General features: G+C 40.2%; 12 protein-coding genes and 2 long non-coding RNA genes across 21 annotated transcripts; 7 read left to right on the top strand and 7 right to left on the bottom strand.

Moving 5' to 3' along the window:
* Nucleotides 1-21222: 21222 nt before the first annotated feature.
* Nucleotides 21223-24849, top strand: ckbb (creatine kinase, brain b). Its single transcript, XM_056763655.1, has 8 exons — nucleotides 21223-21351; nucleotides 22101-22304; nucleotides 23220-23374; nucleotides 23454-23586; nucleotides 23723-23894; nucleotides 23972-24095; nucleotides 24173-24362; nucleotides 24450-24849. Exons 2-8 carry the CDS (start codon nucleotides 22112-22114, stop codon nucleotides 24626-24628), a joined length of 1146 nt encoding a protein of 381 aa, XP_056619633.1. The 5' UTR covers nucleotides 21223-21351; nucleotides 22101-22111; the 3' UTR covers nucleotides 24629-24849.
* Nucleotides 24850-26519: 1670 nt separating this feature from the next.
* ppp1r13bb (protein phosphatase 1, regulatory subunit 13Bb) lies at nucleotides 26520-64536 on the bottom strand. Of its 5 annotated transcripts, XM_056763652.1 has the most exons (20): nucleotides 64200-64536; nucleotides 63537-63636; nucleotides 49503-49650; nucleotides 48486-48605; nucleotides 47272-47342; nucleotides 39308-39409; nucleotides 37099-37273; nucleotides 36150-36346; nucleotides 35143-35307; nucleotides 34754-34943; nucleotides 34284-34433; nucleotides 32302-32426; nucleotides 31132-31615; nucleotides 30558-31019; nucleotides 30289-30476; nucleotides 30032-30169; nucleotides 29803-29936; nucleotides 29498-29664; nucleotides 27876-28075; nucleotides 26520-27777 (listed from the first exon to the last, which is right to left on the bottom strand). In XM_056763652.1, exons 2-20 carry the CDS (start codon nucleotides 63543-63545, stop codon nucleotides 27736-27738), a joined length of 3267 nt encoding a protein of 1088 aa, XP_056619630.1. In that variant the 5' UTR covers nucleotides 63546-63636; nucleotides 64200-64536; the 3' UTR covers nucleotides 26520-27735. The 5 variants fall into 5 exon arrangements, with proteins under 5 accessions (XP_056619630.1, XP_056619628.1, XP_056619629.1 ...); XM_056763650.1 differs by having other exon boundaries at nucleotides 30289-31019; XM_056763651.1 differs by having other exon boundaries at nucleotides 30289-31019; nucleotides 35167-35307.
* Nucleotides 64537-65284: 748 nt separating this feature from the next.
* On the bottom strand, nucleotides 65285-66876 carry atp5mj (ATP synthase membrane subunit j). The gene is made up of 4 exons (XM_056763656.1): nucleotides 66778-66876; nucleotides 66006-66129; nucleotides 65818-65838; nucleotides 65285-65556 (listed from the first exon to the last, which is right to left on the bottom strand). The coding sequence occupies exons 2-4, from the start codon at nucleotides 66127-66129 to the stop codon at nucleotides 65543-65545; spliced, it is 159 nt and encodes a 52-aa protein (XP_056619634.1). The 5' UTR covers nucleotides 66778-66876; the 3' UTR covers nucleotides 65285-65542.
* Nucleotides 66877-67727: 851 nt separating this feature from the next.
* On the bottom strand, nucleotides 67728-71857 carry rd3l (RD3 like). The gene is made up of 3 exons (XM_056765017.1): nucleotides 71650-71857; nucleotides 69190-69489; nucleotides 67728-69084 (listed from the first exon to the last, which is right to left on the bottom strand). The coding sequence occupies exons 1-3, from the start codon at nucleotides 71691-71693 to the stop codon at nucleotides 68715-68717; spliced, it is 714 nt and encodes a 237-aa protein (XP_056620995.1). The 5' UTR covers nucleotides 71694-71857; the 3' UTR covers nucleotides 67728-68714.
* Nucleotides 71858-74318: 2461 nt separating this feature from the next.
* LOC130434821 (uncharacterized) lies at nucleotides 74319-82112 on the top strand. The gene is made up of 2 exons (XM_056765171.1): nucleotides 74319-74610; nucleotides 74782-82112. Exon 2 carries the CDS (start codon nucleotides 75488-75490, stop codon nucleotides 81380-81382), a length of 5895 nt encoding a protein of 1964 aa, XP_056621149.1. The 5' UTR covers nucleotides 74319-74610; nucleotides 74782-75487; the 3' UTR covers nucleotides 81383-82112.
* Nucleotides 82113-85578: 3466 nt separating this feature from the next.
* On the bottom strand, nucleotides 85579-114405 carry rtn1b (reticulon 1b). Of its 2 annotated transcripts, XM_056764329.1 has the most exons (9): nucleotides 114005-114405; nucleotides 105147-105878; nucleotides 104004-104780; nucleotides 87994-88201; nucleotides 87755-87893; nucleotides 87375-87444; nucleotides 87254-87300; nucleotides 87051-87109; nucleotides 85579-86534 (listed from the first exon to the last, which is right to left on the bottom strand). In XM_056764329.1, the coding sequence occupies exons 1-9, from the start codon at nucleotides 114222-114224 to the stop codon at nucleotides 86492-86494; spliced, it is 2295 nt and encodes a 764-aa protein (XP_056620307.1). In that variant the 5' UTR covers nucleotides 114225-114405; the 3' UTR covers nucleotides 85579-86491. The 2 variants fall into 2 exon arrangements, with proteins under 2 accessions (XP_056620307.1, XP_056620308.1); XM_056764330.1 differs by lacking the exons at nucleotides 104004-104780; nucleotides 105147-105878; nucleotides 114005-114405 and adding an exon at nucleotides 95330-95514.
* An 8004-nt stretch (nucleotides 114406-122409) lies between these two features.
* ppm1ab (protein phosphatase, Mg2+/Mn2+ dependent, 1Ab) lies at nucleotides 122410-128051 on the top strand. Of its 2 annotated transcripts, none has more exons than XM_056764875.1 (4): nucleotides 122410-122935; nucleotides 123099-123172; nucleotides 123632-124492; nucleotides 124954-128051. In XM_056764875.1, exons 1-4 carry the CDS (start codon nucleotides 122917-122919, stop codon nucleotides 125095-125097), a joined length of 1098 nt encoding a protein of 365 aa, XP_056620853.1. In that variant the 5' UTR covers nucleotides 122410-122916; the 3' UTR covers nucleotides 125098-128051. The 2 variants fall into 2 exon arrangements, with proteins under 2 accessions (XP_056620853.1, XP_056620854.1); XM_056764876.1 differs by having other exon boundaries at nucleotides 122411-122942.
* Nucleotides 128052-149429: 21378 nt separating this feature from the next.
* On the bottom strand, nucleotides 149430-152390 carry LOC130433880 (uncharacterized). The gene is made up of 3 exons (XR_008908622.1): nucleotides 152166-152390; nucleotides 150322-151145; nucleotides 149430-150231 (listed from the first exon to the last, which is right to left on the bottom strand). It is a non-coding gene; the product is annotated as an uncharacterized LOC130433880 (long non-coding RNA).
* LOC130433879 (uncharacterized) lies at nucleotides 152278-165444 on the top strand. Of its 2 annotated transcripts, XM_056763657.1 has the most exons (13): nucleotides 152278-152413; nucleotides 152892-153026; nucleotides 153107-153226; nucleotides 153301-153419; nucleotides 153511-153679; nucleotides 159624-159828; nucleotides 160304-160438; nucleotides 160519-160638; nucleotides 160713-160831; nucleotides 160923-161091; nucleotides 161165-161283; nucleotides 164797-165001; nucleotides 165427-165444. In XM_056763657.1, the coding sequence occupies exons 7-12, from the start codon at nucleotides 160306-160308 to the stop codon at nucleotides 164818-164820; spliced, it is 684 nt and encodes a 227-aa protein (XP_056619635.1). In that variant the 5' UTR covers nucleotides 152278-152413; nucleotides 152892-153026; nucleotides 153107-153226; nucleotides 153301-153419; nucleotides 153511-153679; nucleotides 159624-159828; nucleotides 160304-160305; the 3' UTR covers nucleotides 164821-165001; nucleotides 165427-165444. The 2 variants fall into 2 exon arrangements, with proteins under 2 accessions (XP_056619635.1, XP_056619637.1); XM_056763659.1 differs by lacking the exons at nucleotides 160304-160438; nucleotides 160519-160638; nucleotides 160713-160831; ... (2 more) ...; nucleotides 164797-165001; nucleotides 165427-165444 and adding an exon at nucleotides 160251-160268.
* A 5303-nt stretch (nucleotides 165445-170747) lies between these two features.
* Nucleotides 170748-178235, top strand: LOC130433940 (uncharacterized). Its single transcript, XM_056763749.1, has 8 exons — nucleotides 170748-171969; nucleotides 172448-172582; nucleotides 172663-172782; nucleotides 172857-172975; nucleotides 173067-173235; nucleotides 173309-173427; nucleotides 173518-173628; nucleotides 178083-178235. Exons 2-8 carry the CDS (start codon nucleotides 172450-172452, stop codon nucleotides 178233-178235), a joined length of 924 nt encoding a protein of 307 aa, XP_056619727.1. The 5' UTR covers nucleotides 170748-171969; nucleotides 172448-172449.
* Nucleotides 178236-199716: 21481 nt separating this feature from the next.
* Nucleotides 199717-201548, top strand: six6b (SIX homeobox 6b). The gene is made up of 2 exons (XM_056764854.1): nucleotides 199717-200288; nucleotides 201383-201548. The coding sequence occupies exons 1-2, from the start codon at nucleotides 199717-199719 to the stop codon at nucleotides 201546-201548; spliced, it is 738 nt and encodes a 245-aa protein (XP_056620832.1).
* Nucleotides 201549-214744: 13196 nt separating this feature from the next.
* On the top strand, nucleotides 214745-226093 carry LOC130434900 (uncharacterized). The gene is made up of 3 exons (XR_008908735.1): nucleotides 214745-214801; nucleotides 215793-215858; nucleotides 226024-226093. It is a non-coding gene; the product is annotated as an uncharacterized LOC130434900 (long non-coding RNA).
* Nucleotides 218078-219935, bottom strand: six1b (SIX homeobox 1b). The gene is made up of 2 exons (XM_056765281.1): nucleotides 219189-219935; nucleotides 218078-218640 (listed from the first exon to the last, which is right to left on the bottom strand). The coding sequence occupies exons 1-2, from the start codon at nucleotides 219746-219748 to the stop codon at nucleotides 218346-218348; spliced, it is 855 nt and encodes a 284-aa protein (XP_056621259.1). The 5' UTR covers nucleotides 219749-219935; the 3' UTR covers nucleotides 218078-218345.
* On the bottom strand, nucleotides 225221-231530 carry six4b (SIX homeobox 4b). Its single transcript, XM_056765280.1, has 3 exons — nucleotides 230550-231530; nucleotides 228128-228765; nucleotides 225221-226579 (listed from the first exon to the last, which is right to left on the bottom strand). The coding sequence occupies exons 1-3, from the start codon at nucleotides 231332-231334 to the stop codon at nucleotides 226083-226085; spliced, it is 1920 nt and encodes a 639-aa protein (XP_056621258.1). The 5' UTR covers nucleotides 231335-231530; the 3' UTR covers nucleotides 225221-226082.
* Nucleotides 231531-243511: the final 11981 nt, after the last annotated feature.

The raw sequence follows: 243511 nt of genomic DNA, 5'->3' as shown, positions 1-243511 counted from the left end.
GCTGGATGAAAACACACTAGTCAAGATCAGTCGGAGGAAATTGTGACATCATACAGAGAAGGTCTGTTGGTGTGTGAGTGTGCAATAAATAAAATGGATCAACTTCAAAATATCTTATGTTGTTGGTTAATGATGATTGTAAATGACTTTCAAATAATCAAGAAATAAAAGAACAGAAAAAAACTACAAACGACTCAACAGAACACAACAAAAGGTGACCTTTAAGTATATTTCAGAACAGTTCCTGTTTTTAGCAATGCCAGCAATGTGCTAGACTGACCCCCTGTTCCCAATAGCGTTACGTAATCCTCCAAAACGTACCAATTTAACATTTTCATTAGAATCACATATCAAAGCGGGATTACATGGGAGAGGCGCCAGCGATCTTGACATGAAAACATTCGGAGGCGCCTTGAGGGGTAAGTCTGAAGAAGTTAACATGGGGGAGACATTGTGTTGCAACATATTCAATGGTTTTAGAAGATTTTGGGCAGATGTATAATGTAATTCATGGGCACTGAGGTCAATTCAGGGTCACAAAGTAAAAGGTCATGGTGATCTTATGATAAGATATTCACTAGGATGCCATAAACTAGGATGATGTAGTGTATGACAAAATAAGGGGTTCTTATATAATTCTTATATAGTTTGTATTCCTTCTATCGTTTATATTTGTACTATATGGCTCTAAAACCTGCAATGGACTAGTCATCTCTCTAGGGTGTTTCCTGTCCAAAGCGAGATATTGGGATTAGGCTTCAGCCCTCCTGTGACTCTGCAGAGGACAAGCAGATATTGAGAATGGATAGATGGAAGGCTCTGTCCAGTTCTATGAAGACTGATGACATAAGTTCTCTTTGTTGTCTGAATAGTATATCATGATTTATGCTAAAATGATTTAAAGCTAAAGTGTGACATTTTTGTACCACCAACCTGATCTCATGGGAATACGTAACTATTTTACGAGGTGGCTAACTGGATGAAGTCATACGTTGTGAATCATATGATAACTAGTGAGAAAAGTAATACTGAAGCTCGACCCCTATACTTAACCTTACTGGCGTAGATGCAAATCGTATCGAAAATATTCAGAAGAGGGTTGTACGAATTCATACAAATTTGCCACCTCATTTAATAGTTACTTTTTTGCCGTGTTTGTACCACTGTTATTGCAATAAAAATAAATTAAATATTTTTTAATGGTCGGGCATACAGGTCCTCAAACCTTACTGTGTTGGGATGCTAAAACAGAGTAATGTTTTACTGTAAATATTACAATAAATAAAATGTCCTATTCCAGCACCTGGGGTACCAGAAAAACACAAACATATTTTTTTGCCACATTTAAACAAAAAAATCATGTTGAATGAATGCATAAAATTCCCAAAATTACAGTTTTTCACAGTGTACAGGACCACAGTTTGGGAATTTAGTTTTTGAAAATGAAACCAAGAGTTAAGTTTGAAATCATTATTAAGCACTAAATTTAAGATAATTTTCATATCTCATTCGTAGACATTTCCCGTTTTAAGCATGAATTTACTTAAAGGTGCAATGTGGAGATTTTAGCAGCACAAGCAGTGAGTTTGCAAATTGCAACCACCGGCTCCCTCCTCCCCTCCCCTTCCTTTCCTTTCGAAGCACTTCGGCGGCTCTGACAGGACTAAGATTTCGTCAGGTTTAAGTTTTTTTTGCCGAAGTAGATAACAAATTTACAAAACGCACTCTGTAGAGCTGTTTGTCTGTTTAGGGCAACTCTAGAAACAACATGGCGTATGTACTGTAGATAGAAAAGCTAATTCTAAGGTGATAAAAACATAACACGTAATTATGTTAGCTCTTTATACACATCTGAACACATATTATAAAATATTGCATTTTGCCAACAGATCATTCAAAAAATTGGACATTTCCAAATAATGGTATCTTAGGTCGTATTGCTCCTCAAGTAAATGTACCCAGTTTAAGAAGGTTAAGATATGTGGCCTAGAAAACAAGACATAAATACTATACAAGAAATTTTGTTCTTATTGCAATATAGCTATTATTTCCCATCCTTTATATTTATATTTCTTATTCTTATCCACTTTGTCCTTCTGTTCCTTAAATGTAATACCCTCTGTACAAAATGACCCTGGGATAGAGCACAAAAATATGCAGAGATTCATCAGAGACCATCTGTAACGTCTGAGGTCTATCTGCTTAAGTGTGTGTGTTTGTTGAATGTTATACTGTACCTAGAGGACGAGGTGCTGTTAAGCAGCAGGGCCCAGCTGGAGCTCTTTTCACATGGTTCCCTCGCTGTTGTTCTGAATATTAACACAGCTGTGATTACCTTCACTGTTTTACAATAACAACCTCTGGTAATATTGCTTAAATATATCCTGTTTGATCTCTGTTTTTGCAATTCTACACAACACTTCCTGTCATTACATAACTGTGTTGTGATTCTTTATGCCACCTGCCATGCAAGAAAGATTTAGTGGTGGAGTAAAGCAGAAGAGATTCTCTGACCTTTGCATGCTATAGGGTGCTGTTAACCCAGTCTCCACGATCAGATGGTCATTCGGGGCTTATCTCTGTAAGAGCTTGTCTTAACTCCTCAAATAGAACGACAATCTGCCAAACAAACTCCAAATGTGACTTTTAACCAGATGTTTACAAGTGGTTGCAGTACGCTTACAATATAAATGTTGATTTTTTGGACCTAGCTTTGAAACAGACAGGGTAACCATCCCTTAGTCAGCCGTTCTGGCTGTAATCAATACCTGTCTGGATAATGTACCAGTCAGACATTGTTGCGGCTCATTGAGCAAATGTCGAATGAAGGTTACTCTAGAGGAGTGTGACGGTTTGGTCACTTGCTGTGGGATGTATATGACAGGTAATAGATGGACGCGAAAGAATTCCTACCAGTTTAATTGTTGACATTATTTTACACAGATTTATGCGATTTCTGAATTAATTAATTGCACAAACATACAGGCACATTATATCAGAATACTGAGAAACAAGATCGTTGTAAAACCTCACATTTACTAATAATAAAAACCTTCCTTTATTTTACCTGACACAGTGAAGAATCATTCTTGGAAATGTGAGAGTCTGTTCTTCAGTTCACATCTGTCAGTGTATTCATGCGTGAGGAGGGGTATCAAAAAAGCTGTTAGGAGAAAAGAAAAGGAAATCCTTTGTGTCTGGAGTGAGAGCCACGGGGGGAATGAAGCAGTCTGCACATCCGGAAACCATGTAATGTCCAAGAACACATCAGTCCGATACAGTGTAGACTACTAGTTTGTATTCAAACTAACTACATTATTTATTGGGTCATTTAAATGTAAAGATGTCCGATTATAATGGCAAGCTAAATTATTTTAAATAGCTTCCCCATCGATATATATCAGATCCTACCTTTGTTAACCAAACTGGAGTTATACTGTACATTTTGTGTTTAGTTTAGTTGTAAAAAATTGAATGATCATTTTAATATTTAGCATTCACGTTCATTTTAGTTTCATTTTAAGCTATGTGGATGTGTTTTTTGCTGTATAAGTTTCATTTTTGATTTCAGTGTCAGTTTGATTGTAAGTGAAAATATTATTAACAGAGATTTGAAGAAGCACACGTAGATTTGATTTGCTTAACATCGTGTTAATGTATACATTGTCATAGTCGTCTTCTTGAAATTCTTTGAATCGTTGATTTCTAGAATTAAGAAATCTGTGCAACACATTCCGAGAGATGGACAGGGCAGAGAGAGACGGACTGAACTGAACAGGAAGAGTTTGAGATCACATCACATGTTCGATGAGGAGGATAAACCTCTGAGCTCTTATATTACACAACTGTGCCTGATTCATTGTGTTGCCCAAGTATGTGTGACACCACAGAACAAAATAGTGTCAAACACTCTGTTATAATATTTTAAATATAATATACAGTAGATGTTTTAAAAGGGTTTTAAAAATGATGTTCAGACTATAATTTAACAGAACTGTAGTTAGATCTTAGCAAGCATATATCTCGGATAAAACATGGGGCTCAGCAGCTGATGTTTGAGCAGTCTTGTAACACCTCTGTCTGCCAGTGTGTTTGTGTGTGCGTAGAAAGGTGTTTGATTCTATGTACTGACCCCTGAGACTGATAAACATAGAACAGATGGGGACAGAGGGGCTGGCAGAGGGAGCCCAGCGGGACCCTCAACATAGATGCTCATGAAGCCCCTTCTCCTCTGTAACCTCTATACATACTATGTTCATCGTCCACAAGTGCTAAAAATTCTCCTCACACTTCTCTGGTGAAGGTCTGAGAAAAGATTGACTATCAGCAACTACCAGTGCAGTAATGAGAAATACTGGGCATGGCTGTGTACACAGTCTATGGCTTATGGGCTATAAGTGCTCTCTTCATGAGGGAGATAAAAGGCTCTTTTAGTGTGATACGGATGTGATGAGAGCCAATTGTGACCACCAGAGCATTCAAAGCAAAGTGCACACTTGAATACTTTATTTATATGTATTTCATAAACAATGCTCATATGTAAGTTTGCTTCTAAATCATGTGAGAGACTGGATCAAGTCAGCTGACTTATATAAATATACAACCGCAGCAAATATTAGGAGACCATTCCTAATTTTCATTTCAAATCACCATTTCTGGGTGTTTTGATGCCATTCAAGTCCAGTGTCTGTTGAATTTCAATAAAATCAAACCTTAGGAGGGATAAAAGTCATACAACAGCAATGTGAAAGACTGACAGCTTGAAAAAACACATTAAAACTTTGATGAAATCCAGGTTATCACATAAAATATAATTTTTGAACTTTTCCTAAATATAAAAATATGATTGTTGTATTGATTAAAAGTGAATATGATTTTGTTTTCTTTGCAGTATTTGAGGTCTAAAATACAGAGCATATTTTTTGTTATTTTCACCAGTTACAATTTTCCACAAATAAATGCAAAATGAAACAATATTTTGGGGGGAATTTGGGAGAAATGCTGTTAGTAGTTCACAGAATGAAACAAACATGATCATTTTACTTAAACATGTAGAAATAGTAAATTCAGGGAAACTGAACATATGTTTGGAATGGTCTCTTTATTTTTATTTATTTATTTTATAGATTAACATGTATTGTATTGTCGTCCATTGAGAATTTAAGCAACTTCTTATTTAAACAAACCAAAAACTAAATTCACAAAAGTAATTATTTTTATGCCTTAAACTTTTTAACATTTCTATGTTACATTTTACAACAATCCAATGATATGTTTTTGAAAACAAGATAAAAACATTGACTAGAAAAGTGTTTTTGCTAGCTCAAGAAAAACATTATAATGACAGAATATATAGTAAATGGCTAATATTTTCCATGGTAAATCTAAAGTTGCGCTAAGTAGTAATGATTCTTGAAGAAGCATTGGTGTCTGGTGCATCCTGGTGTGATTGATTTAAGACAAATGTCATGCCAAACATATAACCCACCCACTGCCAGCCCATCTGTGCCTGCAACTGTAGACTCTGACTCACACACAATATTAAAGCAGCATTAATGTGATTTTTATACATCCATCAACCATCTGTCCATCATACACAACCCATTTCCTTCTCCTTTTAGCACACATCACGTTCTATTTTATTCAAGATCCAATTTCCATGTGCAAAAAATCAGATGTCTTAAAAAGATGCGTCATATCCCACTGTACAATTAAATTAAGTTGTTTTCTCTGTTCTCTCCGCAGGCATCAAACTAAAATGTGCTGTGAAGATATTTCTGGTATGTCTTTGTAACGTGAATCAGATGACTCTTTAATATGTCCTGTCACTAAGCCGTTTCCAGGAAGCTTTCTGAATCTGGAGGAAGGACGGGTGTCGTTTCTATTCAAGCGAGAAAAACATACTTTTAACCCTTTTTTTAAATAGGTCAAAAACTAAGAGAGCAGAGAATTAGCACTGTACGGTGTGATCTTAACATATTAATCTTAGCTTTAAAACAGAAAGTACAAAATACTAAATTATTCTTGTTTGACAAAACGCATATAATGTAAAATTATTTTATACTTACTTATAAATAATGTTAATGTTGTTTTTTACAACGACATGATTCAAGTCATACAAACTGAACAGAGTGCACAGTCACCTTCTTTCAGACACCCGCCCAACGGCGAGGCACATTTGTGTCTGTACCCCCCCACCACGCTGTTCCAAAAGCAGCTTATGGATTACAATACAAGCTGCTGTACACTGTGATGCAAATCCATCGTGCCAAAACACAGTATGTCTTAAAATCTAAATGATCCAAATCGCAAGCCCACATAATGGTGATTGTGACTATTACGTCATTCTGCAAGCATCTAAAATACATGCAAATTGCATATATGTTCTGTTGTGTGATTGTGTGTGTGTTCACTGATGGAGCCAGTGAGGCTTTATGTAAGAGGATGTGGCAAGGAAAGAGGGTGTTATGAGGTGTAACAGTCCAACGTGTGCAGTGCAGACGACTCAATCTGCTTTATTCTCTTCATGATGCTGTGTCAGGTATCAAAGTGACCAACAGCAAGTGTGTTGGATAGATAAGCCATGACGTCTGACTAAGAGGTTTTAATGTCTGTGTTTGTGTATGTAGGAGACAAGGGAAGAGAGAAGTGGATGTAAAAGTGAGAGAGGCTGTATGCAGACCGGTTTTATCTTATCCTGTGACTTCTCAGTTTAAAGGTCCTGTGTGTCATTTTTTGGAGGATCTATTAACAGTAACGTAATATAACATGCATAACTCTTCAGAGGTATATAAAGTCCTTATATATTGAAGCGTTATGTTTTTATTACCTTAGAATGAGATAATTCTATCTCTACATACACCACGGGTCCCCTTGCATGGATTTGTTTTTACAGTATATCTAAATGGACAAACTAAACAGAGCGCATTTAGTAAATACGTTATCCCAACAGGTTGATCAGGAACCAGAGGCAGAGAATAAATAAAAAAACTATTGATCTGTCATTCAGGTTTAATGATGATCGGATGTTAACATTGTCATGCAGAAAGGAAGCTCCTCTCGGGAGCAGACAAGGAAGTGAAAAAGGTAGTGGAACTGAGTTCATATGTCAATAGATAAACAAATGAAAGGAGCTAAGCCAATAATCCATGTATTTTTAGTCTCTTGATTTTATTATTGCTACATGAGATTTATTTTTCTAATGGAATACTGCTTTCTATTATGGTTATCAAATGATATTAAATAAAAAAATTAGATAGATGCCCAAAACACTTCCTCTGTCTGCCATTGGTCGTCAAAAAGATGACCACATTAGTCGAGCTAATGTTGCTGATTTCAGTGTTTACACTCTTTGTGGCACATGCCACGCTTATAGATATATCTGTATATTACATTGGAATAGTAGGAAGTACTTAAATATAAAACGTGACATAAAGCTTGGCAATACAGCCTGGTTATAATGTAACTCAAGATGTCTTTGAATAAAACTACTACTGAACATAGCAATTTGCTTTGTAATTACAGCAACAACCTTTATCAAAAACTCTGTCGTTCCTCTCATCTTGTTAGTAATGTTAGTAACAATTAGATATTTGACAAGCACACAATACAACTGATCATTTTGGTTAACTAATGAATTCTTTGCTACCCCGAAAACACCCTCCCTCCATTAAACAGTCAATAAATCAATGTCTCCGACATAGACTAAAAAGGAAAAAATATGATGCTGGAAATTACTTGCAGGAGTCTTGATGAGAGACTGTGACATATCCGGTAGAAATAATAACTATTTTTTCTGTTATACATATGTGACATCAGCACAGAGCTATTTTTAATGCAGACCTACAGTATTTAAAGACCATTATTATTGATCATTTCTGAAAACTGTCTTGTGTCTTTTAATTATGTCAGTAAAATCTCAAGAGATTTGTCAGTAAAACTACCTCAGGATGAAATTGCTTTGGAGTGATTGGTAGATGAGCAGTGGGCAGAGGGCAGCTCGAGGACAATGACAATAAGCTGTTCAGCAAGGACAGGCAGTGTAATATTTAATCTGTCTCCTGGCTTTCTGTCATATTGTGTTTGCAAAATAAATCCGGCTCTACCAGCACACTCCAGTGCTACCAGTACTCATGGCCCTTCGTAACTATTCTAAATTTTTGCAAACTGGTGAATAATTTGTATAAATTTGTACAATGTCATATTTTTACAATGCCTTGGCCCCACATCCTATTACGGAAGTCGTGCCAATCGGCGGCCATGTTTGCAACGCCTCAAGGCAGCTATTTCAGTCATAACAAGACCACACTTGAGTGGTTGAATGTTGGAGACAAAAATTTCAAAAAAACTGCTGGCAAAAATCACAATTAAATAGCATATTACCGATAGATAATTAAACCCGACATCAACTGTACTATAACTTTTGTTTCACAAGCTTAAATTTCACCATTTCGAGGTTAGCTTCAGCTACTGCGCACAGGCGGGCAAGTGCCTCACAAAAGCCCCACCCCAGGGAATGGTCAGTCTTTATCGATTGACGATTGGCTCTTTTTACTGGAAGGCGGAACTTTCTTTCCATTTTGAGCTTTGCAATCAAGTCCCGCATCTTGTTAATATCTATTATCTTTGATTCGCCACAGTGACGGTTGTGATAAGGAGTGAGGTTATGGGTGAACCTTCATGCTTGCTTTTCTTCTAATGATTCAATGTTTTTGAGATCAAGTTGGGTCTGGATTGGACATTTAATGTCAAAGAGAGACAAGAAGGCATGTAAAAGTTATTGGCCTCTGACAATTATAGGATGATTATGTAAATGTGCAAATATACCAACTTCCTCTGAAATGACTTCTTTGAAAGGTGATGTTCTATGCAGGTTGTTGAACAGCTATTTAGGCACTGACTTAGCACACATAATAAACTCCCAACAAATAAAATGAAGCCCCACCCCACATATAGTTCTGTTACGCTCAGAAATACGTTACATTACGGAAGTAAATAGGCTGTATACAACATTTCAAGTTGATTTTAAATGACATCTACCCCGAAAGACTTACGTTCTTGAAAAATGAACCATCTTTAACTGCAGGAAGAGCGAAGAATTAAAACGCCCCACATGATATGTAAAGTCCTCGCAGCACAACACAATCTGTCTGGTGTTGAAAGCTGGAAGATAAGAGATGACACTGGTGTGGGACCTACTTCCTGCGTTTTCAGAGGCTGCGAAAACCTGAATTGCGGTGACGGAGTGCTTGTTGCTGCGGTAACAGGGCAGCTTTTGAAAAGAGGACTGACAGCTTACTCAATGCAGGCATAGCCATGGGCTGCAGGTCGCCTTGCAACGGGTCCTAAAGTAGAGAAAGAACTGGCACGGTCCTGTGTTCTGTTCCAGCTCGTAGACGCTTGAGCCAAGATAACGCAATACAAAAACACATAGAAAGGTTCAAACTAAAATGAATGTCAACTTTGATAGTGTGGCGATTAACTTTGACATAATTATCTCTCAGCAGATATACAGGTTTTCAATTTAAAATGTCTCTTAACTGGAGCGCACATATTGATGACTCATCCTGCACTACAGATATTTTGTCCAATCCTGTGCTTTAGAAGGACAATGCCCCTCCCCCTAACGCCTGCATAAGAAAAATGCTCAGCCTGTGACAGAACTAAAACCTATTGACTATTTTAAAAAGAGATTATCCCTACGAAAAAAGCGTCTTTAAATAAATATATACTGTATTTGACATAAATATCTTTGCCATTCATTGACCAGCAATGCTCTACCAACAGTAGTCTCAGCAAATTAAATAACATCACAGTTTACCAAGGCTAAGGGACCTCCCCTCACCACAAATCCTTCATGTTATGAGTTATTTATGAGGGAAATAATTCAGAGCTGTGGATGACCCCTCAATTGAAATGAGGCTGTGTGAAGCGTATGCCCCTCCCCCTCTGAATGTGTTGCTTGATCCACATGCCTCCATTTTGCTGCTGAAGCTGTTCCTCATGAATTAATGAGGCTTGCAGTACAGCAGTGAAATCTGCTCTGTACTGCAACAACTCTCAGAGCCCCGCCGCAGCCCGACAGCAGTTCTCCTAGAATAAATTCAGTCCTACATTATCATTAACAACTCCATTCCCGTACATTAACATTCAGATTATTTTTGATAACAAGCAAAAGAAACCTAAAAGAACCGTTACTTGGTTAAACTGTCTCCAATATTTTGCATTTAGATACCAAGATACCAAAGCTCAATTGCTAGATGTCAATGTCCCAAATGCAACCAAACTACATGACCCATTCATCAAATTGTTAATTTAACACAATTATTATACAACAAAATAATAATATAAAATCATTTTCAACATAGAAATAGTGATATTAGTAGACACTAGCCAGGTCGATAAACAAACACAGACTGGAAGTTTATTGCAATCCATGTGCGCGTGTCCGATTAAACTATATATGATTTTGATTATCAAACATTGGAAATTGGCCCCAAGTGCACTTGCAGTCTGTGTTTGGTTATAATTAACAATTTGTTTAATAATACATTTATAAAAATATTTTATGGTATATGAATTGTTTTAATTTAAATTAAAACTACTCAACAATTATTGTTCTATACCCATTCATGAAAACGTTAAAAACTTTATCCTTATCAAAATGTGAGGGAGGGGCTACAGATGAAGTGTAACAGGATAGTGGCTGCAGGACTTCTCTTGCTGGTCACATCGCCATTAAACTTTAATGTAATCAGAGAAGCATGAATAGCAGTGAATGCCTTCGACACAGGCGTGCATCAAAGATAAAATAGAGTGAGGAAAAGGTTGAGCGGAGGAAAAATGACCCTGTGTCTCCACTTTCACTCTCTCTGTTCCTCTTTATTGATGACTTGCTTGCAGTGTGTCGCTTGAATATTTGACCAAGGTTGTTTTGACCCTGAGCTATTCAGATGGCTAAAAGCAATATGTTGCCTCATACATTTCAAATACATTCAAATGTAAAAATGTAAACAAAATTATAGCTGAATTGCACTTATCAGGTAGCACACTAATAGCATAACTATTGAAATGTTTTCAATGTTATTAATAAAACTATTAATAATAGTATTTTGCCACATTGTTATTCCAAAACTTCTGTTTGTACACACAGCAAAATAAATATTCTTGCTTTATTCATTTAACACTTTTTAATTGTTAATCAACAATGGTGTGAAACGGGACAACTGTTCAAAGAAAGGTAAACAGGACAGAGGACAGGTGAAGTCATAACAGTCAAAATGGGAGTGCGGGATGCCCAGATGCATCATGGGAAACTGCAGCACTGCAGTGGTAAATGCGGCTGCCCCTCCTCCTTGTGCTTAAAACACACACACATTCGCCTGAACATTCACAAGGAGGAAGAAACACGACAGGAGGAGTCACAGAGACATGTAGAACAGGCAAGCCCGGTATGTTTGACGTTTACACGTCTTAATGTAACAACCAAGTAGTCGTACCCTAGTGGTTTAAATCATTAAACTCAAGGTGGGCAATTTGAAGTACATATGAGAAACAAACTCCTCTGTGTCCTAGTGGCTCAACCCATTTCCCTAATAGAGCTATGAGAGGTAGAACTGAACCATTTGAAAGCTACCTACAATAGACAACATTTAAATGATGTGTTAATGCTCATTTACATTGTCCCAATAAACACCAATGGTTAGTTTTGTTGGATCAGTGCGTCAACCCTGTTGTAGAAGTATGGACTACCCTTGCAAACAGCTGCCTTACCAGCACACTTAGTTTTAGAACAGATCTTCTGAAGTGAGAAATGTGAGGAGACGTTCACGGGCAGATGCTATGAGAATGCACAATTTGCAAGTTGGTGGGACATACAAAATAGCAAATGAAGGGGAACAGCCAACCTCCACAATCTTCTCTCCTGCATCTTTGCAGTTGAAGCAGAAGTGGACCACCACACTTCCCTTCATCTCCATGGCCTTTCATCCAAGTACATAGGTTCAAGTTTTGGCACCCTACAGCTGAGACCAGAGAAACTTTACATCCAAGAGAATAATTACAGTTCATATGGGAAAAAACTTTAGAAATCCTTTGAAATCCTCTGCACTTCCCATGGCTTTGTGGCAGGCACAGGTGTCAGATGAGAGAGGTTTGATAAAACAGAACAAGAGCAACATTGGAACAGTGCCAACGCGACAAAGCTTGTTGATGTGGTGATGGTGAGCGTCAATGCTAGGGTACTATGTTCCTGTGTTTTAGTGATGACAACGAATACAGACAGGGAGACACAAGTCTCTAATTCCACTAGATGACAGTCACAAATGGAACAATAACATTTAGTTAATGCACTCATATTTTGGCATTGTTTGAATGGACACGGCTTTATTCATATACTTGGGAATAAATCATGATCAACCTACTCCTCTCAAGATGCAGCATTAAAATGAATTATTTGTGTCATTGGCTGGAAGGTGAAATATAGATGTTAAACTATAGTTAAGGGTCTATTAAATGCCACACCCAGAGCAGAAAATACAACAATTTTATTTTAGGTTTGTTATTGGATTTTCATAGGGCCAGAACACATCATTCACACTGCACAGAATAGCCGATCAATTCTTCCATTTCAATAGCCGAAAGAACATGAGGGTGCTTTAGACAGTGATGGATTCTGGGTAATAAAGGCCCTCAAAAGTTGTTAGCCAAGGGTGATGCGGATTGAAAACATGGAGGTAATGAAATCTAGGAGGGTGGATGGTGGGGGTTAGGAAATGCCAAGCTCTCAGAAACAAACTGAATACTTCCTTTTAAGAGAAAAGGGATAGTTCACCCCAGTGAAAGTTCAGACTTTCAATTCACCTGACACGTGTGTGTGTGTGTGTGCTTTTCAGAGCCCCATTAAGTATTTAATAATCAGCTTTTTCTCAAGTCATCTCTGGTGAGAATTGCTCACAGGGGACATATATGTGTTTGGAGTGATAATGACCTGATCAGACCTTATTCCTCAAATCTGAACACTAATAGAGCACTAAATAATACTTAACCTATCGAAAGATCATACAGTTGAAATAAAAAGTATGTGAACCCTTTGGGCTTACTTGGATTTCTTCATAAATTGGTCATAACATGTGTTCTGATCTTCATCTAAATCACAACAATAGAGAAACACAGTCTGCTTAAACTAATACCGCACAAGCATTATACGTTTTCATGCTTTTATTGAACACAACTTGTAAACATTCATAGTGCAGGGTGGAAAAAGTATGTGAAACCCTAGGCTAATGACTTCTCCAAGAGCTAATTGGAGCCAGGAGTCAGCCAACCTGGGGTCCAATCAATGTGATGAGATTGGATGTGTTGATTAAAGCTGGCCTGTCCAATAAAAAAACACACACCAGTTTTGAGTTTGCTGTTCTGAAGAAGCGTTGTCTGATGTGAACCATGCCTCGCACAAAAGAGCTCTCAGAAGACCTACGATCAAGAATTGTTGACTTACATAAAGCTGGAAAGGGCTACAAAAGTATATCTAAAAGCCTTGATGTCCATGTGTCCACGGTAAGACAGATTGTCTACAAATGGAGAAAGTTCAGCGCTGTTGCTACACTCCCTAGGCGTGGTCGTCCTGTAAAGATGACTGCAAGAGCACAGCGCAGAATGCTCAATGAGGTGAAGAAGAATCCTAGAGTGTCAGCTAAACACTTACAGAAATCTCTGGCACATGCTAACATTTTTGTTGACAAATCTACAATAAGGAAAACATTAAACAAGAATGGACTTCATGGGAGGCCACCACGGAGGAAGCCACTGCTTCCAAAAAAACATTGCAGCACGTTTGAAATCTGCAAAAGAGCACCTGGATGTTCCACAGCACTACTGGCAAAACATTCTGTGGACAGATGAAACCAAAATTGAGTTGTTTGGAAAGAACACACAACGCTATGTGTGGAGAACAAAAGGAACAGCACACCAATATCAAAACCTCATCCCATCTGTGAAATATGGTGGAGGGGACATCATGGTTTGGGGCTGCTTTGCTGCCTCAGGCCCTGGAAGGATTACTGTCATCGATGGAAAAATGAATTCCAAAGTTTATCAAGACATTTTGAAGGAAAACTTAAGACCATCTGTCCGCCAACTGAAGCTTAACAGAGGATGCTGTGGCATGACCTCAAGAGAGCGATTCACACCAGACATCCCAAGAATATTGCTGAACTGAAACACTTTTGTAAAGAGGAATGGTCCAAAATTTCTCCTGACCGTTGTGCAGGTCTGATCTGCAACTAGAGGAAACGTTTGGTTGAGGTTATTGCTGCCAAAGGAGGGTCAACCAGTTATTAAACCCAAAGGTTCACATACTTTTTCCACCCTGCACTATGAATGTTTACATGTTGTGTTCAATAAAAACATGAAAACGTATAATGTTTGTGCGGTTTTAGTTTAAGCAGACTATGTTTCTCTATTGTTGTGACTTAGATGAAGATCAGAACACATTTTATGACCAATTTATGAAGAAATCCAGGTAAGCCCAAAGGGTTCACATACTTTTTCTTTCAACTGTATGTGTTGCACATTTTTAGATTGTGTTTACAATTGTGTAAAATTCATGCAATATAGAAATATATCCTTCCAAGCAAAGCATTCAACAAAACAGAGAAGACTTTATCTTGTATGCCATTTTAAGACCATTTAAATGTTCAAATTAACATGCCATTCGCTACCATTGTGTTCTAGGGTTGGCAAGGCGACTGCATGGGCATTCAGTGTGTGCAGGGGCTGGAAACCATGCCTTCACTCATAATTACCCACTTTAAACAGCCCTGTCGCGTCCTCTGAGCTAATCTGCCCGTGTGGAGAGGTGAGAGTATGACATCATCGCCTCTCTTGTTCACATGGCAACAATGGAAGCAATGTTCCATTAATACAGTAGCAACGGCATTGATATGCAAATGAAAATCTGTGAATGAAAGTCCAGCGGGTGGAAAAGGAGGAGAAGATGAGACAGCTTTTCCGCCCACGTCTAATCGTTGCTCATCTGCAGGAGATGGCGAGAATCAAAATCTCATGCAGGCCATGGCCGCAAGGTCCAACTTGTCTCCTAGAACAAAAATCAATGACAGCGCAGTGCGGGGAGGAAAATAACTCTGCGGTCCTGACAGGACACCAGGAGCGTAAAATGAAGGTGACCGGGGTCGGTACAGCAGTAGGGGAAACATAAATGCTGTTGCAGAGTGTTTAAAGATAGTTAATGGGAAATGGGTTTAAATATCCAGCCTTTCCTTTTCACCAACTTCAGTCAGACAAAGCTAGAGCTGGGGGATGGGAAAGTGAGAGAGGATAGAGTGATAGAGAGAAACATAGTGGAGGGGTAAGACATGGTCCTTTTTACAAAGCTTATGATGTGGACTAAAAGTTGTGATGAATGGCAGCAAACATCACACAGAAAGCATATTTTAGCACAGCAAAGAAAGCCAAAGCATCAATGTCCCCTTTAATAAAAGCAATATCACATAAGCAACTTTAAATTGCATGTGTAATATTACTTTTATATGTGACCCTGGATCAAAAAAACAGTCTTAAATAGCACGGGAACATTTTTAGAAAAATACATTGTATGGGTCAAAATTATAGATTTTTCTTTGATGCCCAAAATGATTTGGATATTAAGTATTAAGATTATGTTCCATTAAGATATTTTGTAAATTTCCTATGCTAAATATATCAAAACTTTATTTTTGTGAGTAGTTGGCCAGTAACAGTGCCTCCTATTAACAACTTCAAAAGCAATTTTCTCAATATTTAGATTTTTGTGCACCCTCAGATTCCAGAGTTTTAAACGGCAATATCCCCATTATTATTCAGCTTTCAAATGCTGTAAAAATCTGAATTTTTTTACCCATAAGACAGGTTTTGTTGTCCAGGGTCACATATGTCAGTTCCTTAAAAAATATATTCTCTAGAACACAATGCTAAGATGCTAAAAATCATTTATCAGATGTTTCAGAATATAATTTAATAGAACAGAACAGAATAGAAGTCTTAGATGCTAAAAAACATATAGGCTATTAAATGTGTCATAATTTAATCGAATCGAATAGAACAAGTATGCTAAGCTAAAAAGCAGTGAATAACAGATTAAAAGATGACCAAGATAAGTTAATAAAACGTATTTATATGGTTTTATACATATCTAAGAATTACACCTTCTAAAGCAAAACATCCCATGCATTTGTGTGTATGTGTGTGTGCTGTAGACTCGAAGGCAGCAGGTCAGCTCTAAATGCCAGAACGAAATGCTATGCAACCGCAGTGTGTCAGCTGAGCTGTCATGCAGCATTATGTGCATAAAAAAACACGTGACCAACGGACGACAGAGCAGACCCCACCCTCCTCACTCAATCTAAAATGATCATATTTCTCATCTAGCAGCAAAACAAGAGCCGTCTGTTCGATATGAATCTGGCAGAGTACAATTGTTCCCAAAGGATGGAGCTCTGATTTTAGAGCCAGTCTTACAGCACAGCCCCAGAACAAACTGTGACGTCGCATAATGTGTGACTCAGTGAGGGAGCGTGTGTGTCATGTCAGTGAAGAAGGGAGTGTGTGTGTGTGTGTTAGGTAATTCAGAGAGTGTTTACCTCAAGCTCCATCCCATCTGCGGCTGAGAGCTGGTTTTCGGAGTCAGCTAATCGCTCTGGTACATATAAAAAAAATCTCTCTATCTATAGCATAAAACAACATACAGACTGGATGGGAAATAGGATACATTACTGAAAAGCTCTTTACAAGATATAAACATAATCCCTCTCAAGAATCATTTTGAAAGACTGAAACTCATACTCAGATTTGGTCCTAAGAGCCGTTATAAGAGGCTCATCCAAGTACTTAATGATCATGCTTTGCTGAGTGAGTCTCTAATGAACCCCTCCTCAAAAGAATATTCAGGCTTAAGTAGAAGATAAAATGATTTAAATGATTTTCTGTGGAATAAGATAAAGTGTACTTCAGTTTATAAAAAACGAAATAAATGCACTTACAATAGATGTCTATGGAGCAAACATAATCTATAGAGCATAATGACATCACACTTTGCGTTGTTTATGCAAATTATGTCATTCGATTCTACCTATATTATCAATGTCTCCATCTGCCATTGGTTGGCCAAACACAATATCCTGCCCTCACGGCATTGGTTCAGTGGTTATGATGCCATTGGTTATGAAAGTGACCTTTTTGTAGGTCACTACAAATGTTGCTCAAACAAACTGCAAATCCCAACAGTATGTGCTTTACCTGTAAATTGCATTTAAAGAGGCAGGTTTATAAAATCCTCATTTATTATCCCTTTATGTCATTTAAAACCTGTATATGCCCTGTTTCCCCTCTGTGGAACACAAAAGAAGAATATTTTGGTTTCGTGTCCATACAATGGAAGTCAATGGGGGACGATGTTGTTTGGTTCCCAACGTTCTTCAAAATATCCTCTTCTGTGCTCTGCAGAAGAAAGAAAGTCATTCAGGTTTGGAATGACATGAGGGTGAGTAAATAAATGACAGAATGTTCATTTTTGGATTAAATTATCAATTTAATCTGCAATATTCCTTCAGGACCACAGTAACACAGGCATCTGTACACTCTGTACCTTGCCACAGAAATAAAAACAAACACACAAACTGTGTAGCAAGAACATTACCAAACACACACAGATTTCATATATAGCCTACGGCTTAAACATAGCACCCATGAGACACCCACAAACAGTTAAGTCTTGAACTCTACAGTGTGCTCAGTGTTCTCAGCGCCCGGCTGAATACACTCTTGTTTGGAGCAGGGAGTGAAGGGCAGCCTCTCAACTCGTGGATGGGCCCTCTCACTGCAGGAGGGAGCACGGTCTAGATTTATTATTTAAGATAATTGAGTTCTTATGAAAGCCGATGCTGACCTAAATTCATTTGACTAGTTAAAATTTAAATGGCATCTAGCGATGCCAGCTACCGTGTCCACTATCGGCAGAGAGCGAAGGCGAGGCAGCCAGTCTTTACTGGCCTCTCAATGGAGGACTTGGAAAATTGGTTGCGTCAAGCTGTTGAGGACAATAGCGTCTGCCATTTCGCTCTAAAGGTTTGGGGGCTGTGCCGTGGTTGTACAGTTGTTTTCCACTATTACATTATGTCATGGACTGCCTCTGCTTCTCCATTGTCTCTGTTATTTATCATTTCAAATACTGCATTCGTCTTGGTTTTCTCAAATACAATTCAGTTTCCCACAAGCTCAGGCTATGTTTCATTTAAAACTGCTACAGGATTGTGACACGCACGTCCATCCATTCCATTGCAGTTTAAAGAAACGTTTGGCTCTGAGTCAGCAACTGTGATCCAGCAAACATCCTCAAATCTGCAACTAGGGATGAAGATGCTGTGCTTTCTCATTGGTTCAAAACGCATCTGGTCCCTGAAGTGGATTGGGAAATAGATAACAGATGGTTGCTGATTGGTAGGCACAACTGTCACTCAAACAAGCAGCAACGATGATATAAGGCAGATCAGCTGCAAGGATATCTTTAATCTACCTGGCTGGCACGCAAAAACAAGCGAAACAGCCAGGTTGATAAATCCTTTAGCCGTGACCTTTAGTTTGAGTTCATTTAATTGTGGTGAACTATATGCAAACGAATTATGGAAATCATCCTGCAGCTGGTCAAAGACTCAAACTGTGAACAACACGCTTTATATCTAGCAAAGCTTGCGAAATATAAATCATCGTGACTTAGCAAAGCGTATGTACGCTGTGTTATATCAATGCTGTTACACAGACGTTTGAAATGTAAGCTGCTACATAACATGTTATGAGATCAATATATGTTATTTAGTTTGAATATATAAAGACCAAGTGGTGTTCCGCAGTTATCATCTGCATGTCAATTCAACTTCTGGGATAGCAGATTTTAAATTCATTTGAATCATTATTTATTATTTTATCTCTCCACAGAGTTTCAGCAAGGTTACTGAGGAGGAAAAGAGCGGATTAAAGGCTCTCGAAAGCAATGCAGATGAGTCACTTAACAAGAGGGAAGGGGTGATTTTGACAGCTCTCTGTCAGAAGGGCTTTACTGACAACATGCTTGTGTATGTGTGTGTTTATGTCTCCTGTGTGCAAATACAATGATATGATTTATTATTCTACCAATGCATTTTGAGCTGGCACACAAACATTTAACAATTATTGATGTTGATCTGTTGTTTCTAGGCTTTTTGGGAAATCTCCATTACGCTTCTAAACTAGGTCAGTGTCTTTGGTCAACCACAAGAAATACCAAATCGGTGACCAACATTTTTTGCTGGTAAATAGCATGGCTATAACACTCCTGCTTGTCAATGCATGCTGGGATGCATACGTCCATCAACATTCGTTCCATCTTTTGTATCTAAATTTAGGGTGCTAAAGGCGAGAAAATGCAAATGTAAACACACAAATACATAAGCAAGATGCTCTGCTGTAGACTTCGTTCCTATGGCATCAGCACTCCCCGTCTTTGTGTCACCCTTTCAAAACGTGATTGCTACACACTGAACTCTGTGAACCACTGGAGAGAATCAAACCAGTACACCGCCTTGAGTGAAAAAAGCCCTGCCATCATGAATATTCATCAGACGCAGTCTGGACTTTCATTCTGATCTCACGCATTCTCTCTCTCTCTCACTTTGTGTTACTGTGAAATAATATTTTATAACATGAGCTCTGCTGAATCGACAGGGAAAATCAGTCCGTGTTAACAAATGTCATGTTTATATCTATTGATGTGTTTGCGGTACCTCAATGACACCAAATGAAACGTGAAGGCTGTATACTTTCAGCTTTCCTGTGCTCAGTGGTAAGAGCATTGCGTTAACAACGCAAGGTTGTGGGTTCGATCCCAGGGGATTGCAAATACCTATGTAAAATGTATAGGATAAAGCAATGTAAGTCGCTTTGGATAAAAGCGTCTGCCTAATGCCAAAATGTATACCCCAGACATCAGCAGTAGAATCACAAAAGAAGGGGTGTGGCCAAACTGGGCACAACACGAGAGATCGCTGGATACTAAAGAAAAATTTTAATCAAAGGAATAGTTCACCACCATAATGGAAATTCTGTCATTATTTGTCATTTCAAACCTGTATGACTTTCATTCTTTTGCAAAACACAAAAGAAGGTATTTTGAAAAATGTTGGTAAGAGAAAACCGTTGGTCCCCATTGACTTGCATTGGTTTTGTGTCCATTCAATAGATGTTAATATTTCCCTACGAACATTTCAAAATATCTCCATTTGTGTTTTTCAGAAGAAAATCACACAGGCTTAAAATGACAACAAAGTGCGTAAATAATGACAGAGTTTTTATTTTGAATGTGAACTATTCCTTTAATATCACTGATTGTGACCAAGCAAAAAAGCTGGCATAGACAGCACTAAGCTACTGTACATCTATTGTGGATACAGTGTGTGCTAATAAGATATCTCAGCATATAAATCAAACAATACAAATAAAATGATTGTAAAATATTTAAGGCTATTTTAAAGTGAACTCTGCTCAGAATTCCAAGTATTGAAAGCAAATGCTCATTTGCATACAGCTTTACATATTCAGTCAATGGCACAAGTATATCACAAAGATAAGAACATTGTTTTCAATGTGTCATTTCTTGCTTAATTCAGCAAAATCTAATAGTATATTATTTAAAAAAAGAATCCATCCAAAACAAGCAGCATATATAGCAATTTCTGGTAACATAATCATTTTAAATCTAGCAAACAAGTTGCACAAGACAATTTAAAGAAAGACAAATCAGCCCCTTAAAAATCTTAGATAAAATTAGCTTTCTGACAAAAATAATATGTAGCAAACACAGATGACACCAAACGGACCAAAAACTGTTGGTGGAGCTTCATCGTATGTTGAGAGCAAAAAGACAGCAAGAAAAACTTGAACACGTGTTGGATGAACTGTCTATTCACAACAATACGGTCATGCTTCAGTTAATTCTTCTAAAATTGCTAATCAAACCCGTCTGAGAGCCTTGATACAAGTGAATCAAATTCCACATTGTTCAATTTAGATGTCAATCATGACGGGCCGTCAAGGATAAAACACCATCTGATCAATGTAAGCAAATACTTGATGTTGTGGATGTGATGCGACTCCCTCTCCAATAGAATGAATGGACTCAAATAGCGGCCAATCAGAAGAGAGCTCCGGCAGGGTATAAAAACCCCATAAAGCCGCTTATTTCTGGACACCGTTATCAGTCTTTGTGTGGGTTCTTGTGTACTCTAGGAAGGATTAATACCACTTTCCCAAGAAAATCGGTGTAAGGTATGAATTCTTTTAAACAGCGGTTGTATTTATCGTAACACAAATAGGTCATTGTTGTTGTATCATTGGGGATAGCTGTGATAACGATTGTTAACCCTTTGGAGAAAAAAATATGGTTGCGTTGAATATTGTAAGGAAGTAAAAGAAATGCATTGATATTTAGAACACGTCTGATTTTTAATATTAGTTAATAACTAGCAATGCCAGCTGTTTATTCCTCCAGCCCCTTGAGGCAAAAAATGACAATATATCGACCTTAAACGCTTTAAATGGGAATACATTGTTGAAAAGGACGCGGATTCGTGCATGACAAAGTGCTTTTGTACCGAACATCAGCAACGACCTTGCAGTCAGCCTCCTTCATCTGCAAGGACGTTATTCCCAGTACTGCGCATTACGCGTTCGTATGCAAAGAACCGCAAACCATTCCCATCCAACACCGTTATAATGCACCGAAAGTGTTGCGTAACATTGAAAATCTGCGCGTATTTAATGCATTTCATGAAGACGCGTCGTTTATCGGACGCGCTCTCGACATTCCATCATATTTAGTGTCAGCGTGACGCCTCACGCCATCGCTAGTGGACGTTTGTCCTCCCGGTTGTTTGTTTTTGATACCGCCTCATTTGCGCTTAATGCGCTTTAAAGCGGTTACGTCATGACGAATGGAGGTGCGGGCTTGGCGTGTCCTTGCGTTTGAGACGGATTCAAATTCACCTTGTGGCCTTCCGTCTGCATGTTTCCACCAGGTAACGCGACCATGCCTTTCGGTAACACTCACAATCTGCTGAAGATGAACTACTCCGCGGAGCAGGAGTATCCAGACCTCAGCCAGCACAATAACCACATGGCGAAGATCATCACTCCGGAGATGTACGCTGACCTGCGGGACAAACAGACCCCCAGCGGATTTACCCTCGATGACGTCATCCAGACAGGAATCGATAACCCAGGTAAGTGTCCTTGCAGCCACCTGCCTCGACCATTTACGTGGATTCCTTTGGCAGATACTTCTGTCTAAAGCGAATTGCAGATTATTTAGGTTACAGGTTATATCAGTTTGTTGTTTGGGAATTAAACCCACAATGTTTGCAATTCTAACACGCTCAACCAATTGCGCTACAGCAACGAAAGCATGAATTAATCTCCTTCAATTGCGCAGCTGCGCATTAAACTCGGTTTGGTGTCTTTACGAGACGCTCCAAAGCAGAGGAATTATGAAGAGTTTGGTTCCAAAGGAGAACTGTTTCATGTTTTTTTTTTATTGTGCATTACAATTAATATCAATCAAATTGCTGTTGGTTTGTTTTGATTTATAATAACTAGAACAATACAGCTAACAAACACAATAAAGCATGATTTTTTTTTTTTTTAAAGTAAAACGGAGGTCTCATTTTGGAACCTAACTCTTCACATGTTTTAGATGTGGAAGAGACGTGTTGAAGGAACAAGCTCTCTGGAAGCCTGTTCTACACAAGTCATGCATGCCCACTTTGGTTTTGTCATTGTGGACCCAAACCGACTCCAACATTCACATTACACCCAACATGACTAGGTATAGTTGCACCCAGAATCTACTGTAGCATAATTTCCATGACCTTTGTGCAGTTCTGCTAGCGTAAGCCTGTTACGGTAATCTTAATGGCATGCCGGTGTATTTCAATAATGCCCTTCAATGACTACTTCAAGTTTAAAGGGAAGTAACGATGTCAAGCGGCAGAAAAGCGAAACAAAGGAACATTGCATAATGATATAGTTGCTCAATGCAGGCCAAAAATGAGACGACACCTACAGCACGACAACTGTCTGTATTGCCGCAATGTAGTTTCATTTTAAGGTTTAGCTTAATATTTATTTCTGGATTCTAGGACATCCTTTCATCATGACGGTCGGCTGTGTAGCTGGAGATGAAGAGACGTACGAAGTGTTCAAAGATCTTCTGGACCCTATCATCGAGGATCGCCATGGTGGCTATAAACCCACAGACAAACACAAGACTGACTTGAACCCAGACAACCTCCAGGTACATTATACCACTGGATGCCCAATCGTGCGTCATGATTTCGAAAAGATGAGGGATTCATTTATTTATGTTTTAATAGGGCGGAGATGACCTTGACCCCAACTACGTTCTGAGCTCTCGAGTGCGAACCGGCAGGAGCATCCGTGGTTTCTGCCTTCCTCCCCACTGCAGCCGTGGAGAGAGACGCGGCATTGAAAGCCTGTCCATTGAGGGTGCGCTTATCAATTTATTTCATTTATTTGGATGTCAATTGTTTATTGATGACTAAGTTGCTGTGTTCTGTAATGTAATATTTAAATATAACTTTATTATTAATGCAGTATGTGTGTGGCTGTTTGTGTATTCCAGCTTTGGGATCCCTTGACGGTGACCTGAAAGGAAAGTACTACGCCCTCAAAGACATGACTGAGGAAGAGCAGCAGCAGCTGATCGATGACCACTTCCTCTTTGATAAGCCCGTGTCCCCACTGCTGTTGGCTTCTGGGATGGCTCGGGACTGGCCGGATGCAAGAGGGATCTGGTGAGATTGCGATTTGGAGACGTATATCAATTTAATATAATGTAACCTTAACAATAATTTGATTTCAATGGATTTAGGCACAACGACAATAAGACATTCCTGGTCTGGGTTAATGAGGAAGACCACCTTCGTGTCATCTCCATGCAGAAAGGAGGAAACATGAAAGAAGTTTTTAACCGCTTCTGCACAGGCCTCACAAAGGTTTGTTGACTTCGCTTGTAAAGAGGACAGGACAAGAGACGCATGCTCTTTCTCACATTTTGATGTTTCTCTTGCAGATTGAGTCCTTGTTTAAGGAGAAGGGCCACGAGTTCATGTGGAACGAGCACTTGGGCTACGTTCTAACTTGCCCATCCAACTTGGGCACGGGGTTGCGTGGTGGCGTTCACGTCAAAATTCCCAACGTCAGCAAGCATGAGAAATTCGGTGAGATCCTCAAGCGACTGAGGCTCCAAAAGCGTGGAACAGGTTAGTTTTCGTAACATCCCAATTGGACATGCACTGTATTTCTGTGTTCTCTGTACAGGTGATCTATAACCATTCTCTGTTCTCCAGGTGGAGTCGACACCGCTGCCGTCGGTGGTGTCTTTGACATCTCCAATGCAGACCGTCTTGGCTTCTCTGAGGTAGATCTGGTTCAGATGGTGGTGGATGGAGTCAAGCTGCTTATCGAGATGGAGAAACGCCTGGAGGCCGGTCAGTCGATCGATGACCTTATGCCTGAACAGAAGTGAATGCTTCATGACTCCCAAATTAACTCCCCACGCCTCCACCAGTACTCCTGTCCTTCAGTACCAATAATCTTAACTACATCAAGGAAATACACTCCACCCAAACGGTAGTGGCACTAAAGTTAGACGAGTCTTCCATCAGTGTGAAGGATTTGTATTTCAAACGTCCTGCAATGTTGAAGATGGAGCTTAACGCCAGAAATAAAGTTTCTTTGGCCCATGGAGTTTCTTGCGTGCATGTTTATTGCTGTCGTTCATTTCAAATTTGATGGCAAATGTCGACACTGAGCAGGTGAAATGTTAATGTGATATTATACAATGACAATACATTTGTTAGAGGATTAATGTTGCAAAATTATAATTTAACGATCTCATATTCCGATTTATTATAACCTACAGCATAGACTGAAGAATTTTGTTTTTGAATCCTAAAATATTCTTAACAAAACTGCTTGTGGTTTAGCTGTAGGATCAGTGCGGTCTTACACTGTCCTCTAGTGGCTACAATTGATACGACAACTAAATGAGTCGACTCAGTTTTATTGGTTTAGAACATGAATTATCACATAAAAAAACAATCACTATAAAGCTAGTGGAAAATGAGTTTTTTTCGGTTTTAACTGAAGTAAACCATTGATCACTTTCGTAAGCGATTAAAGTGTTTTTTCTCCAGGGGCGCAAAGGGACCAGAAAGCGAGTGTCATGACGTATTTGTTTAAACACGTGACATTTGTAGAGAAATATTTTACAAATTGGTACAGCAACTGTAAATCTTTACGCAGTGACGAGGCTTTCGCAAGCATAAATGCCATTAAAGCCCTTGTAAAACTCTCCTGTAATAAAACAATTAATCGGATGAGCTGCGCGTTTTCTGCTTTAAAAGCACAGTAATGGTACATTTCTTACCTGCATTTGGATGGTTTTACGTCTTAAAATATCAATAGAAATTGGGCAATTCAACGCAAATGTCAACCTTACCATGAAAAACGTTTATTTTTAATGCATGATTTTATAGTCCGGAATGAGTGTCTTTTGCAGGATTGTCACATCCAAAACTATTCCTCATATGGCACATGACAATTATATTACGTGATGTTCTATGAGGCATCCCTTCTTCATTTGTTGGGTATAATTGCTTATGGACTTTTACATCACAGAAATCTTACAAAGTATGTTTCTCAAAAGCTGTCACGTGTTTATTTACCTTATTTAAAATAGAAATCTCGTGCGATTTTTAAGATGAGACTCTTATCAACAAAGGTTTAGTCAAATACACGCATGTGGTTCAGTATATTGGTAACAAAATACATTCTCCAGGCGTTTATCTGTCACATCCATTCGCTGAAGTTGTCACAAAGAATCGTGAAATATCCAGTCTTCGTGTCTATTATTCGTGGAAATCCACAAGATGTCATCAAAAAATCTATACAATGGTTAAAAGAATATGTTAAAAACAACAGTAGCCTATTCACTTGGTTTTGTGTCCAACATTCTTTGAAATAGATTATATTGTGTTCTAATGAAAAAGTCTGAAGTGTCAAGAGTGTGAGTAATGATAACAGATTTTTAATTTTGGGGGAACTATCCCTTTAATACCATTTAATGCTTAAGTTATACTAAGGTTTATCATAGCAACTCCATACATCACTTTTGATGCATTTACTATGAACAGCCTGGAATATGCATATCTGAACCTTGTTACATTATTTCACATAATCAGTTGTTTTAATATCATAATTATGTCATGAAAGTGGCATGTTTCTACATAATCATGGAAAACTCTCAATGGAAATGCATGCGGTACTTAGTTGATAGTTAGAAATCTATTTAAATTCATACATAAATCAATCAAAATGAAACACAGAAAATGAGACAATAAAACGTGATAAAATAATTTGCTTGCTACGACTCATCTCTTTTATTGTGCACATGTATGGAACACAAGGTGCTGTATTTCACAGAAGCCCAAACAGGCAGTCAGTTTAACAGCATTGAGTCAAGCATGTCACCTTTTTCATCTTCCTCACAGTATTTACAGGGTTAAACTCCACAATAAAGCTCTTTACTGCCTCCATGGCAGAATATAAAAATCATCTCACTTGACTAAAAACGGGAGTGGAGAGGGCTGGAATAAAATAAAGCAACATAAAAAGTGTAAAATAACATACAGTAAAAGCTTTAAAATGAATGAATTCCAAATGTTGCGCCTGAAAACAACTGCTGTCCAGCCCAACCCTCTTCAAAGAATAAACTGACTATGTAAAGTGTCAGTCCTTGTAGGTTATATATCTTATAATTCTATAATAATTCTCCAAGGTTCTGAAGCACCAGCTTGGCTTTTCTCTATTAAAAAAACACACTCTCTCTACATACTTCATACTCTCTCTTCAAAACACTCTTATACTGTAAAAAGATCTCTCTCTCTTGCTGTCATCCGCACAAAAAAAAAATGCATTTTTGTGATCCCACTGTAATGAATGAAAATAATAACTCAACACAATCTCTCACATTCAAACTATGTAGTATACATTCCCATCAGTAAATGTATTATCTCAGTCATAGGTCTGAATAATTTGAATAAGTTTTGTTCTCATATGGAACAGCTTTGTTCTTCGCTCTCTATACGCTTCCAGTTCAAACTTGTTTTGTAGCACATCGCCTCACTCATATAATTAAAATCATACTGAATTCCCTCACTGACAGAAGGTTTAGGTCTCCCAGCCCTAGTCCTCTGAGCAAAGCATCGTGGGTAAAGCCATACCTAGAAAAACCAAAGCTTACAAGCACACAGAAACTTATTAGTGCTTTTCTCCCCAAGGTGTAATGTACAGCTATGATCAATTTTCTATCAATTATGATATACAAGGGCGATACACTGAGGTCTAGAGGTGGAGATGAGGGAGAAACCTGAGGCAGCTTTTATTTTAGTGTTATATTAAAGTGTGTGTGTTTGTATAGCGCTTTAGGTTGATTGTGCCTCCAAAGGGGGATTAGCAGCTTCTCCCCTTCTGTAGTCAAAGTGGCACACTGAGGTGAAAGACATAGGCTCTACATCCCCAGGTTAGTCCAGTCAATCCCCCAGGAAAGGGGTGTGGCCAAGCAAGGGCTGGTTAAGCCAGAGATCTCTGACGTTGTTTTATTCTGGGATACAGCTGTAGATAAACAAACAAATGCAGGTTTAGTTTATGCATATAAATAATATGATACTGTATACAGCTTAATATCTGGGCCCATGTGGGTGTGGACCTACCCCCAGCAGGTTACGTGGCACGTAGCCCTCTTTGTCATTGAGTTTGCACCACCACCAGTCTGTCTCGGTGTCATCTTTCCTATGCAGGACGGTAATGGCGTCTCCCTCCTGAAAGGAAAGCTCATCTGCACTCTGAGACACATACTCCCACAGAGCATACACAACTCCTTTATTCATTACACCCATTTTCTCCTGCACACCTGTAAACACACACAGAGAAAGAGAGACCTTAATAAAATCTACTTCTCAAGATCAAACATAAATCTCATCACAATAGACTGCATGTACTGTTATACGAGTGTTCTTAAAGCTAAATTGGTAGAGCAAAAGAAGATATTTGGGAAAATGTTGCTAACTGAACAATGGCGGTACCCATTCATTTCTAATGTATGGAGACAAAACCAGTGTAAGTCAATGGGTGCTGTCTTTGTTTGGTTACCAACATTCTTAAAAAAATATCTTCTTTTGTGTTCTGCAGAAGGTAGAGAAGTCAAACGGGTTTGAAATGACTAGGGGATGAGTAAATGATGACAGAATAAAAAAAAACTCACTTTAAACACCTATAAGTAGTACACGTAAATAGTACATTGCGAAAAAAACTGCCTGTAGTTATCAAATTCAATGATATAACAGAAGACTGAACTAGGGGAGCAGCTTTCGATTATTTTAGTAATCAAGTATTTTAATGATTTTTCAATCGATTAATCGGGTATTCAGATAATAAATACTTTTTCTTTATTAAAGAGAAATACTAAATTTACAAGAGAAAATAAGACAGGTCTCTTAAAATGAACAGCTTATTTGTTTCCTTTTAAAAAGAAAAAGGTATTGCTGAAATTCTATGAATTAATATCTGTGAAAAGTTAACCCATTAAATACATTACATTGCCAAATTATATTCAACATGGAATATAATACAATTGTATAAATAAGATACATTAATAAAAATAGAAAGAATCATTTCAACGGTAAACTTCAGCTTATGCATGATGCATTTAGTTAATTTTTTTACTGTTAAATAGTATTTGTCCACATAAAATACTGAGTTAACAGGACTTTTATTTTGGCAGATGTCCATTTCTTCACTTACACAATAACATGTTTGTGAAATAAACTCTCAGAGCTACTCTGGAGATGAAGTTCATGTGTTCATGTCCTCATAAAGCGCAGACGCAGACAAATTCATGAACATCACGTGTGTAAAACGTTAAACTGTGCAGTTCATTCATCCAGACACTGAGAACAGCCAGATGGCATGTTTTAAAAACAGGATTCGCATCCACTAGTCCGCATCAACTTTCACTTGCAAAATATACTAATACTAAGTAAAATAGCAGTTCACCATTTCGATAAGCTATCACTTGTGATACGTGTGAGAGCGTGTGAACAGTCTAAAGTGCGTCGTGAGACTTGAGAGCTCTGTAACGTATAAAGTTTAGCGCGCTGTGGGTTAGTAATAATGGTCTGTGATGAATCGCAGTGCTCCGTTTGTACTGTAGTTAAATGGATTAAACAAAGCTTTGAGGAAACAAAAGTTGCTTAGATGATTTTTTGTATTTGAATTACTCTAATAACTCAAGGAATCGTTTCAGCCCTAGAATGAACTAAAAGTGCACTCTTACCATAGAGGAACTGGGAGCACTGTATGAAACCCTCTTCCATCTCTTCACATTTGTCCGCTGCCGTCTCCACGTCGCTAATGGTGGTGGCAAAGATGGCTGCGCCAGACTCCACCAGAACCTTACACAGGTGCACGCTGTTACAGGAAGCAGCGCAGTGCAAGGGCGTCCTGCACACAACACTTCACTTAAGTGAGTCTGTATACACAAGTCCTCTAGCAGATCGATCTCTTTAACAACGATTGACATGATTGTCTTTAAATAATCAATCCCTGACTAAACGCATGTCAGTGCCACAGTCTCCTCACCAGCCGTCACTGTCTGCCGCATTCACGTTCACCCCGAAGTCCAGCAGGAACTTGACGATAGGGTGGTGGCCAGCACACACTGCGTTATGGAGAGGTGTGATGCCCTCGTCGTTTGGGGTGCTGGGATTGTCAACCTACAGAATGAAGTAAAAAGGTTAATAAAAATGAGCATGGTTCAAAATATCGATCACTTTACGCCAAGCAAAATGTGAATTGCTGTGTGTCATACCTCATAGATTATCCTTTGTACAAGGTCAAATTCTCCCTCCAGTGAGGCGTCCAACAACAGGGCGAGTGGGTTGAACTTCACTCTTAAGCCGTGACCTGTTCGTTCTGAGTTTGGCTTCTTTAGGTTAGTCCGTTTGCCCTGGTGAACACATGGATGACATCAGTGGATCACATCATGCATTGCTTTATGTGGCAACGTAATGAATTTAAGAGTGTTAAATGTGAAGTTCATATAAAGGCATGTATCATCAAACCCACCACAGGCTTAAAGGAGGTATCCGCTTCCTCAGGTGTGCTGGCCTCATCTACGGGGCTCGGCAAGGTGGCTGAAGGTTCAGTGTTATTGTTGCGATCCTCGGATGGTTCTTGTGCCGGAGGTCTTAGTGTTTCAGTCGCTTGCTGTAGGGGTTCATTATCATTGGAATCATCTTGCTGGACAACTGCTCCTGCAATAGTGCGCTTGTGAGGCACGGAAGATGAGGTTCCTGAGGGTGGATTTCCATTATTTGCATCAAAGAGAACTTCACCTGTTGATCCAGAGGGCTGGTAGAATGGATTGACTCCTTCCCCTCCATCCATACCTCCGATTCCTCCTTCCATCCCGCCGGCCAGGGTGTTGAATCTCTGATACAGCAGCTTCTGGATGTTGGGCCCGTTGGGCCCTTCTGGTTCTGTAATGGAGCCGCGTTTTTTGAGTGGTCGTGGAGCATTGGCCAGTTTCTTGCGTAAGGCCTCAAGGTCGGCATCGCTCTGGTAGCGCATAGGTGAGTGCACCATGGGTGTGAGTTTAGTGGGGCTTAGGGGTCGTGGAATGTGGTCTATGCTGGGTGGGGGTGGCTCGGGGAGACCTACAAATTGGCCCTCGAAATCCAGCTCGCTATCCAACATGTCGTCTCCTGAACCCTGCAGGGGAGGAAATGCTCCAGTGCCCCCGAATGTTAATGGAGAGGCGGGTAAAGAGTTGGAAGGCAGGAGTGGCTTACCGTATACTGCAAACAAAAAGAGTAGATACTCAAATACACTGTACTTACGAATACAACACAACACTAACCACGCGTAGGGGCTACCTAACAGTAAGAATAGGTAAGAACCAATGTGTACCTGCTTTAACTGCCGGTTTGCTGTTCAGGGGGAAGTTTTTGGGAGCCGGCTGCTGTAGGTACATATGGTAGATGGAGCTGGAGTTCATGGTGGCTGGACCTTTCCTTGGTGACTGTGGTCTAGAGCCCTTGTCTGGGATGAAAGGCCGTACAGCTACAGCCAGAGGAGGGTCCTGTCTCTCTCCAGGTGGGAAAAAGGGGGGATTTTGCTGGAAGGTGGGGCTGGGGGGAACAGAAATACGCTGCTGGATCTGTTGGGAGGACGAGCCGGTAGGTGCGGGCAGGACCCGGGGCCAGGCCGGTGGGGGTGGCGGCTGGTTGGGTAGGCTGGGCACAGGCCGGAGAGGAACGTCTTTACGGCGGTCTAAAGAGCTGGTGGAGCCAGAGTTGGAAGATGAGAGGGGGTGGTTGCTGGTGTGGGCTCCGTATGGAGGAGGCTGGGGCTTACTGGGAGGAACTGGGCCTAGTTTACCGGATTCCTGAATCTAAATGTAAAGGTAATATAGTGAATAAATGTCAGAGATTTGAGAAAAACTGTATATTCTGTATGTTTGGTGATGCAAACAGTAAGAAAGACTATTGATGTCAATGTATATGATGGCAAAATAAATAGAAAGTGTGTGTGTGTGTGTGTGTGTGTTAGTTAGAGGGATACTTCCCACAAAAATGAAAATTCTGTTATCATTTACTCACCCTCAGATTTTTCAAAACCTGTACACATTTCTTTGTTTTGTTGAACGAACAGGAAGAAATAAAGAAGAATGTCAGATCTCACCCCCATTGACTCCCTTAGTATTTGTTCTCCCTGCAATGGGAGTCAATGGGGGGCGAGATTTGATTTTTTCCAAATCTCTTCCTGTGTGTTCAGCAAAACAAAGAAATGAATACAGGTTCTGAGGGTGAGTAAATGATGACTTTTGGGTGAAGTATCCCTTTAAGCTGCCTATGCTCACCAGTTTTGTGTTATACATGGATGAAATGGTTAGAAAAAGCATTTACATTTAACAATCTAGATCATCTATTATTTATTAAATACTTATTTATCATGGTGGGATATAATAAGTAGGTTGTTCTTGCAGATGTTTCACAAACATATGTACATCACGACTGTCACTAGGGGGCAAACCGCAACAGCTTCTGAATTTGCAGACACTGCTTTGAATAGAAATACCTTATCTAAGGGAGTGCCTGCAGGTGATGCTGTTTTACTGGTTGTGTCTGTTCCCGACTCCTTCCAGTCAGGTGGCTTGACTGATGTGTTGCCCTTGGTGAGTGTAGGCAAGCTGACATCATTCACTGGAAGTAAAGAGAAATCATTAATACAAGGTCACACGTGACAGAGCCCCTTACAAGAACAGTTTACTTATTAGGGAGGTATGATAAACTGCATTGCTAGTAAATTAGACAGACAGTGAATCAGTAAATGTATGGTCTTTATAGCTGCACTAAGCATGACCCAAAGTAGCTTCTTGAGTTAAGTGGCATATACAGTATCAGTGATGAATGGATGGGAGGTTTTCTAGGAACAGAGAAGTTCCTTAAAAAGTGATAGTTCACCCAAAAATGAAAAATCTGTCATTATTTACTCACCATCTTCTCATTTCAAACCACTATGGCTTTCTTTCTTTGGCAGAACACAAAAGATATTTTGAAGAAAGTTAGTGACCGAACAGAGCCGGCACTATTGTATCGACACAAATCCAATGTAAGTGAATGGGTGCAAGTTAAAAACATTCTACAAACTATTTTATTTTGTGTTCTGCACAAGACAGAAAGTTAAACCGGTTCGAAATGACATGAGGGTAAGTAAATGATGGGATTTTTGGGTGTGCTATCACTTAAAATCTACTAGAAAGAAAAAGATTTTCATGCATTTCAAGAACAATAGTTTTGAATGTAGGTTACTGTATCATAGACTGTCATCAATCAAGGGTCTTTAATAGAGGTCCCATGGTGGTGATGCAGGAGACTGAATAAATGTTTGTATTTTAAGATCTTAAAAGTATTTTGGTTAAAAAAATGGAAAAAATACAATATTGGGAATTTCTCCTACACAAGTCAAATAAAAACAATTATATGACTTTGTATGTCATAACTTAATAATATTAATGTGTTAATAATATTACCAGCTTGGAAATTTGATCGTCAAGATGTGAGAAAAAAACATTATGTACAAATAAGTATTTTCTTGGCAAGATTTTTAATGCAAAACTAAAAAAACATTTCTTCTCCTGAAAAAAGTTGAAGACCCCCATAAATAGTTTGAAAAAAACTTGCATGCCAATCCATGTGAAACCTCAGGCCAATCAAGGTGGAAAATTGGGTTCAAAACCATCTTAAACACGTTCTTGAGTAAAATTTAGCAACCAGTCTTCAAACTTCAATCATTGTATATTATATGTGAATTAACCAAATTAGTAGAGCTACAGTATGTTAAAGAACGATGTAAATGGAACCTGCACATATTATTGGTTTGTATGTGTTTGTAAATGTGCTAAAGAGCTGCTGAGGAAATGCGACTAATGCAGAGCAGGGATGAGGAGGCCGAGGCACCATTGAACCTTATCAGAGTAGCGTTTCTCATCCTAGTGCACACGCTACTTCAATCTACAACAAACACATTTGTTCTTATTGACAAACGCACGCACACACGCACACACATACACGCTTCAAACAACTGGATCAGAGGCGCTGGATTTTTGTGTCAGTCTAATTCTGTCTGGAAACGTTTTTAAAGTTTTGCTACTCAGAGAAATGCACAGTTGACTTGGAATAATTAAATTAAGAGATTTTGGGCAATATCTTTTTAGAAAACCTTTTGTACAAATGAATAACACGGTTAACAATAGACGTTTGTTTGCGTAATAATCAGTGACCAAAAAATACTGCAATGTCTTTATCTCAATGTATCATTTCTATTATTAAAATCCTTCAAATTAAAATTCTAAAGGACATATCTCAATTTTTAACAATGTAAATTGCATGAATCGTTAATTATTCAGGTTCCAAACAACAGATTCTGTGTGTTGAGATTCTGCATCGAGGCTCTTGAGTAACAGTGACTCCGTCAGACTTGCTTTGATCCTGCTCACTACACTGAATAAGGTTCAGAGGCCTTTCCTCCTTCCCTTCATCAGACACCTTCCCACTCACGAGGGGGGCCGTCCGACCCTACTGCAGAGCAGGAGACTTGGGGTGGAGCCCCAGGGCCTGGGCGGGGCTCTGTAGGGGGCGGAGCGATCGGGTCCACTATGATGTCTAAATCAGAGACCTTCCAGGGGCCGGGGGGCTTTCTTGCTCCATCTTATTCCCCCCACACAAATACCACAACAACAAAGTGCAGGGACAGCAAAGAAAAGAGAGAAACGCACACACAAGTTCACAACACAGTGCAGAAATGACACAAGAAGGTTAGAAGGGAAGAAATGTCGACTTTATAAACAAATTGAGGAGAAGAAAGCCACAGTAGGAGGTGATGGGACACATGCTGTGTTTTTTAAGAGGAAATACTTAACCACATACTGTTCAGTATGTAAAATACATTTGTACAGAGAGTATAATGTATCTGATGGCATTTCATTTCAAATAAATTTTTTGGCGCTGTCAAAAAAGAAAAATCTCACCTGATTTGGAGCGGCCATGGTTGGCTGGGGTGTTGACCCCCAGTGACTGAGGTTTGAGGGGTTCAGGGGGAACTGCATAACCTTCTTGCCTGCTAGGCACTGGGACCTGGATGTAGGGTCCCACGGCTGCCACGCGCCCTGTATTTCCAGAAGCCGGCTGTGGAGAGGGAGGACCATTTACTCTATTCAGCTGCAGGAAGGGGAAATAGGGAAATTAAAATGTAAAAAGAACAGAAATGAACTTCATTGAAAAAAATAATCAACTCATTGACGCACATTTTCACATTTCAAGTTCAGGTGTGTGGGTGGCTTTTGAACAAGCATGCTAAATAAATCGCGGTAAATACATCAATCTGATAATTGAGTGAATGAAGCACTCCTGGCCTTACAGGGAGGTTTTCTTTTTGACGTGCCTCAGCTTTTCTCTTGTACAGTCGATCTCGGAGTTCATTGATACGTTTGTCCATCAGCGTCACCTCCATGTTTCTCTTATTCAACAGCTCTTTCTGTTGCTGCAGTTTGCCGTTTTGCTCCTGATTCAGCTTGTTACGTATCTGACGGAACAAACACATCCACAAAATAACCATCAATGTCATTGTAGATGTGCCACAAGGAACAAGAAACCAACTACTGTAACAGCACGATCAATATAAAAACTAAAGGAATACATATACTGCATATAATAGTTCATTAACGCAAATATCTAAACAGCCAATCATGTGACGGCGTTTTTGTCAACAAAAACAGAGCTTTTCGGAAACGCAATGGATACATTTGAAAACACTGTTTTTAAACTGTGTCTTTGCTCCACATTGCCGCGACATAATAATGCAGAAAGTAAATAAACGCCTGACAGAAACGACACATGCTAACGTGTCTTGCTTTTACTCGTGCGCAGTACATGGATGTAAGTGTTTGAAGACGTTTCAGTGAGGATGGGCATCGTTTGGGAAACGCTTGAAAATGCTAGTGTGGACGAAGAGCATTTTGAAAACTAAAACTTTAGTGTAGCCAGGATCAATGTGCATGGTTGCTGATTCCTGAAGGGTTGTTTTGAGTATTTCGTAAATGTCACAAAGCTCAGAATATGTCAAACTGGTTTCTTAAACATTACAAAAAGGTTTACGGCACTCAAATTAAGCCCACAGACACCAGATTCAATCGAGATTATCAGTCAAGAACATGCTGCTGATAAAGATGCAAACACAGCCTGATGCTGCAGTGTGATGTCAATATGGACCAAAATCTTTTAAGATCTGTTTCCAGCGCATTATGCCAACAGACAAAAAAGATCCAACAAAGCAAAAGTAGCCAATGAGTGTTAATGATTTATTATAATATGTTATTCATTCAATATATTTTTCTTGTTCTGACTATCTGAGACCGGAGTGTTTACCTGCAGCTCCTGGTAGAGTTTGCGGAGCTCCAGGGCAGCAGTGCCGGTGACCTGACTGCCGAGAGTCTGCAGGCCATTCAGTTTGCCTTTCCTTAGATCCTCCAGCTGCTGGCTGAGCTGATCCACCCTCAACACAGCCGCCTGCAGCTCAGACTGCTTCTCCTGGAACAATCCGCTGACGTGCTCGATCTCTGCAGCTAACAGACCACAAACACGGGGTCATCCACACGCAAACATGCGAGCGCATGGGCAGATACAGGCTAACATTTTTTCCCATCATGAACAGTTCAATGAATGATAGAATGCATCACTAAAGAGGTTGAAGAGTGGATTTTAAGCTGTTGCTAGGTTACAGGACAAGTTCTGTACATACTGGACAAATGTATTATACGCCATTCTACATCATTACTGTGAAATGAAGCCTAAACGTTATCACTGCATGAGTAAGCAGCTCAACAGAGGGTTAAAGGTATAGTTCACCCTAAAGGAGATGTTAGGCATAATGTTTGTGACGGACACCATCAGTCCTCATTCACTTCTACTGTATGGGGGGAGAAAAAGAGCATCTTAAAAACGGCTCCTCGTGTTTTCACAGGTCTTTGACCACCTACTGTAATATGGAGTATGAATACCAACTCACAAGACTATGGAATGATACCATGGTGCAGGAATGAATTTTGAACAGTTTTTATATGGATTTTCTCCAGTGAGGTGGAAAATCTAATTTGGAAATGCATGTGTACCGTGGACCATTCACAGACCTAATCCTGTCCTAACCTTATGCCATTTGTATTTATGTGTGTGTGCAGTGGAAGATCTTTTTTAAACATGAAGTAGGCTAGCTCAACAAAGCAAGACCTATTCACAATGAATGTTTTATACCAATTCGATTAAAGGAGCATTCAGTGTCTGAGGACACCGTATCTCAGGTGGATCATTGAATACATACACAGGTTGCCGTTTATGACTTTACTATAGTCCACTTGGCCCCTCATGGCTTTGATCTTTTTGAGTTTGGCCTCCTGACCCTCCACCCTCTCTTTCAGCCTCTGCAGTTTCTCTGTCTCCGACACAGCCTGCTGCTGACGCCGCTCCTGCTGCTTCAGATAACGCAAGCGTTGCTCCTGCGCAGAGGAAATGCATGGAAAGCAAAACGCATTACAAATGGATCTGAAGAAAATATAAAGAAATATAAAGAAAAAATAACATAATACAACCATAATACAAAATTAAAAAATTACAACAGTTGCAATGAATTAAAAGCACGGATTAAAAAATGAGATTTTAGAGTGATTTGATTTGATTTGAAATCATGGACAGAGGATGCAGATCTCACAGACAAAGGAAGATTGTTCCATAATCTAGGACTGGCCACTGCAAACGCTCAGTCGCCTTTTTTATCAATCTAGATCTTGGGTGAGTTAGTGTAATACTATTTGCGGATCGCAAAAATCTAGTCGACCTATTCACATTAACAAGATCAGATAAATAGCAGGGGGACAAACCTTTCAATGGCTAAAAAACAAATAATACAATTTTAAATTCAATTCAAGTCAGGCCTAGGGATCTATTGGCAATGCCAAGCAAAGAGACGCACAAGTTTGCTGTCAATAGCAATAGCATTATCTTTGGGAAAGTGCTTTACAAATAATGCTGATATATAAATAAAAAATAGAAAATTCAATTAGGATTTCCAGAGTATCAACGCTCTCTATCTGCAGGCAACTCAACGCATTCAAATGCAGTGAATTGAAAACAGCGTCTGAATAAGTGAGAAAGCTAAAAATGGCAAAGGGTGGACTTTCGATGACTGGAGGCTTAGTGTCACCATGGTATAGTCACTCACAGCAATAATAACAGCCCTCTCATCCAGACAGATCTGAGATCAGCACTCTCATCATTTCAAGAGGGGCTGTATCTGATCTCCGAACACTCCCTTTAAGGATCAAGTGTGTACTAGCCCGATCCAAATCCCACGATTGACTCTTTGTTGATTGAGGAGACAAAGCTATTTAGCGACTGTGGATGAGAAATGCCGGCTGTGGCATACAGAGCATAGCAGTGTTGTTTGCTAAATAGTTGGAACGAGAGGTCTTTTTTCCCGCCTGCGGTTCTCATGACTAAAGTCACTATAATGCTTAGAATAACATGCTGTATTGACCTGTAGCTGACACTGAGAGACAAACATGAGGTCAGTAACTTAATACATGTAGTTACGATATTACACAATGCACAACCAACAATAAAAGCTTAAGGTGTTATAAGCGTGAGGTTTACCCAACATGCTGCTGCATTACCAATAATTACACTTAATTACAGTTCTACTAAACTCATAACCTTCCACATAAACATACGGAGTATCTCACAAAAACATAACTTAAATATAGCAATTTTAAGAGGCAGATCTCTTTTTTAGCAACCCATGACACTCATGCAAAGATTGAGATAATAAATGGTTTTCTTTCAAATTACCACTAAGGATGCCAGGTGTAATTCAGAGTAAACACCCAAAAATGGCAACATAAATAACACACCAACACATGACATAATTCAGAAGGTTAAAACCTCTTTCTAAAGTTGTCTAACAATATGATGTTTTTAAAAACACATAGTCATCAAAATATTTACAGACGGACAAAGAACAGTAAAGCCCTCAGCAGCTTCAGTGTCCCACGGATTTACAGTAAATTGTCTTGCGTATCTTCAAAAAATCTTTTACAGAATTTTACTTCAAAAACAATTCATTCCAAAGAGTAAATTCATATCCTGTCTGAAAAACCGGAGTACAGTAAGCCGAATCTTGCTGTAACCCATGGCACAGATCCTACTGTTCATCTTTTATCTATGCGAACATACTTCAAATGCATTGTAGAAGATATTATTTTTAGAAGATAAAATAAACATATATCTATAGACAAATAAACAAGCTATTTGAGAATAAGTGGTAAATCATGTTTTTTGAAAAATGCACTGATGCACTACAACATCCAAAAAAGCTACAAAATCAAAACGGTATCATGTTTGTTTTAATAAAAAAAGATTTGCTAGAGAGCACACATAAGCAAACTATTTGGTTTTAGTCTTTCCAAACAAATAAAAACGAAGCTCTATTAAAAACCAACATCAAAAGGACACATGAGAACATCGGAGCGTGTTACCTTAGCGACGAGCATCTGTTGCTGGGCCTCAATTTGCTGTTGCTGACGAGTGGCCATCTCCTGCAGCTCTGAGAGAGTGAGCTCCACACGAGGGTTTCCCACCTACACGAGAGAGAGAGAGCGAGAGAGAGAGAGAGAGAGAGAGGGAGAGAAAGGGCCAATCAAACAGAGGGATACAGGCGCATAAACAAGGCTACAAAGATGACTGGTTTAATTCAACAGGCATCCATGTGACACACAACTGACAGGGAGTTAGAACTGCGTTACTGCAGGACTCGATGTATTGAGATCTGGATGTGAAATGACCTGTGGCTGTGTAAATACCCACGGCTTAATTATAGCAAGAGCGCTAATGCTAGAGCAGACCTGCTAAACTCGTCGGAAGGGGAATGAAAATATCTTTATCTGAAAGGGTCTAAGACAGGCCAGTGCCAGGGACGCATCCCAGAATCCCACTCATTCACACTCTGCATTCTAGAAGATAAGAGCCAGCTGTCCATCACTGTGCTTGAAGCCAGGGCGTCGCTATGGCAGCAGAGCAGAACTGCCGTGCGGCGAAGGATGAAAGGCACCAGAATATGCAATTGCCATCAAAGACTCCCATTTAGAGCAGAACTACGGACAATTCAAGACACATGGTACAAGAAATGAACAAAGCATAAAATGTACAGTTATGAAATAGAGGAGATCATTTGGAAATGAAATGGGCTATGGACATATGTAATACTCTAGTTCAAGACACACCTTGCATAAAGCCAATGACCTAAAAGTCAACTATTAAATTTAAAGTTAAATTAAGGAAAGGTTTCTTAAAAACAAACGTAATCCTGGTGTTTTCATTTTCTGAAGGTCTTCAAGATAATCTACAAGATCTACAAGAATAATTTCAGAAAATACGATTATCAAGCTGGTTTGGGCTATGCAAAATACCCCCTTAAAATCTTAGATCATCTATGGTCTGTGCGAGGGTATGGAAATCCTTTTATTCTTCCTGAAAAGCCATCATTACACTTTGTCTGAGTGCACTTGTACGGTTTGTGTTTAGGACAACCCAGAGACAACGTCAGGGGAAAAAAGGGTTTTAAACTGGGCCAGTCATTAAGGTTATGTAAGGACTATTGGCCATCACCCTTATTTCTGTTGGAATCAAATTATTTAATCCAATATTTTAACTGCGCCATGCCAAAAACACAAAATCAAACCCAACCAATTTACTGAGCATGCACGATATCTAACATCACTCAAAAGCCTGTCAATGTTGAAAATGTTAATGTCATGTTTACATTTAAAATAACTACACTATATATATTGTGTTGTTTAATGATGCTTCAATGTGAAATTCAATAATAATCTATTAGCATCCATACTAATAATAACATGCCCAAGCACACAGATATGAGCATTCCACCAAAGATACTGTGGTAATGTTTGCGGTGTGGTTTTGCCAGGTCACCTACAGCCTGTGGCTGTATGTATATATAGCAAAGTTAATACCATGATCCAGTTTCATAATTCATGGGTAGTGTGTTTATTCACTTAGTTGTGATGGTTAAAAACAGGTATTGGTCAACCACCAGTCATATCTCACAATTTCTTGCCTCTTCTCAGTCATCTCAATATATTTGAAAACTGAAAACTGTCTGCTAAACCCCATGTTGTGTTACAGCCATATATTTAATCAAATGGATTAAGATAAAGTACTCGCTGCCAGATAAACTACAGTCTAAATTAAGAAAAGCATCACATCATGCACAACACAACAAAACTTGGTTACATAAGTGGCTAGCATTTTATGTCTTTTCAGAATATAAAATATTTTAAGCTCACCAGCCACTGTACATAAATTTTTTAAAAGCATTATACAATAAAAATGTACGTACAGATCAAAACAACAAACATGAATTAACATGCAGCATGCATATTTCAAGAATATCACCGCAGTTCTCGCTCAAATAACTTGTCATATTGTCTCTCCATGCGTTTAATTCCAACCCTCTATATCCGTAACTCTATATCATCATTCAACTGGTATTGACGTTGTTTTACAAACACATTCACAAGACAAGAAACAAATGTCAAAGAAATATCAAACAGCCCAAACAGATTACTATGAATTTGAAAATAAAGTAACCTTCCGGATACAAAGATATTTCTCTTCTGCTCTGTGTCAATAGAAAACTGTCCCTTCCGTTCAACTAATGATTCGTGAATGCTGAGGAAAAGACAGGCTCTGCCTGGAGCACGAGGCCCTGTCGGGTCTGGATCAAATCAAATGTCTTTTCAAATAAGATCGAGGGACTGAAATTCTTCTCAGTATATTCAGCTACCGCTCTAGAGAACGAAAGACACTTTTTGTATAGTTCAACATAGTGTTATGACAAAATGTTTCACGAGTACTTTTAATGATTATTTTAATGATTTTCATTATTTTATCCTTAGATTTAGAGTGCTAATTTATTATAATCCGAAGATTTAAAGCAGCCAGTTATCCCTTTTCTAGAAGCTGTCATCACATAATGTGGCAGTTTCTTTGTCATTTTGTCAAACATTTCTGACATATGAGCTCATGCACCCCTGTTAAATGATCGAACGTTGGATACCAACGCACTTTGAAACTCACAATTTACCCTTAACCTTGAGATTGATTGACCTGACCTGACTTATTCACTCAGTTGTGATGTTTAAAAACAGGTATTGGTCTACTACCAGTCATGTCTCACAATTTCTTGCCACTTCTCAGTCATCTCAACGTAATACTTGAAAACTGTCTAAACCCTATGTTGTGTTTCAGCCATATATTTAATCAAATGGATTACCCGCTGCCAGAAAAACTACAGTCTTAATTAAGAAAAGCATGACATCATACACAACACAACAAAACTTGGTTACATACCTGGCTAGAATTTTATGTCTTTTCACAACAAATATTTAAAGCTCACCAAACACTGTACACAAAACTCTCAAAAACATTATACAATAAAAAAATGACGTACAGATCAAAACAATAAACATGAATTAACATGCAGCAAGCATATTTTTAAGAATATGTCTGCAGTTCTCGCTCAAATTTCAAACTCTCAGTTTACCCTTCGCCTTGAGATTGATTGACCTGACCAATCAGAGAGCCGATATTATGCCCCCCCCGGTTGCTATTCGCCATTTTGTCCGACAAACGCACCAAAGAGTTTTGCTTTAAAAGTCCTTCGTGATTGTTGCTGGCCGTCACACTATACAAACATGATCCCATCAAAAAGTCATTGTGAAATCTTAGTTTTCATAATGTACAACAATAAAGACCTCTTAAAACAGATTCATTCAAGACTTGTCCGGAGTTTTACCTCATTGACTGTCATAAGATCAGCACTAAAGGATTGCATCTCATCAATCCTCAATAAAATGTCCTCTTTATGGTCCTAATCACAGTTTCACCATTAGCCTAAACCTGTGAGAAACCAATAGCGCTAAATTAGTAAAATAGGCTAGTGCTTCGATTTTTATTTTGTTTACTTTCTTCCGAGTCTTTCTACCCTAAATGTACTGTATACTTGAAGTGCATATTGCAGACTTCCCTTTTGCTTTTGGCTAAAAGTACACAATTTTTTTCCAGAAACTATTATTTCACGATAAATATACTGTAGTGCAGTGGGAGCGTTTTGGCTGATGTCGGACATAGCAAAAAGGGGTGGGCTTTGCGAAGGGTCCATAGTGTTATGAAAGACAGACTTGAACAAGACTCTAAAAGTCGATCAAATCAAAGTGACAAATTAAACAAAAACATCCAACTGCAACATTGCACTCCTCCTTTACAGAATATGTACAAGTAACACACCATTGCTCTGCACTTACCTATTTTTCACTCAGCACAGCTTTCTTGATCAATAATGCCATTGTTTATCGTGGAGTTCCCATCAGCACAAGATCCCCAATTTCATTACAGCAGAAATGACTTGACTTAGTTTGCTAGAGGAGTGATTCATGACTAAAAGGCCAATTGTGTCAGGCTCTGTTTACCCATACAGCCGTCTGCGTATCGCCACATCACATGGGTTTTAAAGAGACTATCTCCATGGCAATGTGGCACAAGGAAAGGCACACAACAGGCTGATTTGATTATCCGTTTCTAAGGTGGTTGTGGGGGAAAAGGGCTCTGCTCTACCCAGTGTTCTCTGACATTTATCGGAGGGAAGTCTCGGCCACCCTCTAGCCAGACAACATGGCACGTACCCGTCTGTCTGAATCTTTTCATATTTACCACGATCACATAATCCATAACCTTTAACACACGCATTTATACTTATTACAAATTTTTCCATGGGGGACATTTTATTTTTACATAATTTATACTAACATCTTTAAAAATGTGTACCTTGCATGTTGTCTTTGGAATTATGGACTGTAGCTATTTTGCATCATTTTCTTCAAAATATATCTTGAGTTTTTAGAATTTGCTTTACTTTTTACTATTTCAACAATACTTACATATTTTTTTCCATTAGGTAACGTGGGATGAATGGTTTGTGTTGTGGTGTTAGTCTCTATAAACCACTTTGGATAAAAGTGTACAATAAGTGAATATATGCAAATGTAACGCATTAAATTGTGAACTAAAAAAAGGTCAAGGGTAAAATAACGTACAAAGCAAACCAATGTCAAACTCACTGCAATAAACCTGAGATCATCAAGGGCTGCATAAAATCTGAGCCTTCCGCTGCTTAACTGTTTCGGGGGAGCAAAACGGATGCCAAAACTTAGAGAACAAAGAATCAAAAGACGTTAAAATTCTTGATGAAGATTGAAAGGGTCCAAAAATGAGTGAAGAAAAACAGCAAAAAACTGGAACATGTGAAGCCCCGGAGAGAGCAGAAGCCCACACACCGTGGAACAGCCTCTACTTTATGAAACTTGATCTGCCCACACAGATCTGTGTTCTGAATCTCATAACTCTGCATGCATGATGGTCAAATTCATGCATTATCTGCGACTGCATAACTGTTAGATACCATAGAGCAGAGTATTCCTGTATGAACAAGCTCAACAGTTTATTAAACAGTATCAAAGCATTGAGAGTCTGCAAAATTTGAGATACGTTTATCGTTAAAAGACACACTTCTTGTGTCTTTTATATCATAGCATTTCACATATTACTTGTTGCTGCAAATGTAATATACAATAAATGTCTTTCTGCGGCTCTTACCTCAACACCCTTTTTCTCTCCAAGGAAGCCTAAAGCAAGTCTCGGACGCGTGGATGAACGATTTGCAGAGCCAAGAGCGCAGAAATTGGAAATCAAGCGATAGCAATGAGGGGGGGAATGAAGCATAGCCTCTTCAGTGACACAATCCGATACAGACAGGGCCACAATGACCCTCTGACACGGCAAGCGAAAGGACGAAGGAAAGAAAGGACAACTCCGGAAGAGGAGGAGAGATTGAGGGCCACACACCATTTCATAAGGGAGAAATAGATTACCTCGCTTTAACAGGCAAGCCAAACATTCAGGGATTACCCTACTGGGGCGTGTATGAGAGAGTGTGGTTTGCTTCGCCAAAGAAGTCTGAGCAAAGAAAACATTGAATTGGAAAAGCATTGATCCTCTTACCAGCAGTTATGTCATGAGCGTAATCTTCAAAATAATAAAGATGCTGAGGAGAATACAAGAGAATGTCCCTATAGGCTGTACGGGAAACATATGAAGAATTTTACCCCTACAAACAAGTATATGTATTTTCACAGTATTTGTTTGCCAGTGATGACTTCCTTGGAGTTGTGGGTAGGGAGAGTTATTAGTTTAAGTACAAAGATGGGCTACTTTAGACAGAGATTTAGATGAGGGAGCAATCCGATTAAACAACCCAAACAAGTTTAGCAGTTGCTGTGAATCAGGCCAAGATTTATCTCTTAGCCGTTTTGAGAGGCACAGACACACCAAACGCCTGTGCAAGGGTGGTCAACAAGACATTGTCACATACAAGGACAATTGTTTGGGTGTGGCCCTGGTGCTTGTGTTGTATAATGGATATAACGCAGGGCCAGAAATCAAAAGGTTGTAACACGGCCTGCAAGGGCCTGAACATTTAAAATGATAAAATAAGGATTTTTTTAAACACACGTAAAAGAATAAGAGCTCTTAAATCGATAGAGTCAAAAAGGTGCTTAAATAATTGTCATTAAAGCTGCATTTAATCTTTTTTGGGGTTAAAACTGAGCAAAAATAAGTTGTCGAACAAGTACATAAACTTAATGAAAATTGTTCACTTACCACAATTCAAAATAGTGAGCTTATAATAAAAATTATAAGAAATTGAGTGGTCAAGTTAGATTTCACAATAAATATCAGTTGCATCGGCAAAGTAATGTTTCAAACAAAGATGTCAAAATTTATGGACTGTAGCTTTAAAGGAGCCATGAAGCACTACCTTGGCTGCACAGGATTAAAATGTCATCGCAATTTGGTTTCTGTTGTTTGTCCGTTTAAGGCCACTGTAGAAACAACATGGTGAATTCCATGCAAGGGGACCTGCGTATATGTAGATAGAAAAAGCTCATTCTAAGGTAAGAAGAATATAATGCTTCATTATGTAAGGACTTTATACACCTCTACTGACATATTTAAGTATTTTATTGCCTGTCTGTCAATAGATCCTCCAAAAAACTGAAACCAGAAAACACCTGGTTCAACAAGTAAATTTAAATTCTTGCATTCTTGTTTCTGGGATAAATGAAATAATGTAACACTTTACAATAAGGTTGTATTTGAAAATATTAGTAAATGTATGAACTACGATTATTTTTTTTTGCCATTTATTAGTCATACTTGATTTTAGGTGATGGAAATACATCCGTTTATGTAAATTCATGGTGCATTGACAAATGTTAAAAGACATATTTGATTTTTAAAATGTATTAGTAAATGCTAAAATAAACATGAACTAATATGAATAAATGGTGTAGAAGTATTGTTCATTGTCAGTTCATGTTGGCTAATGCATTAACTAATGGTTAACAAATAAAACCTTATTGCATTGTTACCTGAAATAACACTGATTTAGAATAAATTAACTTCTCTGGATTTAATGGGACCGCACTGTCTCTGTTCAGTCCAGGTGGCAAATTAATTCAGTTGTCAAGCGAACACATTTAATCAAATTAATAGACAACAAGACGCTATAAAAAGTTTAACTCCCCCAGTATACGCACACACCAAGAGACAGAAACTGAAAAGGAGCGCCATATGGCTACCTAACAAGACAAACAGACAGGTGTGTTGTGCATAAGTCCCTAAAGGTAAACCTGTCTGAAAGCATCAGAGTGGTGAGATGTCATGCTTGAAAAAAAAGCATCCCAACTAATAGCTCTTAGACAAATCATCTCGAACCATAGCGAATATGTGCAACTACCCGTGCCATCACTCAGTCCCAAAAGACCGACAAAAGACAGTCGTAAATACGCAGACCCCCAATAATGCTTGTGTCTTCTAATTCTGTACACTGGTGGTCTACAGTCATTTTTCTCCCTAAAGGGGGAATTAGTTCTGCTTCCTGAAGCCTGGCTTTTCCCTCGCTAAAATCTGGGACAGATGCTTGGAGGAGATGAGGACGGTGGATCGCTCTTTGTGAAAGAATGAGCTTGTGACAATTGTTCAAATGAAAGAGTGCAGTGAGGGAATTGCTGTGAATGTGGTGGCACACGAAGTCGAGTCCTGGGATATGATGGGTCTCGCTGCGCTTGGCTGGCGTTGTGAGAGAAGATCTGAATGACTCTTGACGTTTTAAAAAGCTTTCGTGCTAAAGAATGTCACTTAGGCCATCACTAACAGCGAGAACTTTGCAGCTGCTGCTCTGGTTACAGTTAGCACCTATTACTAAAGTGTGGAATTCAACCTCCTGGGATGCGTTTTGAATAATTACAATACTGAGATTAGAAAAGAAGACACAGATTTGGGTAAGGATGTGATATGAACTGACCCCGTTTTCATTGTGCGTGTCTGAGCTGCTTCCTCCTCTCATGCTGGGCTGCTCCTGAGACTGCTGGCTCCCTAAGAGCAGAGGAGTAAAACACACAGAGTTTAGCGAACGGAAATCACATCAAAGGTTGGATACACAACTTGGATGAATCCACAAATGCCTTTATAAACAATGTGATATTCTAACAGGCAACACATGGCCGGCTGAATGGAGATCACTTGAATATCACAAGACTGTTCAGGAAAAGGGATAGTTCACCTCCCCCCAAAAAAACTTTCATAATTTACTCACTCATGTCTTTGCAAACCTGTATGACTTATTTCTTCTACATAGCAAAAAATATGATATTTTGAAGAGTGAAGGTAACCAAACAACACAGACCCCCTTGCCTTTCATAGTGGGCACAAAACACCTGAAACGTTTCTCAAAATATCTTCTTTAGGAAAGCATCATGAGTGTGACCATTATTAGGTGAACTACACCTTTAAGATCAGTTTGTTATTGTCATGTGATTCTGGAAATGGAGCATGTACTTTTAGCGGATTAATGCCTCTCTTTCGTTCAAACACACAAGGGTCTCTGTGGTTTATGCATTAATCAATAAAGACCTCAAAACAGGTTAATCCTGCCTGGAACAAATTCTGAAAAAGACTGATAACTAACCCTAACTAACAAATGTTAGGATAAAAAGAAATATCTGTATATATCAATATCAATAAAAAAAGCTGATTATATGAAGTGACAACAGAGGGTGATTGTTATGAATATGCCCAAGGAACCTCTTTAAGAAAGTTGTGAATGCAAGACAGCGGTAAAAGAGACAACTTCAGCCAGAAGAATCTACATACGAAGATAATGCTTCATATTGCACACTAGGAATTGTACAAGTATTGCCAATAAACTATTAAACAATAAAGCATTGCTCATAAAAACACTTTTTTGCATATACAAACAACCACATAGTTATACTGCTATCATTGATATTGTTTACAGGCACTGACACTACAGCCGCCTCATCCTGTGAAAAGACCTACAGAAATAAACTACTGTATGAACAGAACCCTCTATTGTCCACCAGGATGTGCTTGTCTCTTTCGTTCGCATGAACACATTGAATGGCCTCTAAGAAGGTATAAAAAAACACCATCAATGTCAGCCAATGAGGAGAGAGCGGTGGTGGTAGGCGGCACGTGGCCGTCAGCCAGCATTCTTACCCTGATCGCTGCTTTCAGTGGGCGAATCTTCATGCCGTAGGTAGAATTTAACCTCCTGCTTTCTGGGACCCCATTTCTGCAGGTGCTCATACATCAAGTGGTCAAAGGGGATAGCTCGCTCTGGAAAACCAAACATAAAAAAATCATTTAAAAAACAAACAAACTTCTGCTAGAAAGGTGAGGCACAATTTTGGTTCTTCAAGCCTAAGGAAGAGTACTGTGTACAAAAAGCAACGAGAGAGACGCTCTCATGCCGAGGAACATTTTGTTGCAGTTATAAAGCCAAAGCCACACCTGAGAAGAGAACAGAGGAACAGACATACTGGGAGCAGGAAAACAAAGAGGTGAAATTGAATCAAACGTGGCCTATGGCCAGAGGAATGTAGAGGGCTGGGTGGGCAGATGGGGAGAAAACATTTTGGAAATCGCAAACAGGTGGAGGGACATCTGGAGTACTGGCAGCCACCCAAAAAGACAAAGAAAAATAGAAGAACTGGAGGATATTGGCATACAGGCTCAGGGACTTTTAATGGGGAAGAAAACAAGTGACAGATAATGTATGTGTGTGAATGTGAGCCAGATTATCCTTCCAAGAAAGCTGGACCCAATTAAAGCTAAAGGCTAACAATGACACAAGAGAAGAGTGTTAAACTTCAAGAAACCTGGGTGTTGTTATGCAGATGTTTCAGTGATTAAAGCGTTTTAAACATAAAAATATAGTATAAATCTTTTGCGTGTAATTCTCTTTACAGACGTGTCAGTTTATTTGTCCATGAGGTAAAAATATTAATTTTGCTTGCTGGAAACTATGCCCCTAATGGCAGATTTCACCTGCTGTAAAGTAACTGGGCTCATCATGGGTTCAATGACAGACACACTTTTATAACACAGTGCTGACAGAAGGACTTTGAAAAGGCACTTTGGTCCAAAGAAAATGGGTCCATCTGTCAGAGTTGAAGTGGCAGTTATGTTTGAAAGGAATAATTGCTGCCAGATTCCTGTGTCAAAGGTACTCACCATTTCCACGCCAAACTTCGGCCAGGTGGCAGCCACTTTCCCCCGGTTCTTTACAGAACTCCACCACATCGCGGCACGTCGTCTCTGGAGTGATGGGCACCTCTGTAAGGGCCTGCTCCCCATCACTCAAATACACTGTTAAAATCATCTGAAAGAGACAGGGAGAGAAAGAGAAAAATGTTTTAAGCCCATACGTTAATAGAAGTGAGATTAAATTACTTTGTGTATATTATCTAGACCCAAGTAAGAGAATCTCATTAATCCATAACACCACTAGGTGGCAGCATCTTTGATCAGACGCAACATCTGTGGTTGTATGATGATGTTTATATCACAAGCAAACACACAGCTATTCTCGGCACACAATCTGATGCAGTTTTTATTAAAAACTGCTTGAAAAACCTTCTCTTTCACAATTAGAAAAAAGCACACACACAGGCTTCACAAAAAGATACAAATATTTTGCCCAGGTACCGTTACATTGTCGATGTAAAGTTATAGCCCCTTCCCTGCCCACGGCTTAAGCCCACTCTGATAGATGATATTGTGCTAAAAGGGAGGAGCCTGTGCCTGTCAGAAAGACAGTGACAGACATGGGCTGGTGGCTCCTGCTGTAAGTGCATTGTGACAGAGGAGAGATGTATGGTTTGCTGCAAAATCGAAAGAGGTAGAGGGCAGGGAGAAAAGCAAAGAGAAAGATGTAGGTATGCAGCGATATGTAAATGTTGCCCGATAACCAATAATTCTTTAAATATAACATTTTCTGAGACTGAAAATAATTTTTTCAGCTTAAAATCATGTACCAAGCCTACTTGTATAGGGAAAGTTTAAAGAATCTTAAATTTGTGTAATGAACAAATTAAAGATGTTCTTCCAGAGCAACCCAGGAAGGTGTTCTCAATAGCCACATTTTTCACATACCGTGCATGTTTGTATGTGCTCTTTGCCCCGCCCCTCTGATTTTTTACAAAGCTCATCGCTCTGAAAAGCTAGATGTGCTTTGATTGGCCAGTTAACCAGTGCGTAGTGATTGGTCCAATACTGCAAGCTTGTTACGGAAATGTTAACCCTCTTACCATATTTGGAAAAAATCAGGTTCCAAAGCAATTGTATTGACAGGTACGCCCATCTTACTTGCGTATTCATTTGGGGGTCTTAGTCGAAACATACCACGATCTGACGTAGATTTGTGGGGGCTGGTTACACGAGGCGTTTCAGGCAGTTCTGGGTGAGCATTCGCATTTAGATAGAATGCATCTTTTGTTCTGACACTTAAATTTTTGCAATTTTATATGTCTAATACATGCATGGGCAACTTATAACACACCAAAGACACAGAAAAACACGTCTTCGCATCATATGACCCCTTTAAAAATTATAATAGATTGTGCATCCCTAAGATGTTGATAGAACTCAAGTTTTGGTCGAAAGCGATTAAGGCATGATCACCACCTGTCTGCAATACAGCATTGCACAATCATTTTAAATAAAGTTGTCATTTAACGCCATTAACGCGGACACCCGTGTGTATGTACAGTAAGAAATATTACACAAACACCCAAAAATAACATAAATTGGATAACACAATATACCAAGATACACAAAATGGCATCTGTTTTGAAAACAACTTATTAGGCCTATCCATATAAGAATATATGAACATATTCCCATTGGAAAACTCCAAAGCAGAAGTCTGAACTTAATTAGGCAAAGAGTAACAGGTACAAGACAACTCAATAAATATCCCCTATAAAACTATATGAGGTCTTTAAACTCACTTTAGAGCATTAAAAACACCCAAAAAATACAAATAAACTTTCAATTACAGTGTAAAAACAAACACTACAGTATCCTGTGGAGAAACACATGCAGACAAACATCAGCAGTACGCGTGAGGCGCAGTAAAGTAGGCCACAGGTGGGCGGCACTGGATTAGTTTTCATGATTGACAGGTGGGTTTGGTTGAAAACCCTCCTTTTCCAACATTAGAACGCTAATGAATACTTAAACTTTGTCTAAGTGCGTCTGGGAGGTCCAATTCCATCTCAACCCAAACCAAATTCATTCCTGATTCCTAAAGTATTCAGGCAGAAGGGTGCCATAGAGTGAAACTCAAAACACAGGTGTGTGGGTGGGAAGAACTGCTGAAGCGATGAAGAAAACCTGTCAAATCCTGAAACTCCACTGACATCACCGTCCATAGAGTTGAATGTAACAATTGGATCGAGTCGGTTTCAATGGACTTTGTGTGGCGCAATACTAGAGCTGAAATATTTAGGCCAAACACAAGGTTTTGTTTAAAAATGGACTCTGTGCATTCATGCCACAATGGATTTTGTGTGGAGCAACACTAGAACAGAAATAAGTAGGCCATACACAAAGAACGTATGCATGACGTATAAAGAGAGGTGCAAACTAAAACTGAAGGGAGAACTACACAAGTGAAAAGCCGCCCTTCTAATAAAAGCTGAGGAAATCCCGAATAGACTTTAAGCACAATACAAATCACTAATGTGACTATAACACAATGACACTGACACTGACATTCAACGGCAAGAAAAACTCACGAGACACAAATTTAAATCCAAAAATCTAAATTGAATAGGAATGAATTCTTAGCCCAGGCAAACACTCACAAAACTTAACAACATCAGTCTGAATGAAAAAAAATGTAAGCAAAAAGGACAAAAATATAAAAAAGATATACAACATAACAAAAAGACAACATTAAAAAGATATATTCATCTATCTGCATATGAATAAACATTAAACTCTTTTTTGTCTCAATGGTTACATAAAGAACATTTGACATCTGAGGAACCTTTCTGTTTCACAAAAGGTACTTTGTGAGGAAAAAAGGTTTTTCAGGTAAGAAAGAGATGGGTTCTTTAAAGAACCTTTATTTTTAAGAGTGTAGGTTTTGTTTACAGTTGTTCTAAGTTAGATGAGGCAAAGAATAGATGTGTTAAACAGCAAATTAGCAAGGGAAGTGATCGAGCATTCTGAATCTTGACTTATTCGATCGAAAGTGAATTGCGAACAATTATAGTAATATGTTATCTAGAATTTTTCTTGGTAATTTCAATCACCCACAGTATCCATATTGAGCAAATTATTATCACTGTAATTATAATTACCACCGTTATATAACATATTATTAAATACCATCCTAGGTAGTTAATATATAAAAAGGATTCTTTTATACATCCCATTTAAAATCCCCCAAGCTTCACAGATAACACAAGTTCTAGACAAATTGTCAAGCCCACGATTCTGCATTCACAATCCACTCTCATACTATATCAAGGAGAACAGGTTTATCTGAACCAACCACCATCAATGACTTCTGCTGAAGTTACAAGTACGGCATTCTATACATTTTCATTTTCAACAATAGGATTCCTACATCATGACAGTGCTGGGTTTTATTGTTATTCTGTGTCTGTTATTTTTAGCTCCCAAAAGCATCAATGTCTGACCGACCGACTTCGTACCATCCAGTCTAATAATCCTTATTGGGTGGCACCTAACGAGTTAAAAACAGTACAAAACCAAGGAGAAGTGATGCCCTGAAAGGGATGCAGGCTCTTGACAGATTTGTTCAGAAAGGAATTGTTCACCAAAAAATGCCCCATTGACTTGGAGAAAAGGAGACCATTTTCATGTAAACACCCCAAAATGAAAAGTATGTCTTGTTTTAATTTACTCACATTCGAGTAGTTCCAAATCTGTATAAAAGTCTTTGTTCTGATGAAGACAGAGCAAGATATTTGGAAGAATACTTGTTACCAAACAGTTCTGGGGCACCACGGACTACCATAGTAGGAAACATTTCTCAATAAATGTCTTTGTTCTGTTGAAAACAAAAGAAGATTGAATAATGTAGGAACGTTTTTCCAACTATGGTAGTAAATATTGTCTAAGAGCTGTTTGTTACAAGCATTCTTTCAAATATCTTTCTCTTCGTTCATCAGAACAATGAAATTTACACGAGTAAATGATGACAAAATTTTCATATTTGGGTGAATTGTCCCTTTAAACTATTCATCTATCTGTGAGCGATAACATAATCATTATCAACCTTCTTGTATTTGTATGACAGACACGGATGCAAACTCATAAGAGGTAAACAAGGAGAACAAAATAGAAGGTGCTTTAAAACATAACATTTGCCTTCAAGAGATTTGAGTTATTAAAATGTTGAAAAATACATACAAAACAAGAAGACAAATTCAAGGTTAAAAAGTGGTTTGAATTCATCACATGCTTCCCTGTTGCTTAGTGAATAGAGCATGGCGCTAACAATGCCAAGGTCATGGGTTTGATCCCAGGGATTGCACATACTCAAAAGCATAAATGTAATGTAAATGTAATATCTGAAATACTGTGCCGCAAGTAAATAACGTAATTTCACAACCAAAATAATACACAACTGAGCTCTCTTGTCATCTCATTGTCTTGTTAGGTTCTCTTGAAAAGTTAATAAATGTTACTTCAGGAAACATGCCCTGTATTCTTTTTTAAGCAGAGTGGGCATACATAATTCAGATGTCCAAGACACTCAACTCTTATTAGATTAAACTGAACAAAAGAAACAATGATGACTACTGCTTCTGCCAGCAAAGATGAAACGTTCAAATCCCCAAATCTTTCCTGGCCCGGTGCCTCCAACTCCTTAAAATCATTCTAATACAGCCAACCTGATCAAATTCATTACCATAATACGAAAGCAATTATATTAAGGGCAATATGAAAACAGAGACCCATGTCTTTCTTGCCAATGATTGGATGAAACCACGCAAACAAATGGTTACTTCTTGGCACTAAAAGTTAACTCAACTTTTAAAATTGTAAATATGAGTGTACAATAATGTGCAGTCAGTAGCAAGTAACCAATAATTTGCCATTTCCAAGAATTAAAACACGAAATATGATGTAATATAATGGCAGAAACTGACAAAGTGGTGTGTTCACTTCTAAATAACTTTGTGTAAATAACAAAATTATTAATAATTAAGTTGTCTTTGTTGTTATTGTCACATTGAAGCACAGGTAAAGATGTACACCAGCCACCCCTTCCATACCAAAGCAGAAAATCTATTTGCATCACCTTTCCCCACTTATATGCAGTCCGTCTCCTCCTGACCTCTCTTCTTAGCTGTCGGGCATGCTCCTTGTTCCAGGTTTTATCTCTAGGTTTTATAGACAGGCTGACCAGGCCACGCAGAACAATTGTCACAAACTTCTTCATCTCGCAGGATTTTCGCAAGGCGAAGCTACAGCAAACACATCCCTTGAAGTACTATCGTTTAAACGCGCAGACACGCTTGGTGGTCACAAAGCAACAGTGGTGTGCAAAAGGATCCCTGCAGCAAAAAACCTTCAGTAGTCACGCTGGCTGTGTGACTGCTGAGAGCGAGAGTGTGTTCGAGTGAGAAAAGAGGAAATTCAGAGAAGGACCGAGGGAGGGTGCTTCTCTCATCAGAATTGTGAAGGGTGCGTCACCAGGTCCCCTCCAGAATGAGACTCCCTTGAGTGAAGCGATGACAACATCCCAGAGCAGAGGTTCTGCAAAGGCTGTGAGGGTGCGTGTGGATTTTTAACCTGTGAGAGGCGTGTCTGCGAGACGTTAGAAATCAATTACTGCTTCAGCAAAGAGATCAAACAAGATGACTGAGAATGCCAACAATCACACCAAAGATTAAAATTACACATTCAAGGCTTCAAGCTGAAGGGCTAGTTCACTGTCATAGTGGAGAGACATAATGAAGCATCTATGATATTTAGTTTTGACCGATTTGAGAGACAGTGTTGAAACTAATTATTAGCTAAACGTTTGCTAGAAAACAAAATAAATCCTAAATGCAAAAACACAAAAAATTCATAAAAATAAAACCAAACAACTCGTTTGTGCTGCACACACACCAGCACTTGGCCAAATCTTCTTTCATATTTAAGAGTAGAGGACTATCTATTATTGATGCTGCCATGTTAAACTGCCACAAAATAAAAGGAAGATCTGAAACATTAAGATAAAAAAACTAAAATAGGGAGACAAATTTTAATAATTAATGCTCGAGTAGATTTAAGTGCCTGCAATTCCCATCCTTTGAGAGTAAGAACTGAGAAATTATAAAATCCATTTGAAAAACTTTGAGTCACAAGTAGGAATAACATTGATAAAGGTCTTCAAAAAGTGCCGCAAAATCTTGTATTATTTTAGGACAATAACTCATTAAGACAGAGTCCATGAAATAAAATGTGGACATTTAGCTCGACACCATATTCCAATAAGAACTGTATTTAGGCTATATGACACTTAAATCCACCGCTCTTATGATTTATTCAACACTTCCGGTGAGCTGCATGTGCAATTTGACCTTAAACCTATAAAAAAAAGAGATGCATACAGAACACACTTACTTTCAGAAAGCAAAAAGAATTATAAAGATGCTACCCAGTGTATATGGGATTGTACAATATCGCTGTTATCAGTGTTTCCTTCAACTTGGATTTAATAGTAGGTCACACGTGTTCACATGATACAAAAACGCAATTATAGTTTACCAAACCGGCAAACTTTTTTCACATTTGCTTGTAATGCTTAATTTTACCCTTGTCATTCATTTACGATATGAACTCACTCATGCTTTAATGAGAAATGACATCATCCTGTATGAATTTCTGATCTTTGAATCTGCATGCTCAATTAAAAGATAGAAGGTTTATGAAGCATTTCCTAAAAATTGCCCAAATTATTAAAGCCGCCACTCTTTTGGATAAAGGGATAGTTAACCCAAAAATGAAAATTCAGTCGTCATTTACTCACTGTACATGTTAGAAATCATGTAAAAATGGCTTTCTTTTTCCTCAGAGCACAAAAGAAGATATTTTGAAGATAGTCGGTAACCGAACAGCGGTTCAACTGATGTATTATATCCTGCATCTGACAGTACTGTAGCGGATATTCGTCGTAATGCTTGTATTACACCTGTGTGGCTCAAAGTTAATTTTTACATTATTTGTCATTTTTATTGTATTAGTTTTTTATTTTTTGCAACGTTTAATTACCATTTCATTTAATGCGTTTGATAAAATAACTTCATTTATTTAAAATAAAAGCCTGCTTCTTATAACACTCATTTAATCTGATTATTCCCAAAAAGTAGAAAATAACTGTCAAAAATAACAAACACAAGTGTATAAAAGTACATTTGTGGCATTAACGGTCACTCTCCTCCAGCTGATTTTAATCAGATGATTGATTCGTGTTCTATTTTGGAAAATATGAGTGAGCAAGTGTACATCGGATGTACACTCAAAATCAGAATGCATTGTGGGTAAAATGTAGTGAACAAATGTAGGGAATGAGTTGTTTACTCAGTATTCCAACAACACTTTAAAATGACGGACACCTGATATAGTGCACTATACTGTAGGAGATAGGGCGAATTCAGACACAGCTAACGACTGGGCATACTCCTGAGGAGATGGCACATGGTGTCCTAGGGGATCTCCTTCCAGACTTGGATCAGAGCATAAGTGAGCTTCTGGACGCTCTATGGTGCTACTTGAGGACCTTTGATACAAAAGATCCCAGAGGTTCTCAACTTAATTAAAGTGTGGGGAACGTGATTGCCAGTCAACGGCATCAATGCCTTCATCATCCTGAAACCGCCAACAGACTCTGGTCACATGAGGCCAGGCATTTTCATGCACCAGGAGGGCTTTGCACTGCTTCAGCATAAGATCTGACAATAGATCTGAGGATTTCATCCCGATACTTCACAGCACGTGGGGGTCTGTGAGACCCTATTAGAATGGTCATCCCCCAGACCAGCCTTGCTGTTGCCTCTCCAGTGTACCTGTCGTCACTTTAATTTGCACCAAAACACCTGAAAATGATTCACCATCACTTATGCTTCCTTACTGGGTTGATTGAACTGACTTGGTGGTATGCTGTGTGGTATTGAATGTTCCCTTAATTATTTTTAGCAGTGTATAAAGCTGTAGGAGGCACAATTTTAAATGCTAACAAAAATAAAAAAGTGTCTGTAAATCCAATACCATTTATATAATGCGAGTTGAGTGTGACTATCTTCTGGTGCATATCTTAGAGTGCACAGAGTGTTATTTTATGAAAGAGGAAATGGGTGCTTTGTGAAAGCCTTTATCCTTGGAGAATGTGTTTGATAAATCACATTTATCCCAAGCATTCGTAATCCAAAAAGGGCTATTAAAGCACAGAAGAGGCAGTGATTTTTCTTCAATACATGAGGATTTCACAGTACCCAGCTCTCTTCCTAGATCCAAAGCTCTTGCGACAGCCACCATCCATATTTGAGGAGTTCTTCTATTCAAAGCACGACAGTTAAGCAGGAAGCATTAAGCAAAGAAAATAAATTTGTGATGAGCTCACTAGCGGGAAAAAGGACGAAGATAGACAGACTAAAAAATAATTAAAGAGATAACACGAAACAAACAAAATCTGTTGAATAATGTAGAGTGCTTGTACCATCTTGTTTTCAAGGACAGGATCATAAAAGTTAAATACTTCATGGCATTAATGTGTTAACTATTAAACAATAAAATGACTCCTAGCTGTTATCAGTCTGTAAATGTACAGACAACAGTACAACAGTTGTGTTTAAAGCTTAAATGTTGCCTTTTAAAAAAAGGAAAAACTAAAGGCGTGAGTTAGGGACTGTGAGAGGGTGTTGAGGTTACTTCTGTCCTAAAGTGCCCCAACAACAGCGTGTTAGCAGCTCACTACACTGGTCTTCATTGGCTGACTGAGTCACACGCGCTGAGAGGATGAGACAAGATAAGAAAGGCAAGCTCTCTTGCTGAATGACTCTGTGACACTGATGGCATTACAGAGCTGCAGGCAGCAGGGTCAATTCCAAATACTGACATGTCCCATTAAAAAAAAAGCTGATTGGCTGAGGAGGGTTTCTCTGAGATTGGACCCAAGTCCAAAAATGTAAACACGTTTTTGTGGCCTGAATGTGTGCTCATGTTCTGACAAAATCGTCCAAAACCATACAAAGACCTTCCATGACCCCAAATGGTTGAGGACAAGATCGGATTCAAAAAGACACTCATCACAAAATAGCATCATAATGAATTATAGTACTAGGAAGCCCCAAAGCATATAACCAAATAAAAAAACCACAAAACCTTTTAAAGCTCATTGCAAATCTTTGTGACTGCATGCAAAATGACTAGTATTGCACAGAACTCCAAAAAAGATTTAAACAGAATCTAAAAATGTGTCTGTCCGTTGTAGCTCAAAGTATTTTAATATTTGGTCTAATTGTATTATGCTTTTCACAGAAATGGGAATCAAGAAGATTCTGTATGGGCCCGAACATGTCCAAACAGCACAATTATTCTCATTAGACAAGAGTCTATTTTGATATTTTTCAGCATTGAGTTTGTTATAAAAGGACATGGACAGCTGTACCCAAGACCAATTTGAGTGATGGAAGGCAAGACCCCCTTTAAACAACATGCCTCATACTACACAGATTTCATAAAACACCCTACACATAAATTCAGGGCTAATGTGTGCATGCATGCAAATGGGAAAAGAAAGTAGAAAGGCAGATCACAATAATAGAATACTGCAAATTCATTGTGAAAGAGCTTAAATTACATTTTATTTGTTGAATGAATCTGCTATCTAGCAAAAGAGAAGTGGCTCAGATGCTTGTATAATAATGCTTTACAATCTGAACATACTGCGAGTTATTGCTTCATGGCTTACATATAAATAAGTCACGAGTAAAGGGATAGAAAAAATAAAAAGAACTATATTACAAATAAGGAATCATTCATTCCGCTCTGCTCAGTCATCTGTATCTTAATTCCAGGGATGGGCATTTGACTAATTTTTGTCACTCACTATACAAATAAAGTACTTAATCTGTGCTGTTTTATATTTTTCAAACATAACTATTAAAATACAACAATTCCAATATTGGTGAATTGTAAGGGTGTTAATTTTAACTAAAAGGAATCTCACTAATTATACTGCCAATTTACAATATTTCATTTTATTTAAAATAACCCTGTAAAGTACAAGGATGTACGGTCATACTTTTAAGATTGCATTAGCAGTGCTCGATTCAGGATGACTGATGATTTCTTCCCTATCAAGACACCCGGGTTTACACATTTATGCTTCCTTTTCGACCACACCCAACACTATTAAGTGAGCAAAATATGCTGCTGTTCTTAAAGGGGTGATTCGCTGGAAATACGTGTTTTTCTTCGTCTTTGGTGTGTTATAAGTTCCCCATGCATGTTAACACATTGTATTACATCTAAAGCAAACAATAATATTAGTTAAAGCTGCGTCAAATGACCCCTTAAAAGGAGAGATTCAACAGTGTTTTATGGATTCAGACTTCTTTACAATGTTAAATGTGAAAAATTCTGTAAAAAATTTTAGTCCCTTATTGGGCAATTCTCCTTGAAAAGCACACCAACGCGTCAACCAGCTAGAGCAACAGAAAGGTTACACCCGCATGTCAACCAGCTGAAGTGGGAAAAAGAGCCATCAATGCCCTTCACAGAAGTTCAGCTGTGTTTGATTGTCCGTTGCATTTCGGTGAGGAAAGTTATATAAACTGTAGGGGTGGGTGAAAAAAAAATGTATTCACATATGAATATGAATTCTTATCGATTCACAGATTTTTAAAAATCGATTTTCTAATTGTTGTTGTTGGAAAAAAAAGTTGGAACTTTTTTGCGAGAGTGGTGCGGCGACCAGACAGTCGAGATACCGTACAGCTTCAGCAACAGCGATGGCTGGGAAAAATACACCCCCCCTCCCATTTTTAGAAAGGGCAACTTTTTGGAAATACTTCAGTTTTACCAACTCTTTGGTAAGAAGGAGCTTGACAAGACGAATGCAATATTCAAGGTTTCTAAAGTATTTGGAGAAAACTACTCATAAATACTTATATATAAAAAACATATCATCCTTTAGGAAGAATTGATACTAAAAATCGAAAAATTGTGAATCGATTTTTTTATCGAATCGTGACCCCAAGAATCGATATGATTAAAATTGTGAGGTACCAAAAGATTCCCACCCCTAATAAACGGTTGGTATAGTGATGGATTTGGAGATCATTTGAAACTGATAGATGATGGAGTGGTTCCAGCGCTGAAGGATGCCAGACATGAACCGCACGCAGTAAGTGAACTCAAGTCAAATGTCTGTGTTTTGTAGACATGCTGCGTGTACGTCCATTATGTAAACAACACAAATGTATAATGAATCAACAGTTATACAGGAATAATGCGATGATGTATGGAGTGCTCGTGCTGTAATTCCGGGGTTACACGAAAAGCACAGATCTAATAAATACTCCTTTTATATTACCAAATCACTTGATTTTCGGGTCGAATATTGTTATCACTTCCTGTTTTTCCAAGGTTTGTAAGAAAGCAGACCGAGACAGCATTCACACTTACACATATAAACGGCACTAAGAGAGCAATCGCACCAGAGTTTGTTATAATCGAACCAAACATGTGAACACACCCTTATTTATCCAACTCTGCTGCGTGTGTGTTTGCGAAGCAGATCTGCTTATTATATGTGAAACTGGGCTGATTTATCAGAGCTGCTAAATTTACCCACAGGAGTTATTAACTTGGACATGTGACAGAGGAAGTAAACTCATCACTTATCGACAAGGCCAACCAGCTCTGGTGGAGATTGTGAAATGCATCCGTTAACATGTTTCTAGCAACCTCAGTGGAGCACTGCGCTCTTTTGTAAACAATCGGAAAATAAAGTGCATTACATTCCACCACGTCTTATGATCTAAGTACGCAGATGGTTTGCTTACACTTTACACAAGTTATCTCGATACAAATAACCACTAGGCAGTTCATATGTAGGTATTTCCCATCATGCAACTACATTCCCAGCATGATAGCGTAATCTGGGTCATGGACAAAGTCTCTTGTGATTTGGCATGTAGGCTCTTCATCACACCCTGAAACAGAGTTTTCAGAAGGCTGACCACGATAAAACAGCTGTAGGTACAGTAAGTATATAGTGTACATTTTCCTACGGTCTGTTGATGTTGATTATCCCTTTAAGTTTTGTCAGAATAGGGAGGGTTCATTGTGCGTATGCTGGATACAGAGGCGTGGTCAGATTTTCCGGTCTCACAGCGTGAGACCTTCAGACTGAACTCAGCCACACCCAGCTGTGTGTTTTCTGTTTTACTCTCTTTGGTTGTTGCCAGGGCTGTCAGCCAATTGCAGCACAGGCAGCACAGGAGCTATATCTACACTTTCAGAATGCCAACCTCAGCATACAGAGAGGTTTGGGGCTTCGGCATCCATCAACCCAAACTTTAGGTCCTTTGTTCGTGAGCTGCTAAAATCTAATCTAGCTTTCAACACTACAGATTTGGGGATATACTTTAAAGCAGTAGAAAATCAATGCTAGTGGAGGGAAAATAGTTAATGAACACCACCAACAGAGGACAAGCAAGAGGAAAAGCAATGTTTTTAATACAAATCTGGTCAATCACGTGCCAGTATCACTGTTATAGAAGTAAACATGAAAATCTAAAATGACAGTGTGAAAAATATTTTTTTTTAATAAAAATCTTTTATAATAAAGTTTAATAAAAAAAGCTGAAATAATGATTAGCAATGAAGGTTGCTATTAGATAGAATGTGTATTCTGTTTAAGCTACTCACTGAATAACCAGACAAGAGAGTAACATGCAGATATGTGCACAGCATTTGACACAATGCTTCATTTACTATGTACATAAATGTTGGTTTATAAGCATAATCTAGAAAAACAAACAGTTGGGGGCTGCTAATGTTTTTCAAAACTTCACAGGGAGATACAATTATCTCCCCTGTTTACCACAATTAGATGTGACTGACTGGCACCTAAATACCATTAGGATTAGTTTAGATAAGATAGGCATGAGTGTTAGTGGTTAGTTGGGTTGTGATAACCTAACAATCGCCATAGTGTCTGCAGTTAAGGCAGTAAAATATGGTAATTAAGATAAAAAATCCCATTAATTAAGAATGTAAAAGCACTGACAAGGTTCATGTTTAATGATATAACGCTTCATTTAAAGTTAATGTGTGATCCCAAGCAAGTCATCTGGTAGTGGCAACATAGTGACTTACTGAAAGTCTTTGAAAAAGTATTAGAATGTAATGTTGCCTCTGTTGTTTGAAAACAATCAGATAAAAAAAATCCCATATCTCGAGGTCTCTTGAATAGTAATTTAGTAAAATAATAAACATACTCTTTAAATTTTTCAGTGTTGCAAAGCACAAAAATCACTTTTTCCCAAAAGACCCTGATAATGGAGGGGCATGGCACTCATTATTAACATTAAGCTAAAAAGAAAAACTGTTTCCTATTGAGCCACAGAAATACAGCATCATAAAACTAAAAGCCGTCATTAGTGCATACTGAGCTTTCTGCGTGTTGAGGTTAAAAAAAGCATTCATCATTACGGAATGGACACGAGACATCACATTTTAAAGTTCAAACTGATCTGTTAATGTAATGAACTTGTTGGCTACCTCCGGTTGAGGCATTTTACTGAAAATAACTTATCTGACAGATGGATTTAAAACAGAACAGCATGAGCCACACATAGCCCTTCTACAAGGAAGAAATTCCTATTCACAGCCCTCCTAAATATGGCTTTACGGAACCCCATCAAGTCAGTAGGCGAACATTTGCAATACACTTAGCAATGAATACATTTCTTGCTAATGCAAAAGTGATAAAATCCAAGTTAGGTCCAAGCAGCCTGATCACAGTAAAAGTGCATCCGTTTTTATTTTGTGTTAACTGCTACAACTTAATACTCTTATAATAATAAGCCCCACTACCTTAACGTCTCAGTTTGTAAATAGCAAATGATACTGACGGATTTACCAATATATGTAAACAAACTTACATGAAGTGCTTGTGACAATGCTGATTCATATATCTTACAAAATAAAAGAAAGAATACTCACAGGCATCATTTTTACTTGTGTCAGAGGAACATCTGCTCTTCAGAAAGCTTCACTTCGCCTTTCACAAGATCCACAAGCTCCAACCCGAGATCACAGTCCTCTGTACATCAAGAAAACAATAACTTGCAGTATGTACGTAACACATGACTATACACCAAACTGCTCACAGGCCAAACAGGCCATAACCCAATGTAGAGATAAAAAAACTGCGATAAAAATAAAGTATAAAGTAAATAAAGTTTTAACGTAATAAGCCCCTGGTTACTGAATAATCAATTGTAAGCGGAGTAGGAAAAGCGAAACAGTCGCTTCAAAAGACGCTCACCAAACTGGAAAATCAGCTGTGTTGGGAGAAATGGCAGATGTTACACGTACCGTATCTTTACACCCACAGGGAGCCCTTAACTCACTTTCTCCTGACAGCGAATGGGTTATTTATATCGGCTCAAATCAACACATGTTTTAAAACAGCTCATTCGATGTTTTTTACATTTAAGGGCGTTTATTTTGAAGGTTTAGCCTCTGTCAACACTGTCGGTTTATATCGAATGGTTCTCACTCACATCTGCTAGCCAGCTAGCACAAACAGAAACATCGGTAGCCAGGAATTGTTGACGTTAGTAATACACAAAAGTCGTTCACAAATTACACATTTATACTCACGTGTCACGTGTAAATATCTGCCATTATCCTTAAAAAACCTCCATGTGGCGATACTAGATTCCTCGAATGCTAAAATAATCCCAGTATCGAATAACTCGCGAGACAGCTAAACTAGTTAGCCTGCGAAGCCAGGAAAAATACTTTTCTTCTCGAAGCAAAGAAACAAAATCAAAACTCGCTCTTACTCTAAGTGAGGTCCGATATAGTATTATATCTCTAAAAACGACACGGGTGTGATAGAAGTGCTGTTTGAGAGAGCAAGCCGAGGCGAATAACGTGCAGCTCTCGCTTGTTGTGTTACTTAAATGATGGCACGCGCCGATGTGGAATGACAGGAATGTAGAGCGTAGTGACTTCTGTGTTGTTACCGGGAAATAAAATTGGTCTAATGTTACGCCTCGAGAATTTGTCATTGAGAAAAAATATTAGTCAACAGGCGTGAAAGCAAGTTAGACTTGCAAGCGTTTAAGGAAAAAGCGAAGCAATGTGAGACAGTCTGAGAAAACCGGGCTAGTCCCAAAATGATAAAATAACCAGCAGCAAAGTTTGATTTCAACCATTAATGTCACTATAATTTAAATCTCTGACATGGTCTTCTTACTAGTGTATACAATAAAGTTATATTTTCTCATAAAATGACTTCAGATGGTCATTTACACCACTCATGTACATACATGCATTTTTGGTAATTTCATATTATAAATATACACTGAGATGCACGAGTGTTTATATATTTGATTGATTGTTTTTGCTCTAGATTTTTACCTTAGATACAACAACAAAATATTTTTTTCTTTTAAACACTCAAAAAAATGAATCATATTCCTAACGCATAAAACTATCTGGAATTAATAAGAAATGCAAATGGTTTAAAATGTACAACACAGAATTAAAATGCTAAATATTCCTTTGTTATTATTTTTAAGCACTGAATATGAAATACTTTCAAAACAAGACAGAAAGTGTTACTCATGTTCTGTAACGAGTGAAATATCCATTCACGTATTTCAATTAAGCATTATCACAAGCATTTTCGTGGAAATTCAAGAACTTTGTCACCATTAAACAAACTAACTTTCAAAGAGTCTTGTTTTAACATTTTATTTTCATAAGTTAAACTGTTTCATGTTTTATGATATTAGGTATCACAGGTGTTAACCCGTGTCGATGGTATTTCCTGCATGACAGACTGAAAGACTACAAGAGAGTGAATTATCCATAGGGTGATCCATTCAAGCGTTTTATTCTTTCCATAAAACAAAATACAGATATCCAGATGAAGTTCTTCTGGGGAAGATTTACAGAGGAGGCATGGGGAATGACACTCTTGCCCAGTGGTCCAATCAATGGGAAGGCTCTGTTAGGAATAAAGGTAAGGTTATATTTCAAAAGTTTATTGACATGTCCCAGAAATGAATATTTTTAACAGTACCTCATACATTTTGGAGTTCATTGTCATATTTTTTGTGTTTATAGATAACAGTAGGATTTGTTTTCATAATATCTATTATCTATAATCATTTCACTACCTTTAACAAAATGTTTCAACAACCAAAGCAAAGGTCGAGACAAAATAACCATATTGAAAAACCTCCAGTGAACAAAAAAGTTGACTTACTTGACTGCACTGCTTTCTTTCCTACAAAACATCAACACTTGTTAATACTTTATGATTATAAGCATGTCTGTGCTTTAATTTGTAAAAGTGTCAGCAATATCCATGCAACAAAAAGCTCTGAATGTGGTATATGCAGTTTTAACATAAACAGACTACTAAATAGCTCTTTAACAAACTTGACTTCTCACCTCCATATGAAAGTTTGTAGTACATAAAGGTCATGATTCCTACACCAACCCACATCTCCTGGTATGCCCTGGTGTAATAAGGGGCCACCTTTGTCCACCAGCCAGCGAATGCACCACCTGCCATCTAGTGACCAGAACATAAGGATGAATGTGAATTTTACTACACAGTTTATTAATACATTATGCATCTGGGCTAATGATGAGCTTGCTTTAAATGTGTACATAAACATGTTAAGAAAATATCCCCCCCAAAAAAGATAAGTGTCTTCAAGGACACAAATCAAACATTCATGGACCATTCATATCCAATTATCTTAACGATAAAGTGTTTAAAAATAATGCATTTTTAAGATAATGTACCATCATAACAAACTATGTGATTCACTGGCTGTCGGATAAAGGAACGCTAATGTTAAGCAGTTTAATGTTAGATGACAGCTCGTTAACTCGTGCGGTCAATTCAATATCGAAAATAACCGCAGTTTCTTTCCACAGTCTAACGTTGCCTAGAGAGCAAACAATATTCACATCTAGTCAGAGGACATATTTGCGTATTGATCTTTGTGTGCATCGTAAATGTCAAGTTTGCAAAGTGCGCTTGTCGGTGTTAATTCATTGAAGGCGTTGAGCAAGGCCTTGTCGGTTATGCCACAATAAACCAATAATATTGGTTCAAACTCGAGTCATCTTCTTGTACTGGTCAGTGATGGTTTAATATGCTACAAATGAACATTTCTTGTATTTCATTAAGGAGAAATGCACGTTAACTCACCTTAGAAAGTAACTGCGCTGGAATACTCGGAGAAGGTCACTGTTCTTCGCTTAGCTTGGTATTGGAGACACAACGGAAGATGTTTAAAGGCTTCCGTTTAGTAAATAAAAGCCGCGCTATCAAAATAAAAGTCTTAATTATGTCAAAAAGAGTTTCCAATTTTATGATTAAGGTATCGTTATTTCACCTTAGATCATTGCTGGGACATTTTAAATGTGATCAATAAACGAATTAATTATATTTTTACTGTAGGATATGTTTTCTTGATAATTAGCGTTACACATTTCCTTTAGTTTTGAGACATTTTCACATTAACAAGGTTCAGGAAAGGCTCAAAAATTTGGACACAAAATAAGTGAGCCTTAAAGGGATGGTTCACCCAAAAATGAAAGTTCTGTCGTCAATTACTCAACCTCAGATAGTTCCAACCCTTTTTACATTTCTCTGTTCTGCTAAACACAACGAAAGATGTTTGAATGAATGTCAGTAACTGACCCTTTCTTGCCCATTATCTACAGCCATAGTAGGGAAAACAAATAGCCCACTATGGGTGTGAATGGAGGGCAAGATCAGTGGGGGGAGAGTAAATGATGACACGATTTTCATTTTTGGGTGAACTTTTTCAACATGCAGCTACATATTCAGGATACAAGTTATTAATATTTAATCAAAAGGTATCAAAAAAATCTGATATTGCATACATTTATTATGTATTTGTTCTATTTTGCCTACCTTTTTGCCAGTTTTATTTAATGATATTTGTACATTTTAATATGATGTCATTCTGACACCTGAAAAGAAATATTACGAACTGTTATTCTCCTGTTCATCATTGACTTCCATACAATATCTATCACCAAACGCGGTGTTTACAAAAGCTTGGAGTAATGCAGCCATGATGAATGTGCCATATCAATACAGTTGAAATTTATTTGACACACATGGGGAAACAAAAAGAAAGTTTGCAGGGTTCACAGAAGCAATTTAGCATACAATGATGACAATTACACAAAACACCCTTATTTGATATGCAAGAGACAATAACACAAATCTATCAGGTTTATAGACAAAATTTGGTATTGCTGCTATTGTTTTGGATGATCGCAGCCACCACGCAAGAAAGGTAGTCCTCACTTCATGGGTCAACAGACTGCCTGTGTTCTAAAAAGCATTTGGTAGGTATAATGCATGCTAGGTATTTTATGGGTAAATGCAGGGAGCAGGACCCACTGATGCACAAAGGCAAAGTGGTGCAACCTTCCCCCCTTAGGCTATTCTCTGCTCTGTAATCCAGAAATATAACTATGAAAAAAGACGGATTAGGTTGGATAACTGGGTTGACTGATCTGGGTGTATGTGATCATGTGTGCAATGCTTCCAGTTTGCTCAGTTATTAGCTGTATACCACTGAAAGATAATGCAAAAATCTTATTTTGTTTTGTAAACAAATTAATGTAGAGTATCTGATATTTTCCTAGAACTAATGTTGTAATTCATCAGTGAAACCTTTAAAATGTTTTGTAGAAACCGAAATTGTGGCTTGAAGAGATTACGGCTATCAAAAATGGGCATAATACACATATGCATTTGTTGATAATGTTTTTACATTAACATGTCTTATTTAGGTATGAAAAAGGTAATTCATCTATATGTTGTTGTTGCAGAATATACAGTATGTCTACACAGTAGGCTGACATAAGAAGACAGATAGAGGTAGATTTCTGCAATAGTGCTATACGTTGAATGTTGTTTTTTGTTTGACCCCTAAAGGTGTCAAGAGGTGTAAAAGACAAGCAAGCTATGGTATTTCATTATAGAGAAACTTTTATGTTTCTAAAATGTCAATATAAACGACAATATATGAATAGTTTAGAATAGTGACGAGGGAGATAGAACGGGGCCACGTGATTTTTCCTTCCAATTACTATAGGCGAGGCTTACAATGTAGTGCTGTAGGCCTCATAACTAATGGGATGGCAAAATGGAAGGCTCCAATCTCTGTGTATAGAGTAGGGACAGGTGGCATACAAGTGTTTATCCACATAACTAGATATAGTTGGAATCTCCTCTCTTTGCCTTCCTGACTCCTCTGTTAAAGACTTGTGCAGTGCATTTTCTGTCATATGATTTCTGTCATTACTCTCTGTCGGTGGAAATGGAGTAGGAATAATTGCAGCTGAAGCTGAAGGCAGTGGACGTCTCTGCATGCCATCTTCCTGTCTCCTCAGAAAGTCCCTAAGAACTTGCTTGAAGATGCTGACCAGCTCCCAGGGAGGAATGTCATTGTGAGCCAGAAGATCATGGAGCCTTTGTGGAAAAAAAATAGTTCGGATTAAATAACAATACCTTTATGAACTACAAAGCCATTTTAGAAAAAAATATATTTATTTTAGTGTAAATGTTCCACTTTACCTGGATAGTACGACAGCAGCGTGTGAGGGGGGGATGCGTCCACAGAGATGCTCTAGCTGACGGTGCTCAGAAGCGGGTATGAGGGCTAGCAGGTTGGGGTGTGTTTGGGGGTGATGGTATCCCAGAAAGCCACGGGAGAGGCAGTATTGGAACTCCGCCTCTTGAAACTGAAGTGTTCTTTGCTCCAGCTGCCAAAGGAACTCCCGCAGTAACATTGCACCTGTAGGTGCCACACATCCTTGTGCTGATTCACCTTTTGCTTGGGCCCATTTCGACCAACCTAAGAATGGCATTGCCTGGCTGCAGTGAAGACAGATGTATAACTACACACATAAACGGAAAAGCATATATCTGTATATATATAGAGCTTTCCATTAAAAGCACTTTTATTGCTTACAGAGATATGGAAAATATACAGACAGATTTCAAGGTTATTACATTAGGTTTATGTTCCATTCCGTTCTATCCAGTCATGAAATATAAAATGCTTTTTTCTAATTAATACTCCATTATTTTATGTTTTTTAATATAGCCTATATTATCTGCATAGTCCTGTTGCTCAGTTGGTAGCACATTGTGTTTGCAGCATAATGTTTGGTTCAAATTCCCAGGGAACAACATACTTATAAAAACGCATGAAAGTTGGTTTGGCATTTTACAGAATTTTCAGATATATGATCAGTGACAAAACCAACCCGTCCTTCACATGAGTATTGAAACCAGGACCATAGCTACAGGGGTAAACAGAGTTGTGTTTTATGGTACAAACAGGGGTGCCGCCAGAAATTCTGGGCCCTATGGAAGCCAAAATTTCTAATAGGAAAATAAAAAGGGGGCTGGGCTAAATCAGCCTGGGCTCTTAGAATCGTTCTAACCTTCCACCCCTTTACGGCGCCCATGGGTACAAATAGGGTCTTAGATCGTCTGCATCCAACCTCCCACAAAATTCTGACCCAAAAAACTTTATTTAAACCAAGCCTGTAACTTTTCAATAGAGGAGCTGAAACAAATCTTCACACAGTGAGACAAAATTTCAGCAATTGAACTATTGTACCAAGGGATGATATCTTCTGTTAGATCCGAAGTCACTCTCTCTTTACAGTCATCTAAAAAATGAAATGTGACTGGAATAAAGAGCTTGATCCTTATTTGTAGACAGTCCTTCACATTGTATCACATCAAGCTTTGCTCATCTGAGTTACATCAGCAGAATAGAATTCCAAGTAATGCAAACAGCATTGGGATGAATAGCGTTTCTGTGCATTATCCTGGTGTGAACCAGAGGGAATATAACGTTAGGATATTCAGTGATAAACATGAGAATGCTAAGAAAGCACTTTTCTTGTAAAAGAATTGACTGCAAGCTTAAAGTAAACTGGGCTACCAAACATAAACTGCATACATGTCATTTGCATCTGCCACCTAAATGCAGCGTGTAATCATACAGAAAGAAGGATATATATTCAAATGATGGTCTGCAGTGGTGTAGTATTGTAGTACACTTAATTACTTACTGTGGTTTAGTATCTTTTTGGTTACTTTAGTTGTACTTAGTATTTAAGATATTAGCAACTTTTATTCTCTACTCCACTATATTTGTAATGACTTATGCAATTACACGTTAAATTTTGCATAGCACTTTTTCTGCAGCAGTTTATTTCTGCTACAGAAGAAGCAATATATTAACAGGGCTTTAAAGGTAAGGTAGTATATCTGTTGCATTTTTGCCCTTACTTACTGAAACTTGTCACTATGGCTTCTTTATGTGAATGCCTGTGCATTGTTGGGTAGTTGACATCACATGTGTTTTATGTGGAAAGAGGACATGACTGCAGCCGGCGATAAGATCAAAACCAAAATGTCCAGTGCAAAAAGGCTTTGACTTTGAATGGTTTCTTTATTTATCCTCTTTTATGAAGAGTCCTTTTTGAAGGATATTGGTTTTCTTTTGAGCACTTGAGCTTAACTGAGACTTGGGTGTTTAATAGACGTAGACTATGGTATCGACCTTGATCTGTTACAATTTTGAGGTGTTCAGTTTAATGCGATTGCTCTCCTGAAGAATCAACTGTTTCTTGTTTTTCACTGACATGTCTCTTAAGTGCCTACATTCAGTAAGAGTAAAATACTCCAGTATCGTTAAAATCAGATTCTCTTTAAGACTCTTTTTTAAGTCGTTTTGGAATTTGTGACTTGCAACTTGTAATGGAGTAATTTTCACTGCAACTTTTACTCAAGGTGTTCAGGTATTCTTTACACCTCTGATTGTCTAACTTAAAAAGAAAAGAAAGATACATAAATTGAGAGATAGAGACAGAAAAAACGGTACAAAACTGTTTAGGGGAAAATAGAAACATGATGGGACAAGCAGTGAGATGATGGATAGAACAGAATTAGAAGAAAAGGAACTACCAAAGTGTCAAAGACTTACAAAGAAGAATATCCAAGTAATATTTTTACCTTGTGTGTCTGAAAGGTTGAGGTCCATGATGACTTGACTCCATCTCAAAACCCCCAAAACTGCAACTGCATCAGGTTATGCACATAAAAGTATAAGCAAATAGAGACAGAGATCGAATGAGATGATACGAAAAAACAGCAATAGAAGAGTAGAAACTAAAAAAGGCAAAATATAGATGAGCAAAAAAGATAAAAAGCTTGTAGCAGTTGCAAACAGAACTGGCGCTGTGTATATGACAGCACAGGGCAAAGTTAGAAAGAAAAATGTGAGTCTCTGCCCACAGCAAACTGGCTTGTGTCTCTTTGCTCTGATAACCCAGCCCACTCTTCCTCATCTCCCACTCAAACATACAGCACGAACACATGTGCACGCACATTACAATATCAGCTCCTAAAACAAAAAACTTATATTACAGTTACATTTTTCTGTAAAATTATTAACATATAAATACAATTATCTAATAAAATTATAATCTATTTCAACATTTGTTTCACTGCATTTTCCAAGCATTGTCATACATTCAGAATTTGTGATCATCGGTGAGAGGTTGAACTTAGGTTGAGAATTATAATTTTTTCATATAAAATCATGGCACAAATCAAACATAGATAAATTAATGTGAATTGTTAAATGAAGTCCTTTACATGAAATAGATAAAAATCTCCTTCACAAAAAACTTTCACTAAAATCAATAAACTAACTTTACCATGTAAAAATCATCCACAATACAGCATAGTTTATCCAGATCATTGATATTGTGAATCATATTAATATAAAATGGACAAATCTAACCAATGGGTTTAAATGAAAGGTCCATATTTGACCCAATCATGTTTAAGCAACCCAGTATTTTACACTGAAGCAACCAAACTTGCGTTACATTAATCCAAGGGTTAGGTTTTCCCCTAACCATGAGGAAATAAAAAACATATATGGATCTAGCAAATTTACCTACTTTTGATATGTGCATGTACGTATTTGTGCAAATTCACAATGGTATAACAAATTGCATGTTAAAAGCATTCCATCCAAGCGGCATTCCTTTACAGATCGGTCCATATGGGGACCACTGGGAGTACCGCAGGCTTTAGGGTCTTCAGAGACACATAATTACAGCCCAGCGTCTGGTTCTGGTTCTGGGTCAGATCAGAGCAAAGCACCAGACTGTTGTCTTCACCACCTGCCATGTGCACATGCCATAATAATCCAATAAAATAAGCCATGTAGATATCATGTCATTTTCAATTGCTACAGAGGAACTCCAACAGAAATCAGAATTAAAAGAATCAATGACTTTTACTATCTCAGAACTGTTATTTGTACTGATGTATGACATTTCTGATATAAAGACCAGCTCTTATATTAAGAAATAAATACTGAAATCATGAATTTCTTATAATTGTTGTCTTGTTTACCTGTGCAAATATCTGAAATTTTTTATTTAAAGGTCCAGTGTATGACATTTAGTGGTGAGATTATGAACGGCAACCAACGGCTCACTCCACCCCTCCCTTTTGAAGCACTACGGTGGCTCACACAGAACTAAGATGTCATCAGGCTTTTGCTTCTTTGCTGAAGGAGATAATGTATTTATGAAACGTGCTCTGTAGAGCAGTTGTCCATTGTCTGTTTAGGGCTACTGTAGAAGCAACATGGCAAATTCATGGAAGGGGACCTGTGGTGTATGTAGATAGAAATAGCTCATTATAAGGTCATAAAAACATAACTTTAATATAACCATAATGTAAGGTCTTTATACACCTCTGAAGACATAGTTATGTATATGATGTTGCATTCCTTTCTGACCTTTATTAAATAAGCAAAATGACATTTGATATTAAATCTTGTTTTGTGAAAAAGTTAAAAATGATCTGCCAATTGAGTAAGAAACATAAACTTAATTTAAGTAAACTTTTTATTATACTATATTATATTTTGAGAATTTGTTTCCCACACCTTTTTGAGGTCATTGTTCATCACTACAGAGCATGTGTTATGAGTCATTCTTTTCCCTCAACCTTCCATTCTCCAAATATGCGTGATTTGTCTTTGCATATGTAGCTCTTCCCCACAGGCTAAATATGAAAAGAGAGACCCTGCTGACAAAAACAATCTGTTATTTCCAAACACACTCTGTGTCACATCATTTTGTAGTTTTTCTTCCGTTGCAGACTCACAACGCAAGATATGACCTCATCGGATGTCCTATTAATTCTATCTATTGCGTCATGTACTGTATATTTCTTCCAGAATTATAACAATGTTTCTCTATATTGTTTTTAAGTTTAATAAGTAATTCTTTAATGACAAAAATGCATTCTTTTCCGTAAAAACTGTCTTTTTATTTTTGCCTCAGATTCAAAGAGAGGAATAAATCCACTGTAAATGGCACAGGACCTTTTACCATCCACGCTAAAAACACTCCATATCCAGAGGAGATCCAGACAGTCATTTCAGTCAGTCATCTGAAGTCGCCAAACGGGGTGATCGCAGCAGCCCTGTCACACATACCCAGAGAGAGGCTAATTTTGAGTGTCAGTCCGTGTTCTGAGGTGGTTAACGTCATTGCCACTGGCACGGTGCCGTGCTTGGACAGTGATATTTTGGGACATGACTGGTGTGCACGTATTGTCACACCAGAGGGCAGTGTGCATGTGTAAATGTCCGATGACATATTGTAATGCTTATTGATATGATTTGTAAAGTTCATTGAGGTTTTTTGAAACATGGTTAAAATACAATGTTTAGAGAAAATTGTTGATTATAAATTGTTTATATTGTGTTTAAAAATGAAAAGCTTTTCTGTATGTAATGTTACTTTAATAATGCGTAATGCGTCACATGACTAAGAGAGGGAGTGAAGAACTGTGGGTCAGAGAGCAATGGATGCGAACAGGTCGTAACACGTGCGGCTCCTTCAAAATGTATAATCTCTGCATATGGTCCTAAAGGCGCACACGGTATTTGTTTATATTTGTTGCATGTTATAATTTTTATGTTTGAGTTTATGTGCTTTAATGTGTGTAATGTAACGTGTTCTGTATTGTAACAATGAGGCAAGTTGGACTATTTGTTATGGGATTCTGTTGTAAAAGAGGTGTGTTTAAGTTGTATATGTCTTTTATTTGTAGTTTTCACGGTGTCTTTCTTAGACCGTGACATCTTCGGATCGACACAGGAAAGAGAGAGCAAAATAAAAGTCTAAAAGACATCTGTATGATTCGTGGCCGTGATTTATTGGATCAGTGCAGTTACAGTGAAAACGTACCGTCGAAGTCGACGAGAGTACAGAGTAAAGAAAGACGCCATAAGAGAAAAGACGATATCGCTGGTGTAGGCGGAGCTTCGGTTTGCTGATCGACAGATGACCGGGAGTGTTGGTTTCTGGCATCTTTAGAGATATCGCGTCTTACCAGGAGAGGGCGTGAATTACCTGTGTTGACAACATCGCCGCAAATCTTCGGCAAAATCTTCAGAGTTCAGCGTTACTGTGTGACGTTACTCAATACCGGAAGAAGAGTGCGACCATACAAACATCAGGTTTGACTGTTAACTTTAAAATTTCTGGACATTTAAAAGGACTTTGATAAAAGGGAAACGTTTCATTGAAATATAATTGTGTTTATTTGATTATCATTACATTTACACTTTCTATTATTATCTACATCGTACAATTCAACTGTTGTTAATGTTCTTGCTCTGTTATATGATCTGAGTTCTTAAATGGTATTTTAAGTGTTACTGGGATTTTTCAGTTATCACTGTCTTGGTCTCAAAGAGTATATAAAGTAGAGCTAAAAAATAATTAAACAAGAAGAAGATAAAGTGCCAGGCACAATGTCAAATAATGAAAGGTTGTTGCAAGGTGAGCAAATGGAGACCAGTCAGACAGAGTTAGAAACAATACAAGAAGTAGAGAAAGGTTCTACTTCTGCCCCTTCTAAAAAAGAACCAAGAAAGTCTTCAAGGGAAAGAAAACTAACTGAAAAAATGCTGGAGCTTAAGCAGCAAGAAATTTCTCAAAAGGAGATTAAGTGGATCAAGCTTTATGAAAGTTGGAAAGATCAAGCGAAAGATACACGTGTCAAAATAAAGGATGAGTGTTCTGAGGAAGACTTAAGTAAAATGATGGATGCCGTAGAAGGACTGGAGACACAAGTAAAAGAAATGTATGAAACCATTCGTTCTCAAACAGCACCTTCTACCGAAATTAGAAGGAAGATGGATTCCTGTACAGCAGTAACAGCAGACCTAATGAGGCTACTGAAAGTACGTATGTGTGAAGTCGGGTTAGAGGAATTTGATGCTACAGGAGAAAATGCAAGAATTCACATGGTGCTGGATAAAGAGTACGCCAACTCAATATTTGGAAGTACAAAATCAAAACACACTGTCCAAAGTAGCCATTCAAAATGTTCGTCCGAAAACCTAAGCATCGCAGCAAAAAGAGCAGAATGTGCAGCACAACTCGCAGCAAAACAGGCTGAAATTAAGATGGAAGAAGCTATAGCTGCACAAAAACAGGAGCTAAAGAGACTGGAAAACCAAAGAGATCTACAAGTAATAGCCGCAAAGCTTAAAGCATACTCTGAAGCTGATTCTAGTGACGAAAGTAGAACCACAGGTAGTGAAGTGGCCAATAGTCCCATTTATTCTCCTAAAGAAATGAAAAAGGAACAGACATTCATTAACATTGACAAAGTGCAACCAAATCAATCTAACGATGATGGATCATTAGCACAAGCCTTGCATGACGCAATGGTTCTTACCAGACTACCAGCACCCGAACCCTCAGTCTTTACAGGCGATCCACTTACATTCTTAGAGTGGAGTTCAAGTTTTAAAGCTTTGATTGAAAGACGATGCACAAATCCAGTTGATAGGTTATTCTATCTAAAGAAATACATCAGTGGTGAAGCAAAATGTGTACTGGAGGGAAGCTTTTTCCGAAAGGATGATAAAGCCTATGAACAGGCATGGGAGCTATTGAACTCTAGATATGGTCATCCCTTTGTAATACAGCGGGCATTTAGAGAAAAACTAAATAACTGGCCCAAGATTAGTTCTAGGGAGTCAGTTAAATTGAGACAATTTAGTGATTTCCTGATATCCTGCAACAATGCTATGCCACACATCAAAGGACTTCAGGTGTTAAATGACTGTGAAGAGAATCAGAGAATGGTACAAAAACTCCCTGATTGGGTAACCTCTCAATGGAACCGTTATGTCACAAAGCACTTAAGAGAAACGGAGGAATACCCTAAGTTCAATGAGTTTGCTGAATTTGTGGCCCGTGAGGCAGAAGTGGCATGCAACCCTGTAACTTCCTTTAATGCCTTGAAGTCAACAGAAGAAAGGCCCATCAGAGACGTAAAGCGCCAAAGGGCCAACGCGTTTATAACAAATGTAAAGGCACCTGATAAGTTCTGTACAGTGATGAGGTCGAACAGTGCCGGTGAAAATCAACCAAAGGAATCAAATAAAGTAAATGTCACATCGCCATTTTCAGAGCCAGTTCCATGCCTGTGTTGTGGAGACAGCCACTCCATCCACAAATGTCAGACGTTTGCCAATAAGCCAGTGGAAGAGAAGAAAAGGCTTATATTTGATAACAATCTCTGCTTTGGGTGTCTTAGACGAGGACATAATTCGAGAGAGTGTAGAAGCAAGGCAATTTGTAGCATTTGTAAGAAACGTCATCCAACCCCACTTCATGAAGAACGCTCTTCTGCTGCAGCAGACACATCCTCTCATGCTATCGAAACAGAAGAAACAACTTCTTCCCTTTCTTGCTCTGTTGACAGAGGTTGTGGTGGGAGTACATCCATGATAGTTCCTGTGTGGATTTCTTCATCTACAAATCCAGAAAAACAGATCCTGGTGTATGCCTTACTGGATACCCAAAGCAGCAACACCTTTGTAGACAAAGAAGTATGTGAAGAGATAGGTGCGAGTCTAGAGCCAGTTAAGTTAAAGCTTACCACAATGATGGGAAAAGATTCCATTATTCAGAGTGAGAGAGTCAATGGGCTTCGAGTTAAAGGGCTTCTCTCTCAAAGTCTTGTCAACTTGCCACCCGCCTATACCAGAGATTTCATTCCTCTTGAACGTTCCCACATACCTACCTCTCAGACTGCAAAAAGGTGGAATCATCTAAACAGTATAGTGCAGGAAATGCCAAAGCTGATGGATTGCAAAGTCGGACTGTTGATAGGTTACGACTGCTCAAGAGCACTGGCACCACGACAAGTCATCACAGGAGGTGAAGATGAGCCCTATGCCATTAAGACAGATTTAGGTTGGAGTATTGTCGGTAGCTCACCAAAGGTTGCAAAGTCTACAGAAGTAATAGGTCTGTGCCATCGCGTACACGTCAAGGAAGTTCCACCATTGACACCAGCCACCATCATCAGAGCTCTTGAATCAGACTTCAAGGATACCAACCCTGGAGAAAGGAGCATGTCACAAGATGACATACAATTCATGCAACTATTAAATGAGAAAACAAACTACAATGCGGATGGTCACTTGGAAATGCCCCTACCCTTTAGGACACGCCCACACCTGCCAGAAAATAAGCGGTTGGCTTTGGCACGGCTGAAGCGGTTAAAAGGGAAGCTTGAGAAAAATCCAAAGTTCAAGGAAGACTATGTCAAATTCATGGGAGGTGTTTTCAAGGATGGTGATGCTGAGAGAGCTGAACAACAATCTGAAACAGGAAATGTGTGGTATATCCCTCACCAAGGTGTTTACCACCCTAAAAAGCCAAACAAAATTAGGGTAGTGTTCGACTGTTCAGCCAAGTATGATGGCACTGCACTAAATGATCATCTGCTCGTTGGACCAGATCTTACAAATGGACTGACTGGAGTGCTCTGCAGGTTTCGCAAATACCCTATAGCAGTCATCTGTGATGTGGAGAAGATGTTCCACAGGTTCCATGTAAGCCAGGAGGACAGAGATTATTTACGTTTCTTGTGGTGGGAGAACGGGGATACGAATTCTGAGCCAAAGGAATATCGTATGAAAGTCCATCTATTTGGAGCGGCATCCTCACCTGGCTGCGCAAATTATGGAATGAAGCATCTTGCAAACCAAAATGAGAAAGACTATCCTGCAGCAGCCAACTTCATAAGGAAAAATTTCTATGTTGACGATGGCCTCGTCAGTGTTGAAGATGTGGACACTGCCATAAACCTAGTGAGAGAAGCACAAACTGTGTGTGCCAAAGGAAGACTGCATCTTCATAAATTCATCTCCAATAACAGAGAAGTTTTGGAGTCAATACCTGACAATGAACGAGCAACTGAAATGCATGACGTGGATCTCAGGCATGATGACCTTCCAGTCCAAACTGTGTTAGGAGTGAAGTGGAGTGCAAATAGTGACACCTTCTCATTTAAAGTTATTTTGGATGAGAAACCAGCAACGAGGCGGGGAATTCTCTCAACTATAGCTTCTGTGTTTGACCCACTGGGCTTTCTAGCTCCTTTCCTCCTCCTGGGAAAGAAAATACTACAGGACATGTGCCGAAAGGGCATTGAATGGGATGAACCACTGCCAGAAGAATTAAAGCCACGATGGGAAAGCTGGCTAAATGATCTAAAGAATCTGCAGGGTCTTCAGATTCCAAGATGCATCACATCTGGAAAAATGGAAACGACCCAGAGAATTGAACTTCATCATTTTTCCGATGCGAGTAGTCAAGGGTATGGTCAGTGCTCATACATACGATTGCTGAGTGAAGACAAAGTACACTGCTCTTTAGTCATTGGGAAAGCAAGGGTTGCACCCACTAAAGTTGTGACAATACCCAGGCTTGAGTTATCAGCTGCAGTAGTTTCTTCAGCAGTCAGCAGTATGTTAAGGGAAGAGCTAGAACTCAAAATCGACCAAGAATATTTTTGGACAGACTCAAAAGTAGTCTTGGGCTATATCAATAATGAAGCTAGAAGGTTCCACGTTTTTGTAGCCAATAGAGTTCAAAGAATCAGAGAAACATCAGACCCCGCACAGTGGTACTACGTTGATAGTGACAGTAATCCAGCAGACCATGCCTCCAGAGGCCTCAGTGTGTCAGAGTTGATCAGTTCAAATTGGTTTACTGGACCCAAGTTTTTGTGGGAAAGAGAGATTGTCACGTCGGAGTCAGATCCAGAGCTCTTGGTGGGTGATCCTGAAGTAAAAGTGACACAGGTACTACAAACCAAGCTAGAAAAGGAAGAACAATTTTTGGACAGATTCAGTCGGTTCTCAAAATGGCATACAGCATTGAAAGTGGTCGCTCGAATCCAGCAACTAGCTAAAGGAAACAAATTCCCAAAGCCCATAAATGTCGAGGACTTAAAGAAAGCAGGTGTCGCGCTTATAAAATTGGCACAAAAGGATGCATTCGAAAAAGAAATGGAAACACTAAGTCATGGCAAACTTCCAAATAACAATCAATTTTTCCAGCTTGATCCAGTGCTGCACGATGGCGTTCTCAGAGTAGGGGGGCGTTTAACCAAAGCTTCCTCACCTTTGGACTTGAAGCATCCAATAATCCTGCCAAAGAATGGTTCGGTGACACGTCTAATTTTGGGTCACTGCCATGAGAAAACTCAACACCAAGGCAGAGGGCAAACCCTTAACGAACTGAGAGCTAACGGTTACTGGATTGTTGGTGGCAGTAAAGTTGTAGCTAACTACATTAAGCAGTGCGTTACATGCAGAAGAGCTCGCAGGCCAACAGAAACACAGAAGATGGCAGACCTACCTGCTAACCGTGTTGATCCCTCGCCACCGTTTTCCTACTGTGGCATGGATTGTTTCGGGCCATTTCACACCAAGCAAGGCCGTAAAGAGTACAAGAGATATGGCCTCATATTCACCTGTCTCTCTTCTAGAGCAATTCATGTGGAAATGCTGGAAGACCTTACTACTGATGCTTTCATAAATGCTCTGCGGAGTTTTATAGCAATCCGTGGTGCTGTAAGAGAAATCCGGTCAGATCAAGGCACAAATTTCATTGGGGCAAAGAATGAACTGACGAAGGCACTTAACGAGTTGGACAAAGAGAGACTAACTGCATACTTAGCCCAAAAACAATGTGACTTTACATTCAATGTACCTGATGCCAGCCACATGGGGGGTATTTGGGAAAGGCAGATCAGAACAATTAGGAGTGTCTTAAATTGGGTCCTCTCTCAAAGTGCTGGCAGATTAGATGATGCTTCCTTAAGAACCTTCCTTTATGAAGCCATGTCTATCATAAATTGCCGTCCACTCACCACTGATACCATTAATGACCCAAAGAGCCTAGAGCCTCTTACCCCAAACCACTTGCTCACCATGAAAGCTTCTGTACCGCTGCCACCACCAGGAAAATTTGAAGCAGAAGACCTTTATTCCAAAAAAAGGTGGCGTAGAGTCCAGTACTTGACAGAGCAATTCTGGGGTAGATGGAAAAGGGAGTACTTGGCAAACATAGCACTCAGACAGCGCTGGCATTCCGCAAAACGAAATGTAAAAATCGGAGATGTTGTCATTCTCCAAGAGGACGCACTTCCACGCAATGGCTGGAGACTAGGAAGAGTGCTTGATGTTCGTACAGATGAAGATGGATTGGTGCGAAAGGTCACAATTCAATTAGGCGATAGAAAGGCGAGTAAAGAGGGCAAAAGCAAAAACAATAATTTTTCTATTCTTGAACGTCCAATTCATAAATTGGTTGTGCTTGTAGAAAACAACTAAATTTGTGTGGTAATCTCTAAATGCAATAATGCATGGAATTTGAAGTACTCATTTAACATGAACATGGATAAGTAAAAACACAATTTGTTCTGATGTTTGATTTTGAAAATTACTGGATTTATTCAAACATTTATTGAAGTTCATCATAAATCATAGTAATTTGATGGGAGTGTAAATGTCCGATGACATATTGTAATGCTTATTGATATGATTTGTAAAGTTCATTGAGGTTTTTTGAAACATGGTTAAAATACAATGTTTAGAGAAAATTGTTGATTATAAATTGTTTATATTGTGTTTAAAAATGAAAAGCTTTTCTGTATGTAATGTTACTTTAATAATGCGTAATGCGTCACATGACTAAGAGAGGGAGTGAAGAACTGTGGGTCAGAGAGCAATGGATGCGAACAGGTCGTAACACGTGCGGCTCCTTCAAAATGTATAATCTCTGCATATGGTCCTAAAGGCGCACACGGTATTTGTTTATATTTGTTGCATGTTATAATTTTTATGTTTGAGTTTATGTGCTTTAATGTGTGTAATGTAACGTGTTCTGTATTGTAACAATGAGGCAAGTTGGACTATTTGTTATGGGATTCTGTTGTAAAAGAGGTGTGTTTAAGTTGTATATGTCTTTTATTTGTAGTTTTCACGGTGTCTTTCTTAGACCGTGACATCTTCGGATCGACACAGGAAAGAGAGAGCAAAATAAAAGTCTAAAAGACATCTGTATGATTCGTGGCCGTGATTTATTGGATCAGTGCAGTTACAGCATGATTACACAAGGATCTTTTCCTTTGAAAAGGTGTGCTTATGTAAAGATTAAACATCAAGATACATTCACATGAAGGCTGAATTCTTACATGTAGGAGGAACGGGTCGCCTGTACGTTAAAATCACATAACCAGCTTGAATTTTGCATTTGCAGAATAACATTGTTAACTAAAACATTACAATTAAATCTGAAATTGCAGGTAACTAAAGCTTTCTGGGTGACCGGAAACCCCTCTATATGCCAGAATGTTAACATGATGCTGTCCTCCAATGATAATATTATTAGAACGGGCAGTGGTCTTCCACACAGAAGACCCAGAGGTATGTGTGTTTGAAGAACCCATACATCCATTAGGCTTATGTGATTTATAGACTGCATGTCCTCAGGTGAACAAACAGGCAGACTTTTGCATTAAGAGTTTCGTCTCTGAGATCTCTTCTCTTGGCTCTCGGAAGCTTTCTAACCAGTAACTTTGACATTTTGCTATCATCAGACTTCGCCAATGGCATTTCTTCTTAAAGGGTTAACAATATTTTATGACAAAAAAAGTTTGCACTTTGAAAAAGTATACATCTCTCCTCTGAATGGAGTGTCTAACAGCAATATGTTTGTTCTCATTTTGTCCGCTACATTTGGTGAATGGTTCTGAGGTCTCTTTTCATCCTGTCATGAGGCGAGTTTAACAAGGAGATACGGGCCAGTCATGACTGACCTAGTTTGTGCTTATGAGGGCATAGTTGACCTTTGCTCAGGTACAGATGGGTCTACACATACACAGGATGGCACCTCAGGGCCATCTGACCCAGAGTGACATCTCAACGATGGTATAAAAGAAAATAGAAATTTAAATAATTTTTAAACGTTGTTTCATTTTTTACTCATGGTAATTCACTATGGTGTATGATCAAATTAAACTTTGATATCTTATTTTTTACAGTCTCTATAATATAAGAAAATAAGACAAAGCATAGATTTAAATGTAAAATCTTACCCATCTGACAGCATAGGGCACCGGGGCTAGTTTACACATATCTCAGATACATATGGCCAGTTGACAAATATATTATATAAAAAGTGTCGTACGGTGTAACAGCAAAAAAAGATAAATCTCTCTCTAATGCATATATAAATAGTTATACATCTAGATATTAATCATATTATTCTACATTGTTGCTGTTACATCATATATTTGTTGTATGTAAATATATTATAATACGCAGTATTAAAGGCGTAATGATTAATTGATGTACTGCAAATTGCGAGACGAAATGTAAGATATAGAGATACCAGCATCTTTAATTCTATTGGTTAGGTGGCCGACAAGTGACCTGTGTCAACATTTGTAATGTTTTAATCTTTTGTGACAAATTTATATTTAAGTTCATAGTACAAATCATGGCAGCACTAAACAGTACCTCATGGTTATTCATAGCTCATAACAGGCTTATCAGAGCTGATAAAATTAGAAATGTTGTCATGTTTAAAAGGTCTATTTCTGTAGGACAGGAAACCAGTCTGTCTCCAAGAGCTCAGAGCAAAGGATTCCCTTAATCCTAATAGTTAAATGTGGGTCTTTACTCTATACAAATCGCTTTCTAAATTTCTACGGATTATGTAATGTATTAGCAGACATACTACATTTACATTTAGTCATTTAGCACAGGCTTTTATCCAAAGCGACTTACAGATGGAGGAAACAATGGAAGAAATTGGGACGACATAAGGACAACAAAAAGTGCAATAAAAAAACTGGTCTCATATAGCCTACCACAGTATACAGAGCTCGGTTGGATTTATTTTGAAAGAGTAGAAAAGAAATAGAAGTCAGCACTGTTCGGTCAGGTGTTGACATCCATTCGAATCACAACACATTGTAACATTCACATTTGTTTGTAATATTATCTTTTGGGAGGTTCTAACTCTTATCAGATACACAGCAGAGCATTCATTTCCTGCCCTGGTGATTTGTTCGGATGTCACACCCACTGACAGCAAATTCCCTATTGTCCCTTTATACAACACTCTAGCATAACGAAATGTGTGACACTCCCCTCTATGAAATGCAGTTCTCTGTATGCACCAGCAGAGAGCGAGGCGAGCTCATACGTGTCCCATCAGTGAGCTGAAAGCGTCTTCACCATAAATCAACCCTTTCAGCTGCTATTTTAATCCAGAGTCAGACTGAAGGATATGCAAACCTTTATATACATAAGGAATTTAAAAATCTACAGCAATATAAAGACCACTATGATTTAAATGTGAAGGCAATAACAGAAGGCAATGCCATTTTTTTCTATATACATTTTTTACCTTTAAAACTCAATAACAGGAATTTTAGTGTTGCAGAGGAAAATGTGTTGCAGACAATGCCAGGGAGCGGAAGCAGATCCCGCTGTTGTCCAAACGTCCGTCCCACCTGTTCCTGGATTGGACATGTAGCATCTAGATAGCACAGGTACACTGGGAATAACCAGCAGTGCCCACTGACAGATGGCGGTCTCCTTATACTTATTCAGAGCTGTGGGAGTCATCACCAATCCAAATAGTTTTATATGCGGTGAGGACTCATTTATTTTTGGTTTCCACTCTCATTGAGTGTTTAATACTAATGACAGTAGCTGTTAAAAACATAACAACACATACAGTACACTTTGTGTAACCAGTGTTGGGTGTAATTTAATTACTTTCCCCTTGAAAAAGTAAAGTAAGGGATTACTCATATGTTTTCTGTTATTTAATTACAGTTACTTTTGATGTAATTAAACTAAATACTTTGTGAAATATATGCATGTGCAATAGTGTAATTGACATCAAAATTCAAAACCTTACTTTAAAATCTGTGCTTTAATTTATAATTCTCACATTTGTAATACTTTGGTCAGTTATTAATATTATTTATTTGAATGAATTCAATAAGCCGTTTCATGTCTATACTTGAATCACTTAACTAATAAAGGTTGATATAGAAAGTAATTAGTAATGAGTACCTAAATACTTTTTGGACAGTAATTTGGACAGTAATCTAATTACACTATTGAATATGTAATGAGTAACTAGTAATTAATTACTTTTTCAGAGTAACTTACCCAACACTGTGTGTAACACGACATATGTAAATATACCTTTCCCCTTTACTTCCAAAAGGGCCTCAAAATGATTTAAAAAATATTTAAAATAAACAACAATTTATTTAAGCTAAGAGACCTCAAAAAACTAAAGTTTAAAATAAATATTTAAACTTTACATGTAATAAAACAAGATATTTCTTAGTGTTTGCCTAACTTCATAACAAATACATACATGTTTCCATTGAACTAATAGCTCATAAAATGCATCTTGCATTTAACAAAATCACTTAAATAATATGATAAACATTATGATCCAATAATTCTTTCATTTAAATGAAACTCTGGAGTCGAGATACATTTAAGAACATTTATTTTCGCATTCTTTTTTTTTTGAGTACATCTTAAGTGCAAATAGTTAAGAGTCAATAGCTAACAGAATGAGCAACACGTAACAATAATACAAAGATTGACAGACTCTACCTGGCAATCACTCATTGAAGCTTCTATCTCCTCACTCTCTTTTGCTTTGTATCATTTACGAAAAAAATCATCAATGACTGCACCTAAAAACATGAATCTGTAACTCCTGTAATCAGTCCTACGAAGAAAGAAACGAAATGCTACGAGCGAGCCGACCAATCTAATTCGAACATTGGCTAAATAGTTGCGTTTGTGCCTGACGTTACAATTCCATGAACCTCAGCAGATCCATGCGTCTAGCTGACAATGACGATTATATTAGTCACGTTTATAGTGATGGAAGAGGAAAAGCCCCACCAACGCCAAAAGCTTTTTTCCAAAAAGAGGTCACGGGAGAGCAGTAAAGCTGGAGAGATCTTTCACCCACTAGAACAAAAAACATCTTTCAGCACAGCTGAGAAAGCACAAAAAATAAAAGGTAAAAAGAGAATTCATCAGCATTGAGACTCTTGACTTCATGCACTTGAGCAAAATGAGCAACACAAAAAAATTCACATCTAGTCCGGATTTGAATAACACGTTTCAAGGTTACATTGACAATTCATCAATTTGTCGTACTTCCCACTAGATCCCGGTTTGAGTGACAGCACGCTTAGCTTTTTTCCTAATTTTTTATGGTTATAAGGCGAGGATGGGACTTCTCCTGCACAGCTTGGCCCTTGCTCTAGACGTCACAATGTGTACAAAGTAGAACTATGTTCCAGTGATGTTAATGTGTGCTTGATGTGTGTGTATGTGTGTATTTGTGTGTACAAAGAGGAACACTTGATCATCATTCAGCTCCCCCTACTCAGCCTTTCGTTTGGCCCCAGGAATCTTCTCCTGGACCCTGTGCAAAGTAAATTTCCAAATATTATAAACATACAGTATGCATCGGAAACACCTTTTTTTTTGTGTGTACTAACAATGTCTAAAAATTCACAATTTATTCTATGGTGAATATTATTGTCAGAGTGCCTTTTCACTAATATCACATTGTACCATAAATAGACCTTTATGGTAAAAATTCATTTTTTTTGCACAAAATGAATACTAAAATAATTTGTTTATTTCTCTCTTTGTTAAGATTATTATTGTAGACCATTTTGCAAGATGGAAACAACACAGTACTTCAGAAATGTACAAAATAATTTTAAATGAATGTTAGAACAACATATTTCCCTTTTGCAAAATGGTCTATAGTCAAAACATGAATTGGATCTGGATCAGCCAAACAACACATTTAAACACATAGAGCAAAAAAAGCATTAATTAAAATGACAAAGGCTTTGTGAAAACTTTACGAAACTTTACACAAAAGGTTGAAATCAGATCATTTCAAAACATGCTTGGTGGGTGTACTTACTTTGCCACCACAGCGTTGACATTGGTCCTTATTAGGTCCATATACTGATCAATTTGTGCCTAAAGGGAAGGAGAGAAAGAGACAGATAAAGTGAGACGAAATAGATCGGAATTTAAATAGTGAGCATGTGAAAAACAAACGCATACATTGTAGTCTGGGTAACAGATGACACTATAGTCATGGTAACAAAGGATTCTACTGACCTGGTATTTCTCGTAGACCACAGGCATGGAGAACATGGAGACCACCACTACAGCAAGAAATAATAAAAGTGTGAATAAAATTGCAACAACAACAAAAATGAAATTCAAAGTATGTGCTCACCCATAATAAGAAGAGTGAGTCCATTGAACAGAGCACCGACATAGGTCAGCAACCACATCAGCACTGCAAACTTGGGTCAAAAAACAAAGCCAGCATTTGTAACAGTTATGGATTTTGGGCCTGCACACTAAAATAGGGCAAGAGAAACACTGTACGGTTCATAAGTTGTTACCCTACTCAGACATCCTCTCTACAACTTAAAAAACAGTGATTTAAAAAATTTGACTTTCTATTTTTACAGATGTTTCACGTATTTTTGAAATACAGTTAAAACGTCAAATTGCAGAAAAGAAAACGTGAAAATTGTTATTTTACAGTACTTTTTTGACATCTGTTTTATGACATAACTGATTATGAATATTTAAATAATTAAAATAAACCTTTAGTGAGTCCACCAAATCCTGAACCAGGAACAGTCTGCGTAATTCTTTCAGTGTGCTGTTGATGTAGTACTGGGCGTTTTCTGCATACTTCTGCATCTGATCATGAGACAGTGACATCTCCACATCCAGATATGTTCTGCACCAGGGTTTAGGGAATATTGTTATTTAAAAACAATAATGTTTATGTTTTAATAAATTAACACACATGCACACACACAAACATACAGCTGTCTTACTTGAAGGGATGGCCCTCATCTGTCTTCTGCACAGCTTGCAGCACAGACTTGTAGACTCTGAAGCTGATGGCTGCAGAGAGCGAAGCCAGGGCAAGATATGCCACCACACTGACTACGCTGAACTGAGTCAGGGAGAAAAGCAACAGCAGTACACTGCCAAAAACCAGCCCACTCTGCTTAAGGTCCCGCCAGTACAGCAACTCCATCGCTGGGTAGAGAGAGAAAGAGCGTAAGTTATAGAAAAGGAAAATGAGGTGTGGGCTTTCTCATGCACACACAGGGATGGGAGGGGGGGTGATGGCAAATCTAATATTTTTGATCGATTCTGTCGGATCCGGTAATCAACACTTACTGCATGATGTCACATGCAATGACCTAACAATTATTGAATCACACTACATCAGTGCTGAGTCACACATTAAACAATGAAAAAAGATTACACAAACATCCTCTAAAATATATCTGGGATCAACCTGCAGAACACAGAAGCAATAGATGCTGTCCCTGTGGCCTTTCTGCCCACATGCTAAGAAACTATTCTGGCTAAATGACAGCATGGTGACCATGGCAACAGACTAGAACCAGGTGCAAAAATGGTGCCACCATTCAAATAGTATATTATGAGGTCCATCATTAATCTCCAAAAGGATAGTAGTGTTATAATTGTGTCTCAAGGATAATGTACAAATGGGACTGTATACATAATACATTTTAAAAAGATTTAAAGGAGCCTAATGACGTGGAATGATTTTAATAAGTATGTCTACATGTAAAGCAATACCGTAATAACTATAAAAAGCAGCTCCTTCTAAAAACATGGAGAGAACAAACATAAAAAATAAAAAATAAACATTATACACTGTAAAAATAAAAAAATCTACAGACTGCTATTTTTTTTCTCCAGTTTTTCCGTATAATAGAACATTTTACATGTATCTTTAAAATATGGCCTTAAACAGTAAAATAATAGAACAGACTACACAGTTAAAAGAAAAACATGGAAAACTGTTATTTTATGGTTCATTTCTGGCAGCTAGTAAAATGTTTTTTTTTAAATGATATATAAAGTAGAGACATCTTTGTCAGGTTTTCATTTTTCTGTCATGTCTTTTATTTTGAATTTTTGTTACGTTAATGATGTCACTTCCTGTTGTGGTCATGTCCATCTTCTTTTTGTAGTCTTTTATTTTCCCCCATCCTTGCTGTGTCCATGTTCACTGTTGTGTTTGTTTATCATTAATTGTTAAGTGCTGCCTTTTCTATGTGTTCATGTTTTCTTCTGCTCATTTGGCAACAGCTGTTTTATTATTATTGTATTAAATACAACATGCAATATAAATAATAAACAGAGAAAGAAAGAAAGATGCAGTTTCCCCTCATTTAGGAAACGTCCTCACCATTGGCAAGTTTTTTAAGCTTTCCAAGTGTTTACTGTTATAGTGAGGAGGGCATTTGTTATATTTTATGGTCATATAGAACGTCTCATCGGACGCACGCGAGCCGACCCCCAGTTGACTTCCGGTTTGTGTTTGGCTAGTGTCTAATAATATAACTATTTATATTTTAATTAATTAATAAATTTAGTTTTTATTCATATTTTACTGTAAAGTAATTGTATTAAATAAATGATTTGTTGAATTTTGCTGTATGTTCATTTTATTGAATAAACAATGTGTTGAATGGGTCCTGTAGCATTTAAACAAACCATATGGTACATTGACATCTAGCAGTTGAGTTTGGTATTGGAGTCTAAATTCAAAATATTGACAAGTTTAGCCAAGGAATGGTTCTTCTCGGTTTCTTTTGATTGTTATCAGAAATAACCTACAGGCACTCTATTGTTAGTGAATGTGTACTGGAAGTCAAGTTGGAGTCACAAAAGTGCACATGCGCAGTAACGTTTGTTTATGATGTTAAAGGGTACAGTATTTGACTGTTTTAGAGGCTTTGATTATGATTTTTGGCTGTTTAACAATGTATGTTCATGTTTCTATTTTCCCAAAACGCTTTATATTTCACATATTTCAAGTCTATTGTTTATCACTGTTGTATTTCTTCCGGTCTATATAAAGTCCCTATTTCCGAAACGCTCTTATTGGTAAAGCTGACCAGGTCTTTCGTGATTGGCTTCCACTTCTCAGGCTGTTGTGATTGGTCGGTGTCGAGGGGAATGACACCGGACAGAATGGTGTCAGACCGGTTACATTAAATAACACTAATAACAGAAGCGTTAGTTTTGCTTTTTTATATTGGACCCGAGTTGGATAATAAAACAAGCAGACTGATCAGGAGACATTTGCAAGCAGGACATCAAAGGACGTTTCATGAAAGTGTTTAAGAGGTATGCGCACACACACAATATCAGTGTATTACACAGAACAGCGTTCACATGCGATGTTTAAGTCATGGAAGCTGTTATTTGACCGTTGGTTATCTTATCTTATCCTATCTTGATGAAAATGAAAGTTTAGCGCGTAAATCTCTGATAAACGAACACTACTCCAGCGGCTCTTCAGCTTCTCTAAGGAACGCCACTTTTTTGGCGTATTCCTGATGGCGGAGGTAATTAAAAGCTTGGAATGGTGACATCATGTACCCGGGAAGTAGAGGGCTGTAGTCCAAACCAGCTGTTCTCTGTAGTCCTTGTTTAAGAAAATATCTCGCTTGGCACTGAACTTTGAGCTTTATCATTTTGCAGGTATTATTTATGCTCTAACAGCAACATTGCACACTATCTAAAGGTTGAAAAATGGGATCGCGGAGAATGTACTCTTTAAGATGAAAACGTCTATAGAAGAAAATTTTCAATTTTTTTGTGTAAATGATCAAAATGGCAACTTTGTAATACCGCTAGCAGGGAAAATGTATCTTTCTTGTTGTCTTCCTGTTCTTGTTCTAGATTCTTCATGTTCAATGGAATATATTGCACTCTCATATAATAAAGCCAACATATTGGCATATAAATAGTGCATTTGTGTGCCGTTTCTGTTTTGCATAAACTGTTTATGTCTATTACTGTACCTCTTAAAAATGCATTTACATGACCACACTGTCTGTTTTTTAAGCATTATAGTGTTCATTTGTGCATATGAATCACCTTCAGAATAATACATAGAACTAAATTCCACTTCAATCTAAAACAATTTCTGCGTACTGGCTGCGTTCTATACAGTTGCATACAGTAGTATCGACCCACTGTTGCATATAAATTGGTTGCACCACACCCATTCCCAAGCTCGTCCCTCTGGTCTTTGTTTTCTGCCATGTTGAGAATGGTGCAATGTAGAGGATCAACTCTAGAGATTATAAATAAAGCAGTTTAACCATATTTATAATTATAATCTGATAAAAGGCCACACACAGCTGCAGTTTGTTGTCATTGCAGACATGTGTCTTTACTACGCGGATCTTCATTGTCTACACAGAGTTCTGTTATAATTTCCTCAGATGGGGGTCCCTCACTCGGCAGATTGCTAAAAACCAGACGTTATTTTAGGCTGTGATGCTAGCGAAGGCTGGATCACGCATCATATACACAATAGCTTTATCTATGCACGCATACACTCGCTGGATCTTTGTGTGTATTATGAAGGTGTGGTTAACACCCCATTATGCAATACCACTGATGTGCGCAATATATAATTCATAAGCCCTATAATATCTAAAACTCATATTACTCAATGATCAATATTCATACACCTTAATAGAATACATATGCGGAGTGACACACAGATGCTTTCATTAAACAAAGCACTTTAAAATGTTATTTTAATTGACATAAGTAAAGATCAATACACAAGCGCACAATGTCATCTGCCTCCAGCCGTTCTTGCACTGACACAAGGCTGTTTATGGGGTCATTATGGTGAGCTTCGAATAAAATGTGTCGGGGTAAAGTTGGCAGTTGAGCTCTGAGCTGAAAGGAGCACGGTCGCCACGGAAACTGGAGAGATGGGTGCAGTGGAGTGAGCAGTGATGCAGTTGCCATGGCGATGGTGATTGCACCCTCCCTTCCCCGCCACCCTCCCTTTCAGCACGAGCTGCCTGCCGAAGTAATAAGGTGCTGATGAAATGATGGGGGAAGGGGAATAGGAACTAGCGCTGGTATGACAGAAACATAGAGCAAAGACCCTCTAATTCTGACAGTGCCGTGTCTGACAGAGACCTTTGCTTTACACAAAGCTGAAGGATAGACAATAGTGAACAATAATCTTGTCCTTGGAGCAAGATTGCTAAATATAGCTATCGCTATGCAACTGGCAACATGGATACACACAGAACCCAAATAAAGAGCGCCATCAGAAACACAAATTTTTATGATCATCAAACCCTTTAATGGAAATGTAATGATCTATATCGAATCTCAATGTGTGGGATCCAAAAAAAACCACACGATCTAACAAATCATCCAAGTATGACATATAATATATAATATACAGTACAGAGACATGAAGAACTTAATTTATGGCTTATGTAAGCATATAAATCCAACAACAACCAATCCTAAACTGAATAGCTCTCTTCTTGACATCAGTGGGTCATACTCTTAAAAACAAAGAGATCGCTTCAGTCAGTTTATGACTAACATTACACGGGTAATCGGGATGACAACAACTTTGGCGAGATACAAGGCGAATCCACAGATACTCTCGGAATTTCTCAGCTGGCAATAATGAAACTCTTTTAAAGCAATGTCACATGCTGTGACATCATAAAATGACAAACAAGAGTAGCTTCCAGATACAACATAAAAATAACAATTGGGCTTGGTAATACAGGAATGAACTGAAACATGTTATGGATGCCACAAGAAGACGGGCAGAAAGAAAGAGAGACGTGAAAAGTCAGCAGTAATTAATGGCTGTGTTTAATCACTCCTCTAGTTCTGCTCAGGGCCTTATATGGGCCTGCATAAGTCTATAGGTCAAACTTGTCCGTAGGTTGGATATCTGGGTAATAAAGGGAGCTATCAAGGAAAATGAAATGTATTTGTGTAATTTTGCATGGTTATCATGACTGTACCTGACTGTAAAGCTGTATATAATATAATTCAACACCCACAGTTTAAGACTTCACAGAACATGTATTGTTTTGAGTTTTAGGGCATATATTTTGAATGATCCTTTATTTTTACATTTACTTAAGTTTTAAGCAATTTTATTTTTATTTTGTAATTTATTTGTTTATTTTTAACGTTCCTTATACCTTTAAATCATAGAATATTATTATCTGTTTTTGAATTATTTAAATAATTCATTTGATCATTTATTAATTTTCATTTTCTTACTTTTTCAGATTAAAAAGATTTCAGTTTATAAAGCAATTTTGCTTTAACATTTTTGAATATTTAGCCCAATATTTTGTTTCACTTTCATCAACATAAATGTTTTTATACCTTTAGTTTTAGTAAATGAAATTAACCTGCAAAATGACAAACACTAAATTTTGAACCAATGTCGTCTATGATGGTTTCATAGGACACACGTGCCTAACTTCCGGTCTGTGTTTGGTTATAATAACAATATATGAACATTCTGACCACAGTGTGTTTTATAATTGCCTAAAACCACAATAAACTCTCCAAAACCCTGTCATTGTAATTCTACATAGTAAGTGGGAGAAAGGATGAAAACTCAAAACAGTGTCTTTACAATGACCTACTTAACAGTGTCATTATAGTGACACCTTCTGTAGCACAAGTGCACGTGGCTACTAAATAGGATGTTCTGCATCATCATAAATGTGAGCTGTGCTTAACCTTGCAAACAATTATCATATCATCTTTGAAATATAACTGCTTAATAAAAGAATTGGCAGTGGTCATTTTGGCCTGTTACCAAATGACCATCAAGACGGTAACAGTGCTAACATGGCAACTCGTACAACAGTTTTGACCAAACTGCATAATTGACACAAGACTCTGAGGAGAAACATAAACTGCTGATGTAAGAAAAGCCAGCACCTATGCTGCAGTTTGACTTTATAGCACATTGAAAATCAATACCTAGAGTACGCAGGTATTAGCAATCCCAAGCCAACAGGCATGAGCTTAGACACAAATGACAATAATTCTGAGTGCACCCAAGGTGTATAAGAAAGATCTTCTCTGTTTTAATTTATTAAATGGCTTGGTGATGTAGTGCTCTTACTATTAGGCACTAAATTCAAGATCCTACATACTGATCAAGCTGAAGGGCCCGAATCTTCAATCGGCTGTGTGTTAAATAAATAACAATGATATTAAAATCTAATGTAAATTGATACACAACTGCTGACAGAAGGAACTACGAAGATGACACTTTCCAGTCAGTCGGAGGGGATGCTGCATACAAACCAGGAACTAAAATAGATTGTCAGTCCCATTTCTTACTCACTGATCAAACACATCCAAATTGACCTATATAGGCAGTCTTAAAAATGAAAAAGAAAAAATGCATAAACATTTTTCTAGAGACGGACACAAAAGCCCCATAGAAATTCTACCCTGAAGGGACAAATGTTCAACATGCTCACATATAAATAGCTTGTACCAGAAACACTTTTTCTGAAAATGTTCTAGTTTTCCTTTCCCCTGCAAGAGTTTTCTAACCTGATGCTCTAAATATAGAATCTTTTTGCTAGCTCTCCAGCTTTTTAGGACTATAGTCAATAAATGCTTCTTATTGATATCTCAATATAATTACATACACACAAATGAACAGTCATGAAGATGCTTTGACTGTTAGCAAATTAATAAAATGGGCAGCAGAGGTCAACAATTGGATAAGCATTACAGATGTGCTTAACAGCCACACCCTACAACACCTCTCTCTATCTCTATCTCTTTCTTCTTCTTTTTTTCTTTGGCCTACAGTATACAACACACCACAATTCACAAAATTCAAAGAGAGAGACTGAGGATATGATAGATCGTTGTATGGATCTACCCCCATCCAAATGAACAACTGACCTGAAAAATAGGAACCCATGTGTATCATTGCCTAATGATTTTATTCCATCACACCCACAGTCGGCGAATTCAGGATGGATCCCCCAATATAAACAAGAGGGGGAGAAAAGAAGGGCGTGCCCAGCTGTCTAAACCCCCTATGCAGCCGGCTGCTCGTTGGCCAACGATGGCAGCCGCCTCGATAAAAAAACATGTATGTGTCCATGCAATCTCACATGCACCTGCATCCGTTCTAAGCGTTCCCCACCCGTTAAACCTACAAAAAAATGAACCCCACTATTTTCCTTTCACCATCATTCTGCCCTTCCCAAAACAGAACATGCATCTCCATCCACCCATCTTGCGTCCCCCCATATCCATCCCACTCTCCGCACACACTCACAGTACCCTGGCCTTTCCAGCTGCTCCAGAAACCTTCCATCTTGGTCGAGTCTGCGGCTGCCATGGTGCTGGCCTGCATGCTAGGCTGGGGTGAGGGGAAAGAATGCGAAAGGCTTTCTGCTAATGCTACTGTCGCTCTGCTGTTGGCTCCGTCTCTATCGTTTCCCTCTCTCTCTTTCTCTCTCACCGGTTCACACAATCGCATGAATGACCCATAGGAGGAGGAGACAGTGAGGAGGGGAGGCAGGGATGGAGGAGAAGGAGGACTGGGATACATAATGATTCTGCTGCCCACTGGTGGAGGAATGGAGAGGGCAGACAACAAGGGGAGAGGAAAGGGGTAATAGACTGAGAGATTTTTAAAGCAAATCAGAAGGAATGCAGAATTAATTGATTCATTTTTACAATAAAATTGTGTGAATTTTTATTGATACAAGTCAATGGTTACTAAGGCGGTCACTCACTAACATTCTGCCTATTGTCATACAGATTTCAAAAAACATAAGAATGAACGAATGGGTTAAATCCTTTGAATCAAACATATAATCTTTTACCGTTCTGTAAATAGGACCAATCCTGTTATTCCTTTTAAGATGCGGATCAGGTGGTAAACAGTTTTTTGCAGAACACATTGTGCTCATTTGGAGATGTAGTAATGGCTTTTCATCACTTGCTATATAAATTTCACTCTAGACTACTATAACAGTGTGTGTGTGAGTGTGTGTGTACTTGTACATCTTTCTTTTTTAGTGTGTGTGTGTGTGTTTGTGTGTGTGCGCGTCTGCGTACGGGCGTGTGTGTGTGTGTAAACGAGGACATCGAGAGGATGGAGAATGACTCAGCTTTCTCAGTTAAAAGAAACAGGGAGCACTTGCAGTGAAGCACCAGTCCTGTCTGCCTATTGGTTCCAGTGATCTTTTAGATAATCAAAAATAATAAACCTTAATAATTGCTGTTATTTAATGCCTGGTACACAACAAATAAATTAAGTCAAAAGCAAATATCACCATGGAATCAATATTCTCGTGCATTGAAAAAAGCTGCTTCATATGTAAATGTTTGGAAGACAACGCCATAAGTCACTGTCCCCTTATTTTGATCAGATATTACCTTGATGAAGAATCAACAAAAATGATGTCTAAAACCCTTTCTTTACTGCACTTGAGCGGGGCCATGACAATGGAAACCATTAATTGTTTGATTGTATTGAATATAACTTACTGTCCCATTCCTGGGAAATTCATCTCATGGCCAGTATGTAACATTGACATGACTACACATAACAGGGCATATTTCATATAAGGGCATATAAAGAAAAATTTCACAAAAATGAAAATTCTGTCATCATTTACTCACCTTCGAGTTGTATAATCTGTATACATTTCTTTGTTCTGATGAACACAGGGAAAGACATTTTAAAGAATGCTTATAACCAGACAGATTTTGCCCCCGATTGACCATTTTAAAAAATATGCTTTATAATTTTTTTGGTTGTGTTGAACACAAAATAAGACATTTTGAAGAATGTAGGACAGCAAACAGTTATGAAGCACCTTTGACTAGCATTGTATTTTTTCCTACTATGGTAGTCAATGGGGAGCAAAATCTGTCTACAGTAAGCTACTGGCAAACTTGCTGTAAAACAACAGCAAAGTTTAACAGTATAAGTTCTTAAATTACCTAATTTTTTAAAATAAATCACAAGGATGTGCTAGACAGGAAAACCTAACAATTAATGTTACAATTCCTTTTTCTTAGTGACCATCATACCCATTCTTGTTGGCCTTGTGTAAAGACAGTGTTTAAGGGTTGCATTTGCTTACTGATATTACCCATTAGCCTTTGCATCCTTTAAAACTTCACTCAGTGAGTGTGTTAACATGCACAGTCTTACTCCGGACATGATTAATAAGCTGATCACAAGTAAGGTCATGTAAACGCGTAAAACGTTTTTCTTTTATCGGGAAAAGCCCATAAACGGCGTAAGCAAAACCCGATGAGCAGAGGTAGTTTTTTGCCCATCACTCCGATTTTACGCTGCATGTAAACACCTTTACCGGTTTTCTCTCAGTTTTGTTTATGTGCGCAAGTCTGACAGCGCAATAGTAAAAGTCCCAAATAAAAGTAATAGTAAAAGAATGTATAAACGTTCCGCTCGACCGCTCTCGAATCATGCAGTTGATGTAGAAATGTAAAAATGAAGAACTATCGTTGCATATGCAGGTACTGTGGACGTGAGAAGAGCAATAAAAATACAGCTTCTGACCGTTTTCCCGCTTCATTTTTAATTACTAAACAGACAATTGACTATGACGTAACTGGATGCAAAAAACTCGTCAATTCTCAAACTTCCATGTAAATGTTTTTTATTTGCGTATAGCCTGTTTATTACTATGCATGTAAACAGATAATAACAGGTTTCTTTTAAAGCAGATTTTTGATAGATATCCCTTTATTTTGTGCATGTAAACGCACTCAATGATAAAACAATGCCTCATCATGGTTTCTTGTCTAGTGAGGTGTGGTACAGACGGTAATGAGACACTTCAATGCACACTGAACCTACACCATGATCCCATATGTCAGGTGATACTGTATATAACTGTAAACTGTAACCAGTCAAAAGCAGCTATAGCCGAAAGGAATGAAAACAGAAATAAGGATTTCAAATGAAATTCTTGCATGATGACTTCAGCACATTTGAAGGACAGGAACCCTCTATGTTTTCAAAGAATGTCTAAGCACTGCAGTGCCGTCAAAATATGACCCTGTATAGCTCCTGTATGACTCCAATACCCTGCTGAATAATAAGAGATTTGGGGAGGGAGGCCGATGACAAGAACGTGTTCAAATAAGATTAGCAATGGAAATCCCACATGTTTACCATCATGAACTTATCATCTTAAAGCTCAGCTCTATGAACTGTATATGTATGTGGATGAAGACATCAAAGCAAATTAAACCTCAGGTAAAACGTAGGCCATACTGATATTAAATGAATCAAATCAATTAGTGCCAGCTTTGATAACATTTATTTTCTTGCTAGATGCTCCCTTTTCGTAATAAAATGTCATATTTATTTCTGCATGACAACTCTTGCTTGTACTTTCTACTCATGTTTTACACCCCGGCAAGATTTAAAGGGATAGTTTATCCAAATATTGTCATCATTTACTTCCACTCGGGTTGTTTCAAACCTATCTAAATCTCTTTGTTCCAATGAACACAGAGGAAGATATTTGGAAGAATGTTAGCAATTTTCATTTCTGGGACATTGTCCACTACCATAGTGGGAAACATTTTTTGTATATTTTTGTTCTGTTGAACACATAATGAGATATTTTGAAGGATTTAGGAAAACAAAGAGTTATCGGGCACCTATGACTACCATTTAATTCTTCCTATAGTAGTCAATGATGGCCTGGAACTAAAAAATACTCACATTCTTCATTGGAACAAAGTAATTTATACAGCTATGAAATCACATAAGGGTGAGCAAATGATGACAGAATTTTTCGGTGAACTATCCCTTTAAGACCCAGACCTCCAAACAAGGATTGATATGATCTACATAACATTAGAGATAAATAAAGACATAAATAAAGCACTCTGTCGAAGGACTAATGCAATGACATCTATCCTCAGGGTTTATATATTCTGATACACCAGCCATCACATTTCTAGAGGCTTCGATGAGACGCTGAGCTCAAGAGAGGAGGGGGTGCGTCAAACACAGATGCTCTTTCGCAGAGCTCCACAGATACAGACAAAATGGGTGTTAACAACAGGCAACAGGAAAGCTGGGGTGCTTTGAAAGTGTTTGAAAGACAAATTTGATTAATTTAGAGTTATACATTAACATTAGTAGTATAAAGGATTTACAGCTGTCTGACAGCTATTTCCCTGGGTCCAACATTTCATTATACTCCCACTGTAGTGCGACTATATAAACACAAGATGGCAGCACTTAATAGCCAAACAGGGGAAACAGAACAGACTGAATCTGACTGGAACCATATAAAGATGTCAATACGTTAAAGGTGAGTCCAACACACATTATTTATGCATTTTGTGCAGTGCACACATCCCATACCAAACAAATGCAGTTCTAATCCACTATCTATAACACACTAAAGTAACAAATAGTCTAACTAAATAAAAACATGATACAATTATGAAGGAAATGACTCAGTATTAACCTCAGTATTCTATATTAATATAGAAATGCGAAAATTGGCCATGTGACCCACTGCTAACCAATCAGGTTCTTCTTTCAGCAGGCATGCACATGCTGCAGAGACATAAATTCCAAGTGAAGTGAAGAGTGAACCTTTTCTGTGTTTAAAGAAATATACTTTATAATATAGAAATATAATTCTATATTACAGTTTTTTCAATTACTAACATCCCTTTGACCGATCTGTAGTCACATTTTCAAAACTCTAAACACAATTATCACAACATCCGTCTGTTTTGACCCTATCATTAACACAATTCATGTTGCTTTTACACAATACTCAGTCGGATAATATGTTTCTAAAATGCTTACATTTTCTTATCAGTTAAAATGTATCAATTTTCTAATTAGTAATAGATTCCAATCTCAATGTGAGACATAGCTAGATGTTGGCGTCTTTCCATTACATGATCGTGAGCATCCAAATGCTGAAGATCATATACTGTAGATTGAAACGTTATTTTGTTCAAATTTTGCAATCTTTGAACCAAAGGCCATGCATTTTTATTACAGCAATTACATATGATGTGATGTGAGGCCAAGTATGGTGTTCCATACTCTGAATTTGTGCTCTGTATTAACCCATCTAAGTGCATACACACAGCAGTGAGTAACAAACACACCGTGAACACACACCCAAGGCAGTGAGCAGCCATTGCTGTGGTGCCCGAGGTGGGGTCTCACCTCAGCAGTGGTGTCAACGGTGGAGAAGAGCGCTGAAAATTCACTTCCCCCACCTACAGTCTCTTCTGGTACCTAGGCTCGAACTGGCAACATTTGGGTTACAAATCCGAGTCTCTAACCAGTAGGCCACGACTTTAAGTGTTAATTGGTAGTAGAGATGGTTAATGTTCTTTGTGTAAATATAATTAATCAAGGTAGATTATTTTTTGAGAGATTGAGCTAAAACCATTGTGCTCCGCTTCTAAAATGAATGTAATTGTGATACAGAAAAGTGTATTTTTAATGACGTTCCAGCTAAGGTGGGTAAAACATTGAGCATTTGTTTGCTTCATTTCACCGCCATGTGCACATGTCAACGCTGGATTTACGGAGAGTCTAAAATTAAAAAGCAGTGCTGTGCCATCAATACTGTATCCGATAGGAATGGCGCAGCAAATCTTATGTGAGTAAAACATATTTGTACTATGCGTCACTATTGCTTTGTTAGAGAGTACTTTATATGCCCTAATAGCCCTATTCACACGGGATTAGTATTACCTGGGGATCTTAATCCAGTGCAAATCGGCCATCTCTGTAATTTGTAACCTCACAAATTCACCCACAAATTACCTAACATATTTTAACACCAAGGTCCTGTGATAATATTAGTCCTGTGCGAATTGGCATCTCTGTGATTTGGCGGACTCACATATAATTTTTCAAGGTCTTATCCACCGTTTGCTAACCTCTTTTGATATTATTTCGGGTGCTGGGTTATATCCATTCCTGCCAACACTGTTGTTTTGGCCAGGAGTCTCCCATTTGTTTATTTATCATGTAAACTATGGTAAAATTTCTGTCCGGTTCGCGATTACGGATCTCAAATGCTGACAGGTACGGTTATATATCGCAATAAATATTATATAGGCTATAAAAACTTTTCGCAAACTATTACGTTTTACAATGTTAAACCCAGGTGACGTCAGAAGTAGACCTCATACAACAGTATAAAATAATTAAACAGGCCAGTTCATGAAAACTGTACATATTAAGTAGATAACTGTTTCAAGGCATACTTAAGATGGTTATAGACAATTATTTTAACAAAACTCTAGATGTGGAAATGTACAAAAGAAAAGGTCCACATAAACACAGCAATACAGCCAGATTTGACATATTTATAGTTTATACAGTATCCCTCACTCTCCACTGGGATGGTTTCCCATCAGTGAAAGGAAGAGATCAATGAAAAGGCTTTTTATAAATCTGTAGATTTTACTGCACTGTTGCAGGTCAGCCAGCTTCTTTATTCTTTTTCTTTGCTTAACACAATCTACAGTATTTCCTGAGGTCGACTGAGAGCTGAAGACATAAACACCAGATGCAGACTGCATTCAGGTGTAAAATAAAAACTGCGGGTCTAAAATGAAGGGGATTGTGCAAGAAATGTTTCTAATTAGTTTTAGAAGGATATTTATATAAAATATCAGTGTGACATTTTTGAAGTTTCTGATAAATGTTGCATATTGGTTGTTATATAGAGGGATTCTACAGTATGTGCATAATCTTCTTCTGATGAGCTGAAAAATCACATCAGCCGAGCATCAAATAGACTCTAAACTACACTTATATATTCTCATAATTCTTTAATCCTTTTGTAACCCTATGTGAGAATTAAATCAATGTGCTAGAACAGAACAGTCACATTTGAGACAACTATAAATTTACCACATTAAATTAGTCTGCCTGTATGTAATATTAGGAGAATACTGAATGTCAATACATGATATGAGCTGGCCTATGCTTGCATGGTTTTGTAACGGAGGGCTGATTCTCAAGAGGCTTTGAAATGTGTTTTTGTTCCTGTTATTAAAGTTTCCAAACTGAGGGAAGCCATCAGAATAGTAAAAGTAAAATTTAAAAATAAAAGTAATTTTACATTTTTACTTTATTGTATCATAGAATTATCTTTAAATGTCCACTGTGTAATTTACATTTAATTTTTATTTAGAAGATTTTATTAACAGTATTATGTTTAGTCTGCAATAAATAAGTTATGTTATGACGTTTCATCTCAAAACATTCATAAAACACAATAAGATCAAATAACAAATAACTGTTACAAAAAATTGATTCTGATACAATTTGCTATAGCGTCCAATATTCTGGCTGAACTGCTGTAATGTAACATAAGTCTCAAACATATAACCATGCAGCCAATTGTACTTTAGAGCCCGTTGAGCCGCCAGGTTTAAACAGTCCGCAAAGAACCTCACGTGAACTAATCCGGCTATCTCTGCAGCCGCTGACATTTTAGATGCATTGTCAGTCACAAGTACGGTATCTTTGACTTGTATTTCCCATTGTGATTTTCAAACATTGCCCTTGTCTGAAGAACGTGTGAGACGAGTTCCCATTGTGGAGATATGCAGTGACAAGTTATGGTAACGTATACTTCTGTTGCTCGTGATGTCCAAGCATCACAGGAAATTGAAACTCTGTTCGCTGAAGAGAGTGACAGCATAACAGTTTGCTTAACTTCATCATACAACTGAAGGATTGCTGTTTCTGTTAAAAACTGGCGTTTGGGAATTGTGTAGCCCGGCTCGCAATCTTGAATATCGTGAATCACAAGGGAAGAACCCAATTGCAGGCAGCGATATCAGGGGTAACAAAAGGGATTTATTAACATAAAATGCAAAAAAAAACCCACGATGTGGTATAACTGAGAAAACAGGATAATCAACAGGAAGTAGACTCACTAATACTGGACTAAACAACACTTGACCTAAACTAAACACTACTAGACTTGACTTGACAGATATATCTATTATGAATACGAGCATTAAGTACACAAGTAAGTACCATGAATACACATGAGTAAGCACATGAATCCACAAGTAAGCACAATGAACGAGCAAAGGACAATTAACACGAGGGCATTATAAAGGGAGACTAACAAAGGAAGATAACAATGGGCAGGTGTGGGTAATGGGACACAGGTGGAAAGCTATATGAGGAACGAGAGAATGCATATTAAGTCATGAGGACAACATGTTTCTATCCACAAGTCATGTTTCTATCCACACAAAACATTGGCACACAAAAGGTTTTGCAATGACTCTGCCACAAGATTAAGAAAGACATGACATGGAGAGGAAGAATCATGACACTTAAACCAATTGTCTAAAGCCTTCATTTTCTAAAACACTGTATGGCAGTAAATCCTGTCATGTGAAACAAATTAATGAGAGCGCCAAGACGTGGGCGGAAATAAAAAAAAAGCTTCAGACAGTGTTGATTGCTTCTGAAATGACATGTTTGTGCTGCTACCTGTTCCCAGGGCTGACCGGACTGGGTGGTGTCTTGTCACATGGAGATGGAGATTTGTTGTGCTACCGCAGTACTTGATTTTTGTTTTGCAGTGCTTGCATATCGCATGACTCCAATGTCAATGTATAGATGCATGCATCGCTAGGGTTTTATGACGATGAATCGTCGAATCGATATTTTGAACACAGCATTATTAGCGATAGGTTGCAATTCGCAACCTCATCGCCAGATGCGATTAAATTTCATACACTTGACTTTTAGGAAAAGTATGACCTGATGTTTACTAAGCCTATCCTACTTAAAACATGTGCTTAACCCTACCAAATCCGTGCAACTATCAATGTTTTCATCCCTTTTTAAAAACTGGATGTCCAAGATAGGCTAGTTAAGAAGCGTGATAAGGGAGAACAAGCTCTTAAAAACACAGCTATTGGTAGACACATTTACCTTTCTCCCTGGTTAGACCTTGGAAGTTGGCGGGTGGTGCTGTCTGTCTTTCCGAGCCCCTGCGGCCTTGACTGGATCGTCTCATTTCTCCTCTGGGAACCTCGCCAATAGGATGCTCCACCTTCAACTCTGGCAGGCCCAGACTAGGGACTTTGGTCGTGCCGACCTTGGGCTTCTCTTCAGTAGTGGGTGTCTGTTCATTAGGAGCACAGGTTGGAGTCGGAACAGCCGGAGAAGGAGTGGGAGTCACATGTTGTGCTGTGGTTGAAGGAGGGGTTATGGGGTTTTTGACCGGCTGTGCAGACTCATGGCTCAATCTCTTAGGACTTTCTTCCCCACAGGACTCCAGAGCCAGTTCACTGTCCAGTTCTGCCTCACGCTCCTCCCTCAAGATGCTGTACTGCATAGGACCAGAGGCAAATGCAGGAGCCGTAACAGGAGCAGAAGACAGGACGGTAGGTACTGTGGACGGTGGAGTGATGTTTGGCTTCTTACTAAAGCTCATGTAGTCAGAAGTAGGAGCTTGTGGAATAGGCTCCTCAGATACAAGCTCAATCTCAGAATCGCCGGATTCTGCACCGGTTCCCTCAACATCCTGGGAAGGAGGAGAGATGGCTGGGGAGGGTTTTGTGGGGGAGATCTTCACCTCTGTTGTGGATCTATCTGAGGTGGGATGAGATGGTGAGCTGGGGGATGCTTGAGTTTTGTCTGGGGTACAGCTAGTTATTTTAGTTTCAACTGCCTGGATGTTAGGATCTGACGGAGAGTCAGATTCATCTATAAAAATACAGACAGAAGAAGGAAAGATAAAGATAATAGTTTTGCAAGAGGTAAGGTGTGCCATGGCCATCTGCTCTTCCTAAATCACCATCCCATACTTCGGTCTCTCAATAGTGAATTGATGTTCCATACGCAAGGCAAACAGTTTATTTCACAATGCAATCTTCAGTCACAATATACACTTACAGTTGAAATTTAAACATTTGATCTCAAGTGTAAATATATTTTATGAATGTTTGGAATGTCCTAAAGTTTAAAATTGTACAAATACACCTACATAAGAGTTACCCAACAGCTTCCACAGGAACAGGACCATCTAGTGGATCTATTAAACTGAAGTTTCTTTGTCTGGGTGATGCTTACCTGTGAGAGGCGGTGTAGATGACTCGGGGCTGTCATCCTCTGCTTCCGAGAGAGTTACAGTGGGCACTCCCTCAAGTCCCAGACTCAGGATACTCTCCTTCTCTGAAGCTGTAACTGTCGGACTATGCTGGACTGTGATGGGCGATTCAGATGTAGGAGGAGTGTCACACAGGGTAATTTTTACCGGGCTGGCACTGCTACCTGTACCCGGAGAGCGGTACGGCTGATAGTCGGACAGTTCTTCATCCGAAGGTTCTTCCACATATGGAAAGGTCTGAGAGTCATGAACTGCAGCAGAACCAAGGTCTTCCACATCCACTTCTACAGGTGATGGGCTCTTCTCTAGCATGGTATACTGGGTGGGCTCTGAGAGACCACTCATCCTCCAGTCCTCGAGAGGGCGCTGTGAGCTAAGGGAGTCCTCTTTACTGGTGATGTCCATGTAATTGTAAGACGAGTCGAATGGATTTTCATAGTCAAGTGTCTTGTAGGAGCTGTCACTCAAGTCTCCAGTGGAAGTTATTTCGATGCCAGAGTCTGAGGTCAACAGGAGGGAATGAGAGCCAGAGATGAAGTCATCTGTATGTGGTGTTTGCTTTTCCTCAGCTCTGCCCAGGTTGCCAGAAAAGTAAGAGGTGTCTTCATGTGAGGCATAACTTTGATTGGACAAGAGGGAGGTGTATAGGTCACAGTCATCAGTGGATGTCTTTTGGAAGGTCAATTCAGATTTATCTGCATGGGAGGAGGACAGGAGAGGGGAACATTAGTAAGATATATATTTTTTATTATGTTATTTTAACATTATTTTAACTTTATAAAGTAATCTAAAGAAACAATGCTAATACAACTTCTTCCTCTAAAATTATGCGATTTTCCTGAAGGAATTCAAATGTTGAATTTGTTGAGAGAGGAGATGACCTTTACACTTTAACACATATATTCACATCCCACTCATCAACGCAATGAATGTACAAATCAAATCTACCCAAATTTATACTGTGACAAATATTTTCAGCAGTATTATTACTGTATAAATAATAAATCAGTGAATGTGTTTGACCTCTGTCTGTTTCTGTAATGTCACTGACGCACACTTTCACATGCCTTGCATAAAGTTTGCCACTTCATGTGACTATGACAATGTATTGTTTGTGCATTTTTGCAATTATGTTAGCAAGACAATCTCACTTTGTCCAAAACCTAGTTGTAACATGTTTTCTGACACATCCTTTGTTTATTTTTGTTTAGGTTGCCACTGTGCTCAAGTGCCCTTCAAAGTGTTTCAGTGGGGCGTGATAGTGACTGCCCTTATCAGCAGTCAATGACAACACAATCCTGATCTTATTTGTCTAATAGTCCTTCCCATCACATTGGCTTGCTCTCTTTCTATCCTTCTCTCTATTGTTGTGCCTATTTTTGGTAGATGTCAGTTTTTCAGCTCAATGTCTATCTGCAGGTCGACTGCAGTGGTGTCACAGCAGGGCTGGAGAATCTTAAGCACGCACACACGCATGAACACACTGTGTCACACAATGTTATCGAGACAGATAATGAGCAGATTTGTCATGACACCAGAATTTGTGTGCCTCAGGCTACAAAAGAAAACAAAAAATACACATACGTGTAAAAAAAATCTGGAAGATCTAAAATATGTTTATGCATGTTTATGTATTCAGTATAAACATACAGAATAAAAATAAAAGCATACAAAAAGATACAGCTTTAATCGATAAATACTGATTATTGGCACATATATCAGTACATCTCTAATAAAAACAAATATTCAGAATGTGGAAGAAAACATGCTCAAATAGTAAGGTGCTTTTTTGTATATTATATTTAATATTGAACTGTTTCAAGGTCGGTTACTGCTGAATGTGGTTCTTATAAAAAAGTTCTTATGAAAAAGAAAACAACCGTAGAAAACACTGTACATCAAACAGGTGTACATCATGTAAAATGCATCCTTGAGGAAGTGTTAGAAAATACTGCATATTCAAGAATTTAAAATTATAATATTTATATGCAAATTTAAAGCACATTTAGTTTAGAGTAGTAAAGTAAATTTATCAGTGGCTGATTCTATTATGCTTTTGCCCAAATTGTAGTGCTAGTTTTCTATGAAATATTTTTTACTACTATTATCGTTATCTCATACTGTACTATGCTCATTAACAAGCTCAACGTTTAAATTTTGGAATTTAAAAAAAATAGAATGTTTAATAACAGGTGCTCTTTAACAATAATAACTGTGGATAATGACATGATTTATGTAAATCTCTTTCCTAACCTCACCCCACTCCATCAGAAAGCATGTTCCTCTATCTCCAAACTGCCCTACATTCACTGGGCAAACCTACTCCACTGAGACTCTATTTTTAACCATCAGTGGCTAAGAAATGTGTGGATCTATGGAAAAAGTGCACAGAATCACCTGCATGGACCACTCGCAAGACATCACATTTCATTCGTTCTAGGAATACCAGCAACCCACACCAACCTTGTCATAAATTCAACAACAACTGATATCATAACTAAAGGATTGATTCTCTTACATTGTTATTAGTTAACTGAAAATGAACATTTCATCAGCTTTGTTTTAAGAACGTCACAGAAGTGTCTCGGCATGTCTCAGTATTCATTCTGACACAATCTCACACATGTTCATCCTCACACAATCTCCAGCCCACATATCATCACCCTTAACATTTAACCAGTTCGCAAGCCATGAGTCATCCTCTCCAAAAGTGTTATATCGAGAGCAAATGGTGGATTTAAGTGTTGATCTTTCACTTTTCATAGGCCTTCATATCAAAAAGTTGTTTTACCAGTACTAGGGATGATATGAAAACCACTCCTAAAGCAAGTGGACTGCCGAGCCTTTAAACCTTATAAAACTAACTTTATATAAGGGATGTCCTTGAACCTATTCACTAAAGACCTGGTGTGAAGGTTTTTACCCCAGATGACAACAGAAAATACTGAAAACTGAATTTGGCATGCCCAATTGTAAATGCACATCGTGTCCACATACAGTTGTTTAAATACAAAATGTTGGTGTCACATTCCAAGAAACCCCTCCAAATTTCATAAAACACTGCTGAAAGTGATAAACGTTATAGTACGTGTTGTCAGTCCTATGAAAAAGACCCCAAAATAACTTGCAGACAATTGTTCTTGATTCAAGTGTCAGTAACCAAACAGTTCCCATCCCCCATTGACTCCCATAGTATAGTAATCCATCTCATTTTTTACTTTTTTTACTCTATGTATGATTTTGGGATTAGTTTGACCCTTCGACATACAAAGGACTAGTGTTTAATCTAATTTCTTGTTTCTTGATCCCATTGGCCTTACACCGTGTCTACACGGGACGGGACAGGTGTGACGACAAAAGACATTAGAAACGCACTAGAACCCATTATAATTTCAAATATTTTCCACACTGGATGCGATGCGGCGAGACACGACAAACCCATTAAAAACAAGCAGGTTGTCATGTCGCTTCGCACCTGGCGGGTCCGGTGTAGACATGGTGTTAGTAATTCCTTCCCGCACTCTGTGTTATTTTCTGTTCAGCGTCAGGAGGACCATCTTCAAAGGAAAACACGGATGAAGCAAGTATTTTTTTTGCAGTGCATTATTCATGTTCATTTCATTATTCACATTCTTGCGATATATGTACATTACATATACAGCCGAAGAACAAAATAACGGACAATATTTCTGAGTTTAAAATGTACTAGCCTATTTCTAGTTATGCGTTTATGTAAGATTATACTTTTTGTTTTATTTTGTGAATTACCAATTTTTTTTAACCAAATTTCAAATAAAAGTATTGTTTCAATTTGCATTTATGTGCAGAAAAGGAAAAACGGAGGAACAGGTCTGTTCGATACAAGATGCTCTGTATTTTTTCTGACCTCAAATTTGCCAAAGAAACAAGTTCATATTCACTCTAAAGCTATACAGCAGTAATATTTCTAAATGTATTTAGGAAAAGTTAAATATTTTGTTATATGGTAACCTTGATGGTTATCACAGTTTTCATGTGTCTTGACATTCTGTCAGTCCTTAACATTGCTGATGGAGGACTCTGTGTCAATCCAGGGGTTGATATAGGTTATATAATGTAATGTATTACAATTACTTTATTGGGTGGTTATCACAACATTTATTAATAGAAAATGATTGAAAAAAAGACATTTCATCATCACATTTTTTGATGTCAATGGGATATTTACAAACAAAACGTCACTCTTATTTTGAGTATTTCTAATGAAAAGCATGAGGAAGTGAACATACATTTCCCTAATGACTCACTGAGGAATAAAATGCTCACTAAGACATTACAAACAACTTCCTGTATAATATACTTTATACAATTCAAAAGCTTTCTAATAGCCGATCATATGTCTATAAGCACTGTGTTAGAAAAGCACTGTGAGGAGTTTATCTAAAAAAGTTGTGAAAATGGTTTTATTCATATTCAATGTCATAAATGTGATTACCTTGAACATTTTGTTGACCTAGAAAGTTTTAATATTCTTTTTTTACAGGTTTATTTAACTTTTATAAACGTTTTGTGTTTTTATTGTATATGAAAAATACTTTTGCACTCAACTGTAGGCCTATGTACATTTACACATAATCCTGTACCTTTGCATCTAGTCATATTTGTTCTTAAACAATATTCAGATTGAACGCATTTCTGTCAAAGGTTATTGTTCACTTCCGTCCACTACATTATTCAAGCACAAATGGATGGCTTTATTCCAATGAATCAGTGGAGTCATTACAAACACACCCATTTGACTCATACACCATTACTTCTATTGCTCAACTGCTCTATTTTACAAAAACGGAGAAATATCATTTTGCATGGTTGTATAATGGTATTAAAACAAAGTTTTGTGCTAAATTCTAACCCATAATGGTCTCATAAAATACTATCTCAACCATTCATCCTGCCATGCACCCATTCTCCAAATCCAGTAATCCACTTATCCTCTGCACGTTCACGGGAGGGAGAACTCATCTTAGTTCATTTTAAAATCAATGTTAAACAAAAATAAACAGTCCTAAATGTGGATATTGGCTGATTTTCAACAGGCCTAGCCTTATTGTACTGAAGGTGAAATAGTATAGCATAGCAGCCCTACAGCTATCAATCAGCTAATGAGACAGATAAGATCTGATAAGAGGATCACACTTCAGGACTCCGGTATAAATCAATCTGGTTTTTAGCTTAGACATCACTTTGTGAAGCATGTATATTGAGGCCCTATATGATCATACGAGCAATATTTGTTTAATAGTTTTTGATGATAGCTGTTTTGATGCCCAGTTTTCAGAAGATTTAAATTATGCATGTAGCTAAAGTATATAATGTTTTCTTAAAAAATATTTGAACCGACCTCTTTAAACATGGGTCATCTTAACCTGACACTAACAATACAATTGCATAAATATTTAATGTAGATTGAATTATCGATCAAAGAATAGAACAATACTCTTATTTGGATGTGAGAGTTTTTGCAAAGATTAAGAACCATAGGATAATCTGTGGGGATATTTTTTGGTCACAGCAGGATATCGTCATATCACATCTGACACTGCATCCATATAGCTGTGGGGTCTCAGCATGAAGACTATCTGATTACCGAGCGTCTGATGGTTAACTAATGATGCATTAGCAAATATTGTAAGATATAAAAAAATATTCAAAGATGATTAACTATTATATAGGTTTGCCATGATAAAGGTTGCTCAACTATGAAAACATTTCACATTCGTCACTTTGCAATGGCCTAATTTGGTTAGATTAAAATAAATAAATTAAAAACTATGTTACTGTATATAGTGTCACAGGGTACTCCAAATCAATCTACAGTACACTTACTTTTACTGTATACAATTACTGTAATTATCTATTTATTGTTATTTTTAAATGATGGCGATAAGAGATTTTACAATCTTTGTAAAATATGACTACCCATAGCCATTTTTAGATTAGTTGACCGTTTTATATATTAAAATTAAGTTACACTGTACTTGTGGTTACGTTATAACAGTTCCCTCTGTTTAATGATAAACCACATATTACATAATCCAACTGCATTTAAAAAATTGCTCTCTTTCTATCCTCACAGTATTAAAAATATACATTAAATAGAAAATGGCCTTTTTCTGTATTAACAGCTTTAATTTGAATCTATAATTAAAAACTCTGAAGGTGGAACAAGATAAATATGTACAGATTGAAAGTAGGGATGCTCCGATCCGATATTTGTATCGGAAATCGGCGTCGATACTGAATAAAATTCTAGATCGGGAATCGGTGACAAATTGCACCGATACCCGATCTAGCTGACATAAAATTTCTGCTAGGCGATGTAAAAGTTCCTGGAGACACCGGCGCTTAAACACTCTCGTGGATGTGCTTTGCGAAGCGTGTGACATCATACGCTAGCAACGTTCTCTGTACGTAGTGCGCGTGAACAAGCGAACATATCTTACATTGAGCAGCGAATAGCACGGAGCGAGCCAAAATATCTGCCATTTAGATTTACTTTAGAACAGCTACGCCAAGAAGTTACACCGCTGTTTGCAATACATGCGAAGTAAATGTTTCGAGGGGTGGTGATAAAGCTGTTCATTATAATACTACTAATTTAAGCACGCCGAGTTCAATAAGCTGAAGAAACTAAAACGAGACGGTACGAAGCAGCTAACTTTGGAGGAGACAGCGGAAAGAATTCAGAAATTTCCATCTGGTAGTGTGAAAGCAGCGAAAATCACGGAAAGTATACTTAATTTCATTTTTATGGATTTGCAACCGCTGTCCTTCATAGCGAACAATGGCTTTAGACCACCTGTAGCCGCGGTACGACATGGTGGAGCGTAAATATTTATCTGAGACCTGAACTGTACCAAAAAGTCTGCAAACACGTATACGAACAAAAATAAAGATGTCAATGCAGTGAGTTTTGGAGATAATTTGATTTTGAATTTCTATTTGTACCGACTAAACTATTATATCTTTTTCCGTTTATTTTTACATGTGCAGTTTTACCAAGCTAGGGAAGCTAGTGTTTTATTTATCTTTCGGTGTTGGATGTTAAATTTGATTTCCACTAAACTTTAGCTTAGTTTAGTGGACTTTGCTTTAATGACTAAAGCATTAAAAAGAGCAGATTCCTGTTTGAATATCTAAAGCTGTAAAGCTATTTTTTTGATCAATTTCAGCTGCTTTATTGTTTATTATGCATTGATTTTTAAATTATATTTGCACATAACAGTTATTCAGAGATTTTGTTTCCATTAATTTATACCTGTTTATCATTGTTAAGTCGAGCTTGATGTCTTGCACAGCAATGCACACAGTTTATTAAGTAATTGTGCAATTTAAAAAGGTTACCTTAGTATCGGTACTCAGTATCGGCCAATACTGAATCTCAGGTATCGAAATCGGTATCGGAAGCAAAAAAGGTGGATCGGAGCATCCCTAATTGAAAGGACAACTCAATATTCACTGTAAAAAAAATTGTGTATAAACTGTACTGCCGCCAAAAAAAAACTGTAAGCTATCCATGCAATTTTACCGCATTAAAAAAATGTACCATGTTTTAACAGTACAATTCTGTAAAGTTACATTTTTTGGACATTATGCATGGCAAATCTGCAAAAAACAAAAGAAATACAAAGAACATATTTTTAGGATTTTTTTCAGTAATCCAAGCCTTTGTTATTGTACTATTGTTGTCCAATTGTAAGGGTGAATTTTAGACTGGGCTTTTTATTGAAATGGAGCGATGAAATAAGATGACCAACATGCTTGGTCTGCCTTGGTCTTTCTTGGTTTTCTATACCACCATCACAGCTCTCACATCACACATAAAATCTAAGTCTATAAGATGTTTGAATGTAAATGTAAAGTATTGATTTCTGTGCGGTAAGTGATCTCTGCAGGTTACTTTAAAGTGCCATGTTCTCAAAGACAGCTGGGGTTCAGTGGATTACTGTGGTATAAATCAAAAAGTTAGCGTAGCAAACAAGAAATATATATTAAAAATGTAAAAATCCAATATAATATTTACATTTCTTCATTTATCCAAAGCGCCTTACAAGTAGGACAAGGAGAGCAAATAAACATTTTGTCAACATGCTAAACAGTACCGTTAGTTTACAAGGCCATGCTACTAGGAGGATTGAAGCTGAGGTAAGCAAAGGAGAGAATGACCATCAAGATATATTTAAGATATATTAAATATAATAGGCATTGTATCAGTTATGCCTTTACTTGAAATATCTATCATTCTAAAACACAATATTTTACTTTACACAAATGCATTGTTAGAGACCAGGGGCTGGAAGCTCAAACCTCATAACTATTAGGACTCATAAAACAGTATAAAGTAATATCAAACAAACAGGTTGTGGTTTTGGATCACTGACCACATTAGCCTGTCACTTTTGTAGGACTATGATAAATTAACATTGTGTATAGCATTCTGTACAACAACATTAAAAGTCAACCCCTCTATTATTATGAATTTAAATTTTGAAATTGAATATTTTTTGTATTCTACTTTAATAAATAAATACAACAACCAAAAACAAGACCTGACACAGTGAATAGATGATATTAGACTGAAATAATGTGCGAGTTAAACTTTAAAAAATCTAATATTTAAAATACCTCTGTACTGTAACAAAGCACTACAGTCACTTACTGACAGTCAGTCAGTAAGCCAAGGTAATACGTCAACTAAGAACAAGGCCCCGTTCGAAACACCATTTACAGAGGTCTGACGCAGCTTTGCATACATACAAAGTACACGGGATAACCGCATTACCTGTGGAGGCAGTTTCCATGACAACAGGGAGCGGTTGCCGATCGCTTTCGGGATGGCTGAAGAACTGCTTCTCTTCACTTGAATCGTCCTCCACGTCTCTCAAATGCCGCTGGTCTCCCAAATCATCACGCCGGGCCGTGGTGCTCCCAAAGCGATCAGTCTCCTCTGGATAGTCCTCACACCAACCTTCCGCCGAACCCGCCTCCGATTTCACAGACATTGCTGATGGCTCGTTGTGCGATGCTTTTCAACAGACGCGGTCACACAGGCAGAAGAAAAGCTGACTGAAGACTGTTGTGAGGCTGTAAACTGCGTGAAGTTGTTTTGGGCAGGCCGAGCACTCCAGAAGGGACTCACGCTGGTGAAAATGGCTTGTTTAGTTGAGTGTTTCGGAGCTGACGTCACCGTGTCTCGGGCTCAAAGTGGGCAGGCGGCTTTAAAACACACACGCATTAACTTGAGAGCTTGAAAGGTATAGTAGCCTATTCACTTCCAACATCTTAAATTGTTGTTGTTGGAGTGAGTTAAATAAGTAGCCTAAGCATACTTAGCCTGAATATGAATTTTAGCCGAAATTCACATATTTTTTGCTATATAAAAACGAAAAATCTGAACTAATGCAACCACGTCTAAATTGCATTAAGTTGTTCTGAACATTGTCTTAAGTTACATAGAAGGTGGACTATTGTCTTATTTTAGGAAATAGCGTCATCTTGTGTTTTCACAGCTAACTACAGTGTGTGTGGAAGTATGTGTGGACGACTATGTCTTAGAAATAATAACACGAGTGTGTCAAAGGTAAGCAAGATTGTTTCAGCGGCAACAACACGCACGTTATGTGGCCCAAACTTAACTTCCGGTAGACCTCCGCAATGAATCAATAAATGTTGAGCAGTTTTGATTTGACACAATAAATATGCAACGAAATAATCATATAAATTAATATAAAAATAAATCAAAATAAATGGATATATTAAAACCAAACATTCCGGAAGTTATTTTCGGGCCAGGCGCGTGCGTCCGATATGCAAGTAACAGCTGCATTCACTGTAAGCATAAAGTGCTTAGATATAGATGCCAAAGAAATTCATTTTTTAATGGGTTGTGTGCAGTGCAGCATTTATGTAAATGTTCTAAGAAAAGATAAATTAATTTGAATTTGAATCAATAAATAAATAATTAAAGATAGATATGTGGCTGTTGTATAGTTGCGTAGAGAACCGTTTTAATAGTTATTTTATTTTTGCACATTCAGGAGTTAAGGGCAGGGGCGTCGCAACCGTGGGGGATGTGGGTGTTTTAACACCAACACTTTTCCCGGTGAAAGGGTTAAACACCCGCACTTTTTTTTGCAGTTTTTCAGCAGTTTTGTAAAAACGCCGTCGCTCCAGCGTTTCTCTTGCCGCTCTGTGTCTGCGCTCGATGCGGCTGCTTCCTCTCCTCTCCCACTCAATCAGAACACCGGCTTTGAGTGTGACCGGATGATGATTGGCTGTTCTGTATTAAGTCCCACCTCTCTTGGTGTGTTAGATTTATCGGTTAGCTCGTGCTGAGGAGGCGGGAACGGTAATGGTTATTTACGCCTTCCTTTTCCAGCGACTTTGAATGAGTGTTTATGCTTTCAACGTTTTTAAATAACCTTGATAGGTGTTTGGGGAGATGTTCTGTTTATGTTTTGTTGATATGTCGAGTGTTTTCTGAATTATATTTAGTTTTTAGACTAATGCTAATTGCAAATTGGGATATTGTTCAGAAATAGCTAAATTGGGTTATTTATGTGGCATGCAATGTATAAAGTAACTGTGATGAAGAAGGCAGGGAATAGACGAGGAGGAGGGACAAATTGTCCTTGTTAAGCAGTGTATTTACGGGTTTATTGATTTTGATATTTTGAACATTGCTTTTTTTGTTTAGCTGAATACTTTTGTGGATACTTATCTATTATGTTTGATTGTACCTGTTGAAGAACTATGAACGAAAAGTGTATATTATTTTAATGTTTAAAAACAGAAAATTGTAACATTATTTATACCACCAGAGAAAAAGCTTTGTGTGGGCGTTTTTTTATATCTCCCCTTTTCAAGGTGCAAGTAAGCAAACTTTAGCGGTCACAGTCACAGTCCTGTCAGACCCATGTCACTATCAAGCCTACCACTGTCTTTCCCCCCTGGGATTATTAAAGTATTTCTGATTCATTAGCAAGTCTACTGTTGTGTATTTTCACAACAGAGTTTTGACTTATTTTCTGTGTGTTCCGAATGTGTTTTTATACTTTACTAGTATCACACATTTAAATGGGAAGCTTTTTATATCTTGTATGTTATACCTTTTGTACCTTTCTGTCATTACGTTCAACGTTTTCATTGTTAACAAACAAAACACATCCATCCCCCGCACTTTTGAAAAGCTTGCTACGCCCCTGGTTAAGGGTATCATGTTTTGAGGGGTGACAGACAGGAGAAGGTATATGACCTGTCAGTGAGACACGAGGCAATGTAAAGGGAATATATTTTCTTTATCATATTAGTAATGGAATCTTTCCTTTAACATTGGTTTATGCAATACAAAAAAGTCAATAGTTACAAATTGCCACAAGGTGGCCTCAGAGTCTAGTTTTTATCAATGCAAACACATAGATGGACTATTGACTTCAGCCCATATGAGTGGTCACAACGGTAGACACATTTATATTTTTTTAATTTGTAGTCCTGTAAAATTAGTGTCCTGGAAATAATAGGCTACGCATAATATGAATTGATAAACATGCATTTTAATTTTAAATAAGGATTTCTTCCTTTTAATCAGTCGAAAGTAAAACTTAATTGTAATTTTGATCACTGACAGCTGTTTATCCAAACTGTTGTTATAGCATATGTACAACACACCCACACACAAATCAATTTACATTGAAAAAAATGTATCATGCTGCATTTGTGACAAGCCAATGGAATCTGCCATCTGTGGAGTCAAACCCTTGATTTGCTAACCATGCTTTCTATTCAGGCACACAGCAGTCAGAGCAGATGGCCAATCAATTGAGAGAGTCCTAAATTAATACACATATGCATGCATGCACAAATGCAGTCCCAAGCTGACTACTGATCCACTGAACTCCGCTCATTTCAATTCAATTTGCATAAAGAGCATAAATTTCGCATCAGTGTTCCATTTCTATACTCTCCCGTCATCTTAATTCATATCCCTAAATCCTACATGTTGAGAACATGGATCATATTTGATGGGATGGAAGGTCATACATTCTTGAAATCGTCTGTGTGTGTTACTTATTAAACATAATAAAAGCCAAAACCAAAATTTATAATAAAATGTACACATTTTCAAATTATTTGTAGTTATCAATATATTGAACAAAAATATGCACACCTCAATAGAATTTAAGTGTGACATAAAATGTAAGTGATATTCAAAAAACAAGATGAAATGAGATTAACAGGAAAAAAGGAAATAATCCACATAATATATAATGGTGTGCTCATTTTCATCTGAGAACTCATCTGTCAACAGCAAGGTCATCATTACAAATACATATTCAGTTACATCAGAGAATTACAGCAAACAACCAAGTGTAAAAATTGGGCCATGGATTTGTGTGTGCCCTTTTACCACAGAGAAGCTTTCGGTATTGGTATTGATAATCCACAGCGTTTTTAGATTGTAATCCCTTTGTTGGAATTATGTATACTGGCAAAAACTCAGAGACAGGAATTTTGTCAGATATGATGTAAGTAAATCCATTGGAACTTATATTGCAGTTGTTCACTTGGCTGGTCTTGCCAGGATGCAATAACAAAAAGGGCTTAGATGGGTTTTTGGTATTAGTGGGAATGTGAAGATTTCATATGGAAGTTAATCTTTAATCTCTTAAAATAAAGTTATACTTTAAAATAATTGTGTTTTTTACTACAGCTAAGCGGCTGTGTTTTCATAAAAGCAATATTTAAAATAAAATAATACATCTGATTACATGCTAATGTTGATCCCAAATACAGATTGACGAATTGTTTATTCCGAATTGAATATTGTGAGAGAAGGGCCCTTGATCTCTGATCTGACAATAACAATATCCATAAACATTAATGTTTACAATGCAAATACATTGCCTGTTGCCTGAGACATCTGGAAGATAAGTGTTTCATGTTTATTGAACAATAACAACAACAACCTGATTGAGAGCTTTTCCGTGAAGTAAACTGGCAGAAATATCATCTTTCCATCCTTGTAGAGAAGAGAAAACTGACAAAAACATATTTAGAACTACTTTGCTTTGGAAAATAACACAGCAACCATGCAGCATTAAATGAGTGACAGTATGAATTAACACATCCTTCGATCCCCACTTCAGTTGGCCATCCATTGAACAAAATGTGGTTTACACAAAAGCAAGCATCATGTTCTCCCTGAATCAATTAAACAAATGTGCACCAAGGTTACAAAAAACTGTTATAACCCAGAAAATAAACTGTCCTCTTTTCTTTTGGTTTCAGTATTAATTGGCCGAGGAGCTGCAGATTGGAATTTAGAGACGTTTATGTGACAAGCCTGTTTGCCTCAAGTATCTCCTGAGACAGAAGATGTTTTTGAAATGTGGTGACAGAACTGTGATTCGCTTGCTTCACACGTTTCCAGTTTCACGGCAGCTGTTGTTGTTATTGTTTCCGACAACAGAGTCCAAATACATTGTCTGGGATTCAGAAAGTGGGGGATGTTGTTGTGGCACACTGCTCTTAACATTTCACCTGTGACAATTCAGTGGTTGGTATTTATCCATCCCTTTCATGACTGTATGTTTTATATTTGAGAAATGGTCAAAGAATCAAGAGGAGCAGTTTTTCTTTAGCTTGTTCTATAGCAAACAATTAAGCGTGATTGGTTACAAACAGATCAGTGTGAAAGCCTGGCTATAGCTTTAGGGTTTTATTTGTTTTCATATACGTTTCTAGGATTCAGAATCACAATGGAAATCTAGCTTGAGGTTCCTTCATTCGGGCCTAATGCATCTGGTGTTTAGAGCAGGGAGTTACTTATCCTAAGTGCTTGCCGCATTATGAACTACACACTTAAGTCACCCTGCAGAGAGCATATCTTTAATGTAAGATGCTATTCATTTGGACTTCCAGCCCTAGATGAATTATTTACCCAGGTCATTAGCATTACGGTGAAGCCTGGCTTCCACCATGGCACAAAATCATGGCAAGACAACACTTCTTTGACCATGACTATTGGATTTTACTGTTTAAGACACATACAGACATTATCCTCTATAAAATCCTATATGGTGTTAATAAGAAACATATTAACCCTAAAATAGGATATTTTCTACGGCTCTCGTCACTTCATTAACAACCTGATCATAAATAACCAAATGTAGTGGTTGTCTACATGCTGATGCTGGTATATAAATTTGAATAGATATCATATCTATAGTCAACATGCCAGTATAGTTCTGGTAGAACTGTATAGACGGTTTCATCAGACGCACACCCTGGCCCGAAGTTAACTTTTGTTCTTTGTTTGTTGATCGTTCTGGCTAATGGCTAATAATATAACTATTTATATTTCCTTTCTTATTTAGATTCATATTCATTTAGATTCATATTGTATTGTGTAATAATTGTATTAAATATACCCTTTCCTGTGGCTCAGTGATTAGAGCAAGGCGTTGGTCATGGGATCGGTCCCAGTGGATTGCACATAGTCAGAAAGAAATGTATATGCCATATGCATAAATGTGAATGTAATGTAAATGTATTAAATAGGCTAAACTATTTGTTGGGTCATGTTACTTTGTCTAATTTAAGTTAAGGCAAGTAACAGTTACTTTACTGGTAACCCCAAATAATACTAGCTACATATTTAACTTGCTAGCTAATGTAATTAACTTGATATTCTTTAGCTTTTTTCAGAAAAGAATCTGCATGGACTCTGTTCTTTGCAGAGGTGTACCAGAAGTTAAGTTTGGGCTAAAAAAAGCATGCACGCACGCGCAGTAACGTTTATGTTGCATTGAAACCGTCAACAGATGGTTGCATCAATAGACATTAGACAGACCGATAAACAAACACAGACCGGAAGTTAACGGCAGTCAAGGTGCACGCGTCCGATGAAACGATTAATAGAACACTTTGAAAAATTTAAACAATGCTGGTCCATAGCTGGTCCAGAAGAACTTTCGGTTTCAGTTTTTCAACGCTCCACAAAGGTTTGAACAGAATACAACAACAGAACATGTATAACCAAATCAATAGGCTATATTAAACAAATATCTTTAAGATTAAGCTATTCACATGTACGATTTAAAAGTAAAATAAATAAAAAGGAAACCGGAAGTTCTGCTTGACCAGTGCTTACATCTTGCAAAGTGGTTTGTACAGTGGCCTACACAATCTGCATATGCGCAATGCATGCAATGCATGCGTATGCATGCGTCACTTTCGCGTTTTACCAGAGAGAAATGAAACAAATATTTTATTTAGCAGATGCTGTAAATTGCGGCACAAATCAATGGTAGCCTATTTAGAAGTGGCGTTCTACCATATTTGAATGTTATATCGAAATGTTGACTTACGAAATGTTGACCGTAGAACAACTAAGTTGATTTCGAGCGACCTTAAAGTCCCAGTGAAATAAAAAATTACAATGCCTATTTTATAGTAGTTTATCAATGTGGGACATTCTCTTTCTAAAATGTGTGTGCCCTCAAAATCTTTCGCTAAAATTTACTTTCAAAAGTCTTTGGACAAAACGCATGGCTTTCGGTCGACAGAACCAGCGCGGCGCTTACTTCTGGGTTATGGGCCATTTACACGGTGCGCTGTGGGATTGCCGCGCGGAAGCCGCATTTAAGCCGATGTGGCTGAATCTCGCAAAAATCAACGTGTTGTTTTTTTGTTACATCCATAACCATATATACATATATAACCTACACAAGTGAATCCGTTAATTACTAATACCTGTTAATATGGTGTCAAACACCAAAATTTGATCATGGTGTTTGGAAAACTTTTTATTCACATGTAATAAGAATTCACTTACCGTTTTTAAATCGTCACATTTTTGGCAATTATGAACTATAAATCACCATGTCAACTGATAGGTTATTGTTTATTTACAATTTATCTGCGTGTTATTTATGTATATGTTTTAAGGTTACATGTGTTAGTAATTCATGTCATAATAAAAGTTTAGTATTTTTAGCAAGAGTGTTAAGTCTTAAGATGTTATTAAATTATGAATTCTCTAGATAATGACAAGGGTTGTGGTATCAACATTAGAATTGTTTGTAAATAACATGTGACAGTATGATTATTTCATTTATATTTATTTAATACTGATTTGATTGCAGTTCATTTGATACATTATACATCACCCATCACTTTCCCCTGGCACATAAAGCAGCAGTCTTGGCCTCTATGCAGCAATAAGACAACCATGCTTCCCCTTTCCAAAGTAAGCAGAGCTGGATTTTAATATTTTCTCACATATCTTACACAATTTGATCTGAAAAGGCACTCTGAATTCAGCCTTGGATGATGGCGTAACTTCTCCCCAGCTTCATACACCTGTAGCCAAAAACACAATCCAGAATTCTTTCATATACACCATATACACATCTAAGATAATATGTTAGCCATGATATTGCTTTAGAAATGCAATAAGCAAGATTACATAAAGCCAACCTTTATGCCAACAAGGCCTTGTGCATTCTTCACATTCAAACTTTACACATTCAAACACTGTCAAGCCAGGCATTATATAAAGTTTCACTTTAATACATATCTTATTTATAAAAGTCCTCTCCTTTTAGCAAAACACTAAAAGCACAACTATAGAAATAAGCGTTATATTAAAATAAATAAAAAGAAAGACATACTCAACAAACAGGATCAGCGAAAATGAATTTATCGTTCTTCTTCTTTTTATCTTTTAGTTTTATGTTGGGTGGCATCCAAAGTTTAGGCGCATTAATGCCTACTACTGTGTGGGTCAGAATATTGACGTCGTTACTTTGCCACTAACCAATGAAAATGCATATGGGCGGAGCATTGTAGGTAGCCCCTCCCTAGGGGCAGCCACGCCTTGATATGCAGTCTGCAGACAAGGCTTCTCACAAAAATACGTCATGTCTGAGGTACTGGAAAGCCCAGTTTAAGAGACGTTGTGGCGAAAAGGGATACAGCTGCGGCCGGAAGTGATGCAAAATCTTGCCATAAAATGACAATTAATTACATTAGATAATTCTGACATCCACCCCAACTCTAAATGTACACTACAATAATAAAAAAATGTAATTAACTGTTTTCAGCGTGACAAAAAATATTCGGCAATGAAGTGCGCATGACCTGTGGAGGTAGCTGTATCCCTTTTAGCCAAAACGACGAAGAGACGTAATGACTGTGCACAATGTTAAAGCGGAAGCTCGCAAAATTCTACCTATTGTACTGTTGGGTGCTATTTCTGTACCGACCCAATAATAACTGATAACTAATTACATTGATTGTTTCATAATGATTGTATTGCTTTATTTGATGTTAACCACCATCTCATTAATAAACTAACTTGCTGTTTTTGTAAACCTTGAAATGCAGCAAAAGCACAGCTAAGCGTGAGCTGCAAGGGTTTGGATACAGACCGTCTGTAACACACCAGTCGTTTATTCTCATCAATGAATCTATTTTCAGCCCTTAGTTGCGTGGCAGTGATGTAACATTGTGTGACAAAGGGAACGCGCGCGAGCAGCTGCAGCATCCGGGGTCTCTAACAAAACCGTCAGCGCGCAGAGAGATAGCAAAAGCGCGAGCGAGAGGCTCCGGTAGCCCCCCCTCGGGAAAACAAAAACACCGGAGCCAGAAAATGCCCCACCGCCCAGCTGCGGACTCCCTTAATGGGCTCAAATGATGCTTTCCAAACAACGTGCATGGTTTTATTTGTTTATTTTTTATCTATTTTAGTAAATCAAGCGCGTTCGTTCTCCGCGTGTTGTCGTTAGTTAGTTAGCTGGTTAGCCGTCGATTTACGAGTGTTGTGGTTGTCAGCGTAATCGTTGCTTTATATTTATTTTTTTCTCCCTGGTCAGGCAAAGTGACGTTAAGGCTGGTGTCTGCGGTTTTTGTGCGTTTTTCCATTCAGCAGAGAACACTAGGAAACTGGGTAAGTGACATTATGACACACTGACGTATGTTTAATGGTGAGAGTTAGCTTCTTATTGCTATGACGATTTGCAGCAGTTTGTATACAGTAACGTTACGCTGAAGAGGGCAGTGGCTTTAGCACACCCTACAGTTAGGTTGTTACGGCTTATTCTTGAGTTCTGAGAAGAAACGAGACTTTACGAAAAATTCTTTAAAAAGGCAGAATTAAAATAACATCGAGCGATACTAACACCGCGTTACATTTCAGTGATCGAACTTGCATGACCTGTTTCATAAAATGGATTTACTTAAACATTTGCTGCTAGAGCACCTGTGGCTAATCATATAAATCACAATGCCATGTCTGTCACTTGTGTGAATATGTTGTTATGTGTCAGTGATGAGCGACAGAAGGTCAGCTTTGCTAAAATATAACCATCTTTTGCTCACTTTGTCTTCTGGTCTTGCTGGCCAATAGAGCAAAATAAGAAGAATGGGTGCGTTCCTAGACAAGCCAAAGATGGAGAAGCACAATGCTCATGGGGAGGGGAACGGCCTGCGCTATGGACTTAGCAGCATGCAGGGCTGGCGTGTGGAGATGGAGGATGCACACACAGCTGTGATGGGTCTGCCTTACGGCCTCAGCCTTTGGTCTTTTTTTGCTGTGTACGACGGACACGCAGGCTCTCAGGTTGCCCGCTACTGCTGCGAGCATCTGTTGGAGCACATCACCAGCAACCCAGACTTCAGGGGAGCAGGTACGGATACAGGAGGCGAGCCCTCCGCAGAAAACGTAAAGTCCGGAATCCGCACTGGTTTCCTGCAGATTGACGAGCACATGCGGGCCATGTCCGAACGCAAGCACGGGACGGACCGCAGCGGTTCCACGGCAGTGGGCATCATGATGTCCCCTCATAATTTCTACTTCATCAACTGTGGTGACTCCAGAGCCTTGCTGAGCCGCAAGGGACGCGTTCACTTCTTCACCCAAGACCACAAGCCCAGCAACCCCCTTGAAAAGGAGCGGATCCAGAACGCAGGCGGTTCGGTCATGATCCAGCGGGTCAATGGATCTCTCGCCGTTTCGCGTGCTCTTGGTGACTTCGACTACAAGTGTGTGCATGGGAAAGGGCCCACCGAGCAGCTGGTGTCCCCTGAACCTGAAGTTTATGAGATTGAACGTTCAGAGACTGAGGATGAATTCGTGATCCTGGCTTGCGACGGCATATGGGACGTTATGGCAAATGAAGAACTATGTGGTTTTGTGCGCTCACGTCTGGAGGTGACAGATGACCTGGAGAGAGTGTGTAATGAGATTGTGGACACTTGTTTGTACAAGGTAAGGTCCATCAGATAAGCATTGTTTGGCTTTAAACAGAATGAGTTAAATGCTAATAATACGAGATAAAAGATTATGTGTTTTTCCCCCCATCTTGGTTGTCTAGACAACTGTTGTGTTTAACTTCGTGACTCTTATGTTAGCTTTTGCCAGGAAAGTTTTGTCATCATTTATTCACACTCATGTGATTCAAAACCTTTGTTGGAACACCAAAGAAGATATTTTGAGAAATGTATTTGCGATTTAAGTCCATACAATGGAAGTCAATGGGGCCCCTATGTTGTTGGGGCACCAACGTTCTTCAAAATATTTTCGTTTGTGTCTGATCAAGAAAGTCATACAGTTTTGAAACTATTTTGCATACTATTTGAACTATCCCTTCAAGAACACGCATTTCATTTTTTGTCTGTGACCCTAACCTACTCTTTCCACTCTTCCTATTTTTCTTTGTGTGTCAACAGGGTAGTCGCGACAACATGAGTGTGGTTTTGATATGTTTTCCCGGTGCTCCGAAAATCAACCCGGAAGCTGTGAAGAGAGAAGCAGAGATGGATAAGTTCCTCCAGAACAGAGAAGGTGGAGCATGTAAAAAGACAAATAAATAAAATGTACTGCAACGATAAAGAAAGTTAGAGAAGTGAGCATTCTTACGGAGTTGGGGAGTTTGTTGGATGGCAGTTACGCTCGGTGAACGAGTATACAATACGGTTAACATAGTTAGGGTTTCCAAATAACGAATCCCCATATTGGAGAGGAAAGACTCACTGGTACTGAATTTTTACAGTTAGCACAGGATCCATTTTATCAGAGTCTAAAGAAACACAGTATGAATTTGGGCTTATATTGAGGATTAGAGGCCTTTGAGTATTTATTGCCAATGTTGAAAAGCACCTACACGATTAAGGTATAACCTTTAAGCTTTACCTGAGGTTTTATTTTAATGCATCCCAAATCCAGTGGTCCAGTGTGTATTGTATGCCATTATTGACATATTATTATTATTAGCTACTAAATTATGTTAAGTGCAATTGTAGATGGTAGTATATAGGATGGTTGAGTTGTGAAAACCCAACATTTGGTTCTTCATTAAAAGCTGCTATAACTAAAGGCATTTTCTATTAACAATAGAGACCAAATTTGCGAGAATACAAATGTTCAAACAGAATTGATACCAAGTGCTGTAATGCGTTTCGTTTGCATCAGTTTGTCCTCATGGGTTCGGATAGTTCTAGTCCTTCAGTTGTAGAAGCATGTGTTCTGGCTCCTATTCATTAGCATCGGAAAAATGGCAGTCATTATAAATGCGCTTGAATGTCAGGGCTACTGCTGATTACCTGAAATTGTAGCAGACACTCTTTTTATCATACATGGCCTGATGATGCAGAGGGCTACAGCAGCGTCTGTCGCCATGAGGATTTTCTTCTGCATGATCTGTAGCCGTGTTATGGAACCTCGCTGCCTTGGTCCTAATTTACAGCGACTACTTTAATTAGAAATGATAGGCTAGCATTGGCAAATCCAGTGGAGACGTGGTACTCGAGCATGCACTGGACAGATAGCACGATAAGTTGTGTACACCTCCTGCATGTAGGCTACGTTAAAGTTAAGTGAAACCAGGGATAGCTCTTATTAAGATGACAGAAGTCTCTGTCGAGAATTTGTACAGTATACATTTATAACCCTTAAGGAATAGCTTTCGTCTGAACTAAACACAGTTTTTGAAAAATGTTTTACAATGCTTTCCGAGTTTACTACTTGTTGACTCAAACTGACAATTTGTCAATCCTCTGGTTTGTCCACGTGACTATAGAGTAAAACAAATTCCCTTTTGGTGCGCAGAGTTGGATTTAGGCAGTCAGTATTTTTTTTGTCAGTACTACAATTTAACATTGATTTGGGCAACAAAATTTGGCGAAGGCTTTTTTCTTTACTCCCAAACCTTGAAGATTGTGAAAGTGCATTGATTTTTATTTGAATCCACCAAACTTAGTAATACGTCATGTGAAAACAGAAATTGATTGACTTCTTTTATCTAAATTCCCCCTTATAAATGAAAGCTCCCACACGTTCCCAGCATGTCTCTGTGTATTTTAAAGATATGTTTTGGATTTAAGATGTGTAAAACTGAATGAAAAAACAGTGTGTGCCTGCTATAAGAGAGAAGAATTAAGACTAAAATGATTGTAGGTCACTTCAGTACCATACCAGTTTCATATGCTTGGGTTTGCTGTTGTGTCTCCTCATTGTTTGACATCTTTAGCTTGAAAAGATAATTCACTGTTTATTTAATTAGCCTTAATTATTATCTTCCATAATAACACATTTGATATTTGTATCATTTACAAGACATGTGGTGTTATATACCTACAACAAGCAAGTAGGTTCTTTTGGGAGAGCCTGTAACTGTGCCTATGATCCTGATTCTATGGCCAATTGTAGCATTTAACTTGATTTTCGGTCATCTGACTTTTAAGTTGTTTGTTTGTTCTTTTAATAGCATTTGTACATTCATTCATGATTTATAGCAAAATAGGTCCAAGCACACTTTGTCTGGGCAAGTTACATAATCTTCACTTAAATTATCGCTGCGCAAAGCACAACTCAAACCCCTAATAAGTCAACCATTGGGTGGGACTCTTTACGGAAATATTGCCTTACTGAAAAACAAGACGGGCATTAACTGCCTTGTATAGAAGGTTGTTTGTTTTCAGGTAGTTTCCTGGAGACACTGTAGCACCACAGAATCGGGATAAACTTAAGAATAGTAAACAAGTCTGTCTGTCTTTCTACCAGTTTTTTGACTCATTGGCATGTCAGTTAACAGCCTGCAAATAAAGCAGGCTTTTGTAAAATGTGTATTAAAAATGTATCTGGAGTATTAATAGCAAACATGGCCCTCGTATTGTCAAATAATCGTGCTGTGTTGTATTGTGATGTAGGTTCCTACATTTTACTTTACCTCTCAGGTCCAAACTGACAAGCAACAGAGGACACTATTTATTAGAATTATTTATTGCCTTTATATTTTACCTCTAGACAATACTTTCCATGCATTCCATTTTATTTAGCCAAATAAGCACTACTAATGCAATTAAAAGCTTTTCTTCTTTTTTCCTAGTATGTATGGTTATTTGTGAGTTAAACAACCTTGTTATTATTGGTCAATGTCACCTGAAAATTACACGAGGTTAAATAACATTATGTTTGGGTTCATGTAAACAAAGTAGTTTCTTCACCTTCAGAAGTCGAAACACGTCTCACTGTTCTGTCAGAGTTGATTGATCCAAGGTTGATGAAACAAACAAACTGTTTGTGTCTGTACGTTGTTCAATTTTACCTCTCAGAAGGTAACTGTTTTATAAAGCTCATTTTGAAAGATTTTTCAAATACTATTTCATAGAAAGGTATTTCAATATTAGAGGGTGAGCACCCAGTATTTTATTTCTTTAGTTTTTATTTTTGTACATTAGCACCCGGGTATTGGCAATGTAGACAAACTGTGATCTTGTCATTATTGGCTGTCAAAGATGATTCAAATAAAATTATTTACGAAAACTCAGATTTTGTGAGCTTGTTTTGTTTACGATGTAGTGAAAGGATGTTGCTCATAAACTTTGGATGAGTATCAGCCCCGGGGGATAATTAATAACATTATTCTTGACAGTTTGGAGCAGAGAGGCACGACTCTGTCATGAGGACAACGATTATTGGACTTCCTGTCATGATTAAGCAGTGACTCATGCTGTGTTTTTGCTCTCTTCTGTATGTCAATATCCTTCCAGGTTATGTTTAAAAAATTTATTTCCTAGTAAGTTTTTTTTTCAAGCTGCTACATTCACACATTTTAAAATGTAAACACACTTCCCATCCAAATAAAGTACGTCACTGAACTATTGATCAGATAATAATATCACAGCCTCCACTAACAGGAAATTGTGGGTTAAGATTTACTCTGATTAAGGGGAAAATTAGAAAAAGAGCTCTTGGTTGTCCATCACAATGTAAACCGTCTTCTAATAAAAAAATAAATAAACCTTTCTACAATCACATTTGTAAATGCTTCATGCTTACTGCCACGAAGTCAAACATTATTCTTGGCACGTGGTTATAGGAGGCTTGGGAACTAAAACAAAGTGTCAAGCTAGCACACCCCCACGGACTATCCAGCCACGTCTGTGCTAAGACTAAAATAAATAGTATAGTACGCGTGTGATACAGTTTGGCAGGTACATTTGACAGAGCCACTTGTTTGTGTGAAGTGCATAAATCATTGTGGATGTTCATATGTGAGGTTAACCAATGGCGTACCACTATTTAGTTTTGTTTATATTTAGTTTTTGCGATTAAAACTTGTTTCCCGGCTGCATTGAGTCCATTTCTCTTGAGCCCTGATCAGCACGATGCGGGAAAACAGAAGGAAGCGGGATTCTATTATTTAAACATGTCCTGAACATGAACCAATGAACTTCATCCACAGAGCTTTTCTGAGTTTATTTTGCAAGCGTTTCACTGTATGAGTGAAGCCACCGTCAAACACACACCGAACCTCAAGCGTTTTTGCGACGACCCGCCAAAATAAAGTCCTGTTTAAAACCAGATGAAAAAGATTCTTTACTTGTAAATTAATGAACCTTAGTTAACACCATAGTAGACTACACTTAAATTTTGAATATGGTATGATTGAACAAGTTCGAGTTCGTTTATTTGTATAGCACATTTAAAACAACCACCAGGATGACCAAAGTGCTTTATAAAAGAGCACGATTATACCACATGTCGCTGTCGGGCGGAAACCTCCTGTGTCCAAATTTTGTCAATTTCATATTTTTTCACAAATCGATGCTATTGGTCAGTCCCCATGTGGGTCTGTTATTTTTTTTACAAATTATTAACCAATCTAAAGTGTTGATAATAGCTTGAGAGCAAATCTCTTAACTCCATTTGACACTTCAACTGTCTGAGAAGTCTCGTAACTCCACCTCTTCTTCACTCCGCGGGAGACTCTCGGCATCACGGCTCCTGATTGAAAGTCGGATAACTCTGTCTGTTTTCTAGACAATAACAAGTGAAAACACTTAGGTTAGATACATTTGAGAAGGCCTGTTTTGTTAAAAATCGATAGCTGTAATTACTTCGGTGCAGAAGGAAGCCCAAGGTAAATTTGCGAGCAGATTGGGCTAATTTCTGCCTATTAGGCTACTAAGGCCTAGTCAGCTCATCGTTTTTTGTATTTCATCCCTTATAGTTCTTAAACCTTTAAAATAGAGTTTAGGAAGATGTATGTTACCACAGTCGTTAGCTTTGGTTAACTATAGAAGTCTTTTCTCTTGTCAAGAGACTCAAGGCGACCGCCGACTTTATTTGCGTCCAGATTAATTTCCGCCTATGTTAGACAGCCTAGTCAGTTTATCATTAGGGTTCGAGCCCGAAGGGCTAGAAACCTATTGTATTTGTAAGTTTTATTATTTTATTTTGATATTGCATCACTCATAGCATTAAACGTTTAAAATAGAGTTTGGGAAGATGTATGTAACCACGACCATAGCTTTCATTAGCTCTTAAAGCCTCGTTCTCTCTTGTAGAAAGGCTCAACGCGACCGCAGACTTTGATGAACACCGCCGACAGCAGCGACGTTTGTGTTCGTACCATTCTTATCAATGACAGTGTAATCTCTTATCTCCCTGCTGCCAAATCATAAATCTTGTATCTCCGATTAAACATGGTTGTGGGGAAACGTTTAGTTAATGGTGGTACACAACAGTATATGATAGCAATATAAGGTATAATAACAACTTTAACGATACAGTGTTAAATAATTATAAAAATATGCATTTATTTTATTTCCTGAAAAATAATGGTTTTTGAGATGCGAGGATTCCGCCTGACAGCAAGAATATACAGAAACAGACCAGACACAAATTCAATACAACCCGTTAAAAAAATCACTATAATTAAATAATTATTAAACTAGAAATACTATAGTATTATATTACTATTATTTTAGTACTAGTAGAACCTCAGATTCAGGAGGAACAGTGTGGTTTCCGTCCCGGTCGTGGAACACTGGACCAGCTCTATACCCTCTCCAGGGTGCTGGAGGGTTCATGGGAGTTTGCCCAACCAATCCACATGTGTTTTGTGGATTTGGAGAAGGCATTCGACTGTGTCCCTCGCGGCATCTTGTGGAGGGTGCTCCGGGAGTATGGGATTCGGGACCCTTTGCTAAGGGCCATCCGGTCCCTGTACGACCGGAGTAGGAGCTTGGTTCGCATTGCCGGCAGTAAGTCAGGCTTGTTCCCGGTGCATGTTGGACTCCGGCAGGGCTGCCCTTTGTCGCCGGTTCTGTTCATAATTTTTATGGACAGAATTTCTAGGCGCAGCCAGAGCCGGAGGGCGTCGGGTTTGGGGACCACACGATTTCATCTCTGCTCTTTGCGGATGATGTCATCGTGCTGGCCCCATCAGACCAGGACCTTCAGCATGCACTGGGACGGTTTGCAGCAGAGTGTGAAGCGGCTGGGATGAGAATCAGCACCTCCAAATCTGAGGCCATGGTTCTCAGTCGGAAAAGGGTGGCTTGCTCACTTCAGGTAGGTGGAGAGTTCCTGCCTCAAGTGGAGGAGTTCAAGTATCTGGGGGTCTTGTTCACGAGTGAGGGAAGGATGGAACGGGAGATTGACAGACGGATCGGGGCAGCTTCTGCAGTAATGCAGACGCTGTACCGGTCTGTCGTGGTGAAGAAGGAGCTGAGCCGCAAGGCGAAGCTCTCGATTTACAGGTCAATCTACGTTCCTACTCTCACCTATGGTCATGAGCTGTGGGTCATGACCGAAAGGACAAGATCACGGATACAAGCGGCCGAAATGAGCTTTCTCCGCAGGGTGGCCGGGCGATCCCTTAGAGATAGGGTGAGAAGCTCGGTCACTCGGGAGGAGCTCAGAGTAGATCCGCTGCTCCTCCACATCGAGAGGGGCCAGCTGAGGTGGCTCGGGCATCTTTTCCGGATGCCCCCTGGACGCCTTCCCGGGAAGGTGTTCCGGGCATGTCCCACCGGGAGAAGACCCCGGGGAAGACCTAGGACACGCTGGAGGGACTATGTCTCCCGGCTGGCCTGGGAACGCCTCGGTGTCCCCCCGGAAGAGCTGGAGGAAGTGTCTAGGGAGAGGGAAGTCTGGGCATCCCTGCTTAGACTGCTGCCCCCGCGACCCGGCCCCGGATAAGCGGAAGAAGATGGATGGATGGATTTTAGTACTAGTTTTTAATGTTCAAATGCGATTAGCTACTACTGTATAGTAATACAAACAATAAATAAAATACAACTATTACAACATTACAACAATTAAAAAGGAAAAAACGCATTTGAGAAAAACAAAAAGTGACATGGCCCTAATTTATCCATCTGTATGTAACATGAATGTCATTTGTCATTTACCTGCCTATTTATGGAATGAACTGTACTTTTTATACTTGTGCTTCAACTATTTGGCCTTTGCTACAAAACTTTAAGCCTCGGTATTACCGGTGCATGTGCAAAAAATGTTAACGTACAGCCCTGCCAGCTAACAAGAGTTGATGTTGAACACTGCATTGCTGAGACTTAATGAGTGTGTATTACATTTACCATACACTTATCCAAAGTGAGTGCATTAAAACTATAAAATCATGAATATTGGACTGAATTTGCTTGAGATCAAACTGTTGTAGTCAATGCCAAGTTTGACCAATTTGGCTACAGAAAAGCCATTAGGTATGTTTACATATTACTCGCCAAACATGTTGAATATCTTTTCTAGATGACTATTTGATTAGTAAAAACATATCTATTGTGTGTCTATAAAAAATAGGGTGGTGCTAACATCAAAGTCTTGTTCTCAGATTGAGGTTGAGCTACTGACATTGAGTTGCCATTGTAGTCAGGGTGTTTGGATTCTCCACACAATGTCATTATCTATATTCGGCTGTTCTCCCTATACTTCCATGAAGAGTGCTTCAGATTTAACGCAGACATAGTTCTTTACTGTTCTATTGAAGATCCACTTCTTCAAGCTACATTTATAGAGCTACGAAAGACCCACATTAGTACAAGGAGGCAGAAGAACACCTAAGCTATCTTTTCATAAATTAGTAGCTGCTTTCCTCTGAAACTCTTATGCAGTATGTATCAGACACCAGTGTGCAGTATTTATCTTCTCTTTTCTGTAATGGAATTCTTTTTCCTTTGGTCTTGGAGGATGAAATAGGATGGTTGAAGAGTCTGAACCGTCATCTGCTGTCCTTGGAGAGGAGAATATCTCTATTCAGCGCGGTTTGTGTTAAGAAGAGAAAAGCAGGTGAGAAAAAGAACACACAGACAAATCACTGGCCTTGCTCTTGTGGTCTGCCCCTTCCAGAGACCAATTATGCTGGAATTTATAAACCAGAGACTGAATACTAAATGAATGACCGACTGCCTTTAGACCTGCCTATTCAGACTGCAACCTTCAGCAGTATGTGTTGCTTAAATTATTTGATTTCTGACTCCCTTTCCATTGAAAATGTTTGTATTAATCTATAGACGTCTTTAGTCTCCTGCTTGTATCTCGTTATGCCCTTCTTTATGCTTCCTATCAATTGGACTTTTATGGTTTTGTCTTTGGTAGGTGAATGTTATCGTAAACATCCTTAACCTGGGCACGTTTGAACACTTTTCACGTACAATGATTTCAACTTGTGAAGATCTGGATCCCTATCATAAACCTGCACAAGAACGCTTCATTGTGAGATGCTTCTAGTGTGATTTGACGCACTCCTTGTGTGTAGGCTATGTTTTGTGTTTTTATATACTGTTAATGGAGGCATATATGGTTGACTACTAAGAGTGTTCTCTTTTCATATCTATTCTTTTTTTCATATGTTTTTCTATAATTATTTTTAACCCTATTTGGACTAGGCAATGGAGCTCTAGATTCATTTTTGCGTCAACGTTTGCCCTTAACATGATGGTTATATTTACATTGTTCAGCAACTGATCTGAACAGCTGTCATTGATGTGAATTGTGAAGATTTATTGTTGGTCAGATCTGAGCATCATAGGAATCAAACTGCATCTGCTTGCTGACCCTTTGCTTTGAGGATCAAAGAAGGGACCCCTGGTACAGAATAACCTAAAATAGAAAAGGCTTTTCTTTGAATGTGTGACAGAGATGTACAAACGTGTTTGATGTTTATCACTGGTTTAAAAACAAGTGGATTGTGAATTGAATCATTTAAAAGTTATATTATGTAATAAGATGAGCTTTTCATATAGACATTTGTATAATTGAAATAATAATTCAATTAAATAATATAATATCACATAACATAACATAACAATGTTTATTGTAGATTTATTGACTTGTAATATCATAATGGGTAAAAATCAACGCAAGAACACATACATACCATAAACACACATGTACAAACACATAAATACACATTTATAAAACAAATAAAAAACGTAAATGTTTACAATTACTGAAATTAAAAGACTTGGTGCCGATGCAAGAATCTAGATTTAGACAAAGTACAGAAATATTGTTTAACATGATTTCACATCTGGTGCAGGTGTCTCAACATCAGCATTGTTGATTGGAAATCATCAGTTGTTTGGCATATTGGCCTTGATTTGGATTTGTCTTTATTGCTTTTTTGAGCCTGTTATAAAACTCAGGCTGTAGTTTAGAGCCTGACACCAGATAGCAAGTGTCAGTCAATCAGCGGTTCCCTTCGAGTAATGGGTATTGTGCATGGATGCAACTGTAGAGTGGTTTTATCTGACTAGGAAACTACCAGCGCTGCAGGCAAAGTCATGTTTTATAAATTTAGACCTAATGTTTGATTCTGTCTGCTCAACGTTTGTTTGTTATTTTATTTGTTTTTCTCATTTCATGCCTTTTGAGAAATAACCAAGAAAAACATTTGTTTTTATGGCTTGTTTTAAATTATTATTTAGAATCATGTTGTTTTTCATTAGAGTATCAGCCAATGTGTATGTCCCCATGCATTTATGAACATTACATGCTTTTAGTCAAATGAAAAAAAAAATATTGACAAGTAAACCGTACATGTGTCCGTCCTATGGTGTGACATAAGAAAATGTAGAAAACAAATTTAAAGTTAATATACATTGTTTATATTATCAATATTTATAATGATCATATAAAAGAACAGGGAGATTTATCTTGTTAGTTTTTTTCAAAACAATTGCAATCACACCATAGGACAAATTTGAATTTTAGTCTGTAAACTAACCATTTATACTCTTGTATGTATACATGAGCATTCAAACAAATCCTTTTATTGAAGCTATACAAAAATGTAACTGTTCAATTAGTAATGGTTAGTAAAAGAGTGTTTTGGGATGACCACATGACCTTTCAGGACTCCACAGGCTTAGTTTAAGCCAGGACTTTGCCTTAGTTAAATTAGGATATTTAAGTTGCTTTTATTAAAATACCTTATAAAACAATATTACTGGTGTGCATCTTGAGACAAAACAATGGAAGTCAGGGCAATTTATTTTCCGTTAAGACAGCTCACACTTTTATTTTAGTCTGGGACTAGTCTTAACCCTTGTCTGTGAAACCAGGCACTAATGTGCTATAGAGAATATATAAATGGGGCTTCTGGGTTAATATATGTGTGATGCTGTTCTCTGAGGGCCCTTTTGTTTTCAGTATCACTAATGAGGATAGGATCATCAGTTCCAACCATGCGGGTCAGCTGACCTGACTGTGCCTGTCTAATTACAGCATTAACAGCTTCACTGATCGTTCATGCATGATACTTTGTGCTATCTGGCCTTCTGAGCTCCTGGGCAGCCATATGGCGACCTAGTGCGGGGCGGTTAGCCTAACTTGGCACTACCCTCGGGCACACAGAGTCAGAGAGAGAGAGAGAGAGAGAGAGAGAGAGAGCACATGCAAGGACGCAAACAAACTCACATAAACACATCTGGTGTGGAATGTGAGCAGTCCTTGCGATTTTATTATTGAAGGTTGTTTTATAGGAAATAAGAAAAATGACATTACTATTATTATTGTACGACTTTTGTACGAAGATTATAAGTTTCAAAATTATTTATTTTTACTGTACACTGTAGAATTATAATATTTCGTATCTCGTCATATCTTATTTCTGTACTTCTGATAATAGAACAAAACGGGCATGCAAGAATGCATGAGTGTTGCGATTTACTTTATTTATTTTTATACATACACTTTTGAAGCTCGCACAAACATCAGGCATTGTCGGACAGACAGGACTTGATCTACTGTGGCTAGAGGGCGCCAGAGATTCTTGAAGAGATTAATTCTTTTGATTGACCATGAATCTGATTCGTGCTTGTTTTAATACCATTCGCTTATTTTTGTCTCTCCCCAGATTCATAAAAAAAATCATTGACATGTTAAAGTAGTTTTTACCATTTCGTCTGAAGTACCATTAAGAACAAAACCCTTTACGTTTTCATTTTTTCCAGCAGATGAGATATAATTCCTTTATAGTAATTTCAGGTTTGTCATTTATACAGTGTGAGTTTACATATACATATTTTAGCCTTGTTTAATAATAATAATAATAGTATTATTAATATAATGATATTGTATATCATTTATAATTATAGTATTTAGAAGTAAAAATAATGATGTTATTACTATTACTGTTGCTGTTTATTTGAATATTATTATTATGGGCCTGTTATTATAGGAAACATATAAGTCTGCAGGTAACTAAAACTTTAATACAACCTGTACACTAAAAGTCAAGAAGAATTTGTCCAATTTACATTTCATACACAGTATAGTGCATTAATACAAAAACAAAATCAATATACCACATTGCATTTGTCCCTGGAGGTAATATGGTATGGAGAGAGAAACAAATGAGATTAGGTAATATTACCACTGTAACATGTTGTTTTGCTGAACTGCTTTTTAAGAGAGTGGGCGAGAGAGTCTAATGCATTATAAATGATGTTTCCTTAGACACGGCTGCTGTTAATTTAAAGAATACACAGACCACATAGGCCTTCATTAGCTACAATGCTTTTTGACAAATTGGAAGTTGGAATATACCCTGAACATGACCGTAGGGGATGTATGGCATGCTAGTTACTTTGAACGCAATACTCTACACGAGCATGCTCAGCGATGCTTTATTTTGCTTCAATGTTGTGCACTTATCATAATATTCTGTGTTTCTGTCGCCTAATATTTATCTTGTTCAACATCAGCTCTACTGTTTACACAACTGTACTGTTATTCAACACAGCAAGGCTGGTGAAACATCGGTGGTCACTTGTTGATGTCAACAAGTTGTTGAGTTTAGTTGAAATAACCAAACTCTGTGATCTGAAAGAATCAAAGCCTATGAGCCTTTTTCGTAATTCACTCCATGTCACTCAAAACATTCTATAAAAATATCCAAGATTCAGCTATATGATTTCTCTGTATTATGCATAAAGAAATATAGTATACAAAGTTCCACGTCAGGTTTTCACTAGATTACATTTTAGCATTACATTTTACCTACCTAACACTACACATGCCATGCCACATAGAGATCTGTATGCTTGGTGGAATGATCCTCCTCAGCACTGCTCTTTCTAAAACCAGTTGTATCAGCATAGTGCTGGGTTTGCTCTGACTGCATGTGTTATTTAGCCCATATCATCATGCTCTGTTTATCTCACTGAGGCCATTAAGTGTGACTAACGCGGCCATGCAGCAGATAGCCTGCTCCGCCCTGAAGCCCATGGATCTGATGTAAGCCCTCTCTCCTGCAGTTTACTTCCAGTCTTGGGATCCATTTTATCATTTTTCTTGTGGTTAATGCGTGTGTGTGTATTACGCTGAGAGCTTTGCGTAGCATGCTTATACTGTCGCAGTCAACTACTACCGTGCCTCCAGGACAATTGTCATCAAGGTCAAATTCAAGGTCAAACACATTGTTTTGAAGTTTTATTGCTGCTCCCAAATAGGACATTTATGGGGTACCGACCTATTGGCCCGCAATACACTCATGCTTTGCTAAACAAAATGTATGCGGCATGGTTGGGTCAAAAAGAGACAAACCCAACTGTCTGGTTATAACGGCAAGGAAACATAGTGCACTGAAATACACTTGATGTAATTACACTTAGTTCACTTCCATAAGTGTACTTAAAGTGCTCTTTTGTTTAAGTTTGTACTACATATACTAAAATATATAGTCTTTAGTACTTTTATGATGTCTCAAATTAGCACAGGTGAGAACATTTACTGTTGATCTTAGTTTATCTTGAATAATGTTTTTGTAAACTAAGTACAAAATTAGTAGGATGTGATGATAATGATGGGTAGAGATTTATATACCCGCCAGATCCCTACGCTCTGCAAATGAACAACATCTTGTGGTATCATCCCAGAAAGGTAAAAAATCTCTCTCACATACCTTCTGGATGGGTTCCACATTTATCAAATGATCTGTCGCTGCTACAAGATCTGCAGATTCTGTAGCTATCTATAAGAATTGTCTGAAAACACATATCTTCCATCAACTTCTGACTTCTATCACTCTTTCAAAAAAGGAAAAACTCTGCAGTGTATATTGTGCTAGGCTATATGAGACCTGTTTTTTATTGCACTTGTGCTTTTTGTTGTCCTTATGTTGTTCCAATTGCTACCATTGTTTCCCTCATCTGTAAATCGCTTTGGATGAAAGCGTCTGCTAAATGACTTAATGTAAATGTTAAAGGATCTCACAGAAATTCATAACTATTTTATAAGGGCGCTAAATCATATGAATGTGATGTGCGTCGTACAAAAGCATAGAAAATAAGAATAATGAAGACCCTCCCCTAAACCTAACGCCACTGGGACAAAAGCAAATTGAAGTAAAACTATACAAATTAGCCAGCTCATAAAATACAGTATTTTAGAATTCCTGTGAGATTGTGTTGGTCAAATACGGTATTGACATTTTCTCTGATCAACAAAAAGAAATGTATAAAACTTTTTTACCTATGGTAGCCAAGAAAGCATTCTTCCAAATATCTTTCTCTGTGTTCATCAGAACTAATACATTTTTACAGGTGTTGAACAAATTGAGGGTGAGTAAATGATAACAGATCTTTCATTTTGGGCGAACTGTTCCTTTAATTTAATCCAGCTGTTGGATTTGTTCCATTTTTAGCCAACAATGGGTTGAAAATGGCCCTGAATTCTTAGTGTGTGTATGATTATTAATCATTTAAAGAATGTGGTAAAGACAGTCAAACTCTAGACTGTTACCTCTAGCTCTGTTGCCTTGCTTTTACTGGGATTTTCTGTCACATCTCAGCCTCAGGCTTTACCCAGATTGTTTAAATTGTCTCGTTTGTATCCCATATCAGTTGACCTCATTCTCTCTAACCAGAGACTAGCGCTGCAATCTTCACTCTGATCATTTACATTCACTGACGCTTCTTAAGTCCACGATTTCTCTTCTTAGGAGATGTGTGTCCACCGAGGCGCATTCTTGTTATACGAGTGCGCGAATCTCTACGCTCGCAAGCCGATTTCCTTTGCTCATGCACAAAACTGGACGCGCGCTTTCAATTATACGCTACTCTCTTATGAATCGTCTCCTCTCGCTTAGTGAGTGTATGCGCACTCAAAATGCGTGCCGTGCGTCCACGCATCCAGTGGTACTCTTCCTTTGAGAGTTCCAGCTGTGTTTTCTGGGATTGTAAACTGTCAAAAGTTGTCAACCAATCAGGTATAGGCTTCCGTGGCGGGCCAATGAAAATGCGACCTCTTACATGGCATTTTATTGGTTGAAAGTGACTCGACGTACTCAACGACGCAAGATGGATCCACCACGTTCTCAGGAAAAAGTTTTGATATATTTGATGCAACATTATAAATCAAATGTATATTAAAAATAAAGGAGGCGTTAGGATGCGTTGTAGGGTACATATAAACATCCTAGTCAGTTTAACTACCACGTCATTCAGACAAAACAGGCCAACACCCACCTCATGCATGTCATACACTAAAAATAGATTAGATTATTTTAGCATTTTATTTTAAAATATAGTAACCGATTTGGAACATTTGGAAATATCATATATCTATTTGGTTATGCATCTAATGCATTAGCAGACAGACACTTTAAGTGTTCTGCATTCAGTGTTCCAGAAGTTAAGGGCATAAAAATGAACTTCTATGTGATATAACAAAAGCTCCCTTCCTGTTCATTTGATTAATATGTTGCATCAAATATATCAAAATTGTTACCTGAGAACATGGTGGATCCAGAGGCGTATTAAGACCTCATGGTGACCCTGGGCAACAGCCCCCGATAATATTTATATTATATAAGATTACATAATAAAATATTTATAAGAATGAACCTCAACCATGTACAATATATTATTTTACAAGAATTACACATTAATATGACACTTTAGTAGAAAATAACACAAAAAACAACTCTTCATCAAATATTTTTAACAATTAGGCCTACTGTAGTTAAAGGGCAACTGCTTTCTGTTGTAATGTTACATTTCTTGTTTTTATTTAGTGAAAAATCACTAACAGTTTTTTTCTAACAGGTGTAAATGTTGTGCGTGCCACAAAGTGGGGGTACAGGGACATGTATATATATATAAAACCTTTGTGTAGTTTGCAGACATAGGGGACATTCACATTAGGGGGCAATGGAACAATGTACAGATTTTCAGGACATTGGGACTTTAATTCACCAAAATGGCATTCAACAGATTACAATGTATGGCGAGGTTATTTATAAAAATAACATGAAACGTTATTGTTACTATTTTAACTGCTAGAGAGACGCACTAAACAGACGGGTTTCATTGCACATACAGCTATTCAAAGATTTTTAATATTTTAAGCACAGTATTTGTATATTCTTTATACAGACTCCTAAACGATTACATAAGTACTGCGATAACATGACTCCACTTAAAAGTACATATATGAATTGATTGCTATAGTGTTGACACTAACACAAACGCAGGTTTGGGCCCTAAATAATGCCCTTACCTCAACGTACTATGAGCATGCATTACATACTATACCTTCTTATTTCTGACGCACGTAATGTTTATATAACTTTATTAATCAGTGCTAATCCCCGCATTATAAATCGCCGCAACAAGAATGCGCTCTGCACAGTTCCTGCTTCGAACTGTTTGAAGCTTAAAGTGTACACGAAAGACGACTGGCCTCATAACACTCACTTGTGATTGGCTGAATGTTAGTTCACTCAAATCTATGTAACAAACCAGATAACATGTGCGTGAATGTTGGCGGAGGTGTGTCAAAAAGTGCGGGCAACAGAACCATTTTTATCTAAAAGTGGGGGGGTTCCCGCCCGTGGTCCCATGCCTATTTATCTATTTAATTATAATCGAATTAAATCTTAAAAAGCAGATGCTTATGTAGCCTACATTTATTAAATTTTCATTTTGTTTTGATGGTTTATTTGGTGCCCCTAAAGTCTTGGTGCCCCTGGGCACTCGCCCACTTGCCCATATGGTTAATCCGCTGCTGTGTGGATCAGTTAGTATGTCGAGTCACATTCAACCAATAAGATTCCATGTAAGAGGTCGCATTTTCATTGGCCCGCCGCGAAAGCCTATACCTGATTGGTTGACTATTTTGGACAGTTTACAATCTCAGAAAACCCAGGTGGAACTCTCGAGAGCAAGAGTACCAAAGGATGCGTGAACGCATATGGGATTCCTTTTGTGCCAATAAGTACGAACGCGAAATAAAAAAACCCAAACAAAAATAAACAACACGAAAGAAGAAATACACTTTGAAAACGAAAAAAATGAACTCAAATTGCAAACTTTTAACATACTTTCAAACAAACTGCATTCATCATCAAATGTTTTCTAATGATCCTTTTCGAAAATCATTGTTTATGAATACGATGCCCGAGATTTCGTTTGCGCTTCATTATTTTTCGTTTACGCTGCAAAAAGTTACGTTCGGACTTTTGGCACAAACCTCTCGCGTGGGCGGGAGTTAACAGTGCTTTACTCTCATTGGCTAGTCAGATTTTGATCGACAGGTCCGTGACCTGGAAGTGGAAGAAGTCTTAGTGGCGGCGCGCAACTTTAGAAAGCGATCTGGAGGTGGACGGTGAAGTTACTTGTGATTAGTTACCTTTGTTATTAAACGTAGAATCATGGATTTATTAAAATGTTGCATGAAGCATACAGCCCTTATTTCACTACTGTTTAGAACATGGTTACCGTAGTAAAATCCATGGGTTTGCCAATAATCAATACCCAAAAACAAGTGATTACTTTTATTACAAAAAACTATAAGCTTCGCAAGGTAGTCGGTTACCAGTGAGGAAACAAACATAAAGATCATGTTTTTGTCTCGATACATAATAGAATTCAAACAGAACATTTACATAATTTAAGTATTTTTGATGCTTTGAAAGCGACGAGCATTGCATTATATTATACATTTGTTTCTGACGTTGTGCAATATACTGGATCGAACCAATCGCCATGTTCTTACCACTGAGACACAGGAAATCTTATTAAAGCATAAAAATACTTTTGTGCCAGACAATATGATTAACATGAAAATATTCCTAACGAAGGACAGCATGAATCGAAGTGAAATTATGTTGGTCATAAAATCAAAACAAACATGTAGATATAGTTTCAAACTTATGTGACCTCCTTCTGCAGAACACAAAATATACTTTGAAGAATGTTGATAACCAGAATACATTGCCCTTATTGTATAATAATAATTAGAATAATTATATGGTTATTATTAGTTTTAGAAGTAATAGTAGCCTTCCATGTTAAGGACACCACACATTTCTCAAAATGTATATATTTTGTATAACAGAAATTAAATGACATGAGGGTCTGTATTCCTGTTAAACACTTTTCAGATTATTTTGGGACATATAAAACATCAGGTGAATGACTTCTGTCATATATCCCTAAATTTGGAAACTTTGCTTTTGCCATAGATGAAGCTCCTCTCTCCAGCAAGTGGGTCAGCATCTCCACGTCGTAAATGTCGCTGGATATCCCTAATTGGGCTGTTTTTGTGTTGTCAATAAATCCAAATAGTCCATTTCTACACAGGATTTTTTTGAGTGTCTTTAGACTAATAGTTATCCTGTGTTTGACACTTAAATATATAAAGGATCTCTTTATAAGGTAGACTCAAGCCAAAGTAATATTGAATTAAATCAAATCAGTCCATATCATATGATAAGGAATAAACAATCTGCGCTCAACAGTTTTTACACATAAGGGTAAACAGAGAGACAGAAAGACAGAGTTACTAGACAGTATTCTGTACAATGTATTTAAACACTGGTTCCTTTTATTCATTTACATAATTGACCGCATTTGAGGAAAATAACAGCACTACTTGTTAAGAATGTAAATGAATAGTAGATGTTTCTAAAAATGTAAGGTTATGCAAAAAGACTAGCCGGGCTCCGTACATTTCAATCCAAGCTGTAGCAAGAAAACCCGTTTAATAACAAAGGTAACTAATCACAAGTAACTTCACCGTCCACCTCCAGATCGCTTTCTAAAGTTGCGCGCCGCCACTAAGACTTCTTCCACTTCCAGGTCACGGACCTGTCGATCAAAATCTGACTAGCCAATGAGAGTAAAGCACTGTTAACTCCCGCCCACGCGAGAGGTTTGTGCCAAAAGTCCGAACGTAACTTTTTGCAGTGTAAACGAAAAATAATGAAGCGCAAACGAAATCTCGGGCATCGTATTCATAAACAATGATTTTCGAAAAGGATAATTAGAAAACATTTGATGATGAATGCAGTTTGTTTGAAAGTATGTTAAAAGTTTGCAATTGGAGTTCATTGTTTTCGTTTTCAAAGTGTATTTCTTCTTTCGTGTTGTTTATTTTTGTTTGGTTTTTTTTATTTCGCGTTCGTACTTATTGGCACAAAAGGAATCCAATAAACGCACGGCAGGCATTTTGAGTGCGCACACACTCACCGAGCGACAGCAGAGAACATTCATAAGAGAGCAGCGTATAATTCGGAGCGCGCGTCCCGTTTTGTGCTTGAACAAAGGACATCGGCGTGAGAGCGGAGAGATTCGCAAGCTCGTGGTGTATAAATGCGCTCTCGACTTGTAAAAATGTGCTCGCGACATTTGTCATTAAAATAACGCCAACAGGTGCATAGAACAAGCGCTGAGCGAAAAAAAAAAAAACACGCCGGCCGCAGGCGTAAACGCCTCTGTGGACACAGCCCCTTAATGTTTCAGCACATTCTCACTTTCGACTCGTCGCATATTGACGAGCGACATCGCACCTGTGTCAATTTGGGTCACGCGAATATGACCGTCATAATGACATTTGTACATATAATTTGCAATGATGATAAGTTTAACGGCCAGGCTAATTGCGTTTACATGACTCTATTCAGGCAGTTTGAGCAAGTAATGTAACAGTTTATATATCGTAATATAAAACACGACAATTGGCGCTAGAAGAAGATTTACGCAAATTCGATTGGGTAGGCTCTCCCGTGTCTCGATTGCGTCATTTCGTTGACTGGCTCCGTTTAAAGACTGTTGTGTGACCAACTTGGTGGTCTTTTTTTATTAATGAGTGATTATTAGATAAACAAATTACCAGTTAAATTGCCTTATTTTCATGCTCGGCTTTGTTGGCTTGGAAGTTGATCTACAAGCACAATTTTTTCTCCACATCGTTAGGCACAAAGTATTTTTTTAAAAGTTGGTTTGATAAAGGTAATATTCTAGCTCGTCAATTACTTCACGATCAGGGATTCTGTCATGATAGATGAACCCAAGCGCAGGCATCGTCGTAGGGGTAACACAGGGATTTATTTACATTTTTACATTTACATTTAGTCATTTGGCAGACGCTTTTATCCAAAGCGACTTACAGTGCACTTATTACAGGGACAATCCCCCCTGGAGCAACACGCTTATGTGCAAAAAGCACATAAGCGAGGAAACGTGATGGAACAAAGACGCACAGAATATAGCAAGCCGATAGGATCACTATCTCTCCCTCCACACACAACCTAAGGCTATGCCATGACTCTGCACTAAGACCAAGAATAGACATGACATGGTGGAATCATGACATGAGCCCCCCCATATATGAACACCTCCAGGTGATGGGCAGTGCCCCCCTCCTCGGCTTCTACGACCGGCCAACGGTAGGTGTGGTCGGCTGCAGAGAAGCAGTGGGGGGCACGACTATCTCAGTGCTGGCGGAGTCACACGGGAAGTCCCACGACTTCGGCAGCAATGACGGTCTGTGGACTAGTCCCAGCTAACATAAGACCAGCGGCGGACCACCGGTGGCAAAGTTGGCGGTCCACTGGCGGCAACCGACTGTGGTCCATAGGCTTTTTGCTCATTTTTCCAGCGGTCAACCAGCGGCATTTACCATATCTCTGCCGGCAGTCCGCTGCTGAACCGCTGGTTTATCAATAATGTTTACTGGCGGTCCACGGTCGGCCCACCGATCATAATTGTTAAATCATGCTAACCAGAATGTCCTTAAACACAATAATGGATCAAACACATCCAATAGCAACGGCAAATGTATTATTTTAACAGATCAAATACACAAATGCATTACAGTTATCAAATGCTTTTAACCAACGTTACACAAATAGAAGCATTCAGTTAACATTAATTTGCATCCATACTTATATAGTTATCCATGTTTCCAGTAAGACCATAGTAAACACAAAAGAAACCAATAATAACTTTGATAATTGTAGGAAAACCACAGTAAATCCAAAAATAACCATGGTCTTACTTTCACAGTAGTATCCATTGAAACAAAGTTGTCTTGCAAAAAAGAAAGGAGGCGGGGTCGGCGTGGCTGGGAAACGTAAGATTGTTTTTATTACAATCACTTCCGGGTTTACAACTTCCCGTATACACAGTCACTTCATACAACTCCATGTCGAGTAAGATTCCTTCATAGAATCTGGACGCAATGTCTCGCGGCTTCTTTCGTGGTCCGTTTCCCAGTCGGTCTCTCTCTGCTCTTCCATCTTCTCCGCTGGCTTTTAAAGCGTATACTTGCCAATTACTACAATGAGAAGCAGGTGTTTTCAATATGTCGTTGATCTGCTTACTCGCCGTTCTTCTCCCGTCTCTCTCTCTCCGCACAGACCGTGCTGAACCACGCCCCTCTTGCCACGTCCATATTATAAACTGTTCCAATGGTTTTCAGAAACTAAAGGCTACCACAGCACTCCTGCATTCCTATAATATAACCATAGTAGAACCTTTATATATAAAAAAAAACATAATTTGATGGCAACATGACATGATTGTTTTACCACAGGAAATCCCAGGTTAGCAGTGTTAAGGGTTTAGCCATTTTTAAAATGTAAACAATATCACAGAAGCTTTACAGAAAATGCATGTTTCAATGTTATAATAAATCAGAAGTTAATCAGCCAGAGGGGGCTTAGACTTACTGAGAAACATCTTCTGGCAACAAATAAAGTTAATATCGCTATAGCTCTAAGATAATACAACTCATGTATTTAAAGTCATGTTCTATTAAAAATAACATATTATTATAGGGTAAGTTTGCAGATTTTCAACCAACTTTGTACGGTATATAATATATGTTAATTAACAATATGTGGATGATGCAAAACTCATTATCCAGCAGAGGTTTGTGGACAAATAAATGGGAATATCTCAATATGAGTAACTGTGAAAAGAGTAAACATTGCCTGTTCAAATATATTGCCAATATTGTAACAATACAAAGGTGGGTTGAAAATCTGCAAATTTACGCAGTGATTACAATATATCATATTTGGCAGTTTTGTACGTCTATCTATATCTGCCATCTTCTGAAGTCTTCATGAGTGTTGGTGTCATCGGAAGTCTTCACAAGTGATCCTGGATTCAAACTGAAGCTACTATAATCTCTATAGTTACTTAAGGATGTGCATCCCTCGGAGGGAGAAACAGGAAAGCAAAAGGAGAAGGATTTAGTATAACTGCCGTTTGTATTTGGAGTCTAGGAGTATATTGCTTTCAGTGATGGACTACAAATAGTCCAGAGTTTTGTGACGTTACTTATCTTATTTATCATTCTAATACGCTGATTTGCTGCTCAAGAACAATTCATGCGACACTTAATTATTGACTAATGAGGCTGAACATTCAAGAGTAAAGGCAAAACATTGAAAACTAAAAGTATAGTGTTCAGAAAATATACCAAAATATATTTGCTAAAATGAGAGAGAGAGAGAGAGAGAGAGAGAGCGAGAGCGAGCGAGCGAGAGCGAGAGAGAACGGATACCGGAAAAAAACAAAGAAAGAAAAACTAGTGCGCCAGAAGGACATAAGCACACCAACATCAAAACCTCACCCCAACTGTGAAATATGATGGAGGGGGCATCATGGTTCTGGGCTGCTTTGCTGCCTCAAGCCCTGGACGGATTACTGTCATCGATGGAAAAATGAATTCCAAAGTTTATCAAGACATTTTGAAGGAAAACTTTAGACCATCTGTCCGCCAACTGAAGCTTAACAGAGGATGGACGATGCAACAGGACAACGACCCAAAGCATAGAAGTAAATCAACATCGGAATGGCTTCAACAGAAGAAAATATGCCTTCTGGAGTGGCCCAGTCAGAGACCTGACCTCAACCCGATTGAGATGCTGTGGCATGACCTAAAGAGAGCGATTCACACCAGACATCCCAAGAATATTGCTGAACTGAAACACTTTTGTAAAGAGGAATGGTCCAAAATTTCTCCTGACCGTTGTGCAGGTCTGATCTGCAACTAAAGGAAACGTTTGGTTGAGGTTATTGCTGCCAAAGGAGGGTCAACCAGTTATTAAACCCAAAGGTTCACATACTTTTTCCACCCTGCACTTTGAATGCTTACATGTTGTGTTCAATAAAAACATGAAAACGTATAATGTTTGTGCGGTATTAATTTAAGCAGACTGTGTTTCTCTATTGTTGTGACTTAGATGAAGATCAGAACACATTTTATGACAAATTTATGAAGAAATCCAAGTAAGCCCAAAGGGTCCACATACTTTTTCTTTCAACTGTAAATGCATCCAATAATCAATTGACAACATTTACAAAGCTATCCAAACCTCTCAACTACAAAATAAGGATGATATTACAAACCCAAACTTTAACAAACAAGCGCTAGAGCTATAGAGCTAATGTTAGCCTCTTCTGAAATCGGTTAAAATGCTAACAGAAATGGTTTCATGTCTTCAAGAAAAAAGTCTAAGTAAATTCCATTCCATTCCATTTTCTACCGCTTATCCGAACTACCTCGGGTCACGGGGAGCCTGTGCCTATCTCAGGAGTCATCGGGCATCAAGGCAGGATACACCCTGGATGGAGTGCCAACCCATCGCAGGGCACACACACTCACTCATTAGTCTAAGTAAATAAATAAGTAAATATTCAAAAGATACTCCTCAATTACAATTATTTAAATTGTCAACAACAGTTCTGTGTATTATTTGTGTGATTTGAGTGACTAAATTTACCTGAAAACACTGAAGAAAAACGTCAGAACAAAGCTTGCTGCTTGCCCTGGTTCCATGGTAACACCTTCCGCTGCAGTGTTTGAATGCCACACGAATGCCAAACTAATAAATCTAAATAAATTATCATTAAATTGCAAATTAATAGCCTTTTGATTTAACAAAAAAGCCAGTTTATTCAATCCTTAAGATTACTTTGACTGTAAAAATGAATAAATAAATCATGTCTTGTAAGTTTGCCACTGCTGTACCAATAGCGATCCAGCGGCAGCAAGCCCCTGGTAGTTTACCACCCAAAAAAAGCTGGCAGACAAACAGCATTTTTACATTGGTCGGCATGCAGACATTGTCACGGTGGTTGTCCGTCTGTGTCAAGCCACTTAATCTGTGCCGCCCAGTTAGCCACTGCCGTACCAACAGAGGCCCAGTGGCGGCAAGCCGCTGGTGGGGTGCTACCCAAGAAAAGCTGGCAGACTGACAGCATTTTTTCATTGATCGGCTTGTCGACAGTGTGCCGACAGAGGTCTGACAGTGGTAATCCACTGAATCTTTGCAACCCCAAAACCGCTGGGGGTGGTGTAGAATGGCAAGAACATGGGTGATTTCTTTGGTTAAAGGGGAACTTCACACAAAAAAATTTAATTCTCTCATTTACGCACCTTTGAGTTGTTCCAAATCTGGGTAAAAAAATTTGCCCATCACCACTAACCACCTCATAAAAATGAGGGAGAATTTTAGAGTAACAGCACATAACCTTGCCCAACTAACAGGGTCTGCAGGGACTTTAGATCGTTGCTCAAGCCCCAGCCCCACACATGATTTTGGGACTGCCGTTCAACAGGATCATGGGTCTATAGTTGAGCCCCTTGCATCACTGACTCCAGAGACATTAGAAAGTGTGGGAGAGGGATATAGATATTCTAAAACTGGTGATAACGACTGGTTTGATGAAATCCCCCAAAGCTTGTGGGAATAATGTTACTAGTCTTTAAACAATTGTAATGTTTAGCAGTTTTCTTCTGAAAAATAGAAGATTAGATTACTGTAACTGTATATGTGGAGTTTACAGTAAATGTAAAATGCTGAATGTAAAATGCTTTAGGGCACTTCCAGCGTTTTGGATGTGACATAAAATCACTATAAAAAAGTATTTCACTAAACCCTTGTAGATAGAAACGGACTGAGAGGATAAAATATCAGGCTATGTGTGACCGTATGACTGACGATCATTAACTTACACTGGTAAACCCGTACTCAAACCCCAATTTCTGAGCCTCCCCAATTACAGGCTTTCAACCAAATGAAAAGGACGAGCAGAGACAAGACCACTGACCAAAAATGTATTTATTTAAGTTATTAAAAAAACACCTGGAGCTCAACATCAGTGATAAAATTTAATAAATATGAAGGAATCATCCCACTGGGCTTTGTTTAGACAGTTCCTACTGGGCCGGCCACCCATACACTGGCCACACGCACCCAAAAAGAAAGGAAAAAATATACTTACAAAGATACAATTCACAACAAATAAATTAAAGTTGGTTCCCGTCTTTCACGTTATGTCTTGGCTTGAACACTTCACCACTCCATTCAGAAAACAAAATAAATGCAAATCAAAACACTTCAAACCAACCAAAACTATATAATTAATTTAAACCCACTCAACGCCAATCAGATAAACCAAGGCCAAAAGAGCAACAGAACAAATAAACCACAATTACTAAATTCCGAAATAGAGCGGGATAAATGTAAAGCGAGACAACGAAAGAATACAACCAACCCAAATAAAGAAAGGAACAGACTAAATAAATTGGTAAATAAACAATACCTAATAATAATAATAATACAATAAAGCAGCGTAACAAAACGAAATTTCAATTTCACTCTGTTACACACACATTTAAACCAAATACACAAACAATGAATAGACTCAAATCAAATGAAAATACGCCAGCGACATGAGCGAGCCCCGATGGCACCAGAGTCAACGGCCACGGGTTTAGAGCGTATCCAAGGTGAGCGTTGTATAGGCGTCGTATCCAACGTGTGCGTTGTACAACGTTCAAGGCGATCGCGAGCAGTCCATGCAATCACGAGCGTTCAATGCAACAAGAGAATCCCGCCTCCCAAACAGGAAACGATATTTTAACCACAGCAAAACAGCAGCTAGCAACTTCTGAAAAACAAATAACATTTTCGTTTGCTCCCTCCCCACTCCTCTCAGATTTATAGTCACACAAACCGGGTAAGGGAAACATAATATTACCTTTCACGTGCAAGACACTCACTCACACATGCTCACTAGCAATGTCTGGACAAATCCCGACTAATCTAAAATTACATCAAGCAAGCACATTAAGCAAACTTGTGAATTAAGTTAAATTCCTAACACCCCTATTCTAGATTTATATTTCCCTCCCGTCTATGATCCACCAGTTTAACAGAGCCTACCTTTCTCGAGGAGTGAAGGAGATTCAAGAGCAACACAAACAGGTCACATCGATGCAATGTCATGACGCACTTAACTCACCTGAATCTATATAGGTACGTAATTACCTGACGTACCCACCCACTTAATGTTCCGCTATTTTTAAAGGGGCCACGCAGACTACTCTTAAAAAAAGGCCATCCCACTACATATGCACAAGTTTTCTATAAAAAAATGAAATATACAAGCATTATGTATGTGAAAAAGGACACCGTATTTAGGAGGCAACAAACTTTGTGGGATTTCTGTGAACTTAAATGTACAAACATGAAGCAATAATACCTTAACTTGAAGAGAGACCTCACACGGGTATTTGAACCACCAAATGTTGATTAGCTGCAGTTAGTACAGTAAAAACCTTTAGTAAAAACTTTTTTTTTCATGGTATTGGTTGATATTTGCATGGAATGTATTAGTCAGAGAACTTTCCTCTTCATTTAAACTCACAAAACATTTTAAACAGCGTTAGTTCTTTCGGTTCAAGTATTGCTTAACCTGACATATCCATGGAGCAGTCTTACTGAAGAGGATTCTTTTCCTGGGAGTTTGTAGGTAACAGTGTGGTGTGCACTTTGCGAAGTGGATGTCCATCAGGAGGGTTTCTTTATCAATTAGTTCATATATAAAGAGAAAAACAGAGAAGAAAATAGTCAAGAGAAGAATGTAAGGAAACTGGCCTACCGAGAGAACAATGGGTTATAATTAATATATAAAGAAGTATAATACATTTTACCTAATTAAAGTTTCCTTAACTGGAAGACCCGGGCCTCAAAGGCCTGTAACTGGAAGACCCGGGCCTCAAAGGCCCGTAACTGGAAGACCCGGGCCTCATAGGCCTAAATCTGGATACATTTTTAATTTGTTTTCTATTCATGCTGGAGTGTCATGTTTTGTCATTCAGGTTCTTGAACAAACCTAATAAAGCTTGAATGACTAATTTTGTTTCTGTGAATGTTTGACTAGTGGCAACACAAATACAACTTAGGTTAAAGTAAAACATTTTCACAGAATTGTTGGACGCCCTCAGTATAGTAACAAACAAGTTGCAAACCATATTAAACTAGGTCAGCCCTCAAGACCTTACCATTGGGTCAAATTACTGGCTGACCAGGCGGACAAGAAAATGAACTGAAACCTCATACAAAATAAATGTCAAGATCAACCAACCTGGGAGAACTATCCCTTTAACAGTTTCATGGGAGTAACATTAGTTTGTTTACTGAAAACTAAAACACCTTTTGACCACTTCGAAATTCAGAGATTCAAAACAAATTGCTCAACATGCGTGTGAGCAGCAGCCTCTGTAACTACGCTACAAGGCAGTGCTAGAATTATTGTTGGGCAGGTACAGTCATTTATCATTAAACACCATCTTTTGTGTCGACCTTAAACTACCAAACCAAACGACTCGCAAGTCACAAATTTCATAGGAAATGTTGACTAAAGGACGTTTAAATGATTAACGTTTAGTTTTAACAACGTGGGCATCATGTTACAGACTAGCTAGCGAAGCTAGATTGTAATGTTACTTTTCAAACCTAATACCAACATGCGCATTTTGCATACTTTTGCATTTTTTATGTAATGTAATATTTTTATAGATTGAAAACTCTCAAACATACCTTTCTTTTCTCCGTATAACATCTGTACTCTCTTTTTCCTGAGGTGGATCAAAAGCTGGGAATATAAAGTTTGTCGGAATCGTCGAGGAGGAGTTTGCTCTCTCAACCGTCACTCAATTGGACCCAACTGATAACCCAGCGTTCGGGTGACTCAAAAAACGACCCAACACTGGAAGAATAACCCAACAAAATAACCCACCAGGCGCAACGCAGCTGTTGGGTTAAAAAATAACTCGGCATTTTTAAGTGTATGTATTGCGAAACAACTTTGTTTTAACAAACTGGAAAACCAAACAAAAAATGCACTAAAACCGCATTGTAAATCATTAAAACGAGAATATAAAATAATGTCAATCAATAAAGGCTTCACATTTCCTAGATATTTTCATACCTTGTGTTAACTCACAGCGTAATGAGACACAGGTGAAAGCCATAATCTAAGTGATGATTGATTACACAGTTGACAGATTTGATTGGTCAGCCATGTAAATTACCAAGCGATTGATAACAAAAGGTGAGTACAAATAGCAAATAGTCTCGATGAGATCTTAAACTTTTGCAGTTAAGTTTTTTTTTCCTCACTGTATTGAAGTGTTATAGTGGCACACACAAGTAGAGTAAAATAAAGTATTGCCCTTGCGATGCTGGGGCTTAGGGATCTTTTACTTTTCAGCTTGACTGTGGTGACCGCAAGCTGTTTAAGAATTGGTCATGCTGCTTTTTCAGGAATGGGTTTTTCTCATGGCACCATTGCCCACAGAACACCCAATTTTGGCAAGGTTATTATTGGCAGTGGTGTATCAAATGATTCCGCTGAAAGACAAGCAGAACAGCCTACCGGATACTGGTCCAGTGAACAAGGTATGTTAATTGTAAATGTTGAAATTGCAGCTTTATTCAAATGGACAACTGGTTGACCTGTCTCATTTAAATAAATTAAGCCCAATTCCAATTTGCTGAGGCTAAATTGAAACGCCTGGGTACTTCTGTGCACTGTGGAAATGATGCTATGACCCTGCGTGTTCCTGGCCCAAGAATGCCCCACTTCCTGGTTGATGGAGGTAAGCCTATACAACTTTTTGTTTTCCTTTTCACGTTTTATAAGGTCTGTTATGGTATGATTTCTTTTAAATAGGAGTGGGATCTCCAGTGCCTGTGTCTGAAATTCCAGCCAGCTGTGCTATCTCTGTGAAGAGAGTTCGTCGGGATGTTTCTTTTTCCGTACCTTTCCGTGGCTGTCCTGTCCGACAACAGGTCAGTGTGTGCCTCTGCTGTGCTAAAAATTACTTTGCTGCAGTTGTTTTGTGCAAATGGGTCTTAATTTTTTTCTTTTTTGTTCTCACAGGGTGGAAGTTATATTCTGTCTCTGATTGTAATGGGGGCACCAGTGCAGGCGTCATGCCCGGCGAGTTCTCCTTTTCCTATTGCTTCTGCTCCCCTTCCTACAGTTTCTTGCTTGCCAACTGGAATGGTTTTCTTGCTTGGGTTCAGGGCTGATACTGTCGAGATCAAAGGTAGTTTTTGTCTTAAATTCTTTAGTGAATTTAAACTTGACAGGTTCTTGAGGATTTTTATCCCTCCATTTAGTTGATGGATTATGGCAGCCTCTGCTGTTAGAGTACTCCAAATGTGGGTTCACATTGGATACGATCGAAGGTGCTCTGGTTTTTACAGCACCATTTACAGGGAGGTGTTGGGTATTGAAGGTAAGATTTAACATTCCTGCCAACTACACTGTTTCGTTGCTGCTTTTTTTGTACTTCACAAACAGGTGTCATATTATGATTCTTTTTCAGGATACGGAAAGGCATCTTAATTTGCTATACCTTGACCGTGAAGTGATTCTCTCCTGCCCTTTGACACTGCCAACGGCAGCCCCGACTGTACCTGGGCGGCCCGGACCTCAAAGGCCCGGACCCGGAAGACCCGGAAGACCTGGGCGGCCCGGACCTCAAAGGCCCGGACCCGGAAGACCCGGAAGACCTGGGCGGCCCGGACCTCAAAGGCCCGGACCCGGAAGACCCGGAAGACCTGGGCGGCCCGGACCTCAAAGGCCCGGACCCGGAAGACCCGGAAGACCTGGGCGGCCCGGACCTCAAAGGCCCGGACCCGGAAGACCCGGAAGACCTGGGCGGCCCGGACCTCAAAGGCCCGGACCCGGAAGACCCGGAAGACCTGGGCGGCCCGGACCTCAAAGGCCCGGACCCGGAAGACCCGGAAGACCTGGGCGGCCCGGACCTCAAAGGCCCGGACCCGGAAGACCCGGAAGACCTGGGCGGCCCGGACCTCAAAGGCCCGGACCCGGAAGACCTGGGCGGCCCGGACCTCAAAGGCCCGGACCCGGAAGACCTGGGCGGCCCGGACCTCAAAGGCCCGGACCCGGAAGACCCGGAAGACCTGGGCGGCCCGGACCTCAAAGGCCCGGACCCGGAAGACCCGGAAGACCTGGGCGGCCCGGACCTCAAAGGCCCGGACCCGGAAGACCCGGAAGACCTGGGCGGCCCGGACCTCAAAGGCCCGGACCCGGAAGACCCGGAAGACCTGGGCGGCCCGGACCTCAAAGGCCCGGACCCGGAAGACCCGGAAGACCTGGGCGGCCCGGACCTCAAAGGCCCGGACCCGGAAGACCCGGAAGACCTGGGCGGCCCGGACCTCAAAGGCCCGGACCCGGAAGACCCGGAAGACCTGGGCGGCCCGGACCTCAAAGGCCCGGACCCGGAAGACCCGGAAGACCTGGGCGGCCCGGACCTCAAAGGCCCGGACCCGGAAGACCCGGAAGACCTGGGCGGCCCGGACCTCAAAGGCCCGGACCCGGAAGACCCGGAAGACCTGGGCGGCCCGGACCTCAAAGGCCCGGACCCGGAAGACCCGGAAGACCTGGGCGGCCCGGACCTCAAAGGCCCGGACCCGGAAGACCCGGAAGACCTGGGCGGCCCGGACCTCAAAGGCCCGGACCCGGAAGACCCGGAAGACCTGGGCGGCCCGGACCTCAAAGGCCCGGACCCGGAAGACCCGGAAGACCTGGGCGGCCCGGACCTCAAAGGCCCGGACCCGGAAGACCCGGAAGACCTGGGCGGCCCGGACCTCAAAGGCCCGGACCCGGAAGACCCGGAAGACCTGGGCGGCCCGGACCTCAAAGGCCCGGACCCGGAAGACCCGGAAGACCTGGGCGGCCCGGACCTCAAAGGCCCGGACCCGGAAGACCTGGGCGGCCCGGACCTCAAAGGCCCGGACCCGGAAGACCCGGAAGACCTGGGCGGCCCGGACCTCAAAGGCCCGGACCCGGAAGACCTGGGCGGCCCGGACCTCAAAGGCCCGGACCCGGAAGACCTGGGCGGCCCGGACCTCAAAGGCCCGGACCCGGAAGACCTGGGCGGCCCGGACCTCAAAGGCCCGGACCCGGAAGACCTGGGCGGCCCGGACCTCAAAGGCCCGGACCCGGAAGACCTGGGCGGCCCGGACCTCAAAGGCCCGGACCCGGAAGACCTGGGCGGCCCGGACCTCAAAGGCCCGGACCCGGAAGACCTGGGCGGCCCGGACCTCAAAGGCCCGGACCCGGAAGACCTGGGCGGCCCGGACCTCAAAGGCCCGGACCCGGAAGACCTGGGCGGCCCGGACCTCAAAGGCCCGGACCCGGAAGACCTGGGCGGCCCGGACCTCAAAGGCCCGGACCCGGAAGACCTGGGCGGCCCGGACCTCAAAGGCCCGGACCCGGAAGACCTGGGCGGCCCGGACCTCAAAGGCCCGGACCCGGAAGACCTGGGCGGCCCGGACCTCAAAGGCCCGGACCCGGAAGACCTGGGCGGCCCGGACCTCAAAGGCCCGGACCCGGAAGACCTGGGCGGCCCGGACCTCAAAGGCCCGGACCCGGAAGACCTGGGCGGCCCGGACCTCAAAGGCCCGGACCCGGAAGACCTGGGCGGCCCGGACCTCAAAGGCCCGGACCCGGAAGACCTGGGCGGCCCGGACCTCAAAGGCCCGGACCCGGAAGACCTGGGCGGCCCGGACCTCAAAGGCCCGGACCCGGAAGACCTGGGCGGCCCGGACCTCAAAGGCCCGGACCCGGAAGACCTGGGCGGCCCGGACCTCAAAGGCCCGGACCCGGAAGACCTGGGCGGCCCGGACCTCATAGGCCCGGACCCGGAAGACCTGGGCAACCTGGGCGGCCCGGACCCGGAAGACCTGGCAAACCTGGGTGGCCCGGACCTCATAGGCCCGGACCCGGAAGACCTGGCAAACCTGGGTGGCCCGGACCTCATAGGCCCGGACCCGGAAGACCTGGAAAACCTGGGCGGCCCGGACCTCAAAGGCCCGGACCCGGAAGACCTGGCAAACCTAAGCTGCCCGGACCCGGAAGACCTGGCAAACCTAAGCTGCCCGGACCCGGAAGACCTGGCAAACCTAAGCTGCCCGGACCCGGAAGACCTGGCAAACCTGGGTGGCCCGGACCTCATAGGCCCGGACCCGGAAGACCTGGGCGGCCCGGACCTCATAGGCCCGGACCCGGAAGACCTGGAAAACCTGGGTGGCCCGGACCTCATAGGCCCGCACCCGGAAGACCTGGCAAACCTGGGCGGCCCGGACCTCATAGGCCCGCACCCGGAAGACCTGGCAAACCTGGGCGGCCCGGACCTCATAGGCCCGGACCCGGAAGACCTGGCAAACCTGGGCGGCCCGGACCTCATAGGCCCGGACCCGGAAGACCTGGAAAACCTGGGCGGCCCGGACCTCATAGGCCCGGACCCGGAAGACCTGGAAAACCTGGGCGGCCCGGACCTCATAGGCCCGGACCCGGAAGACCTGGAAAACCTGGGCGGCCCGGACCTCATAGGCCCGGACCCGGAAGACCTGGAAAACCTGGGCGGCCCGGACCTCATAGGCCCGGACCCGGAAAACCTGGTTCTCAAAGGCCCGGACCCGGAAGACCTGGCAAACCTGGGCGGCCCAGACCCGGAAGACCTGGGCGGCCCGGACCTCATAGGCCCGGACCCGGAAAACCTGGGCCTCAAAGGCCCGGACCCGGAATACCTGGCAAACCTGGACCTCAAAGGCCCGGACCCGGAAGACCTGGGCGGCCCGGACCTCATAGGCCCGGACCCGGAAGACCTGGCAAACCTGGGCGGCCCGGACCTCATAGGCCCGCACCCGGAAGACCAGGCAAACCTGGGCGGCCCGGACCTCATAGGCCCGGACCCGGAAGACCTGGAAAACCTGGGCGGCCCGGACCTCATAGGCCCGGACCCGGAAGACCTGGAAAACCTGGGCGGCCCGGTTCTCAAAGGCCCGGACCCGGAAGACCTGGCAAACCTGGGCGGCCCAGACCCGGAAGACCTGGGCGGCCCGGACCTCATAGGCCCGGACCCGGAAAACCTGGGCCTCAAAGGCCCGGACCCGGAATACCCGGAAGACCTGGAAAACCTGGGCGGCCCGGACCTCAAAGGCCCGGACCCGGAAGACCTGGCAAACCTAAGCTGCCCGGACCCGGAAGACCTGGCAAACCTGGGTGGCCCGGACCTCATAGGCCCGTACCCGGAAGACCTGGCAAACCTGGGCGGCCCGGACCTCATAGGCCCGGACCCGGAAGACCTGGCAAACCTGGGCGGCCCGGACCTCATAGGCCCGGACCCGGAAGACCTGGAAAACCTGGGCGGCCTGGACCTCATAGGCCCGGACCCGGAAGACCTGGAAAACCTGGGCGGCCCGGACCTCATAGGCCCGGACCCGGAAAACCTGGTTCTCAAAGGCCCGGACCCGGAAGACCTGGCAAACCTGGGCGGCCCAGACCCGGAAGACCTGGGCGGCCCGGACCTCATAGGCCCGGACCCGGAAAACCTGGGCCTCAAAGGCCCGGACCCGGAATACCTGGCAAACCTGGACCTCAAAGGCCCGGACCCGGAAGACCTGGGCGGCCCGGACCTCATAGGCCCGGACCCGGAAGACCTGGCAAACCTGGGCGGCCCGGACCTCATAGGCCCGCACCCGGAAGACCAGGCAAACCTGGGCGGCCCGGACCTCATAGGCCCGGACCCGGAAGACCTGGAAAACCTGGGCGGCCCGGACCTCATAGGCCCGGACCCGGAAGACCTGGAAAACCTGGGCGGCCCGGTTCTCAAAGGCCCGGACCCGGAAGACCTGGCAAACCTGGGCGGCCCAGACCCGGAAGACCTGGGCGGCCCGGACCTCATAGGCCCGGACCCGGAAAACCTGGGCCTCAAAGGCCCGGACCCGGAATACCTGGCAAACCTGGACCTCAAAGGCCCGGACCTGGGCGGCCCGGACCTCATAGGCCCGGACCCGGAAGACCTGGCAAACCTGGGCGGCCCGGACCTCATAGGCCCGCACCCGGAAGACCAGGCAAACCTGGGCGGCCCGGACCCGGAAGACCTGGAAAACCTGGGCGGCCCGGACCTCATAGGCCCGGACCCGGAAGACCAGGAAAACCTGGGCGGCCCGGACCTCATAGGCCCGGACCCAGAAGACCTGGAAAACCTGGAAAACCTGGGCCTCAAAGGCCCGGACCCGGAAGACCTGGAAAACCTGGGCCTCAAAGGCCCGGACCCGGAAGACCTGGAAAACCTGGGCCTCAAAGGCCCGGACCCGGAAGACCTGGTCCTCATAGTCCTAAATCTGGATAAGTTCTTAAATTTGTTTTCTATTCATGCTGTAGTGTCATGTTTTGTCTTTCAGGTTCTTGAACAAACCTAATAAAGCTTGAATGACAATTTTTTTTTTCTGTGAATGTTTGAGTAGTGGCAACACAAATACAACACTTGGGTTAAAGTAAAACATTCCAACAGGACGCCCTCAGTATAGTAACAAACAAGTTGCAAACCATATTAAACTAGGTCAGCCCTCAAGACCTTACCATTGGGTCAAATTACTGGCTGACCAGGCGGACAAGAAAATGAACTGAAACCTCATACAAAATAAATGTCAAGATCAACACATTAGCCCCAACAACCTGGGAGAACTATCCCTTTAACAGTTTCATGGGAGTAACATTAGTTTGTTTACTGAAAACTAAAACACCTTTTGACCACTTCGAAATTCAGAGATTCAAAACAAATTGCTCAACATGCGTGTTAGCAGCAGCCTCTGTAACTACGCTACAAGGCAGTGCTAGAATTATTGTTGGGCAGGTACAGTCATTTATCATTAAACACCATCTTTTGTGTCGACCTTAAACTACCAAACCAACGACTCGCAAGTCACAAATTTCATAGGAAATGTTGACTAAAGGACGTTTAAATGATTAACGCTTAGGTTTAACAACGTGGGCATCATGTTACAGACTAGCTAGCGAGGCTAGATTGTAACGTTACTTTTCAAACCTAATACCAACATGCGCATTTTGCATACTTTTGCATTTTTTATGTAATGTAATATTTTTATAGATTGAAAACTCTCAAACATACCTTTCTTTTCTCCGTATAACATCTGTACTCTCTTTTTCCTGAGGTGGATCAAAAGCTGGGAATATAAAGTTTGTCGGAATCGTCGAGGAGGAGTTTGCTCTCTCAACCGTCACTCAATTGGACCCAACTGATAACCCAGCGTTCGGGTGACTCAAAAAACGACCCAACACTGGAAGAATAACCCAACAAAATAACCCACCAGGCGCAACGCAGCTGTTGGGTTAAAAAATAACTCGGCATTTTTAAGTGTATGTATTGCGAAACAACTTTGTTTTAACAAACTGGAAACCAAACAAAAATGCACTAAACCGCATTGTAAATCATTAAAACGAGAATATAAAATAATGTCAATCAATAAAGGCTTCACATTTCCTAGATATTTTCATACCTTGTGTTAACTCACAGCGTAATGAGACACAGGTGAAAGCCATAATCTAAGTGATGATTGATTACACAGTTGACAGATTTGATTGGTCAGCCATGTAAATTACCAAGCGATTGATAACAAAAGGTGAGTACAAATAGCAAATAGTCTCGATGAGATTTTAAACTTTTGCAGTTAAGTTTTTTTTTCCTCACTGTATTGAAGTGTTATAGTGGCACACACAAGTAGAGTAAAATAAAGTATTGCCCTTGCGATGCTGGGGCTTAGGGATCTTTTACTTTTCAGCTTGACTGTGGTGACCGCAAGCTGTTTAAGAATTGGTCATGCTGCTTTTTCAGGAATGGGTTTTTCTCATGGCACCATTGCCCACAGAACACCCAATTTTGGCAAGGTTATTATTGGCAGTGGTGTATCAAATGATTCCGCTGAAAGACAAGCAGAACAGCCTACCGGATACTGGTCCAGTGAACAAGGTATGTTAATTGTAAATGTTGAAATTGCAGCTTTATTCAAATGGACAACTGGTTGACCTGTCTCATTTAAATAAATTAAGCCCAATTCCAATTTGCTGAGGCTAAATTGAAACGCCTGGGTACTTCTGTGCACTGTGGAAATGATGCTATGACCCTGCGTGTTCCTGGCCCAAGAATGCCCCACTTCCTGGTTGATGGAGGTAAGCCTATACAACTTTTTGTTTTCCTTTTCACGTTTTATAAGGTCTGTTATGGTATGATTTCTTTTAAATAGGAGTGGGATCTCCAGTGCCTGTGTCTGAAATTCCAGCCAGCTGTGCTATCTCTGTGAAGAGAGTTCGTCGGGATGTTTCTTTTTCCGTACCTTTCCGTGGCTGTCCTGTCCGACAACAGGTCAGTGTGTGCCTCTGCTGTGCTAAAAATTACTTTGCTGCAGTTGTTTTGTGCAAATGGGTCTTAATTTTTTTCTTTTTTGTTCTCACAGGGTGGAAGTTATATTCTGTCTCTGATTGTAATGGGGGCACCAGTGCAGGCGTCATGCCCGGCGAGTTCTCCTTTTCCTATTGCTTCTGCTCCCCTTCCTACAGTTTCTTGCTTGCCAACTGGAATGGTTTTCTTGCTTGGGTTCAGGGCTGATACTGTCGAGATCAAAGGTAGTTTTTGTCTTAAATTCTTTAGTGAATTTAAACTTGACAGGTTCTTGAGGATTTTTATCCCTCCATTTAGTTGATGGATTATGGCAGCCTCTGCTGTTAGAGTACTCCAAATGTGGGTTCACATTGGATACGATTGAAGGTGCTCTGGTTTTTACAGCACCATTTACAGGGAGGTGTTGGGTATTGAAGGTAAGATTTAACATTCCTGCCAACTACACTGTTTCGTTGCTGCTTTTTTTGTACTTCACAAACAGGTGTCATATTATGATTCTTTTTCAGGATACGGAAAGGCATCTTAATTTGCTATACCTTGACCGTGAAGTGATTCTCTCCTGCCCTTTGACACTGCCAACGGCAGCCCCGACTGTACCTGGGCGGCCCGGACCTCAAAGGCCCGGACCCGGAAGTCCCGGAAGACCTGGGCGGCCCGGACCTCAAAGGCCCAGACCCGGAAGACCTGGGCGGCCCGGACCCGGAAGACCCGGAAGACCTGGGCGGCCCGGACCCGGAAGACCCGGAAGACCTGGGCGGCCCGGACCCGGAAGACCCGGAAGACCTGGGCGGCCCGGACCCGGAAGACCCGGAAGACCTGGGCGGCCCGGACCCGGAAGACCCGGAAGACCTGGGCGGCCCGGACCCGGAAGACCCGGAAGACCTGGGCGGCCCGGACCCGGAAGACCCGGAAGACCTGGGCGGCCCGGACCCGGAAGACCCGGAAGACCTGGGCGGCCCGGACCTCAAAGGCCCGGACCCGGAAGACCCGGAAGACCTGGGCGGCCCGGACCTCAAAGGCCCGGACCCGGAAGACCCGGAAGACCTGGGCGGCCCGGACCTCAAAGGCCCGGACCCGGAAGACCCGGAAGACCTGGGCGGCCCGGACCTCAAAGGCCCGGACCCGGAAGACCCGGAAGACCTGGGCGGCCCGGACCTCAAAGGCCCGGACCCGGAAGACCCGGAAGACCTGGGCGGCCCGGACCTCAAAGGCCCGGACCCGGAAGACCCGGAAGACCTGGGCGGCCCGGACCTCAAAGGCCCGGACCCGGAAGACCCGGAAGACCTGGGCGGCCCGGACCTCAAAGGCCCAGACCCGGAAGACCCGGAAAACCTGGGCGGCCCGGACCTCATAGGCCCGGACCCGGAAAACCTGGTTCTCAAAGGCCCGGACCCGGAAGACCTGGCAAACCTGGGCGGCCCAGACCCGGAAGACCTGGGCGGCCCGGACCTCATAGGCCCGGACCCGGAAAACCTGGGCCTCAAAGGCCCGGACCCGGAATACCTGGCAAACCTGGACCTCAAAGGCCCGGACCCGGAAGACCTGGGCGGCCCGGACCTCATAGGCCCGGACCCGGAAGACCTGGCAAACCTGGGCGGCCCGGACCTCATAGGCCCGCACCCGGAAGACCAGGCAAACCTGGGCGGCCCGGACCTCATAGGCCCGGACCCGGAAGACCTGGAAAACCTGGGCGGCCCGGACCTCATAGGCCCGGACCCGGAAGACCTGGAAAACCTGGGCGGCCCGGTTCTCAAAGGCCCGGACCCGGAAGACCTGGCAAACCTGGGCGGCCCAGACCCGGAAGACCTGGGCGGCCCGGACCTCATAGGCCCGGACCCGGAAAACCTGGGCCTCAAAGGCCCGGACCCGGAATACCCGGAAGACCTGGAAAACCTGGGCGGCCCGGACCTCAAAGGCCCGGACCCGGAAGACCTGGCAAACCTAAGCTGCCCGGACCCGGAAGACCTGGCAAACCTGGGTGGCCCGGACCTCATAGGCCCGTACCCGGAAGACCTGGCAAACCTGGGCGGCCCGGACCTCATAGGCCCGGACCCGGAAGACCTGGCAAACCTGGGCGGCCCGGACCTCATAGGCCCGGACCCGGAAGACCTGGAAAACCTGGGCGGCCTGGACCTCATAGGCCCGGACCCGGAAGACCTGGAAAACCTGGGCGGCCCGGACCTCATAGGCCCGGACCCGGAAAACCTGGTTCTCAAAGGCCCGGACCCGGAAGACCTGGCAAACCTGGGCGGCCCAGACCCGGAAGACCTGGGCGGCCCGGACCTCATAGGCCCGGACCCGGAAAACCTGGGCCTCAAAGGCCCGGACCCGGAATACCTGGCAAACCTGGACCTCAAAGGCCCGGACCCGGAAGACCTGGGCGGCCCGGACCTCATAGGCCCGGACCCGGAAGACCTGGCAAACCTGGGCGGCCCGGACCTCATAGGCCCGCACCCGGAAGACCAGGCAAACCTGGGCGGCCCGGACCTCATAGGCCCGGACCCGGAAGACCTGGAAAACCTGGGCGGCCCGGACCTCATAGGCCCGGACCCGGAAGACCTGGAAAACCTGGGCGGCCCGGTTCTCAAAGGCCCGGACCCGGAAGACCTGGCAAACCTGGGCGGCCCAGACCCGGAAGACCTGGGCGGCCCGGACCTCATAGGCCCGGACCCGGAAAACCTGGGCCTCAAAGGCCCGGACCCGGAATACCTGGCAAACCTGGAACTCAAAGGCCCGGACCCGGAAGACCTGGGCGGCCCGGACCTCATAGGCCCGGACCCGGAAGACCTGGCAAACCTGGGCGGCCCGGACCTCATAGGCCCGCACCCGGAAGACCAGGCAAACCTGGGCGGCCCGGACCCGGAAGACCTGGAAAACCTGGGCGGCCCGGACCTCATAGGCCCGGACCCGGAAGACCAGGAAAACCTGGGCGGCCCGGACCTCATAGGCCCGGACCCAGAAGACCTGGAAAACCTGGAAAACCTGGGCCTCAAAGGCCCGGACCCGGAAGACCTGGAAAACCTGGGCCTCAAAGGCCCGGACCCGGAAGACCTGGAAAACCTGGGCCTCAAAGGCCCGGACCCGGAAGACCTGGTCCTCATAGTCCTAAATCTGGATAAGTTCTTAAATTTGTTTTCTATTCATGCTGTAGTGTCATGTTTTGTCTTTCAGGTTCTTGAACAAACCTAATAAAGCTTGAATGACAATTTTTTTTTTCTGTGAATGTTTGAGTAGTGGCAACACAAATACAACACTTGGGTTAAAGTAAAACATTCCAACAGGACGCCCTCAGTATAGTAACAAACAAGTTGCAAACCATATTAAACTAGGTCAGCCCTCAAGACCTTACCATTGGGTCAAATTACTGGCTGACCAGGCGGACAAGAAAATGAACTGAAACCTCATACAAAATAAATGTCAAGATCAACCAACCTGGGAGAACTATCCCTTTAACAGTTTCATGGGAGTAACATTAGTTTGTTTACTGAAAACTAAAACACCTTTTGACCACTTCGAAATTCAGAGATTCAAAACAAATTGCTCAACATGCGTGTTAGCAGCAGCCTCTGTAACTACGCTACAAGGCAGTGCTAGAATTATTGTTGGGGAGGTACAGTCATTTATCATTAAACACCATCTTTTGTGTCGACCTTAAACTACCAAACCAACGACTCGCAAGTAACAAATTTCATAGGAAATGTTGACTAAAGGACGTTTAAATGATTAACGCTTAGGTTTAACAACGTGGGCATCATGTTACAGACTAGCTAGCGAGGCTAGATTGTAACGTTACTTTTCAAACCTAATACCAACATGCGCATTTTGCATACTTTTGCATTTTTTATGTAATGTAATATTTTTATAGATTGAAAACTCTCAAACATACCTTTCTTTTCTCCGTATAACATCTGTACTCTCTTTTTCCTGAGGTGGATCAAAAGCTGGGAATATAAAGTTTGTCGGAATCGTCGAGGAGGAGTTTGCTCTCTCAACCGTCACTCAATTGGACCCAACTGATAACCCAGCGTTCGGGTGACTCAAAAAACGACCCAACACTGGAAGAATAACCCAACAAAATAACCCACCAGGCGCAACGCAGCTGTTGGGTTAAAAAATAACTCGGCATTTTTAAGTGTATGTATTGCGAAACAACTTTGTTTTAACAAACTGGAAAACCAAACAAAAAATGCACTAAAACCGCATTGTAAATCATTAAAACGAGAATATAAAATAATGTCAATCAATAAAGGCTTCACATTTCCTAGATATTTTCATACCTTGTGTTAACTCACAGCGTAATGAGACACAGGTGAAAGCCATAATCTAAGTGATGATTGATTACACAGTTGACAGATTTGATTGGTCAGCCATGTAAATTACCAAGCGATTGATAACAAAAGGTGAGTACAAATAGCAAATAGTCTCGATGAGATTTTAAACTTTTGCAGTTAAGTTTTTTTTTCCTCACTGTATTGAAGTGTTATAGTGGCACACACAAGTAGAGTAAAATAAAGTATTGCCCTTGCGATGCTGGGGCTTAGGGATCTTTTACTTTTCAGCTTGACTGTGGTGACCGCAAGCTGTTTAAGAATTGGTCATGCTGCTTTTTCAGGAATGGGTTTTTCGCATGGCACCATTGCCCACAGAACACCCAATATTGGCAAGGTTATTATTGGCAGTGGTGTATCAAATGATTCCGCTGAAAGACAAGCAGAACAGCCTACCGGATACTGGTCCAGTGAACAAGGTATGTTAATTGTAAATGTTGAAATTGCAGCTTTATTCAAATGGACAACTGGTTGACCTGTCTCATTTAAATAAATTAAGCCCAATTCCAATTTGCTGAGGCTAAATTGAAACGCCTGGGTACTTCTGTGCACTGTGGAAATGATGCTATGACCCTGCGTGTTCCTGGCCCAAGAATGCCCCACTTCCTGGTTGATGGAGGTAAGCCTATACAACTTTTTGTTTTCCTTTTCACGTTTTATAAGGTCTGTTATGGTATGATTTCTTTTAAATAGGAGTGGGATCTCCAGTGCCTGTGTCTGAAATTCCAGCCAGCTGTGCTATCTCTGTGAAGAGAGTTCGTCGGGATGTTTCTTTTTCCGTACCTTTCCGTGGCTGTCCTGTCCGACAACAGGTCAGTGTGTGCCTCTGCTGTGCTAAAAATTACTTTGCTGCAGTTGTTTTGTGCAAATGGGTCTTAATTTTTTTCTTTTTTGTTCTCACAGGGTGGAAGTTATATTCTGTCTCTGATTGTAATGGGGGCACCAGTGCAGGCGTCATGCCCGGCGAGTTCTCCTTTTCCTATTGCTTCTGCTCCCCTTCCTACAGTTTCTTGCTTGCCAACTGGAATGGTTTTCTTGCTTGGGTTCAGGGCTGATACTGTCGAGATCAAAGGTAGTTTTTGTCTTAAATTCTTTAGTGAATTTAAACTTGACAGGTTCTTGAGGATTTTTATCCCTCCATTTAGTTGATGGATTATGGCAGCCTCTGCTGTTAGAGTACTCCAAATGTGGGTTCACATTGGATACGATTGAAGGTGCTCTGGTTTTTACAGCACCATTTACAGGGAGGTGTTGGGTATTGAAGGTAAGATTTAACATTCCTGCCAACTACACTGTTTCGTTGCTGCTTTTTTTGTACTTCACAAACAGGTGTCATATTATGATTCTTTTTCAGGATACGGAAAGGCATCTTAATTTGCTATACCTTGACCGTGAAGTGATTCTCTCCTGCCCTTTGACACTGCCAACGGCAGCCCCGACTGTACCTGGGCGGCCCGGACCTCAAAGGCCCGGACCCGGAAGTCCCGGAAGACCTGGGCGGCCCGGACCTCAAAGGCCCGGACCCGGAAGACCCGGAAGACCTGGGCGGCCCGGACCTCAAAGGCCCGGACCCGGAAGACCCGGAAGACCTGGGCGGCCCGGACCTCAAAGGCCCGGACCCGGAAGACCCGGAAGACCTGGGCGGCCCGGACCTCAAAGGCCCGGACCCGGAAGACCCGGAAGACCTGGGCGGCCCGGACCTCAAAGGCCCGGACCCGGAAGACCCGGAAGACCTGGGCGGCCCGGACCTCAAAGGCCCGGACCCGGAAGACCCGGAAGACCTGGGCGGCCCGGACCTCAAAGGCCCGGACCCGGAAGACCCGGAAGACCTGGGCGGCCCGGACCTCAAAGGCCCGGACCCGGAAGACCCGGAAGACCTGGGCGGCCCGGACCTCAAAGGCCCGGACCCGGAAGACCCGGAAGACCTGGGCGGCCCGGACCTCAAAGGCCCGGACCCGGAAGACCCGGAAGACCTGGGCGGCCCGGACCTCAAAGGCCCGGACCCGGAAGACCCGGAAGACCTGGGCGGCCCGGACCTCAAAGGCCCGGACCCGGAAGACCCGGAAGACCTGGGCGGCCCGGACCTCAAAGGCCCGGACCCGGAAGACCTGGGCGGCCCGGACCTCAAAGGCCCGGACCCGGAAGACCCGGAAGACCTGGGCGGCCCGGACCCGGAAGACCCGGAAGACCTGGGCGGCCCGGACCCGGAAGACCCGGAAGACCTGGGCGGCCCGGACCCGGAAGACCCGGAAGACCTGGGCGGCCCGGACCTCAAAGGCCCGGACCCGGAAGACCCGGAAGACCTGGGCGGCCCGGACCTCAAAGGCCCGGACCCGGAAGACCCGGAAGACCTGGGCGGCCCGGACCTCAAAGGCCCGGACCCGGAAGACCCGGAAGACCTGGGCGGCCCGGACCTCAAAGGCCCGGACCCGGAAGACCCGGAAGACCTGGGCGGCCCGGACCTCAAAGGCCCGGACCCGGAAGACCCGGAAGACCTGGGCGGCCCGGACCTCAAAGGCCCGGACCCGGAAGACCCGGAAGACCTGGGCGGCCCGGACCTCAAAGGCCCGGACCCGGAAGACCCGGAAGACCTGGGCGGCCCGGACCTCAAAGGCCCGGACCCGGAAGACCCGGAAGACCTGGGCGGCCCGGACCTCAAAGGCCCGGACCCGGAAGACCCGGAAGACCTGGGCGGCCCGGACCTCAAAGGCCCGGACCCGGAAGACCCGGCAAACCTGGGCGGCCCGGACCTCATAGGCACGGACCCGGAAGACCAAGAAAACCTGGGCGGCCCGGACCCGGAAGACCTGGGCAACCTGGGCGGCCCGGACCCGGAAGACCTGGCAAACCTGGGTGGCCCGGACCTCATGGGCCCGCACCCGGAAGGCCTGGCAAACCTGGGCGGCCCGGACCTCATAGGCCCGGACCCGGAAGACCTGGAAAACCTGGGCGGCCCGGACCTCATAGGCCCGGACCCGGAAGACCTGGGCGGCCCGGACCTCATAGGCCCGGACCCGGAAGACCTGGAAAACCTGGGCGGCCCGGACCTCAAAGGCCCGGACCCGGAAGACCTGGCAAACCTAAGCTGCCCGGACCCGGAAGACCTGGCAAACCTAAGCTGCCCGGACCCGGAAGACCTGGCAAACCTAAGCTGCCCGGACCCGGAAGACCTGGCAAACCTAAGCTGCCCGGACCCGGAAGACCTGGCAAACCTAAGCTGCCCGGACCCGGAAGACCTGGCAAACCTAAGCTGCCCGGACCCGGAAGACCTGGCAAACCTAAGCTGCCCGGACCCGGAAGACCTGGCAAACCTAAGCTGCCCGGACCCGGAAGACCTGGCAAACCTGGGTGGCCCGGACCTCATAGGCCCGGACCCGGAAGACCTGGGCGGCCCGGACCTCATAGGCCCGGAACCGGAAGACCTGGGCGGCCCGGACCTCATAGGCCCGGACCCGGAAGACCTGGAAAACCTGGGTGGCCCGGACCTCATAGGCCCGGACCCGGAAGACCTGGCAAACCTGGGCGGCCCGGACCTCATAGGCCCGGACCCGGAAGACCTGGAAAACCTGGGCGGCCCGGACCTCATAGGCCCGGACCCGGAAGACCTGGAAAACCTGGGCGGCCCGGACCTCATAGGCCCGGACCCGGAAGACCTGGAAAACCTGGGCGGCCCGGACCTCATAGGCCCGGACCCGGAAGACCTGGCAAACCTGGGCGGCCCAGACCCGGAAGACCTGGGCGGCCCGGACCTCATAGGCCCGGACCCGGAAAACCTGGGCCTCAAAGGCCCGGACCCGGAAGACCTGGGCGGCCCGGACCTCATAGGCCCGGACCCGGAAGACCTGGCAAACCTGGGCGGCCCGGACCTCATAGGCCCGCACCCGGAAGACCAGGCAAACCTGGGCGGCCCGGACCTCATAGGCCCGGACCCGGAAGACCTGGAAAACCTGGGCGGCCCGGACCTCATAGGCCCGGACCCGGAAGACCTGGAAAACCTGGGCGGCCCGGACCTCATAGGCCCGGACCCGGAAGACCTGGAAAACCTGGGCGGCCCGGTTCTCAAAGGCCCGGACCCGGAAGACCTGGCAAACCTGGGAGGCCCAGACCCGGAAGACCTGGGCGGCCCGGACCTCATAGGCCCGGACCCGGAAAACCTGGGCCTCAAAGGCCCGGACCCGGAATACCCGGAAGACCTGGAAAACCTGGGCGGCCTGGACCTCAAAGGCCCGGACCCGGAAGACCTGGCAAACCTAAGCTGCCCGGACCCGGAAGACCTGGCAAACCTGGGTGGCCCGGACCTCATAGGCCCGTACCCGGAAGACCTGGCAAACCTGGGCGGCCCGGACCTCATAGGCCCGGACCCGGAAGACCTGGCAAACCTGGGCGGCCCGGACCTCATAGGCCCGGACCCGGAAGACCTGGCAAACCTGGGCGGCCCGGACCTCATAGGCCCGGACCCGGAAGACCTGGAAAACCTGGGCGGCCTGGACCTCATAGGCCCGGACCCGGAAGACCTGGAAAACCTGGGCGGCCCGGACCTCATAGGCCCGGACCCGGAAAACCTGGTTCTCAAAGGCCCGGACCCGGAAGACCTGGCAAACCTGGGCGGCCCGGACCTCATAGGCCCGTACCCGGAAGACCTGGCAAACCTGGGCGGCCCGGACCTCATAGGCCCGGACCCGGAAGACCTGGCAAACCTGGGCGGCCCGGACCTCATAGGCCCGGACCCGGAAGACCTGGAAAACCTGGGCGGCCTGGACCTCATAGGCCCGGACCCGGAAGACCTGGAAAACCTGGGCGGCCCGGACCTCATAGGCCCGGACCCGGAAAACCTGGTTCTCAAAGGCCCGGACCCGGAAGACCTGGCAAACCTGGGCGGCCCAGACCCGGAAGACCTGGGCGGCCCGGACCTCATAGGCCCGGACCCGGAAAACCTGGGCCTCAAAGGCCCGGACCCGGAATACCTGGCAAACCTGGACCTCAAAGGCCCGGACCCGGAAGACCTGGGCGGCCCGGACCTCATAGGCCCGGACCCGGAAGACCTGGCAAACCTGGGCGGCCCGGACCTCATAGGCCCGCACCCGGAAGACCAGGCAAACCTGGGCGGCCCGGACCTCATAGGCCCGGACCCGGAAGACCTGGAAAACCTGGGCGGCCCGGACCTCATAGGCCCGGACCCGGAAGACCTGGAAAACCTGGGCGGCCCGGTTCTCAAAGGCCCGGACCCGGAAGACCTGGCAAACCTGGGCGGCCCAGACCCGGAAGACCTGGGCGGCCCGGACCTCATAGGCCCGGACCCGGAAAACCTGGGCCTCAAAGGCCCGGACCCGGAATACCTGGCAAACCTGGACCTCAAAGGCCCGGACCCGGAAGACCTGGGCGGCCCGGACCTCATAGGCCCGGACCCGGAAGACCTGGCAAACCTGGGCGGCCCGGACCTCATAGGCCCGCACCCGGAAGACCAGGCAAACCTGGGCGGCCCGGACCCGGAAGACCTGGAAAACCTGGGCGGCCCGGACCTCATAGGCCCGGACCCGGAAGACCAGGAAAACCTGGGCGGCCCGGACCTCATAGGCCCGGACCCAGAAGACCTGGAAAACCTGGAAAACCTGGGCCTCAAAGGCCCGGACCCGGAAGACCTGGAAAACCTGGGCCTCAAAGGCCCGGACCCGGAAGACCTGGAAAACCTGGGCCTCAAAGGCCCGGACCCGGAAGACCTGGTCCTCATAGTCCTAAATCTGGATAAGTTCTTAAATTTGTTTTCTATTCATGCTGTAGTGTCATGTTTTGTCTTTCAGGTTCTTGAACAAACCTAATAAAGCTTGAATGACAATTTTTTTTTTCTGTGAATGTTTGAGTAGTGGCAACACAAATACAACACTTGGGTTAAAGTAAAACATTCCAACAGGACGCCCTCAGTATAGTAACAAACAAGTTGCAAACCATATTAAACTAGGTCAGCCCTCAAGACCTTACCATTGGGTCAAATTACTGGCTGACCAGGCGGACAAGAAAATGAACTGAAACCTCATACAAAATAAATGTCAAGATCAACACATTAGCCCCAACAACCTGGGAGAACTATCCCTTTAACAGTTTCATGGGAGTAACATTAGTTTGTTTACTGAAAACTAAAACACCTTTTGACCACTTCGAAATTCAGAGATTCAAAACAAATTGCTCAACATGCGTGTTAGCAGCAGCCTCTGTAACTACGCTACAAGGCAGTGCTAGAATTATTGTTGGGGAGGTACAGTCATTTATCATTAAACACCATCTTTTGTGTCGACCTTAAACTACCAAACCAACGACTCGCAAGTAACAAATTTCATAGGAAATGTTGACTAAAGGACGTTTAAATGATTAACGCTTAGGTTTAACAACGTGGGCATCATGTTACAGACTAGCTAGCGAAGCTAGATTGTAACGTTACTTTTCAAACCTAATACCAACATGCGCATTTTGCATACTTTTGCATTTTTTATGTAATGTAATATTTTTATAGATTGAAAACTCTCAAACATACCTTTCTTTTCTCCGTATAACATCTGTACTCTCTTTTTCCTGAGGTGGATCAAAAGCTGGGAATATAAAGTTTGTCGGAATCGTCGAGGAGGAGTTTGCTCTCTCAACCGTCACTCAATTGGACCCAACTGATAACCCAGCGTTCGGGTGACTCAAAAAACGACCCAACACTGGAAGAATAACCCAACAAAATAACCCACCAGGCGCAACGCAGCTGTTGGGTTAAAAAATAACTCGGCATTTTTAAGTGTATGTATTGCGAAACAACTTTGTTTTAACAAACTGGAAAACCAAACAAAAAATGCACTAAAACCGCATTGTAAATCATTAAAACGAGAATATAAAATAATGTCAATCAATAAAGGCTTCACATTTCCTAGATATTTTCATACCTTGTGTTAACTCACAGCGTAATGAGACACAGGTGAAAGCCATAATCTAAGTGATGATTGATTACACAGATGACAGATTTGATTGGTCAGCCATGTAAATTACCAAGCGATTGATAACAAAAGGTGAGTACAAATAGCAAATAGTCTCGATGAGATTTTAAACTTTTGCAGTTAGGTTTTTTTTTCCTCACTGTATTGAAGTGTTATAGTGGCACACACAAGTAGAGTAAAATAAAGTATTGCCCTTGCGATGCTGGGGCTTAGGGATCTTTTACTTTTCAGCTTGACTGTGGTGACCGCAAGCTGTTTAAGAATTGGTCATGCTGCTTTTTCAGGAATGGGTTTTTCTCATGGCACCATTGCCCACAGAACACCCAATTTTGGCAAGGTTATTATTGGCAGTGGTGTATCAAATGATTCCGCTGAAAGACAAGCAGAACAGCCTACCGGATACTGGTCCAGTGAACAAGGTATGTTAATTGTAAATGTTGAAATTGCAGCTTTATTCAAATGGACAACTGGTTGACCTGTCTCATTTAAATAAATTAAGCCCAATTCCAATTTGCTGAGGCTAAATTGAAACGCCTGGGTACTTCTGTGCACTGTGGAAATGATGCTATGACCCTGCGTGTTCCTGGCCCAAGAATGCCCCACTTCCTGGTTGATGGAGGTAAGCCTATACAACTTTTTGTTTTCCTTTTCACGTTTTATAAGGTCTGTTATGGTATGATTTCTTTTAAATAGGAGTGGGATCTCCAGTGCCTGTGTCTGAAATTCCAGCCAGCTGTGCTATCTCTGTGAAGAGAGTTCGTCGGGATGTTTCTTTTTCCGTACCTTTCCGTGGCTGTCCTGTCCGACAACAGGTCAGTGTGTGCCTCTGCTGTGCTAAAAATTACTTTGCTGCAGTTGTTTTGTGCAAATGGGTCTTAATTTTTTTCTTTTTTGTTCTCACAGGGTGGAAGTTATATTCTGTCTCTGATTGTAATGGGGGCACCAGTGCAGGCGTCATGCCCGGCGAGTTCTCCTTTTCCTATTGCTTCTGCTCCCCTTCCTACAGTTTCTTGCTTGCCAACTGGAATGGTTTTCTTGCTTGGGTTCAGGGCTGATACTGTCGAGATCAAAGGTAGTTTTTGTCTTAAATTCTTTAGTGAATTTAAACTTGACAGGTTCTTGAGGATTTTTATCCCTCCATTTAGTTGATGGATTATGGCAGCCTCTGCTGTTAGAGTACTCCAAATGTGGGTTCACATTGGATACGATTGAAGGTGCTCTGGTTTTTACAGCACCATTTACAGGGAGGTGTTGGGTATTGAAGGTAAGATTTAACATTCCTGCCAACTACACTGTTTCGTTGCTGCTTTTTTTGTACTTCACAAACAGGTGTCATATTATGATTCTTTTTCAGGATACGGAAAGGCATCTTAATTTGCTATACCTTGACCGTGAAGTGATTCTCTCCTGCCCTTTGACACTGCCAACGGCAGCCCCAACTGTACCTGGGCGGCCCGGACCTCAAAGGCCCGGACCCGGAAGACCCGGAAGACCTGGGCGGCCCGGACCCGGAAGACCTGGGCGGCCCGGACCTCAAAGGCCCGGAAGACCTGGGCGGCCCGGACCTCAAAGGCCCGGAAGACCTGGGCGGCCCGGACCTCAAAGGCCCGGAAGACCTGGGCGGCCCGGACCTCAAAGGCCCGGAAGACCTGGGCGGCCCGGACCTCAAAGGCCCGGCAGACCTGGGCGGCCCGGACCCGGAAGACCCGGCAGACCTGGGCGGCCCGGACCCGGAAGACCCGGCAGACCTGGGCGGCCCGGACCCGGAAGACCCGGCAGACCTGGGCGGCCCGGACCCGGAAGACCCGGCAGACCTGGGCGGCCCGGACCCGGAAGACCCGGCAGACCTGGGCGGCCCGGACCCGGAAGACCCGGCAGACCTGGGCGGCCCGGACCCGGAAGACCCGGCAGACCTGGGCGGCCCGGACCCGGAAGACCCGGCGGACCTGGGCGGCCCGGACCCGGAAGACCCGGCGGACCTGGGCGGCCCGGACCCGGAAGACCCGGCGGACCTGGGCGGCCCGGACCCGGAAGACCCGGCGGACCTGGGCGGCCCGGACCCGGAAGACCCGGCGGACCTGGGCGGCCCGGACCCGGAAGACCCGGCGGACCTGGGCGGCCCGGACCCGGAAGACCCGGCGGACCTGGGCGGCCCGGACCCGGAAGACCCGGCGGACCTGGGCGGCCCGGACCCGGAAGACCCGGCGGACCTGGGCGGCCCGGACCCGGAAGACCCGGGCGGCCCGCACCCGGAAGACCTGGAAGACCAGGGCGGCCCGGACCTCATAGGCCAGGACCCGGAAGACCCGGGCGGCCCGCACCCGGAAGACCAGGGCGGCCCGGACCTCATAGGCCAGGACCCGGAAGACCCGGGCGGCCCGCACCCGGAAGACCTGGAAGACCAGGGCGGCCCGGACCTCATAGGCCAGGACCCGGAAGACCCGGGCGGCCCGCACCCGGAAGACCTGGAAGACCAGGGCGGCCCGGACCTCATAGGCCCGGACCCGGAAGACCTGGAAAACCTGGGCGGCCCGGACCCGGAAGACCTGGCAAACCTGGGCGGCCCGGACCTCAAAGGCCCGGACCCGGAAGACCTGGCAAACCTAAGCTGCCCGGACCCGGAAGACCTGGAAAACCTGGGCGGCCCGGACCTCATAGGCCCGGACCCGGAATACCTGGAAAACCTGGGCGGCCCGGACCTCATAGGCCCGGACCTGGAAAACCTGGGCGGCCCGGACCTCATAGGCCCGGACCCGGAAGACCTGGGCCTCAAAGGCCCGGACCCGGAAGACCTGGCAAACCTGGGCGGCCCGGACCTCATAGCCCCGGACCCGGAAGACCTGGAAAACCTGGGCGGCCCGGACCTCATAGGCCCGGACCCGGAATACCTGGAAAACCTGGGCGGCCCGGACCTCATAGGCCCGGACCCGGAAGACCTGGCAAACCTGGGCGGCCCGGACCTCATAGGCCCGGACCCGGAAGACCTGGAAAACCTGGGCGGCCCGGACCTCATAGGCCCGGACCCGGAAGACCTGGAAAACCTGGGCGGCCCGGACCTCATAGGCCCGGACCCGGAAGACCTGGCAAACCTGGGCGGCCCGGACCTCATAGGCCCGGACCCGGAAGACCTGGAAAACCTGGGCGGCCCGGACCTCATAGGCCCGGACCCGGAAAACCTGGGCGGCCCGGACCTCATAGGCCCGGACCCGGAAGACCTGGGCCTCAAAGGCCCGGACCCGGAAGACCTGGCAAACCTGGGCGGCCCGGACCTCATAGGCCCGGACCCGGAAGACCTGGAAAACCTGGGCGGCCCGGACCTCATAGGCCCGGACCCGGAAGACCTGGAAAACCTGGGCGGCCCGGACCTCATAGGCCCGGACCCGGAAGACCTGGAAAACCTGGGCGGCCCGGACCTCATAGGCCCGCACCCGGAAGACCTGGCAAACCTGGGCGGCCCGGACCTCATAGGCCCGGACCCGGAAGACCTGGAAAACCTGGGCGGCCCGGACCTCATAGGCCCGGACCCGGAATACCTGGAAAACCTGGGCGGCCCGGACCTCATAGGCCCGGACCCGGAAGACCTGGAAAACCTGGGCGGCCCGGACCCGGAAGACCTGGGCCTCAAAGGCCCGGACCCGGAAGACCTGGCAAACCTGGGCGGCCCGGACCTCATAGGCCCGCACCCGGAAGACCTGGCAAACCTGGGCGGCCCGGACCTCATAGTCCCGGACCCGGAAGACCTGGAAAACCTGGGCGGCCCGGACCTCATAGGCCCGCACCCGGAAGACCTGGCAAACCTGGGCGGCCCGGACCTCATAGGCCCGGACCCGGAAGACCTGGAAAACCTGGGCGGCCCGGACCTCATAGGCCCGCACCCGGAAGACCTGGAAAACCTGGGCGGCCCGGACCTCATAGGCCCGGACCCGGAAAACCTGGGCGGCCCGGACCTCATAGGCCCGGACCCGGAAGACCTGGGCCTCAAAGGCCCGGACCCGGAAGACCTGGCAAACCTGGGCGGCCCGGACCTCATAGGCCCGGACCCGGAAGACCTGGAAAACCTGGGCGGCCCGGACCTCATAGGCCCGGACCCGGAAGACCTGGAAAACCTGGGCGGCCCGGACCTCATAGGCCCGGACCCGGAAGACCTGGAAAACCTGGGCGGCCCGGACCTCATAGGCCCGCACCCGGAAGACCTGGCAAACCTGGGCGGCCCGGACCTCATAGGCCCGGACCCGGAAGACCTGGAAAACCTGGGCGGCCCGGACCTCATAGGCCCGGACCCGGAATACCTGGAAAACCTGGGCGGCCCGGACCTCATAGGCCCGGACCCGGAATACCTGGAAAACCTGGGCGGCCCGGACCTCATAGGCCCGGACCCGGAAGACCTGGAAAACCTGGGCGGCCCGGACCCGGAAGACCTGGGCCTCAAAGGCCCGGACCCGGAAGACCTGGCAAACCTGGGCGGCCCGGACCTCATAGGCCCGCACCCGGAAGACCTGGCAAACCTGGGCGGCCCGGACCTCATAGTCCCGGACCCGGAAGACCTGGAAAACCTGGGCGGCCCGGACCTCATAGGCCCGCACCCGGAAGACCTGGCAAACCTGGGCGGCCCGGACCTCATAGGCCCGGACCCGGAAGACCTGGAAAACCTGGGCGGCCCGGACCTCATAGGCCCGCACCCGGAAGACCTGGAAAACCTGGGCCTCAAAGGCCCGGACCCGGAAGACGTGGTCCTCATAGTCCTAAATCTGGATAAGTTCTTAAATTTGTTTTCTATTCATGCTGTAGTGTCATGTTTTGTCTTTCAGGTTCTTGAACAAACCTAATAAAGCTTGAATGACAATTTTTTTTTTTCTGTGAATGTTTGAGTAGTGGCAACACAAATACAACACTTGGGTTAAAGTAAAACATTCCAACAGGACGCCCTCAGTATAGTAACAAAGTTGCAAACCATATTAAACTAGGTCAGCCCTCAAGACCTTACCATTGGGTCAAATTACTGGCTGACCAGGCGGACAAGAAAATGAACTGAAACCTCATTCAAAATAAATGTCAAGATCAACACATTAGCCCCAACAACCTGGGAGAACTATCCCTTTAACAGTTTCATGGGAGTAACATTAGTTTGTTTACTGAAAACTAAAACACCTCTTGACCACTTCGAAATTCAGAGATTCAAAATAGAAATTGTTCAACATGCCTGTTAGCAGCAGCCTCTGTAACTATGCTACAAGGCAGTGCTAGAATTATTGTTGGGCAGGTACCGTCATTTATCATTAAACACCATCTTTTGTGTCGACCTTAAACTACCAAACCAACGACTCGCAAGTAACAAATTTCATAGGAAATGTTGACTAAAGGACGTTTAAATGATTAACGTTTAGTTTTAACAACGTGGGCATCATGTTACAGACTAGCTAGCGAAGCTAGATTGTAACGTTACTTTTCAAACCTAATACCAACATGCGCATTTTGCATACTTTTGCATTTTTTATGTGATGTAATATTTTTATAGATTGAAAACTCTCAAACATACCTTTCTTTTCTCCGTATAACATCTACTCTCTTTTTCCTGAGGTGGATCAAAAGCTGGAAGATAGAGTTTGTCTGAGTCGTCGAGGAGTGGGAGGGGTTCGCTCTCTCATCCGTCACTCAATTGGACCCGACTGATAAGCCAGCGTTTGGGTGACTCAAAAAAACAACCCAACACTGAAAGAATAACCCAACAAAATCACCCAACAGGCTCAACCCAGCTGTTGGGTTACAAAATAACCCAGCATTTTTAAGTGTATGTATTGCGAAGCAACTTTGTCTTGACAAACTGGAAAACCAAACAAAAACTGCACTAAAACCGCATTGTAAATCATTAAAACGAGAATATAAAGTAGTGTCAATCAATAAAGACTTCACATTTCCTAGATATTTTCATACCTTTCATCCTGTCAACTGGACCTGGAAGACCCGGGAAGCCCGGACCTGGAAGACCCGGGCTGCCCGGACCTGAAAGACCCGGAAGACCCGGAAGACCCGGGCCTTAAAGGCCTGGACCTGGAACAAAATGGGAAAAAATAAATGTCAAGAGCAACACATCAGCCCCAATAACCTGGGGTGAACTATCCCTTTAACCGTTTCATGGGAGTAACATTAGTTTACTGTTACGCAAACACCTTTTGACCACTTCGAAATTTAGAGACTCAAAACAGAAATAATGATGTGGGGAGGTCATTTATAAATCACGGGAGGTTTCCAGACAATACAAATGCCCTGCGAAAAACTGTGAATGGTGCTAATGTGTAACCTAACGTTATGTTCACAGAAGGCTCCAACTACGCAAACTCCTATCCAATCAAAGCAGTGGGCATTTACTTGTAAAGTCTTCAATACGGCACGCCCAATAAAACCGATAATTTGCAGAGCTGGCCTCAAAACCCGTGTAGAAAATAGCCTATTACTTCTTGATTTTGATGTTTTTAATGTAAAAATCACGCAAACGTCATAACTAGACCTCATACAACAGTATAAAACAATAAACAAGGGCAGTTCCTTTAAGAAGGACATTGATACTTGCTCTTCCTTTTGCTCTTTGCACTTGGAAAAAGTGACCCACATTTGTTGGCATTGTAGTCATATGAAAAAAATATGGAAAGATGTGTCATTGTATATAACAAATAAGATATTCTATAATTTTTAAATAACATGAAAATGACATCTTTGGTTATTTAAAGTATGAAAAAATAATTACAAATGAAGCTTATTTAATCAATTTGTTTATTTTGTTTGTTAAATATTATATTCAGAAGTGTAAGTTTTCAAAAATGTTGAATAATATAAAGTTCTTGTTTTAATTTAATTTTATATATTTTTTATTTTCTTTAAAAAAAATCATATACCTTGCTCCCCTGGTTGTAATACGTAAAGTATATGTCTCTTTGTTCTAAGCATCATAAAAATAAAAAAATACAACCTATCCTCTTCAACTCCACCACCAATATTAAATCAGACCTGAATGAGAAATCACATTTATGAATGATGTGAAGAAATAAAGTCTTATAAATGTGGAAAAAGACTGTTGTGTTCCTGGTTTATCTTTTGAATACGAAGTGGTGCAAAATCTCATTTGTGTCCCTGGACAACAAAACCAGTCTTATGGGTAAATTTTTTCGAAATTGAGATTTTTACATGATCTGAAAGATGAATAAATAAAAATTCTATTGATGTATGTTTCTTTGGACAAAGTGATATGTTTTTCTAATCAACCTTTAAAAAGCGTACATCACATCATGTGTTCACTCCCACCGACCCGATGCATTGCTCTACCAGTTAAACTTAAGGAACAAAAGACATTCTGACAGGGAACAGGATTAATTCAGTGACCATTGCTGCAGTGGCAAAATTATTCAGGTTCTTAGATTTGCATTCTCCCGGCACACTCCCACTATATGGTCACGACGGCTGGGTCAGCGGAGCGCCCGCCGCTATGACTATATGCTGGATCTGGCTTGCTGGGTAAAAGAGCTCGCTCCTTCCCCCCTGAGTGGTGCCGGGTGCCATTAAGAGAGTGAGAGAGTGAGGTGCTTGCATAACATGCTGCAGAGCTGCAATGCAGGCAGCTGACGAGGTCAGTTTGACCACGCTCCACTGAATCACAGCTGCGGTCCATCTGGAACTTGACTGCCATTGTCTGCTCTGCCTGCATGGGCTCTCTGGAGCCAGGACGGGACTGACAGTCTATGAGGGGTTAAAGGTCGTCGTATTGCATTGAAGTGTTTGAAACGAGTAAGAAATATTACAGTTAGCTGAATGTCTTAGCATTCACAATGGCACAGGTCAAATCAAGCTTGCAATGTTTTGGGGGTCCGAAAAGACCTTTTCTTCTGTAAAACAGAAAATATATTTTGAGGAACGATGGTAACCAAACAATATTGGCCCCTATTGACTTGCATTGTATGCTATGGAAAGAAAACCACAGAGACATTTCTCAAAATATTGTCATGTGTTTCAAAGAAAAAGGATTCATATACAAGTTTTTTAAAGAGTACCTAGCATATGTTTTTTAAGGTCCTACTTTGGTTTATGAAGTGTCCGACAACAAGTTTATGTACATACAATGTGTAAAAACACTATAATGTTGTAATAATAGGCAGTTATTCGTTCCTGACTTCTTGACTGACTCTCAAATGATTCGTTCCGCGATTCATCCGTCTAGGCCCCGCCTACCCGCTAACCTTGTGTCATGTGATTGGTCAGATGGTGTAGTCTGTTGTTATTGGTCAAACGCGTTCATCATTTGTCGCAAATGGAACACCACTACCGTCATTACAGGATTACGGTTTACATGTGGTTGGATGTCATGTATATTAAATGTGTAGCTAGAGATGGCGGCGATTTAACCGTACCAATTTGAGCCCGAGTCTGACGAGGAAGAAGACGCTAATCCACAACAAACACCACCACGACTGGAGCAGGATGTTTGTGAGTGGCAAGTGACAACTCTTGTCATAAAAAAACTCCCAGTGTGACAACATGCATGTTGTGCTTTTGCTCATCAATGAAATAAAATATAATTTTTCTTAAAATACTGTTAACACGTTAGTAATACTATTATTTCGTCTTAACTGTGCATTGTCATGGTACATAGAGCATTTCAGAAAGTCGCATTATTATAGAGAAATTATATATATGAAACCCAAATATATATCTATATAGGTGCACGTGCGGCAAATGTGTCAAAATGCTAAGGTAATAGCAAGATAAACAATCTCTAACACCCCAGAAATAACGGTACATGCTAATGTTAGCGTTATATGCATAAGATAAACACATACATAAGGTACGAAAATATTTCTTGAAGTTAAGACAAAAATCTAAAGTCAATTTACAGGTTTGGATTCAGTGGAGCTTACAGGTCCAAATAGAGTTGGTATTCCCCCTCTTTCAAGGATCGTCGTTTCACATACCTTGCAGTGAACGCGCCAAGATTATTAAACCAATGTTCAGTGAAATAACGCGTGAACAGTACAACCCTGGGTTAAACTCCTTTGGTATTGTTTGAAAAATGAATTGTAACCATTTTTCCCTCAGACGTTTTTCCTTTGGTACTTGAAATAAGACTGACTTATGTCACACCGCAGAACACAGGCTCTAGACATGATACACACGCATCACAAACGAGTGACAGTGTTTGGGGGAGGAGAGATAAGTTTTCGCTGCAGTGACAATAAAACGTAGGCAGGGACTATGTATAGTGACGTAGATACGCAGGTGAACTATTCCACTTCTCGTTTGTGTGATTCAGAGTCGACTCCCATTTTTACAAGCAAATAACTTTGTTATTTATTCACCTTCGGACTTACAACTTGGCAGACAGCTTACTTTCAAACACGGCAACAGAACAGAATGCATGAAATCTCATTTTCATGATCTCATGCTAGGTACTCTTTAACAACATTAGGGTGAATACAAGTTGACAGATTTTTTTGATGAACTATCCCTTTAAGTGGATACTCAACTATACTGAATAACTATTACTTATGTACATACACCACAGTAGTTATCACTTTTCAGTTTGGAATAATAAAAAAAAATGTATAATGCAAATAATGCGGCCATTAACAAGGAATCAAAAACTTGATGTGGCCCTCGAGGTAAAAAGTTTGCCCACCACTGACCAAGTGCAAGGTTAAATCTTCAGTATTACCTGTTTATTATGAAACATGACTGAACAATTAAAACAAGTAACAATTTTATTTGAGTAGGATGGAATTAACATGACATTAGTGAATATCATGTATCATGGAGAATCAAACCCATGACCTTGGCATTGTTAGTGTCATGCTTTACAGTTAACCCATACAGTAAAGGAACACCAAACTATTTTACCATTTTTATTTGTATATTGATAGTATTAATTAATGGAAAGTATTTACATTTGTGCTCCTTCAGACGCAATGCAAGCATTTCATATCATTGTGTATGTAATAAGTTATATTTTTATGCTGAATTATCTCAACATTTTAAGACAGTCGGGTAACTTAAATTTTTATGTTGAAACAACAAAATAAAATTTTCCAGTTATGGTTTTCAATAAATGAATGATAAAATAAATACAGAGAACATTTTACTGTGATGTTAACAAAATATGTCAGGAATGTTCATGTGAACGACAAAAATTTGAGATTTGTTTTTGAAGCAAGATTGTCATTTAAAAAAGGTAACAATAATCGAAAAATGCTGGTACAAAGTACAAAGTGCAAAGTACATAGATATACATACTACTGAATCAGAGAAAGTAATTTAATCTTTGATATTGAACAGCCTGATCACCATCCTGAAAAACCTTTGCTCTGCTGCTGTAATTTATATCAGGAAATGGCTCCAATTTTTCTATTTCGCTTTCTTGTTGGTAAAATATAAGACGGTTCTGTTGATTTCTAGAATCTCCCTTTTACTTTGAAATCAATTCTTGTCAACAATGATTGCAGTTGCCCCTGCCATTCCACTGGTGTTGTCTTTGTAAAATAATAGTCTCTTAGGTGCAAGTATAACATCTTTGTTCAATGACTTGAGAGTTATGGTTTAGAGCTACTTTTAATTTCAAGGTCCTAAAATGTTGATTTATGTCCCCATGTTTTGAGAGCTTTTGTTACTCTCTTTTGATATGAGAGATAGTTTGAGCGCAATATGTGACAATAGCAGTGACATTAAGCCTAAATGATAAAGAATACAACTTTGAAAGATACAAATGCACAATATGCGCATAAAAATCAATATAGATAATTTAAAAGATAGATTATTACATGTTAGAATATGTGACTCAAATATTTAAGTAATTTTATGCAAATTTCTGCAGCTGCCTGTTCCAGTATTGTCCATATTTTCAAGGTTGACATATACATTTAAATATAGGCTACACGAATCGAATGCTGCTTCTATTATTTAGCTTTTCTTCATCATGTTTTCCATTGAAACAGTTTTGCTCCCCAATGAACAAGATGATACCAAGACACACAGAAATAGACATACATTCAACACACACACACAAATAGACACCCCAAACTACACACAAGCTAACAGAACAGGACCCAGCTGTGCAAACGTGTTCCATTCAATGTTTTTCTCAAAAAACCATGGTGTTTAGAGGCAAAGCCAATCGTGAATGTTCCATTAAAATCCACAATGGCAGTTACAGTGCGCGTTTGATTGGACTCTAGCCGCATTTGTGGGAAAACGCTGCTTTTGAAAAAGGTCACCCAAAGCATTAATGAGATTAATTGGGGGAAATTAAGACGTCAAAATTGACATCGTGGGCGATTAAAACATAAGTAAATTAAATTCAAGGCCAGAACAACAGCCAAACGTTTTCTGCCTTTGACATTTCAGCACCATACATTTTTTTGCTGGAGGGAATTTCAATATTTGCCGTGTCGTCAGCTGCGTTTTCAACACATTCCGTGACCTGAACGAGATTGCCATGATCTTATTCAAGAAGCGGAATGTAAAGACCTTCACGTGTATATAAAAGCTTGTATTTGTTTCCTTGCGTTTTTAACGGCTGTTAATGCTTTGGTTGACTTTTTTATATTGTGCAGTTTTATGATGCGGACATTGAGGGAGAACGAAAGAAAACATATTTTGACAATTTTACAAAATACCCAACCGATAATTTAAATAGAACGAATAAATCGGTAAAAGTTTTAACATGCAAATATACTTTCAAAGAAGACAAGATTATTTTTCTTGTGTTGATCATTTTCAAATTTAAATAAAATGCGCTTTCGTTTCGTTTCGTTTCGTTTTGCTTTGATCTTACTTTACAAAATCGAAACGAAATCGCTGTTTACCGCATTACGACTGCTGTCGGCTGCTTATTTTTTTCTTGGCTCTTGAAATAGGTGTATTTTAGTAATCGCGTGCCTTTCCTCGTTTTGAAATGGGAAAATAAAAGATGGTCTTTATTGAATACCTACACCTACTTCCACCAATTTCATCTTGAACATTTTGATCTAATAATTTAGCCTATACCAAAAAAGCCTGCACACATGTATCTTTAACTGTATATAGCAGGTCAACTTACACTATTTCATATACAGACATATACAGACATAGCACTGCACACTAAAAGCAAGGCCGCCCTCCCCTTCTCATAAGCAAGTTCCTCTGCACCTGTTCCTCCAACACACAAATAAACAAACCTTCTCTGTGCACCTGCCTCTCATGTGCACTGCATCATGTTGTTTCCGGAGGTAAAGCAGAAAAAAACTTCCCTCTGTGATTGGGAAAAGGATGGGCTGGGGGATTGACTTTTGCAGCTGGTCAGTGAGTCTTCAATGAAGGGCAGGAAGAAAGACAAAGAACTGAGCAGCCTCACACAGCCAAACAAATCAACAGCATCCTTCCAATCCTCGACACATTATTGTGCAATTCAAAAGGATGTCTTCTTCAAATACTCTTCAAATTAAGCAGCACAATTTTCCATTGATCACCTTCAGTTCCTTATTTTAAGAACTTCCTGACATCCTTTTCTAAATCATAAAATATGTCAATTGCATTCCTTTAAATAATTGTTTTCATAAACATGCTGCAATGTAAAATATGTTTAAGAATTCATCAACAAGCAGCAGATTCACACTAAGCAGTGATTTCTTTGAGATTATTACATCAGCCTTGTTTAACACACAAGGTTCTTTTATGAAACAAGCATCTATGTTTATACACTCAGCAAAAAGAATCAGTTGCTCTACAATTAGCTTTTTGTTAACAATTAATTTAGCTTTTATGCTTCCTGGAAAAGAAACTTGTAGAGAGAAAATTGACAAAAATGAAAACGTTGAAATCTTTTCCTCTTTTTCAGCTGTCATTTTACTATCACAGCCAACATTTCCTTTTATTTAATGAACACTGCAATTATTTTAAAGAAGCAAGCAAGCCTATTAAACATTGCTAAAGGTTTATTATGTAGATTCCAAAAAAAGTTATTTGGTTGGTCTGTAGGGTTCGAAATAGAGCTGTTAACATTTTAACATGCCAAAAAAGGTTTTTGTATCGGATAAAAGCTCTTCAGATTGTTGAAGTGTAAATGGTTCTTTAAAGAACATTTACCTAAAATGTTTGTTCTTTTGGGAACAAAAATGTTTCTTGACTACAAAAAACTCTTTTTGAAACCTTTATTTTAAAGGGTACTTTTCCTAGAAATAAAAATTATGTCTTTGTTTAATCATTTTGTTTAAAGTCTGTTAAACACAAAAGAAGCTATATTAAAGATTCTCAGTGGTTTTGTGTTTCCTACAATGGAAGTAAAGTGTTCTTTGATCCTTTAAAAAAATCTCCTTTTGTTTAATACAGGTTTGGAATGACATGAGAGTCAGAAAATAATGAAAGAGTTGCACAAACAACTATCATATGCTAACAGCAAATTTCATTTATTTTAAATAGTGTAATAATAATTAATAACATCTGTCTGTTGAAATAGTGAAATATTCCTAGACAAAGTTGTGTTACACTTATTAACACAACTTCAAAACATTTTTGTATAGGCTGTTTTCATGTGACAGAGCATAAATGTATATTTGACTCCCACCAGAAGCAACATTCATGCTAAAATTTCAGCCTTCGTAGCCAGGCCTGTGGTTACTGATGTTTTAGAGTGGTAAAATCATCACTCTTATGAAGCCACTTGAAACCCTCAGAGGTCGTGCCCTCCCCGTCTGGCATCTGGTAACCTTGTCAGATAAAATCACCAGCATGGAGGACTTCAGCGTTCCTTTTAAACTGGACGTAATTTCTTTAATTGTTGTCAGCTTAAAGTCTCTGCAGCTAAGAGACACATTGAGGGGGTTTGGGAGGATAGCCAGTCTTCATGACCTTTAACAAACTGCTATGCCAAAGACTGCAGTGACTGGGCTTTCCTCACTCGAATTTGCCCAGGATGATCAGTCCCTGCTCTGTCACATCATTTTAAACCCAAAGGTGATGGGAGGGCCTGAGTGGTGCCTGTGGAGAGCTCATCTCAACTCTGCGTTAGTAGGCATGGTTATGTTTAAACTCAAGCTCATTAGTTCAAGACAAGAATAGTCTAAACAAAGGCTAATCAGGATATTTTAGTTCATGGGGTATTTTCAGGAAATGAAACCATTTGTATCCAAAATGTTTAAGCAAAAAATACATTAATGTTAAATCTAAATAATGTGACTGGTGTTATGGTATCTGCTAGATATTCTTCCCCCAAAAATTCTGAAATATTTTGAATGGAACAGAAAATGCCATGAGTTATTAACAGGGTGTTATTTTTATACAAAAATGAACTAATAATAAAAGAATGAACTTTTTCAAATTATATTTAAATGGGTACTCCACCCAAAAATGAAAAAAGATATTAATAAAAAAAATACAACGAACATTTTTAGGACATTATCATTGACTACCATAGTAGGAAAAATATTTTATAATTTCTTGTTCTGTCTAACAAAACAATTGATATTTGGGAGAATTTAGAAAAGCAAAATGTTATAGGGCACCTTTGTAAACAATTTTAATTTTGGTTGTCAATGATGGAACAACATGGGTGTGTTTAAAGGGGATGGGCTAGTAATTCATGACAGAATTTTAATTTTTGGGTGAAGTGTCCCTTTAAGGCTGTAAATATTACCCTAATAAAAGCAGGGCCATGTCTGGGGACTATGGGGGGATTTCTCCATCACATTTTCTTTGAGCCACTCCAACAATGTGCAATTGACGATAAAAAATAAATTAATAACAATAATAATAATATTTCTTGTTTGTATTATCTAAAATGTTACATGCAACAAACTCTGATAATATTACTGGAAGAATGTTTTTCCCTCAAAAATAGTTATTCAAACACCGGGGCTGAGTAAAAGTTAACAAACTTTAATAACAGTTGATGAATTAGCCATTGATTTCCTTTAAAAAATAATAAAAAATAAAGAAAAGTATTGAAGAAACATAAATATAAACAATTTTAACCACAAATTGAACAAATACTTAAATGACAGAATTGTGCAGTACGCTTTTCTATTTATCCGACACACAACTTTGCTGTTTAATCTTCACCATTGAATTCACCATGAAATGGTTTCGTTAAGAGATGAGTGAAAATGTTATTGAACATAACACATATATGCACATCCAATAAATCCCTTTAACCGTTGGGTCACATGTATTCTGAAGCACCACTGAGAAAAGTTTGATCTCAATGGGACCAGAAACATGGTTTAAATAAAACCAGAAATGAAATCTCTGCTCTGTTCACCGAGAGGGTCAGTCGTTTCTTACCTCTGATCCAAAGCCATATATTTTTCCTATTCCAACCACAACACATTTGTCCCTTTACATTCAGGACCCCTAGTGCATAATTTCCATTCACAACTAGAGCCTCTCTCATGGCTTTTCAACCTCCCTGTGTATTGTATCTCTTTTTAATGGCCATGGAGATACACCAGAGCGAAATGTGTAAATAAACGTGTCAATTATACAAATTTGCAAAATGTATATCCGTATGCATTTTAAAATGCTCCCCTGTTGGTGCCCCACAGGTTTGCCACCCTCCTGTCTGTTTGTTTTGATGGCGTGTGACCCATCGTATACCCACTGAGGCATGAGACAAAGGGAAAAGACAAAACAGGCAACCCACTGATGGAGGTGAGGGGAGAACGGCGGCCAAGGTGATTCTGACATTCAAAAGCAGTGAAAACAAGTTGACCTTTGGGGCTGTTTGAATGTCTCTATTATGGCACCCTGGGTGGGACTTGTGATGACAAATGCCCTCCAGTTTGCCTGCGTGGAGGTCTGAATTGCAGTCTGGCTTTTCGAGGGCAGGAACCATCTTGTATTTTGTCGTGTTTTCAACAAAGGCACTAGACATTCAGCATATCCACAAATTCTGAAAATCTGAATCAGCATGTATAGAAAGAATTTTATCAAATGATAAAATGCATGCATGTTATTGGTTCTTGAAAATGTTGTCTTGCGAGTGCGTCTCAAGTCTACATTTTCTACACGTGCATTCATATTTCTATACAGTATCCCTAAACCGGCTCTAATTGTGTGCACATGTCTGAGACCCCATTGCATTTCTCTTCTCATTGTGCAAACACTTGAAGAGGCGCTCGGAGTTGTTCCAGACGCAATCTCAATATTTGGCCACTCTACCCGGCAGGAATGCTTTCTCCTCATTACTTGGTGACAAAGTGCTGTCTTTAACAAGCATCCTTCTGCCCCTCCTCAGCATTTAGGGCCCCCCCAAGAAAAAAAGAACATCATTTTAATTATGCAGTCAATCACAATTAGAAGCAAATGTTTTCCCTGTTGGGCCTGCCCCTCTTTTCAGGGCTTTGTGCCTTGGGTCTTTGTGCGCTGAGAAAAAGGCCTCAGCGGTCAATGGGGCGACTGAGTGGTTGTGTGTGAGGTGCGGGCTCGCGTCCACGCCGCCACTCGGGGTGAGGGGGATGGAGGTACATCCGTAGCACATTTGCTGAATTAAGGAAGCACAGTGGGGAGACTTTGGAAGAGAGGCTGAGGGAATCGGAAGGGGGGGGGTGTTTGATGGAAGACTTGTTGCTAGGTGACTAACAACCGCAGCATGTCCGTCTTTTTCTTTTCCTTTATGCTCTGTTCAATTCTCCGTTCCGCTCCCAGATAGTCCGATTGCTTTTTTCTTTCTCGTAGCATCCTGTCGTTACTACTTCCACTTACTGTGAAATAAAGAGTTCCCAGAGAGGAAAACATTGTCTTTAACCCTCCTTGTGCTCTTCTGTGCTGGTTACAGTGATGATTCTCAATAAGCTATTGAACAGAAATTCTGTCTATACAGCCAACTGACAGAACATAATATAGCAGTACAATATAAAAGCATGTTTTTGCTAAGATTTTTAGTACAATACGAATAATAATATCATGTTTTATTTTGTGTAAACACTTGTTATACCCCACACTTTTTATGCTTATGAATATCCATGCCTTATCTATTTGTTGGATATTGCTTCTGGTTTGTACATTTTAATTCACAGAAATCCTACAAAGTATGTAGTGTCTCTAAATGTGCATCCATAACGCATTCATTTTCCACTCTTTAAAATAGAGAACGTATGCATAAACTGATCATTTTCTCATGTCTGGACATTATAATCAGGACTAAAATATAATCAGATGTTTAAATATATTGGTAATAGATACATTCTCTGAGAATTTACATTTCAAGTTTTGACTGAAAATGTCACATCAATAACGCTGGGATTACTAATTTCCATTATAAATATATTTTTTCCCTGAAATTTAAACATAGCATCCAATGTCACTTCAGAGATTTATATATTGATTCTTTACGAAAAATATTTAATACTGTTACATAAAATTGTGAATGTTATTCCCTTGTATGCTTTGATTTTCACTTACTTTTGATTAAAGGAGTCATGTTATAATCTTAACACAGGTCCAAGCTCCTGCCTGACATTTATCCTTCTTTTTATCCTTAAAATCCACAACGTTGGACTGAGCGATTTGTTGCAAATCTATAATACAACACTAGTGGCGTTGTGTGCTATGATTGGCCAGTTCACTAGTGCGTAGGGATTGGTCGAATACTGCAAGCTTGTGAAGGAAATGTAATGCTTCTTACTATATTTGAAAGAACAGGTTCCTAAGCAATTGTACTGACTAGTATCCCCACCTTACTTGCGTGTTCATTTGGGCGGTCGTAGTCAAATAGTGTTACGAACTGACGCAGATTTGTGGGGATGTGGTTATAGGTGGTGTTTCAGGCAGGTCAGGATGAGCATTTGCTTTTAGATAGAATGCATCTTTTGTTACAACACTCTAATTTTTGCAGTTTTACGTGTCTCATACATGCATGGGCAACTTGTAACACATCAAAAAAAAACTGAGAAACATGTATTCACGCCATATGACCCCTTTAAAGATCATATATGTTTACAGTAATCTCATTTTGATGTAATTTTCACTCATCTCTCCTTTAAAAAAACATCTTCTGTTGTCTCTCTAGCTGGATGACATCACAGTCCTCAGTGCACAACCGTCTCTGAGATCATGGCATGATTTCACAGTCTTAAGGCATGTATTGTTTAGGCTTTCAGTGCACCCAGAGTCACAAATAGAGCATTGATTCTCCTCAGTGTAACAAGTGCATCAATCAAACATCAAATCCCTCTAAATTGTAACATTTCTATAGCTCAGAGACATTCCTGTAGGCTACAGTAACTTTCTGCTCTTGTGCCAGATCATGTTCAAATCTGAACTGGTATACAATATACATGACAGTATAAATATTAAAGTTCACCCCAAAATTTTAATTTTATTTACACACCCTCTTGTCATTTCAAACCTGTAAGACGTTATTCTTCTGCAGAACACAAAAGAAGATATGTTGATGAATGATTGTAACCTAACAATGGCGGTACCCATTGACTTGCATTGGTTTTGTGTCCATACAATAGAAAGTCAACGGGTGCCGCCCATTGTTCGTTTACCAACATTCTTTAAAATATCTTCTTTTGTGTTCTGCAGAAGGAAGAAATTCATAGAGGTTTGAAATTACATGAAGGTGAGTAAATCATGAAGGAATTTTCACTTTGGGTTGAACTATCCTTTTAATTTCCATGCAAAAATTGCTTTTTAAAAATGATAAAGCGAAAAAATTTGCTGAATTCCTGAAGATACAGAAGAGAGGCTATGCATGGGATTAGGGATTCACAGGGTCAGAATGTTCACCGAGGTCAGAATGATTCCTTCGCCCCTCTAGGTCTTGCGTGTCACTGTCTTTGTGTCTCCATATTTGCATGCAGACAGCAGTGCTTGCCACTGGCTTCACTTACTATTACACATCCATGTTAAGACAGTCTCCAGAGGGAGTCTAAGCTCCTCCACCCGGTCCGTTGACAGCAAGCATCTGACCAGCTAAATCAACCTTGGCATGCCAGACAAAAACACAAGACTGGTCCAGTGCCTATAAATGACCTGATATGATGTAGACTGTGACATCTGTCTACCCATAGCCAGAAAATTCCTGACCAGTAAACGCTTACTGCAAAGGCATATATGTTTTACAACATCTCTTACTGTTTAGTTTGTATAATGACATTATAACAGTACACAGACATGACCACATGGCACATCTAGCCTCTTTATGAACATTGACTATTTATAATAGAAACAACACACAAATAAATATAAAAAACACTCAAACAAGTAGAGGAATTGCTGGGTTTAGATGATCATGGCAGGCATTCTCACCTCACTTCGATAGCATGCAACGCGATAGCATGCATGCTATTTTACCGATAACATGCATACTCCTCATATGCCCGGCCTGCCAGTGTTGATTGTTCACCTTTTATTTATTTAGATTTGCACACTTGTTGCTCTGCTCGTAAATACATTTAACAACGTTTGTCCAGTACGAAGACAATGTTATGAGGAAGGTCCCAAAACATTGGTCTTGTAAGTCTCTTTACCTATCTGTCAAAGTGATTAGGCAATAATACCCCTTTATGGGCTTATGCCCCGAGCCACTCATCCTTACGTACCACTGATCATATTAGCAAGTAAAGTCCCCACTCCCTTCCCACAATCCCTCCTTAAGCCATGTTTTCCATATCCATGGTGTGTTGTCTCTAAAGCTCCAGTTCACACACTGTTAAAAAAAGGAATATACATTGCAGCCTTATGCACGAAGAATGTTATTTTTATCGGAACATCACAAAAATAAAGGCAAATCCCTAAATATATTGACAAATAAAATGTATATTGTATATTATATAATACATTTTCATATATTGCTGTGGTAACAAGTGCTTACATTTTTTATATTACTTCGAATTGGCCTATTGTACTATTTTAACAATATATTATATATTTTCAAATATATATTAGATAATGTCATATATTGAAAGTTAATATATTTTCGTTTGTAATTTTGTATTGTGTCCTGAATTATCAAAAAAGTCATCATTGTTAACATGCAGTTCTTTGATATGCACCTCATGCATTAACTGTAAATGTCAGTGTAAAGAAATCTGTAAGTACATTATATTCTACAACAATGGGAACAATTTCCATTGTCAAGGTTGTCATTTTTGATGTGGATTATGCTGACCTTTCTGATTTACATTACTTCATTGGCCTCAACTTCATGAGTTCATAAGAGGCTCAGCAGCGCTAAGATGGCATTACTCTAGGCTGCCTGGACATGTGTCACACGGTCAATCTGTCATGTGTTAAGGGCAGCCAACCCCCAAAACAACCGATTATCAGGTTCTGCAATGAAAGTGGAGATTCTTGTTGGTATTAACAAACACACACATATGCCAGGTTTACATTGTAGGAAAAAAGACTTAATGACTTTTATACTGTAAAAACTGTATAGACACACAAACTACTCATATTGTGCTGTTATTGTTTGAAGCACATACTTGCTTTTCTATCCTCTTCCCTTGGCAATTGTAATTTACTATACATGGAATCTTTTGTTGTTTGCTCATGTTCATGCCAACAGACTGTTGGTCAGCTTCTGGTTTTAAACTTGCTGTAAAAACTTTGTATTATTTTGTATGATGTGAACCAGTTTATTCCTGTAACTCAACATACAGCATTGCGTCTGCAGCACAAAAGGTTGTGGATTTGATTCCAAAGAAGCACATATGGAGCATATTTATAGCTAAATGTATAGCCAAAAGGCAGAAATGCAATGTCAAGTTGTTATAATATACTTCCTGTTGAAAAAAGTTTGTTAGTGAATATAGTGGTATGGAATTAAACACATTTGATATGTCACTAGGCAATGAGCTTTTAGGGCTTTTGGCTCTCACAAACTGTCACACAAGGATTTTCCTCTTTGGCTCATGGTAGTCAAATAAGTTAAACATCTAATGACTAGGGATTGATGATGAATGATCGTCCATATCAGTATCAGCAGATAAATTGAATTTTTTATAATACAATTTAGGCCGATATATATTAGAGCCGGTAAATCATAAATAATTTCATCTGCTTAAACGTCCTCAGCTGCATGATGCTCACAGTTAAAACATCGTACAGCACTTTCTTCCTGTCGTGATCATTCACTGCTTATTAGCAAAACATTTGTTCATGATTTTTATGAGAAAAAGAGAACTAATGGTTACCTTGTTTTCTGCAGTGAATGTTTAAAAAAAATCAGTCTTAGAGAAATTTTATATTAATATTTAGATACTGTATATCAAACAAAATATATGTTATCGGTATCCAATGGTAAAGAATTATCGGTTATCGATACCGGCCAAAATTTAAATATCGGTGCATTCTTAGTGATGAACATTTGTATAAGCACAGTTCCTTTACATTCTAGACACCTAAGATCACTTTTACTCCTTAAACACCTTCAGGTAAGTTTATGCAGATCTACTGTATTACTCAGGTATTAAAACAACCTGACAAGTAGACTCAAGGATATTTTTCAACATATCTGTTTTTGTGAAAAGTCTTATAAAACATTTGCCATATTAACATTGATAAATGTGTTTACTCACTTTGGATATAGGGGTTAATAATTTAGCTCATGTTTTATTAATTTGTGATGTTGCAGTCATTTGTTGGAGCAGGACTGATTTCTTGTAAAATACAAAACATTTGACAGTTATCAGTTGCAACTGTAAAACGGTTCATCTTTTAATCATTTTATTAAACATTACATTATGTGATCATGCTGAAGCAAAATCCTAATGGTATTTGATAGGCTATTGTATCTGTAGAGGTACAACATAGGCCTTCATTTGTTCCTAGCGTACATAATACTATGTAATGGTGCAAGGGTCAAGTAATATTCAAGGAACAAAAAGCAAAATTGTGAACTATATAGTCATCAGTGTTCTGGGTCTTCTCAAATGTTTTATAGAACGTAATGCATTCAGATCCCTGATTTAATCTTATAAAATCTTTATGTGTTGCATCCGGGATCGCAGACACTGTCGCTAATTCCGATAGCGATGAATTTAGCGCTTGTAATTGATTTCTATGGCTAAATGGCAAATGCAACGAACCTGCGATTGTTACCTTTCAGTGTTGTCCTTGCGTTATGTGCTGCAATGTCCAAACACTAATCTAGGTTTTCACACAGAGCAGACAGACACTATATTTATTTCAAACTGAGAGGGAGCATACATCTTTGTATTTTTCCTATAATCCTTTACATATTATTATTACACTTGTTTGCAACTTTTTTTCTTGTATTAATCATGCAATATTATCTATATATCATATTTTTTTATGAAGCTGGAGTGCATATTATAAATATATAATAATATCAACATGAACTCGATACATTTCGTTGCATAGTACTTGTACATGTGTAATGACAATAAATCTGACAATGAATCTCATCCCATCTCAACTTGTTAAATTTGGTGTAATTTTGCTGTTGTCCTGCAGGTAGGCAACTGCAGTCTGTCGTATTACAAAGCGCATAGTTTTACGATTAGGCCTACCGCAAATGTCCAGTAAAAGTGGGCTGAGCACATAAATCTTATAAGTATTAAAACATATTAACATTCATATAATTAATCAATGTTAAACATGTGACGTAAGGTTATATTTAAACAGCGGTGGAATTAAAGTGAGCGGGCGAAATTGCGTTCATAAGAAGTTTGACCTCGTTAAGATTACGCCATACAAAACATAAAAAACAGTCAAGCAAGCGCATTTTTAATGTGGAATCAGGTTGTGTGATTCTGTGGTGGCAGAGAGGGAGTTTTGCTCATTCAGGCAGAAATGAAAGTTCACTTGTCTTCACCGTCTGACAAGACGACACCCGTGAGGCGCTCTTGACGTTCCCTGCGCACGGACATGGAGAGCAGGCATCATAAAACTTGCATGGGTGCCATTGGCCTTCTTCATTATTCAAAAGCTTCATATCCACACATGGCACCTCGATGACAGCACTTTCGTCTTTGTATTAAACATGCACACTAGATCACAGCGAGGGACGAATTGGGTGACTGAGACAAGACAACCACAGATTATTGTGATCCTCTTTTAAAAAAATACTTCTGGTGAATCTGATAGCTAAATTCAGATATTTTTCACTTTACAAACACATTGCTTTGGATTTACCCTATTGTGCAATGCCACAGGTCCCTAATTTATAAAATAAGAACAACATATTGTTATGTAACGATTCAAATGTTTTAAATTGCTTTGGGGACAGCTATTCTCTCCAGATTACATAGATGAATTTGAGGTGTTTTTGGCGATTTTTTCTGTTCTGCTCCTAATCCAACTCCTAATCCAATTTCTTTTTATAGGAATGACAACATGCATCGAAACCAAATCAGGAAGCAAGGCTCTTTTGAGAGTTCAAATTGGGTGATCTACTTTGTTGAACACCTTACAGCTCGTTTCAATTGGATCAGGACAGTTGGGGATGACCCTGAGCTGTCTGTGTGGTATATAAAGCAGTGGTCTGTTAAAAGGTCCTGGTCTCAAGGTCAAGCGAGCATGTCTTTAATCATGATCGTATTAGATGTTCACACAGAAAGCATCAATTAAGCGCTTATCTGTCAACAATGTAGCAGCAAATCTATCATATCTGGATCTAGAGATGTGATTGGCTGAATGAGCAAAATATATTAAATAAAATAATAAAACTATCCGCTCCTTACCAGATGAAAAAGAAGATGCCCAACTGAATTAAACAAATTTAAATTTAATTTCAAACTGATGTGTTGTTGAGCATGTGCTTACAAGTCATATTTACCACCATGCCTTCTGAGCCGATTTACATTTGTTCCCAATAAGCCCATTAGCTAGACGGAGCTCAAAGCTCTTATGTCTTGTATCATAAAATGGTTATAAAGTCATCACACAAATGGCTGGCCTTCACTCTTCCTGAACCACCTTCCTTCCACCCCCTGGCTCCTAGTGCGGCCTGCGATTTGACAAACGGAAAGTGCATTCACTGTTACCTTCAGAGTGTTTTGTATTTATGTGTGTGTGAAAGTATTTAAAGGTTACATTCAACATGTTTACATTTTACATTTATGCATTTGGCAGAAGCTTGAAAGCAATTTACATTGCATTATCCTATACATTTTGTTTCTAAGTATGTGCAATCCCCTGGGATCGTGGAAAGATAAATAGATGATGCCAAACCTCACAGTTGCACTCGCATTATTTTCAATGCCGTTTCCTTGAATTGAGGTAGTTAACAAACTCATACCAAGGTAATATAACCTGATGCTGTGATTTGGGATATCTGACACAAAAATAGTTGTTTACAATTTTCAGATTTATGTAATATTATCTCAATGTAATGTCAATGTGATTGGAGAGAACTGACACTTTATATTTGGCAAGAATTATAATAAAAACAGTTACAAAAAAACTTTTAATATAAAGGATTACGACGACATGATAGCTATGAAAGTGTGTGGGCCTGTTTAAATGATTAATATGTATCTGCTGTCCAGTGAATATTAGATCGCAGTTACTGTACATCTGTAGATTATGATTTACAAAAAGCCAGTTTTTATAATACTGTATGGCACCATCCAAAGCAGCAGATTTATCCAATACATTATCCTCAACTTTCCGAATAATTCTGGGATCTCTGTCACTCTAAATGCCCATTTACGGCTTAACTGGGCATATTTAGACCACCAGAGGGGTTGTTAATATGACTTCTGGCATGATACCTTAATTACAACATAATCCAACCATTGCAATAGCCCTCCAGCTTCTCAGATTTTATGTCATTCGCAAATTCTGTGGTGCACTGACAAAATTAGACCCATGTTTATGTAATCTGTTCCCTTGTGGATTTGTTTCAGTTTTCACATCCTAATGGTCACTGATCTAGCATGTTTGATGAATGATAATCCTCAGTTTGACTGGGGAGTGACAGACATGGATAATGAGCCATGAACACGGCTCGATGAAACAGGATGATGTCATGTATAAAGGCAGGGTGATATATTTTAAACATATTTTAGTATGGATTAAAGAGGGGAAATATACAATGATAGATGTATGGTGTGTGTGTGTGAGAGAGAGAGAGAGAGAGAGAGAGAGAGAGAGAGAGAGAGGTCTGCACTCCTATCTATGAATGATGCACAGCTCATCCAGAGGAATCTGGGACACCTAATGGCCCCTCACCCACTATTCCTGCTTTCTCGGTCCTTCTCTCCCTCTTTTTTGTGCTCCGGGCCATGCTGTGACCCTGCACCGTGGGAATATCTATGGTCAGCAAATGGCTTCAACTGCCCTAAAAAAGACTACAACTCACTTTATAGACATACAGCCTTTGTGTTTTTTTTCTGTAGTTTTGCGTCTTGTTCTTTCACAACTTTTACTGTAAGCACATCTGAAACGCCATAAATGTATAGATCAATATTATTACATTTATATTCATTGCTGTAATGTTACATATAAATAAAAAATGTATAGCCTACACCGTTTCGAAAGCATCATTTTTTTATCATAATTAGGCCTACGCTACATCAAGACACTGAGTATCTGTTTTTGCAGGAACAATATCGCTTTAAGGTCTTTCGTTGGGCTGTTCAAACATGTTATTATTAATATTTAATGGTATAAAAGCGTCTTTAAAGTTTGAAGACCGAAGTATGTTAACCCTAAAACATCGTTTTTGTTTGTTTCAGAAGCTCGTACGACCGGCAATGCATGTTTCATTTATACGTTATAGGAGACAAAAGTCAACAGCTCCGTGTTGAATTCTCAATTGCTCCCCAGACAAATTTAAGAGATTGAAATATTTCATATCTTATTTTATGCAAAACAAAATGTGAATTTAAACCAAATCATAAAAAAAATATTTCACCAATAGACCTATCAATTACCTTGTGTCATGACATTCTTCTAAACATATTTTTTAAGAAAAGGTGTCAATAAAGCTTTTCATTTTTTCAATTTTTAGATAATGCTTTATTTTTTGTTTTATTATTTTTATTATCATTGTGGATTTTAGATCAAATTTAACTTGTTGCAAATGATGTTAAGGTTAAAATAGTAATGGTACACATCTAGATCATCATGGTGTAAAGGAGGATCAGTCTTGGTGACATGTCAGCTGTGCATGAAAATGAGCAGTTTCCCGTACAGACAGACGGTAGTTCTATAATCGGAGCTACGGGCAGCTCATACATCATGCAAAAAGGACCCGTAGGGTTTTCTTCAAATGAACTGTGTGGGTCTGTGAAAATAATATCAGGGGCTTTCCGTCAGAATGAACTTTTCCACTGTAGTCAGCCGTGAAATAATCTGACCCGACACTTCAAACCATCTGCGCTATCCATCCGCCTTCTTATTTATTGCCCCAGCCGGATCACAGAACGAGTTGTGGCTGATACCATCGCATCAGTGTTTTTCTATCGCATCTCCACAAACTGCAGGGTGACAGGTCTCTCCATCTCCATAGTCAAATGCCGATCAATTCTCAAAAATACTGAAAATATGGATGATGATAATAATGCGGAATGAAACACTAGGTTTAGGAATACAAACATCTCATTAAGATTTCGTAATAAAAATGATTTGATCTGTAATCTGTTTTAAGTGATAATGTATAAAATACTGGATTAGAAATACTTATGTAATAAAGTCGCTTATTGGTAACAAAAGAAAAGACTAATATCCGTAAAGCGGAATGGTGTCCAGAAAAGACTCGTTTCATTTTAAACGGCACTATATTAAATTTGACAGTCCAATGAGTGTTACGCTGAGCTGTCAGATAAGAGCTTACATCGTATACATGAATGCGTAACTGACGAATCTTGCCTAATTTTTCCTTTTCCCATTAGTGGCCGTCAAGTGATGCTCTATTTAGAGACTTCTTCACTGAAAATCTACACAGCGCACGAGTAATCTTATTTAATGACATTTTTTATTTTATTCTAAAAATGTCCGTGTCTTCATAATACGCTGCTGTGAGCACTCATTTATCCAAAAAAAAGCAATCGCGTTCTCTCCTCAATTTTGACTGTCGACCAGTAGCTATATCTCGGATATCTCGACCCTGTTTATTTAGGCTTTAATTTCTGATTAAAAGTAAATTAAGTCAAAGTTGTGCGTAAAACATCCATTTGAGCGTAAATAACTCGTGAAAGCAAATCTCACGGATGTTAACAATATAAGGAGCTGTTGAAGTCTGGGAGGTGCTGAAATCTACTCGCTCCATTCCGCATGATTGGCATACTTGACAGTGATTGACAGGCGTCCGTGGAAACTACGCAACCAATCTGCCAAGTCCAATAGAAAATCAGAAGTGGGCAGCACGTCTTTTCCCTCCTCAACAAAAATAAACATCATCATTCTCGTGCTATAATCTCGTGCCCTCGAACTCTCGGTATCCCAACCGAGGCGGCAGCAGTCAGCCGGAGCGTCGTTTCTATTCCTCTGCCTCGTCGTTCGTCTAGCGTCCATCAGCTGACCCTGGAATTGCCTTTTTGTCTGGATTCGACTGGGAGAGAGCGCACATAAAGAACGAGGCTGTGCTAGATGTAAAGGGGAAACCGAGGGGGGAAGAAAAGCCTTCATGTTTCAGCTGCCAATCTTGAATTTTAGTCCCCAGCAGGTAGCGGGGGTATGCGAGACTTTGGAAGAGAGCGGAGACATCGAGCGTCTCGGCCGATTCCTGTGGTCTCTACCCGTTGCGCCCGCTGCCTGCGAAGTGCTTAACCGAAATGAGTCCGTGCTGAGGGCTCGGGCGATCGTAGCCTTTCACACTGGGAATTTCCGTGAGCTTTATCACATTCTGGAGAACCACAAGTTCACCAAAGAGTCTCACTCCAAACTGCAAGCACTATGGCTGGAGTCACACTATCAGGAGGCAGAAAAGCTCCGAGGGCGCCCGTTAGGACCAGTGGACAAATACCGGGTACGAAAGAAGTTTCCTCTGCCTAAAACTATTTGGGATGGAGAACAAAAGACACACTGCTTTAAAGAAAGGACCCGGCATTTACTTCGAGAATGGTATCTCCAGGATCCTTATCCGAACCCAAGTAAAAAGAGAGAGCTTGCACAAGCTACTGGACTCACTCCCACTCAAGTGGGGAATTGGTTTAAAAATCGAAGACAAAGGGATAGAGCGGCGGCAGCTAAAAACAGGTATAGCCTATGTTTAATTTACCAGATTTCATCCATGAGGGCAAATTGAGCTGGGTTTTTTCCTTAAGGGAGCTTGCATTAAACAATAAATTTGGACCACAGAAGACCTTATGTGCTTGCTGTAAAAGAAAGAGTAGTATAACAAAAAATATTCGTTAGTGTTATTTGGTAATAAAGTAGCCAACGAAACGCATTCCTATAGAAAACCGCGCTGGGTTTAACAATAGTGAGCCCCGCATTATTTGGACGAGGAATTATCTGTATTTGAAAAACGTAATATAACGAGATGTTTTGGGAAATGTTGGAAATGTATTGGAAATATATTGTAAATGTAATGTATTTTTTTATTTAAGAGGGAGGATAGATCATAAAATAGCAGACTCCGTCGCTTTTGACCAAAAAGAAATCGCTTGCGTTCGTGTGTATCATGGTTCGGGCCTAGTCTACATCACTGGGCAAAATCATTTTCGATGTATCACAACGAATTACTAGACTACCCTTTTTTGGATTCAATCTATTAAGTGTGGGGATGCATTTTGTTTTACTAGCTGTTGTGCTGTGTGACGTGAGTGACGTAAACAATGGCATTTATCCACAAAATAATTCACCTATGATGTCAAATATTTTTTAAATGTCAAATATTTGCTGTAAATTCTTGCTGTACGTTTTCGCTGTAGCCTATATTTAAAATGTTTGGTTAGTAACTCCTATTAAAATGACAGAAATTCAAAACTCTTACGATTTTAAATTCTCCTTCAGATTATGTTTAGGGCAATAGCCTACTTTGATTAGAAATAGACTATATTTATAAGTGTAATATTTTCTTCCAATATTGTTTTTAAATAACCAGCACAGATTAAAAATGCTTGGTTGTACAGATGCGATTCAATTTCTTCTTCTTCCGGGGCATTACGTTAGTAGGCTAAATCCCAAACTGAATACGACGAGTTTATAACATTAAGAAACATGCATGCTCACATTTGTTCCGCCTTTATTACAAAATTATGCATAAATCATGTAACTGTGTAACACTGAAATCTTGTTTTAAGTTTATTAAAAGAACACTTTTATTCTAAAACTATTTACCCTTGTAGGTTACAACAGCAGGTGTTGTCAAATGGCTCGCTTCGGTCCTTAACTGGAGAGGATGGTGCTGTGGATCGACTGGGAAACGCATCCAGCCCTGAAGCGAGCCTGTCGAGCAAAGCCGCTGCTTCGGCTATCTCCATCACTTCAAGTGACAGCGAATGTGACATCTAACATCGCACCACAAACTGCCCCGGGGGGTATACAGGAAGACTATGAGAAAATTAACACATAACGAAGGAAATTCAGACAATCAGCAGATAAACAAGCACAATAGTGCCTGCCTTAACGTATCACAGGCCATCTTTTTTATTTTTGTTGTTTTTTTATTTGAAGGGCACCAGCCCGGAATCGTGGGATTCATGGAATTCTTTATGTTTCAATTGTATTTATTATTTTTTTCCCAGAGCAAATTGGTGCAAACACGAATATTATATAAAAATTAAAAACACGTTTGTAAGCCATTAGGTGCCCTTGATTGCCTCACGCAAATGGTGCCCCTAAAATTATTTGACCAAATTATTGTTTATTTTGAAAGGAGGAAATGTTTTTCCCTAGCAGGATTTTTTAAGTGTTTGAACATTTTTGGTGATTTTACGTCTGGTCATTTTCGATGAAAACCGGTCGATTTTTAAAGCATGTGCGCCATAGTGAAGATGTTTTAATGAATGCAAGACTAAAGCTAATAAAATGTTTGATGATCAAAGTATATCATAAAGACTTATATTTAGCCTACTAATTTATTATCAATATCAACCCAAATTCTACCATCTCCCTTACGAAAATAAACCATGTTTTATTGTGCTACAAGCGTAGTAACCGAGTAACCATGTTTTTACGGTGCATTGATTACTTAGGGCAAAACCATGGTTTTATCACAGTAACCATCGTTTAATATTTTTTTACAAAGACATGGTTTTCAAAACAATGGTTATTTTGTGATAACCATTGTTTTACTTCAGTTTCTAGTTTGTTGTTTTTTAACTGTAGGCAAAACATGTTTTTCAATTTTAACTATAGTAAAACCATGGTAAATTTTCGTAAGGGCTGTCATTATTTACCTACTTCGTATTATTTTGTCAGATGATCTTGTCCCAGAAACCATATTTTGTCAGTTTTTACAAAAAAATTAGCATGTGTGAATGCAATTTGTCTGCTACCTTTTATTAGGCATACAAACCATTTGAACGTTTGCCTCTGTATTCCTGGTATAAATGGTGTGAGGTCCATGCACAGTCAGTAATCGGTAAATGTAGGCTATAGTGGTGTGTTTAACCTGATAGCTTACTGCGTGTCCAGACGCTTCAACCGCGAGTGATTGGCTTTGCAGTTCTGTAACGCATTCTGACAGGAGAAGGTCAACGAGAGGACATAGCGCCTAATATTGCGTACAAAACGAGCAAACTAGGAAAAGCTTCTAGATACAGTCAATTCGGCCTCGTAAAATATAAAGGCCTAATGCTTCATGATTTGATTGGACCCAGAAATACTACAAAACTGAGAATATTTACAATAGAAACTGAATTGTTAAGCAAGCACGTCAGTCTATTGCATAGCTATTAGACTAATTGGCATTTTAAAGGTAACCAAAAGCCTTATAAGACTCATTGATTATAGTAACACTAAAAATGACATTTTATTTTTCATGTCATATTGAAATTCAAATGTCACTTCTGTTTAAAATCTATTGACAATGCTTGGCTAATTGTTATGAAGCAAAAGGAAAGATATTTGAGGTAGGAGAGTGCGGGTTATTGAGTTTGTAGAGGGACAAAAGCGGAAAGGTTAGGTGAACAGTGTGTTTCTCACAGTCAATATGGTTGTCAAACTCTTCAGCGCTAATCAGCAGTAATGACCGCTTTTCAAACCCTACTGGAACAATAGTGAGCTCTTCAAACTCTGTTGGGGTTGAAGGGGAGCTTTCTCCCCAATCTGCACTAACAAGTAGCCTATTCAATGTTAAGATATTTAAACTTTATACTGTTACAATCTGTATGCATAACAATGATGCTATTTTGAGCGGTCACAAATCAATAATGATAATCGTCGTAAAATGTTAGGCCTATAATTAACCTTTTTAAATTCGCTAAAAGACTACATTTTTGGAAGCCTAGGCTGGCTCTTTAAAAATACCAATGAGGAAACTATTCAGTGCCTGCCTACGTTTATCTTTAGTTTTTCTGACAATGTCACAATAGAAAATTGTTGTGCATAAGGCCACATGCGACTGATGATAAAAAGGTATATTTGGAACAAAGCAGTCATTCTTTAGACAAACGTTTCACAAATGTCGGGATTGGAAATCAAAAATAACATTTGCGTTATTTTCGAAGCTATTCTTTCATTTTAATTTCAGATGGAATCTTGTTATAATAGTCTAAAATGTTTGGGTCCGGGTTCCTTGTTCTGTGTTGTGTGCCTGTTGTTGGGTATTTACCAAAATGTCCTTATTTAGGAATACATCGAAAAACAAAATATGCTTAGGCCTATGCCGGAGAATTTAATCTATTCTTTTCTTTACTAGGCCAATTCGTAATTTATTGGACGCACAATAATGTGCGTGTGGTGGTTGTTGCAGAAAAACAATTCGCACATTTGCCTGGTGGTGCTATTAATTTAAGCTTTTTTCCCTTTCACTGCGTACTTAGACAACATTAATTAAGTGAATACGTTTAAGGACGTTTCCTTTTAAGTGCCTTGACGTCTGACGAACACATGAGAGAACAATGCATGGTTTTTCCTGTGTTAGAAAAGAGCGCCCTCTGCTGTTAGAAACAAGGACCCAGGTTTAAAAGTTAGACATTGGTTAAGTTAAAAGTTTGCAGTGTTACCTCAAGCAAAAAGAACTTGTATTACCCAAAGTCACAATTGTATGTAGCCGTTCAAAGGAAGGATGTGAGAAAATTGCTACAATAATAAAACCGTGGTCAAATGACGTCATTCAAATGACCCATCGTCGATTGCTTGGTGTTAAATTCACTCAAAAAGGGCTTTCGTGTAACTCAAAAAAAATCTAGAATCGGAGATGTGGGTTAAGTTTGGACACAAAGGTAAATAAAATGTATGTGTTTTTTATCTGTTCCTAAAGTGTGAATCAAGTATGCCTATAGAAACAAAGCAACAGCTTTGTTACAGTTTTACTCAACTCAACTCAACTTTATTTATATAGCGCTTTCACAATTTTCATTGTTACAAAGCAGCTGTACATGAGACACATTGAATACAAGTATGAATTCGAAAGCAGCCCCCCCGGCCAGGCAGATAGTGCAAAACAATATGCAAACGGTGGTGAGGAACCCAAAACTCCCATCGAGAAAAAAAACCTCAGGGGAACCCGGCCCCAACCAGGGGATTCCACTTTTACTCACTTTCAACCATTTGCAAAACTATTGGTAAACTATGGTGGCTGTGCGCGCGTATTTCATCCGCAAGATTTTACTATTCTCGATATTGCACGATATAGTTTGGCCATTTTCATACACCTTGATGCAGACACACTACTTCCATTATCCAGCGGGGCGACGACGAGCTGAGCTGTGGGCAGCGCGATCAAGCGAGAGGTTAGGTGCAGTTTGCTGCTTCCTCCAGTTACAATCCGTAAGTTTCTTTTTACTTTTTTGATAATCTTTACTTGATATAGATGACAACACGTCCTGTCAAGACTGCAGAGACTGTGTCTCATGTGAATATGAGCCCGTCATGTGGCATGCACAATGAGTGTTGTTCTAAACAGGTTGTCCCCACACTTGTTTTTTTCTTGATCAATCGGTAGTGTTTTTGAAAACCCGTTATTAAAATATCTTGACATGATGAATATGTAAATCAAGCCCATGTTATTCTTAGTGGGGGTCTCTGACAAGTACAATTTGTACTTAAAATATACATCTTATCATATTGCTGAAAAGACAAGTCTATGTTTGCTGAGAAAAATAAAAAGAGACAATTTCTTGTAATCACTTGCAGCTTCTTGATCAGTTAATAAGCAAACAAATGAATGTTCAAATGGTTCTTGTTACATTTCACATGTAAAAAAGACTTTACACTTTTTGTGGAAGCTGTGTGAACGGGAAACTCCAGCCAAAAATGAAAATTCTGTCATGAATTGCTCACCCCAGTTGTTTCAATCCTGTATAACTGTCTTTGCGCGGTTGAACACGAAGAAAGATATTTGGAAGGATGTTTAGCAACTGACAAATCTGGGGCATCATTTATCGCCAAAGTGGCGAATATATTTTATAATTTTTTGTTTTGTTGAACACATAAGAAGATATCTTGAAGAATGTACGAAAGAAAACAGTTCCTGGGCACCTTTTTATTTTTTCTACTTGTGGCTTTCCTGTGGCTCAGTTGTTAGATCAGGGCACAAGTTACGCTCATGGGTTCGATCCCAGGGATTGCACATATAAAAAAACAAATGTATAGGTCAATGCAATGTAGGTCGCTTTAGATAAAATTATCTACCAAATGCATAAATCTAAATGTGTAGTCAATAGTGCCCCAGAACTGTCAGTCAGATATTTCTTCCAAATATCTTTCTTTTTGTTCAATCGAACAAAGAAAATCATACAGGTTTGAAACAACTAAGGGGTGAGTAATCCATGACAGAATTTAAACTTTTGGGTGAAGTAAGATGCTTCTTTAGCTCAGTGATCTCTTGTTTGCGGCCTTATAGGTTGATCTGAAATAAGAATAACAAAAATGTACACAGCTTTTCTGTAACAATTTTGTAATCTACAAACCATTGTAGCAAAATGTAAGCAATACCCCACCTTGAAATTTAGGAAGATATTTGACTTAGAATTTACAAATAAGGTTCTATAATATTTTTACAATTTGTATTGAACCACCATGACTACTGAAATCAAGCTTTTGTCATGTTTTCATATGATTAGATAATGTTGGATGAAATTGTGTAAAGGATCTTAACAGTAGAATGTCTTTAAAGTAGGCCTGTTGATAATGTTTTACTTTAAGCACATGTAACCAGTATATGTATCGATTTGCACGACTGTCATTTATGTCTTTAGTCTTTCACGGTTTCAGCACCATGGCCAGTGCCTGTGTAACCTCACACCATGTTTGCAACCACGTGTCTTACGTGGTGTTAATATTCCTCTCTGAGGAATCGAGGGAACCCTCTATATGGAAAGTTTAGAACTGCTTCCCTAAATCGCCCCCCTAAAGTTCTGGGCCCTTACTCCAACTTTCCCCTTTTAATCCGATCCCCAGATTAGGTTGATCCATACAGCTAACTGCAGTCCCAGACTAAAGTGAAATTTGAGCAGTCTATAGGGTTGGGAAACTCCAATTCCGGTTCTGCTTATCGATTTAGATTCTTGTCTATTCCCAGTTTCGATTCCACAGTTGAAATAAAACATTTAGATATCAACCTGTATGGTCATTTAGCCTGCTTATGTATGAGCACCGTTTTGTTTATATATATATATATATATTAGTGGTGGGTTAACGCAGTGAGACTATTATCGCGCGTTAAAAAAAATGTCGCCATTAATCTATTCTCAAAGTTGGGTTGTGAGCTGGGTCTATACTACGCAAGCTATGATGACTTTCACCTTGATATTTTAGCGCGGATGTATACCAGCTTAACTGCACTGTACGGGGCGAGAACGAGATTTTTCAACTCGCGTGATTCGCGTCATTCGCGGAAGCAGAAGCAGCCTCATCATCTCATAACCAGGGCTTCATTCTCGCCGCCTCATCATCTCATAACCAGGGCTTCATTCGCGCGATTCGCGCAGCAAGTAGGTCTATTGGCTCTTTTCATTAACATATAAATCACTCGCGCTTGAGGCGCCATTCGCGTTTGGTCTGAACACAACATAACGTTACTGTGAAATTACCGCATCAAACGTGACGTGCTAACATGGATGCAGCTATGAAGCCGCCGGGTTTGCTTCAGGGAATATTAATTTTTAAGAAGCTTCCCAATAGGAACATCGACAAGACTAACGTTGTTTGCACCTTGTGCAATGCGGAATTGGTTTAAAAAAAAACACTTTCTCTCAACAGGTAGTGGTCTAACTTTAGTTGAAACCAGTAACTTTGTATTGAGATCTAATGTATTATGGCTCCTGTATGACATATCGCTTGTTGCTCCCTCACTCTTTGTAAGTCGCTTTGGATAAAAGCGTCTGCTAAATGACTAAATGTAAATGTACTGTAGGAGCTCTTCCAGTCTCAAGTACCACCTAAACGGAAATCATCCCTTAGCTAATGCGGAAGTAAACGCAAGTTCATTTTATTGAACATAATTTAATTTTCATCACCAATTATCATAGTAGAACAGCTTTCTCAAGCAGTTTGTGATGCATTTTGGAAACAGGAGATGAGCCCCTGGTCTAATGCGCCACCTGGCTTGAGAAACCCGTTCTCAAAGACTTACTTTTAGTCATTATTTGGGCAGCACACATATTCTGAATGCCTTCGGCAGAATTCAAATGAGCCATTTTAATCTAGATTAATCTAGATTAATTTTGGAATTAATCTAGATTAATCTAGATTAAAAAAATTAATCTATGCCCACCACTAATATATATATATATATATATATATATATATATATATATATATATATATATATATATATATATACCCGAACCATGTTTTTATTTATTTATTACAATTTGTATTACCATAGTTGAACTACATCATGGTTAAACTGTTGTTACTATATTGACACTATGGTTAGTTTGTGGTTCCTGTGCTTATCAATGCATATACTATAGTAAAACTATGCTTATTATAGTAAAAATATTGTTAATTTTCATGAGGGCTTTCATTGAGATATCAGCAGATCACGCAATGCCTGTACTTTTATGAAATTATGCACACAGAAATTGATAAGAGGAATTCAAATTGGTATCTCAAGCATCCTATTCCTTTTGCTTCCGATCCGATTCCTATTGCCTTTTCCATTGAGATTCCAAATTGGAATTGATTTTCGTTTCCCAACCAAATAAATTGCCCTGACATATCTTAAAAAATCTGTCATTGCCATTGTTTTGTCTCAGTAAAGTTTTTATAAGGCATTTTAGTTAATGCAACTTAAATATACTAATTTGACTAAGGCATAGTCCTGGCTTAAAATAAGCCTTGTCTGTGAAACCAGCCTGTGATTTTTTTAAACAAAAACCGATGCTTTCTAATTTTTACTTTCATATTATGAAGTATTTCTTAAAGGGATAGTTGACCCAAACATGAAAGCTTTGTCACCATTTATTCACCCTATGTCATTCAAAACCTGTACATGAACACAAAAGAAGATATTTTGAGAAATGTCTCAGTAGTTTTGTATTCATACAATGGAAGTCAATGTGGGCAAATATTTTTTATCTTGTGTTTTTGTGTGTGTTCCACAGAAGAAAGTAATACAATGATGAATAAATATTATTTTGGATGAACTATCCATTTAATAAGATAACCCAAAGATAGCTGATTTCCGAAGAATAGTCTTTTAATCAACAATGTAACAAGGGACTGTCTATTTGAATTTTATTAAAACGATGTAAATTTGTTAAAATGCACAGGGATTTTAACATTATCATTTGTAAAAGGGCTATTTTTTATTCCCAATTGCAGGCTGTTATATTAGTGTAGATAAGTGGAGGGGTATACAAACTCTGTCCACCAGATGGCAGCAAATATGACGTTCAGTATTACAATGACTCTTTCTCAAAAGATATTCCGAAGTCTAGTTATTTCTCAAGCAGGGTTATACCTTTTTTCACATTTATTTTAATTATACAGTCTCTGTAATTTAGAATTTTAAAAAGCGATCTAAGTTTAAATGTATTGAAAAATCCTGTCTCTTGAGACATATCTTCTATTTTTAAAGGGAAATAACTTTAAGGAAGTCTTGTAATACCTGGTAATGGCCAGGAGATGGAGGTCTACCCATGATGTGTGGTACTAATACTTAATAATTCATAGTCTGGAACGGTGTGGGAGGAGTGTAAATTAATTTAGCAAAGGACCTATCTGTCTGACAGCCATAGAACAGTTTTTCCTATATTTTTACAGATTGGTGCATGCAACACAAACATGTACACTACTCATTTTGTCAAAAAATATGAAAATTAAAATAGTCTGATAGAACACATAAAACATTTTGATTGCATTCTACCACGACAATAATTTATACATGTGACCCATTGATCTTGATGAAAAGCTGTAAAATGACTCTGGTCTTCATTATTAGATTGATGGCCCAGGACAGAAAAACCCTTCCCTGTCACCTTGGGCCTGTAGTCCAGATGGACTGTACCTATAGAACTTCTTGCTAATATGGACACTCATTAATGATGCAGTCACTGTGTCACAAAAACACAATTGATCCCACAACAGATGCTCTGGACAAGTTTTTCAAAAGTTGTAAAAGCATTTTTAGATATTATTTTGTGTCTGTTTTTAACAAATGCTGCAATAATAATGCAATGTAAAATTATACCACAGGTTAAGTGATTGAAGATTTTTGGCCTATATGTTGATGTTTGTAATGTATAGATAGCGTATGATAAATGTCCCCAATTAATTAGTGCACTTGTCTTAGGAGGGATTCTGACTTGAAATGTTACAGTGTAGGGTTTATAAATAACTCCAGTCTCTGGTTTCTGCAGCTGTCACCACAGTTAATTCCTACTCCTTGTAGCCCTCTGCGTGCACTCTCTAAATCCTAACAAGACTAAATCCTAACAAGTCTATTTGAAGAGTTTGTTTTCAAAAAGAGATAACTCCGTTTTGAAAAAAAAAGTTTTTTTATCATGTTTTAATGTGTTTTATTGTGTTACACCGTGTCTACACCGGATGCGGCGCGAAGCAATGCGTCGCCACAAGGGACAATATCGAGAATTAGAACCCATCGTAAATTTGTCCAAACCGGACGTGGCTCGATGCGGCGCGACAATCCCATTAGAACAAGCAATTTGTCGCGTCGAATGGTGTAGACACGGTGTTAGTTAGCTGTATTTTGGGGGTTATTATGGCTTAATCAAAACGAACAAACTGCAGTTTGATTGAAATTAATTGGAATGCACTCTAAAAAAATATTTTGGATATTTTTCAAAACGAAGTTATCTCTTTATGGAATTGAACTCTTCAATATTCATCCAAAAAACACTATTATAAGCGGCGATTTACATTTCGCTTCTAAAGCCGCGCGAAAAACGCGAGCCACGCCTCTTTCTCTCGTCAAATCCCCCGCAGTGTGCGCGCGGAACTCTGAAAAGATGAACTATTTTCATCTCGATGCGGCGCCGACGCGCCTAGAAAATTCCGTCGCTCCCTATTTGGACGACTGCCGCGTGTCTATATTTAAGATAAACGAACTTCTGCGCGCAAAAGACGCGAAATGTCGCCCCTATAACAGAACGTGCAAAAACAGATTTGTGCAAGATCATTTTGTTTTCATATTTTATCAAAAATAAAATGAATAAAAGATTGGTGTTCTTTTCCATTTTTGGAAAGGAGGAATACGATTACTTTTCATTAAAATTTCCTCTTGTATTCATAATTTATATCCCATCTCGCAGTGTGAAACAGACCCCGGTTAGGGTGTGTTAAAACCTAATCCAGCCCAGTAATTCTGCTTGAGGATGGACGGATACAGACTGAGCCAATGAATCTCTGCTCTATTTGCTGTTATTCCTGTCTCACACACAGAATCCCGGCGGGCCTTTAGATGACACCGGGTGCTAATGAGGCTAAAGCAGCCACTTCCGTAGGGATCTGAATGTTCAGTAGCGCATTTAGGCTTTGTCTCATTCTTCTGTAGCTTCTATAAATGCAATTCCGCAAATGTTTTAGTGGATAAGCGTAAACCCAAGCCTTAGAGGGGGAAACTTACTTTATAAAAATAATTTATAGCAATTTACACACAGCATACAGACCTATATATCTACATGCAGATATTAAATGCAATTCAGCCACACCACATTGACAGTATTTATTAAATAAATTGATGTTTTGTTGAATTATGACTGTTATGATTTATGCAAGGGACGCATGCAGTGTATGAAGGACATTGGTTACCTTCTGGGGGTATGCAGTGTAGAGACAAAGAAGGACTAGATGTGAGGTTATTTCCTGCACAGAGATGTCCAGGCCTGTCTCAGTAAAGGAAACACGCAGGACTTCAAAGTTTTCCAGTTTGTCTCACCTTAAGAGTTTATGCTTTGTCACTCATTTAACTCTCAAGACACGGTTCAGTGAAGCGTGACCAGCTCTGCAGTGAGCAATGACAGACAACACTAAACATTCCGAGCATTTGGGAACAGGACAGCTGTGCGTGTATTAAAGGGATAGTTCACCCCAAAATAATTGTATACACACCTTCGAGTTGTTCCCTTATCTGTAAAAATGTATTTGTTCTGATGAACACAGAGAAAGATATTTGGAAGAATGATTATAACCAAACAGTTCTTGGGCCCCATTGACAACCATAGCAGGAAAAAATGCTTTCTATTTTTTTGTTTTGTTGAACACAAGAAGATATTTTGAAGAATGTTCTGGGGCACATTTTACTTCAATTGTAATTTTTCCAAATAAATGTATACAGGATTAGAACAACTAGAGAGCAATTCATCACAGAATTAACGTTTTGGGGATTTTAATTAGAAATAGTTATAAAGAAATAATGGGATAAAAAGAGAGTACTTGGTTTTGTGATGTGTGACTGCTAAAATCATGATGACTTTAGAACCCGGGTCTAGTAGAAATGTGACATTATCGGGCTAGTGCTGCTTCGTACTTTTTTTTATAGTGATCGCGTCCACATGTTTTTTTTGCACTTTTAATGATTAGAGATTGATGTGAATTCAATGATTTTATATATATATATATATATATATATATTTAAGTTTTGTGAAGTTATGTAGCTCAGTTACATTTATGTCCAAATTGTTATTGACTTGGAAACATAGGTTTGAGGATGGATTGACAATTTTCGATTATACATCATATCATAATTTTCCATCAAAATTAATTTAAAATTTGGATTTTAGTTTCTGGTTATTGTTGCAAATCAAAATATATTTCTTTGTGAATTAAATGGGGAAAAAACAAAAAATTACATTATTAAGAATTACAAATTCTTTAGTTTTTGTTTTGGACTGTGAAAAGTTCACAATGTGAATTTGTAGTACACACCTTTTTACGCTCTCCCTGACTAACCTCTCTGGCATCCTCCTCTCTCTCTCCCTCAGTTCACTCTTCCCTCCATCATCTGTTAGGTGAACAGTATCCGCCAGGTTTGTGAGCCTCTTTTGTCCCAGAGCAGGAGGAGATGTTGGCGTAGCCAGATCATGTTTCAAACTTTCATTTCCTGAAATGTTTGAGGGAACATCCAGGGTTTTATCAGTGGCCCTTACACTCGGTGAGGAGAGGGGGTGGGGGGGTGAAGGAGCTCGAGTTACCTGGTCAGTCACTTAGCCATCAGTGAACAAACGACTCTCTCTTTGACTTGAGATCTGAGTACGTACCCCATCCCGTTATAATTGGTTTTTGCTCAGGGTGCACTCAAAATGCACTCAGAAAAACGATATATATCCCAAACTGTATTACAATATACCTTGAGCAGATCAAAAGCATCAGTTCAGGATGAGTGATATTATTCCAAATTTGGTAAATAGCAGTATATGGTTTTAAGCAGCGATAGTCCAAATTGAAATGATTAACCTTTTCTCAGATCAAGATGTTGTGACAAGGTGTCTGTCAGCACCGGTCACCTGGGAGTCTCCTCCCACAATGCCCCTCTTCACCTCTGTAATCGTGCGTGTCTTCACAGGAAGGGTCTGCTTTCGGTGTTTGTCAGGCCTTCGCTCAAAAACCCCAGTGTGGAGATGTCCGATGTGAACAGGTTTGTTAAATTTAGGTTTTATTGTCTCTTTAAATTTGAGATCGAAAGAAGTTTTTTTTTGTGATAACACTTTTAGCATGCAAAATTTCTGCACAGTCCCCTGTGCATATGGGCCGCAACCAAATATAATATCACACGCCAAAGCGTTTTATATTGACAAAGTATTGGGACACCTACTTTTAATAAACATTTTTATCTATTCCAGTAAATTCCAATCAAAACAAGTATTAAAGTGATTGTTTGATTCTGTCATCATTTACTCACACACTTGTCATATCAAACCTCTATGGCCTTCTTCTAAAGAACACGAAGAAGATATTTTGCAGAATTTTGGTACTTGGTACAATCTTTAAAATATCTTCTTTTGTTTTTTTGCAGAAGAAAGTCATACAGCTTTGAAATGACAAGAGGGGGAGTTAATAATGACAGAATTTTTATTTTTCGGTGAAGGGGGCATCCTTATACGTATGTACATATATTGTCGATTTGATTGCATAAAATGAGATTGTTTAATAATACTATTACTTTCAATATTTTCTGTGCTTGAAAAGGTTACGCTGGCATATCAATCTTCTGTTGGTCTTCATATTCTATGAAGTCTCCGATCAGAATTACTGGATAACTCCAAATGTGATTTTTTAGCATGAACTTGCATTTCTGGCCTGCAGCATTTGTGTATATTTGGAAGTCAATGGAACAGAAGCACATTTCTGGAAGCAATAAAGCACAAGAGAATGCGTGTCACTGTTTGATTTAACTACAGGTAGAAGGTTTTTACAGTCCGTAATTTGAGGTAAAATCAATATCGTATAATTGTATATTCTTATCTTAATAGTTCTTCTACAAAGTAGGCTAGGAAGTAAACATTCATGTGGTTTGTTTGAAAATACTCATGTGAATCCACACATCATGTATGTTTACAGGAGTTTGTGTGGTTCCATCACCCACAAATACCGGCTTTATGAACCCTGGGGCGACTGACGCCAGGCTTGCAGAGAGGCCGTGAAAAACCCCTGCCTTCTTTCTCCTCAGACACCGCTGATGGAGGACTCCCTGCCTGGGCGACAACTGCCTCCACTCGTTTATCAGTGGGGCTTGGCTTTGAAACCTGAGCTTCTGTGACCGTTTGGAAGTAATCCGTTACCCAACTCAGCCGAACAGACCATGACCAGAGAGGGTGCTGGGAAAGCGTGTGACCCTCGACTCTGTGCTGATAAAAGCGTGAAAAAACTGCAAATTGATGGAGCAAGTCTCTCTTTGACAAATCTATAGCGGAAAGAGGACGGAAGACAAAAGCTTCCCCTGAAATTAGCTGTAGATTTGGTGTACAGAGACGACACACAGTTGGGCAGGTGTGCGGCACAGGTTTAATCCCGCCCTTTTGTACAAAAGACTTCATGACGTGTGTTTGTTTGAGCATTTGTAAATGCATTTGGGAACGTGGCATGTGTTTGTTCATAATTGAAGGCTTTTTTCCTGTCCTTCTTTGTAGACAATTATTTTCCCCTTACTGTACAGAGGGATGCGCTCTGAGAGCACTGTATAGTCTGATGAGGTAATAAACAGAATTAAAACGTAATAGTTCATGTAAAATTGATGTCATTTTGTAATGCAATACGATGCTGGTTAATCGAGAGTCTGAGAAACGCAAAGTCACTGTGGTATTGTGCCATTAGTCATGACTTCCTGTAAAGGCATACAATGTACTCTACCGGGCTCGTTCAGATCGCTCAATTCTTTTTAGTTTTGTTTGTTTCAGGGACTGAAACAAACAAATCTGTGAAACAAAGAACTGTGCAAAACAGATCTTTTAAATATTTCCCATTTTTAATCTACTGCTTCAACAAACATGTTGGCTTGTTTTATTATTATACATTATTAATACATGATTTTTTAAAACTGATATTGGATCATCTTTCCGTTTTGATTTATGACTCTGTTTTGTAATAAATGGTCCACTGGGTTTTTGGAGTCCACTATAGTTAATAAGGGATTTTCAACATCTCTCCAAGGCCAGATTCTGTAACATTACAACCATATGGAAAACCGCTTTCACTTTCCTTGTAAATACCCAAACCTCTCTCCGGCACTCCGGTGATTAATTATAAGCTGTTAGCACAAACTAACATTTTCCTTGAAAAGCTGTCTTAATCTTCCCAATTTCAAGATTCATTAAACAGGTTACGTCTATCATATACATATCCTCCTGTCTGTTGAACCATTCATGTAAATTCTGTCATCACTTGTCATTTCAAACCTGTATGACTTTCTTTCTTCTGCAAAACACAAACAAAGCTATTTTGGAGAGTGTTTGAAAACGAAAACCGTTGGTCCCCATTGACTTGCATTAGTTTAGTGTAAATACAATAGAAGTCAACGGGGACCAACGGTTCACAGATGACAGAATTTACAGATTTACAGAATTAAAATTTTGGGGTGAGCTCCTTCTTTAATACACATAATTCATAGCCGCGAGAACTCAGACATTCAAAACCTCTGCAGTCTGTCCAAACTTTTTATGTTGTTTGTTTGTTGTCCCATTCTAGAATCCCATGATGTCTCATTGAGCCGAACCTCCAGGCTAGGGATGACCTGAGCTCAGGTGACAAAAGGTAATACAGAGAGAGGGCAGAGAGCCATGAAGCCCACCTGTTCTCTCTAACCCCCCTTAACAACTCCCCAAAGTCTAAACTATTATCTATGAAGAAAATAGCACTCACTCATTCCCCCTCCTAAACCCCACGAAGGCTGCTCACATTACAGCCGAACCCTTTTTCTTCCCACATAAAAAAACTTGATTTGTCTCATTCACCGTTAGCACAGGCCTGTGCTTTGTGTCCTCACCTTGGCTTAGCGGTAGCGCGAAGCTCATGCACTGAGAGAGAACAGGGACTTGAAACCTGAACCTTTTAAAAGCAGCCTTGGCCTGCAGATCCAAACACTCGTTCCCAACCCACCCTCTCTGAGGGCTAAATATCAGGCTACAAGAGTGAAAAATAAAGCTTTATGATTTCTAAATTCTCTCATGCACCTGCATGTTCTTACGTTTCACGTTGTTTATTTCCTTCCACATTAAAATGGCCACATTGAACCTGCATGCACATTTGGCTCCGAATTTACTTTAAATTCATTAAATAATTATTTCTGAAATGTTTGTTATGCTTAATATTTTGTTATTTTTTAGTTATCTTAACAAATATTAACTGTAGCTATAATATTTTTTATAGTATAATTGATTTAAATAACGCAGTAAAAATGCAAAGATTTTAAATCGTTTTCTTTTGTTTTAAGACATGATATTTGGCTCAAGATTGGGGTCTACAGGCTCCATTTTGTTTTACTATAAATTAACCTACAGTTTAAATTAAGTAATCAATTACAAATTAGTCACTAAATGATCTTCAATCGCCCTATACTTTACTGCGTAACCCCAAACCACTGAACCGTTAATACACCAGTTAATTCGTTTTAGAAAGGACGTTTACAAGTAATTGACAATTTTGTATAAAACAATATAGGAAATAAAGCAAGGGTAAACGGTCAAAAACGAAAAAAATGTTGCAGCCTTAAACAAAAGTTGCATTTAATGTCAAAATCGCACGTACCCTTGGGGCAAAATTGCAGTTTCCACTCTATGGGCGGTTCTGGGCCTCCAGTGCTCTACAAAGCGGACCTAGCGCGAGCAACTGGTTCCGATTAGCGACCGGAAATCCTCGGTACTCTCTGTTAAAAACAATTACCCTGACGTGCGTGCCTGGAGATGGGTGGGAGGCTACCTCCTTTCGCTAGAACTAATATCAGGGGTCCTTGCTAAATCTTTCCTTCCATCTGAACATATTATTTAGGTGAGCCAATATTCTGCAATGCCAAATAATGTAGTCTTCCACCTGTACAGCAGAGACAATAGCCTATTTTTCATGTTGTGTTTATCATCATCTGAAGACATAGGTCCTCGTATGAAATAAACACTGTAATACACATCATCCAAGAATAACAATAATAAATAAAAGAACACGGGTCAGCTGTCTGAAATACATGTTTGCATTTTTGCTCAAAAGAAACTTATGAATGAAGCCACGTGAGTGTGCCTCCCGCAGCTGGTATGTCTTCTCTTTGGCCCAGAACCGCCAGAACAAACATTGAGAGAGCGCAAAGTAAACACCCCACTACAAATCCAACGATGCACTGAGACCACAAAAGCAACACGCGCCTCCTGAGGCTAAAGGAAAATCAACAACTCCCAGCTTTTTTGTTGACCCGCATTATTATGAGAACGTTTGTGACATGGATATGTGAATAAATGGGTGATTATTGAAAGGAAAGCGAAAACGAAAAAGAAAAATTTTAGATATTTGATTTTATATTTCATAAATTTGTTTATTTTACATTTTAAAGTGTCCACAATAGTTGTATTGATTACAATAGCCTACTTGCGAAACACTATTCGAGCCTGTATATTTTTAAGTAACGTGTTTTTGTAAAATAATATATTTATATCGTTTTGCAGTGTTTTGTGTTAAAGGTAAATGTTAAACATTCCACATTTGGACCGATTCTTTAAAAAAAAAACATCTGGCACCGTTTGCACCTTGTATAATGTTAAATTTTAATTTACCATTTTATTTCTTAGTAAATTGTACATTGAATTTTAAAATAATTATATTTTAATAAAATTCGTGCTTTCTATCTGTTTTCTGTCGACCTCCCTAAATCCCATATTTATAGCGAATATTTGCACCCCGAAATATCAGTAACATTTCCACTGATTTAGCTTTGTCTCAACGGATTTTATTGGTGCAAAACAGTACATTGCATGATGAAATGCTAGAAGAATGTCTTATGAATTTAAAGAAAAGAATTGTTTTATTAACTGCTTTTGGGTTGTCTTCTGACCAGTTTAACGACTTGGCAAATGTCAGTCCGTATAACCTACCATGGTAAAGCGTATCACATGAGCATTTCTCTGCAAACCAGAGAATAGCTAAGAGTTTTTCATTAGATTTATACTGTTCCTTTTTCATATATACAGTAAAAGTGGCAGATCTCAGTCTATTCGGTACAAAATAAACAAAAATAAATAAAAACACAGTCTTAATCATTTAAGAACCAAGGTCCACTAGGCTTGAAGTTAAAGGTCCCAGTAATGAATCTTGGAGCTGATGTGGGTGTCCTTGCATGCCGTGTACCGACTGTGCGGCGCCGAGGCCGGTCATGGGGTACGCGGACGCGCCGGGGTGGCTCATGTTACCCTGGAGCAGGAGCACGGAGTTCTGGTCAGGACTCTGCGGGGGCGAGAATTCGTCCTCCGAGCTTGACATCAGGGACTTCCCGCCGTCCAACGGTGACAGCTGGTTCTGTTTGTTAGCGCCCGCGTTGTTGTTTTCGCTGTTCTCTCTGCCAGAAATCAAAAGGTGCACAGAATGTGATGCATACGCATTTAGTTTAATCTTTAAAATGAAATATACTTTCTATTCTAGTCTCCTTATATATTCTAGACCTTATATTAAAAATTACAGCATTAATTATGAAATGCAGATTTGAAATGCAATCTTGTGTATATTTTTACAAACCAAAATAGCATTAAAACAATTATTGCTACATGAAAAGCATATCGTCTCTACTGAATTGCTTATTTATTCTGATTGATAACTAAAAGGTCAAAAAGAATAAATAATGTTTATATTACACTGTTAATTTCTTTAATAATAATCTGACATTTTAATGTACATCCTGTTATGAGAACTACAATAAATTAGCGCTCGTGGACTAAAAATGTCTACGCGTTCTGTTTGTCAACAATAGCATCATGGCTCCACAAACAATAACAAGCATCGTTAAAAATCGTGTGATGATGAAAATGTCATAAGTAGAACGCGTAATTTAGTGCTTGTTTTGTGTATACATTTTTTTTAATCTTCATGCGCTCAGGTGATTTATCGTACCTTTCTTTCGCCTCAGCTGCGCGATCCCTTTGCCTTCTGTTTTTAAACCAGTTGCTCACTTGTGTGGTGGTCAGCCCCGTGGCCTCGGCCAGTTCCCTCTTTTCCCGGGGAGATGGATAGGGATTGTGAGTGTACCATTCACGCAGTACACCGCGGGATTTTTCCTTAAAACAGTAGCTGGTCTCCTCGCCGTCCCATATCGTGCGCGGCAGAGGAAATTTCCTCCGCACCCTGTATTTCCCCACTGCTCCCAGTGGTCGTCCCCTCAGCTTCTCAGCCTCAACGTAATGGGCCTTAAGCCATAGCTGCTGCAGTTTCGGGTGGTTGTGCGGAGAGAACTGGTGGCTCTCTAATATCTTATAAAGCTCCCTAAAGTTTCCACGATGAAATGCGACCACAGACTTGGCTTTAAGGACGCTCTCGTTCTTGTGGAGATGGTCGCAAGCCGGAAGAGACCACAGAAATCGGCCGAGACGCTCAAGGTTCCCCCCTTGTTGCAGCACCTCGCACACACACGCAACTTGCTCCTGGGTAAACCCGAAAGAAGGCAACATTGACATGACGTCTGGTCAGTGAGCTGAATCCCAACTGCCAAACCGCTCTCCGTGCTATGATGCTATGAAGGAAGCGGAATGGGTGACAGCTTCTGTTTGTCTTCGTTTAATTGGAGCGATGAGGTCGTCGTGCGAGATTTTTGCGCAGGTCACTGCGTTTGGCGACGTCCGCTGCGCGAGCCGTGAAGTTTTGGGTGTTTGTTCAAGACAGTTTGCTCACTATCGAGTCATGTCGCGCTAAAAGAGCAGTGCGCGTATGCTGATTGGCTCTCCATCTGCCCTATCCCCAGCAGCAGTGTGGAGAGAACTCTGCTTCGCTTTCCTCCCACGGGGACCCGGTGGTCTGAAACTGGATCCCCCGTCTCCAGTTCTACCTGAGGGAGACGGGCACCTCGATACTAATCAATTATAGCAACTGTCTAAAGGTAGCGTTCACTCATATTTCACATAAAGCCTTTACATGTTATTAAGCGAACTTTGTTCGTCCTTGCCAACGTTAAATCATAATTTTGAAAACAAAGACAAGAACACAGACGGAGATTATGTCATTTATAAATTTGGGAGGCGATGCGTTTCTTTACCATTTTATTATATTCAAGAGTACAACTACAATTGCATATTAGTGTCTGTTTATAAATGCATCCGCAATTAAGAATATAATAATTGTCGTACAGGTGATTAGATTGCTATTTTCACTTTATGGCTTGGCTTGTGTTCATTGTCAAGGGCACACGCTGTGCGCATGGAGACAGACGCGGAGATACTTGGAGATCCATTAAAAACAATCAGCTGGTAAGATAACCCAATGCTTGACACTAGATAAAAAACGACGGCTTCTTTTAAGATTATTCGACTGAATGCTCAAGCCTACAATCCACATTCTTAAAAATAATGGTTCCTCAAAAGTTCCTCGTCAAGGTATGGGGTTCCATAAATAACCTTAAAAATCCCCATAAACGTTCTGTTGTCCGGAAGTGCGGTGTAACGTAAAAAAGTGGTTCTTTAAAGTGCATTTGACGGTAAATTTCTTTTGGGGACTCAAAAATAGTTCTTCCATGACATCACTGCAAAAAATCTTTTAGCAGTTTTTTAAGTGTGTTAAAGGCTATTGTAAAAGAATAAGATGCATTTATATAGGCTACGTAGAAAAAGGAAAAAAGAAGGTCTCCATTTGATGTTTATTTGATCTCCAAGCAATTCGTGAGGGATCATTTGAGAGAGAAATGAAATTTAAGAAATATCGTAGCTACATATAATAAAGCATAATTAAATCGTATGACAATAAATGTTTTTTCTTTTAACACCATACACCGTAAATATAACCACATGGCAAGTCACTAATTTGTATAATTTGTATAGTTCTGGCGCAGAATAGACATTTTCTTCCCACCTCACTCTAACTCGTTTTTTCTCCCCTCTCTCTGTACAGTGAAATCTAAAACCGGCGCATTAGTAAATGAGTTCTGTGTTCGTCGAGGTTTTGCCATCCAGACGTTGTTTTAAGGCACAGATCTCGTTTCCTTATCTTCGTCTAAATCTGCAACCTGACACCACGGCGACCCAAAACTCACAATCACTCACCCAGAATGGAGCACCTCATTTTAATTTAATTTAGACGCAACGTTCGTTTTTAAGAAATCCTTCAAGCGCTCTCTGCGAAGGGGCCCGATTATGTAGAGTACACTTTGGGAGCCTCCCGCGTTCCCTGTTTAAAACTAAATGATCTTGCAAACTCATTTTCAGTCTCGAGACTTTGGGATGAAACGAGGACTTAATCGGTTTAAGCAGCCAATCCGTACACCTGTGAAAACAACTTTTTGCTCACTGTCTCTGAAGGGTCAGAGATGAACAGGCTAATGAAAGCTGGCCCATCCATCTGTCCTGAGGAATCAACCACAACACATGCGTTTTTTCCTTTGCTGAACATTTAAAATATAAGGATGTTCAATATATTTAAACTTTTGGGGAGATCGCCTATTATAAAATATAATTATAAATATGTAATTTTCATAATTTTATACTTTTGTTGTTTACTTATTTGTATTTTGTGTAACTGGTTCAGTGGGCTTTTAAAATAAATGCTAACATTTAACAACTGCTTGGTTTTTCATTGGGGAAAATGTTATGCCAATATTTTTTCTCTTTTTTTTTTGACATGCATCACTTCATTTCTGATAGGACTAACGAAGTTTCATCAGTTTGTAACGGTGGTTTTCCAATTCGTAAGAAAATTTTAATAGCTGGATTTTTGACTGTAGACCTTATTGAGTTTAACGACATTTAGGCCGATTCGTAAGCAGGGTCAAGTATCAGCTCCAGTGTAACAGCACACGGGTCGTGATTGACGGCGCTCGGGTTGTCGTAATGTCTCCACCACATTGTGGCGCGCCCCCTCCTTAAACCTCAAAAATCGAAAGGCCGTGCCCGTTCTCAGGCCTTGATCATTTCAAGATGTGCTCTTTTATGGCCTAAAGGCGAGGGCTGGCAAGGTCGAAGCTAACTCCTGCACACATACCAATGGTAAACACACCATAAACTACTTCCCTCAAAAAATACATCACTACCGTATATAAGGTGTAGTATACAATGAGGTTATTCTTCAGTAAGTCTCATGGTCATGGCAGTTTAGTCCAATTTGAAAGTGCGTTTTTTAAGGTTAAACGAATAGCGTAATTTTAACATTTTCGATACAATCAACATTTCGTGCTATGCAACAAATTAAAACAATATTCTGAAATAACAAAAATTGCTAATTTCCTAATCAGAGTATGGCTATAGCAGATTTCAGCTAAATCCATTTTAGCAAATTAAACTTTAATAAATTTGTGCAGATATAAGATTACTAAATAAAAGTCTAAAGTCAGAAATTAAATGTTTCACAGGTGTATGTAACTATAATCATGTGTTATGCTTATTTAGTTAAGTCTTTGTGTTTGGTGACAATGTCCCACCTAAATTCGCCCACACACTTCATATCGTTTTAAAGAAATTGTTGTTTTTGTTTCATTTCCAAAAGGTAATTTTCCCATGGCCACTATGGGAATGCAGATTTTTTTGCCTAAAAATTATAGCACATACATTTTATTTTGGTCAGTTTGGATAAAAAATTATAAAACGAATGGTCATGTTTTAATCTTTAATCAGCCTGTTTTAATCTCTAAATATAATTTAGTGATACAATTTATTTCATAAATACCATACATTTCATATTTTTAGATCATCTTAAAACTAACATTCTGGGCTTGTAAGCAATACCCATTACCCTGTTGGTTTTAAAATTGAGTGACATCAAAGTAAAATAACAATATAAAACAGATTTTAAGTAAACATCTTAAAAACTCACATTCTCAGTTTCAAATCACTTAGCAATCTTGATTTTCAGAGGAAATCAGGATTGCATGTTGTTTCCCCTCTTGGAGAGACACTAACAGGTGAAGAGGATGGATGAATTAATCTTACAATAAAATATTCTTATTTTACTTTCAATAATTTCAATAATTTTCAATTTGTTTTGTAAACTTTTCTTGCTATAACATTTTTAAACTTATAATGAATGATATTATCTGTCACAATATTAATAGACTACAGGCACGGAAGTCATATAGCACTGACCCCTGCTGGCTTGGATGTTCTAGCAATATAGGTCCTGTTAATTTATTAAATTCATACACAGCCAATAGAAATTTAATAAAGAAAAACGATTATTTACGTGCTCTATGTGTATTTACACATTGGAAAGATCGATTTGTTCAAATCAATTTTCAAGCCTACTTATACAGATGCATTCTTTTACCCAATATTTTTTACAAAACGAACCCTGAATGTGGCCCCACAGAATCCCTGCTCCCAGGACTTAAGTGGGAGTGTACAGAAGTGGTAGGTCCCAAACCCAGTTGCCCCTTGACCTCACATTAGCACAGGGTATAGTGCTTTGGCGCAGTGGGCACGAGGGTCAGGTTACATATGCCACAGAGTCTGCTGCGCCTCACTAAATGTCACACTTTGAAACCTCCAGAAAAAGTCAAGGGTCAGGTTCTTTAATAAGTCCACTTCTGCAGGGTTCCTTCTTTTTTATGGCCCGCCTCTCTGAGAATTTATTACTATCTTTGACACTATGTTTAAAAACATGGAGGGTAGCATGCTGAATATTTCTATTTGCAGCAGCGCAAGTCTATTTTTACTTCATCCTGTTCATCGGTACATCGAATGCACTCAGTTTATGATTTTCACGTGCCTTTCTCATAAGAATGTTTGGTTTACTTCTGGTTGTGCGTCGTTATCCTTTCTTCATTCTTACTGTGAAACAAGATAGCGAATTAAAATGAAAGATTTTTTCTGCTCTTCTGTGCCTTTTGTAAGTACTTTAAGGTCACTCAATAATTCACCCTATTCATTGTACGAGATGATGTGACGTATGTATTGAAATAATACGGTGAAAGCAACACGATACCGTTTCCCATGAAACACACAGTGACACACAGTCAGCCGAGGGGAAATGGGGGACATGAAACACGCATGTCCCTTTATTCTTGCGGCCACCGCTTCTTTGCTCAAAGCCCCAGACAATGGCGCTTTCTTACCCTTCAATATTCCAGGAGGTGTCATCGGATACCTGGCAATCAGCTAATCTGTTGCCCTAGGCGACTGGGTCACCTTTGGGCAGGTAACAATAGATTCTTTACCCAATGTGCTTTTTTGTCTTTCCTTTGTGCAAGGGAGAAAATCTTACCTGGGCGGCATTCAATTAGCGCTGACTCACACGGGCCGGTGTAGACGACTGTGCATCAAGAGAAGGAAACGTTCCCACGGAAATATACAGACTGTCCCAACTCCCACTCATTGTTGTAGAATCAAAACTGGCATTCTTTACCAAATTTGTGAATTCAAGTATTTGGTATAGGTTAAAACCTGATAGTAATGTTATTTGAATATCTATCTACATAAACAGCCAAGAAAAATGAGTCGGATTTTGCCCCCAAGTCCCAGCCAAAATTCTCTTCCAGTCTGATCATGTGACAAAGGTTCAGGAAATCTAATAAGGATATGTAACTTCTCCTCATATACCCTGTCTTTTTGGATGACCTTTACTTTGAGTAGTGACAGGTACCATATGACACTGTTAAAGCTAGTGGGGGTGTTCAGCTGCCAGGCTTTGGCAGACGATCACAGAGGACGCCCCTGGTGAGAACACAAGCCTGATCTCTAGCGCGCCGCATATGTGTACGTCCATGCATTAGTAATGTCTGAGATCACAGCCGGCCATCCGGGGGGTCCAAGCTGTAGCCTAATCTTGTTAAATGGATATCCTTACGACTGACGTCACACCTGCCTTTGGTTAAAAGCGTAAGGCATCTTACCTGGTGCTTTCAATAAGAGATGATTCATTTCAGGTGATGTCATTCCCTTATTGAATTATGAGACTTGAGGACTCTAATGTAGAACATCGGTGTATATGACAGAAAACTCACAGATCATTCATTAATATGTACAAATATAAATATTTAATAGGGTGGAAGGGTTTAGAAAAATAGGTTTTAGTCAGGACATTGGTTGGAAGGATTCTTGAGGTTCTTGCAGTATGTACAGTGCTATGTTTGGTATATTTATCTGGATGTCCTGCGTTCATCACTGAGCTCATTGTTGGGCATTTTCTAATTCAAAAGGAAATGTGAAATTAAACCGAAGACGTAACAAAACATCAAAATGATTTAGAAAAAAAAAAAACGCTCAGTTCCTTCTGATGAATTCCTGCAAACAAATAGCTGCTTGTCTAGCTTACATGTTATCGCTTCCTTGTACGTTGACATTTTATAAAGAAGGCACATGTCACCAGTTGCGCTAATGGTAGAGATTAAATACCTGAAAAAACCATTAAAATCACAAAAAAAACATAAAATTCCTCAAAAATCAAACATAACAAAATAAGCTTTATCACATTTGTATAATCACACTCAAAAGATTTAAATACAAAAATTCCAACAACAACAAAAACACATTTGTGCTTCTAGAACATTTTGTTAAAAGAAACAAACCATGAGGCTACAGTTTTAAGTTTGATTCTGAGCACATTCGCGTTGTGCTTTAACGGGTCCGTCTTTCGTTCTATATTTTTATGAGGTGAGCGCTAAGACAGTGCAGCTACATAATCTTCAAAAGGTCAGTGCATTGCCTGGTACATTCTGCATCCCTCTTAGTGCAAGTTGGGACAGAAAGGCACTGTTCACATCGTTTCGCCGCGTATATCCACCGTCAGGCTTCAAAACTTGGATTTGTGCTTACAGGGTCCCTGTTATTATGCCACAATGTGGTGCGACAAAACCAGTCCAGCACAAGCTCGGAGTCAGAGGTCACTTCCATCATCATCCATTTGTACCGTCTGCAGCTTGGCAAGCTCTTTCCCTTCCATCTCCAGGTCTCCACAAATGACCCTGACCGGACCTTCTACTGCCCTAGAGGGGCCATGGAGGCTGTTGGACAGATGCAGATGGATACCTTCGGATCCGTAGTCTGAAGACAGAGTGCCGTTGCCTTCGTGGAGGCTACGTCCAGATTGATTCAAGGAGTGGTGGACCTCTGTGCTAGAGAGGGCGGAAGTGACTGTGGCTGTGACAGTTGGGGCAAGAGAACCGCCAGTGGATGAAGATGAGCCGAGATTTGAAGAAAGGAAAAGCGAGGCTGTGTAGCCCAGGTTGCTGCCTTGGTCAAGGGAGATTTCAGAAGGATAGGTGTAGCTTCCAGTCACATCCAAAGGCTCCTGCTTGACGGTCTGAGTGTAGAGCAGGGTTTGGTTCGAATGCTGGGGGGAGTCGCTGACCACATTGCCCAAAGGAGCAGAGCCTGTATGGGGATAAAAGGTCAGCGGATTTAGTTTGCGCTTTATGCCGAAGATTTATGTTTACTTCATACACTAATGAATATATTGTGCTGTGACTTCAAGGTAACCCCAAACACTTTGACTGGGCCAAACCAGACCATGAAACAACCCTCTACCCCCATAGCACTTTCTTTCTTGTAGCTGGCTATAGTTTCTCCACTTATAACAGCTCAATGAGAGCTAAGAGAGAGAAGAGTGTGATTGGTTTATCCAGAGGAGACTCCTTCATTTCTATCCCAAGAGATTCACTTGTTTCTCTCTGGCTCTTGCTGTCAATATCTCTTTGTGCCTCTCTTCCTTTCTTTCCCTCTGAACTTTTCTAGTGAACTGTAAAATGAAACACCTTTTTTTTCTGTTTGCGGTTGGACTCGATATGATTTCCTTGTAACTCTAGAACGTGGTTCTTGGCACATGTCTCAAGCAGTGACAGCCTCTGGCTTGTGGCCCGACACTTTTCTTCCATTAGGCTCGCAGAAATGTCTGATAAACAATCACAGCGCCCACGCCCCCCACTCCCCCTTATACACGTTTATGAAACTAGAACCAAATTTTTTACGTTTTCTTCAGTTTCCCCCAGGCATTGCTTAGTGGAGATCATTGTGAAGGTGGGTCAGAAACTTAAAACCAACAGATTTTCCCTCCACTTTTAAAATTGGACATTTTTGCTTGTGGATTACTCGCTATTGTGGATGTGAAGTTCTGTAACTGTATCTCGCTTGTTTTTTCTTTATATACAAAAACAGCACAAAAAATTGCTATTGTTTTTGTGTATTTCTGGCCCTGGACATCAAACTTTGTGTGTTGTTATGAAGAAATATTTTATTGGATTGCCTTTTAAATTACGAGCAGAAGGAAACCGGGTTTGGGCTAAACAATTTTAATATCTTCATTTTCGTGCTGGATCGTTTGGGCTCAACTGTTTTCCCTCTAAATCAAAAGTTCAGCCAGGGGTGGGTTTGTTTTTATGTGGCTCGTAAACTGCATATTAAAGGATAAAACAGACGACCAAGAGAGGAGCCGAACACAGCTAGCCTTGCTGTTATTGATGTGGCCATAAAATATTCATGGAAAGAACCATTAGTGAGTGGTTAGGGCCATGGAGAGGAGGTGGGGACGGTGTTGAGAGGCCTGCATTTGGTATGATCCTCTAGCCAGTTGACCTGGACCCCCACATGCCTCTAGCTGTTTTACCCACAATACACTCCAACCACCCGTGACCCGCAATGCTCTCTTGCGAAACCTCAGCCTTTTAGCATCCAGCGTTGTGGTTGCTTTTGGCAAGCTCAACAACGTACAACGTTCTGTCATAGTATTCTCCAAAGTGATGATGTCATTACTCTGGCTCTTATGAGCTCACTGGAAGTGCTCTTGACTACTTTATACATTCTTGTTTTGTATCTTGAAAGAAATATTAAAAGTGTCAGAAAAATATTACTCCTGTCTACACCCAGTTAAATCTTAAATTGAAGATTTTTATACTGTAATTTATATTGTATATAAGGTCCTCTTACCATGAGTGGAAGATGTAGAGGACGGTGGGAGCATCAGAGGAGGAAGACCCATGGTTATTTCGCTTCCAGGGAGATTGACCATGCTGTAATTGCTGAGATGAAGAGCTCCTGAGGTAGTGGATCGTGTGGAGAGGGGAGAAGCAAAGGAGACCGTTGAAGAAATAACTCCATCTTCAGCATTTGAAATTAGAGTCTGCATGGTATCCAGCTTTCCAGAGCCTGTTTCACTAACCCCCATTGAGAAAGGAGCATAAGACACAGAAGACCCTCCCAACATCCTTTCCTGGCTATGATGGGAGACCCTTTGAGAATCAAAGGTCAAGAAATGGCCACCTGTGGCACCAAGTCCATTCAGGAGAGCATTGTTACTATGGGACTGAGCATAGGGTCCACCGTTGATGTAGTGGGCATTCACACTCGTCAGGTCACCATTAAAACACATTCCTCCTGCTGCATGTGAGGACATTTTTACATCTCCAATCTGTTGAATGACAGTCGTTCCTCCGTCTGAGTAAACTGTTGGGGGGGCTGTTCCGTGTGTGGCTGAACTTGAAGAACCGCTGGACAGGGGACGTGGTGACAAGTCCTCCTGGCCCTTACTGGACTCATCTTCTGTGCTGTGATTGCCATCTGACTCGCTGTAAGAAAAACACTTGGTTTATATTACAGTTCTATCGCATTCTTGTTAAAATGTTAAAACTTGATGAAATTGTCAAAATGAGTAAATCTTTGAGTATCTATTGTGTTGAATAACTATGGAATTTGGTTTTAAGGGGTGAACTTTTTCATTTATTGACCTTCGTGTGGTTCAAAGCCTGTAAAGGATTTGTTTTTATGCAGAACACAAATAAAAAAGCATTTTGAAAAATGTCTCAGTGGTTTGTTTGGTCTGTTCATTCAATGGAAGTCAACGGGGGGCAATGTTGTTTGGTTACCAACGTTCTTAAAAATAGCTTTTGTGTTTTGAAGAGTAAAGTCAGTCGCACATGTTTGAAATGACATGTGGGTGAGTAAATGATCAAATAATTTTCATTTTTTGGTGAACTGTCCCTTTAAGCCAACGTTGTTGTTTGGTAGGCAGACAATACAAACCAAAATATATATATATTCATTTTTCATAAGCTTTGGTGTTGATAATGTATGTTTTCCTGTAAAACCAGTAAATTTGTACACTTATTTTTAATCTCTCTGTCCCTTTAAAATTCTTATTTATGATGACCATAATCAATTCAAAAAGGCAGGACTGCAAGAAGTGGGGCATTTTTGCCCTGTTTAAAAAACCTTTATAATATGAAGAATAAAATACAGTGGACAATAAAAATATATAAATAATTTGTTTATTATACATTTGGTTCTCATCTACTGTGGCAATCCACTATTGGATCCTTACAAATACAATTTAAGCCCACTTTAATAATAGCAAAGTTATGTGAATTTTTTTACTTTTAAAAAGGTACTAATCTAAAAAAAACAATTCACATGAAAAAGCATCATTTCCAGAGTGGACCTCTTGCCCTCAGGGGTCAAAAATGAGATAAAAGGATCAGGGCTCTTGGAGGCATTTGGTGGGTCTCTTTACAGACCATGACAGCTGCGGGTGCATCGTCCAGAGAGGGCCAAGTCATCTATACAAAGATCTTATTGACACGACAAGCAGTTAGTGTTTTTTCATCCGTAGCTCACATATGGAGTTCATGAGCATCTCCGTTCACACAAAAGTACTTATCTTAGTCAGGGCGATGGTATCGTTACATCAAAGCAGCAGTCCTGACCCACAGGGAAAACGTCCCTTATTTACAAGCTTTAGAATTTAATATTTATAATAAAGCGACGCATTACATTGACATGTGCGGGCGGGATGATTTAAAGCTGTTTTCTAGCGCAGCTTGAACGTCTGTAAAGCAAACAAGAAGTTTGCAGATACAGAGCTGCCCTTATCTTCAGAGAGCCCCGAGCTGTGAAGAGGGTTTTGACCACGTCAGGAGATTGAGTGGAGATCTCTCTTACTGATAATCAGGGTGGGACAATAGGCTTCAAATCCAGAAACAAACATAGACAGTGGATATGGTAATGTAATGCTGATCATATCTAAGGTAAACGGAGGGTCTGTTTAGCCTGTTAAGATGTTTGTCAGGTCTTTGTTTTGCTTATCCAATTAATTGGACCCCTTTAATTCAAGACTTATTTAGTATATTAAGTGTGTATTTGTTGCCACAACCAAAGGCGTCACGGTCTCCACGTAAAAACTACACATCGTTTAAGCTTCGTATTTCAAAACACTGGTGAAACGTGTCCTTCTTCCAGTCTTGCGCACACGGCCAGATGAGCGCGCGTCCAAGTATACATTTAAACTATGAAAGCTTCCTAAACGGATGCAGAATCAATATATTGAGGATAAAAATAACTTGTCAGTGTGTCCTACCTTTTGGATTGCGCCTCGGACGGATTTCGATCTCTCTGTCTTCTGTTCTTAAACCAGTTGCTGACCTGCGTCAGAGACAGTCCTGTTAATTTTGCCAGATTTCGTTTTTCGGCCGGCGAGGGATATCGATTTCGCTTATACATATCCTTTAGCGCATTCCTAGACCTCTCTTTAAAACAGTACACGGTCTCTTCCCCGTCCCAGATAGTCCGAGGAAGGGGATATTTCCTGCGTAAGCGATACTTGTCCACGGCACCCAGCGGTCTGCCCCGCGCCTTCTCCGCCTCGGTGTAGCGCGCCTTGTACCACATATCCTGTAGGGAAGGGTGGTTTGACGGACTGAAACTGTGGTTCTCCAAAATACAGTACAGCTCTTGATACCGGGCTTGGTGAAAAGCAACTATCGCTTGCGCTTTAAGGATGCTCTCGTTCCCCCGGAGTAGATCGCTCTGCGGCAGTGACCAGAGGAACCTCGCTAAGCGCTCCACATTTCCACCCTGCAGCAGCGCTTCACAGACGCACGCAACCTGTTCGGGAGAAAAGGCAAGGGACGCCGGTGCGCAGTCCAAAAGTTCGGAACGGACGGCATCGACGGCCGAGACTGAAGTTGCATTCTCCATAGGCAACTCCGCGGGGTCCAGCAGTGACAGCTTGACACTCCCACGATTCTCCAGTGCCCTTGCGCTCTCCCTCTTGATCTCATCGGCACTAATGACCTCGCTTGAGGAAGAAGACATTTTTAACGCGTCCAGATAAGTCACTCCTCTGGGTTTCAGGCAGCACATCAGGCGATCGGGTTTCGCCACTCCATCCAAGCGCGATCAGGTAACCGGCCGCTGTGTGGTGTGGATAAGATCTCGCGTCCCCGTTCCACCACAAGTTAACTTCATAGCCCACGTTGAAAAGGAGTCCAAGTCCTGGGCGCGTTTTGATTCGCCGCCGGGACTCCGCGGGGAGGAGCGAACGAGATCTGAAGACGAATGTTTGCACTGGGAACGTCCATCAGGATCGGAGGTGCGCAAGGTGATCACAGAAGAATTGCATGCAACAATGTGTCCAAAGTAATAACCACAAACAACATAAAGTTGCGTTGCGTTTTATAAAATAGACATTTTTGGTTTGCGTCAGCACAACATTTGGTTAGTCAGTGCTTATGGAATCAGACCAGAACATAATTCTGAATACATTGAACCAATATATAGCTTGAAGTTACTATTTCATAGAAACCAGAATAACAAAATAAGATGTTATGTCCGCACCATCTTAGCTCAAAGACATCTGGCATTACTCTCCACCTTAAACAGAAGGCTTCACCTTAATAGCACAATATGAATAATACAACAACCAAATGTAGCCCGTAAAAGCTAATTAGTCATCCATTGTTTGGCGTGTTCTGTAAGAAGGGGAAGTTTCGGGCATCTTAAATGCTCCACTGTGCCTCTTCCAGCTGTCTATCTGTCCCTTGTCAGACACGCTCTGCCGTCTCTTTTTTCCTCAGTTTGTCATTCTGTTTACTGGAAACTGAAGTTCTGTAGCGGAGCCAACAACTGCAACAGCTGACAGGAGGCCCTCTCACACAAAAGTAGAGGGAAGTTTGATGTGACCGCATCCCTAAAATTAAACGCAGCACAAACAGAATACCTGGCAGCGGCTCTGTGCACAACCGCACATTCACATGCTCTTCGGTATGTGGGTGGTACATAGGTACAAGCGTTTTACCGGCCAGTGCTTGTGGGCTCGTGTCCCGGCTACGGCAGTAAAGAGTCTGGGATCTACAGCCCTATCAGGAATGAACTGTGTAATGAGGAGAGCTGTCATGAACTTGTGTTTATAGCGCTTTACGGACATCAACACACGACCTTTGAGTAACCTTGAGGTATTCACAGCTAAGGCTCATGGGAGCTGTGGCTGTAAATTGTCCGCTGTGTTGCCTTCATTGCCCAGCTTAGATTCGAAACACGCCTGTTGTTGTGGGCAAGGCTTTTGTGCACAGATAATTGTCTTTTAATTGTTAGGTAATTTGGAGGTTATTTTGTACTAGCAAATGCTCTACACCATTGTCATTGGAGATTTTCCTTTACAAGAGTGTTATCTTTAATCAAGGTATGATGAAATACATCTCTTAACAATCAATCACTGTCATAGGAGCATATTTGTAAACACTTACGGGCACACACATGCACATTCACACAAACTGTGTATCTAAATGAGGACATTCAATAGACTTTTATTGTTTTTACATACACAGCTAGTTATCAAAACACACAAACGTTTTTTCCTTTTTACAATTATTCAACTTATGTCCAAGGGAGGTTTTGTTCACTTTTAGGTACACATGTATATAGTTGAATGGACACACATATATCAATTTAATCTTATTTATGTTTTGCTTGCTGTTTTACAACTGAAATGGCTAAGTTGCCATGTTCATTAGCAACTTAGTTGAGCAGTTTTTCCCGAATTCCTTATGTTTGGAACGAAAAAGTTGGGTTTGTCTATAGTTTCCTCTGGTTCAAATTCTCTAGGCCTGGGGTTTATGATACCTGCAGATGATTCGAAACATGCAGCCAAATCCATTTGAATATTTCAGTCAAAAAATGTTATACCTGATACAATGTATAATTATTTGTTACCACGAGTCTTAATTTTAAGATGTGGATCCTTGTTCTTCTAAACCATGGACACAAACTCTGTTTCATTGCTTTTGGCATCTCCACATGTCGAACACTATGACCATGAATGAATCCATTGTGGTATTGCCACTGCACAGAAGCAACCCATCCCAACCCCTCTTCAACCTCCACCCTTCACTCCATATGTTCCTAATACATCTAAACCTTTGGCCTGGGGGCTACCAGTAAGCACCTGCCCCTGCCCGGCTACAATGGGGTCTATTCTTTATGAGAAGGGATGGACAAGCCAACATTTGTGATAACTTGGGTATAACAGCAAGAGGATACAGAATTGAAAAAGGATATGTTTTCTTATAACACAGGTTTCTGAAGGTGATGTTCTGTGTCTACGACAATGTGTGCATTCGTGCTGGCGTGTGTGTGTGTTTGTGTGCACGATGTGTCTGTTTGTCTGTGTGCTTTGTGCATCTGTTTGTATGTCTTTCTTTGGCTCAGCCCCATGTCAGGTTTTACCAGTCTTACAAAGGGGATTTTTCGGTTTGTTCGCACAGAGCTGTTATCTATGAGATCAATGCATGCTAAGTGGAGAATAAAATGTTCTTGATTTGACTGTAATGGCGAGTTTAAGATGGAATGTAAGCAAAACGAGTCGGCGCAAGAGCTTTCGATTCTTTCTGACAAAGGTTTGGCACTGGGTTAATAAAACATGCTTGTCCTTAAAAATGAGCAGTTTAACTTGCTTCACAGTTTGAACAGAGTTCATCTTCCTAGAAGTGATGTCATCGTAACTGGTAGGTTTATGTCCTGATTGTCTGTGGAGATTTGATGAGAATGCCGGGTTGAATGGTCACGTATTAATGCTATGTGGTTTGTGAGTAAGAGTGTGCGTTTGGGGGGGGGAGGGTGTTACGTGTATGTTTGCATTACTCTGTGTGACTTGTTCAATAGCCAACTCTGACAGACAAGGAAATAAACACAAACTTTAAACAGCACAAGGGTAAACACACTCATTTAAGGTGAGGTAGTCCACTAAGGAAGCTCCTGTCAACACTGGACAAATGCTCATTGTCCCTTTAGCTGAGAGATAGATGCTTCATTCGTCTAATCTCTTTAAAGAAGTCAAGTTCTTAAAACCCATGATGTAGTAATGTTTATCCTAGTGTGTTAAATGTTCCACCTTCTTATTTGACTTCATAAGAATTAGTTGTTATACAATGCTGCAGGTGAACTCTTTCCGCAAATAACCGTCAGCTTAAATTTTCTTACCTGAAGTAACAAGCATGTGGAATAGCTATAGCTGTCACTCTCTGCTGGAGGGTGGAACTGACTTCAGTTTTAAGAATGACTGACAAGTAGAACAAACCAACTTTGAAGATTGTCCTATTTTATTTCACCAATACTAATAATAGTTTTTAGGTTGTTGCAACTAATCATATCTAATCTTGCTCTTTGAATTTCATATTAAGAATCTTGCCACCTTTTGTCAATGGTTCTGCCATCAGTCATCACTAATTGTTTATTGTTCAGTGGTCTAGATGCAAATTTAATGGAATAAAGTGTGTGAAATTAGAGATCATATAAACCGCCATTGTGTCAATAAATGGGAAAATCACAGTAATCGTTTTTAATATAGACAAATTAGCAATAAACAACACTGGTCTAGAAGTACTTTCTGTATTAGTTTTTCTATTTGGATATAAAGGTGACGTGTGTCATTTTTTGGAGGATCTGTTTTGTTCAGAGGTATATAAAACCTTACATAAGCGATATGTTTTTATTATCTTAAAATTAGCTTTTTCTATCTACAGTACGTACACCCCGGGTCCCCTTAATGGAATTCGTCATTTATTCCTAGAGTTGCCCTAAACGGACAAACTAACGTTCCGTAAATACGTTATTTTTTTTGGCAAAGCGAAATGTGATGTCATCTTAGCTCTGTGCTTCAAAAAGCAGGTGGATGGGTGGAGTGAGCCATTGGTTGCAATTACCAACCTCACCACTAAATGCTGCTCAATTTCATGTCGTCAACCATTTAAAATTTCACTGCACAGCCACAAATACGAATAAAGTTATTTTGGCAATGGTTACAAACTGATAAAAAAACAAAAAACATTTGTATTGTATTTTATTATTATTTTATGAAATATTATATAAATGATAAAGCTGAATATTGACATTGATATTATTCAATGTTATTAAATGTAGTGCAATTTATTTTATTTTTGTCACTTCTAGCAACAAATAAATCCACAATAGTTAAATTACAACTACAACAGTTGTAGAATCTGTCACCTGTGATGACTCTACAGTATTTTGTTTTGCCAACAAACCTTTCATTCCCAGGCCTTTGGGTGAGGGTGTGTCTTAACCTTGTGTTTTGTCAACGGCAGACGAGGGTTCAACACACACATACACAAATATAGACATTACTACATATAATAAGACATATAATACATAAAAGGGAAGAATTTATCCTTGTGTCCCTGTATCCCTCTCTATAAACCACACAGTTTTATTATTTCAACAGTGTACTGTAGAAACTAAACTATTGCTCACTATATTTGTAAAATATAAAATGTGACTAAAAATGTAATTGATCAGTGTTTGTTTGCTCTATTCTTATGGCGATTATTGTTTCACAGTTGGATATACGTACAGTTTAGCAAATAAAACCCCTAACACAAACACACACACAGAGTCTGTGTATATACACACTCATAAAGTGGATAACGTCCACGCTGCGGTTTTATTGTTTTCTAGTAATTACTTGTAAACCGTGTTTCACAGTGTTTTAGAACCGAATGCTTTGCTGACATGCAAGCTTTCAAAACAAAGATGACTACTAAAACAACAAGTGTGGAATAGGAAAAAAATCAATGCACATTGCTTACTTCAAAATACTCCATCACCGTCCATATATTGACCAGCAAAGGGCTCAGAATCTTCTCCAAGGATCTGGAAAACTTATACAGTAGTTTTCCTATTAGGTTGTAAATGTGGGAAATGTCTTGTCTTATCTTATCAGCATTTGCCTATCTATTCTCCTCGAGTGTGCAGTGTGTGCATAGGGGCGCTCTTGGGAGCTCACAGGTGTGAGTCTGCTCCGTCAGGGCTTTTGCTCTCGGCATAGTTGGCTTCCTTCGCTGAATTGTTTATGTATGCCATCTCTCTGGCGTCGTTCCATCTTTCACAGGTATTTATTACTCCATCTTCCAGTTAGACATGTCCTTATCAGACATTATGGTTAGAAGAATTGCTTGAGAAAATGTGTTTTTCCTGGCCCCAATCATCTCTGCTGAAGAAAGTAATGCAAATATACGTATTAATTTCTTTTATTTTGCAAACAATGCTTTGCAATCAAATCTTAATTAGATCTTTGTTTGTCTTTAGGGTGTGACAATAGTTAGCTTGCATTTTGGGTTGATCTTTGTATGGATGAGAAACAATTCTGTCAGCCATGCACTGATCATCAAACCAACATGGGTAGTTATGGATGAGTTGCTCCCCATGAAGCTCTTTACCAGCCTGCTAAATGTTTACATAAGAAAAACAGGCATGCTGTTTGACAGAACCTCCTATGGTGATAATATTGACTGAAGGTGTGCCATTCCTTTTTTTAAGTGGTCAGACATACAGCTTTTACGTGGTAGAAGAAATAGACACAATCCCAAGCTATATATCTGAGGTCTAAAGTATTTTAAAAACTTGACTTATACCACAACCTATAAACCATAAAACCAAAATATGGGGTTAATACTACATGTTAACTTGCAAAAAGTCACTCAAAATGCTCAAGAGAGTAGTAAGTAGACAAGCACTAAAGATGAAGTTAGGCTTGTGATTGCTATTCATTGTCATTTTAAAGGGATTCTTTTCTGGGAATTCTTTCATTGTTTCCAAGAATGATTTTATTGTACTCTCGTTAATGTCCTTCCAAACCTGTATGTCTTTCTATCTTAGGCAGAGCACAAAAGAAGATATTTTGAAGAGCGTTGGTAACCAAACAACATTGGCCCAAATTGATTTCCATAGTATGGACGAAAAACCACTGTGACATTTCTTAAGAATATCTTCTTTTGATCTCCACAAAACAAAAAGAGTCATATACAGATTTTGACCAACCCTAGGGTGAATAAATGATGACAGATTTTTTATTTTTAGGTGAGCTATCCCTTTTAAGAGTGCAGAAATTAGACACTGTAAGTAATGGCTGCATTTGACATTGTTGCTATGGCATTCAGCACATCAGGCCTGTGCACCGGGGGGTGGCCCGGTGCCCCTCTCCACCCCACCCCCACCTCCGGGCAGCCATCCATCCAAGATCCCCGCTAAAAGACGTCTATTAACTTATCCGCCCCGTGTTTGCCTGCTCACTCCCCAGTATCACTCACAAACAGTCTCTGTTCGCAGGTGGAGTGAAGACGGCAGTTTTAGAAGTTCATCCCATCACTGTGAGGACTGTAGTGGAGTAGGCGGGGCGAGACCGTGGTTCGAGACCGGTGAGTAATTGTTTATGAGCGCAAGCTGTGCGTGCACCGGTCTCGAATCACGTAGGAGATAGGGAGAATAAGAGAACGAGGAACCAGACCGTCGAAGAGAGAGGACCTGGCCCGGATTCGGAATTTGATAGGTTGTTTTTTTGTTGGTAATGTTTTGCTCCTTGTTTTCTATTATTGGTGCTTACTGCTAACAGCTTGTACACAAAATACATGTTCTCATAAGAAAATGAGGATTCTTGTCAAATAAAATTGTTGTGTTGATCTCATAAATAAGACAACATTTGCTGTTTTTGGCACAATTTGTAGAAATTGCCTTCACAAATCTGACAGTTTGTCACACTGTAACTCATCTGCACTACATTGAAACCAGTAATCTATAACATATAAAATATAAATGACATTTTATTAAGACTAAATGTGAAAACCATTGAATGATTGGTTAATAATCATAATTAATAATTTGTTAAATAGCGCTTTTCTGAGCACTCAAAGCGCTTTACATGGAAGGGGAATCTCCTCAACCACCACCAATGTGCAGCATCCATGGATGATGTGACGGCAGCCATATTGCGCCAGAACGACCACCACAGACCAGCTTATTGGTGGAGAGAAGACAGAGTTATGAAGCCAATTGGTTCATATGGGCATGATAAGGAGGCCGTGATGTACAGAGGGTACAAAGGGTAACACCCCTACTCTTATTTTTTAATGACCACAGAGAGTCAGGACCTCGGTTTAACGTCTTATCTGAAGGACAGAATGTTAATGCATCAATATTTCCTGTAGCTCAGTGATAAGAGCATGGCACTAGCAATGCCAAGGTCATAGGTTCCATCCAAAGGATTGCACATTCTCAGAAACAAATGTATAGTATAATGCAATGCAAGTCATGTTGGATAAAAGTGTCTGCCAAATGCATAAATGTAAACGTTGCTTTTGCACCCGGAAGTAATGTTGAAAAATGTTTGAAATGTTGAAAAATGATTGTGAAAATGTCGTATTGGCTACTTAAAAGGTTTTAAAAGAGTTGTACCTCAAAGCGGGCGTAACACACAGTCAATCTCATATTAATATTGAGTACCTATAGATTAAAATTGCATACTTCGTATCTTCGAACATTATTCAGTTTGATCGCATTTATAAAATATATACAACATTGCAGGGCCATTTTAATATAGTGCAACATCAAATATAGATTTACATATTTACAGTGTGTTGCAGTGTAATGAGTAGAAAGTAGTGGTGGGCCGAACGCAGTGAGACTCTTATCGCGCGATAAAAAAAATGTCGCCGTTAATCTATTCTCAAAGTTGGGTTGTGAGCTGGGTCTATACTACGCAAGCTATGATGACTTTCACCTTGATATTTTAGCGCGGATGTATACCAGCTTAACTGCACTGTACGGGGCGAGAACGAGATTTTTCAACTCGCGTGATTCGCGTGATTCGCGGAAGCAGAAGCCGCCTCATCATCTCATAACCAGGGCTTCATTCTCGCCGCCTCATCATCTCATAACCAGGGCTTCATTCGCGCGATTCGCGCAGCAAGTAGGTCTATTGGCTCTTTGCATTAACATATAAATTACTCGCGCTTGACACGCCATTCGCGTTTGGTCTGAACACAACATAACGTTACTGTGAAATGACCGCATCAAACGTGACGTGCTAACATGGATGCAGCTATGAAGCCGCCGGGTTTGCTTCAGGGAATATTCATTTTTAAGAAGCTTCCCAATGGAAACATCGACAAGACTAACGTTGTTTGCACCTTGTGCAATGCGGAATTGGTTTAAAAAAAAAAAACACTTTCTCTCAACAGGTAGTGGTCTAGCTTTAGTTGAAACCAGTAACTTTGTATTGAGATCTAATGTATTATGGCTCCTGTATGACACATCGCTTGTTGCTCCCTCACTCTTTGTAAGTCGCTTTGGATAAAAGCGTCTGCTAAATGACTAAATGTAAATGTACTGTAGGAGCTCTTCCAGTCTCAAGTACCACCTAAATGCAAATCATCCCTTAGCTAATGCGGAAGTAAACACAAGTTCATTTTATTGAACATAATTTAATTTTCATCACCAATTATCATAGTAGAACAGCTTTCTCAAGCAGTTTGTGATGCATTTTGGAAACAGGAGATGAGCCTGGCTTGAGAAACCCGTTCTCAAAGACTTACTTTTAGTCATTATTTGGGTAGCACACATATTCTGAATGCCTTCGGCAGAATTCAAATGAGCCATTTTAATCTAGATTAATCTAGATTAAAAAAAATAATCTATGCCCACCACTAGTAGAAAGACATTTCTAAGAGAGTGTGCTGTCTTCTCCTGCCCCAACCCTTAGTGCCATTTTTTGTTTTGGCCACTGCCCCTCAAAATGTCTGTGCAGGGCCCTACAGCAGTTCATGTAGACAACCTCAGACACATGCATACTGTATGTACTGCAATACAGTACATCAAATAACATCCTAGATGTCAGGTCGGGATGGCAATTTGCCTACTTTCATAAATAAATGATTCTTATCGGTGTTGTATGTGTGTGTTTTTCTCTTTTCTGTTTTTTTCCTGCTGTCTGCATGGCATCCTTATTATGCCTCAGCTTGACCACGTCTCTTCTATGATCAATATTATTCTCTAGAAGGATGAGAAATGGTCATTAGAAATCTGGCGAGTGAGTGCTCTTGCCATTAATAATGCCCATTATCTCTGCCTCCAGTGCTCTAGTCTTTCTTTTTTCTCTCCACACATCCACACACACTTTCTAACCCGAAAGTCTGTTTTTTTAGACTTTTATATAAGCAAGCTTCATAGAACATACACCGTCTCATAAATCATCCAACGTATTACAGTATGAATATAATATTGTTATTCAGCTCTCTGTTTATTATTCAGAGCCTTCAAACAGTCTTAGAAAAACACATGTGGTTAACTGAGTTTTTAACGCATTTATATCTCATAAATTATACCAGCAGCAGTGCCTGTAAACAAGTTTTGAGGGATTTTTTAATACTTTACAAATCTCAAATTTTTTTGAGTAGACCGATGACTCATCGCACATGAAGATCCTATCTAAATCAATGCTAGAAGTTTTATACCTACATTAGAAGTGGAAAGCCATTACGCTAATACAGTCATCTGCAAAACATTCGCATCGATAAGTGCAAAACGCATCGGAGTGCTCTGACTCATATATTCTGCTTGCTGAGATATAGTTTTTGACGTGTGAGTGTGTTTTCTAAACGGCACTGGCAGTGGTGTATTAGGGAATGGAGAAAAAGTAGTTCCTCCAACCGAGTGCTGACAGAGACTGAGCGAGGACGAGAGAAGGAGGGAGGGAGAGAGGACTTGCTTTTGTTTCTGTTGACATAGCATACAAGCATGAATTCCTCTCAGAGAGATGCAGAATTCTCTGTGTCATTTAGAAAACGTACAAAAGACACATTTCCCCCCTTTGAATTTATTGGTGGGATACCCAGCAGATTTTCTGTCCTTTTTTTATGGAGGAGCAGTTGTCGGGAAATCATCTCTCATCATCGGATGCAGGAGAGAAGAACGGCGTTTAGTCTGCATGCTTACCCCCTCTCTTCAAGCAAAAGCAACGTCACGACAAAACAGGAAGTTCAATCTCCGCCTACCCTCCTTATGGACCTCTTGGAATCTGAGTGGCTGGAAAAGGTCATTAATGATTTAATGTTTATTAGTTTAGCTAACGCCCTTGCTTCACTAACTGAGGGAGTCTCAAACGACTCGGCTCTCTCTGTAGGCCATGACTGGTGAAATTATATTTTCCTTAGCTGTTTTTTATGTTAACACAGTAAAATGTTAATATACTGGGATGCTCATACAGTGGGACAGTTAAAGGTCCAGTATATGGAATTTAGTGGCATCTAGAGCACTACAGTGGCTGACTCAGAACTAAGATTTCGTAATGTTTTAATGTTTTCCCTTCTTTGCGAAAGAGATAATGCATTTAGGAAAGGCGCTCTGTAGAGCAGTTTAGGGCTACTAAAGAAACATTATGGTGAATTCCATGCAAGGGGAACCATGGTGTAAATAGAAATAGCTCATTCTAAGGTAATAAAAACATAACGCTTCATTAAGGTCTTTATACATCTCTGAATATAGTTATGTACATTCTATTGCATTTCTTCCAATAGAGGCGAAAAATTGCACACAGCACCTTTAAACGGCAACTTTGCAACTTTAACTGTCTTGGCCTATTTGTGAATATGTAACAAATGAGTCAACATTTTGGCTCTTGTTTTTATTTTTCTCCAGATGTAAAATTTTGAATAAAATCCCAGCCTCTTTCAATGCGCCCATTCCCGGTCAACAGCCCTCTACACAGCTGGGATCTCCCCTAGATCAAGTTACACACCAAACCATCACAATCCCAAAGCTACTGCTTCTTATTATATGCCTACAGATAGCAGTTACATCAACCAAAGAGGTGAGAAAGTAATGCAGTTCCCCCCCACTCTGAAAAGTCCTGAAAGGCAAAGAAAATTATTGTATTTGTCTGGTCAAGTACCGAGCTTAAAACATACTTAATGATTTTATTTACTTTCTTTTTTCGTCATGGGTTGTCTTTAATTCTGTCCTTCCATCAGTTGTCAAGTCAGAGCCTATAGGCATAGCAAACAAGAGCAGACATGCAGTCTATTCAGATAATGGTTTCATTCAGCTCATCGGTCTCTGTCTACTACTTCACACTATGGTTTTGACCCTACAGCCCTAAACTGAGGAAACCAAACTGTTGGTCACTAATTTGCTCCCTTAATTTATCGAAACATGCCAGCTGAGAAAGATGTACGAGTAGTCGAAGGGAAGGTGTACAAAATGACACTGATGACACACAGTAAAGAGAGTGAGATTTGTAAACCCATATTGTCTGTACATTGTGTCGGCTTCCAATTCTAATTTAAACACGCTCATATAAACAACAGGCCAGCACGCACACGCACAGATAGACCTGAAAACAGAGCTGTGTGAGGAATGCAGGGGGTGGACAGGGGTGGACAGGGGGAGAGCTTGATTAGTGTGGGCAGCTGAGATTTGTCCCCCAGCTGTAATGACAGATTACTCAGCAGGTGTGGCAGTCATCCCTCAAACTAGAGCTAGCACTTCTTCTGTACCCTACAGCTCCATACCCACCCCAATCTGCATACATGCAATAGAGAGACCCATGCTGCGTTCGCCAGTTTGCCTACTTATACTATGCAATAAAAGTATGTGCTTCTTTTGCTACGTCAAAGTATTTTTAGCGCGTAGCAAAACAGTATGCTAATGTAAAACAGAAGAGGTCATTGTTACCTAGACGACATGTGATCATTAACTGTCATGTACATCAAAATACGGCTTTTCTTTGCCTTTAAAGACATAGTTCACCCAAAAATGATAATTCTGTCATCAATAACTCACTCTCTAGTTCTCCAAAACCAGTATACATTTCTTTGTTTGTTCAAACACAGAGAAATATATTTGGACAAAAGCTTGTAACCAAACAGTTCTTGGACCCCATTGACTACCATAGTAGGAATAAATGGTAGTGAAAAGTTCCCCAGAACTGTTTACTGTCCTACATTCTTCAAAATATCTTCTTTCGTGTTCCATTATTAAGTAATTTATTCTTCGATGGTTGTCAATGGTGGCCAAGAACAGTTTGGTTACAAGCATACTTTCAAATATCTTTCTCTGTGTTCATCAGAACAAAGACATTTATACAGATTCGGAACAACTCGAAGGTGAGTAAATAATGATAGAATTTAAATTTTGGGGTAAACTGTCCCTTTAAGGATTTATTAATTCATTTTACTAACGTTATTTTATACTTAC

This window comes from Triplophysa dalaica, chromosome 13 (genome assembly GCF_015846415.1).
Source record: "Triplophysa dalaica isolate WHDGS20190420 chromosome 13, ASM1584641v1, whole genome shotgun sequence".
NCBI lineage: Eukaryota > Metazoa > Chordata > Actinopteri > Cypriniformes > Nemacheilidae > Triplophysa > Triplophysa dalaica.
This window is presented reverse-complemented; position numbering and strand designations above follow the sequence as displayed.

Excerpts from the sequence above, each read along its gene's own strand:
- rtn1b (XM_056764329.1), bottom strand. The coding sequence starts at position 114,224 with ATGTCTGTGAAATCGGAGGCGGGTTCGGCGGAAGGTTGGTGTGAGGAC. Across the intron at positions 104,781-105,146 it reads ATCTACACCGCCTCTCACAG|ATGAATCTGACTCTCCGTCA; the intron begins GTAAGCATCACC and ends GTATTTTTATAG. Across the intron at positions 86,535-87,050 it reads GTCAACGCTGTGGTGGCAAA|GGTCCAGGAGAAGATTCCTG; the intron begins GTAAGTACACCC and ends TACTTTGCACAG.
- ppm1ab (XM_056764875.1), top strand. Across the intron at positions 123,173-123,631 it reads AGAGAACACTAGGAAACTGG|AGCAAAATAAGAAGAATGGG; the intron begins GTAAGTGACATT and ends GCTGGCCAATAG. Across the intron at positions 124,493-124,953 it reads TGGACACTTGTTTGTACAAG|GGTAGTCGCGACAACATGAG; the intron begins GTAAGGTCCATC and ends GTGTGTCAACAG.
- six4b (XM_056765280.1), bottom strand. The coding sequence starts at position 231,334 with ATGTGCTGCCTGAAACCCAGAGGAGTGACTTATCTGGACGCGTTAAAA. Across the intron at positions 228,766-230,549 it reads TCCGAGGCGCAATCCAAAAG|CGAGTCAGATGGCAATCACA; the intron begins GTAGGACACACT and ends TTTTTCTTACAG. Across the intron at positions 226,580-228,127 it reads CTCTACATCTTCCACTCATG|GCTCTGCTCCTTTGGGCAAT; the intron begins GTAAGAGGACCT and ends ATCCCCATACAG.
- LOC130434821 (XM_056765171.1), top strand. The coding sequence starts at position 75,488 with ATGTCAAATAATGAAAGGTTGTTGCAAGGTGAGCAAATGGAGACCAGT.
- six6b (XM_056764854.1), top strand. The coding sequence starts at position 199,717 with ATGTTTCAGCTGCCAATCTTGAATTTTAGTCCCCAGCAGGTAGCGGGG. Across the intron at positions 200,289-201,382 it reads GCGGCGGCAGCTAAAAACAG|GTTACAACAGCAGGTGTTGT; the intron begins GTATAGCCTATG and ends TTACCCTTGTAG.
- ckbb (XM_056763655.1), top strand. The coding sequence starts at position 22,112 with ATGCCTTTCGGTAACACTCACAATCTGCTGAAGATGAACTACTCCGCG. Across the intron at positions 23,587-23,722 it reads TGAAAGCCTGTCCATTGAGG|CTTTGGGATCCCTTGACGGT; the intron begins GTGCGCTTATCA and ends TGTGTATTCCAG. Across the intron at positions 24,096-24,172 it reads TCTGCACAGGCCTCACAAAG|ATTGAGTCCTTGTTTAAGGA; the intron begins GTTTGTTGACTT and ends TTTCTCTTGCAG.
- ppp1r13bb (XM_056763650.1), bottom strand. Across the intron at positions 37,274-39,307 it reads AACAGATGCTCGTCGCTAAG|GAGCAACGCTTGCGTTATCT; the intron begins GTAACACGCTCC and ends TCCTCTGCGCAG. Across the intron at positions 31,616-32,301 it reads CAGGCACTCCCTTAGATAAG|ATTCAGGAATCCGGTAAACT; the intron begins GTATTTCTATTC and ends CTTTACATTTAG.
- atp5mj (XM_056763656.1), bottom strand. The coding sequence starts at position 66,129 with ATGGCAGGTGGTGCATTCGCTGGCTGGTGGACAAAGGTGGCCCCTTAT. Across the intron at positions 65,839-66,005 it reads CTACAAACTTTCATATGGAG|GAAAGAAAGCAGTGCAGTCA; the intron begins GTGAGAAGTCAA and ends GATGTTTTGTAG.
- rd3l (XM_056765017.1), bottom strand. The coding sequence starts at position 71,693 with ATGGAGTCAAGTCATCATGGACCTCAACCTTTCAGACACACAAG. Across the intron at positions 69,490-71,649 it reads CAACCTTTCAGACACACAAG|CCAGGCAATGCCATTCTTAG; the intron begins GTAAAAATATTA and ends TCTTCACTGCAG. Across the intron at positions 69,085-69,189 it reads GCTGCTGTCGTACTATCCAG|GCTCCATGATCTTCTGGCTC; the intron begins GTAAAGTGGAAC and ends TTTTCCACAAAG.
- six1b (XM_056765281.1), bottom strand. The coding sequence starts at position 219,748 with ATGTCAATGTTGCCTTCTTTCGGGTTTACCCAGGAGCAAGTTGCGTGT. Across the intron at positions 218,641-219,188 it reads GCAGCTGAGGCGAAAGAAAG|AGAGAACAGCGAAAACAACA; the intron begins GTACGATAAATC and ends GATTTCTGGCAG.
- LOC130433879 (XM_056763657.1), top strand. The coding sequence starts at position 160,306 with ATGGGTTTTTCTCATGGCACCATTGCCCACAGAACACCCAATTTTGGC. Across the intron at positions 161,092-161,164 it reads TGATACTGTCGAGATCAAAG|TTGATGGATTATGGCAGCCT; the intron begins GTAGTTTTTGTC and ends CCCTCCATTTAG. Across the intron at positions 161,284-164,796 it reads GGAGGTGTTGGGTATTGAAG|GTGGATCAAAAGCTGGGAAT; the intron begins GTAAGATTTAAC and ends CTTTTTCCTGAG.
- LOC130433940 (XM_056763749.1), top strand. The coding sequence starts at position 172,450 with ATGGGTTTTTCTCATGGCACCATTGCCCACAGAACACCCAATTTTGGC. Across the intron at positions 173,236-173,308 it reads TGATACTGTCGAGATCAAAG|TTGATGGATTATGGCAGCCT; the intron begins GTAGTTTTTGTC and ends CCCTCCATTTAG. Across the intron at positions 173,629-178,082 it reads CTGGGCGGCCCGGACCTCAA|ATATTTTCATACCTTTCATC; the intron begins AGGCCCGGACCC and ends CACATTTCCTAG.